Source organism: Drosophila suzukii, chromosome 2R (assembly GCF_043229965.1).
Source record: "Drosophila suzukii chromosome 2R, CBGP_Dsuzu_IsoJpt1.0, whole genome shotgun sequence".
NCBI lineage: Eukaryota > Metazoa > Arthropoda > Insecta > Diptera > Drosophilidae > Drosophila > Drosophila suzukii.
In genome coordinates, this window is record NC_092081.1 from 13,348,554 (window position 1) to 13,570,121 (window position 221,568).

The 221,568-nt window shown below is 40.8% G+C and overlaps 36 protein-coding genes, 1 long non-coding RNA gene and 5 other non-coding genes across 95 annotated transcripts; 15 read left to right on the forward strand and 27 right to left on the reverse strand.

Annotated features, from left to right (window-relative positions):
• Positions 1-18,427: 18,427 nt before the first annotated feature.
• Ir56d (Ionotropic receptor 56d) lies at positions 18,428-20,438 on the forward strand. The gene has a single exon (XM_017073000.4). It carries the CDS (start codon positions 18,515-18,517, stop codon positions 20,408-20,410), a length of 1,896 nt encoding a protein of 631 aa, XP_016928489.3. The 5' UTR covers positions 18,428-18,514; the 3' UTR covers positions 20,411-20,438.
• A 496-nt stretch (positions 20,439-20,934) lies between these two features.
• On the reverse strand, positions 20,935-22,762 carry Ir56c (Ionotropic receptor 56c). The gene has a single exon (XM_017071898.3). It carries the CDS (start codon positions 22,748-22,750, stop codon positions 20,951-20,953), a length of 1,800 nt encoding a protein of 599 aa, XP_016927387.3. The 5' UTR covers positions 22,751-22,762; the 3' UTR covers positions 20,935-20,950.
• A 772-nt stretch (positions 22,763-23,534) lies between these two features.
• On the reverse strand, positions 23,535-25,071 carry Ir56b (Ionotropic receptor 56b). The gene is given in 1 exon segment (XM_065863402.2): positions 23,535-25,071. A coding segment is annotated over 1 exon segment (1,275 nt). The 5' UTR covers positions 24,902-25,071; the 3' UTR covers positions 23,535-23,626.
• A 1,813-nt stretch (positions 25,072-26,884) lies between these two features.
• On the forward strand, positions 26,885-26,956 carry TRNAH-GUG (transfer RNA histidin (anticodon GUG)). Its single transcript has one exon. It is a non-coding gene; the product is annotated as a tRNA-His (tRNA).
• Positions 26,957-28,922: 1,966 nt separating this feature from the next.
• On the reverse strand, positions 28,923-29,626 carry LOC139352577 (uncharacterized). Its single transcript, XR_011603802.1, has 2 exons — positions 29,529-29,626; positions 28,923-29,392 (listed from the first exon to the last, which is right to left on the reverse strand). It is a non-coding gene; the product is annotated as an uncharacterized lncRNA (long non-coding RNA).
• Positions 29,627-29,716: 90 nt separating this feature from the next.
• LOC108008475 (thioredoxin-related transmembrane protein 2 homolog) lies at positions 29,717-30,961 on the reverse strand. The gene has a single exon (XM_017072330.4). The coding sequence runs from the start codon at positions 30,833-30,835 to the stop codon at positions 30,011-30,013; it is 825 nt and encodes a 274-aa protein (XP_016927819.3). The 5' UTR covers positions 30,836-30,961; the 3' UTR covers positions 29,717-30,010.
• A 1,841-nt stretch (positions 30,962-32,802) lies between these two features.
• Positions 32,803-33,894, forward strand: LOC108008462 (uncharacterized). The gene is made up of 3 exons (XM_017072316.4): positions 32,803-33,177; positions 33,244-33,387; positions 33,455-33,894. The coding sequence occupies exons 1-3, from the start codon at positions 33,054-33,056 to the stop codon at positions 33,568-33,570; spliced, it is 384 nt and encodes a 127-aa protein (XP_016927805.3). The 5' UTR covers positions 32,803-33,053; the 3' UTR covers positions 33,571-33,894.
• On the reverse strand, positions 33,806-36,748 carry LOC108008461 (parkin coregulated gene protein homolog). The gene is made up of 5 exons (XM_017072315.4): positions 36,429-36,748; positions 36,162-36,340; positions 34,372-34,543; positions 34,125-34,274; positions 33,806-34,062 (listed from the first exon to the last, which is right to left on the reverse strand). Exons 1-5 carry the CDS (start codon positions 36,709-36,711, stop codon positions 33,902-33,904), a joined length of 945 nt encoding a protein of 314 aa, XP_016927804.2. The 5' UTR covers positions 36,712-36,748; the 3' UTR covers positions 33,806-33,901.
• A 1,405-nt stretch (positions 36,749-38,153) lies between these two features.
• Positions 38,154-41,104, forward strand: hpo (serine/threonine-protein kinase hippo). Its single transcript, XM_017074547.4, has 2 exons — positions 38,154-39,565; positions 39,624-41,104. Exons 1-2 carry the CDS (start codon positions 38,305-38,307, stop codon positions 40,337-40,339), a joined length of 1,977 nt encoding a protein of 658 aa, XP_016930036.2. The 5' UTR covers positions 38,154-38,304; the 3' UTR covers positions 40,340-41,104.
• On the reverse strand, positions 40,931-42,970 carry Rep (Rab escort protein). The gene is made up of 3 exons (XM_017074548.4): positions 42,827-42,970; positions 41,672-42,757; positions 40,931-41,611 (listed from the first exon to the last, which is right to left on the reverse strand). The coding sequence occupies exons 1-3, from the start codon at positions 42,873-42,875 to the stop codon at positions 41,211-41,213; spliced, it is 1,536 nt and encodes a 511-aa protein (XP_016930037.3). The 5' UTR covers positions 42,876-42,970; the 3' UTR covers positions 40,931-41,210.
• Positions 42,971-43,235: 265 nt separating this feature from the next.
• Positions 43,236-48,036, forward strand: Oseg6 (intraflagellar transport protein Oseg6). Of its 2 annotated transcripts, none has more exons than XM_017075210.4 (9): positions 43,236-43,503; positions 43,560-44,285; positions 44,355-44,970; positions 45,030-45,606; positions 45,669-45,951; positions 46,006-46,186; positions 46,244-47,327; positions 47,386-47,755; positions 47,818-48,036. In XM_017075210.4, the coding sequence occupies exons 1-9, from the start codon at positions 43,343-43,345 to the stop codon at positions 47,921-47,923; spliced, it is 4,104 nt and encodes a 1,367-aa protein (XP_016930699.3). In that variant the 5' UTR covers positions 43,236-43,342; the 3' UTR covers positions 47,924-48,036. The 2 variants fall into 2 exon arrangements, with proteins under 2 accessions (XP_016930699.3, XP_016930700.3); XM_017075211.4 differs by having other exon boundaries at positions 43,237-43,503; positions 44,358-44,970.
• Positions 48,037-48,511: 475 nt separating this feature from the next.
• On the forward strand, positions 48,512-49,893 carry Tbcb (tubulin-binding cofactor B). The gene is made up of 4 exons (XM_017072902.4): positions 48,512-48,742; positions 48,805-49,176; positions 49,240-49,361; positions 49,463-49,893. Exons 1-4 carry the CDS (start codon positions 48,620-48,622, stop codon positions 49,578-49,580), a joined length of 735 nt encoding a protein of 244 aa, XP_016928391.3. The 5' UTR covers positions 48,512-48,619; the 3' UTR covers positions 49,581-49,893.
• LOC136116558 (uncharacterized) lies at positions 49,683-51,829 on the reverse strand. The gene has a single exon (XM_065863265.2). It carries the CDS (start codon positions 51,827-51,829, stop codon positions 51,374-51,376), a length of 456 nt encoding a protein of 151 aa, XP_065719337.2. The 3' UTR covers positions 49,683-51,373.
• A 43-nt stretch (positions 51,830-51,872) lies between these two features.
• LOC108008963 (MAP/microtubule affinity-regulating kinase 3) lies at positions 51,873-82,295 on the reverse strand. Of its 38 annotated transcripts, none has more exons than XM_036812983.3 (17): positions 82,280-82,295; positions 66,043-67,622; positions 65,510-65,725; positions 65,230-65,450; positions 64,816-65,097; positions 64,555-64,748; positions 63,303-63,415; positions 63,046-63,229; positions 62,336-62,450; positions 62,150-62,277; positions 61,919-62,081; positions 61,285-61,398; positions 58,207-58,295; positions 56,782-56,905; positions 52,392-52,541; positions 52,208-52,326; positions 51,873-52,140 (listed from the first exon to the last, which is right to left on the reverse strand). In XM_036812983.3, exons 2-17 carry the CDS (start codon positions 67,435-67,437, stop codon positions 52,082-52,084), a joined length of 3,666 nt encoding a protein of 1,221 aa, XP_036668878.3. In that variant the 5' UTR covers positions 67,438-67,622; positions 82,280-82,295; the 3' UTR covers positions 51,873-52,081. The 38 variants fall into 38 exon arrangements, with proteins under 38 accessions (XP_036668878.3, XP_016928382.2, XP_016928379.2 ...); XM_017072893.4 differs by lacking the exons at positions 66,043-67,622; positions 82,280-82,295 and adding exons at positions 71,202-72,453; positions 74,315-74,441; XM_017072890.4 differs by lacking the exons at positions 66,043-67,622; positions 82,280-82,295 and adding exons at positions 71,202-72,581; positions 74,022-74,382.
• On the reverse strand, positions 78,567-81,684 carry mei-W68 (meiotic W68). The gene is made up of 3 exons (XM_070995200.1): positions 81,544-81,684; positions 79,525-79,973; positions 78,567-79,462 (listed from the first exon to the last, which is right to left on the reverse strand). The coding sequence occupies exons 2-3, from the start codon at positions 79,889-79,891 to the stop codon at positions 78,834-78,836; spliced, it is 996 nt and encodes a 331-aa protein (XP_070851301.1). The 5' UTR covers positions 79,892-79,973; positions 81,544-81,684; the 3' UTR covers positions 78,567-78,833.
• A 718-nt stretch (positions 82,296-83,013) lies between the features above and the next one.
• LOC108008965 (uncharacterized) lies at positions 83,014-86,265 on the reverse strand. The gene is made up of 4 exons (XM_017072900.4): positions 85,985-86,265; positions 85,558-85,926; positions 84,465-85,119; positions 83,014-84,405 (listed from the first exon to the last, which is right to left on the reverse strand). Exons 1-4 carry the CDS (start codon positions 86,083-86,085, stop codon positions 83,494-83,496), a joined length of 2,037 nt encoding a protein of 678 aa, XP_016928389.3. The 5' UTR covers positions 86,086-86,265; the 3' UTR covers positions 83,014-83,493.
• Positions 86,266-87,140: 875 nt separating this feature from the next.
• Positions 87,141-91,409, forward strand: betaTub56D (beta-Tubulin at 56D). The gene is made up of 2 exons (XM_017074345.4): positions 87,141-87,325; positions 89,979-91,409. Exons 1-2 carry the CDS (start codon positions 87,269-87,271, stop codon positions 91,263-91,265), a joined length of 1,344 nt encoding a protein of 447 aa, XP_016929834.1. The 5' UTR covers positions 87,141-87,268; the 3' UTR covers positions 91,266-91,409.
• Positions 91,410-92,366: 957 nt separating this feature from the next.
• On the forward strand, positions 92,367-94,608 carry EloC (elongin C). The gene is made up of 3 exons (XM_017072371.4): positions 92,367-92,487; positions 92,562-92,773; positions 94,314-94,608. Exons 2-3 carry the CDS (start codon positions 92,562-92,564, stop codon positions 94,453-94,455), a joined length of 354 nt encoding a protein of 117 aa, XP_016927860.1. The 5' UTR covers positions 92,367-92,487; the 3' UTR covers positions 94,456-94,608.
• Positions 94,609-94,615: 7 nt separating this feature from the next.
• On the reverse strand, positions 94,616-95,671 carry Arl6 (ADP ribosylation factor-like 6). The gene is made up of 4 exons (XM_017072370.4): positions 95,305-95,671; positions 95,109-95,240; positions 94,928-95,056; positions 94,616-94,847 (listed from the first exon to the last, which is right to left on the reverse strand). Exons 1-4 carry the CDS (start codon positions 95,480-95,482, stop codon positions 94,681-94,683), a joined length of 606 nt encoding a protein of 201 aa, XP_016927859.1. The 5' UTR covers positions 95,483-95,671; the 3' UTR covers positions 94,616-94,680.
• An 841-nt stretch (positions 95,672-96,512) lies between these two features.
• RpL11 (ribosomal protein L11) lies at positions 96,513-97,729 on the reverse strand. The gene is made up of 4 exons (XM_017075113.4): positions 97,581-97,729; positions 97,302-97,424; positions 96,935-97,232; positions 96,513-96,714 (listed from the first exon to the last, which is right to left on the reverse strand). Exons 1-4 carry the CDS (start codon positions 97,584-97,586, stop codon positions 96,587-96,589), a joined length of 555 nt encoding a protein of 184 aa, XP_016930602.1. The 5' UTR covers positions 97,587-97,729; the 3' UTR covers positions 96,513-96,586.
• A 2,535-nt stretch (positions 97,730-100,264) lies between these two features.
• LOC108010255 (solute carrier family 2, facilitated glucose transporter member 1) lies at positions 100,265-102,266 on the forward strand. Its single transcript, XM_017075112.4, has 6 exons — positions 100,265-100,425; positions 100,482-100,592; positions 100,659-101,417; positions 101,475-101,687; positions 101,744-101,846; positions 101,908-102,266. The coding sequence occupies exons 1-6, from the start codon at positions 100,336-100,338 to the stop codon at positions 102,186-102,188; spliced, it is 1,557 nt and encodes a 518-aa protein (XP_016930601.3). The 5' UTR covers positions 100,265-100,335; the 3' UTR covers positions 102,189-102,266.
• Positions 102,267-103,521: 1,255 nt separating this feature from the next.
• On the reverse strand, positions 103,522-107,974 carry Spt5 (Transcription elongation factor subunit Spt5). Its single transcript, XM_017074971.4, has 12 exons — positions 107,842-107,974; positions 107,072-107,459; positions 106,881-107,005; positions 106,684-106,821; positions 106,176-106,626; positions 106,051-106,121; positions 105,828-105,994; positions 105,603-105,775; positions 105,294-105,547; positions 105,038-105,233; positions 104,258-104,981; positions 103,522-104,196 (listed from the first exon to the last, which is right to left on the reverse strand). The coding sequence occupies exons 2-12, from the start codon at positions 107,441-107,443 to the stop codon at positions 103,628-103,630; spliced, it is 3,240 nt and encodes a 1,079-aa protein (XP_016930460.1). The 5' UTR covers positions 107,444-107,459; positions 107,842-107,974; the 3' UTR covers positions 103,522-103,627.
• Positions 107,975-108,137: 163 nt separating this feature from the next.
• Fak (protein tyrosine kinase 2 Fak) lies at positions 108,138-114,728 on the forward strand. 2 transcript variants are annotated; one of them, XM_017073765.4, is made up of 18 exons: positions 108,138-108,222; positions 108,789-108,884; positions 108,949-109,376; positions 109,658-109,932; positions 109,992-110,101; positions 110,162-110,397; positions 110,458-110,953; positions 111,010-111,142; positions 111,205-111,337; positions 111,399-111,462; positions 111,519-111,599; positions 111,655-111,859; positions 111,916-112,055; positions 112,117-113,153; positions 113,344-113,433; positions 113,493-113,947; positions 114,008-114,118; positions 114,181-114,728. In XM_017073765.4, the coding sequence occupies exons 2-18, from the start codon at positions 108,836-108,838 to the stop codon at positions 114,635-114,637; spliced, it is 4,500 nt and encodes a 1,499-aa protein (XP_016929254.3). In that variant the 5' UTR covers positions 108,138-108,222; positions 108,789-108,835; the 3' UTR covers positions 114,638-114,728. The 2 variants fall into 2 exon arrangements, with proteins under 2 accessions (XP_016929254.3, XP_016929255.2); XM_017073766.4 differs by having other exon boundaries at positions 108,145-108,222; positions 112,117-112,253.
• A 464-nt stretch (positions 114,729-115,192) lies between these two features.
• CalpA (calpain A) lies at positions 115,193-120,737 on the reverse strand. Of its 2 annotated transcripts, XM_070995201.1 has the most exons (16): positions 120,612-120,737; positions 119,547-119,731; positions 119,386-119,430; positions 118,963-119,139; positions 118,828-118,904; positions 118,649-118,773; positions 118,466-118,586; positions 118,169-118,409; positions 117,880-118,110; positions 117,428-117,820; positions 117,248-117,366; positions 116,505-116,547; positions 116,311-116,452; positions 116,026-116,253; positions 115,642-115,971; positions 115,193-115,583 (listed from the first exon to the last, which is right to left on the reverse strand). In XM_070995201.1, exons 2-16 carry the CDS (start codon positions 119,718-119,720, stop codon positions 115,498-115,500), a joined length of 2,532 nt encoding a protein of 843 aa, XP_070851302.1. In that variant the 5' UTR covers positions 119,721-119,731; positions 120,612-120,737; the 3' UTR covers positions 115,193-115,497. The 2 variants fall into 2 exon arrangements, with proteins under 2 accessions (XP_070851302.1, XP_016929256.3); XM_017073767.4 differs by lacking the exon at positions 119,386-119,430.
• A 649-nt stretch (positions 120,738-121,386) lies between these two features.
• hts (adducin 1-like protein hts) lies at positions 121,387-151,884 on the forward strand. Of its 6 annotated transcripts, none has more exons than XR_010653546.2 (14): positions 121,387-121,536; positions 122,576-122,767; positions 128,356-128,404; positions 137,387-137,513; positions 137,601-138,084; positions 138,149-138,863; positions 138,926-139,049; positions 140,105-140,215; positions 140,280-140,574; positions 140,645-140,725; positions 140,790-140,861; positions 141,400-142,128; positions 149,986-150,053; positions 150,260-150,462. XR_010653546.2 is itself a non-coding variant. In XM_017073543.4 (14 exons), the coding sequence occupies exons 4-14, from the start codon at positions 137,418-137,420 to the stop codon at positions 150,365-150,367; spliced, it is 2,223 nt and encodes a 740-aa protein (XP_016929032.3). In that variant the 5' UTR covers positions 121,387-121,536; positions 122,576-122,767; positions 128,356-128,404; positions 137,387-137,417; the 3' UTR covers positions 150,368-151,884. The 6 variants fall into 6 exon arrangements, 5 of the variants coding, with proteins under 5 accessions (XP_016929032.3, XP_065719462.2, XP_016929035.3 ...); XM_017073543.4 differs by lacking the exon at positions 141,400-142,128 and adding an exon at positions 142,643-142,711 and having other exon boundaries at positions 150,260-151,884; XM_065863390.2 differs by lacking the exon at positions 141,400-142,128 and adding an exon at positions 142,643-142,711 and having other exon boundaries at positions 149,986-150,052; positions 150,253-151,884.
• Positions 132,185-132,257, reverse strand: TRNAV-AAC (transfer RNA valine (anticodon AAC)). Its single transcript has one exon. It is a non-coding gene; the product is annotated as a tRNA-Val (tRNA).
• On the reverse strand, positions 132,672-132,744 carry TRNAV-AAC (transfer RNA valine (anticodon AAC)). Its single transcript has one exon. It is a non-coding gene; the product is annotated as a tRNA-Val (tRNA).
• Positions 133,395-133,467, reverse strand: TRNAV-AAC (transfer RNA valine (anticodon AAC)). Its single transcript has one exon. It is a non-coding gene; the product is annotated as a tRNA-Val (tRNA).
• Positions 133,894-133,975, reverse strand: TRNAS-CGA (transfer RNA serine (anticodon CGA)). Its single transcript has one exon. It is a non-coding gene; the product is annotated as a tRNA-Ser (tRNA).
• On the forward strand, positions 143,296-147,135 carry LOC136116469 (uncharacterized). The gene has a single exon (XM_065863038.2). The coding sequence runs from the start codon at positions 143,296-143,298 to the stop codon at positions 147,133-147,135; it is 3,840 nt and encodes a 1,279-aa protein (XP_065719110.2).
• Positions 151,885-152,396: 512 nt separating the features above from the next.
• cer (crammer) lies at positions 152,397-152,972 on the forward strand. Its single transcript, XM_017072688.4, has 2 exons — positions 152,397-152,563; positions 152,621-152,972. The coding sequence occupies exons 1-2, from the start codon at positions 152,525-152,527 to the stop codon at positions 152,816-152,818; spliced, it is 237 nt and encodes a 78-aa protein (XP_016928177.3). The 5' UTR covers positions 152,397-152,524; the 3' UTR covers positions 152,819-152,972.
• Positions 152,973-153,226: 254 nt separating this feature from the next.
• On the forward strand, positions 153,227-157,576 carry SdhA (succinate dehydrogenase, subunit A (flavoprotein)). 3 transcript variants are annotated; one of them, XM_017074388.4, is made up of 5 exons: positions 153,227-153,289; positions 153,417-153,506; positions 154,979-156,576; positions 156,635-156,785; positions 156,846-157,576. In XM_017074388.4, exons 2-5 carry the CDS (start codon positions 153,450-153,452, stop codon positions 157,023-157,025), a joined length of 1,986 nt encoding a protein of 661 aa, XP_016929877.2. In that variant the 5' UTR covers positions 153,227-153,289; positions 153,417-153,449; the 3' UTR covers positions 157,026-157,576. The 3 variants fall into 3 exon arrangements, with proteins under 3 accessions (XP_016929877.2, XP_016929875.2, XP_016929876.2); XM_017074386.4 differs by having other exon boundaries at positions 153,278-153,333; XM_017074387.4 differs by having other exon boundaries at positions 153,287-153,506.
• Positions 157,227-159,319, reverse strand: LOC108009764 (cytochrome b5 reductase 4). Its single transcript, XM_017074391.4, has 2 exons — positions 157,945-159,319; positions 157,227-157,886 (listed from the first exon to the last, which is right to left on the reverse strand). Exons 1-2 carry the CDS (start codon positions 159,267-159,269, stop codon positions 157,589-157,591), a joined length of 1,623 nt encoding a protein of 540 aa, XP_016929880.3. The 5' UTR covers positions 159,270-159,319; the 3' UTR covers positions 157,227-157,588.
• Positions 159,320-159,676: 357 nt separating this feature from the next.
• On the reverse strand, positions 159,677-162,947 carry LOC108008111 (endoplasmic reticulum metallopeptidase 1-like). Its single transcript, XM_070994698.1, has 11 exons — positions 162,923-162,947; positions 162,185-162,746; positions 162,037-162,121; positions 161,853-161,973; positions 161,631-161,785; positions 161,197-161,574; positions 160,838-161,133; positions 160,712-160,781; positions 160,506-160,652; positions 159,951-160,439; positions 159,677-159,893 (listed from the first exon to the last, which is right to left on the reverse strand). Exons 1-11 carry the CDS (start codon positions 162,945-162,947, stop codon positions 159,732-159,734), a joined length of 2,490 nt encoding a protein of 829 aa, XP_070850799.1. The 3' UTR covers positions 159,677-159,731.
• Positions 162,948-163,424: 477 nt separating this feature from the next.
• LOC108008915 (endoplasmic reticulum metallopeptidase 1-like) lies at positions 163,425-166,758 on the reverse strand. Its single transcript, XM_017072820.3, has 11 exons — positions 166,706-166,758; positions 165,957-166,648; positions 165,808-165,892; positions 165,625-165,745; positions 165,401-165,555; positions 164,961-165,338; positions 164,607-164,902; positions 164,480-164,549; positions 164,270-164,416; positions 163,720-164,208; positions 163,425-163,654 (listed from the first exon to the last, which is right to left on the reverse strand). Exons 1-11 carry the CDS (start codon positions 166,724-166,726, stop codon positions 163,493-163,495), a joined length of 2,616 nt encoding a protein of 871 aa, XP_016928309.3. The 5' UTR covers positions 166,727-166,758; the 3' UTR covers positions 163,425-163,492.
• A 1,490-nt stretch (positions 166,759-168,248) lies between these two features.
• LOC108008112 (endoplasmic reticulum metallopeptidase 1) lies at positions 168,249-171,577 on the reverse strand. Its single transcript, XM_017071902.3, has 11 exons — positions 171,479-171,577; positions 170,727-171,421; positions 170,581-170,665; positions 170,392-170,512; positions 170,181-170,335; positions 169,730-170,113; positions 169,378-169,673; positions 169,247-169,316; positions 169,039-169,185; positions 168,488-168,979; positions 168,249-168,429 (listed from the first exon to the last, which is right to left on the reverse strand). Exons 1-11 carry the CDS (start codon positions 171,497-171,499, stop codon positions 168,268-168,270), a joined length of 2,628 nt encoding a protein of 875 aa, XP_016927391.3. The 5' UTR covers positions 171,500-171,577; the 3' UTR covers positions 168,249-168,267.
• A 1,204-nt stretch (positions 171,578-172,781) lies between these two features.
• On the reverse strand, positions 172,782-176,850 carry LOC108008405 (endoplasmic reticulum metallopeptidase 1-like). Of its 2 annotated transcripts, none has more exons than XM_070995203.1 (11): positions 176,476-176,850; positions 175,342-176,009; positions 175,202-175,286; positions 175,027-175,147; positions 174,812-174,966; positions 174,374-174,757; positions 174,022-174,317; positions 173,890-173,959; positions 173,684-173,830; positions 173,132-173,620; positions 172,782-173,070 (listed from the first exon to the last, which is right to left on the reverse strand). In XM_070995203.1, exons 1-11 carry the CDS (start codon positions 176,491-176,493, stop codon positions 172,909-172,911), a joined length of 2,595 nt encoding a protein of 864 aa, XP_070851304.1. In that variant the 5' UTR covers positions 176,494-176,850; the 3' UTR covers positions 172,782-172,908. The 2 variants fall into 2 exon arrangements, with proteins under 2 accessions (XP_070851304.1, XP_070851303.1); XM_070995202.1 differs by lacking the exon at positions 176,476-176,850 and adding an exon at positions 176,064-176,127.
• Positions 176,851-177,545: 695 nt separating this feature from the next.
• On the reverse strand, positions 177,546-180,993 carry LOC108008893 (endoplasmic reticulum metallopeptidase 1-like). The gene is made up of 11 exons (XM_065863375.2): positions 180,844-180,993; positions 180,006-180,700; positions 179,863-179,947; positions 179,682-179,802; positions 179,471-179,625; positions 179,035-179,418; positions 178,682-178,977; positions 178,553-178,622; positions 178,349-178,495; positions 177,808-178,293; positions 177,546-177,745 (listed from the first exon to the last, which is right to left on the reverse strand). The coding sequence occupies exons 1-11, from the start codon at positions 180,862-180,864 to the stop codon at positions 177,584-177,586; spliced, it is 2,622 nt and encodes an 873-aa protein (XP_065719447.2). The 5' UTR covers positions 180,865-180,993; the 3' UTR covers positions 177,546-177,583.
• A 1,699-nt stretch (positions 180,994-182,692) lies between these two features.
• LOC108010305 (endoplasmic reticulum metallopeptidase 1) lies at positions 182,693-188,447 on the reverse strand. Its single transcript, XM_070995204.1, has 9 exons — positions 187,819-188,447; positions 185,451-186,118; positions 184,942-185,299; positions 184,324-184,888; positions 184,071-184,255; positions 183,689-183,832; positions 183,521-183,620; positions 183,063-183,457; positions 182,693-182,996 (listed from the first exon to the last, which is right to left on the reverse strand). The coding sequence occupies exons 1-9, from the start codon at positions 187,822-187,824 to the stop codon at positions 182,829-182,831; spliced, it is 2,589 nt and encodes an 862-aa protein (XP_070851305.1). The 5' UTR covers positions 187,825-188,447; the 3' UTR covers positions 182,693-182,828.
• Positions 188,448-190,233: 1,786 nt separating this feature from the next.
• Positions 190,234-196,768, forward strand: LOC108010292 (endoplasmic reticulum metallopeptidase 1). Of its 2 annotated transcripts, none has more exons than XM_017075164.4 (11): positions 190,234-190,456; positions 193,388-194,064; positions 194,143-194,227; positions 194,284-194,404; positions 194,462-194,616; positions 194,679-195,062; positions 195,125-195,305; positions 195,370-195,695; positions 195,755-195,966; positions 196,023-196,305; positions 196,368-196,768. In XM_017075164.4, exons 2-11 carry the CDS (start codon positions 193,394-193,396, stop codon positions 196,533-196,535), a joined length of 2,586 nt encoding a protein of 861 aa, XP_016930653.3. In that variant the 5' UTR covers positions 190,234-190,456; positions 193,388-193,393; the 3' UTR covers positions 196,536-196,768. The 2 variants fall into 2 exon arrangements, with proteins under 2 accessions (XP_016930653.3, XP_016930652.3); XM_017075163.4 differs by lacking the exon at positions 190,234-190,456 and adding an exon at positions 190,639-190,877.
• Positions 196,721-201,116, reverse strand: LOC108009919 (endoplasmic reticulum metallopeptidase 1). The gene is made up of 7 exons (XM_036813090.3): positions 201,007-201,116; positions 199,150-199,835; positions 198,024-198,955; positions 197,777-197,961; positions 197,576-197,719; positions 197,310-197,512; positions 196,721-197,251 (listed from the first exon to the last, which is right to left on the reverse strand). The coding sequence occupies exons 2-7, from the start codon at positions 199,833-199,835 to the stop codon at positions 196,801-196,803; spliced, it is 2,601 nt and encodes an 866-aa protein (XP_036668985.3). The 5' UTR covers positions 201,007-201,116; the 3' UTR covers positions 196,721-196,800.
• A 1,150-nt stretch (positions 201,117-202,266) lies between these two features.
• Positions 202,267-212,553, reverse strand: LOC108009918 (endoplasmic reticulum metallopeptidase 1). 5 transcript variants are annotated; one of them, XM_017074645.4, is made up of 11 exons: positions 205,985-206,130; positions 204,776-205,434; positions 204,351-204,711; positions 203,908-204,291; positions 203,671-203,851; positions 203,285-203,613; positions 203,125-203,224; positions 202,959-203,052; positions 202,710-202,893; positions 202,559-202,651; positions 202,267-202,499 (listed from the first exon to the last, which is right to left on the reverse strand). In XM_017074645.4, the coding sequence occupies exons 1-11, from the start codon at positions 206,078-206,080 to the stop codon at positions 202,332-202,334; spliced, it is 2,649 nt and encodes an 882-aa protein (XP_016930134.3). In that variant the 5' UTR covers positions 206,081-206,130; the 3' UTR covers positions 202,267-202,331. The 5 variants fall into 5 exon arrangements, with proteins under 5 accessions (XP_016930134.3, XP_070851309.1, XP_016930136.3 ...); XM_070995208.1 differs by lacking the exon at positions 205,985-206,130 and adding an exon at positions 211,137-211,317 and having other exon boundaries at positions 202,268-202,499; XM_017074646.4 differs by lacking the exons at positions 202,267-202,499; positions 202,559-202,651; positions 202,710-202,893; ... (6 more) ...; positions 204,776-205,434; positions 205,985-206,130 and adding exons at positions 206,944-207,176; positions 207,236-207,328; positions 207,387-207,579; ... (6 more) ...; positions 209,452-210,110; positions 212,278-212,553.
• Positions 212,554-221,568: the final 9,015 nt, after the last annotated feature.

The following is a 221,568-nucleotide window of genomic DNA, read 5'->3' on the forward strand; positions in this document are numbered from 1 at the left end:
CAAGCTCTGCGAACTGCTGCACCGACCACCGCAGCATTTGTATGGCAGTTGATTTTAAATTTCTTACTTTATCGAATATTAAGCATGAAGAGGAAGGAAAAACTTGCACAAGCCAATGTTTTTACTATTAACAAAACAAGAAAAAGACAAGAAGGTAAACATAACTTTTGTGCTTAATTTACAAAGTTGAAAAAGGCATAAATTTATATGTATGAGATGTATTTGTATTTACATTAAATTTAATTTTAATTTACACTAAATGTAAAAAGCAAAATAACTAAAACAAAACAAAAGAATACAAAAAAAAAACACAAGCTAAGAAAAAAAAAAAAGATTAAACCTACAAGAAAATTTAGTTAAGTGCAAATCGAAAAGAGCATCTAGCATAGTTAAGAAGCAGCATCGTTCAGACATGCAGACAGCAGACATACAACAAAACAACATATTTTTGAGGCGTTTTAAAATTAGAAGACAGAGCCAAACATTTCAGAACTCCAAGTGAAGTTAGCAAAGCAAAGCTACTACTAAAGATGGGTGAGGGCGTATTGCAAATGCGAATAAAAGTAGACGAAAACAAAAGAATTAACGATATCAGCAATAAAGCAACAGCAACAACACCATATCAAAGGCGTATGTTAGATTACCTATAATATAAACAAAATTACACATAAAAGATGCAACATAATAATGTAATGTAACGATAATCTATGAGTTCACTTGAGTTGTTTAGTTTTATTTTTAAGCTCTTCCGGTCGGCAGTTTGAGACCCAAAGAGATCCGAACTCATAACTGCCCACCCACAGGGCGTTGTTCTACACTACATTTGTTTTTAATGCAAATCAACGAATACACAAATACATAATGCTAACGAATTTTCTTCATACTTTTCGTAGTTCACCGCCTGACATGTTTGTTGGGCCTTCATGTAGATCATTTCATTCATATAACTATCAATAATACTATGTGCAATTTGGGCTTTAAACGAGACTTCGTTTGTTCTATTTTATTTATTGCAATTTTCTCATTTCGATAACTAGTTCGTGTAATTATTTCAAGTGTCTTTACAGTCTTAGTTATTATGTAAATTGTTTTTTAATCCTTAATTGTAAAATATTTTTCTAAAAGTTAAGTATTATTGTACTTAATTTATATAATTAACATGATTTAATGACAAACGGGAATTAATTATAAAAAAAGCAAACAATCTCGTTAAAAATTAATTGATAAATATTAATTTTTAAGAACATAAAGCAACAACGATCTTGAAGCTCCTAATTAGATCGTAATCGGATCAATAAACAAACTACTATAATACAATAATATATAATATAAAATAATAAACAAACTTGGTAGCTATTTAATTTACGAATATACAAATTGTAATCTGGAATTTTTATTGTTAATAGTTCTATTTGACATTTAACACAATTTTATTTGTGTTTATTTTCTTATCTTTAATTTTATATGAGTAAAACTAGAGACAAATAAATATACCTATATTTGTATATTTAGCTGGTGGAATCGTTTGGAACTTTACCTCAAAGGAAGCACGACAATGCCAGTTAAATGTATAAAATCATAAATATGTTTATGCGTGTATTTATATGATTTGTTTTATTTAATATTTAAATTTTGTTGTTATTTTTTAAAGCGTATTTTTTAAGCCCAGAGTTTGTAACATGCGCGCTCATATTTTGATATAAATATATATGTAAAAGTATCTGGCAATTGCATTTTTATTTTGACCACCACCCCATTATCAATGTCAGGTTTTTGTATATTCTAATAGGAATTGAAACATGACAAATAATTTGCTTTTAAACTATAGAAAACTCGCAAAGCATTTAAAGCATAGTTAAAAAGCATCCTATAACGCACATCCCTTTATTTTCATTTACGGGCATTGAGAACAGCGACTAATGAAAAGTGAACCTAACTAAATTATATGCCAAATAATATCTAGTGTTATCCTGAATTTTGAACATATCAAAATTTTGAAGCATTCAAATTTAAGGGCCTATGTTTTGAAATTATACAAGTTAGGCATTATTAATGTAAAAACAAATATATAGACCTGGAGCACTTTTCAATAAGCAGCAAGACTGCGAACAGACATAATCCTTACAATCTTCTACGAAAACGCCAATAAGAATTGTATGTAAGCAAATAGAGCAAACAAAAATTAAAAACCCAAGAAATAGATTTAAGGCATAATTTGTAATAAGTAATTACTTTAAAGTATTATTTAAAACACAATTTTTAAAAATTTGAAAACTAGGAAAATTGTTTATGTTTATTTGCGCTTATGTTCCCAAAACGAAATTTAGCAAGAGAATAATCTTCTAGTAGCAATTATTTAAATATACTTTAAACGCATTCGAAATTAAATAAAATAAAAATTAGTCAAATTTCGTTAAAGAATTTTGTTGAATTGAAACAAGATCATTTAAAGGTTGTCAACGACAAGAACTTGTTATGAAGGCCTTCCCAAACCGCTGGCTTTTGCATGTAATTTTATGTAGCGATTTCTTTATTATGAGTTCATTTAAATTACGTTTGCAATTGCCTCGTAGTTTTCAACTCCCGAAAATGCTCATGGGGTACAAGGTAGGTGCTGTTTATAAGTAACAACTCACAATTTTCTTGAACTTGTCCACCCAATCGAAAATTGGTCAGTTTGGAGTGCCATTTTTGTGATGGCAGGTCCACATTTCTTCAGTGTATTTTCAATAAATTCGTCTTAGTTTGTTAGACAATTCGCCTAATGACACCAAACTACACAAATGGACCAGTTTATTCAATACATGAATTGACAACCACCAAGAATAAAAACAAAATGAAATTATTAAAAATTTGTGAAACCGTCCAATTATGAAACAGCAACAACAGCAACACTGACACCACACACGAGTTGAAAACTGGGTACATTACTACTTTAAAGAGGGAGAAACAGTGGAGCAATGCTCTCGAGTTTCTGAAGTGTCTTTCACTGAGCTTTATATTGCAAACATTTTGGAGCAAGGGTTTTTAGCGACACCAGCACGTTTCCGTCTTCGGTTTGCGCTTTTCGACCTATTTTACTTCTGTGCCGCTTCAACATGCTGCATTCAATTTGCTAAACATCTATGATCCTGTGAGAGCTTTTGTTTGCTACTATCGTTTTCTGTTCCTTAGTTCATACGATACGATACCCCGAGAGGCAAATGAGAAACACTAAACAAAACAAGAACTTTGTACACCGAAACGAATTCATAATAATCTAGAATGCATGTGCATAATGAGAACAAAGAATAAAAACTAAAGGATAAAGAAACCTATGAAAAACGAATAAATAAAAGATGAACAACTACAACTATATTCTTATAGGCTTATAGTTTATACTTACATACACACATACAAATACTTATATACATAAATATTTATATATAAATATATATATATATATATATATCAGAGGTCATAACATACATAGTAATACGACACCACATCCACATATATACATTCGAATATAGTTTTTAATAAGAAGAGGAGGTAGCGCGAGTCAATTTTAAAAGCAAGAAAATCTTAAACCAAGCAAATCTTAAACGAAGAAGCGAAAAATCAAGCGCAAATATTAACAAAGAAGTTACTTTGGCGTTATTAGTAATGCAATTACATGTATGAGAAGCGAATACTTACATAATTACACCACAAATTACACCACCCACTACACAAAAGACACACAGATACAGATACAGACACAGACACAGACAGACAACCAGGAGACACAGATACAGACACAGACAGACAAAGGACGAAGGCAAGTTTTAAAGGGCAAACGGACAACTGCATAGTGTAGTCGTACGCGTAATTACTGGTGATAATTTTGAAAAAAAAATCTAATACAAATCAAATAATATGAGTAATTTTAACTTAAGCAAATGCTAGCACGTTTGAATTTCCAATAGATGTCTATTATGTATTAGAAACGTATATAAATATATATTGACGATTCCTTATTAAACACACACACACACACACTCACACATACCTTAATGTCTTAGTGTGCAAGTATGTAAAAAACAAACAAAAAAAAACAAAGAAGTAAGCCACAACGCAAAGTAAACGAATCTGCAAGAAACGAAATTCGATTCGAAATCATTTCTCCCCACGAACGACGAGTATTAGTGAATTAGGCCTGGTATTTAGCAGACATTATTTAGTTCCCGTGACAAGCAGCATGAGTGAACCCATACATACAGACATACCCACCCGGAGGTCCTCTCAAGAACCCTAGACCCATGGGAGCTCTACCGCCCGGCTGGGACCCGAATAATTTATTAGCAATTTAAAGCTCCCATCTGCGAGCGGGCTGGCCTGCCCGGAACAATTGCATACTTTCGGGCTGCAATTAGTCGGTGTATGTGTGCTGGTGCTCAGTTCGAATGCAGCAGGCCTGCCGGAGGATATGCATCCCTATGTGTACTCCGCGCAGGACCTGCAGTGTATCAGCACTCCAATGAGGCGACCATGACGATTCCCTATACTAACTATATAACAATAACCGACCGGTTGTAAGCCATCACACACAAACACAAAGACAGTAGAGACACTACCGGAAACGCACACACACACACACTCACTTAGAGCCAAACCGCAGGGCAGTTGTGCAATATAATTTGACTTGTGTTCGGTTAACACACACTCACACACACCCTCATCTCTCTACCCACACCCTCATCTTATAATAATAGCTATGTTAATATGCAATTTAGTTGAATTTTCGTTGATCGGTTTAGTTTAGTTTAGTTTAGTTAGTTCATACTTTAATTTAGGGTTTGCTGTGTGGCGGAAATGGGTACTGAATTTGACACCACACACATACACTTGTTAAACTAATCCACCGAATAAATACAATCTCATTAACTAAATTTAATAATTAACGCATGGACAAGCCAATTTCGCCGTTTCCGCCTCGAGCTTCGGGTTTCGAGTTTCGAGTTACGAGTTTCATTGCGTTCGTGCAGCGGGTCTTATATTTATTTTAACTGGGACGCGACTGTAGAGCAAGGTGCGCTGCGGAATGTAGCATACTTTTGTGGGGTTGCCAGATGGCAGGAAAGTGAGGAGATCAAATACCGAATAGAGACAAATTTAAATCGAACTTTCTGAGTGTTTAGTTGAAGAGTCGTTAATAGTCGTTCGTAATATGCTAATGAGTGTAGTAAGCTAGTAATGTGGCAACCGAGACACACTACTCTTGCATACACCGACAAAAGTAAACAACCAAAAAAAACACACACACATTACATAATTATATACTAAGTACACTTATAACATACATTAACACTCGTACATAAACGCATACATAATACCTACATATGTATTAGCCTATGGAATGCAACATAATCACAGCAAAGTCCTTTTGATAACCGATTTTTGACTATGTACGAACTAATTTTTGAAACAATTCTGCGTCGCATTTACACACAGGCACACAGACATAATCAGCCATAACCAGTCATACATACATATATATACATATATACGTTTATATCTATATATATATATACATACACACATCAATCTTATCAGGCGAGGCAAACGCATTAACAAACCGCAAACAACAAAAGTAAAAATATCATGTACTGCACAGCAAATTTGCGATAACAGGAAATACAAAAAAAAAACCAAAAAAAAAAAAACAGTCGAAACCACTCACACACACACACAAGTAATGGACACACACGAAACAAATTATTAGAAACTATTCAAAACTACTATTTATTAAATGTTGTTAGCATCAGAAAACCGAGAATAAGCAAATTATGAAATCGCTGTAGTGCAAATGCAAAGAAAACCAATGAACAAACAAAAATTGTAAACCATCATTGAAACTTATTTATTTTTAAGCCAAGCGTTGCGGCAAGCAAACACAGCGGAAAATAACAAAAAACCCAAAAAAAAAAATTCTAACATTACAAGCCACTTCAACAAATCCACGACAAAAACAAACAGTACATAAATACAATTCTTTGATCTTAAACCAGAAACCCAAAAAACGAAAACGAAAAACAAATAAATGAAAAACTTAAACTTATACACAAAAGAAACTCGAATGAAAACTTTGTTTTATTTAAGAACAATTAGTCCCGCAGTAGTACAACTTCTACACAGAGAGAAAAAAGAGATATTTGGAAAAGATCAATAGTTGTCTTTTAAGACATTCAATCATTAAAATAAATGGTTTTTGCATACTAAAATAATTCTTTTCCATTAAAAATTGATCTTAAGAATCACTTTTTTCTTTCTGTGTATCCAATTTCAACTCACCTTACTCACCTATACCTTTGTCATATTTGCAGTTAGCAACAACAACATTACAACAAGTACAGCTAGTACAGTTAGTGGAAACTACAACAACAACAAGCACCTCAGTCACCAAGCCCAATAAAAAACCAACAAACCAAATAAAACCACCAAAAAAAACCAATCCAATCAACAAGAACAAACAACAACAACTACAAAAATAACAACCACCTCCATTACAAGTACAACAACAAGAACAAGAACAACAACAACAGCCTACAACAATAACAATAAGAATCGACATTTGAATCGCGAAGCATTTTGAAAGTCTTCCATTTAAAATTAGTTTCGTTGCATAAAAATAGTTTTGCTAATTTGTTGACATTGGAAACACACTTAGTTAGCCACTTTTCAGTTGCTTTCTGCATGTGGTAAGTAATCTTAGTGCCTAACTAAGTAGTTGAAAACACCAAGTAATGATCACACACGGAAAGGTCAAGGTTTATTGAGGAACACATTTCTTATAAGTATATTTCAAGAGTTTTTTAGATGAAAGATGATGTAATATTTTAAATTCAGATAAAATTGTTTAGTTATTTTAAATTCCGTTCTGATAATTCCTATTTTTCCTAACCCTTATTTGCTTTAAAACTAAATTTTTATTCTTAAACCCACACATTAACTGACATATCTGAGCTTATCTTTTTGCGGGCAGTTCAGATTTAAAATGCCACAAAAATCACAGAAAAACAATTATCACCCACTGAACTGTAAAATAGAATAATCCTTGAAATAACCTAATTAACTTCAGCCCACAAGCGAAATTAAAACGGATGGTAAATTAATTGGATATATAAACAAAATAACACTGATGGCTGACAATGTGTAAACAGTATCATCGAAATATTTAATTTGCAGAATGTTTGTTTAAAATGGTTTTATCTTTGAATGGAACTTATCAGGCATAAAACGTTTTAGAGTATTTACTTTTAACAATTTTCCTTTTGGGGGATTTTTAAAAACTTAGCTGGTCTTTACTTTGAAAACTGGTTAACTTGATGCCAGAGGGCCGCTTTTCCCAACGTTTTCCGCTTGACTGGCCTGGTGAAATTGCATTTAACAATGTTTAATTAAAAGGACTGACCGCCGGATGGCCTGTCTTCCGACCTGCCTAATCTAGGGGCAAACTTTTAAAGGCCGCCCCCCTGCCAATAGAACAGTATTGTTGGCCCAAAGGCAGCTGGACAGGCTGGACAGGGTCAATCAGGGGCAGGAGAATCATTTATCAAACGACTAGGGCCCACACATACGTGTGGCATTCCATGGCATTACCGAAAGACTGGACCGATTCGACCCCTTCAATCTGCTTGCTAAATGCCTAAGCCTTGTCTTTGGCCAAGACTCCCTGTTTGTGTTTGTGGCCCAATAAATTATTTACTTAAGCCGAACTTTATGTAAAGCAGCGGATTCTCCATTGGTCCTCTCTCTAATCCTTTGTCTATTATTTCATTTCCCAGCCGGGGTAAGAAAGTCGGTCCAACCGAACGACTTACACAAATATTCCATTTAAAATGCATTGCCTTTTTCCCTGGCCAATGCCTTTAGCTGGGCTTTAGCTTTGGCCAACGATGTGGGCCTGGAAAAGGACTGTGTCCTTCCTTTCGGCCTGTTTTTTCAGACCCCTTAATAGCAGAAGCGTGTATTTATCTATGCTCTATTTATTCCCTTTCAGTCGAGACCACAACACAATGGACCAAGTACAAATGCAGCTGTTTCTCTATTTATCTGCCGGGATTAATATTATTTCAGTCATTTTTTATACCTTTTTGTTGCCCTGCAGTTGGCGTTAAATTGCATGTCGCATGTCCGCTTTTCTGTGGCCATTGATTGATGGCAGTTGCTGGAACTCGGCAGCCATGACAAACGCCAAATTGTTTGTCTAGCAAGCCAAATAAAATAGTTTAACTAAATAAATTGCTCTAGGAAATGCGTTAAAAGTTGGAATGCTGAGTTAAATCAATTTGTTTGTGGCCTACAGTTTGTATAGGAGTTTTCGTTGTGTTGCAAATGGCATTTGCAGTAAGCCAATCTCTTTTCATTTAGAGACACATTTTTCTAAACTAAAATCCAATGAGCTTACTTACCACTGAAACCACTTCAGGCATTCAAATTTGGAAGGAAAGTAAACAATAATTTTTGAAAGAAAAAGTAAAGGGACCAAACTTATGTTGCTATATTATAGTTTCCTTATGGTTTGGCTATTAATTACCTTTTGTTATATATTTAGTTTTTAACCACATGACACAAATCCAGATTTAACATACAGCCTTGATATAAGTTCTTGCAAAGTTGAGAAAGGTATAAATATAAACAAACGATCGCTTGAAACTATGCTGGCCAATTTGTAAATAACTAAGCACTAAAATTGTAAATGAAAACTGTTAAACTTCGTTTGTAAAATTAAATAATTAAAGTTAAAGCGCATGCATTTACCACATAGAATGTGTACATATGCACAAGATTTGCTCGCTTTGTATAGTTTGTTTTGTATTTTTATAAATACGTTGCAGTAAGAGAATAGCGGCCAATGCACACGAATTGTAAAGAAAATGTAACACACAAAACTCACGTATTTATAGGAATAATACTCGTATAAAATGAAAAACAAATGGGTCCATAAGTCAAATGGAAATGGAATATCATTCTCAATAAGTTGCTCAACTCGCTTCGCAAAGTGATTAATCAATCTTTCATTCTCTATTTTCATATGTGTACAACTAGGTAAAAGTATCTTAGTCATAAGTCATAATTACACCAAAGCAACTAACAAAATTTAAAGTAAAACATAAACGTTAACGATAACAATAAATAACACCAATTCAGTGATTGGGAACACAAAGTTTGGAAGCTGGAAACAATTAAGCTTAGTGTCAATTGTCTCTCAATTATTTTAGAAATGTGCACAATAACTACTGCAGAACTATAGCTGCTTATAACTAAATATAGATAGAATTACAGGTAGACGTAACTGCACCACAGAAACTTTTATTTAAAATTCCAGTTTAGTGGGAGTACTTTAATTTAATTACTTAAGCGAGTCGAAGTCGAAGGCCAAAAGCATCTTGCAGTGCGAGCCAAGAAGAATGATCCTAATGTCAATTTCAAAGTAAAACTTAACTGTAGTTGTGTATTATACATGGCAATTAGGCATAGTTAATCCATATTTAATGTATTACTAACGACTAAGCTAGGATAAGGCATAATTCATGTGCAATTCAAGTTACTTTAGCCCGCCAAAAGCCAATTATTTGCATCAATTTGGGTCGTTTGTTGGGAAATTCCACAAAATTATGCGGGGCATACAGACATACATAATACATACACATATGTAATAAATGCACTTTAAAGTATCCACCAGATACAAAAGAACACCCCGGCATACGAACATATCTGAACTTGATTGCGCAAACAGAGCGAAGCATTGTATAAAAGTTGAACGAAGCAATTTGAAAAGCGTGATTTAGATTTTTTCTCACAAAACAAAAAGAGATTCAAATGTGATTTTGCTATACTACCAGAGTAAACAGGAAAACAAAAGAAAACGAATTAAATTAAATGAAATGTACATGTACTGCGTTAAATTCCATGGCTTCTGTTGATGTTTTTTTGGTTTTTAGCGTTCGCAAACGTTCGAAATGTGTAGAGAACTAGTACTTTTAGGTAATTTAGTGTTCTAGCGTAGCATACTTATAAGGGCTGCCGCTGTCAAACATTTTGACTCGACTCATGCCGCCAGAGCCTTACTCTATCTTGCTGTTTCTGCATTTTAATTGAGATGTTTATTTACGATTCGTTTCACTGACTAAATGTATAAATGGAGTCCAAGTAAAAGCCACCGCCTCTATTTCTAAATAAACTTAGAGAGAATTGTGAACAAATTGTGTCTATACATAGTACATATACATATATACCTAGCGACAACTATAATTATGACAACTAAAAACCGAACTATGTGTATGTAATTGTAATTTTAATTGTAACTTATTACGAATCGAATCTACGATAGGGTATATACAATACATATATGAATGTATTATTCAAGATAGTTATATACGGCATATACACAGATATTATACATACTTATATACCAGTACCAGTGCATGAATAACTATTGAACTATATACATATACATACGTGTAGATATATACAACATAATACCGATACGCTAATCCTTTTGGACAACTTTTTCGATGTTGCTACTACGTAAGTTACGTAAACCAAAGAACAATGCATAGCTAACGATGACAAAGTGCAACAATTAATAAATAGTAGGCGAATTGTAAATTGTGGTGCAACCTGGTCGAGTATAAAGCCAAAAAATTAAGAGAAATTAATAGCAGCCGTTGCAGATCCACCTCCTCGGGGATCCTAGCACAATCGTTTTTTCCGGTCTTGATTCTCCCCAGCAAGCTTTTTGGACTCACTCCTGCCGGCACCACTGATTTCATTTGATTTACCAAAACTACCCACCAGCTGCTCTTCCAAAAGGCGCGCCTACCAAACTATACAAATCCCTTTCCATGCGGACGCATATCGTATTCCATGTGTCTCACCAACGATGCCATCACTATAAGAGAAGCTCTTCTAAACGCTGACTGCAGAATACCACCATGTTAAAAACAACTAAAAACTAAACCAGAAACCAGAACGAAAGGCAAATCCTAACTAACACGAGAGTATTTTAAACCAAAATCTATCTCTGTGGCTAACTTTCGGCAGAGTGGGATACGCTCATCAGAATCGTACTTACAATTAGAGTGTATACAAGCATAAATCGAGTAAATTGAATAGCGTATAAAGTATATTTTATTAGTAGCAAAATTTAAATGGTAACAGTAACAGTAATGTAAACGTAACAGTAACAGTAACAGTAAACGTAACAGGCTAACAGAAACAGTAAGAATGGAGTAAATGTTAAAAATTAAAAAAAAATTTATAATAATAAATATTATGCCTAGCGGTAAGTGTCTATTGAAGATCATTGCAACCTAACACAAGAAATGGCAATTCAACCAACAAAATGTTGTTAAGTTTTCCGCTTTATGTGTCAAATTAGCTAAAGATTGTAATTAACATAAAATGCTTAACGAATAATACAAGAAAGTTATGGTAACCAAATACTCAAAAGGCTAACTCATTTTTGAACTGTTGGCGCATGATTTTAATTGTAAAGAAATTATTTAGTTATACAACATTCGCTTAAAAGAGAGACTTTATTTATCTTTTAATAAACTAAGCATCATAATAAAGACCCCATCCGTAAACCAAAGAGAGAACTTTAAAAAAGAGAAGCGCAAGTAAGGCGAAACCATGCCCCCAAAGGGCGTTTAAATACATTTCTAAATGTAATTCCAAATGCATATATGCCAATTTGGGGATTTACAGAATATGAACAAGGTACTGCCGGTACCCCAAACAACAATAACTAACAGAGAAACGAAATATTATGAAAATCTATGCAGACAAATATTGTAACAGCAACCGAAAAACCAAATTCAAACGCGACAAAGATAAATAAAAATAAAATATTAAATTAAAAAGAAAGCGTTGTATTTTTATTACGGATTTCCTAATTCATATTCCAATTCGTGAAAATTTCCTGCTGAGTGCTGCCCCAGCAGGAAGCTCCCTATCGGATTATCTGGAGTTCAAAATCCGCTTGATGGCATCTGCAGCCAGTGCGGTAAAAACTTCTTCTCGCATCCGAAATGGTTATGGGAATCCGCTGAGTTGGGATTTAGCTGGTGCCGGTGACATCCTCGGTTTGCGAGAGGTCGCTTCGGTTTCAATTTCCATTTAAAACTGCACAGTTATGGCAGCGGTTTTCAAATGCACAGATACGCGTTCTCACGAAGGGAGCACACAGAAATCAGCTACAGATATTATTTTCCCCCAACTCAACAATGGGAGAACGCAATTGAAATTTCATAGAGCATTTAAGCATTAATTACAGGTAAGGTAAGTTCATCTGCCGACAAACCTTTTGAAGATATCTAGGGAACAAAAGAGATGGCAACTTAACAAGTGCTTGAACCGGAAAAAAAAATTTTATAAGATTTCAAAATCAAATTTAACATTACTATGAAATACCCAAAAGAAAATAAAATTGTTTATATTGTAAGATAAATAAAAATGTTTTAATTTTTAAACAGATAAATAATTTATAAGGAAAAGTACTAGGAGAATCCAATGACACACACAAATTAGACATTGTACTGTCCGAAGCAGCAATAATTTATATGTGTTTCAGCAGCTTGGATTACTTTGTGAATAATTATCATTCCTAAGGATTTTTAATATTTCAGAGATTTATATTTAAAAAAAAATTATTTTATATTAGTCTTTATAAGCCTAGAATTTTGTATTCCAGTTTTAGAAACTTTTAAAATTGTTTTGGGTCTTGTATACTTAAAATCGAGAAACCAAAAAAAAACAATTTTTTTAAGATTTAACGTTAATAAATAAAACCGTTTTTTTATACAGATAAATCATTTATAAGGAAAAGTACACATTGTACTGTCCATAGGAGCAATCATTTATAATTATTTCATATTACTCTCGATAAACCTAAATTACTTATTCCAGTTTAAGAAACTTTGAAAATCACTTTTTATACTTAAGATCGATGAGTTAATTAATTTTTTTAAAGATAGAATATAAAGCAGATTAATTCACTTAATTTAAATAACCCATATTGTATATATAAAACCCAGTAATAAATATTAACAATGTATTTTTAAAATAAAACGTATAGCATATGAACCATAGCCCTTAGCCTTTAAAACTTTGTGTGTGAAAAGATATGCATGCTCATAAAAACCATAGCCCCGTGCAATTCATATTTTGTCAGATGGTGTCGTGTTACCTTTGTTTTCAGTTGTTTTGTCACCTGAACTGTCATGTGGGGGGACAGAAGCCAACCGAAGCATAATAAAAAGCAGACAATTAATATTGTTCACTGTCAAACGCCGGCACTTAACATGGCACAGATTGCAGCGCGGTGGCTCGTTGCGTGGTCAATATAAAACTGATTGCATTCCGACTGCAGAGCAACTTCTAATTGACCTGGCTGGGATGTTGTTGGTGGGGGGCTGCGGAGGCAAATGTCTTCATTAGTTTAATTACAAACATTATTATTGCACACCGAAAGTTGCACTTGAATGCGCCGAGCAGCCAGGAAGTTCACTCAGCTCACACAGACTCATTTGGCAAGCGATTCGCGGCCAACAGCGAGATAATGAGGCAAAAGGCCAACGTGAAGGAAAAAGGCATGAAAACAAAGTGAATTTTTCCTTGTTTTTCGCGATCCCGTTTATTTTTTCCGACTTCCCGCACTCCGCATAAAATGGCTAAATTATACAGATAGGAGGAAATCTCTGGCAGCTGCCAAAATGCCAAGCAGTTGGCTAAGTGGGTAAACTTCGTCGGAGTGTTGCAATTCTTTAATCGTTTCAGCTTTCAGTTTTGTTAATAGACCTGTTCCATCTTAATTAAAACACAAAAGGAAGTGGAAAACAAGGCACAGTTAAAATGGTATAAGAAATAGGAAATAAGTAGTTAAAATTATGATAAACTTAAGACTTCCTGAAGAAATTTCAGATTTAAAAGATTTATCAAAATGGGTTTCAAAATTAAATAAAAAGCTACTACACACAAAAAATTGATAGGTAAAATAATAAAACGTTCCCCAACCATACATTTGTCATTTTTACCCATCAAATAGTTACTCTTACGTAAGACGTAAAAGTAAGTGTTACTATAAGAAATAGTAATGTAACTATGAAAAAGGGTGTCATAGACCCAACCCATGGATTGTAGTTAAGTAACTATTTTTATAGTTATCCAACCCATAAAATATACACCTATAAAATTTTAAAAATATTTTTTAAATTCATAAATACGTCACTGTAGCATGGTAATTTATAAGCAAAATTAATAAAACTACATTTTAAATTGCCTTTTTTATAAAAGACTTTCAGCTATGGTGGAAATATGTTGACGACTTTAGAGTATATAGGTATGTAAAAAAAGTCTTAACTTTTCAGAGTTTGACTTGGGACTTTAGGTGCTCGAGAAAAAAAATTTGTAAAGTTAAAGTTGCGTATTTTTGTGTGAAAGATTTTAGGTTATGATAACAATTTTTAGTAGTTAATTAACTATTTACTATTTCAATAACAAAACACACACATCTCGTGAACGTAACTATGTTAGTATTGGCTTAACTATTAAATATTAAACAAAGTAAAACAAGTACACATACAAACATTTTAAATAGTAAAGTAAAATTGGTTATAGTTACTAAACTATCTGCATTGGTCAGTTTTACCCACCAAATTTGTTTGTGTGAATACAGTTAGTGAACAGAGATAGAAATATTTTCCCATGATAAACATAAACCTCTATTGAATTTTGACTTGTTAAATTCAACCATCGTATAATGAAGTGGGTTATAAAGTACGTGCCAATATTTTTTAAGGACAAACACTTTCTTGGCTCACAAATTTAAACAATGTCAGCAAATCATCTTTTCCCTTTCCACCCCAAAAGATTGCGTAAACTGGAAGCCTTTAGCTTACCGTCAACTTGCGCAAGTACTCGTATTATTAAAATTTCGCCAAGGATCCAATTTTAGGGCGCCAACGACTCTTGCCACCGAAAATAGCCAACAATGTCGGCTCCTCTCGAGGAAACTGCTTAAAGTTTTGGCACAAAAATAATTACTTTTCATTAACATTGGTCGGCCAGTTTCAGTTTCGAGGCTCATTCGTGGCACCTGCTCCTTGGCCTTCCCCTTTGCCCGGAAAACTGACAAAGCCAAATAAACTTGACCAGAGGAAAAACACGGCCAACATGGCAGGAAGAGAGAGAGAAAATTAGAAAATACATTTTTCAGCATTAAAAAGTGTTCGACGTGCGGAGATTGCGGTAATTTCGCTTAACAGTTGGTTGCTGGCGCCAGCACTGGGTACACATGCTGCGGTGCCAGTCAGATGCACCTGCTTTCAGGGGGGTTTTCAGGGGGTTTCCAGGGGGGTTTTCAGGTGGGTTCCGGGCGGGAATGGACTCTCGGGAGGTAACCAACCATGTGGGCGGCGCTAAATGTCGAAAGTGCAGCCCAGCTGTCGGTGGGGGGCGTGGTCCGCTGCCAGGGGCTGAAGGTTGAAGGCGGTGGATGGGAGGTTATAGGTCGAGTTTATGGGAGCTGGGAGTTTGGGGGCATGGCAGCAGCTGGCACTTGACATGAGCAACGGCAACGAAACAACTCGAGGGCTTTCAACTACTCTCGCACATTTCGCTTCCGCTTAGAAATGGCAAAAACACGTCCCCGTACCCACTTTTAAACACAAACCCCACCCACTACCGCATACCCAACCCACTGGAAACCCAACCACACAGCATACAACACTTGTACCCACTGTTTGAAAAATAAAGTGTAACTGGAAAAGCTGAAATGAGATATACGGGCAAACAAAAAATGAGACAGAGGCCACGGGGCACCGCAGGATGGCAAATTTATAACTTAATATCAGATTGTGTCGAGTGGTTGGGCCACTTCGTAAATGCCATTGCCAAAGTGTATTTAATTATGACCATTTTGCTAACTCAATTGTTTACCATTTTAGGTTTATTCATTTAAAAACTAATTGTCGCAAATGGGATATATGGAGTTATTAAATCGATTCGTTTGAACTAAATGTATATAGCAATTCTTGTTTGGCACTATCAAACAAATTATATAAAGCAACAATTTACATTTTAATATTTTATTACTTTAGGCCTTAGGCTAAATGGCTCTTGCTTGATTTTAATCTAAATGACTGCATTTATTTTAAAAGGTCTTGGTAATATGATTCTTATATGTATATACATAAATTGTAGATAAGCTGTAGGGCATTTTTTCTCTCTGATTCCATAAATTTTTAAAACGTATCCAGTCACTTTGTCAAAATAAAGCAAGTGTCATAAAGCCTTTAACTTTAAAAGAGGAATTAAATCAGCCAAAATCTATTATCATTTATCATATAAAAATCCAAGGTGATACAGAAAAATGTATGGCCCATTGTACAGGCCGCACAATGTGGCTTAATGTATTTTAACGCTTTCGGCAGGAAACATAAACTTGGGGAATAAAAATAAAATAGCAAAAATGAGCGGGCACAAAGCTTGGTTTTGTCCAGGACTCCAGGACTCCACGGAGCACTTACGAGGGAAGTATAGCTCCAGGTATCAGACAACTGGTGGTTTTCCCACGCCCCCCCCAGTATCTATGAATCCTCCAGAGACGACACAAGACTTAAACACAAGTTACAAGAGCGTTAAATTACAATGCTTTTGACAAATCATCGGGCAAACAAGGCAACACAAGCCGCGCTGTCAATAGGACATTAGAGGCGGCTAAGAGGAAAAACCATCGGCTGCATCAATCATAAATATTTTAAGCCGCAAACACTGGCGATGGCTTTGTGCCTTTGTGCTTTTGTGCTGCGGAGCGAGTGTGTGTGGGAATGCGTGGCTAATTGCATTACCGGGCAGCAATGTGGCTCAAATGCCAGAATGCCAAAGCATCAGAATGCCAGAATGCCAAGACACGGCCTGATAAGCCTTCGTGGCTGCCACCGGGCTCCTGGCATTTGCGTCAATTATGGAGTTTTGCAGCCATTAAATTTTAATGAGAACTGCTTGGTTCGCCCCATGTCGCTCAACAGCTAGTCAAGCGAAAACGGCCTTTGGCTAAAATGCATTACCGACTTATCATTCAGCAGCTTACATTTTTACACGTCATTGGATTTAGTCAAATCCTATTGTGGAGGCGCCACAATTAATGTGTGTGTGTATTTTCAACTTTCAATTTTGCCCTTCTGTAAGTGCATTTAACGTAGCATAAAATTGTTGACGGCCTGCAAAAGGTATTTAAAATTCATAGATCCAATTAGGGCTTAAACTGACCCATTTGCCGCCCTGTCGAACTTAATTTGGCTCGAGAGTGCATGCATTTGGCTAAAACAAAGCGATGGGCCATCGCATGACCAGAAACTATTTGTCCAATTATATGGCCCTTGTCGCATAAACCGCGAAATGTTAAATATGGCAGATTTGCACTCAAGATAAAATTGCAATAGGGCCTTATGAGCTAATAAACGTGTCCTGAGCTGATTTAGTACAGGACCGCTAAGGGTTATTAAAGTGAAAACAAGGAAGAACGCTATAGTCGAGTGCCTCGACTATCAGATACCCGTTACTCAGCTATATGGAGATATGCAAGCAGCAAAGAGAGATTAAAATGCGCCACCTACCGGCGGTATACAGATTTAAGCGTTATGGGCGTTAGAGTGGACGTGGCAAATTTTTTTTTGGATCAATCGATAGGTATCGACGAGACCAATACATTTCAGTTAAAATTTTTTATCTACCATGAAAATTGTGGGCGTCACAGGTTTTCGCGGTTTGTGGGCGTTAAAGTGGGCGTGGCAAACTTTTTTTTGGGTCAATCGATAGGTATTGATGAGAACAATACATTTCAGTTAAAATTTTTATTCTAGCATCAAAACTGTAGGAGCCACAGTTTTGGGCGGTTTGTGGGCGTTAGAGTGGGCGTGGCACTGTGCTGAAACAAACTTGCGCTGCGTAAGAAGCTCAGGAATCTGCACGCCAAATCTCAATAGCCTAGCTCCCATAGTTTCCGAGATCTCAGCGTTCATCCGGACAGACGGACAGACGGACAGACGGACATGGCTAGATCGACTCGGCTAGTGATCCTGATCAAGAATATATATACTTTGTGGGGTCGGAAACGCTTCCTTCTGCCTGTTACATACTTTCCGACGAATCTAGTATACCCTTTTACTCTACGAGTAACGGGTATAACAAAGTACCTAAAATATAACTATATCCGAAAAAGATTCATGCACATATCATTTAAGTTCTAAAGCCCCCGATAAAGTAATTCAAAATAGTTTTGAAAAAAGATAAGATCCTTTAAGATTATAGAACCGCTCCTGGTCCGTCAGATTGTCATTACTGCCATTGACTTTGGCCAACAGCAGAATATGGTAACAGTAACAATGGTGATAAATGCTAGGCATGTCCCACAGCTTACTGGGTCCACATGCAAAGGGCGCAGCGTCCTTCAACTTGACAGTAACCCACTGGCATTCGCCGAACAAATATGGATAGTCGTGCTGCGGAACTTATTCTCCGCGAACGGGACATATTCCTATCTGGTTCCGAAAACATCCTCTTGCTCAACAACTCCTTCGTTCTGGAAATGTTCTTTAGGATAACGCAGCTGTATCACTTTAAGAACTTTATCTTCTACATATCCGAGAGACTGGACCTTAAGAACAAGGACTCTCAGGACTTCTTTCACGACTTTTGGACCTACTTTCCCATGGCTCCCAACTTGATAATCACTCGGGAACACCAGGTGGCTACACCGATGATGCAGTTCATCAGCACTCCATCGATGGTGATGATCTTCACAACGGGCAAAGAGGATCCCATTATGGAGGTGGCTGCTCAGAGTCTGCGAGGGATTCGCTGGCTAAAGACTATATTCATTCTCTTTCCCAGCATCGAAAGTAGGGAGTTCGACTCGAGTCGGGAGTCATTGGTCCACTTTACGGCTGGCATCAAGAACATCTACGATTGGGTGTGGAGCAAGCAGTTCATCAACACCTTGTTGGTCACCATCAAGGATAGTGTCTTCGTGCTGGATCCCTATCCCACGCCATCGGTGGTTAACAAGACGGGTGCCTGGAGGGCTGAGGACTTCTTTCAGAAACATTCTAAGAACATGAAGGGCTATGTGGTGAGAACACCTATCTTATACGATATGCCGCGTGTCTTCAAATCGGATAGGCCCACCAACAGATATGAAAAGAACTTTGTCCACGGCACCAGTGGGAATTTATTCCTGGGATTTCTTGAGTTCGTCAATGCCACCCTCTTGGACACCAGTGTAAATATGACAGTTGGCTATTTGAATATGACGGACTTGCTGGACTTGGTCGCCCAAGGAGTGTACGAGACTCTGATACACTCCTTCACCGAAATTACGACCAAGTATGTGGTCAGCTATAGCTATCCCATTGGCATTAACGACTGCTGCATAATGGTACCCTTTCGGAACCAATCCCCCGCGGATCAGTATATGCAGGAGGCTCTCCAAAATAACGTTTGGATACTAATCATCCTATTTACTCTATATATAGCTTTGGCTATTTGGCTGTGTTCGCCCCTGAGACCTCGTGACCTCAGCGCCGCCTTCCTGCAGTCCATCTGCACTCTGACCTACAGTGCGCCCACCTTCATCATTCGAACGCCAACGCTGCGTATGCGCTATCTTTACATAGTGCTGGCCATCTGGGGCATAGTCACCTCGAACCTGTACATTTCCCGAATGACCAGCTACTTCACCACTGCCCCACCGCCGCGACAGGTGAACACGGTGCAGGATGTGGTCGAGGCCAACTTGCGGATCAAAATGCTGGCCGTCGAGCATGAAAGGATGGCCAAATCACCGCTTCAATATCCGGAAAGCTATATGCGCCAGGTGGATTTGGTGGACAAGCACATGTTGGACCACCATCGCGACCCATTCAATACCTCCTTTGGCTACACAGTGAGCAGCGACCGCTGGCGATTTCTGAACATGCAGCAACTGCATCTGTGGAAACCGATCTTCCGGTTGACCGACATCTGCGAGGGTCCCTTCTACCACGTTTTTCCCATGCACCGGGACTCCCACCTGCGCTCCCCCATGACCGAGTACATAATGATCGCCCAGCAGGCGGGCCTCATGAATCACTGGAAGCGCGAGGCCTTCTGGGAGGCAGTGCACCTCCATCGCATCCAGGTGCACCTCTTCGACGAGGAGCCCATTGCCCTGAGCCTCGACTTCTTCGTCAGCGTTCTACGCACCTGGACCTTGGGTCTGATCTTGGCCGGACTGGCTTTTGCGGCCGAGATGAAGTGGCACGAGCACGTGACCCTCAAGCGGCGACCTGTCATTGGACTGACCCGCAAGCCGAGGTCGTTTCTCCGGCGATTCATGAAGTTGTGAGGCGGAGATAGCATACGAGTTTAAAACAAATTCGTTAGCTGATTAGACATCTTTAGGGAGTATTCTAAAATCGTTTCTCACATTTTTAAAACATCACCAATAATTTTTGTGTACAAATACTCTGTTTTTCTCAATAAACCATTTATAAGCAATTTTTAGAGAGTAGAGTAGTTAAGATTCGCTAACTTATATCTAATAATACTTAGGTTAGACTGTGCAACACTTTTAGATTTTTAAAGAAAAGCCGCAGTTTATGTTTTAAAGTCTGAGAGTACTGAACGAAACTGCATCTTTATAAAGATGGCGAGTTAAATATTGCTTACATATTGTATTGTATATATGCTATATATTTCAGATTTTTCATATTCACAGCTTAAAGAAATGTTGTTAAAGTTTTACATTTTTCTTTGGGTTTACCTAATGTTGAGGACGTGTACTTTAAATATGAAATGTAAATGTAAGTCTTACGGGGTATAAAATCCAAGCGCTACCTAAGCCCTAAGCGTTTTGATAAGTACTTTTTGTGTTGCACCTTGTTACTTACTGATAATAAAAAAGCAAGATGGCACTGCCCCTGGAAACCATTTCCAGGACAAACACAATACCGGCCAAGAAGCTCATGACCAGCAGTAGAATAAAGGCAATGGCCAGATGTTGCAGTCCAGCGGAGGTGTACTCCCGATTCTCCGGCAGCCGCTCGACCAAACCGGCATGGAGGGCAGACCCAAAGCTGCTGCGGGCATAGAAGTTGAGCAGTCCCATGGAGTGGATGCGGAACGTAAAGTACTCAATGTCGCGCCACAGGGATGAATCCATCTGGAGGGGAAAGGCCAGGTGGTAGGAGCCAAAACAAATACCACTCAATTTGAAGAGGCGCTGCTTTAGATGTTTCTGCTGCTCGTCGAGAAACTCCCAGTGATCCTCGGTGACGAAGTAGGCAAAGGAGCTATTGAATCTCGTCTGGTGCTCTGAGAAAATAGCTGAGTCCACGGGACGTAGCAGTTTGACGAACTCTTCGGACAGCTCCTTATTCAGATTTAGCAGGAATTCCATCTCGTAGTCAATTATCATCACAGGCAACTGGGCACTCACTATGTCATCCATAGTGTTGATCTGTGCGTGGAATAGATTCACGGTCAGAATGCTGCCCAAATTGGAGGTGTAGTAGGCGGAAAGGAAGAATCCATGGAAAAATACAGTGACCAGGAGAAGAAAGCGAAGCAGACAGGGCTGTTGTAACTGCCCCTCGGTGGGTACATTGATGATATAGCAAAAAGAGTCCAATAGAGCGCCCTGGTAGCCTGACCAACCTCCAAACATCCTGAGCCACATCAGCTCCAGAAAAGTCAGTCCCACAAGAGCTCCCAGTGCGAAGAACCACACGTTCCAAGCGAAGGGCTGCAGGGGATAATAGTAGGTGGATACACTGTTGTAGAGGGGAACCATCAAACACCACTGCACCACCAGCAGGGGGTACGTCTTCTCCAGTTCCTCATCCGGCATAAACAGGGCGTAGGCATGGGCACAGAACTCCATCTTGCGATCACGGACTAACTGCAAAGCCTCCTTCATATTGATCACCTGTCCACCAAGAGCATCCCTTGGCATTATAAGCTCCGCAAATGTACCGTTGATGAATTTCACAAAGGTATCAATGATCCTATAGGTACTACCTTCGTAGTGTCCCTGCGATTTGAAGAGATGTGGAAGATCCTGACGTAAGGGCGTGGTGAATCCAAAGCCACCCACATCAGAGCGGGCATTAAAAACCTTCTTCCAAACCTTTGCCATGTACGTCAAAAAGTCCGTTCGGTTCTCGAAAGTCATGGTGGGGAACTTGGTAACCCCGAAGAGCTGGTTTACTCCCTCCTCCGACTCAAAGTAAACCATGGAGTTTAAGAACTGCTCATTGTAGGCAAAGATCAGCAGTTCGTTAATCGGTTGCATTTCACCCACCTTGTCCACGTACATTATCATCGAGAAGTAGAAGTGGCGCCCAAGCAAGACTTTACTAAACACCTTCATAATCGGATCCTCTGCTCCGGTGGTGAACACAAAGCTCAAGTGGTTCCTTCGGGCCGAGGAGTGAAGCATTCGCATATCCGTATTATTGTTCACCACCGTCTGAGTGGCCGTCTCGCCAAAGGCCTCGTCTATGCGCATTATGAACTCATCCACTTGTTCCAAGCGCTGATGAGGACTTACGAACCATACGATCTCCTGGAACGCTTTAAACCGAGCAAATGGACCCAGCAGATTGAGCACGTATTGCATGTTCCATCCATAGTTCGGATGACATGAAAACAATAGTAGACCACAAACCAAAATCGTTGCCTGCATGTCTTTCCTCAAGAAGCTCCACGAATTAATTGAACAGGTTAAATCGTTTGCCTCGATTGCACACTGTTCTTTTAGTTCGATTTAATTGTTCCCAGAGGAAGACTTAAACATTGCCTCCCACAGCACCAATTTAAATATTATATATTAAATGGAAGTTGTATTGTCTTTCTGATGTTTCCGAAACCTGAAACCGCTGACATTTTCAAGGGTATTAATATCATAATTCAGCTTTATCCTAATTAATCCCTTGACAATTTTTTGTATGAATATGATAATTACACCAGCTTACAAAATGAAATCGTCAATGTGCTTCACAAAGCATAGTTCAGTTATCCGGAAAGGTTGGGCTCCCCTATTAAGAATATGAACATTATTTCTTATGATACCATTATTTTTTAAAGACTTCTTTAGATGCCAAAAAACCCCAACATTCAAATTTGATGTGCCCTTTTCTTTGTCGCAGAGCTCAACTTTACCGGAAAACTAAAGTGTCCGAATTTTTCAATTTAATGTTATAATGTTATGATGTTATGTGTTATTAATACTAAACAAAGCAAAATTATAGTGTCAAATGGATTCTGGGACCTTCTGTATGTATGTATATAAGAATGTCAGCAGAAATGGAACGCACTCGAAACAAAAAATAGTTTAGTCTATATTAAACATTCTAGTTATAGACATGATTATATAAACTCTTAGGACGGTCGAAAGTCTTAGCAACTATGGCCGATTCCTTCCTGTACCTTAAGTTTTAAACTTTTGACAACAGTGTACAATAAATAAATAAACTCTTAAGAATCTTCATTTATTCTATCAAGTGTGGATTGTCTTAGTGCTAAAACAATTCCTTGAATTGAGTAATTGACCAGCCACAAACTACCCGTAGCATTCAAATCGGTCGTACTGTGGGCGTCTCGCCCGCCGACGATGAATATAAAGCTCCAAGCAATAGACCAGTGAGCTAATTGGTATCCCCAGGACCAGGACAACCCAGGCCGTGTTGAAGAACTCCAGGTTCAGAGGCTCCACGGGGTAAGTGTCCAGGAATACCTTCGCATAGCCAGCCTGCTTGGCGTACCGGAAGGCGAGCTCCTCCCAGTAGTTCCACAGTCCCGCCTGCCAGACGTTCAGGATGAAGCGGTCCAGACTATCCGCAAAGCTGGCATTGGAGCCCATGGGCAGGGCGTTGAATAGGCCACCAAAACACACCTTGGACAGGTGGAAGTACGGCTGGATAAGCACCCGCTGCTGCCGGTTGAAGAAGAGCCAGGCATCCTGGGTTACCACATAGGCGTAGGCCCGCGAGGGACTGGCCAACAGGGCCTGGTAGTCCTGTCAACTGCGCGCGTCGAACTGGGGATCCAGCGAGGTGGTGTTCACCACCGGCAGCCAGCGCAGCTCCTCCAGCAGCGAGTCGTGGATGACAATCCGCAGTTTTGAGTGGATCAGATCCGACCAGGTGTCGATGGGCCGCAAGAACACCGGCTTCATGTCGAAGGCCGTCATGTGGCTGAGATGGTAGTTGGTCAGAATGAATCCAAGGACAAAGAGGAGCGTATAGAAGATGATTACGCGCAGCGAGGCATGCTTCAGCTTCACGGTCATGTTCATGTTGGGGCTGAACATCAGTAAGGCCATGGCATGGAGCACGTTCCGGGTGAAGGAGCGGGTGGCATTCCCGGGCTCCCGCCAGTGCACAAACCTGAGCAGCAGGGCCACGTAGAAAGTGCCGAGGAAGAGGCACGTCCAGATGTATCTGCCCAGTGGCCACACCATGTACATCCATTTGGGCAGCTCGGGAGCAAGGGGCACCATCACGCAATTGGTCATCATCTCCAGCGGATAGCTGTGCCGCGTCTCCTCGGAGAAGTCACCGATCTTGTCAGGTCGCATCGTAACCCCGTGCAGCGATATGTTGTACACCCCGGTCACAATGTCCTCCTCCACCACTGACTTTTTGGGCAGACTCTCGACGGGATCGAGGAGCAGCCGGTAGTGATACGTCTCGGCGAAGTGCTTCACTATCTCCATGTAAGGACCACAATAGATGGGCTCCAAAAACTCGGATTCGTTGAAAATGAAGGCGTGTGGAATGTCAAAACTATATGGCGAGCGGATCACACCACTCGCCAAGTCCGTGTCGAGCAGCATTTTGGGGCCGACTATTCAGATTGGCGTGCTCCTGGCCACGTTTATATAGCGGACACCTTTATCGATGGCACACGCAAAAAAGAACCGACCCTGGCAGACTGGCTGGCACCCATGTGTATATGGTATAGTATAGAAAATCCGGTTTGTTTCACTGCAAAGTTCAGAGATCCGCTGTTTAATGACACGTTTTTGTGTCCTGCCGATTATGGTCTAGATTGCAAAGTCATATGACCAACACATCGATGGGAAGGACTCTGTTATATGCCACTTATCAAAAATATTTTTGCGAATACGGCCTGGACTTTGTTACGAAGTCCAGCCAACCCACGCACACATTCAGCCCAACCTTTGTGTAGTTATTGGAGCGCAAGTACTTTCACAGTTCACAAAAAGAGTCCAGTTTTTACCATATTCAAAAAAGCAGGCCACAATTCACAAAAAATTCGTATGAGGACTTCACGGGTGTGGGATGGGAATGTGTATTTGAATTGGCAGCTTTCATGTAAATACTTTTCAATTTTTTAGGGTTTCGTCTGTGGAAAACTACGACGATTTCCACATACACATCCAAAGCCCACGGGCACGTGTGTTTGCAAGTGGGCCAGAATAAAAACAAAACTGCCATTGAAATAATATTGCACTTAAGGGTAATTACAAAATCGTTAAATGCTGAATTAAATGAAACTGGATTGTACAAGTTCGGATTGGAGAGTTTTGGTTGCTAGCAAGCGAAACCTGTTCATGGGGTCGTGAATGCAAAAGTTCAGCGAGTGTCGAGGATATATGTTTACATATATCTTGATGGCCAAAAGGCTGCCTATTATATTTATTAATTGAAGCGCAGAGCCAATAAAGTATCAATCCTTCTAAAGGTAAAGTGATAAAAAAGTGTAAAAATTTTTATGAACAGCTCACATAATGAGTATGAATAATGAATGCTATTTGAAAAGTACCTTTTATAAACTATTTGAACATAAAAGAGTGTCAACGCAAACACCATTGAACAAGGTTTTTTTTTTCATTGAGCTACACTTAAGTTACATGCAATCTGTTTGACCTTCCAATAAACCTGACATATGTATAATGTAAGATGATAATAATAGTTTAGAGTTGAAAATTTAATTTGTCAAGAATTGTATTATTATTATTAGCAATGGAATTTCATGATATAAATTTATTTTACTTTATAGTTAGTATGCATAGTTTAAAAACTATATCTTTTTGACTAGAAGAAAAGTATAAAATCTTACCCCTTATCAAAATCATTATTTGTTAAATTTTAGAACTTGGGTAGTTAAATATTATTATCATTTGTTTGTATTGGAAAATAAAGATTTGCTTAAATTTCATTTAATTTTTTTTTTAGATTAACAACTGATGTCTGGGAGAATACATTCATACCACCTATTTATTAACACTGCTTACATAAATCAATGAATAAATATATATTTATGAAATCTTTTCACTCTCCCATAAAATATGTAGTAAATTCAAATAAATCTATTCCTTCAGGGTCGCAGCCGTCTAAATTTATTCATATGTGGTTTATTTTTGGAACTTTTTACTTTGGCAACCACAGGCCACCCATATTTCGACCCTGAGAACGACCAACCGATACTGATAGCAAAACCGAACCGAATCGAATCGCTAAGCCCAGTGCCACGCCCACTTCCCGGCCCCCAAAAACCCCACTTCTGCTGGCTTGGCAAATTCAAATTAATTTATGAGCCAAAATCTTGTTTATCGGCTGATGGTTTGTCGGTTTTGTGGGTTTGCCCGCCTCGCCCGAGTGCTTTGGACTTTCACTGGTTGTTGCTGTTGCTGTTGTTGTTGGTACTGCTGCGATTAGAGACGGTAGTTGCTCCATTGCTCCACAAACGAGTTGTTTTAGAGCAAAGAAATGCAGTCAAATTGCCTTGGATAGATACACACTCACGCTGCTTATGAGCGCGATTTTCGGTCGGTGATTCAAGTGCCTTCGTAGCCGTGATCGTCTAGTGGTTAGGACCCCACGTTGTGGCCGTGGTAACCCAGGTTCGAATCCTGGTCACGGCAATGCTGCAATACGCATTGTCACGGGAAGGATCTTTTTTTTATACAGATTCCGGCAAAATACCGCATAAGAAATATCTTACCTGTCCTTAAGCATAGGCAGATACAATACTTAAAACATTGCTGATCAGACGATCCCGATTTCATATGTTTTATGTTTTTTTAAGATTCATGCATATGATTCTCTGTATGTTGTCTTATATTTTTAAAGCTTTACTCTATTAAATTGTAATATGATATGATTTATCAGCAAGGTATAATATTTTTAAACTTGCTGGGGACTTGCTAGTAAGTTGATGGGTTAATTACCTAAAGTAAAATAACTTATCTTTATGCTGTCTATATGGTCTTTACAGAAAAATATACTTCTTTTAATTATACATTTTTGCATTAACTTATTACCAAGAAAGATATAAAAAACTGAGATTTTTGAGATTCTTACTTTAAAAGGCCTACTAGAAATTTCTTATTTTAAAAGTCCTACTGGAAGTTTTGATTTTTACGTCACATATAACGTTTTTTTTTATCTTGTCCTTAAAGTATACAACCATCAGCAAGTTTAAAAATATGCGTATACTACCCTTTAAAATAAAAATCAGATATAACTCTTATTTATTTATTTATAATCACTTAAAAACTACCAATACGCACCGGGGAAATAAAATGCTGAGCACTGTTCTTTAAAAGAACAACATTAATTTAATCTTTTAAATTTCCCTTTTTATTTATTGAAAAACATTAGGGTAAAGTTTTCTTTAATTTATGATTTTGAATATCAAATATCTGCCATTTTGAAAAGACCCAAAGCTATAAATATAACAAATATGCATATCCCTCGATTAAGAAAAACAGCTTTGCTGTTGCTGTTGGGCAATATATCCTTCAAGGATACCTCAAACGAAATTGATTTATTTAATCTCTTTGTAGGAAACCAAGCGTTTTATAGTAAAGGCAGCACCTGAGCTGGAATTCAATTGTCCTGCCTTGCGGCTGTGGTTGCGACTTCAACAGCGGCTGGCTTTGACTTGAATTTTAATTTAATTGTGAGCAATTGACAGAAATATACAAAAACCCAATCCAGCACTTCGACCGAACGATATTAAGACGCTGGCAGCTGGTGTTGACATAAAAATGCAATAAAAAGTAAGAAACGAAGCAGACGTTACGATACACATCTCTATATATATATAATAGGACTCTGAATACCCTTTTGACAGTAGTGTTTCTGATATGTGCAAAGTTTTGTATACATCATCATTTGAAACGTAAACGTTAAAACTTTAAATTTAAAACCAATTACTTACCTAGTAATTACATACTTCTAAGAAATCTCTAACAAAAAAATACAATTTATGATTAAATAATAAATGAGTGACTCTGTATGGGATCTACATAGTTTTAAAGATGCAATTCAGTAATCATGTTTATTATGACAGGCACTACCCATCCACATGATTGATACTTTTTAGTAGCTTTAGCTTAGCGTTTTAAAACATTTCGGTTAAGGGTAGTTTTTAATATTTTTCACTTATTTTCTGGGTAAGTACCACCCTTGTATATCTATATCTATAGGGTATCGGCCAAAAAATCACTCAAAATCAATTGAATGTGGCCAGCACTGGTTTGGCAATAGCAATGAGGGAAATCAACGTGAAAATAGCGACAACAATGAGTTTCGTTGTCGGTGCGAAGCAAGTGCTTATTGGATTTTGCCCGTGAGAAGCGCGGGTGACAGCGCTTGGAAGTCATTACTGGTGAGGGTGTGAGTGCTGGGATCCACGGGAGCACCGACAGCTGAAACGGTGGAGCCTTGATCAAAGGCCGGAACAGACATACCCATAATTGGTTCGGCACGGTGAGAATCTTGTCCCACATCCCAATGGGAATTTAAATTTTCCGCAAATAAAACGGCCATGTGAGACAATCGTATTATTTACCATACCCAATACAATACACGTACTATGCAATGGCCATTTCCATGCCGTTTCATTGAAAATAAAGTAAAAATACAAATATTAACCACAAAAGCCTTGCTCCCATCTGTGGGTTGGTTGTGGGTGGATGGATGGGTGGTTGGGCGGTGTGCACTCGCCTGTATTTATGCATTTATATTCGACCGTTTCGCTCTGAGTATGTATGCATATTGAATGGATAAAAGGGATTTGCGTTTATTTCGCTGTGCGTCTGGCCTGGTGAGTTCCCCATGCGAACGTGTATATACGTTTATATGGCCTGTCTATATGGCCGATGTCTGCCGCCCATTTCCAAACGCAACACGCCGGAAACATTTTTGTTGTGCCGTTTCCATTGTTATACAATTTTGCTTAACACATTCGCAATAACAACGGGCACAGGCCCATTCCGTTTTATATTTTATAAACCAGGGAGGATGGGTTTTCACGTCGTGTTGTCCCAAACAATTGCCGCTCACAAGGGTTCCTGTTTTAAAAGGCAAGTACAATAAATATGTCATAAAATATTTGGATATTGTTGAACTGGGAATTTCTTAAAACTATTTAAATCGATAAACCTGAATTTCTTTATGAAAAGACAATGTTTTACTTATGAAGCTTACATTTTTGCTTCGGTTGATATAATCAGAACATCTTGAGATTACGCAGTTCTCTGGACCCTTCCAACTTACTCCCCTTCAATCCATCTTAAAATCTACTCGTTCTTAAACAAGCACCGGAAACTATCGTTTGAGCGCTGTTAATTGAATAAAATAGCAACCGCAGCAGGGGAATAACAACAAGCTGTAACTTCGTTGACTCATTTCACTCTTCTAAATATATTTGGTATTTGATGATTAGCTACAAATTAGATAAGCAAATGCAAGACCACACAAATAATTTATACAATAGCAACGCGACAAGGGCACGTTTGAGTTTAGAATTGAATGCAATTATTGGTGCAATTGTACGTGTCTCCGGCGGTGGCAGTTGAGGTCACAGCCTCGCCTCAATAAGTTAAAATAAACTAAGAACTAAACGAATAACAGATATTAGCACGTGCGCGCAGAAATGAGATGGCGTGGGTGGGCAGGGCAGCCGGAGCCTACTGGACCTTCTTGATCTCTTTGGTCTCCTTGGGCGCAACGGGCAGTCGCTCCACAGCCTCCTTGTAGAGCTGGTTGAGGCCGAAGGTGGCTCGCACATTGTCGCTAGAGAAGAAGAACTTCTGCAGCTTGCCTTTGGAATCGAAGCAGGGTCTGCGCTCCGTCTCCTTACCCTGCTGGAACAGGATCACAGTGGGCAATTGCCGGGAGAAGGAGCTGTCCAAGATGCGGTACTTCTGGGCCACTTCCGGAAAGCGTCCAATGTCGATCTTGCCGAACTTCAGGTGGTCCGTGTTGTACTCCGCAGAGAGCTCGGCAAACACGGGAGCAAAGTTCACGCAGCTGGGAATCCACACCGTGTAGAAACAGATCAGCCAGGTGGTTCGCTTGTCGCGGGCCAACTCCTCCTCAAAGACCTGTGCGTTCCGGAAGTAGGTGATGTGCTCGGGTCCGCGGTACGAGGGCTCGGGCAGCACCATGCCCACTAGGACGCAGAGCAGCAGAAAGCCCAGGCCGTAGCGGAAATCCGCATAGGCCCACAAAATAGCATTAGCTACTTTCGTGTATAGAAAGGACGAGGCCAAGTAGTTGATCATGGTGATGCTGCCCGTTTTGCGCGACCGTATCATCACCACGATGAGCAGAAAGAACAGGATCTCCACTTCGCGACTGTCCAAATCGCACGCCTCGTCCTCTCCGGCGAGATTGAAGAGCCGAATGCAGATGAACTGCGTCTTCTTGGCCAGCAGGTACGAGATGGCCAGCAGGATGTTCACCCAGTAGTAGGGCTTGGCCAGCAGCGCCAGCTGCTTCTTCCACGTCATCGTTGAGTCTGGGGGCTGAGTGGGCTGATGTGGGTCACGATTTTAATTAACAATTTCCCGAGTTTTTCTTTTCTTGCTTTTGACAGCCAATTGTTAATTTTAGCCTCGCCGTTGACTAGAAAAGCGCAGCTCCGGTGTCTGGCAGTGGCGTTGCCACCTGATGCGGGGAAAAGTGCTGCCATTACCAGTGTAGCAAAATGCGCTAGGTCATTTGGCGCCATTCAAAATTCAAAATGTATCTTTAACAAATCTATGTTAAAGCAGTTTTTAATTTACTAAACATAAAAATTATATGCGTTAACTTAGCACCTGGGAGCATAGAAAATTTATTATACCTTCTACAGGGATATTTGTTAAAATTTAAGGTTAGTTCTAAATGTTTAGATCTAAAAATGTGCTAAAATACTTGCGTTTACTTACAGGAATTATTAACCCAATTTGACCAAATTTATTTGGAGTAAATAATTATAATTAATTAAATTAATTCAAAAACAAAACCTGGAACAGGCCTCATTGTTTGCCAAAAAAGATAAGGGGATCGATCGACTCATTAACTGATACTGTTACATCAGCCTTTTTCCAATGACATTGACGAAAAAAAGGTAAAAAGTCAACGAGGACCTTTGCTATCGCCACACAAGCCAAATTATAATCTTCGAAAAAACCTGGCTCTACGTGCTCTCAGACACTCGTGGCTGTGATTATTAGCCTTATCATCCAAATTTTTTCGGGTTTATTTGTTGGTCATTTTTTGTATTTCCGAAATTAAGTGTGTTTGAAACCGTGTGTATACTGTGAGAATTTTGTACCTACTTCATAGAGCACTGACAGCATTATCGCCACCGTGACTGGATCTCGGCATTATGAGAAGATTAATTTTTTTGTAGTAAACACTTTGCGCGTCACTGGAATAAACGATTTATTTTTAATCATTTTATTGAGACCGTTTTACGAGGGTCATCCCCATGATCCCCATCGGATCGATCCCCCACCTATTTACTGGTTTCAGTAGTGGGTCTTTCTTTGTTTTATAGCGATTATTTATTAGTGCATACATATACTGTAATCAATACACTGGCAAAAGCTATGACTTGTGAATAGATTTTAAATAAAGTAATATTGTCTAGAAAATTTGTTCATTATGGGATATAATTAAAATATTAATACCATCTTATCCAAACGATTTCAATTTACATATAAGACATACACAAATTCCAAATTTTTTGTTTCTTTTAACACATATTTCTAATAATAGAATGTATTTAAAAATTAAGTTGGACAACAAATCATAATATAAAGCAGGTATAAATACAAATTATATTTGTTTTTACGTTAATCGTAAACATAGAAATTCGAAAATCATGACTAATCACTTTAATCTAAGGTGCAAAACCACTAACAGTGTCTACATAAAATCATTATAAACAAAAATGAATTGAAAATTTAAATAAACAACATGCACTTAGGTCAGTTTTTAATAATACTATAATCAGAAATGCCTCTGACTGTATGCTGAAGTGTGTTGAGAGCCGGATTGATCTGGTTCGGAACACAGCCTCGAAAGATTACTGGCTATTTAAGTACAGGGCAACCGAGATGGGAGGGAGAACCTTTAGTCTTGCTAGGCCCAGTTAAAATGTCTAGAGATCCAGGGCTCTGATTGTTAGAGTTGTTGTTAAACAGCTGCCCCAATATCAAGTATACAGATCTGCTTCCCAGCCTATCGAAATTTCCCGTAGAGCCTGGAATCAAATAGGCCTCTGTATATTGTATAGAACCAAAACCAAAACAACGACAATTGCAGCTGATAAGTAGAACAAAATGGCGATCCATTGCCGGCTCCATAATCGCGCTATCAAGGCAGCCTGATCTCCTGTCCCCCGCTTATCACCCCAAAGCCCCCATCTGAACACGAGGTCTATAAATTGCAATCGCTCCTAGGCGGGAGCTTCAGTTCAGTTTCGAACCCTTGTGCTAAGTGTTCCATTTCCGAGTACCAGAGAAATCTTTCGCAGATTATCGAGCAAATCCGAGCAAAAAACGACTGGCAATAAATGCCTCCCGATCTATAGTGAAAAAAAACATAACAAACAACCCTTTTTAATTGGCTTAACCTTGCTGAAATTAATAAAACAAAAACATTCTGGGGACATATTTCGATATTTGCGAAATATTCCCAATACAGCCATTTGTCGCGGACTTTGAGTTTGGCCTTTGAATGCTTTTGCAGCAGAGCAAATCGAAAATAATCAATCTCGATCAGCATTTCTCAGAGTGCTGGAACCGAAGCTCTCTTAAGAACTTCGACTTTTTCACCTTTCTAAGCGTTATTTCCTTCAGTGGTAAGTGGTGATCCCAATAGATTGGGCTTTTGATGACTAACTCTTGAAAATGTTGAACTCCTGCAGTAGCTAAGATGGCCGCCATTCCCCAAGGTGCATTCGCCGCCTGCAAGATCCGAGAGCAATTCAACGAACGGGAGCTGATTGTTGCCCGTCTGAGGTCCGCTGCTTTTGATAAGGGTTCCGTTGACAACGGCAACGCTTCAACCCGTAAGTGCTTGATCTCCCCTCACTGGGTCAATGGATCGTTTACTCATCGTTTTTTTTTATTTCCAAGAGCGCGAATACTCCCCAAACAAGTACAACGACAAGCTGATGAACTCCATCTGGGGATTGTACAATCGCTATTCCCCCCATAATGTGAAGAAGAATGAGTATGCCCCCACCAAGTGAAGACCTAAAGGAGGGCGCGATGGCTTCCTCAAGGTCCAGCTGTCGTGCTCTCACTCTGCCAGCATCCCCACAAGGATGTTGGCCCAACTTATATATATACTCCCAAAACTATAATCTCATACAATATATATAATCTCATGTAATCAATTATTTCTGTAATACCTATGATATTATATTTAAAAGGATACTTAAATCGTATACCACTTCAAGTAACCAATTAAAACACTTAAAAAACTTCAGTAACAAATATCTATTTAATGCTGTAATGTTTGTAAATTTCAATAAATACTTATGATATTGTATGTAAAGGGACAAAACCATAAAGCGTTGTTTAATTTAAATAGCAGGATTCGTAGGTCGGGACCATGTACTTGATGTTGATGAAAGCATCCTCTCCGCCGTGCAATTCCAGCACTTGCAACGTCTCATCGATGAGATCCCCCAGATTAAGATTGTTTTTCTGGGCATAGTCAATCTCATCGCCGCAGTTTACTTTGATATGGGAAAGGATACCCTTTAAGAACTGGTAAACCTTAGTTCGATGAAATACCTACAGTTTTTCACCTTAAAGGCATTAAACATGGGCAGCAACTGTCTGTAGAAGGGCACCAGAGCGGGTCCCACCAAATCCGAGGACATGACCAGCTGTTGGATTATCTTCAATGTCGTGCACATTACCTCCAGGTTTCGTGTGCTCAATGCGTCTGAAATGGGGGCGGATTCGGATTCAAATTCGCAAGGTGCAAATTAGACCGAAAAAGTTCGAGGCATTTGCGTGCCAGCCGAATCCCTGGTACTCACTCTTCAGCGGCAATATTAATTGCGGTATCACCGGGTGTATCTTCTCGCCCCCGGCCAGCAGTAAATCCGTGACCCCCTGGCGGGCATACGTCTTATATGGGTGTTTGGTCTCCGCCAGTCCATCGAAAAAGAGCGGCAAATAGAGGCTGTAGTCCAGCTTTTCAATGTCCACCTGTTCAAAGGATAAGAGGGTGTGGGGGTCAAAGGTGAATAGAGCGCTCCGAGTTGCAATTGGGTTCGTGTACTGGCGGTGGCGCAAGTTTTGCAAGTGTACATTTGCACGCCATGCCGGTTAGGCCCTAGCTGATTTCCATTAAGATGCTCTTTGTTTGTTTACGTTGTCAATGGAAAATTTTTAGAACAAAGCGAACAATTCGAATATGTACCTGTACCTGCCTACAGACTTTATAATATAGGGCTAGACTAATCATTTTTGTGAAATCGAATGTCGCCGTTTTAAAGTCCAGTAACCGCAAATTTACACCTCAGGTGATTTGAGCTACCCACGTGACCTATTATTAGAAATACTCATCCTGAAAGCTGTCGGTAGTACGAAAATGCGGGTCAGTAGGAACAATACTCTTTATCAAAAAGGGATAAGAAGCCATGTAGTCTTCTTTGCTTTTCTACTATGCAAATTCATTTAAAATATAATTTATAATTAAGTCAACGGCGACGTCGCTGGCATCGCAGCTGCGTGAAACTCACATATGGGGTTCCCCGACTTCGACCTTCGACCCAGTGACGCAAATGAAGTAGTGTCACTCACATATCACTCGAATGCACACGAGCTGTCACGACGGCATTCCGACCTAGATAAACAAACGCACCGCTTAAAAGACATTCGCCGCATATGTGGGCTCCGTAAAAAGAAAAAACTCCCCAAGGTCTGTGACATTGAACTAGCTAGAAGGGTCACACATATAAGGTGGGTGGATCCTATTGTTTTCCGATTGCAATGGGGTTTCGAAAAACTGACTGACAGTTGGACGGTGCGACGTTTTGAATGTCAGCAGTCGCATTCCGCCCAAAATCGCTTGCCCGTCACCGGTGCTCTACTAACTCCGGAAATAGAAAATGGCATATTATTTACTCGTTTTTGCTTTTAGCTGCAACACTTGAAATAATTGGACACGCAGGTGTACGAAATTCGAGCGAAACTCAAATATGGGCCCTGCCTTTGGGTCACTGAGCAGTAAGGTTACCCCTTTTAGTGACAGTCCTGCAATTTGTTTTGATTTACATTGACTCACATTAGCATAGATGGAGTTTGAGTTCGCTAAGTGGAAATAGCAACTGACGTATGGAAAATTCTAGTTCAAAAATAATTTTGTTATTGAAAGGAAAACGTAAAAAGCTGACTTTAAAAATTTTAATTTGAAGTCACAATAACATGTCTTAGAATTCTGTCTGAAATAACTCCCTTTAAGTAGATTTTCATATAACAAAGGATCTATGATCTTTCGCAGGTTTAAACTATATTGATATAAGTCTACTGTAAATAAATAATTACTAGTAATCTCATTTTTAAGACTGTCCCTTACCTACCGAACATTTTGTTTATATTGAAAGATGTAAAGCTGCTCTTACTTCAGTCTATTAAAAAATGATTGGAGGTTTTTGGCCTAAGTGTTAAGAGTTATGAACAAGTAAGAGGTGTTATTATTATCGTTAATACACTAAAGTATGACAAAATAATGCCTGGCAATATCGTGCCTTACGTTATAAATATCAAATTAGCTGTACCCTAATGGAATATTATATGTGCACCAGACCTTTCCCCTACTCACCGTCCATCCAATTTTATCGCCCCCGCAGAGGTACTCCATCTTAATGGGCAGGTCGCCGCGGTCGAAGTACATTCGAAACAGGGTTCCTCGCCCCGGATCATTAGCCCCTCCCGCTGCAGAACCATTCAGTCCCATACCCAAGTTAAAGGTGGACATGGACTTCTGCTGCCGCCTCAGAACTACAAATCAGTACATGCAAATGGGGATAGGAAATCATTAGGAAAACAAATAGCAAACGGAGACCCAAAAACAAACAAACAAACGCACTTTTCGGGTTGGGGACCCGCGCCCTGGCACTGGCTGTCTTGGGGGCGGACTCAAGGATGGGTCCGTCGATGACAACGGTGTTCTTCTGCTGCGACTGGATGGAGAAGGGCGGCACGTAGCGTGGGCGGGAGGAGACGGCCGCTCCGTGGATGCCACTAAGCGGACGCAGTTGCCCCGGATTGGCGGACTTGGAGCGGGACTGTCTCAGCGAGATGGCCGGAGTGTGATAGTCGTGCGTCGGACGCCTTCCCGTGGCGGTGCGTGCCGTTTGGGCCATGGCCATTTTGGGAGTACGACGATGTGCAGCCACGTAGTGTAAACAGCGAACTGCCGAGCGAAGGAATTTTCTAGCCTGGCACTCCGCTGGTGTTGGCGTTGCTGTTGGTGGGTGTCGTGTCGTGGCGTTTCTATGGAGCACGTTGCTAGGGCGGCTTAGTGACCGATAAGCCAACCAAAACAGCTAATGCCGCTTACTCGGTTTCGGTCTCGGTTTGGGTGCTCTCTTCCAGTCGCATTTATTATAATGCCAAGCCGGTTAGCCTTTAAGGCGCCAGTTATGTTGCTCTCATTGTTTGTATTATCATTGGTTTGTGTACAAATTCATAATCTGCGAGCCTCGTTGATTTCCAAAGAATTTTTATGAAGCGTTTTAGGTCAGCGAACCCCTCAGGGTTTACTAAAGTCCGCAGGTTAATAAAGACAAATTGATGGGGCAGCTCTCTATCACTCTGCCGGTCGTATCACTGATCTTAAAATGATTTTTATTTAATGTTCTTAGTATACTTATGTTTACTACACATACCAGAAGAATAACATATATGTAAATTTAAAATAATCTATACCCTGGCCGCCATAACAAAATTTCATAAGTCATTAAATATTTTTTTTTTAATGCAAAAATAATCAATATGCTTGTGAAACCTAAATTTATACTTTATAGTATATTAAAGTAACGAATCTACAAAACATTTTGCTCATTAACCAGAATAATATTAAATTGAAATCTAATTAAATTTGACTTGAGGCAGTAAGCTTTATAATGGAAAATTTTACCGAAGCTTTAGTCGGCACGCCTAATTGCAAAACGTGGTTTCAAGAAAATCGTTGTTTTGGGGAGTGTAGCACAAATCACTGGCTTTTAAACTTAGTGTTAGAAGTCTACTGCTCTACCCTTACTTCTGAAGAGCTTACGCATTTAAAAAAAAATAAATTTGTTTATTCCGCTCAAAAACCATATTTTTCGACCTATTTCACTTTAACATTTAAGGGGAAACATTTCAAAATATCGTATCATTTTGTTGTATTTGCTCCCAAATGCCTACTATCAGAATAAATGGAGATATTTGAGGCATTACCTAATCAGCCCAAGCTACGTTTAGGTTCTACGCAATAAACAAAAGCTCATATCTTATCAGTTGCCTTGTGGCTAATTTACATAGGACCTTGAATTTTAAATTTTAAATCAACTTCAGGTTTCTTACTTCCAATCAAATTAAGCTAGAAAAAGATAAATTGAAGATGCGTCAGATCGAGACTTTGCAATGCTGGCCCAAGTAAGTTCTTCCTCCAATTACTTTAATTTAAAATGCGCGCTATTTGACTTATCGATAAATAGCTGACCCTGCTTTCCAGCACTGGTGCTTTGTTTACATTCCGCAGTGCTCTACACTCGTCTGGCAACTCCGCACCTGTCTGTGCGGGTGGCGTGTTGTAAAGTGATTGACCAGAACTAGCAGTGTTGGCTAGCGACCGGGAGCGAATAAAGAACAAAAGTGTGATATGTCGCTGTGAATAGACAATTATCTGTGTGTTTTCGTGCTAAATCTAAAAATTTCGCTCAACATCAAGGCCAGCGGGAACCGGGGGAAACAGATCGATGGCGGGCAACATGTCCTCCAGCTCGAACGGCGAGCTGAAGAAGCTGTCGGAGGAGTCGCTGGCGCAACCGCCGGAGAAGGTCTTTGACATCATGTACAAGCTGGGCGAGGGCAGCTACGGATCGGTGTACAAGGCGCTGCACAAGGAGAGCAGCTCCATCGTGGCCATCAAACTGGTGCCCGTGGAGTCCGATCTGCACGAGATCATCAAGGAGATATCCATTATGCAACAGTGCGACTCACCGTATGTGGTGCGCTACTACGGCTCCTACTTCAAGCAGTACGACCTGTGGATCTGCATGGAGTATTGCGGCGCTGGCAGTGTCTCGGACATCATGCGGCTGCGCAAGAAGACGCTCACAGAGGACGAGATCGCCACCGTTCTGTCGGACACGCTGAAGGGACTGGTCTATCTGCATCTGCGGCGCAAGATCCACCGCGACATCAAGGCGGCCAACATCCTGCTCAACACCGAAGGCTATGCCAAGTTGGCCGACTTCGGAGTCGCCGGCCAGCTTACGGACACAATGGCCAAGAGAAACACAGTCATAGGTACTCCCTTCTGGATGGCACCCGAGGTGATCGAGGAGATTGGCTACGATTGTGTGGCCGACATATGGTCACTGGGCATCACCGCTTTGGAAATGGCCGAAGGAAAGCCGCCGTATGGCGACATTCATCCCATGCGAGCCATCTTCATGATTCCCCAGAAGCCCCCACCCTCGTTCCGCGAACCGGACCGCTGGAGCACTGAGTTCATCGACTTTGTGAGCAAGTGCCTGGTGAAGGAGCCGGACGACCGGGCCACGGCCACCGAGCTGCTGGAGCATGAGTTCATACGCAACGCCAAGCACCGATCCATCTTGAAGATGATGCTGGAGGAGACCTGTGCCATTCGCGAGCAGCAACGATCCAACCGAAGCGCTGGCGGACTGTTTGCGAGCAGCCAGGCCAAGAGTTTGGCCACCCAGGAGAACGGAATGCTTCAGAACATGATGGACAACGCGTTCATGGAGGATCCGGGTACGCTGGTGCCGGAGAAGTTCGGTGAATACCAACAGAGCTCGGCTTCAGATGCCACCATGATAGCGCATGCAGAGCAGGGAGTGGATGACGGCACTTTGGGACCGGGGGGCCTGAGGAACCTGGCCAAGACAGCGGGTCCAACGGCGACAGGCGCTGCGGCCTCGTCGGCAGCATCTCCTCTGGATGTGCCGGCAGTGGACAGCGGCACAATGGTGGAACTGGAGTCAAATTTGGGTAAGAAAATTATATTGAATGGTTTAGAGGCATAGTTTTAAAATTGGCTTTTATACAGGCACAATGGTAATCAACTCGGACTCGGATGACTCCACAACAGCCAAGCAAAATGACGATCAAAAGCCGCGAAATCGCTACCGGCCCCAGTTCCTGGAGCACTTCGACCGGAAAAACACGGGAGATGCTCGTGGCGATGAGAAGTCCATGGCCACCGAGTATTTCACTCCGGCAGCCGAGCAACAGCAACAACAGCAGCAGCAGCATCAGGAAGAACAGCACCTGGCTAGCGGTGCCAACGACTTGAACAACTGGGAGCACAACATGGAAATGCAGTTCCAGCAGATCTCCGCCATTAATCAGTATGGGCTGCAGCAGCATCAGCAGCAGCAGCAAGTTCTCATGGCCTATCCCCTGATGAACGAACAGCTCATTGCGCTCAACAATCAGCAGAATCTGCTGCTCAGCAATGCTGCGCCAATGGGCCAGCAGGGTATACCGGCAGCGGCTGCGGCTCCAGCTCAACCGCCGCCCGCATATCAGAACCAGCATATGCATACCCAATCGCATGCATACGTGGAGGGTGAGTTTGAGTTCCTCAAGTTCCTCACCTTTGACGATCTAAACCAGCGGCTGTGCAACATCGATCATGAGATGGAGCTGGAGATCGAACAACTGAACAAGAAATACAATGCCAAACGGCAGCCAATTGTTGACGCCATGAATGCGAAGCGCAAACGCCAGCAGAATATCAATAATAATCTGATTAAGATATAGGTATAGCAACTCACAATTTCGCATGACAACTGAAAATTGAATTTCAAATCACTCAAGGGCTTCTGCACTGGGTTGAATTCGCAGATAAATGCTGAAAATTACAGACGCACCATCTGTATCCTCAAGAAATGGTTAATATATTGAGCAAATTCAATCCTGTGGAAAGGTCTACAACCAATCACAAGAAATGAAAACACAAAAGCTTTATTGTAAAATGCAGTGAAAACAGGAAAGAAATGTGGTCAGAGGAGTCGTTGGCAGAATCTTCCAGCACGAATACATGTGTTCTGTTTGTTCCAGTTATGTTTTCATCACATTTTAGTTTGGTTTCTTATATTTTAGCTTCCTTTGATCTGTCTTCTAATATTGATATGTTCGAATAAAATTTCTATTGCGTTTATTGTAGCTGCCCGCATTATCAACTGCCTAAGCCTTATCCTAATTTATAAGATTACAATTATTCGTTCTTCCCTGTTAACTATTAACCTTAATCTCGATGTAAACCCTTATTTTTGTCTTCGTGCGAAAAAAACAGCAACCCGTCAAGCAATAATTATAAAGAAGAAACATTTTTATACGCATTGGAATGCATATTTTTCGAAAGTATATTTCTCAAAGCAAAATGCACAGAAGCACTCACATATAAACATTTATATATACCTAGTACTTTTAGCAATTATAAATAATTTACATAATAATAAATATATAGGAATATATGAAGCAAAATTTGTATACAATCGATTAAAATTTTCTTTGATCAATTAAGTTTAGCAATTTGACATAATTATTTATAGAAATAGGTCTGCTGCTCCCATCATAAGATATTTGGATACTAAGAAAGTCCCTTATTTGATTTACTTCTCCAATACATCTAGTCTTGTATATCCATTTCCTGAGTGGCCTGCTGCATGTCTTGCAGTTGTGCCCGCAAATCCTCGGGCAAACTGTGTTCGTTCAAGGCACTGGGGTCTTCACCATCCACGACAATCTCCTCTGGATCTGGGGCTCGTGGCAAAAAGTCAGCATCTGCGAAAAGTTGGCCAAATATGTGCCGAGCATTGGCAATGGCCGCGTCGTAATCCAACTCGTAGGTTGGTGGATCAGTGTAGTAAATGTGCTCCGCAGCGGCACTTTTATTAGACTGGGCAGCAATTGTGAAGTATGAGCTAAATATGATTTGTGCGTTTGAGTGATCGAATAGTTGGCTAGTAAATAAAGCAAGATCGGCCGCTGGATCCTCGCTCAAGGCCGGCGTTGTCAGGTGAAAGATATCTGTAAAGAAGTAATTTATAAAATATATGTTTAAAGGTGTTTAAAGAAAATAATCCTTACATAAACCCTCGGGGCAGGCTCCAGTGTAATGGGACAGTTGAATTAAAAAGGCTTCCCGTGCCGCATCGGCATCGAGCAGTCGGAGAAGATTCACGCCTCCGCCTCCCTTGTTCAATTCCTCGTTGCCCAAGGGACTGGACGATATGAACAAGCCACGAGAGATATGGGGCTTCAATTCAATGCCCTTTGATACTGGTGGATAGCCAGGGGCAGAGACCACATGCTTCGCCCGCAAAGTTTTTCCTGCGCTGCTCAGCAGGAAATCATTCGTAGTGGAGTCCAAGGCAATGTCATCAACGGCTCGCTTAAGGCAATAAATACCTCCATATACAGCGCACAAGCGGCAAAAGCACTGCGGCAATTCCCCGCAGCCGTACATGGGAAACAGGAAGGGTGTGTTGCCATAGCGGCCCAGACTGCCCAGAAATCGCTGCGTGCGCTGCATACCCTCCTCAAAGCTGGTGGTGGGGCCACACATGGCAATGGCTTGCATCACGCACGACGCTATCTTTTCGGTCACCCGCTGCGCTTGTAGATACTCTTGGAAGGTTCGCCCCCGAAACTCAAGGGAATCTTCATTGGACTTGTCCTCGCCATAATCGTTGCAGGCTGTGAGGAACTTCATCAGCAGCCGCTTTTCCACGATGGTCAGTGTTTTTGTGTTGAAGACGTCACTGCGGGAGCAAGGCACGGAGACAATCTCACCGTTGTGGCGCATGCAGACATGGTCTACGGCCCGGAATTCAGCATAGCGGCAGATGTTCGACTTGATGAGCAGCTGCACCAGCTCCCCGGCGGCATAGAGGATGCGTGGGCAGAGATCCAGGCTAAAGCGACGCGACTTGGCAAGCACCGAGTCTTTGGTCCAAGTGGGTTCGCCTGTTTCTGGCTCTTGTTCCGTGGTGTGCCAGGTGTAACTGGCATTTCGCAATGTGGAATGGGCTTCGGGCTGCTGGTCCAAACGGGCACACAGAGCGTCCATGCTGAAGGAGCTCCACACATCCCCATAGTATTCATTGCTGTCTAGGTGGAGAACCGTTTTGCCTACTCTGCTGGCCGCAGCTGCGATGCAGGATTCGGTGAAACCTGAAAAGGGCGTCCCACTATGAGTCATACGTTGTTCGAAATTGTATGTAGGTAGCGCTTGTTTGTTACCTGTGCCTATGACCACCAGGTCAAACTGCTCTGGCAGGTCATCCGACATAATTTTAGTCTTACTAATACAACTAGTTTAACAATTTGTAGGGATAAATAAAGTATATTGTGAATTTACTGCGAATTTTTAGCAAACAGCTGATTAGAGATGAGAAACTAGCGATGACGTCACCAATAAACAGCTGCGAACAGTGTTGACCAGCGCCAAAAGTCGTTCCTAAATGTATTTGAAATTTAAAATATAATTTGAGCATTAAACAAAATAATTATACATTAAGCTTAAACGTTTTATACACTAAACGTTATTTATAATTAAAGTAATGCAACCAACTGCTTTGGCAACTACTCAAAAGCCAGTGCAAAAATCAACAGGTGCAATAGAATACAGCTACACAGGTGAAATTGCACTAGTAGTTGTAGTCACCGCTGCCATGGAAACGGAAAAGTCGTAAACAAAAGCCGGAAAATTGTAGATTGCAGAATGTTCGCTCCCGCAAAATAGAAACAGAGCCAATAATGTCCTTTGAGAAAATACTCTACAAATATGAGGAACCGCACGGGATCGGAGATGTGTACTTCATTTGGCAGAAGGCTCTGCTGGCCACAACTGGAACCGATGGATCCGTGGCTCTGTACAATCGCCAGGGACAGCTGGTGCAGCGCATCATTCTCTCAGGGTGAGCTATTGTAGTTCCCCTAGTAATGTCCACTAATGGATCTTCTCCTCCTCCAGACTCTGTTCGGGATTCGCCTGGGACCAGGAGGGCGACTTGCTGGGCATCATCACCAGTGGTTCCCCAAACATCACGCTGTGGGACTACAACAGCCAGGAGAAGATCTGCGTGGAGACGGGCCTGCGGGATCCGTTGACCTGCATCCTCTGGTCCAAGCAGCAGCAACTACTGGCCGTGGGCACCGGACGCGGAAACCTGGCCATCTACAACCACCGCAGTGGAAAGCGACCTACTCCGGTGCTGGGCAAGCATAGCAAGCGAATCACCTGCGGCGCCTGGTCCGCCCAGAATCTGCTAGCCCTCGGTTCGGAGGACAAGAGCTTCTCGCTGAGCAACGAGGATGGGGACACGGTGCGCGTCGTCCAGCTGCGGGACGCTCCCACCGACATGTACTTCGCCGAGATGGCCAACGACGAACGCATTGCCGGCGACAATGCCATCAGCATGATCATCGGCAAGCGCACCCTGTTCCTCTACTATCTGCCCGAGCCGGAGAATCCCACGGAGTTGGGCTTTCAGAGTCGCTACGGTTCGCTGATGCAGCACAAGTGGTTCGGCGATGGCTACATTCTGCTGGGCTTCTCCAACGGGCATGTGGTGGCCATCTCCACGCATCCCAAGGACGTGGGTCAGGAACTGTGGCAGGTGAAGAACCACAAGGATACGTTGACCGGATTGGCCTATTGCCCCACACTGGACATAGTGGCTTCCTGCGGGGATGACAGGTGACTATTTAGATAGATTTATATATTTGAGACTAAGGATAAACGGATGATTTTCTTGTATTCTTTAAGTAGCATCAAGATTCACTCAATTACGAATCTTCAGGAGACGGAGCGCATCATTACCGTGCCCGACCATGCTGGCGTTCAGATGATCGACTGGTCGCCCGATGGCCAACTACTGGCGGTGACCACGAACAATGGCACTGTCTACATCTATGTGACCAAGCTGCCCAACTTGTTTGCCGTGTCTGCGCCCCGTATTGTGCTGCTGAGCAGTCTGGCCGAGGTGTCCATCTATGTCTATGCACCGGACAAGACCAAGATGCTGCCTTTCCGTCTGCCCCTGGAGGGAGAGCCCACTTTCATGGCCGTGGGTCCGTATAATTTTGCTGCAGGAATTGATAAGCACGTATGGTTCTATGATCTCGGGAAGAGTCTGGGCGAAGAGCCGCGTCCTTTGAGCGAACGTGACCTCCCGCGAAGCGTGGAGAGCATGAAGCTTAATGCGGACTACTGTGCGGCCCTCTGTCCACCCCAGTTGATCCTCCAGGCCATCGCCACCGACAATCCTAACTGCAAGGATAAGTTGCAGACGGTTTTCCCCACCGCATTGCCCAACATGCCCAGTGATGCAGTGATCACATGCTTTGCCCTTAGCCAGGAACTGCTGATTTTCGCTACGGATGTGAGTATTTGACACTTTATCTTCTTAGTAGAATATTCACGTTTCCCTTGGTTTTCCAGATAGGCCACCTGGTGTTCTACTCGTTGGAAAAGTGGGACAGTTGCACCATCTACAGACATAGTATGGGCATCCGGCAACTCTTCATGGACATCGAAGGCACCAAGGTTATATTCATAGACGATCATTCCCAGGGTTATCTGTTTCTGCCCGTGGTGGAGGAGGCTTTGCTTATCCCGGACATGCCCAAGCAGTGCCTGGGCTGTCTCTGGGATCTCACGCAACCGAACATCTTCATTAGCTACGATGCGAGGATCGTGAATACCCACGCCTTTGTGCGACACTCTGTGCAGGGGACACACACCTTGAAAGTGGGCGAGTCCAAGCTAAATCCAGGTCAATTTCCTTTGCTGCTCTGTGGCGGGGAAATGGCACTGCACGTAGATGGTGGTCAGTATGCCACCCAGACCCTCAGTACCCATGTCGTGAATCCCAGCAACAGTCAGACAGCGAATCTTCAGGTGCTTCTGCGGCTGAGGAACTACGACGAGGCCTTCAAGGTGTGCAAGCAGATGAACCAGAGCAGCGCTTGGCGGGAGTTTGGGGAGCAGGCTATTGCTGATCTGGAACCGGATATAGGTAAGATAAATGATTTCCTTTAGCTTAGTTATAATTTAAACTAATTCTGTATCAACCAACAGCCATTCGAGCCTATCGTCAGCTTGGTGATGCTGCTCTGGTTAATGCTTTGGAGGAACTGCGCTATGTCGAGGATTTGGATATGCTTGTCGGTTGCTGTTGTATGCTTTTGGCCCAGTACGATCAGGCCAAGGAGCACATGTTAAAGGGAGTTTACACCAGGGCTGCTCTGGAACTCTGTCGAGATCTCCTGCAATGGGATCAGGCGCTGCTTCTGGCCCACAAAAACGATCCCCAAGAGGTGCCCTACATAGCTAGGGAGTACGCCCAGCAGTTGGAGTTCACGTAAGGCAATCAGTATCCTGACCTCAGATTTAAATGCCGTTTGTACCTTTGCAGTGGAAACTATGCAGATGCTCTTTATCACTACGAGAAGGGCTACAAGGAGGATTTGATCAACAGTAAGGATGCTGATACTGCTGCTTTAATGGAGAGTTCTCCCGAATTCGAGGAGCATGTGCGTCTTTGCAAAATGGGCATTGCAAGAACGTCTATCCGAGCAGGAGACTTCCGACGTGGGGTAAACCTTTTCTTATTTAAGTAATTTAAAACAAAATTTAATTTTGATATTCATAAGATTCAATATGCCGTGGAGCTGGAGGACCAGCAGCTTCTGTTTGACTGCGCGGAGCTGTTGGCCACCGTGGGACATCTTACCGAGGCAGCAGGGTTGTACGAACGCGGTGGTTTCTATGATGAGGCATGTGGTCACTACATTGCTTTGAAGATGTGGAACAAGGCCAATAATGTCCTGCCCAAGGTGAAAAGCACCAAACTGCATGCAGCTTATGCAAAGGCCAAGGAGAACGATGGCCACTTTGAGGAGGCAATAAGGAGCTACCGTGTTGCCGGTGACTTGGATGCCTGTGTTAGGATCTATCTGGACCATCTGTGCGATCCCCATTCAGCCTCTGAAATCGTTTTGGAGTCACGTTCAATGGACTCGGCCAAGTTGCTGGCCAAGTTTTACCAGAAGATTGGTGATGTGGAGCAGGCACTCCAGTTTCTTGTCATCTGCGGCTGCGTGGAGGAGGCCTTCGCCCTCGCCCAACGACACAACAAGTTGAGGCGTCATGGGGAGCTCCTGGAGCGTTATGAGAATGCCAAATCCTCCGATTATCTGGCCCTGGCACACTACTTTGAGGGTGAAAAGTACACCCTACTGGCGGGCAAGTATTACTTCCTGGCCAGAGAGTTTACCAAGGCCTTGAGGTTTCTGCTCAAAGCCTCGGCTTTTAACAACGAGGAGCAAGTGTCTCTATCGCTTGCCATTGACTGTGTGGCCACCTCGAACAACGAGCAGCTTGCCTCCCAACTCATTGAGTTTCTGTTGGGCGAAGTGGATGGAGTACCGAAGGATCCGCGGTATCTATTCCGTTTGTATATGGCAAGGAAGCACTATAAGGATGCGGCCAAGACGGCGGTGATTATTGCCAACCAGGAACAGCTTGCTGGAAACTACAAGTCGGCAAGGGATCTGCTCTACTCCATGTACCAGGAACTGCGCAGGAATAATCTTTCAGTTACGGCTGAGATGAGGCACCAGTTTATCTTACTACATCGCTACACCCTGGTCCGAATTCACGTAAAACTGGGCAATCATTTGCTGGCCGCCAAACTTCTGGTCCAAGTGGCCGCCTGTATATCCCAGTTTCCAGAGCGTAAGAATCGTATCATATGGATTTATATGTGCTTATTGATAAATTGTTTTTTTTGCAGATATCATTCCTATTCTGACCTCCACGGTCATTGAGTGTCATCGAGCTGGTCTCAAGAAGTCGGCGTTTACCTATGCCTCCACCCTTATGCGACCAGATTATCGGAATCAACTGGACTCCAGATATGCAAAGAAGATTGAGTCAATTGTGCGCAAGGCTCCCAAGGGAATCAAGCAGTTGCGGGATGAAATCGACGACGAGACCATGGAGTGTCCCATCTGCGACTCGAACCTGGCCAACATGGAGGTGACCTGCTACAGCTGCAAGACCACACTGCCCATTTGCATCGCCACTGGTCAGCACATCATCAAGCAGCTCATGACCTCGTGTCCACAATGCGATTTTCTTTGTTTCCGCGGCGAAATGGAGAAGTGAGTTCTAGATTATCTTTGTTTTTCCTAAAAACTAAATACTTTTCTTTTAATACTTGCAGTATTCTGTCGGAGAATGGAGAGTGTCCCATGTGTGGCGAAAACGTGGCTCCGGAACAGCTTCTAGATGTTGAGGACATTCGTCCTTACATACTGGCAGCTTCTTAAGATGAAAACATTAAAGGACTGAAGAAAACCAATAGACTGCACATCATATCACAACACCAAAAATATATTAATATAAGTTGCAAAGCACAAAATACACTTGATAAAACACCGAAGATTATGCAGCTGTTATATTTCTCTCAATGGGTTTTGGGAATGAGAACTATGTACATATATCAAAGTTTTTAATGCATTGAACTTGAATTACTTTTATTGATTCAACTTTGCATAGTTTGTTTAAGAAAAGTTGAAAAAAAATGTTGGTAGTAAAAACAGTAACTGCTTATATCCCGAATTAGTTTTGAAAATATATGAAAGTCTGTGCAAGTTTTTGTGAAGTACCTGTCATCAAAATAAATTAAGAAGGGAGGGAAATTAAGAAGTCTGTGCAAGTTTTTGTGAAGTACCTGTCATCAAAATAAATTAAGAAGGGATCAGAACAATAGCACTTATTTCTTTTGAATTAACATTTCCCCATTTTGAATATTTTAAAAATAGTCGAACCGTAACGGCATTTCGTGGTATTTTGTTTAGTATTTTCATCTAAGCTCCATAAAACGCCTTAGTGCTTTTTTTGATTACTGCCTACACGGTATTTGTTAGTCACCTTTTCAATCAATATAGCCGCATAACATACGGTTTTTCTAGTTAATTCTACAAGTCAGTTTCTTCAAAGCAATATTTTTCAAGGATTGCAAGATGTCGCACATAATTGAATCGGGCAAGTCTGATTTCGTCAAGGTAAATGTGTCGAATTCGCACAATGATGCAGTGGCCTTTGAGGTCAAGTTCGCGAAGGATCTAACAGTGGCTCAGCTCAAGGTGGGTCTTTTAATGGATCAATATACACATGTGAATAATTACATTAATATTTCCTTTTATAGAGCAAGCTGGAGATATTGACGGGCGGAAGTGCGGGCACCATGAAGGTGCAGGTCTTCAAGGGGGAAAACTGCTTAGCCACGATGGACAACAACGACGCCCAGCTGGGTTACTATGTCAACTGTGATGGCCTTCGTCTGCATGTCATCGATAGCTTCGCTACCTTCTCATTCGACAGTGCTCCCGTCGAGAAATTTGAACTGTCCATGGATCAGTACGACCAGAGAACCGATTCCGTACGCAGTTACCTGAAGCAGAATCGCATGGGAAAGTACAACGAGGAGGAGAGGCAGCAGGCGGAGGAGAAGAAGCGCCAACAGGCGGAGGAGATTCTAAAAAGGGCGGAGCTCTGTGTTCTGGGTGGCAGATGCGAGGTGAAGTAGTCAACCATTGAATATATCCGGAATCATTTACTTAACTAGTTAGTTCTCCTTCAGGTAGCCGTGCCTGGTAATCCAACCAGACGTGGAACGATTAGGTATAATGGTCAGTTAGAAGGAAAAACTGGTCATTTCATTGGCATTGAATACGACGAACCACTGGGCAAAAACAATGGAAGGTAACTTACAGTTCGTTGCTCGAAATTCCATAAACTATTACTTCGTTTTTATCAAAAATCCACCTCTTTCTCAACTGAACCCCTCTACTTTCTCATTACAGTTTCGGTGGCAAGGCCTATTTTAGCTGTGCTCCAAATTACGGCGGCTTTGTATCGCCATTATCCGTCACGGTTGGCGACTTTCCGCCAGAAGAATTCAACATTGATGACGAAATCTGAAAATTGTGGCGGTGGGCCCGTCCAAAGTTCGCTACATCTCCGCATCGCACATGCCACTTTAACCAGAAGACTTACAAACCGCTTAAATTATTTGTACACTAATTATAGTTATGCCATTTTGTATTTATTAATTAAAACATCTATGTATGTATGTATATCAGATATTCTTACAACATGATTATTCGTAAATTCTATAATCGGCTTTATCATAATTCTGATTTACTGGTGTTCTCAATCATTTCGCTTTGTTTTACATTAACTCAACCGTTTGTAAACCAAAATAAATACCAGAAATAAGTATACAACTAGCAAATTGTGCATTGTGAATCTGGGAGCGTGAATTTATATTACTGACCGCAGATTGCTGACAACAAAAAACATAGAAGAGGTGTAGTTATAGCAATGCTTACGAAGATATATGTCTCTTTTCGGGAAGGGAGTCCGGCTTTCTACTGGGTATATCTTTCGGCGTATATGTAATAAGCTGCTTGCTTTATATATTTATGCATGTATTATATACTTATGTGTGTTTATGCGCGTTCTTGCCTAGTCCTAGTAATTATTAATAAGTTTCAATTAGCTGTCATTTAACAACAATTATATAAAACGATGCATGCTTCTCTCGAAAGTTAAGAATTACAGAAATGCGTTACAATCATGATGAAGACAACTTGATGTGCAACTATGTATATGTTTTGGTATATATAGACTGTTTTTTTTGAGCCTCCACAACTTAGATAAATGGTCGTCTTTTTTCTACATCTCACTTGAGATCGCTCCTCCTTCAAACCCCATTTACTTTTTTTTTCGTAACACACTACGGTCTGCTTCAGAAACATTCAACAATAGCGTGTAGACTGGCGTTAAAAAGCCACTGGCTCGTCTTTTCCTCGGGGGTAAGTGAACTTAGTGGAAACTAGGTAACAATTGGCCATTATTGCATCTAAGTGTTGCATGTTCCAGAATGGTGGTGTTAGTAAATTTGTAGCCTTAACAGTATTATACATACATTTGTTATCTGTCTGTTCTATGAACTGTTTAAATTGAAGGAAATAAACAAAAATGTCAGGTATAAGTACCAACTACATATTCGAGCACGGGTCTAGTAATTACAATAGATGGTATTGGGGTCGGTGTTGGGCACATTTTTAAATATAAATAGTAGAATTAGAACTTCGGCTATCGGACTTGCGATACGATCATTGATATATTATGAACAAAAATCACACCTCGACGCTAGCGTTATATGCTGCCACATCCGATATTCTTGAAAACTTGCTTTAAAAAAGAAACAACCCGAGTCGGATATCTATCTGTATTAATTTCTGTTCTTTGATCGTTTGTTTGCCAAGCAAAAATTGTTCACTGGATATCGACACATAAATGCAGTTTATAGAGCGTTGATTGGTTTCTTGTTAATATTTATTGTTATTATTTTATTGAGTGGTGTTTCTGGTACCCTTGTATTCACGTGTGTTTCATCTTGCGTGTGGCTCGATGACCAATATTGCTGGCCCATTAACTATGTTCCTATTAATTAACGTATGTAAATATGTGCGTATTTATGCGGGTGCTAATGCATGTCAGTGTGGATAGATGAGGAGTTTGTCTGCTTGATTGTAATGTGTAGTTTATATATTCAATACGTTCGATCTACGGAGAGATGCTAACATTAATATTTTCTTGAGATTCCAGCAGGGATTCGCCGCATTGCCTTCATAATCGTTCATTCAATAGATACAAACTGCCCCACAATTAATCGTATACCCATGCTACGTCCATGTTCCATTGCATTAGAGGGTTGTGGTGCGTAGCATGGCTACTTTGCCCTCCGGCTTGCTGCTTGGTTTCTCCTTATCCGTGGCCCCCGCCTCCTGCTGCTCCTTCTCCTTCTTTCCAGTCGCACCCTTTTTGTCCGCATCACTGTGCCTGCCGGCAGTCAATTTGCGCACAATCAGGCTCCCGGTGTGCTTGATGTTTCTCTTCAATCGATTGCCCCCACCGCCGCTGCCGCTGCCGCCGCCGCCATCGCCTTTGCCCTTTTGTCCACTGCCATCGCCAAGGCCCTTGGCCTCACTGGTTTTGCCCTCAACGCCTTCAGCATCCTCCTCCATAATCGGATTTATTGGACTGAAGTCGGCGAAGAGAGGCACATCAACAGAATGTCCTGGTTGTGTGTCGATCACCTGCAGATCTTGCACCTCCTCGCCGGACTGCAAGTTCTCCTTGGAACTGAAGGGCGAGTACATTTGGAACGCCGATAGCAACGAGTTGGATTTCTTCTGATCCTCGCTGCCGCCAGTGGACAGCCGGCTCTTCTTGCGTCGCTGGGAGCCCTGCTGGCTGGTTAGTGAGCGGCATAGCAGCGATAGCTCCGACAGCCGGGAGGTGCTGTCGTTGCTGGCCCTCCGACAGTTGGCGGTGGATATGTTGTCGGTTGGATCAGTGGGCCGCAAGGCGGCGGCGGCGGCCGCATATCCCTCGTTGTTCGTTTGGTTAAGTCACAGCCGGAGGTCAAAAGCAATGCGAGACGCAATGTTCTTGAAGCCAATGCTGGTGCCTGCAAGAGCAATAAATATATTATAAATATTACTAAAGCTTTACGTTATAAATCATCGAAAGCCTACCCGAAATTCGCTTGAAGCGCACTCCATTAAGGGACAGGCGTGGCAGCTTGCACACCTCAATTTCCCACTGCACCAGAGAGTCGGTATTTGGATCTCCATGCACGCACCAAAGAACGAATCTAATGTCGGTAAAAGATAAATCTATGAGTAACCATACATTACATAACTTTTATTTACTACTCACCGCTCGCGCTGCTCGTAGTCGCAGTTGTTCTGGTCAAGCACTTCCCTGATCTTTTGCATTATCTGATCGGGCATAAGTGGCGATGTGGTCTTCATGGACCATGTGAATCGTAAGACCCTTGGTTTCGCCGCCTCATCTGTGGCCGTTGGACTGAAAAATACATAACCAATTTATAATATCGACAGTTTCACGGCCCACAGCCGTAACATTTATACGTTATTCACTCTTTCACTTGGAATTGTAGAGTTGTGTTCTGATCTTTCATTTTACGAGTCTTGAAATTAGTTTTTTTAATAACTACACAAGCTGCAAGCTTTTTAAAATAAATGGTAAAAGGTAAAAGGTAAATGATATATTTGTTTTTACTTTTCAAAGATTAAGGCAAGGATTTATCCTTATTCTGTCAGTTAAATAGTTATCTTTTAAATTCAAATTTTACTCCCAAAAGTAGCAATCTATTTATTAAAATTAACATAACTGAACTCCCAGCAGTTTTAACCACTCCTAATGTTTCGTGGCCAGCAAATGCAAGTGTTAATGGATAATGAAATAAAATAGAAATGCATGTGGGGATATTCTTTTGCTCACAAATGTTTCACATCATTTATTATGGATTTATTAAATTATCAATTGTTTTAATTATGCGTTATTTCTTTGAAACTTAATATGTATAGATAACTACTGATCGAGCCACTGAAGGCGCCCGATGATAACACGATCTATAGATAATCATCTGTACAAATAAAATGGTCACATGCACTAGTGGTAATACATTGTTATTCCTTGAATTTAAGTATAATTTTTTATGTATCGCTTTGTTTTTGTTTTTAGTGACTACGTGGTATGCTTAAATACTAGATACGCTGCACATCTGGCTTCTGGGTGATTATGAATTGCAAGATCGTTAGTTGGCTGGCTGGCTGTTTGGTTGGTTGGTTGGTTGATATATCTGATTGTATGATCCACGGATACAATTTAATTCAAGCTCATTTCGAAATACAAATACAGATCCATACATACATACACATACATATAAATACAAAGATCGCTAAATAAAATTCAAGATCATCGTTACAAAATTAGCAACTTCTTGGTGTTTTGGTGTTTTATTGTGGTCATTATAAGATAATGATGTAGGCGAAAACACCACACTAGTTCGGTTCAGATCGGTTTAGTTGAGTTAGGCTTAAGTTAATTTACTTTTTGCAGTTTTATCTCACGTTCACCTCCTCAGTGATATTTCATATTTTATTAACTATAATTGCGATACGCATTTAACATAAATATATATGTAGTTTAGGTAGTACTCGTAGGTGTAGTATTTAGCAGTTAATATAATCCATAATCGTGACAGTGACAGCAATTGTAGTCAGGATTCTCTCTGATTATTGCATTAATCATAACTTGCGTTTCTTATTTGATTTTTGTTTGTTTCGGTTTCGTTTCGTTTTGTATAATTTTTTTTATATATCTTTTATTGCCTTTTGCTGGTCGCTCCTCGCATCGTTTTACAAACAATGAAAACAAAGGGTTTCGTTATTTTTGTTTGTGGTTGCTTTACTTTTAAATATATATGTATATGTATCTTTAATTTATATAAATTTATATGTATAATTAGTTAATAATTGTAATAAAACATAGGCGTATTTGTGAAATTTCAATTAACGCAACGGAACTCAACGTTGTCGGTGTTCATTTGAAGGGGTTCGAATCGAAACCGGAATCGGAATTGAAATCGAAAGCGATATCGATATCGATATCGGATCGGCAACGGCAACGGGAACAGTATCGTATCCCGATCTGATCCGATCCGAGCGATCCGATTGGATTCGACCATATCTGTGTCTGTCTGTTCATATCTGAACCTCTCCGTCACGCGCGTTTACTCTAGGGGAATCGTTTGTTTCAGTTTCAGTTTTAGAACTATTAACAAGAAGTAGTTAATGCTTGTTTTGTTAATTACTGGTTTGGCCTAAAATTAAAGAAAAAATTTTAAACAAATTATTCACGGCTGGAAAAAATATTAATAATGGGTAAAACAAATACCAGAAATGAAACCAAAGAAGACAGATAGGAATAAAACGGAATAATGGTAAGTTGTTTCATTTTTCATGTTTCTTCATAGAAAAAGAAAAGTAAACGCAATTGTTCTTCAACTGATATAGGTACATTGTACATGGTACACATTTCACATATTTCTTCTTTTTTTTTCTTTTTTGTCAAAGAGCAATATAGTAATTAATTGAATCATGTATTTAATAAATGAAAGAAATAGACAATAACAAAAGAGCCTTCCTAGCGTGAGGTGATATAATGGAAGTACATAGTTGTACAAAGCAAACGTGGATATACAGGATTAGAAAGACTACGTAATATTTATATAGATGCTTTTTGTAAGAAATCAATCGGGAATAAAACAAACTAAAGGTGTGACGGAGATTTTGAGAGCGTAGAGAGGAAGCGACAGACGTTGGCCCTTGGTTGCCGGCCAATCAGATAATCAGATTATGGATTCAGTTCCGTATATAACATGTATTTTGCACGTTGTCACATATGCTTGTATGTATAGGTTTTGTATTTGTTTTGCACCTGAATCATAGGCGGATTTTTGGATTCGAATATTGCGATCGATGTGATAGTTAGAGTTCCGTATTATTTCGTTTATTGTAATTGATCGATCGACAGTCAGGCATGATAACTCGAGACATTGATGACACTGACACTTAAATATAGTATATGGTATATCCCGACCGAATAGGCAGTCAATTCACAGTCACTAAGGCTGAGCCACATTCAGAATATATTATGTACATATGTAAGTAGTATGGTACGTATGTATGCTAACTAAATATGGATAGTAATACAAATGTTTTAGCAATGCATTGCGAGCGTCTAGACTAATGGACCGAACCGGCATATGCACCCGAATGACACGCATCCTCACCGATCCACCGACCCACCGAACCCAACAGAACGACCAAAACTTAGGGGTACAGTGAGTGCTTCGGACCGATGGGGGGTGCATATGCCAGTTCGAGTTCGTTCTTAGGCAAAAGTCCTGGGTGTTCGTTATGTGTGTGTGTGTGTTAGGTGTTCGTGGTATATACATGGAGTGTACATACTTTCCTTCTGAAAGTCTTTCGGTTCAATAAATGGATAAAAGAAACAAAAACAGAAAAACAGAAAAGAAATTCCATATACAAAACATGTGCATATCATTAGTGGAAGATATTCAACCATTTCAGAGTTATGAACTAGCTGGTTTGCATTAAAAGAAAATTTAACCAATAATAAAATTGCGCCCATTACACTTATTATCCATCATGCAAACGAATGCAAGTGCTGGTTGTCTTTTTTTTTATTATTATCTGCGTTGTCTAAATTGGGTTAATTGTAAGATTATCCTGAACGGTCGAAAAACTTGCGCAGTTGCATAGCAGTTATGTCGGTTAATATGGGAGCTTTTGGGGGTGGCTGTCTTTATATATCTAGAAAATTATATCACCTTCCTCTCTCTCTTTGTCTCTCGTTTAAGATATAGTTAGTTTTTAACAGAGTGCAGTTTAGTTATTTAATTAAACGTGATACTAGTAAGAGGGTGATGGGCCAAAGAATAGTATTTGCATGAATATCAAGACATTGACAGTTTTAAGCAACACAAAAATCGCACACAACACTTTGCTTGAACATGAAAATAAAACCTATAAGTGCATGGTTTGTAATTTTGTAATTACGAAAAAATTTTGACTGTAAAAATGCCCAGTCTACTGGATGTAATCTGTACTTTGGCCGATTTTATATCATGTTTCCCAACTAAAACCGCTACCTTTTCTTCAGTTCGGGTGTCTGTATCATGATTTCCGAATGCTCTACGCCTGTACTTCCTCGAAACTAAGCTCAAAAAAACAGTTTCTATACTCTTTTTAAAGATTTTGAATTTAAAAAATTCTGCATATCCAACGGGTATTTTAAACGAGATTTAGTTTTAGTTATGTGCATTGATGGGCATGGCATTGCAATGCGTTTTGTAGCGATAACTTTGGGCTGGTTTCAGTGACTTTCAACGGAGTCTCCGCAGACAACTGTTTGCAGAATGGACTCGGTACAAAACATAAACATGAGCATACACATGGATGTGCATATGTGCGGCAGATATGCAATTAAATGAAACAAAAAATATATGAAACATAAAATGATAAACGAGAAAAATCAAACAAACGATAAATAAGTTTAAAAAAAAGAAAACAAGTATTACCAAATGATGAAAGAAAAAGTATAACAAACGAAAGATTAATGTATCGAATTGCAGTTTGCATTTGCTTTTCTTGTAATATTCCATTAACTGAAGAAATGAATTTGGCACTTTGTGATATTATCAAGTGGTACTTACCGTTTGCTAAAACGTGAGGAGAGTTTGGAGAAGAAGCTCATGCGACCCGGATGGGAGGAGTCGCCGGAGGCACCGCTGGTGCCCGAGTATTCCAGCGCCGTGTTGTTCCGTGCTCTGGTTTGACCTAGGGATTGCAATCGTTATAAAGTTAGAATCGAGCTGTCCACATCCGCGGTGGTGTATACACAAAAACAATCTAAAAACTAACTGATTCCTGTTTCTTGTAAAACTAAGGTACACACAGTCTAAAATACTTCAGAGTACGTACATACGGCTCCAATGTTAGGCTCAAAGTGCAACGTGAAATATACTATCTAATATACTATAGCCGCTACTTGCTAGGTTTAACATTTGAGAACTATTTGACTCAATGGGGAAAATGTACAGAAAAGGATTTGAATATATTACACACATCTTGAATAAAGTTAACTTAACTGAATAGGGTATATTTATTACTGCTAGGACTTGACTTCTTTTATTCTTAATACCCAATCTTTCAGGATTATATACTGATTCTAGGAAAACATATTTAATAAGGCTTTATTTTCAATTTAATACCTTCTTTGGTATACTATGTAGTTTACTTTTAAGATTACCTGTTACTTATGAATTTCATATTTTAGTCTAAAACAGAACGACTTTTCAAATACTTCAAAACAACAAGGCAAAATATTTGCAAAAATACAGAGATTCAGTAAAATTATACATGTTCCCCGTATAATATACATATAATAAATATGATAACGCCTACAATAATCACATTGCACTTTGTCCAATGGACACAAATTCCGCAGTTAACTTTATTTTTAGTATAATCGCGTTAGCTGAATGCAGACAGACAAATGTCAATTTACTCCCGTTGAGTAATTTAGGTCGCTATGAATAGTTTTCCATCCGTATTTCCAAACACACACAGATATTTACAGGTGGGTAGGTTGGGGGTGGTTGGCACGGGATTGGCAACTGGGATTGATTCGATGTATAAAAGGCAAAGATACTAGTAATACGAATCCACTTAGACAAACGTGCAGAGGGGTGCAGTATTAGATCGCGGAAATCATAAGCGATGCGATGTATAAAAACATAAAACAACATTCAGTTAAATGGATCGGTCGAGTTGATTATATAGTAACTAATCGCTTGAGAAGTTAAAATAATAAGAGAGGCGCGTTTGGTATGCAAAATGTATGGCAAAGAGGTGCAGTGCGGGAGACAATCGGATTGTTCTATCGGATGCAGCATGAAAAAACAGTTTCAGTTTCGAAAATAATATAAATAAACACAACTCTCTCGATTACGCGTTAACATCTATGAATGAGTTTAGCCTAGTTTTGGCTTATTTTTTTGGTTTTAGTAGAAGGAGGTGTGGATAAAATTAAATTATTATTATTAAAACTAATAAAAATAAGTGAACAGAAAACTCACCAGAGTGAAAGGTTGAACGTGATGGAACATTCCTTGGAAAGTGTCTGCTTGATTTAACAGCCGATGCCATTCTAAGTCGATCGAACAGACTATATATGTACAAGTACGATACATATACACACATAGGTATGAATGGAAATCAAATCAGTATCGAATCAGTTCGTCGGAGAGTACATTCAAATCCAATGAATCGCATTTCGGGAAACGAATATGATTTTATCAGTATAAGATTGTTGTTTTTTGGTTTTTTGTTTGTTTTTCCATTAAATATTTGTTGATTGTTTTTGTTTGGCAATGTGTTATCGTTTGTACAGAACCGTTCGAGCGTTCGTCACATGTTATGATCGTTTTGTGTGTGAGTGATAATGTTTTGGTGAATGGAATGAGTAATGGGCGTTGGCGTTGGGTCATCATCATTAAATCGGAACAAATCGAACAGGATCGATTGGTTTTTTTGGGGTGGTTTAAAGCGTTACCCATGTTGCGTCATTGGCCAATTGGAAATTCAAGATTTCAAGATCGGTCGGGATTGGTTTCGGTTTTGGGTTTTATGTAGGATGGCGGCAGGCAGGTGGTGTAGATGGTCAGAGCAGCGCGAATCAAGCAGTTCGTTTGATTGATGTGACAAATTGATGACGTTAACCAAGGGTTTATGGTTTTGTATATTGTTTTTATCGATCACGTCGCAGACATAAACAAAATGAAAAGAAAAAAATAAAAATAGATCATGTAAATTTTCTTAAGAAGACAAGCACTTAAAAATACGTTTCTTATAAATAATATCGGATACGACAAACTTGAACTGTTTCGTTGGTTTTATGGACATGGACATATGCAAGAATGTGGAGAATATTTTGGAAAGCTCGGCAAACAAGAAGGTTGGATCCGCCAAACTACATGTAAGCGTTATTTGATGGGACATGCGTTTCGACCGGCTATCGAAAATCCGATTTTCAACAGTTCATGTACTTCGGATGGAGCTATTTTTCAAATGGATCGTTATTTTATAAGTCTATGGCATTACGTCCTAGTACGATAAGCGATAATCGTTGAGAAGAATAGGAGTTATTGTTGGAAGAAATACGCATGTAGTAATTAAACGGTTAGAGACATGGATGTCGTACATTGGAGAGCATATAGTAATTATGTTCAGGTACAAAAGTTACAACAGCAGCACAATAACAAACTATATCAAACTGACTTTTAAGATATTGGTAGGCAGTAACATTAACATTAAACAAAAACACACAATAATGGAAAAAATTCAATTATACTGGCGATGGTAGTAGAGTCAATAGAGATTTACTGACAGAGACAGACATGCATGAGGAAACAAACAAAATAATGAGTTCTTATTTTAGAATATTGCGTATCGATCGCTAAAATTCGCGCGACTGTTTGGACTTTTCCAAAGCGAATACGAAATAAAAAACTATTCACTTGATTAGGGTGTAAGCCCAATACTTGATTTCAATTTACTGGAACACCAAGCGGTCATTACTCGAGCAATAATAAGTATTGGCATCGCCGCCAGTTGAATTTCGTTTAAATGAATCACAAAATAGTAGACCAACAAAATCAGAAAAATAAAACCAAACCGCACGCTAGTTGTACATACTTAAGCAATATATATCTGTATATGGAAAGGGTCGTGTTCGTTTACGTTACTTATTACCCAAAAAAATACGTGAACAATACAAATGAGCAGTACATCAAGTTGATGAAACTAATTTAAAAATCTTTCATTTAAGCTAACAATAATTGCAAGTAATGGCAATTATTGCCCATTTGACACGCCCACGACCCTTGTTTGAATGAGGCAAAGTATATATCTCTTAACGTAAGATTGCATTTTCACTCACCAAATTTGTTCGATTGGTTCGGTTCGAATCCAAATTGAATTCATTTCAAACCACATTCATAGCAATATTTGCATTTGCATTTTCAAATCGGTTTGGTTTGGTTGTCGATTCGGTTAGCAATAATTGTTGAATTGTTGCATTATTGTTGGTTTTATCGGGTTTTCAATTTGCATTACGAGCACGATCGAAAAGGTAGTAATAGTAGAGTAGTACATTAATTGAGCGATCGTCGATAGGAGGACGAAGGAGGTTGTTGCAGTTTCAGATTCAGATTCAGATTCGTAGGTGGTGGTGGTGTTATTTGTTGTTGCGGATTTAAAACGCCACAGGGAATGGATGTACATATGTGGTAGTGTAGTAGTTATCAAAATTAGACATTTGGTTTGTAAACAGACAATGTTCAAGATTGTAAAAAACATGAAAAGATAAGAAATTTACATTATTCAATTGATCAAATTGGTTAGCTCGTTAAAATTACATTGGATAAATAGATAAATACAAAACGAATAGAACAAAACTAGGAAAGGCCAACACTATTAACTAATAGAAGAGTGAACAGTAAACAAATTAAATTCTTATAAATACAGAGATTATAATAGATGTTACATCTCTAGCCTAATGACCAAATTTTGGCTCCATCCAGTGTCCAGCTTAGGATTAACTAAATGACTATAATCCTATCTTCCCAGGAATATCTAAAGCTGCGATAAAACCATTAAAATATAAAGATATCTCATAGTCATGACTTAAAGTATCACGCACAGCACGAATACCTTTAGAGATGATCCTTAAAAACTAAATATTTTTTTAATGGGGCTATAATTGAGGGATCATCTATAACATCTAGTCTCTAATTCTTTAAACGGCTACCTACAAAAATTATTTAAATACAATGTCAATTTAGATTTTCTTTAAATCCAATTTATGTTCTCTAAAACACCAAAAGGCAAAAAAAACAATTGTCATTTGCATGTTTTCAGTGGCGGATCCACAGAGTTCATTGTGACTGATATTGAGTTGATGATTCATGGAGATGATTCGGTGAAATGATTGTCAAAATGCACAATAATTCTCCCAAACAAATAAAATGCCAGCCAATTTCGAAATAATAAAGAAGAAACCGAAAGCAGTTGAATTTAAAATAATCCGTTAATCAAACTAACAGAATTTGGTTTGTTTGGTTGTTGCGTTTTTGGTAAATTACTCAAGTGTATACCTCGTTCCGAGCGGGTCATTCGAGACCGAGACGCATCCGTCTGCAGAGGGGCGAGGGCTCGAGACAGACGCGCTTTTGGTATGACCTTTTCCAGCGGGAGCTCCCGATCCGCTGCTGGTAATGTGCATGTTTTAGGTTTAGGCCGAAAAGTGGTAGAATCGTAAATATGACTTTGTTTTGTTTGTTAGGGTATTTTCGTTTTTCCTTTTTTTTAAAGGTAAAATAAAAAATAAGTAATTTTTCGAATGTGCCAACGGCACGGCAACTAAAGACAACTGAACTGTGCGTGACTATATACAATTGAATGTCGTTCGTATTCACATGGAATCTTTAAACGATCTCCTCTACATTTCAGTATGGATGGGAGTGTAAGCTGCTGCATAGACTAAATGCTTTCTAACCGCCGTATCCGATCCAATTCGATCAGATCGTTTTGCGTGCGAACCAAAGGCAAATAATACATAATTGTGGCAGACTTTCATATCTACCGACTGACTGAACATTAACTAAATAAGCCTGCCAAACGGGGATTGTGATGCAAACAATAACCGGGGGTATTTCGAACATTAGTTTAAGATCCAAACTAGAACTATCGTGATACGCCGCTAAGAGAACTAGCTCAACTCTCACGTACTTTGTCTCTGCGGGAATAACATTGGTTTTCTCCGTCGACGAAGTCTTCTCGTACAGCGTGGTGGAGCGGCGTGGAATGATGCCACTGGTGCCGCTGACCGTGCGATTGCCGTTCGTCGGGTCGTACTTCGTTACCGTTCGCGGCTTGGCGGGACTGTTCAGTGCTGTAAATTCCATAATGATATTAGGTTTAAATCATCTGGTTCCATTAGATCATCTGTTTAGCCCTTACTGGTGTCTGCCGTGGTGAGCATCTTTTGGGTGGCCGAAGCGGGTCTCTGACTTTGAGCGGCCAGTCGCGCTGTGTTCTCCTTAATTGTAGCAGAGTCGATCGTGTTCTGACGTTTGAAGTTGCTGCCACTATTGAGGACAATTATTAGTTTCAAATGTTTATCAAAATAATTGATAAGCTACTTACACTGAAGCTCGATCCGCCGCTGATCCTGCAGCATTGTAATTATTGCTTGGATTTACCGCACCAACGGCTCCCGTGGCCGCCGCAACAGTTGCTGCCGCATTTGTCGGTCCAACACCTGTAATTAATTGTAATTGAAAAGTTATAAAAGGTACACCTTGATATTGGCATAAAATTTGGCATCAGTAAACACTATCTTGAGCGGAAAACATTTCGGTTTGCCCTAAAACTACTTTTTGACTTACAATTTTACGTTAATGATGATGTTTGATTGGTCACATATAATACAATACAGACAAAATGCATTTTAAGTTACTTTCATTGATTGTTAATATTGAAAATATTTCATATTTGTCATCTTATTTCTATCATCTAGCAAAGAATATACTTATTATGGTTAATGATAATGATAAACTGGCATACAAGTCGTATTAGTAATTTTCAAGAAAAGTTAGTTCTCTAAATCATGAATACAGACAAAATACAATTGAAGTAAATTTAAATGATTGTTTGCACTCGAAATAATGTATTTACTCGACATCATCTTGTCTCCATTGTCTGGCAATCAATAGTTTTATACTGATAAACTGGCATACATGTTGTATTAGTAATTTTCAAGAAGAGTTAGTTCTCAATATCAAGAATGTCCGACCAAGAAAGCTTTCACTGCCATTAAATCATAGGTAAACCGTTAGCCCCAAAGCGGGACTTACGCAAAGTTTCCGCACCAGACGAGGCTCGGCGACTCGGCTTCGTGCTGGACGCCGATATGCTCCTGTGGACACCTCTGTGCGTGGGACTCTGCACACCCGCACTGCCAGCATTGGCGCCCGCATCGTTGCCCGAGATGTTGCGCAGTGACAGCGAGGAGCCCGATCGCGATCCATCACTTTCCGGCTGCGTGTGGGTAGGTAAAAAGACTCAATTTAGTACTTGCCCCGGGTCCATCCAATCCGTTGAATCAACTTACGTCCGTGCTCTTGCGTCCCAGCAGCAAATACGTGGCGAAAACATCATCGTAGCGCACCTGGGAGAGAGAAGCCTCGATCTCCGACCGATTGTAGCCCATCGCGACTAGAGCTTCTGAGCATCGCGATGCGGAAATGACAAACAGTTTGGTTGTAAGTGGGTGATGTGTTTATGGACATTCAATGGACATTTTTTAACACGTTTAGATAGCGCATGCAAATTCATTACAATTACATTATATATTTGGCTAAAAGGTCGCCAATACTCGAACGGATATATATGTATGGTTCAATTTGGAGTAGCCGGAATTGTGTGTTCTCATCGCCTTGAACTGAACAGTTGGCCGTAGGAACATTGGGTACAAAACTAGGTATATATGTATATGTATTTAGACCATGCAGCTAGCAAAATGAAATTAATACAAATATCATCGCCGTCACAGGACCCAAACCGGATGCAATCTTAGCTATGTATTTAATGGAAAACGTCGACTTGAATTGAATTCTCAGAGAACCCCATTTATTTGTGTGCACATACCAACAGCTATTTACACTGGCAACAAGTAATTCAGAAACCAACAAAAGATAACAAGAATATAAAATCAAAATTCGATTTTCCCTTGGCTGGCTGTTCAAGACTTTAAAAGTTTTGGGGTTATCCGTTCTCTTGAGCCGGTTTGATATCTGAAGTCTCTTCCTTGACGGTCTGTTTGATTGTGGGATTTTTGAGGACAGAAAGTGAGAAAGTGAGAAGAAAACAGAGAATTTGGGGGTTAATGCGGATCTCTGGGCGTCGAACGTTAACGTTTCCACTACACAGATTGCATACATTTTTGGGTGGAACCCTCCGCTCGTCGATCAGAAAGTTCACCATCAACATCAAGTTGTACGCACTACGCCGAATCGAGAGCGAATTCTTGACACCGGTTTGTGACCCCGCAGCTATGTGAGAATTTACAAACGAAACACCATGAAGGCATATGAATTTAAAAGATACAATCAAAAAGAATAACACAACACTGGGAGATCCTGAGAAAAAGGAAGTCCTTGGAAGCAACATTTAACTACAAAATCAAAAGAACAATTTGATAAACAAAGAGTTGACAACAAGTTATTAGTAATATTAAGTTGCAAATACATAAAGATAGTTTCGGTAACAGAGCAATATAACAAAGTAAGCGATTGGCAGGCAAAAACTCCAGTCCACACACACAATTCGTTAATAATATTAGTAATGAATTTTGTATACAGTACCCGTCTTACCTATCCGCTTGGGATCGGCTAAATCGGCCTTGGGCTCAATATAGGGCTTGAGTTCGTCCTCCTCAAACCCCATGTTCATCCACTTGTCGCCCATGATTGTTTCAAGACTAGCACGCTTTGCGGGATTCAGTACTAAGAATTTGCGGAGCAAGTTTTCGCAGTCAGTCGACATATAGAAGGGAATTCTGTGGCGATAAGAAGGGGTAGTTTAGTACTTGTTTTATTACAGAAGGTATATCTTATAAAGCTCACCTATATTTGCCTCTGAGCACGCGTTCGCGCAACTCTCTCAAGGTGGAGCCGTCGAAGGGCAGGGAACCGCTCACTAACGTATACAGGATGACGCCCAGCGACCACACATCGACCTCGGGTCCATCGTACTTCTTGCCCTGAAACAGTTCGGGGGCCGCATACGGTGGACTGCCGCAGAACGTGTCCAGCTTTGAGCCGGGCGTGAACTCGTTCGAAAAGCCAAAGTCAGCGATCTTGATGTTCAGTTCGCTGTCTAGCAAAAGGTTTTCAGCTTTTAAGTCCCTGTTAATAGAAAAATATACATTATTCAGTGTGAAATAAATCAATAGACATTTAGTTGGCTGGCAAATACGGGCTTTTCACATTTTATGGTTTGTTTAAACAACTCAACAGAATTCAATTAGCACGCCTTACCTGTGTATTATTCTCTTTTGATGACAGTATTGCACGGCTGAGACGATCTGTCGGAACTTGACACGCGCCTCCTTCTCCTTCATGCGTCCGTGTAGAACGAGATAGTCGAATACCTCGCCACCGGACGCGTACTCCATGATCAAATAGAGCGTCTTCTCCGTTTCGATAACTTGGAACAATTTAACTATGTTTGGGTGATCCAGCATCTTCATTATTCTAACCTGTGAATCGAATAGGGATTAGTCCTATATCAAGGTATTATTATATGGCGAAGACAAACCTCTCTGAAGAGTTTCTGCAGTGACCCAGGATTGAGTTGGGTCTTGTCAATTATCTTGATGGCCACCTCCTTGCCAGTGGGCAGGTGTTTCGCCAGTTTCACCTTGGCGAAATTGCCCTTGCCGATCGTCTTTATGAGTTTGTATTTGCCAATGTGCTCCTCCGTGGCGCGCCATCGCATGGGAGCACTACTCCGCATCTGCATGTTAGGCGAACCCTGTAAAAGTAAGGTGGGAAAGGATGAGTAAAGTTCTTTTATTGGTAGTGTATATCAGGGGTGGGATTATGTGGTCAAAGATCTGAATTTCCCCAAAAGGTATCCTAACCAAAAAACTAGTAACCTGGTTTTTATATTGATTAGAAGTTAAGAATGATGTGATATTGAACCACATTTATAAGGTTTATAATGTTTTCAGAAAGTGCGTGTTATGTTTTTAGATATGATACTAATCTGAACCGGATGATGATAGTGATATTATAAACTGAGAATATAAAATGGATAATGTTTTATATCCCTGCTTAGTTAGGGTTTACCTGTGCAGCATTGTTGCTGTAAACATTGCTGCGGTTTGCCACCACGCTGGGAACGTGGCTAGTGCGATGATGACCCACAGGCGGGAGAACTGACCCTGCTCCGGAGGCAGTTCCCGATGAATGAGTCGAAGAGGACCTTGGATCAATGCTGGCTCTGGTTGAACTGGTCACCGGCTCCGTTCGACTGGAATTGAACGGCGGAATGGGCGCCACAATTGGTCGTTCCGAACGTCTCTTCGAACTGGCCGCATGGCTTCCAGCTCCCGAGGCTCCAGATGCTCCCGAAGAGTTACCATGACGATGCGACGACTTCTGGGCCAATAGAGCCTCAAATTGTCGCAAATTCTCCTCCCTTCGCTTGGAAGCCGAAATGGTGGTGGCTGTGAGCTTAGATGGAGCCACTCCATCCACCACACTGCTGCTGCTACCGCCACGACTAGCCGAAGCGGAGTTCGAAGAGGTGGAGGGGGTGGAGCTCCTGACCGCCGGAGTGGGTGCTGTGCCGGCTGGTCGCCAAACCGCCGGCTGCTTCTCGTCCTGCAAATGCTGTTTCTGCTTCAAAGTGGCCCGCATGGCCATCAGCGTATCATTATTCTTCGTATCCGAGGCAGTACGTGCCAATTTAGCTTTGACAGCATTGGATCCGTTTGAGGCTGCGGCCGAGTTCTTGGAATAGGCTCCGATCGAGTTACGACCATCGCTGCCTCGCTGGAATTCCGATAGCATCAGCTCATTGCTGGCATCCAGTTCGCCGGCCCGCCTGCCGCCCAAGTACTGAAAGTCGTTCTCCGAGGACATGTCACTTATGCCCGGCCGCAGTAGGTTTTCCGTTTCACCGTAACGCTTGCTCTGCTTGCGCTTGATCTCCAGTTTCATGACGTCCATCGAGGATTGGGATTGCTGTTGTTGCTGTTGCTGCTGGTTCTTGAAGCTCTCCTCCACGTTGTGGATGTGCTTCTCGATGGAGCCGAGGGCAAAGGACACGCCGGCATCGTCTTCAGTGGACAAGAGATTGCGTGGCAGGGGCTTCTGGCGTTCCTTGGGCTTTGGATGTGGCTGTAGGGTGGGCAGGGCGGATACTGCTATCCTGGGCAATGGAGTGGCCTGAGCATCACGTCGTCGCAGCTCCACAATGCTGTCGTCTTCGGTGGCTCCTTCGAGATCCTTGCTGGCAAGATGTGGTTGTGTGGGCTGCACTTCCGTTTCCGGTGAGTTGTCACTGCTCTGGTTGTTGTTGTTGTTGCTGCTGCTGCTGCTCTGATTCTGGCCAGAGGGCGCCACACTGAGCTTGGGCGGTGCAGGTGCCGCCCCCTTGCGGGCGGCGTACAACCGCACACTCTTCCTGGTGGCATCGCCGCGATTTAAGTCAGGTGTCGTGGTAGTGGTGGCCTCCATTGCTCCTCCGTTTTGCTTTTGGTTGCGGTTTCTCTGTGTTTTTCCTCTTTTTTTCTTTTTGTCGTGGCACAACCTTTAAGTGTATTGGTGCACTAGTACTTGTTGCTCGGAGAGATCGCAACTTTTCTTTTTTTTTTTCTTTCTTTTTTCAAAAACTGTCGCTTGGCGTGTTTATTGTTCTTACACTGTGGGTTTTTTTTTTTTGGGGAAAATTATTAAGATTGAGCTTGAGATTTCGCTTTGGCACACAAAATCGGAAGTACAATGCAGCTCACACATACAGAGGTAACTGATTTGTGAGAGTGTGCGTGTTTACATTGGGCTTTCTAAATTCTCAACATAGCTTTTGTTTGTTTTTGTGTGATTTTTTTTTGTCGCCTAACCAACACACAACAAGTCGCAGTTGTTGCGCATTAAAACCTCGAAAATGAATTAAACACACAGCCAGCAGCAGGCAGCAACTTCCATTTATATACATGTGTATGGGCTTATGTACATATGGGCGGACTGGGAGAGTGTGTTCGTGATATTTACGACAACAGGCGGACAAGAGCTAATCTGTCTCCCCGGTGACACTGAAATAAACACACGGCAAAGCGCGGGGGCGAGCGGGAGGGCAGTATACCTAAACACACACACACCTAAGCCAGCAAAAGAGAGTGCGCGCGTGAGAGAGAGCTAACTGGCACCTACACACCTGTGGTGGAGGTGAGCTCCTATGCGTGTGTGTTTGTTTTCTCTCTCTCCCTCTGACTCTCTTCAACTTCTACTGCTGTTGCACAAGCTCAGCTGAGATGCTCTCCCTCTCCCGTGTGTGTGTCACGCTTTTCCTGCCCTCAACCTCCCCCTCCCACGCTCTCATTTCTGTTTTTTTTTTTTATGATTCATTTGCCTTTTCGCTATTTTCCTTTGTTGCTTTTAATTACTGTCTAAATAGTTACGATGTGGAGATCTACAAGTATCTGAACAATTCCTCGTACGAGTCGTTAGTTGGCCGTTGCTGGTTTTATTTCATTTTTTTCCTCGCTGGTTCACTGAGCAAAGCGAAAAGCTCCAATGCACACACACACACACTCGCACACACACAGCTAAACGCGCGCGCACCAATACACCGAGGCAAATGAACTACTTTTAGACAATTGAGCCGACTTTTTCACTGGTGAAAAAACACAGTTAGGCTATATACATCGGAGGTTTGAGAGTGTATGGGTATTTTCTAATTTTTTATTTTTTGTTCACTTGGGCTGTAAAAAAAAATCACATTTCTCGCAAATCCCGATTATTAAAGGTTCGTTTCGTCAGCCAGAGGAGTTCTTTAGCCGCGAACGCTTATCTTATCAAAGGGGCACGCGGCTTTCGCAATTTTTTGCACTCGTTTTTATACGTGGGGGTATGGGGTATATCAGTAAGTATTAAATTATAGCTTTTGTTGCTTTGTAACTCTGACGTAAACGCCGCCGATTGACTACTACAACTACAAATACAACTACCGAAAACGCAGAAGACACCGAAAACACAGCCAAAGCAACAGTAACCGAAACAGAAACAGAAACAGCAACAGAGCTCAGCAGCCAAAGAGCCACTTGGCCACTCAGCAACTGGAACTGGAGTGCCGGAGAGCGAGAGCGCGGAGTATTCCAAAGCACGGAATCGGCCTGGGCAGCGACGTCGACTGCGGCAGCGACATCGGCCTTAATACACCAACACAAACAGCACAAACACTCGCACGATCAGTGGGCAGCTCCCTCTCCACTGGTGGAGCACCAACACCAACACCACTATAACAGAGAGTATCTGTGTACTTGTTCTCCCACCCAGAGAAGCCCCGTTTGGAGCTCGAAAGGTGTGCAAGTGTGTGTTTCTACGGGTTCCACTGATATCACCTGAGCGTAACGCTGGGAAAGAAACTGTTAGCCGTGTTTGCAGTCGGAGATTACTGTTTTGCGCATGTGCGCAATATACAATATACAAGTTCCCCCGAGTTACGCAAAGCGCTTCTTCCCTGATTCACACCCTATATAGTATATCGATCAGACACCTTCACTTATCTATCCATAATCAAGTTTCCGGTTATAAACCTCACACAGATGTCACTAATGAAGTTCTTCAAGTTCACTGCTTTGTTCCTATCTGTTGGATATAGAAGCCAGAGAATGCATCATACAAGGTGCTTGGTATTTAAAGCCTTATCACCAAGAAATTGATAAGGAACATGATCCCAGACACTCACATATCAGTAAGACATTGCACTTTTCTATCAGAGTCAAGGATATCCTGTTTTCCAAAAAGCATCTCCTATAAGTTATGCAACAAAGATGAGCGACGAGCTTTAATTATAGTTAAGCAAAGCGCTTCTATCCGTCTTTGTGCTATAACAATAAGAAATTTGAGTTATAATCTGTTTAGCTAATGATCTAAGCACGGCTTGCCATTAAAGTTGTTAGGCAAAGCGGATCTTCCCTGATCGATCATCACATAACTTAACTGCCAAGTCAAAATAGATTTCCGGTTTCAATAATGAGTTCCCCATTCAAGCAAACCGTTTGGTCCCTAGTCTGTGATACAACGATCATTTGGATATCAGTCTGATAAGTTGTTGCTTATCGTCTTTATTTACAATCAGTTGTAAACACACGAGTGCAAATAGATTTAAATATGATCCATTTTTTATACGATATAATGGAATTCGCACATACATCACTGCTGTGATGCAACAGGACCCAACGGCATTAGCTAATAATAATAAACGAGTATATAAATAATTTAGCAAACAAAGGAACTACTGCGCCGCTGTTAGATAACAGAAAACTGTCTCATCTGGAATATTGGATCATTCTGTTAATTCTCAGCAAGTCAAGGTTCTCAAGGTTCAATTAACTACTACAAGGTATCCACAAGCCGAGCAAGATGAAAAGTGTCCGTATTAATCAAGCTAATTGAATAACTTGCAGCTTAATCAACATTAAAACAAGACAACCAGATTTCAGTCAAGCCTTTGAAGTCCAAGCTAAAACATTTGCGTTAGAATTTCCAGTTTCGCATGTTCGCTGACAGCAGGGAAGTGTAATAAGGTCAACTATTATGAACTTGTCCCCCCTACAATGCAATCGCTTTTATAACCATGAATCCGGGAATCAGTAATCTTGAACCTAATCCCTTAATCTATTAACGTGCATGCAAATAGACTGAAAATATATTAGTTCCACATGGACTAGAGCAAATCAATGTGTGGGGTAACAAAAATCTGAAAGAAAAACAAAAACCTTAATCAAAATAATAGAAATCGTAAAACATTGGACTGTGGTATACAAAACCAAAACCGTGACAGATATAGACAACAACGAAACAGCGATTACGGATAAGATTGAATGAAAAAAAAATGGTAGGAACGAGCGATGGCAACACGACAACATCGAAAAATGTGCAATGTTCATAGATGATGGACTGGGTGAGTGGATGAGAGACTGACGAAAAGCTTTATGGCTCTTAAGAGGGACTAAATCAGTACCAATATAACAAGAATTCTAGACGAACAACAGCCAGCAAGGTCAAGTGGTTCTCAAGTTCCTGTAGATCTCTCAAAATCAATTAAACACTTCCTATGTCTTAAGATAATACACTTTTCTTTTCAATACTTCAATCGGTTTTTAAGAACGAACGTTCTCAATTCAAGAACAATGTACTTAAATAGTCCTCTCTGTGTACTATAATAATTGTATAGTTACTATACCCCAATATTACCCTTTTGAACCCTAGTTACATACCCTCGAGGTGCGAGCCTTGTCACTGGATGATGCCGACTCCTTGGCCTTGGGTCTTTCCGCCTTGCTGGTGGCCACAATGGGCAGACCGCCGTTCTCGATCATCGTCACCACGATCTTGTTGTTCCGGCTACCGATGGTGCCACCACCTCCTCCACCAGCGGCATAGGCTGCTGCGGCTGCATTCGTGGCAGCCAGATTCTTCTGCCGCAGGGCATTCGAGAGCCGCTGCTTCCGTTCCGCCCGGGCCTCCTCCTTCTCCCGCTGCAACTTGGCTATTGTGGCGGGCGTGTGACTCTTCGAGCGCTTGAGAAACTTCATCAGCTGGCTCTTCACATTGGTGGCGGAACTGCCATTTCCCATGCCACTAGAGGCATCGCCTATTTCCTCTGCCTTGCTGGATCTTCGTGAGATTTGCGCCTTGGTGGGCACCTCCAGGCGACGAAATACCCCATCAGCCATCCGCACAAAACAGCCCTCGGACATCTTGTGAAAGGAGTCGGAGGGCAGCTTGTGGAAATCACCGTTGGGACTGCGGTAGTAGCAGTGATCCGTGCGATGATAGCCATCGCCCACGATATAGAACTCATTCCTTGCCTCCTTGGCCGTGGCCACAACAGCAGTGGATGCCGAAGATACGGCAGCCAGGTCATCGGTCTTGGCACTGCGATCCACGGGGAGTTGAAAGGCCATCAGTTGGGTGGTGCTGCTACTGCTGCCACCCGCTGCATCCTCCAGTGTGATGGGCAGGGCACTGCCAGAGGTACCCTGGCCGGGATTAGCCGGCTTTAGCTCACTGATCGTCACCGGACGGCGTTCCGGATTCTTGCGCATAATGCTACCATTGCGCAGCAGGGAATCTCGCAACAGGGAGAGCTCATCCTTACGCAATGGCTGCACCAATGTGGGGTAATGCTTCGAAGAAGACGTTGTCGATTTGCGGGTAGAGGTTCGACGATTACCAAATTGTGGTTCCTCCTTGTTGTTGTTGTTGCTGCTGCTGCTGTGGTGCATTTGCCGGTGACTGGAGGTCTGCCCCATGGTGGTTACTTTGGTGGTTTTTGTGGGCGGTGGGCTGTGTGTTGGTTTGGTTGGATTTTGGTGGTTTCTTCTCTTCTCCCCTCGTTCTCAACGTGGCTCCGTGTTCACGGTATACGGATTATTGGCCCAGTTGCAACGAAACAGTGACACATATTCCCTCGTTCTTCGCGTTGGCAATTATCACAGCGATTTTTGTGTGTAAACATTGAGAGCCCTAAATGCACACGTATTGGTTTGCATAAAAGTATAAATAAATGTGGTTCGCTTTTTGTGTGCGGCACAATCACAATTCAGGCTCAGCTTTGTCGCTTTTATTTCGAAAAAAGTCCATCTTGTTTAATTCTATTAGAGCACAATGAGGGAACATTGGAGAAGCAGTCGCAGTAAAAGTCACTGGCAAAGTCACTGAATAGCAATCACAGTCACAGGGGCAATCATACAGGGCACAATTATTTTGGTTTCTGATGCACAGAGGTAAACATTAAAAGATCATAAGAACTGATAATACCATTTCCTTAGTTCAACTATAACCCGAGATTTATAAAATCTATTTTTACCTCAACATTGCCAATAAAATTTTACTTCTGGGGAAGTTTTTTTGATAATTTCCGCTATACATTTTTCACTTTTCTAATAATTTTATACATTTTCCAACAATATATTTACTGTCTTTAAGCGAAATTGAAATTTGTGAATTATTTTTTTAATTACAAACCAAAGCAAACTTGTTATCACTAGCTAGTTTTTATGATGGAGCCTATCTTTTGTCTAATTTTGGTTCCTAAAGTGGTGCTAAATTTATCTTTGTGCATTAATAATAGGTTATCTCTGCTTTCTTTTCAGTGCTTGTAGATCTGGGATATTTGTAAACTTGTTGCTTGACAAGCATGAGTGGGGGAGAGGGTTTGGGAGGTAAAATAGAGGGTGGTTGGGTGGTTTTAGATAAAAACACTTGTCTCTTATCAGTTATCGCACTTTACACATCTCTCCACTGTGTGTGTGTGTTTGTCTGTTTGTCTGTTTTTGTGGGCACAAGACACTCGCGATAAGTTCCACAATCGTTCCAGCTGGGTTTGCGGTTGTATCTTTGTGTGGGTGTGTGCCAGTGTGCGGATTGTGGATCGTAAGCCTTGGCACGCCCGATACAGATACGCAGAAACACAGATACTAGATGACCAGCAACAACAACAACACCAACCGCGTTAAAGAGACAACGATGAAGCCCCACGAATTGTTATTGCTATTTCTGTGATTCCCTCTCTATCCCTCTCTCTCTCTCTCTCTCTCTGTTGTTGTTGCTGTTCTTCTGCTAGTTACCTCGTTTAAGCGTTACTTACACGCACACCATTAAAGAAGTCTGTTGCTTTTGCGCATGTGTTTGAGTAGGAATTTGTTCATTTTTTTCCTTTTCATTCCGCTTTCGTTCTTTTCGCCTGCACTACTACTGTTTTTTCGTTTCTTTTCTTCTCCTTTCTTTTTTTTTGATTTCTTGTCATACTCGTACTTTATAATTAAATTAACTTATCACCCGCAATTGGCTCATTTCTCAATGTATCTGCGAGATGAAGTGGTTTGGTGGGCTTAAAAAAAGCTGGATACATTTCACTGGAACTGCAAAACACACACACAATCACACTGGCTGGAAGTTTATAAATTAAACACTATTTAACCGAATTTATTTATAAACACACGTGCGTGTGTACTTAGTTATTTATGCGATTGTAACTGTGACTGTGACTGTGACTTTTCCTGCGTCAATTTGGCTTATTTTAAGCTGCGTACTCATGCCCTTGATTTCATTCTAAGCTCTCGCTGCTGATCAGATTAGCCAGAGTGACGTTCTTTATCGCGGATGTTGTAACGCCCGAGATTTGGATTTGGATTAGGCTTGCAATTATAAACTGCGCTCTAGCTTATTATTATTATTTTTTTCGCAATCTCTTCGCGATTTTTTCGCTTCTTTCTTTTTTGTATTGTTTTGACGTAACGCCCTTGTGCTTGGTGCGATAATAACTGGTGGTCACAATGGGCAAAAGGCGAATTTAAAAAATTGAAGGAAGCAGAAAAAACAATACCCGTGGAGTCAACTCATCGCGGGGCGATAACGATACAGCTATATAGCTATATAGCTGGGGCTACGATGAACGATGATATCGGCGGAGAGCGACGGATAATGACAACAGAAAACAGCGCGACGACGGTGACCACACGAATGAAGTGGAACTTAATACTAAAACAAGCTTTCGACCATCGCTATATGCTGGCTGCCATTGTGGCTGTGGAATGTAATTCTGGTTGTGGATGTGGCTGTGGCTGTGGCGAGCGAGCTTGGCATTTTCGCCAAAGTTCTGCGTCTGGGAAGGTCGATGTTGTTGTTTTTGCTAGTGTAGCTACTCCAAGACAACAACGACACACCCTATAAATATCGTATGCAATCTCTGCAGTTAACTGCAGGTGATTCATAGCCACACGAACCAACACTCACTCAACTCACAAGCACACTTGCTCGAAAAAAACTGGAACTGGTAGAAACAACACAAATTTCTCGCCAAACATTGAGAAACTTCAAAGAGCAGAAGAGAGAACTCGGAAGAGCTTTGGCCAAAGGGATCTCCATATAAGTTTTGGGAACCTGTCTGCGAGCCGAGCTTAAGGTCCACAAAACAATAATACGAAACTCAGCATAATTTGAAATACTGGAAATGGATAATCCAGAAAAAAAGAGAGAGCTTCAAAGAGTTTCTCAAAATATAGCACAAAGCATTTCGAGAATCTTAAAATATTTAGAAAGCTGCTCTTTAAAATAAGACTTCGAGGAAAGACATAAACGGGAAATATTTGTTTTTGACTTCAAAGCTCGTTAAATATATCTTAAAGTAGGCCCAAACAGAGAAAAATGTTGGAGGAAGAAATAGCATGGAAAATGATACTGCTCCTAAAAAATAAAACAGGGTAATACTTCTAAAAAAAATAACTATTTGTAAATCATTTTTAACTGCTTCTGCCGCAGCTGCAAAGAGATAGACGAAGAGGAGAGCATCGAACACCTCCTATGCTTCTGCCCAGCGCATAACCTAAAGCGCTTTCAAACCCTAGGTAGCTACACACTTCCGAACCTTGCGGCCATTCAGGACGTAAGCATTCAAAAACTACTATGTTTCTTAAGAAGAACAGAATACTTCGCGAAGGCAGAAAACCCATGAGCTAGGGAAAAGGATCTTTCAGAGATCATGTGGTATCACAAGGGGCCCATTGTGGCCTAAGTGAGGGGACTAATATTTAGTCTCCAACCACTCCTACCTAACCTACCTAACCTAAGGAAAAAATACCATAGAAAAATCATTTTCTATTTCTACTACTCCTCAAAAATATAACAGGGTAATACTTCTAAAAAACAATTTGAAAATCATTAAGAAAAACACAAGCACTTATAAATCTTCAAATAATTTTCTAAGAATTCCCTTCTCAGTTACGAAATATACCCCCCAGGTGCCATCAAAATAATATACCAGTGCTTATAGTTAAGATCGTTATAAGTTAGTCGCTCACGATTCCACACCTAACGTCCACAAAGACAACTAGTTAAGCTCATTTACCTACACCATGCTAACTATTCAAGTGTATGTCGGATAAAAGCACACAAACTCTGACAGAAAAACATTTCAAATCAAAACAGTTATATGATTGTGCGCAGAGAACTACGTATCCCACGGATTTGGCTTAGACAACAAATACAAAGACTGAGAATTAGAGGGAGAAAGAGCTAGACTGACGTGATGTGATTATCGAGAATGGTTTAAAATACTATAATTGCACTTCTGAATGGACGTAGTCAGCTCTGTTGACTCAGCCTTTGCGTCTTTCGAACATAGCAAAGTCCACTAAATTTGTAGATAATTCGAGCTGTTGTTACTACCAATTAGCAAGTACTCAAGCCTTTTTTTTGCTGTCCATTAGCATAGGGGAAGATATCATAAATCAGTGCTATACCACGCACACTTACTACCATAACAGTAAAAAAGGCAGCAGGTAAGAATTTTAAAATCCCAACGATGTCCCAGCGACCTAATTCCTCTTTTAGATATTTTTACTGACCACTCGATGTGTATTTAAGGCTTAAACATAACAAAAGCGATGGAACATTAATAGAAACAGAGTTTACAATGACGTTGATATATACTTTTCACAAGATTGTAATAATTCGTTGACTTTTTTAAGAGACACGATTAATATTATAAATACACTAATATTTTGGGTGAATTGAATTTACATAAATGTATATTTATTTAAGCTGTGTCTAAGTATGTTTTTTTTTAATAATTCTTCCCCCACCTTATAATACACAGAAATGTTTTTGATACGGCACATTAGACACAAAGGGAGGACCCTATAAGCTCAGCTTTTACGTTTAAGAATAATGAATCATTATTAATAAATAATTAATAATAAAATATTTGTATTTACCATGAAAAAATTATAAAGATGTAAGAAACAGATCTTCGAAGGCAACACTGCGTATGTGCGATAAACTTTTGCATATCAACATTTAAATTTGTACTTTTATATTGGTAAATTTTATAAATATTAAAATTATGTTATTTATTATAATTTAACGCAAACCTAAAAAAATGATCTTTTTAATTTTGAAATTGTTTGAAAATTTATATATTAAACTAAGAGTGTCTTGTAAATTAACAAGTTGTATGGTAATTTTCAGTTTGGAAGTGCTCTAAGCTTAACATACAGTCTTGATCTTTAACAGGGCTCCACCCTTCGAAGCCCTTTCAATGGACAATACGAAAATAATGACCCAAGCCACAGAACGATAGTAAGAGCAAATAGATGGGCAACCGAACATCATGACTGGTGATAAGGGCTCCCAAAAGAGACGGACTTGGGGACGGTGGGACGGATGACAGGTACAGAGAGTTGAGAAACCCAAGTAAGGACTCACCTTGGCGGACGAGGTTCGTTGCTTGATCGCGGAGGGATGAGCCGAGTGGGTGCTGAGCACGTTCTTGTTGACGGTGGGCGCAACACCGCTGCCGGGGGCGTGGTGATGGTGGTGGTTAATTGCCGAGCTGGCCACCGCCGCCGAATTATTGCTGGTCAAGCGGGCACCACCGTCTGTGGCCATGTTGTTGGCCACATGATGGTGGTGCTGGTGGCTGTGCTGGTGCGCGTGATTGGTGTTGGCCGATGACGCCGACACGGGAGCTGGGGTCACCGAGCCCCCTCCAACTCCCACTCCCACTCCACCCGTTGCTGCCGCCCCCGAGGTGGCCGTGGGCGTGGCCGTGGTGCTATTGCTGGTGGCCGAATTCGAGGACGTTACAATGGGCATCATTGTGGTGTTGGCGACTGGCGTTGTCGTTGGTGGCAGTGACACAATGTTGGCATTGGCTGAATCATGCTGCTGCTGCTGCTGTTGCTGCTGCTGTTGCTGCTGCTGATCCTTTACCGAATGCGAGGATGTGCTGATCGAGTTGGTGGCGTAGGTGGCGGTTGTGCTGGAGACGGCGGCCAGTGGAGGCGCCGCACTTGTGGCGCTCGACACTGGCGCCGCCGGCGCTGCAACATTGGATGCGGTGCCATTGGACACGCTATCCGCTGGCAGGGCTTCAGGAACTGGCTGCAGTGTGGTTCGCATTGCTGTCGACATATTTTCAAACAGTCCAATGGGGTTTCTAAGAGATTCTGCACGTGAGATTCGAGTATTATCCGGCGAGTCTTTCGGGTTCCGGTGCTTAAAAGTAGTCAAATGCCCAGTGGGTTTCTATCATCCGTGGTACTCTGTCACATCTGCAAAGAAATACAAGCGCAATTAGTATGGAGTTGAACAAGGCGGTCTGTACTTGCATCTTTTGGCACTCATTAAATGGCTGGTCATTCCCTTGGCATTATCAAAATCGTAGTCAATTACCCACTCCGATTGCCGACCTCAAGCCATAATACTTTTAAATGCACAATAAATAATCTCCTTTGTCTGCTCGATTCAACTAGCTTTGTCCGCACAAAGTAATGCACAAAATCAAGTTGTCCACTCAAAACGAACCACTAGAAGCTGATTACTCAGAATTTACCAGTATAAAACTGCCATTATCCGCCAATTATCCAGATATTCCATTATTTTTAAATAACTGCGATTTGGAAATTACTTGATCAGCTTAACACAGAAAGATAAAATAACATTAATTTAACAAATATTCTTGAAATACGGTACTCAGAGCAGATTTGGCACTTTCAAAATATATAACATAAACATTACTCAACCTGCTCGTTTTAAACTAAGGTTATCTCACTTATTTTAATTCTATTCTTTTTTGTAAAAATAACAACAATTTTTTAGCATGAATACATAATAACATTGGCTGCACACCAACAATGGAAAAATGAAATAGCCTTGACAAATTATTTAATTATTTTGCGTAATCAATGGATTATTTTAATCAGCTTAATGAAAAAAACGATAGTTCAGACTAAATCAGTTATTTGGCGAATCATTAACATATTCAAAACTTGTATCATAGTTCTATACAAATAGTATATTTTAAACTTAACACCGAACGTATTCATGTGATTTACCACCGAGCTCTACAAAAACAAATTCCGATTGATTTTGTTCGGTATATAGTCGTCGGTCAGGAAGTCGATGACACTCTCGATTTCGGCCTTTAGCTGAATGTCCTGCAGCATGCGCAGTTCCTGTCGCACTCCCGGCTCCAAGTCGCCGCGGGCGAGGAGGTCATTGATTTTCTTGTTGTCGCCGGCAACCAGGGCAACCGCTCCAGTGCCGAGGGCGGGAATCTCCGAGGGGTGTAGCCCAATCCAACGCAGCGAAGGTGTGGTGAGTCCTTGCCTGGAGAAACTCATTGCCTGCGAGCCATGGCGATAGACGAGCATTATCTCGATGCCAAAGGGATCGGCGTCCACGAGAATGTAGGCAGGCAGTTGGTTCTCCTCGCTGAGTCGATGTACCACCCGCCGGGTGCAACAATCCGGGTATCCTTTGCCAGTTATGAGGATGAAGGGTTGTCCCATGGTGTAAAATACGTTTCTGGACAGAAGACTCTGGAACACCGATTCCTTTTCAACGATCAGTACGAAATCCGCCTCCGTTTCAATACGATCTATCTTCTCGGGATCCGTGGGCAATGTCATGGCTCCACCATATGAGCTGCCATCCAGAATATCACCATTGGTCATCAGCAGCCGTATATCGCCTGCAAGAGTGTATCAGTGTATCAGCAGACAGCCTTTGGCCAGGGATTCCAGTGAGACTCACCTGCCATCAGGCCCTTGGAGGCAGCCAGTATGCCCAAGGACAAGGGTGATGTGTTCAGCATACGACAGACATCCAGCCTGGCTTCGGCAATCCTGGACTGCGAGCGGATCAGCTGCGGATCACTGTAGTAAAGTCCACGGACAGTGAAGCTTCCGCCGCGCACTTGCAATCGGTGGACCCGGGAAAGCATGTAGGTCAGCAGGCAGAAACTATGACGACTTCCTCGGTTATTATAGCTGACCCGTCGATAACCCGTGGTCATGATCGAGGATGAGTTCCTTGGTACCATCAAGGTGGCATTGCCTTGGACTAAGTTTGCCGCAAGCTCAAGGGTAATCTTTTCTAAATGCTCCACAATTTCACCCATCGTACAAGCCAATTACTTATATTAAGTTCTATTTGTTATCAATAAGTCAATACAGCTTCGTAAGTTCTTTACAATCTATAAACTAAAAATGAAAACTAAATTAAGTAGGTTAATAGTTATGAGTTAATAAAATAATGATTATAAAGTTATTAATACAAATTTATAAGTATAAGCTTACATTTTTTGGTTAGGCTACGTTACCATTTTAATTATTAATTCATCATTTTACATCCTGTTAAATAAAATATAAATTAGTAATAAGAGTCGATTTGTTTTGATCCCTTTGTTTTTTTTTTTTGGCTTCCGGTTTTTTAACACTATTGTACTTCACAGTAAAACTAAATAATTTTAAAATGACAAATATAAGTTTAGCATTAATTTTAAAGTATCTTAACAAGAGATTATTGAGTCTGCATTTAATTTTTAAATGGTAATATAATTTTTATCAGTTTGTTAATTACACAGTTCCTCATAATAATTAATTATTTAGTTTTAATGGGTTATCGAGTGTAATGTGTGAAAATGTAAACTATAACATTTTTTTTTAATATACCAATATACCTATTTAATAATTTGTATTTCTACATATTATCAGTAACAAACTGATTTCTTTTACTTGTTGGAATATGGCTTATGATTTTCAATGTTTCTGGCGGAAATTAAACCAGTTTTCTGGTATTAACACTTAAAAGTTAAACAGTTAAAGCTTTGCTATCTTATGGATAACAGTGCACTTCTTGGATTTTCCCCAACTTCATGTACCCCAATTCCAACATATTTTGGCACTAGACATTTTTTTCAGACTTCTGTGAAATATTAATATCACTTGAACGCTAATGGGAATTCCAATGAGTTCGATGGTTTTTAACACTCCAAAGGACATTTGAATCCAAAGCGCTTTATTGATCTAAATTAGTTGCAGAGAGTGCCACGCCCCCTTCTGCTTTTTTTGTATTCCTTTGTCACTGGCGGAAAGCCCCAGGAAAATGAGTGAAAACTGTGGGCCGAACACACACGCCCACCGACAAAACGCACAGTAATATTTCATAAATACGTAAGCAATTCGTGGACTTACATACAAAATCAAGTGGGCTTCCACATACCTATATTCACTTTTTGTAAAAGTTTATCGCGTAAAACGTTGCGTGGAAACATTTCGAGGGGGGTTATAAATAATTTCCGAAAGGAGCTTGCTGGCTAAAAATATACCACAAAAAAGAAAATTCCCTTTCGGTGAAAACAACTGTTTTTTAAAAACTAAAACGCACACACTAGTGTTATAATAAAAAAAAAGAGAGCGCGAGGGAGATGGAGAGTGCCATAAATTTATGTGAATTTCTTTATTCGGTCTTTCTTTTTTTTCTGTTTTTTTCTTCTTTCTTTCTTTCTTTTCCTTTTTTTTTTTGTATGTGCAGAAAAGTGTACTCGTTGTTACAAAGCACGCACACACACCGTTTATTTGGTGTGTGGGGGCGGGCGGCAGGCGGGGGGCGGCTCTCTTTCGGGACAGGGAGAGAGAAAGAGAGAGAGGCAGGCAGGAAAGGAGAGCGCCAGCGAATGGGCTAGGAAAACTAACGAACGGAACGAAACGGAATGGCAGCCCCTTAAAGTATTGATTTGCTGGTTATGGTGCTGCCACTTCTTGTACTTACCAATCCAATCCAATCAAATACAATTTCCGATCGGCCCAAAGAGGCGTGTGAAGAAAAGCTATGGCCGAAAAGCGCTATTCGCTCTCTCGTTTCAGAGAGCAATCGCTAGCTGCTGCTGGTCACTGCTGTTGCCATCGATGTAACGCATATTATTATTTAATTCGACTTCGACTTTTTCCCAGTTTCCAGTTCCTTTGCCGATGCCGATTTCCCGAAAGTGGTTTAGTTGGAAAGGCTTTGCTTTTTACCGACTTTTACCGAACGACGACGAAAACGACGACACACACAACGAAATGCAAATGCAATACATAGCTCTCTCACTCGCTCACTCGCTTCTCGCTCGCTCGCACACAGCAGCTCTTTGGTTTTCAATCAGATTTTTCTTTCTTATATTTCTTATCGCGATGCTTTTTTTTTTTCTTGTAGAAGAACGGTCACCGATTTTTCACCAAGATTACGAACGCAATTGGTCACCCCCTCTTTTTCCGCTTCCCCTCTCACTGAAAAACCACAATAACAACAACAACAACGACAGTCTTGTTGGCAACAAATGGAAATATTCGCTATAGCTCTGCGCTGCTCTGCCCTTCGCCAACTAATGTGTATCCGCGATGGGTTATGGGTAACTTGATATTGATACGATGATTTTAATTATTATCAGCCGATTGAGCCGCTGGCGGTGGCCGCAATTGGGACACGACGATTGTCCCGCTCACGCAACGCAGTTAAATATTACTATTTTCCTCCGTCAACATCCACTTTGGCAGCAACAAAAGTATGTACGTCTCGGTCTCTCAAAAAAATTCACATTACGATACGGCAGCCATATTGTAGCAGCGTTGCCAGCTAGCGGAAGTCATAAAGTACTAAAAATGTCAGCACGTAGAGGGAAAATACTAAAACTACCGCTTTTCTAGTAGTCTCAACAAAAAAGTAGGTTAAAGTATGATATGATCTGGAAAATACATAAAGATGTTTCCCAATATATACAAACTCCAAGACCAAATTATACATATTTTTAGAAGTCGTCAATCCTGGATTGCAATTATACTGGGTATAAAATAAATACTTAAAAAATTCTTACTAAAAATACTAATTAACCGCTTCAACAGCCTGGCAACATTGTTTCGAGAGAGTGAAAAATATATATTTTTAAACATCTTCATTTTACACAACCTTCAAATTAATATTGAAAATAAAGTATAAAAGAAACAGATAAAAAGTCAATTATATTTGTATTTGTCAAAAATACTTAAATAACCACATAAAACCATTTCTAAGAAGTTGCTGTTTATTTAATATCGGTTTGAATTTATATTTTTAGAAAATTTATAAAAATTCAGCTCTGTTTAATTATGTAATATTAATAAACGCACCTATACAAAAAAAACTGTGTTTTAATGTCGTTTTTGGCAAGATGTCTATTAAAAGAGTTTGTAATTAACTATGTTAATAAAATAATGCATAGGCTTTAATGTTTTGTTCCACTTTTATTTCAAAAAATATCCATTTGTATAATAAACAATTTCTCTAAATTATGTTAGTCACAAAGTTTTAGGAGAAGCTCCTGCTGAGTTCAGTTAACGATAAAAACAGGATGTTATGATAGTTCTCAATTAAATACATAACTAAGGTTTTTACTGAAGTCTAACCCCCTTTTACCTTCTATTATCATGGGTCTGTAGATTGGTACCATGAAACTCAGGGAACGTCTAGCTAAACACTACAGACACTGATTTGTATCATGTACAGGTAAAGAATGGATAAACCCTCCGTAAAATAGAAAACTTAAAAACTGATAGTCAAAAGTAATAAGTTATATGATAATTAAGTTAAGTCAAATTTGTAATAATTCCTAACTGGCTGTGATTTGTTTTGCTATCTTAAGAATCCCTATGATCTTATAATTCCTCTCTGATTTCCTAGACATTTATGACTTTGTATCACATTTCAGTGTATTGGTTGTGTGGCTTTGGAGCTGCCCTCGATCCATTTTCTTAGTAAGTCCCCAGGCTGAATAGTTGGCTGTTGCTGCGGCACATTTGTCCTCGAGTACTGAAATTCACTGTGCGCCACTGTGGGCGTGGGCGATGCTAGGGGCGGGGCAGCCAGGTTGCGAAGACTTCCCCGGTTATCGGACCAGCCGTAGTCCCTTATGGTCGGCGCAGCTGTTCCCCATTGTGTCTCTGGTCGGGGCTGCGACTCGAATCCGGAAGATTGGGACGAGGTGCGTGAGAGTTGCTGCTGTTTCTCCGCATAGTGTCTCATAAGACTGGCAGTGCTTAGGTCCTGGTTGATACTTTGATTGGCCGCCACCCAGGCGCTTACATCAGCGCCGCCGACATTCCTGCTTATGACCGGCAAACGCGATGGCATCAACAAATTGTGTGTGGATCTGGTAAAAGCCTGGTTTTGGGCCATGTTACCATATCCGGGACGATACCATTGGGACTCCATTGGCCTCATCGGTTTCTGCTGGAACATCAACGGATGTTGGACTTGCGGCGTAACCACTGTAGACGCTCCTCCATAGTTCGAGGACCAGGCCTGCTGTTCCATCCGTTGCTTCGACAGGTGCAACGAATCCAGGGACAACAGAGAAGCGGGCGGCTGAATTGATCGCGGCGAGATTGTAGGAGCGGGTGAGTGGCAAACGGAGGCGGAGGCGAGCGACATATTGCCAGTGCTGGTATTGCTGCACCCGCTTAACTGCTGACTGAGCATGCTCAGCGTTTCCTCGTCACATTCGTCCGCACAGAGGCGATGGAAACTCTCGCAGGCGGACTCGTTGTGACTCGTTTGACTAAGCAGATTGGACTGGTTGGTGATCAACAAAACCAGGGTGAAAACACTGCCCAGTAGCTGTAAAAGTTGAGAAGGCTTTGTAATAGTTATCATTATGTATATGTTTGTAAACTTACTATAAAAGAGATTCCATCAATATGAGGAGCCAGCAGTTCGATTCCCGTTGCGTACGCACTCCACAGCAGGAGAGCGATGGTAAATCGCGTAAACTTCAAGCCGTCGTTGATCTTGTGAAGGAAACTCAGGGCCAACATGGCATATGGGTAGACCCCAATAAAACAAGATGCAAAGGTGGCCTGCTGCACCTGCTGATGGCTTAAGCCTACCGAATACAGCAATAGCTTGCCAAAAGTACGGCAGTATAGTAATAGTTTGGCTGTCGTTTCCTGTTGTTCCAGGAAAATGCCCACGGCGGAGGTCAAAACTCGAATAAAGGCCAGCACATGGGAGTAGGCATAGAACAGGCCTAATCCAACGAATTTTCCCAGGAAAGTCGTAAACTGATTGGCTGTACCATTCGGTAGACGGCATAGCAGGCAAATAATGTTGACCACGGTCAGGATAGTCATTAGAGCGCGGTATCGCTGGAGTTTGTTCTGCTTTTGGGCAGTGGCCAAGCGATTGAAATGCGGCTGCTTGAGCAGCGATGCCCCCTTGATGATGTAGTTTAGGAACTTGGAGCTCAACACCATCTTCTTCTTCTCGTGCAGGACTTTGTTCACGTGCCGTTCGCAGCTGCTGCACAGGCGGAACTGCTTCTCCAGTCGTTCTCTAATGGAAAAATATAACAAAACCATTAGTTTGATGAATATCTTGTTGCTCATTAATTGTTATTTGTTATATAAGGTAAGAAAGAGGGAATCGAATGTTTATCAGATATAATTATACGCAATTTGGCACACTTTCTTTGATTTTGAAGATATTGACATGCTTACGAACATAGATAATTAAATCAAAATTACTTCACTTTAACCCGAAAAACCAGTTTAATGTATACAATCCAAACAAATAAGCTCAGCTTCCTTATTTTTTTTAACATTCATAATGGAGTCAATGGATGTTCATCAAAATTAGGCGACAAGCATACACATGACAAATCTTCAGCTGTTATAGGGTAGAAAGAATGATATAATACAGTATTGTGTACTATGTATATTATCATTTTGATGGTTTACCAAAGCTATATATGTGATAATTTAATTTCCTCACCTGTAAACCTTCAGTTCCTGGTCGAATCGCGACTCATTCTTGGGCTCGAACTGCGACAGCTTCTCGACCTTCAGACGCTGCGCCTCGTTGCACTGGTCGCACAGTCCATTTTTTGGTTCTGGAGGATTCGAGGCCAGGACGTCCTGGTAATAGGAGTTAGCACAGATGCTCGAGCTGCCGTGGGAGCTGTTCTTCTGGGAGCCAAGGCTGCAGTCCCGCTGCGAGGTCATGTCCCGGTTGTAGTCCCCGTCCTTGGTGAATCCATTATACTGCTCGCACTTGGGGCAGGTCCAACTATTGCGATCCGCGTAGGGCACCCGTGCGTTGCCATTGCAGAACCAACAGTTCACGCGGGCATCGTATCGGGAACTGTAGATCAGATCAGAGCTGGTTATATGCGATTACCAGATGGTGCTATACCACTTACCGTATATTGAGGAATCCCTTGAACAGAAACGTGCCGGTTACAAAAAGAATGGCACTAATGGGTATGGCCGTCGCCGCCAGTGGCATTATTAGGCCTATCATATTCGTTTCTTTATTTGCCGCACTTATCTATGAAATCGGAATGGTTCCTTTGTCGGTCATCGAGTCACATTCACTTAGTTATCCAGATTTCAGCTGTCTTTAAACTTTTACACCCAACGCCGGCATGCATTAAAAAGGGAGATGGAAGATGTGCGAACGCGCGCATAAAATAACCACAAATAATATCGCCCAAACTAGAGATGGCAATAGTGATGCGATGGTTCTTAAAATGGGCGTCCTATGTCATTTTGTGCCAGAATGTGCAGAAAACTTAAGGTGGTCTTTCTGTTAAAATTATACATTTGAATAAATTTATTTATTTTATTAACTTAAATATAAAAGTGCAAATGAAAGTACCTCTACTTCTTCTTAAATGGATAATCTACTTTCTTTCTCGAAAAAAATTGCCTAATATCTGTAAGGAAAATTACCAAAGTTTATAAAATACGATTATTTTTATTATAGAACGCACAAAAATAAAATAGAACATTTTATAATAACAATAGAGTTATCATTGTTTTGAATTCTGTAACTATAACAATATATACACAGAAATCTCTTTCAACCAAATTTCCCCGAAGAGCAAATCTCGGTGTCACGGACACCAGATCAAAAACAAGAAGACGAATTAAAACCAACCAAATAGTAGGCGTTCCTAAAATCAGATAAAATGTACTCTATAGATTCTGTGACACCCACGGTTTTGGTTGGTTGGTTTCCCCAAAACCGTCGACGGCTGTGACACCCCTGTATATGACTAATTCAGTAATGTATAAGGCTTGCATTGTAATAATAATAATGCTTTCATACATCACAGTCAATTACAACAGAATTCCCAATATTTGCCCACTATTTGGTCTTTACCATTTCATTAAGGTCTTCGGTGGGCGTTTTCAGTGGCGTTAACAGCTCTGTTAAGTCCTAACAGTGCTAGCTAGCGGAGACATCCTCCCTGCATCCGAGCCACCCCTCAGGCATTTCAGCGTGACCGTTTGACACATTTGTGGTCACACTGGTGTTCTCCCACCTCTACCGCGAACTTCCGCTATATAAGCCCGCGCACTCCACAGCAGCCGCACTAATTTTTCCAAGTGTGTGAAGCGGACAGTTTGTGTTGTGTTCGACTGCTATAAGCGAAAGATAATTTTAAGTTAAAAGTTCAAAAACCTAAAACAAATACAAAATGAGGGAAATCGTTCACATCCAAGCTGGTCAGTGCGGCAACCAAATCGGCGCCAAGGTAAGTTTTTCCAAATCGATTTTCAATTCACATTTTCCATTTACCGAGAGTACAGTTGCCAAAATGGCGTCATTTTTGCATGACTTCTCTCTGTCCATGTGGCAAAAATTTGTATTGAGGCCGGCATTTTCACACGCACACATCTGCATTTATGTATACCAAGATGTATATATGTATGGCGATGTGTGAGTGTATGTGCGGTTGTTGAGTCCCGGCATCTGTGTTTGTATATAATGTATATTTGTCCGATTTCGAAAAGATGCTTGCCATTTGTTGTTTCACTCTGCTTTTTGGGGTCTAAAATTTAGAACGAAAGTTTGTCACGCCCAAAATTGCAATAAGAACGGTGTTTTAGGGCCATTGACACTGGCATGTGTGTAATTATAGTTGGGTGTGTCTGCACTTTTGTACACCACAATTTTTGTATCTGTGTGTGCGTGTTGCATGCATGAGTCATTTTCTCTTGGGCGAAAGCCTTTCATAGTTTTCCAACGGTTGTGAAAGCCATTTCACTGCCCAGATGGTGAAGGGTACTTTTCTTTCGTCAAAACACGAAAGGTTTTCTACACGCTCACATTCTCAAAGACTTAAGAGGTTGTGTGTGTGTGTGTGAGCGTCGGCCGGTTTTTTTTTTTGCCGCTATGCGTCTTCTAAAGAGAAAACATGACGTCATTTTAACCTAAAATGGCTGAACCGGTCGTCGTTGACCGGTTCGCAGAGTGTATAAGAGTTTTAATACATAAGCGAGAGATGTAGATATATATATATATATGTCTGTATGTATGTAGGCTGCATTAGCCGTTCTATCGATTTTCTTGCATTCCACACATACTCTCCTAAACTCAAGTTTTTTGCGACCTCTGCTATCTTATCTGGAATGAAAACATTTTCTATTTTCTATTCATGATTATGAAGTATAGTATATAGTATAGACAAATTTTGGTTGTATTCAAAAGGCATTATTGCAATTCTATTCTTAAGACCCAGAATCTGCAAATTGAGATGACCCTATATAGATGAATTTGCCATCTGTTTGTCTCTATCCCATTTTCTCCCACACACACACACACTAATTCGCACAGAGAAAGGGCGGTGCTGCACATGCGTGAGGGTAACGGGACAGGAATGGGGATGGAGAAATGGCGATGACGAATCTTTCTAGTCCTTGCCCAAAAAATCAATACCCATACCATATCCTGCGAATGGGCCCGAAAAACAACCCTCGGCAACGCCTTAAAACCCGAGCAGCTGCAACATAACAATTGTTGTGCCCAAGTATGGCTCTCTCTCTTTCAGCCGGCTTAAAAAGGGGATTTCTGTATAATAATAATCCGGTACCATTTCGCCTTAAGGAGTGTCAACCACGCACTTCCTCTGTACCTTTATAAACCATATACCATATACCAATGACAGACTTATTTCACTTAATTGTTTTTATTTGTTTACGCGACATAAACAACGACAATCGCAGAAACGTTTTTTTTTTTGGCTCGAGGTGACGTAATGCCCTGAAAAACAGACGATTTATGCGCCAGATGGTCGGTAGTTAGAGCTCTGAGCTGCAGTTTTAACCTCTCAGCAAAGGCAACGCCAACGCCTCTCTCCAAGTAGTACCTCCACCTCCGCCCCTTCCTTCTTTTAGAGAGTGGGTCGAAAGCCGAACAACCGGTGATGTAAGCCATCGGAAGCGGGGGATTTTGGGGTGGTAGAGCTAGAGACCGGCTCTGAGGTCGCCGGCATTGCGTGGGGACAGCAGACATCAGACATACATATAGACAGGCAGACAGATTATAGTAGTAGTCATACACCTCAGCTCAGCTCAGCTCGGTTCAGCCCACGCCCGAAGATTCAAGAGAGATCGGTCGGCGGAACCCAATGACAGCTGCGCCTCGAGATCCGAAACGAAAACCCACGCCAGATGACGTTATCGTTGGTGGTGGAAACGCACCAAAAATGGCAGCGTATAAGTTATGTTAATCGGAGCTCGGCCCATACACAGAGTTTATGATGGCGTACATATAGGTGGCTGAACATATAGCCGAGCCTAGACATATGTATGTACATAATTGAGGCTTGTGCCCATTCTTTCCAATCAATAAAGAGTTATATATAGACTTTTTTCCACTACCCTGCATACATTTGGCTCAAGAAGGTATCTTGTATACTCCCTGTTGTGGCAAAGATAACTTTGAAAGCATAGCTTTTAGAAGAATGAGCTTTCCCATTTGAATTTTCTCGGAAAGTGCAGCCTATTTAACTTTCTCCTAACAAAGAAGGGAATGTTAAGCTAATTACTTTCAAAATTTTAATTGAATTCATCAATTAGTAAAGGTTTATTGAAATCATTTTAACAAAAGGCCCTTCATTTTTGTTCTTTCTTTCCTCTTAACTTCCCAAAATATTCTTTCTTAGTCATAGTTTTTCCTTGTGAATAATTAAGATACTTAGATTTCTTGGTCTGGGCTTAGAGAAATTTTACGACTATTGATTTTCCGCGGTGACTCATTCGCAAGTCACTTCTTAAGATAGAGCTAGAAACCCACCCCTGTGGATCGATTTTTCTGCTGACTCATTTTCACAAGAATTTTCGTTTACAACTTCGGAAAACCCAGTCTCTAATCTCCATTTCCTAATTTCATCTTTCTATTTGCAGTTCTGGGAGATCATCTCCGATGAGCACGGCATCGATGCCACCGGCGCCTACCATGGTGACAGCGACCTGCAGCTGGAGCGCATCAATGTGTACTACAACGAGGCCTCCGGTGGCAAGTACGTGCCCCGCGCTGTCCTTGTCGATCTGGAGCCCGGCACCATGGACTCCGTGCGATCGGGACCTTTTGGCCAGATCTTCAGGCCCGACAACTTTGTGTTCGGCCAGTCGGGAGCCGGCAACAACTGGGCCAAGGGTCATTACACAGAGGGCGCTGAGCTGGTGGACTCAGTGCTCGATGTGGTCCGCAAGGAGGCCGAATCCTGCGACTGCCTGCAAGGCTTCCAACTCACACACTCCCTTGGCGGCGGCACTGGCTCCGGTATGGGAACCCTGCTGATTTCCAAGATCCGCGAGGAGTATCCCGACAGGATCATGAACACATACTCGGTGGTGCCGTCGCCCAAGGTGTCGGACACCGTTGTGGAGCCCTACAACGCTACGCTGTCGGTGCACCAGCTGGTGGAGAACACGGACGAGACCTACTGCATCGACAACGAGGCTCTCTACGACATCTGCTTCCGTACCCTCAAGCTGACGACACCCACATACGGTGACCTGAACCATCTTGTCTCCCTGACCATGTCCGGCGTGACCACCTGCCTGCGTTTCCCCGGCCAACTGAACGCTGATCTCCGCAAGCTGGCCGTCAACATGGTGCCCTTCCCACGTCTCCACTTCTTCATGCCCGGCTTCGCTCCCCTGACCTCCCGAGGCTCCCAGCAGTACCGCGCCCTCACCGTGCCCGAGCTGACCCAGCAGATGTTCGATGCCAAGAACATGATGGCCGCCTGCGACCCACGCCACGGACGCTACCTTACCGTCGCCGCCATCTTCCGTGGACGCATGTCCATGAAGGAGGTCGACGAGCAGATGCTGAACATCCAGAACAAGAACAGCTCGTACTTCGTCGAATGGATCCCCAACAACGTTAAGACCGCCGTGTGCGACATCCCACCCCGTGGCCTGAAGATGTCCGCCACCTTCATTGGCAACTCCACCGCCATCCAGGAGCTGTTCAAGCGCATCTCCGAGCAGTTCACCGCTATGTTCAGGCGCAAGGCTTTCTTGCATTGGTACACCGGCGAGGGCATGGACGAGATGGAGTTCACCGAGGCCGAGAGCAACATGAACGATCTGGTGTCCGAGTACCAGCAGTACCAGGAGGCCACCGCCGACGAGGACGCCGAGTTCGAGGAGGAGCAGGAGGCTGAGGTCGACGAGAACTAAATTCGAATCGAGACCTAATCGAATTCTCGATCAATGTTTTGCGAAAAAAAATGAAACGAGAACAAATTAATTCATTTGTAATAGATTTGTTCTCCTAACAACGTAATCAATAAAGTCGGATCCCATTTTGTTCACAAGTCTAAACACTGTTGGTTTTTAATTGGTTATTGGGGGAAAATAGAAGAGAAATCATATCTTTTGTAAAATATCTTTTGTGGGTTCTTTGGGACGAATAGAAAGGAAATCATGCTTCTTGGTTTATATAATTTATGAGTTTTCTTATGCATATTTATTTCAGTGCTTAATTCTTGTTTGTTTAAAAATATTTGGATAGTTTTGAGAAATTTGAAAAATCGTGGGAACAGCTGAAAACAATGGGTCTCTTTCCACCTGCTGTGTTAGTTTTGGCCAAGTGCGTATGTTTTGTGATTGATAGTTTCATTCACAACATTGGTTTATTTATAGATTTTTTATTTATTAGCAGGTTTTTCCTTGCCTACCTCAACATTCGCTCAATTAGAGCAATAACAAAAATGATTTGCCCTTGAAGAGGACATGATATGATCATTTAAACGTAGGAAGTGGCCCCACGTATTGTACAATGATATTGTTTCGGCCTCCGGTTTTGTTGGCCTTGTAAGCAATATAAGTAATTAATATAATTTTTGTATCGTAGACATCAGACTGCAAGTTCCCACTCATAATTTTCATGTAGGTGGTATATAAGTCTGTTGTTTTACTGAAAACTCCCATTCCAATTTATGGTGAGTCATAATTCATAACCTTAATTCACAGTGTAAAAAATTTGAATTAATTGGTTGGCCAAATTAAGTCATAAATCAGTTACTGTAGAATTGCTTTGTTATGGAACTGAGTAGACAAGTTGATAAATCAATAGATTTAGTTTAAATATGTGGAATATAGTGTCGCATGAATAATAAAATTTACATTTTTGAATTCATTAGATTATATATATTTCATTCAAAAGGGTATGATTTATTTTCATAGGACTTCTTGCTAGCATTACTTTATACCAATCGCCATAAAACAAAATTTAATTTAAAAAATAAAATAATTATTAAATATTTAAAAATCGATAACTTATCGATTAGCAACAGTGCGTGGCCAGGGCTACCAAAAACAGTGTGCAAAGTGTGTATTGATTGCGTGTGTGTGTGATTCGTGTGGCCGTGTGTGAGTGTCACTGACTGATATTTGACAAGTAAGAATAAAATATAAATAATAGAGCGTTTTTCGCGATCTAAACCAATCCTTTAACCCATTTGCCAACCCAAGATGATAGCAATGGACGAGCAGCGCGGCGACAAGATCTACGGCGGATGCGAGGGTCCGGACGCCATGTACGTGAAGCTGATTTCCTCGGACGGCCACGAATTTGTCGTAAAGCGCGAGCACGCTCTCACCTCCGGCACAATCCGGGCCATGTTGTCCGGACCGGGTCAATTCGCCGAGAACGAGGCTAACGAGGTGCATTTCCGGGAGATTCCGTAAGTAGGAGGAGGTCGAGAGTCCGGCCCACAGCCCCGGCCGGCTGTAATTCTCACCTGGCAGCGCCAAGTCATCGCAACTGTGACCTATTGACCGGCGACAATTTGCACAGCTACTTACATATGTACAATGTACATACATACGTGCATGCATCCCTATTTATGTACACACGTATGTGTACCATGCACACCCAACCAAAATGCACGGATTACAGATAGTTCAGTACGACTCAAATCTTTTGAGTATTATACGTAATCTTGGGTACAAACAACTACGGTCAAGAGATTAGCACAAAGTATGACAGCAATTTCATCACAATCAATGACACACGAGTGGATCACAGTTTCTAAAACAAAGTGGCTAAACAACATTTTGGTTAGATCCAACTAAAACTAATCAACAACTTACTTTTGAAGAAATAAATTTCAACTCTAGTACAACTACGGTCAAGAAATTAGCACAAAGTATGACAGCAATTTCATCACATTCAATAACACACGAGTGGATCAAAGTTTACTAAACCGAAATTGATAAACAAAATGTTGGTTAGATCTAATTAAAACTAATTCAAAACTTTTGAAAAACTTAATTTTAGCTAAGCAAAGCAACAGTTACAAATCTTAGGTACAACTACGGTCAAGAGATTAGCACAAAGTGTGACAGCAATTTCATCACAATCAATAACACATGAGTGGTTCACAGTTTCTAAAACGAAGTGGCTAGACAACATTTTGGTTAGATTCAACTAAACTAATCCAAAACTTACTTTTGAAGAACTAAATTTCAACTCTGGTACAACTACGGTCAAGAGATTAGAACAAAGTATTACAGCAATTTCATCAAATTCAATAACACACGAGTGGATCAAAGTTTCTAAAACGATATTGATAAACAACATTTTGGTTAGATCTAACTAAAACTTATTGAGAACTTTTGAAAATCTAAATTTGAACTAAGCAAAACAAAAGTTTGAAATCTTAGGTACAACTACGGTCAAGAGATTAGCACAAAGTATGACAGCAATTTCATAAGAATCATTTCTAAATCGAAATTCAAAAAAAAATTGTGTTCAAAGTATTTTGCACACTGAAGAGTTTTTCGTTTGAAAAACAAAATTCATATTAACAAAACATCAGTTACAAATTTCAATCTACTCATTTTTGAATTGGTTGTAAAAATTGGAACATAACACTGCAAGAATTAATTATAATGCAACATATTCTTATATGAAACGTACGAAATAGAGTTTCAAATGTATAAGATCTTTGTTTGTTATTATAAGGAGATTTTTTTGGTTTTATATTTTTAGAAATTGTAAACATTAGTTTCATTTTTGTTCTATTGATAAGTATGTTGCAACTAGCAGAAATTCCACACAGATTCGTTGTCATATTTGTCCCATAATATACATTTCAAAGCTATTATTCGTAACTTCCTTAATTCAGAGCGTAGGACCAGAACATTGTTAACACAAAAGGCGTGGCATTTTTAGAGTTATCCCCTAACTAAGCAACTAATTATGGTTTTTCTATTTTTCAGATCCCACGTCCTACAAAAGGTCTGCATGTACTTCACCTATAAAGTGCGTTACACCAACAGTTCTACCGAAATACCCGAATTCCCGATCGCTCCTGAGATCGCATTAGAACTTTTGATGGCGGCTAATTTCCTAGACTGCTAAATTATATTGTTTAATTTGAATTTACATTATTTACAAGTAAACGGAGGAAGGCTAAAACGCGTAAAGCTTAATTCGCCCATGTTAATTTGTAATGAAACGAGAAGATTGTCCCTGCGAAGAAATAAATTTCTGTTGATTTCCTAAAAGATCAAATTTGTAATACTCTTTTTCAAAAAAATCAATGCTTTTTATTAAACATCAAGAAAACTGGGTGTCAATTTAAAACTACTTGGAGTGCTTGGACCTGGATTTGGCGGCATTTTTGTTGTTTAACATGGCGAAACGCATTTGCTGGATAAGCCATTGGACGCCCTCGCCAAGACCTTCGCCGGATACGGCACTGCTGGAGCAGATGTGCCAGGGTTTCTCCTTGATGTTTTCCAACCTAAGAGCTGGACAAAGTATGCGTTTCCATATAAAAAGTTAGAAATTATGTGTAAATAATATATCTTTTGAAACTTTAACTATGTACCTGCTGCAATTTTTACACTGGACAGAGAATCCTCCATGTCCATTTTGTTTCCATAGAACAGAATTGGCACAATACGGTTGCACAAGTCGGGATGCTGCAGCACGAGATCCAACTCATCTTTGACCACCACTGAAATGGAAACATTTAGCAATGAGAGTTTATAATGTACTCCATATCATACCGAATCTCATGCGGTCGCTGGAATCAATCACATATATAATTCCATGACAGTTCTTAAACTGGTGCTCCCAGAGGTTCCTGTATCGTGTGGCTCCGGACATATCAATTGCCTTTATGGAAACGCCAGACATGCCTGTTCCGAAGGAATACATGTATATAATCACACTGGGTGCTTCGAATGTTCCACAACCACTTACTATAAAATTGCTCCACCATAAAGCCAACTGTGGGCACCACGATGGAAGTCTGTTCGCTGGATTTCTTAAAATGATTGATTATCGAGGATTTTCCGCTGTTGTTTAGTCCCAGCACCAGAATCGTCATTTTATCCTTTTTAATCTTTATCAAGTCGGCCAAATTGTGCAACATTCCCATTTTACTATGCGAGTGGCATCAGCTTTATTTTGTTTACGGCGATACTTTTGACATGTTTGGCCCTGCAAAGGACTTTTAATTGCCATGGCAACGTCTTTATGCTGGCATCGATTTATTGAAACTTTTGGCCACCTTCAACTTTGCCTGCCGCTTCCGAATCGCTCGCCCACACACATTTTCAAGTTCACCTGGGGCGTGACATTGAATATTGGCTCAATAAGAAACGGTAGTCCGGTTAAAACAAAAAAGAATTTCTAATGTATATTTTCCTGTTTTTAGTTTCTTTGGATTGTATCTAACTCGGTTGTGATGTACTCAATTAAAAACAGTTTTACCCATAATATTAAAATTATATTTTATAGACTAATATTCTGTAGGAACTGGAGGTCCTCTTTTGCATGGAACACAACTTTGTAGCCTTGGTTTTTATCAGAAGTTCTAAATGTCTATCCAATATATTTAAAATTTGGTATGACGGCACAATGGCGTTGCTACTGATTTTTGAAGTTCCTTAGGTTGCAAAGACGAGATCGAAAACGCACATTTACTATTTTCCTTTAAAAGAGCATATCTATAATTTATTAAAAAGGGTTTTTACTTTGGGTTGTGGTAGCTCCCAGAATTTCGTTAGTATGCAAAAATTATTTTATTAAAAACCAGTTTCTGGTGAAAAGTCTCATTGACTTTAATTTGTACTAGGATGTTTCACTTAAATGAGTGCCTTTTAGTTAAGTTTATAATATAACGTTATCAGTCTTACTTTAAGAGGCATTTTAGTTAGGCGATAATTCCGGATACTCGTACGCAGTCGAAAGTTTTTTATATATATCTCTTTGGTTATGCACAGAAACTCAACGCTATTTACAAAAATTAAATGGGGCATTAAGCGACTGTTATCCGAATTAGAGTCGATTCAATGCTTAAACACGAAATGAATCTTACAGATACGTTGAACGTGCTTTAGATAGTTTAACCAAGTGTATCATTCCAGTCTGTTGTAACTATTTGCGATAAATAATGTTGATCAGAATTACGAGTTTTACGTGTTGACACAAGCCAAGGTTTATTTTAGAATTCTTCTTAAAAAACATGGTTAGAGCTCCTCTACTTCTTGGTGTTCAAGATGATACCATCGTACTTCTGCTGGAACCACTTCATGGCATCCTCCTTGGTGAGGCGGTGCTGGAAGCCAACAGTGCCGGACTTGCGCTTCCTGTGGTTCACATTGTATCCTGCAAAATGCCAAAGAAACGGGAGAATAAGTAATGTGCCAATGGGTAATTTCGGGGAGAAACTGTAGAAATTGTACCGTGTGGACCTGCATGGAGCAAAGCAAGTCCAACTAAGCACATCTTCTTTGCTATGCGCACATTCACTGAGCATCAGAGCCTTGATTGGCTGAGATACCTAATTAAGTGCACGACTATGGGGGCAAAGGAGGAGGATGCTTACCAGGGCGGCCCAGGACGACGTAGAAGTCCAGACCATAGATACCGATGGAGGGATCGTACTTGATGCCCAGATCGATGTGTTCCTGGATGCCGAAGCCAAAGTTGCCGGTGGAGGAGAAGTTCTCGCGACGCAGCTCGTACTCGCGCACCTTCAGGCCACGCTCCAGGATTTCCTCGGCCTTGGCGCCGCGAACCGTGCAGTGGACAGCGATCTTCTCGTTACGACGGATACCGAACGAACGCACCGTGTAGCGGGCCTTGGAGAACACTGGCTGCTGGCCAGTCAGTTGCTCCAGCACCTGTTTACATAGATATAGAGTATTCCAGTTAGCCATTAACCATGGTGACGGTTTAGACCACTATCTCACCTTGGCGGCACGGGTCAGCCTGTCACCAGACTCGCCCACGCAAATGTTCAGGCAGAGCTTGCGGATGTGCAGGTTGCGCATCGGGTTCTTCGCGGGATCGCGCTTAATCTTCTTCGTAACAGCCTAGAAACAATCAAGGGATTTCGTCAGTTTTTGTGGTTCCACTGTAAACACACCGTACAAATTTCCAAGCATCACATCATCGCACGTCGCACTTTTGCATCCCAAAAATACGGTCGAAAATATGTCGATGCGGTCACAATTTGTTCGTAAACCTACCGCCATTATGGTATGTAGGGAAGAAAGCTGCTCACAGGAATTCCTCGCTGCAAGAAAACGATTTAAAAGCTGTTTAATAAAAATATCACCAAAAAAAACGCGGAGCACTCACCGGAAACTTGTAAGAAAAGAAGGAAAGGTTAGTGTGGCCGCGGTGAGGCGCTCAGAAGGGCCTAAAAAACACCCGACACGTGCTGTTGTCGTGCTGTTATCGAGCTATCGTTCTGTTAAGCGCACTATGTTCCGTCACTAACTGTTAACATGGAAAACAATAAACAAATGGGGTATTCCGTATATTGTTTAGTGCTAAATTGTTGCATTCGAACAGCTGGTACCAGATGTTTCATGTAAATGCAACCGCAGTTCGGTCAACAAGACACAATTCGCTCAGAAAAAATAATTAAATTGCTATGCGCGATGTTAATACACAGATGAAAATATATACATATTTTAACAGACTGTCTTTTATCCCAGTTTACATGTATCTACAACATGGTAATGTTTTTTCTTTATTTATGTTTTTTTAAGAGGACCGAACTTGAATTTGTTTTACTTTTCTTTTATTTTTACTAACTAACGTGTTTTCACTTTTAAACTTGTACATACGCTGTTAAGATTACAATGTGTGCTGTTACGCGTAAAAACGGTAATGTTATACGAAATAGAGAGATTATTTAATACTTTCATAAATGTTATTTAGAAATGTCCATTTATAAACCATTTATTACCCATACCAACTGTTGTCTTTAATAAAAAAATTATTTTAATTTGAAAAGGCAAAGTTCAAAATTTCTTCAATTATTTTATTAAGTTAAAAAGGAAAATTCAACTTAATTAAATAATTTAAGAAATTTTTATAAAAGACCGAAAAAATAATATTTTTTGAAATCTACGCCACCTAGGTTAATATAAATTTGTTATTATTTTTATTTTAAATGGAAGACAAATTTTACGGATTACATTTTAACTGGCATCGAATGATGCTAAAATCGACAAAGAAAATTATAATACACCATCCTAATCAATGATTGTATAATGTACTAATTAAGAATACGATTTTTTAATATATGATACAGGCTTGCAGACGCACGACACTTGAAAACTTCCAATGCGCCTATCTCGAAATGCTATTTCTGGAGATGTGCGTAGTAAGTGTGCGACATTTTATTGTATTTATTTATTTATTTAATGCTTACTTCTAGTCTGAAACCATAAGCTAACTAAAGGCAATAGGCGCCAGCAGCTAGGGCTTACCTCTCGTCTAGTGTAAAAAGACGATACACATATCTACACACAACAAAATTTTCTTGGTCAAATTGACCAATGCAGTTAGTATTGTTACTTTAAGGATAGTACTTTACTAGTTTTAATTTAAGGTTTTTAATGCTTTGTATACTATTTAATGGGTAAGCATAGTTGTGTTCGTGTAATGTTTGTAAATCATGCGCGAAAACGGGGTGATAGATCCCTCCACTCGGTTTAGGAAATAAAAACAAAAAAAATGTTAATAGTGTATTACAATTAGAATATGTATTCAATTCCAAATTTGGGATTTCTACACAACTATATCTTGAATCCGCCACTGGTGCAAATAGCTAATACACTTATAACAAGAAAGGAAGTTAACTTCGGCAAGCCGAAGTTTGTATACCCTTGCAGTTATAATTATTAAATTTAATTCAAAATTCTTAAAAATACAAAAAATGATATTCCCAATAGTATAAAATAATATGTCAAAAAACACCGAAGCAATAATTTGTTCTATATTATTTTTACACCAATTTTCCGATCGTTCCCATGGCAACTATATGATATAGTCGTCCGATTTTGATAAAATTAAATTCGAAACTCAGAACTAATTAAAATGTGTTATTTCCAATCGTAAAAGGTTATATGTTAAAAAACACCAAAGATATAATTTTTTTACATTTTTTTTCCGATCCGGCTGGTTCCGACTTATATACTACCTGCAAAAGAAAGAAGACTTTTAGGAAAGCTTTAAAACTGAGAGACTAGTTTGCGTGGAAACGGACGGACAGACGGACATGGCTGGATCGACACGTCTAGTGATGCTGATCAAGAATATATATACTTTATGGGGTCGGAAACGTCTCCTTCACTGCGTTGCAAACTTCTGAATGAAATCATAATACCCTCTGCAAGGGTATACAAATAGTTACCCTATCGTAAAATCTGGAATCCACGAGTACGGGGTATATTAAAATGCCAACCCTAATTTCCTGCCTTTTTTTCTTGGTGAAACCATAAAAAAAGGTTTAAGTTTATCTATCTCTATGGTGGCGTGGAAATAAATGATTTAAGTTTTTTTTATGTAAGTAGCATGTCCTGATTTTCGCAGGCGAAGCTAAGGGCGACCTTGCTAGTCTTTGGTATAATAGAACATATATGTATCTGTATGGTGTGTATTGCACGTGAACCGTGCCTTCCACTTATCTAGCTTGCGGAAATGAAAAGTAAATAGATGTATTACGGCTTCTGTGATACACAGAGAAAATTCGCTTTGGACTTGTGTGAAGCGTTTTACCTAGCAAAATATTTCGACCCTTTTGGACAGCAGCACATCTAATTATCTGTGAGGATTACAATGCTATCTCTTACTTTGCGTTTGATAAAAGCGATGGAGAAAATGCTGTCGTTCACGTGAATGATATACAATCCGCCATAACCTACTGTGTAAGCACCATTCCACCCAGAACAGCAGCCACATAAGAACGTATTACCCATAAGATGAGCGATGGACCATCCAAAAGTCGGAGAATTGTCGCAGGAACGTTCATTGAGTTTTTCAGAGTCACCGCTAATGGCACACAAAAACCCGAAGCAGGTAAGGTCAAGGATGTTAGATTTCCTGGGAAATGTCTTATTAGTGACTGATTCCAGAATGAGGTGCCCCAGTGGACCTGGTCCCTCAAGTGGGCGGCCATAGGATCTTCGATCGGAGCGGCGGTTCCAGTGGGATATTGCACGGGTGTCATGAACAGTCCCGCTGAGGTGATTATATTTTTAATTCCACCAGTTCCGCCTGAGTTCTAAAGGTATCCCAACTCTTCCCCCCAGGTTATGCGATCCTGGTGCAACGAGACTTTGATTGCCCGATACGATCTTGATTTGGGCGAATCAGGACTGGAACTACTGTGGTCGGCCCTTGTCTCCATATTTCTGGTGGGAGGCGCCATTGGATCAGTGGTGGGCGCTACGGTGGCCAACAAGTTCGGAAGGCGCGGTTGCTTCAACATTTGTGGTGTTCTTCTGGCCTTGGCAGCCATTTGCTTCTATGCGTGTCGACCCCTAGATTCCGTAGAGCTACTGCTTCTGGGACGACTCCTAGCTGGATTGGCTGGCGGTCTTATAACGGCCTTCATGCCCATGTGGCACAGTGAGATTTCGTCTCTCTCCCAGCGCAGCACATTGGCACCCCTCTGCCCGATGGGCTTGACCCTGGGTGTGGTGGTGGCCCAGGTTTGTAGCCTTCGCTCGGTGCTTGGAGGTCCCGAGAATTGGCACTTATGTCTGGCCTTCTATGGCCTTCTAGTGGTGGTGTGCTACGCCCCCTTTAGGTGGTATCCCGAGAGCCCAAAGTGGATGTATGTGGTCAAGGGCCACAAGGATGAGGCACGTCGCCAGCTGCAGCAGCTGAGGGGCTACTCAGATGGTAGCGCCTCTCTGCAGGCAGAGATCGATGAAATGGAGCTGGAGGCTGCCTCAAAGGTGGAAGCACTTGGCCTGGTGCAAGTGCTGCGCGATCCTCAATACCGTCTGCCACTGATCATCGTTTGTGCCTTCCTAGGTGGCCAACAGTTGTCGGGCATTAATGCAGTACGTATGGAGAGTCGGACTCCAAAACTTCCTGCTTCATCCCGCTTGTCTTTGCAGATCTTCTTCTATTCGGTCTCAATCTTCCGCAAGGCGGGTCTGTCCATTCAGGCTTCGCAGTGGGCCAACCTGGGTGCAGGTTCCCTGAATTTAGCCACCTCCATGCTGGGCCCCATTCTTCTGGAACGATTGAATCGACGACCACTGATGCTTTTCTCCACATTCTTCTGCACTGTCTTTCTTTTCTTATTTGCCATGATGCTCTATTTTATTGTAAGTAGTGTTAAAACAAAATATTTATCAAGACAGTATAACTCTTACCATTTCAGGAGAGCTTTAGCTGGTTCGCTATGGGCTGCATTGGCTGTATCTTCCTGTACATATTCTTCTTTCAGTTCGGACTGGGTCCCATGCCCTTCTTTATCGGAGCAGGTGGGTTGCAGTTTCCTAAAATTAATCCTTAATCGACGTCATTTTTTTTCCTTATCCACAGAGTTGTTTGAACTTGCTCCCCGTCCAGCCGCCATGTCACTGGGTAGCGTGGTATACTGGATCTGCAACTTTATCATTGGTATGGCCTTTCCCACGTTGCAGAACGCCTTTGGCGCTCTGGTCTTCTTACCCTTCTCAGTAGCCTGCCTCCTCCTCTTTGTCCTTACAAAACGCTACTTGCCGGAAACGCGTGGTCGTGAGCCTTCCGAGGTGGCTCCCCTTGTCGCCTCCGGTTTTAAGTCTAAAGTTCTCCTCAACCATCATGCAGTGAGCCAATCATAAACCAAAAAAAACATTCTTCCACTCTTGGCCGGAAAACTGATTAAATAAACGTAAATAATAAATAATAATAAAACAGTTCATGCTTATAATAAGTTTAACCCAGACCGCTGTGCTTTAATAATATTTATCCTTAAAATAAATGGGGTTAATAATTTTATTTTGTCATGATACTATGTGTTCTGTCATTAAAAAATATTAATTTCAAGTTCAGTCTCTTAAAAACACCAAAAACTTACCTATATATCATTAAAGGAAAAACAATTTATTCGTTATTCAATTGTCAATACTATGTATTTAAGTCACAAGGTCAGGTCACAAGGCTTCACGTAGAAGTCGAACTGGTAGGTGACATTCTCGTCCTTATCGATGGGACACAAGTTGGTTCATTGCAATCCTCAATACTCACATCAAGGGAATGACGCTTGTTTTGCCTAATAGAAAATCAACAGGTGAGCTTTTTAGTAGGCAATGGTTTTTTCAATAAGTTTAAAAACCTAAAGAGACACCTTTAGACCCAAAAATATTTTTTGAGATTTTTGTACATTCGACTACATGTAGTAAATTAAAAACCATGAATTAACTTTAATAGACAAAGCTATTTAAGGCCAAAGTGCAAAGTTAAAGACAGAAAATTACTCACAGCACTGGACATTGGTGGCATTGACTGAGGCTAGAATAAAAGCCAAAGATACAACGATCCGCCAACTATAGTGGGTGTCATAGACTTATGTGAGGGTTTTTCGTAAGCTTTAATATAAATTTCAAGCCACTTCAGCGCGATTTTTGTGGCACCTCGTATAGTTTATAGGGTCGGAGCTGTTGACAAAAATTAAACAATTAGGAAGCAGCATCTAACAATCCAATGGATGCAATTCTGAGTTATAAAGTGAAGATAAGCCACAGAACCATAATAATTCTTTGTTCTTAAAAAGGCGCTAATATTGGTCTATTTCTTTTTTGGGCCTGGAAAAAACCCAAACTATTTTCAAAACTGCAGTTTTTTCGCAATTTTGAAATCGTATTTTATTTTCAATTATCATTGATATGGCAAGCATAACGTATATATTATGTATATATACACAAAAGTTCCAAAATAAATTGTGGACACTTTATGTATTATATTTAAACTAAGCATGAAATTTGCTTCCGGAGTCAAATGAAACAAAATACTTTATTTTTCTAAATAGGATTGATCAACGATTGGTTTTTAAAGTCTTTAACTACATTTCTGTTTTTGTATTCTTCGATATTAATGGTGCCTAATTTAATGGAAATTACTTTTAATGCTCTAACTTCTATAGGCCTTCCAGTTCCAACGAACACAAACTTTGAATATACGTCCATAATAGTTTATTTGAATTAATAATTTTAGTAATAATGTAAATTTCATTGAAGCATTTCTCAATTTCGAAGTGGGTAGCTGCAGTTTCTTTCAGAGCTTAGTCGATGGACTTCATCTTGCAGAGGTGATTCACGGGTATCATCTTGACCTCGTCATTTATTTTGCAGACGAGGACGTCACCCTCTTGCTTGGACAGCACTATGCCCACGGATTCGCGCTCCTCGCCGTAGATGACCTTGAATTCATCGCCACTGTTTGGTGGCACTGGCGCCAAGTGCTCGCTGACAATGGACACACTGCGATCCTCTTGGCGCAAGAACACAGAGCACACCCCGTTGGAAACGGTACGGATGATACCCGTTTGTCCAACGAGATCGGTGTCGTCGTGCGTATGAATCCGAACCTCAATATCGGTAGTACACCAGTCGCCCATCGATGAGTCCAAACTGGCTCCAGGTGTCTGGGGATTATACGGTGACTGCGGAATGCCACCCGGAGTATTCGGCGAATAGGTGGATGGGGAAGGAGTGTTCATATAGCCAACTGGATACGGCGACGGAGCAGGGCTGGGACTCGGATTGAATGGGCTGTAGCTCCTGTCCGATCCATACAAAGTGCCAGGCGTTTGAGGGGCAAACTGGGAAGTCATCTGATAGCCAGGAGTACCTTAAAAATGGGAACATATTAATATATGTTTAAAAAAAGAATATAAAAGCACAGCACTTACTTGGATTGTAACCAGGGCTTGGACTGGGTTCCTCAAGGGAATAATCGAAATCGTTGTTCCTCGCCGGCGTTGTGTTTGCTGTAGGATCCCAAGCTCCATGGCGAGGCGTCATGCTGCCATCGTGCGATGGTGTCATTGTGCCATACGGAGTACGAGTATCCGTATCCCAGTTGGGCGTTTGGCTTCCCACCAACGGGGTCTTCGATCCGGCAGCGGTATAGCTGGGAGTCTGCGCTCCGTAGCCGGGAGTACGAGCTGGAGTGCGTCCATATGTGGAGACACTGCCCTCCTTTCCGGTAACTCCCACAATGGCAATATGATTTCGGTCCACCGAAATGGTCTGACATGAGGTATGCAACTCCACGCGAGCCGTGCTCTCAGTTGCGTCCTTGACAATACCCACAGCTCCCTTATAGGGTCCACCACTAATCTTTATGGTTTTTCCCAAAATTTCACGATCACGAGTCACACGGAAGCCCCCTCGTCCACCACGCGCTCCACCTCGAGCTCCACGACCACCGGATGGATGCATGGGCGACTGAATGCGCGGCGACATGAATCCCAAGCCACCCAAAGTGCCAGCATTATTAACATTGGTCTTGCTGCCTCCAGCCAACTGCAAGTGACGTGTTTTGCACACAAATATGCCGCCGTTCTCCGTGTACATGCGGCAATGGAGAAAAGCCAGACTGCGGTACAAGTGTTTTATCTCGCCGGAACGTCCCTGAAAGAGAGTTACTTAAAGAAACGCCTCATATCGGTGAATATACAAGAACTTACAGCATGGGGACCTTCCATCACCTTGACAATATCACGCCGACGAATCTGATTCTGATCGGCATCCAGAGCCACCGTATTGCGGTTCTCCCTTCGCTTGTGCAAAGCAGTTGGCTTGCACTCGATGCACTTGCCATTCATGCCCAAAACATGGAAGTTCTCCCGCTCCAATCTTACAATGACGCCAACATTCTGGGAACTGCAAAAGCACAAGTCTTAAGAGGGTCTGATTCTCACAAAAATAAATTAGTAAACTTACTCGAGTTGCACCAAATCTCCCCATTGGAACTGTCCGAGACAATCGACACCTGTGGCCACATCTGAGCATAGTTGCAAGTCCCTTGGCAGCACTTCCAACTCGTGATTGGTTAGATCAGAGACGAGCACTACTCTGGAAGGCTCAACGCGAATGATGAGACCAGTTTCGCCTTCATAACGACCGGCCAACACTCTGGCATGATCTCCTGTCTTGAAGTACTTGCGCAACTCACTGGCTTTGAAAATCAGTGGATCCTGCAGAAATCATTTATTAGTTTTCTTGAACGTTTTTATATTTGGGAAAACATACCTTAAGATCTTGATGTTTGGGCATGACAGTAATCATCGTGCCATCGATGGCTACAATCTTAGCTTGCAAGTTCTCCAAATCTCCCACGCAAACCTCAACATTGTCGCCCATGGAGAATGAGTGAGCCGAAGTGGGATCGTCCTTGACGGTGCCCAGAATTTCCAAGTTGACCTCTGTATAAGATAATTTTAAATTAATGCAGAGTAAATAATTTAAATGACTTACCCTCCGGAGATTCTTCAAAGCGTTCTAGCTCGGCTAGAGTGGGCTTCACTCCGTCTGAAAGTATGGCCGACATGGTAAAGTTCTTGTACAGGAATCCCTTCCGGGAGTATCGGTTTCCCTCGAACAGCAGAAAATCACCATCCGAATGGACCTCGCCTCCAATTGCCCTAAAGAAAAACTCGGTTAGCTTTGACTGACAATGTAAAGTGTAGAAAATGTTTACCTCACTGCCTCTGGATCGAAAGGCTTAGCTGCCGGACGACGTTTCTTCTTGCGCTTGCTATCGTCACTCTCCTAGAAGATTTTAGATGTTTCTATTACTTTCTTAATAATAGCTAATTGGCTTACCGTTGCTGTCGTTCTTAAAGCTCCACGCATCCGTGTATAGTCAATACGTGGGAGCAACTTCAGATGCACTTGGTTTTGAGCCAAATCCACATAGTCCACCTGGGCAATGTCGTCCTTGTAGAGACCGCGCTTTAGGCGAACCCATTGCTTGACCTTGAGGCCAACCTGCTCCTTGACCACCTTCAGAACATCCGTCATCTCCTTGATGGGGACCATTTCTTGCTTCCATTTGCCCATCCGAAGATTACCCACATTGTCAATACAAGTTTTGACATGGGTCTGCTTGTAGGCTTCGAGATAAATATATCCCTTGACGCCTTCTGGTGCAATAATCGATTTGATTTGCAGAGGATCATCTGTATTCAGGTAAGTCAAGAACTTTCTCATCAAAAGGAGAGCTGTGGCCTTCTCCTCTCCTATCCGACATTTCACCATCCACAAATTGGGGTCCCTGCGAGTATGTAATATTAGATAGTTGATCGTGGGATGGGTTATAAGAAAAACTCACTTGATGCCTGGCAACAAGGTTTGCTGGGTAATCTCGTCCGACATTTCTTCACCGCCATCTCCAAAATGACGCTTTGCTATGGACTCGTCAGCGTATTTCTTTCGGAGGTACTCTTCGATCTCGTCCTCCTTTTGAGTGCTAAATTAAAACAAATAAATTAGAGCTGGACCTGATATTTGATATTTCCATTAGCTTACTCCCAGAGGTTTGTGCCTCGTCGTCGAATTTCAATGTCCCTGGCCGTGGGTCCCAATTCATCAATCTCGTTACCCACAATGCCAATCTCATTGGCACCCTCCTCCCACTCGTCATCTTCATCGACCTAAAATGTATACGATTGTATGTAGTTATGAAAGCGAAGAAACAAATTTGCTTTACGAGAACCCACTTCATCGTCTACTTCGGCTTCGTCAATGATGAAGCCACCGAAGCGCTCCTTCTTCTTTTTCTTCCTTGGGTGATCGTCGTTCTCCTCCTCATCGTACTCCTCGGAATCAATGTCCTCGCCCGGCGGCTCCTCTTCCTCCTCGCCGGACTCATCGCTCTTGGCACGATTATCACGTCTCTGTGGAGACTCAGAGCCGGATCTTGAATGTCCCGATTGGGAGCGGGATCTGGACCTGGAAACGGACCGAGATCCCCTCGAACCAGACCTAGAACGCGACCTGGACTTGGATCTGGCACTGCGTTGCGACTTGTTGGAAATAGATCCATCTTCGGAGCCGCTATCCGACATATTACTGACTTCCGAGTCCGACATTCTGGTCTTGGTAGGTCTGTAAAAGTGCAGGATAGAGTTGGGCTATTAAAACATCTTAAAATTTTTTGCTTAGGGAAGATGCTAGGACACATATGGTACTCGGTATTATATGTAAGTAGCTGGTTGGCGTACAAACATATGTTGATATGTAATGTGAATATAAGAACATCATTGGGTTGGAAACACTACCTTTTTACTGAAGCATATAAAGAGCTTGCCATATAATACCTGGTGCTCCAAGTACTTCTATAGCACAAACTACGAAATCTGTAAACGTGTGCGAATGCAACGAAGCACAATGAAGTTGTTTATATAGCTCAGCCCTTTATATAGAAATGGAATTGGGGCGCTGCCATTTGATTCTTGAAACGAAGGTGCAATAAAAACTGAATACGTACCGTTTCCTTTTGGTTAAATTATGTATTTTTCAGGAAAATTGGAAGAAAAAATTTTACTCCTTACCACGCCAGTGGTGGTAGACCTGTAACAATGCGGTTATCGATAGCTTTTCGATAGAAAGGGGAACTAGTTCCGGCGGCTAACGGTTTTTCAAGATCACAAAGTTCAGATAAATATAAGTATTTTCTTTTAGAAATATATGTATAATGCCCATATAAATAAAACAAATATAAATATAATTTAAGAAAAATTTAAAAATATGTTTTAAATTTGTTTTTCTGATGTGCCCAGTTGCAGTAATCTCTCCAAATGCGGAACAACCCAGCTCGCATATTATCAGTTTGCAGATTCGGTCACACTGGCTACTACGGAGAAAAGAAGTAATCAAATCATATTTTTAAAAATAACCATTTCTGGCTGATTAATGCCAGTGGGCAACCACAATTCACAATCTTGAGTCGGCGATGCAAGGGTGAACTGCAAACACCGCAAGGTTTATCCAGTAATTCATTTAATAACCCTACCAACCCCTCACATCTGGCGCAGACTGTATGTATAAACAGATGCATATATGGGATGTGCATGTGTGTGCGTGCTACCACATACCGTATTTCCATAAACCGAGAGTTTGGCAATAACGAATATCTCGCTTTCCCGACCAGATTAAAGAATTCGGCTATATACATATGTAGCTTGCCGATCGACGGCCCGTAACTTTGGCGTCGAAAGAGAGTGGGAGTGAGAGTGTGTGTTTCTCAGTCTCAGGGCAGTAAGGTGTGGTTCCAAAGCACCACAAATAATATACAAAAAAAAACAACAACGGGGTGGTGGGAAAGTCTCTTTTCTCTTCCACCTGTGAAGATTGGCCGGAAGGACTTTGTTGGCCGGCCAACTAGCTATTGTGTCATGCAATCGATATCCGTAACATATGCTTCTGGTATCTCAGGTTGAAGCGTTTATCCGGAATCGCCCACTGTGCGGTAACTGTGGACCATGAACACCGCGGGAGCCAGCAGTCAACCGCCGCCCACCAAAAATGAGTGTGAGTTTCCAGTTTCCTCCTCCAATTGGTTTATCTAATTTACCTAAATCGCTTTTTTCTTTAGTATTCCCCGAGGAGTACCTCATCCACGTGCATATGCCGAACAAGAGCTTCAAGGCTGTTCGGTTCAATGTCAAGGAGACCGTTTTCCATGTAATCCGACGAACCGTCGAGGATCTGGGCACGGATGGACGGACGCCAAGCATCCAGCGATATGCCTGCCGCATGCTGAACATGATCACCAAGGAGGTGATCTGGCTGGCCAGGAGCACCTCGATGCAGAAGGTCCTCACGCACATCTTGACGCCCGGCTGCTCAAATGTGGACTGTCCCAACAACCAGACGGAGTTGAATGAGGGTCTGCTGGAGCAGGGCCGAAGGATCACCGACAACAGGGTGTGGCGAGTGGAACTGAGGGTGCGCTATGTGCCGAACAATATCCAGGACCTCTTCGACGAAGACAAGGCCACATGCTTCTACTACTTCAATCAGGTTAGTTGTTGTCCTAAAGTATGGTTACAACTTCTGTTTAGAAAATGATTAATATATGGGATAGCAACTTTTGCATTTTCTATATAACGAAAATTTAATTGGACGATTCCGATAAACTTCTAGACTTAAATCCAAAACATTACTTCCCAAATTAAACTTCTAAATGGTACCTGTTATTTAAGTTTCATTTAAAGATCTAGGGAAATCTTTAATTGCTATGTTAATGGGATATCTTTCTCTAAATCCTTTTATTACCACTTATAAATAAATTTCCTTTCCAGGTGAAGGAAGACTTTATCCAAGCCAATGTCACTTCAATCGACACTGAAGTGGCGGTACAACTGTGCTGTCTGGGCATTCGGCACTACTTCAAGAACATAACCGTGAAGGCCCCGGACAAGAAGCAGCACATTGACTACATTGAAAAGGAAATCGGATTTAAAAGTTTTCTTCCCCAATCTGTGATAGCCACATCAAAGCCAAAGAATCTTAAGAAAATGATCCAAGTCGGTTACAAAAAGGTGTACAATTACAACGACATTGAGTACTTGACGCGGTAAGCATTCTTAAAGTCCAAAGCCAGGTGTCCAGATAATGTTTCGTTTCTTGTTACAGGTTCTTCGATCTTTTGAAAAATATTTATTTAACCAACTTTGAGCAGTTCTCGGTAACCTTGAGCTCGGCATGGAATATTTCTGGAATTCTACACGTCGGTCCTCACATTGGTAAGTATTTAAGTGGAATGCAAAATAATACCATGACCTAAAACAATTATTTCTTTCCAGGAATCTCTTACCAGACTCATCCTCAAGCCAGCTTGACGAACGTAGCTCAGTTTAAAGATGTCGTTTCTATTAAAACCTGCACTTTACCAAAGGAAAAGCTGTCCAAGTCTAGCGAAAGTACCACAGAATTAGAGCTACAAAACTTTAATTGCAATTGCCAGAAGATTAAAACGCAGATCAAAATATCAGCGTCCAACAATGTGGAAGATTTGGTTATAACATGCAATGGTATTAATGTGAGTTTGCAACTTCGGATTACCACAATTACTTTTTGTAATGCTAATTTATACTTTTAGACTGCTGAGAGCATTGCCGACCTTATTGACGGTTACTGCAGGCTGTTATCCAAAGACCTAGAGTTCACGATTTGGCAGCGAGAGACGGCAGCATCGAGCGATGATAGCGCTAAAGCATTGCCCAATGATGCCACGCTTGGATCAAATAAATCGAGTTCGAGTCAGGGAAAACCCATGCTGACGGATGACTACGCCGAGATTGGCTTGTTGGAGGGCGAGGGCGATTACTCTACGCCAACCGTTCGGAATTATGAGTTGGACAGATCACATATAACCCCGAGTGCTAAGATTGGTGTGGGGCAGTTTGGGGACGTTTATGTTGGCACATATACTCTCCCGAAATTGGCCAAGGGAAAGAACTCCATGGGAAATGGCAAAGATAGCAATAGTGACCAAAGAAACGCCGATGCAAGGCCAGATGTCATTCAAGTGGCGATAAAAACATGTAAAGCGAATGATGATCCCGAAAAAACTGAAAACTTTCTTGCCGAAGCTTGTAAGTTTTACATTCTACGTTTTTATACATTCCCTACAATCTATTGGTATTTTCAGATATTATGCAGAAGTTTGATCATCCCCATATTATTCGCTTAATTGGCATTTGCAGTGTAATGCCCATTTGGATAGTTATGGAATTGGCTAAACTTGGTGAACTGCGGGCATATTTAAAGACAAACAGCGACAGGTGATACTGAAGAAAAGAAATTCATTGGTTGTTTATAACTTCAACATGGCTTTCAATCTTAGGTTAAGTCATGGTACCCTACTGAAGTATTGTTACCAGTTATCGACTGCTCTAAGCTATTTGGAATCCAAAAAATTTGTACACCGAGATATAGCTGCACGTAACGTACTTGTCAGCTCCCCAACATGTGTAAAGGTGATGCAAAAAATTATTTCTTTCAATGATTTAGTTGTATTAAGTTGTTTTTAAATTTCAGCTGGCTGACTTTGGATTATCGCGATGGGTTTCCGATCAATCCTATTATCACTCAACCCCCACTGGTAAGATATACTTTAACATTACTTTGTTGTTCTAATAAAAACTGTGACATTTTTAGTTGCCCTCCCTATTAAATGGATGTCCCCCGAGTCTATTAACTTCAGAAGATTCACAACAGCTAGTGATGTATGGATGTTTGGTAAGTTAACTTATCTAATTTCCAATTTCTGTTTCTAATCATATTACTATATTAGGTGTCTGTATTTGGGAAATACTCATGCTTGGCGTAAAGCCTTTCCAAGGCGTTAAGAACAGCGATGTAATCTTGAAGTTGGAAAACGGGGAGCGCCTGCCGTTGCCTCCTAATTGCCCGCCCAGACTTTATTCACTAATGTCTCAGTGCTGGGCCTACGAACCCTTAAAAAGACCCAACTTCAAGCGAATCAAGGAAACTCTACAGTACGTTAACACCCAAAGCCAATTAATGCCAAATTAATTGCTTTTTTATTTCACAGTGAAATTCTTATTGAAGACAGCATAAGTTCGTCGGAGACTCTACAGCGGGAGAAACGAAGAGTGGCATCCATGTCATGGGTGGGCAGTGATGACATTGACATTCCGCCATCAAAGCCTTCAAGGGCAATGCACGATCCTGGTACTTAAATGGCACCAAACTCCCCTTGTTACTATATTTCTAATGCTCTAAATTGTTTTAGATTCAGGCTTGATGCCTGAACCAACGGCGCTACCTCAGACTTATATTATTGCACAAAATCCCGCGGTGCTGGCCAAGCTAATGATGGAGAACCAAAAACGAGGCATCAATCCAGCTGCATACACCACACCAGCTTCGGTATTTAATACTCTAGCCGTAGGATTAGATGACAGCAAATCGAATGTATCACTTAAGACTACTAAGCTACCGGCAGCAGATTTGTTAAAACTTGACCCCATCGCAGAATCCGAGAGGCTAAAATCACAATATTCCGCTAACAATAGAGCTAGTCAAATGGCTAACCCCTTAAACGCTTTAGCTACCCCCCTTGAACCATCCAATCCCCACCACGCAGGAATGTTTACTGGTAGTTTACCTTCAAAGAGTAGCTTCGTCGTTTGTCCACCCCAAAATGAGGACCAAATGCAGGGCGCAAACATGTCCAACCCGTCGGTGTCAAAGGTTGCCGGCTATAGCCTGTATGGCAGCCTGGAGAGGCATCAACCGGCACCAGCAAAGGCTATGCACTCGAAAGGTGGCAGCTTGGAACGACACCAATCACTGATGTCAGCTCAAAATCTGGTTTTCTACAATACAAAGCCGCCAAACTGCACCAATACGGCGGAGCGTTCGAGGAGCATGGAGCGAAACACTTACTTCCATGCCTATCGTCAGCAAATGAAAACCTCTATTGAATGCGAAGCTCTTCCCGAGGAAATCTACGATTTCGGAGGTGCTGGACTCAGGACCTGTGTGTCCGCCAAGCAGCAGCCAAAATTTAGTCCCATGATTAATATGCGCCCAATGGAAATGGGCCAACTGCAAACCACAGATTGCATGGGTATGCAAATACAGCCAAATATACCAATTGGCCCTGGAGTTATATCTCCACACAACTTTGACGAAAGCCTTAGAAATCAGCGTGAATTAGAAAGGCAGTGGATCGTATCGGGTCCACAGAATATGGCAGTCGGACCTAATGTTTCCGAAGGAGCTGCTTGCTTGGCTACCTTACAGGCCGAAGCTATGGGAAATCAGGTTTGGCCCTAATATTGGACACGTTGGCAGCCAAGCGTTTGCATTTCGTTTTTGTTTCCCTTCGTTTATTTCCCCTTAATTTGGATTTTTATTTCATACACTGTTGCAGTTAGCTTTTGATTTATTAAGGTTTTTGTTTAATTAATTTCAGTTCGTTTTTAAGTGATAGTAATTATTTATTAATTTGCAGGCCATGCACAATGTTTTGGGCGAAAAGCTACGACAACAGCAAAAGGATAGCAACAGCGATAGCGAATGGTTAATTCAAGAAGAATTGCTGGTAAGTAACACTTAATTAATATACAAAAGAACTAGCTGACTTAGCATTCTATTTTTCAGCGGCAGAGATCCTGCTCAATACCTCAAGGATCGATAAATGATCACCAGGCACAAATGTTTAGGCTTGACTTTATGTCAGCCGGGCCTTCTAGTTTGCCAGACTGCTCGAATTCCAGCTCTCGACCCATGACACCGAATGCAAATCTCGTTTCGCTCAAGTCGAATCACTCATCCGCGGATCATTTGTCTGGGCTAACATCAGGCGAAGAGCAGATGGCTCCAAATTCACGAAACTTTGGCAGTGCAGTCACAAGTAGACCACTAAATCGAGCAGATGATGAAGTCTATTGCGCCACCACACTGGTGGTCAAGTCAATAATGGTGCTGTCACAAGGTGTGGAGAAAGCGAATACCGAAGGCTATTTGGAACTGGTTAAGAATGTGGGCGTCAAGTTGAGAAACCTGCTCACATCGGTTGACAAAATATCCGTGCTTTTTCCAGCACAGGCCCTTAAGTAAGAAAGTTTAGCTGTTAAAAATCAATATCTTTATTAATTAAGCGGTATATATTTTAGGGAAGTTCAAATGGCACATCAAGTACTTTCCAAAGACATGCATGAATTGGTATCAGCCATGAGATTGGCCCAGCAATATAGCGACACAACTCTGGACTGCGAATATCGCAGGTAAGTGCTAATAACTTTTAGTAAATCCTATACTGGAATACTAATTTTGATTCGTATCAAAGGAGTATGCTATCGGCTGCCCATGTACTGGCTATGGACGCCAAAAACCTGTTTGATGTCGTCGACTCGATTCGGCAACGCTATCACCACCTATTCCCGCCACCAGCCGCAAAAGAACCCAGCAGTTCATCAAGCATTGAGTCAACATCGGGCTCTATTGTCACAGAGCCCATTAACGAGCTCGGTGGCTATCTTAAGTCGAGTACTTCTGGAGATCTGCTGCAAAACACAGGGATATATGACAACGATTTGCATCATAACTTTAGCTCGCAGTTGCAATTGCAAAATCCAAACTCGGGCATAGAGTTAGGCGGTGGGGGCAGTCTGCAGAGAGGGATGAGCATTGGCTTGGACACCACCAGGTCGACAAATGAACCACTAAGAATTGTTGAGGAGACCCTGGGCAGCCCGGGTGAACATATGTACTGTAATACGTCCGCCCTGCACGGACATGCGTAATTCAGAAAGCGAAGATACATAGAAATTAACTTTATGACTAACTACTGTACATACTTAAAATATATATATCAAAATATGTATATCGACCGAACTATTCAGCGGAGAATTCGCTTATCTACATAGGGAATATACATAGCTTTGAACATATTTACTCACTAAAGTTTGACGAGACTCCAACTCGGCCGGCCGCATTCTCACATCGTCATTTAGTCAAAATAATTTAAGAAACAAAGACACGTTTTTGAATGAAGATGGCTAGTAATAATATTTATAGATAATCTATCCGATCTAATACAGCTAAAAATTAATTTCATAATAATTTTGGGTGTGTTTTAAGACATTTATATTGTGATTTATAGTTTACCATAATAGGCTTTACTCAAAGCAAATTATTTTGGTGCAAGGTTCAATCACAAAAAAATAAAAGGAATTACTAAACAAAAGACGTCTTTTCTTGGTTGTTGTTATTGGTTGAACCCACTTTTCCCCATAGTAGTTTTTAAAGTTATTATGTATTAGTTCTTAACCCATAATTAAAGAGTCCAAAGCAAAAGATCGGATGTGGAATTTTTTAATAAGTTAACATTGGCCCAAGTTACAACCTCATATTTCGAATGCATATGTAATAAATTGTTTTATTGTGTAACTAGATTATTAATCTGGGTAACAAGTCAATAAATTCGGTTAACATTTATCGACACACAATTACAAAACACGATTATATTGATGGATGAAAGCTATTCGGAAGTATAGTTTGTTTGTACTGCATATAAAAAGGAAAATATTGGAGATTAACATTAAGAGATTTCGTGTAAATATTTTTTCGAGGACTTTTGCTAACTTAAAAATAAAATCTTTTTTTAAGAATATATTGTTTGCTCTATCCATTCTTCCAATGTAAAAGTGGCGGTTTCGTTCTTCTCAGTGTCTCGTTCTTTGAATATTTCTGTGAAAAAGATTATAATCAAAATTTGAATAACATTTGAAATTAAACTTTGGATTACCGATATATGTCTTGATTTTAACTGCGCACATGATAAAATCATCAAAGGCTATTTTGCCATCTCGTGAGCCATATCGGTGACCCAAAACATTGAGAACGCGATTGTTTAGATGATAGCCGGCTGAGTTAAGAGCCTCCCGGAGCTGGAAACCAGATACTCTGCCCGTATTTTCAACATCGTACACTTTGAAGATAGCCTTCCACTTGGCGATTTCCGAAAGCAGGGTTTCGAACTCTTCGAATCCCAACTTGCCAGACTTATCGGCATCCAACATGGCAACCATGGAGCGACAAACATCTTTGGAAAAGCCATGAGTCTCGTCCACAATTGCTGGAAAGATAAATTTCGATCTAATTTTGTTATGATATTTTGGAAACCACTTACCATTTGCTGTTACTGGTCCACCATTGTTTGGATCATCTCCTATTAGCCTCTTATTCGACTGATCATTCATTCCCAACTGCTCCTCAAATGGCGTTCCCTTCAAAAATGGTCCGCAAATCAAGGACAAAAGACCACAGGCGCCGGCTCCATCGTCACCAGGACCTGCAGCCTGGGTCTCAAATGCCATGTTATTGGAGAAGCGGTTATAAACAACAGGTTTGGGTAAATCTAAAAATAAACAGTTTTTTGAAATGAGAATTTTAAGTTCTTCAATTTCATGCCTACCATCTCTCATCGAATGATCCAAAATGCGTTTCAACTCCATCCAATCAACCTCCATATCCTTGCCGGCAATGCTGTCGAACAAGCGTCGCAAGCTTTCCTTCTGAGGATCCATAGGCTTAGGTGTTGGAAATCCGGGTGTTATCTTAAAAGCGAAATACCTAATTAAGCGATCCTATTTAACAGAGTTTACTTACCGTATCCCCTTTGTTGGCATAACCCACATGATCATCATTCTCTCTATATGGGAGTGAAAAGCGAAATGATTGATATTGAAATGAATGAGAATCAAAAAGGTATAGAAAAAGAAATGGCTTTTTACAAAACTATGATCAAGCTCAAGGATTTATAATGGCCTAATGAGTATTTAAAGCAGACTGTGTGGGTTCATTTTAAAATAGTATAATACGTTGTTGTGGGAGTTTCCTTTATTTTTACTTTAATAAATAGATTATTACATGACAAAAATACAATTTAAGCAAGGGTTAAAAATAAACTATTAAAATTAACTGTTTTAAAAGATCTTGCTAAATTTATACCTTCCCTTTGATTCCTGGTGAGGTAAAATAAGATAAATGTAAAATCCTTTCATACTGAGCACACAAAATTGTTTTAATACTTTCCATTGCAGACAGACAGACAGATCATTAAACCGTACTTAAGATAAGTATTTCGAAAGTTTCAAGAATACTGAGCGCGTTAATCTATATTTCTATAAGAGTAGAACAAACATAAAAAACCATCATGCATTTTTTGTAATATAACTGTCGGGAATGTGTAGAGGGTAAGAGAAACAAATCTAGTTTAACATTTGCTAGCACTAAAAATATAGATATTTCGTAGTCACATACCACATATTGCACTTTAGAAGCTTTAAGTTATTGAAACCCCGCATTATTTCTAATATACAAACTCATTATCATTTTCTACATGTACGCACTCCATGTTATTTTGAGTTTCTGAGAATACTCGAATGATGAACTCTCCCTCCTCGTTCGGATCGAAAGTTGAAGGCACAATCAGGTAGTGGCCAGGAGGCAATTTGAAACGAGCGCAAACCTGAAGAAAAATCGAATTATTAAGAGAATGAAAACCTTTCTAGGAACTTCCCAATACATACTTCGCGAGTGTTGATGAAGTGAGGCGATCGGCCCACAGATGACTTGTACCTGAAGAAGTTTAGACCCTGTGGTCGGTTCTCAAGTTCGCGATCATTCAGGCTATAGATAGCGAAACCAATGGTCAGACATTCCATTCCCATATTACGTTTGGATCTGCGATTTTTCTGCATCAAGGCCACAATGACTGTGCACTGTCCCTCTTCGTCTTCCTCGTCGGGATCGACCAGCGAGATAATGTACTGGGGATTGTGCCAGAAGGTGTCCAGGAAATTGCGGCAGCCACCAGCTGTAACTCCGGGTGTCCATTCTCCCTCGTACATGGACATCTCCCACTTTCGCTTGCCACTCTGCTGTTGGTCCTCGGTCAGCGAGTCGGGGGACAAATTGCAAATCTAAAAAATCAATTCTTTTATGATCTTTTTTCTTATAAAACTAATGACCAACTTCTTACCTCCACGCGATCGAAGTGGCTGAGGAAATCTTGGAAGGACATCCAGAACTCTCCATCTCTGTCGAATGTCAGGCCAATTTCCGCCTTCTGTTCTTCGGGTATGTACCGCCACTCCGGGGAACTATCACTCCAAGGTCCATTCCATTCGGCCTCATTGCCCCAAGGATTACGCATTCTTATCATAGGAATCTTTCCCTGACGATTTGGCGTTACTATGTCAATAAGGCACACCTGTAGGAGTCACTTTGATTAATATAAGGTTCTGATCGTAAATATTATCAATACATACCTTGGTAATAGAGTAAGCATGACCACGAATCAAACCCTGAGGTGTTTCCGCCTCTGTGACATTGGGATCAGGCTCAATAGAGCAACCCATCATGGAATTGCGTTCGGCCGCCTTTTGCAGAATGGTGAAAAGATTGCCGGGAGCTTCTTTAAGATCGTACCACTCACTAACGCCACCAGTAAAGTCCTCCATGGCCTCACAAGTACTGCCTCCCTTCAAGGCCTCGTAGGATCCATGAAGTCTGGAAAATAAAGAATATTAGCAAGCTAGAAAATAAGGGGGTTGATATATTCTTACTTGGCATAAGCCTTCTCCAGCAGGGCGCTCCAGAACTCGTTCTTCTCCGTGGAGTGCATGTACATAAGCTCTCCATTATAAGTGGGCAAACGATCATCAATAATTACATCCACCCATTTACCTTTTAAAATTTAAAGAAATTTTAAACTAAAGTATGGAAAGAGAGATTTTAAATTTAATTACCATACTGCCAGAAGCGGAAATGAAAGATGCCAGCATAATTTTCCTCGAAACTCTGTTCCGGTGGTATCACGCGGAAGAAAAGATTGGATTCCTGGGTCAAATTCGCAGTGGCAGCCAAAAGCCAGCTGCAAAGGATTTCTTTTAAGTATTTGTTATATTTTAGTAAGAGATTGTCTTACCAATCACCAAGCTCTCCTTGTTGAACATCGAATCGGGAAAAGCCCTCCACAAAAAACTGGGGATTCTCGGCAATTTCCTTTTTGAAACAATATAACAATATATCATCAAAAATTAATAATATATATAAAACTCACATGAGGCCTCAGCCATTCAATGTGACGATCTGGGCGTCTAGAAAACTGAAGGGACTCGTTTGAAGCCGGGAATAATGGATCTTCGAAAAGCGATCCGCTGCCCAGGCAACTATTTAAAATAGTCTCATAGTCCTGCACCTCGGAATATGGTCCCAGGCTCGAGCTCTTCTCTCCCAGCTAAAAAACACAATACTTTAATAATATGAACCTTAAAAAATAAATGCATTTAGAGAAGAGTAGTCATTAGCTGTATGTACACAGTATATTTGTGTAATGGAGTTTTGGAAACGAGGAGGATGCTCTGTACACTTTACATGCGAAAGAAAAACAACACAAGGACAACACAGTACAACACTTTGGCATCACATTATCCTCGGGGGGAATTATGTCAATGCCATTACGATGACTGGATTTGGTACTTACGTTCCCATAGTACAACGTACTACTACTTTGAGATTGCAATGGTTGCTAATGATTGAGTGGAATGTAGTTGTTAACATGCATATGGATTTCAATGGATTGTTTTTGTTTGTATATAGTATAGACCTGTAAATAGCTGATGATAACCTCGAGGGTCAACTTACAACTCTCATGTTCTTGATGCTGGGCAAAACCCTCTTGGTGTCGGCCTCCTTCTTGATGAAGATTTCGTTGATCACCGATCCAACCACCTCCTTGGCCGCCCCCATGGCTGCATCTCCGGCTGCATTGAGGAACTCCTGTCCTGCCTGCCTCAAGAATCCCCTCAAGTCATCCATCGTTCAGATATCTGAAATTATAGTTTTTTTTTTGTCAAGGTGCCGCCAAAGATTAAAAACCCATTCGTATATATTTAGTGTTCAGATATCTGATATCTAGTTAGCTAAGTCCATATTTATATCGCTCATATTTACTTATTTGCCTCGCGCTGGAATTAAAAGCACACCCAGAGACATAAATATGGTTTAACGAGTGTTACAGAAGCGTTAATATTCCCAGCGTGACAGAGACTTGACTTAAATGAAATTACTTTAATTCACGCAACGAGCATTAGGTTTAATCAAAGAAAAATTATACTTTGGAGACAAGAATTTCTCGGTTCCCACCCAAATATAATTCACACGTTTCCACATATAAAATGCTGAATTTATACATATGTATCCGTATATATATGCTATATTGTGTGACATCATTCCGAAACATGAAATTCTCTAGTGACTCAAAGGGTGTGCGCCATTCGGTAGATTGGGCTCCATTTCTTATCCATATAAAGCGGTGAATTCGACATTGAGCCAGGAACTACTATATATGTACTGCATTGGGTATATGAAGTATACATTTCTCTGGCGCAATAGTAAATTGGCTTTTAATTGGGGCAAAATATGCTAGTTGGGCCCCCATCTATTATTGTATTTGCGGGCATTGGTAAGTCTACTGCGAAATCTAAACAGGTTTTGGTAATTAATGCATTCTTTAGGCCTGGCTCATGCTCATTCCCGTGACCAGCATATTGTGGTAAGGAGGATTCGTCGAAAGCACAAGCTAATTAAAATATATATTTCCCAATTTCTAATGGACCTTGATTGGCCGAGAGAACGATTTCCGAATCGAATCACGCACTTTCACTCCCCAAAATCACAACACAATAATATAGTAACGGATCCGCGTACCTTTCAACCAGAGAGACTCTCTACAAATATTTATATCTGTATCTAAACACCTGACTGCCGGCACTGACTATCGGAAATTTTAGTACTTTCTTATCGAACAATCGAAAAATTCTAAGGTATGTAAATTTTGTAATTTGTCACACTGTTTCACTAAGAATAAGTTATTGGTAAACCATTTTTTTTAAGATTATAAGTAGTTTTAGGGAATTTATAAAATTTTGGCAAAATGTTATTCTGGTTCGAGTTTCTGCTAATGTTTTCATCTCTAGGAGGGAGTATTCGCTATCTGATGCTGCACTGTAAAAAAAAATTCTTATTTTTTGTCAACAACTCTGCTTTCTAGAACTCAAATTTCAAAATCTCAACTTTATTATTCAGACTTAGGTGGAATTTCGAATTGTGTGCCCTTTTTAAATTAGAACTTGGCTGTAACCGCCGCTTACATCTAGCAACAGCATTACGGCTGTCATCAACAATTCAGTGATAACAGCAGCAGGCCGTCATTAAAAATTCAGTGATAGCAGCAGATACGCTGTCATGAAAAATTCATTGATGACAGGAGAAGGCTGTTATCAACAATTCATTGATGATAGCAGCAGGTTGTCATCAACATTTCATTGATTAAAGCAGTCCGGCTGTGCCTTGAATTTCACGACCCTTAGCGAGTACACTCTCCGCAATTAGCGCTTTCTGCCACCAACCAACTAAAAATCCATATCGATATTACCTAAAGTATTAAATAAATGCCCACAAAATTAATGCGCCGATGGTTTTTTTCCACCACTGCGCCACTGTCACACTCGAAGCGAACTATCGATAGCTTGGATTAATAACAGAACGCCTTCTGAAATCGAAGTCGAAGCGAATATCGAAAACGAAACACATCACGCGGGCGAGATTTCGTGAAATTCAGCATTTACAAATTGTAAGCAGTGGTTTTTCGTCGAACCCATTAACCAATTAGTGGGTGACTCAAATTAGTGATAGTTTTAAATGAAGGAAATGAGAAAATATTCCCAAAAACGAAGCCGCAGAGCGTCCATCGATTTTTTCACGGCATTGCCGGTGATGGGAGGACGCCGTTGATACACACACACACACACAGACTTGAATGTGTGTATATGGCGCGGCGCTTGTGTGTGAACGTGTATTTGTATAAATAATATGACATAATCGACGTGTGCGGCTTAATTGACATAGTTTTTGTGCGAAGAATACCTAAAAGTGCGACGATAGGGCCGAAAAAGCAGTTTTTTGTGGTCAAGGTGTCGGAAAGGACTTGCACCGCTTTTTTCTCCCCACTCTTTGCTCCAAATATTCGTTCCTCCCCACACACACTCTCTCTGTCTCTCTTTCGCACGCACACAAGCGCGTATATTTGGGCGTTGCAGGATGAAGCTCTCTCTCACTCTCTTTTTTCGTATTTTAAATATATTTGCGCAACTTCAGCGGTTTTTAAACTTCATGCTTTTGGATTGTTTACCAAATTTAGTTAACCCCGTTTTAGTAGCCAGTTTGTCCGAGAGTTAGTCGCTTTTCAGTGTTTTTCAACATCTCTAGTTGCCCGCCGCCTTCCAGTTCGATTCTCTCTTTCCCTCTCTCTCTCTCTCTGAATGTTTCTCGCTGTGTGCCGTTCTCTTTTGCGCTTCATTCATCGTCCATTTGTCAACGTGCGCTGTTCGTCGGACGTGTCCGTACGATTTTGGATTAAGTTCTCGTAGGCAATTCAACAAAAAAAAATAAAAATATTTATTTGCAGCAGTGCGCGGTGCAATTCTTCAAAGAATCAACAGTGCAAAGTGCCGTTAGCAGCGGCCATCTTTGAAAAATATTAACAGTTACTTGGTGTAGTGCAAGAAGCCCCGAAAACAAAAATTCAATTATTTTAAACAAATTTTATTCAAGGCAATAAAAAGTTAAATCTATTAAATTCTCTTCCCCTTTCCCTCCCCTTCTACCAATAGTCTCTCTCTCCCTCTGTGGCGTATGTGTGTTTGTACGATATAGCAGCCGAAAAAACGAAAACCGAGGTGCGAGAGCGAGAGTACATATAAAAAAACGCGTGCGTTCCTCCTCTAACATATAGTGAGTCGTATTTGTGACCTGTGCCTGTGTTTGTGGCCACTGGAGGATCAACGATTTTACGAAAAATACCGGTAAGTTCTTCTATACTCCACGGATTATGTGTAATTATCCCGTTAAACATTTAATATCCCCTCGTGCCCTGCATTCGTTTTAACCGTTATAACGATGAGCCGCAATCCGCCCGGTGACGCCATCTTTTGTGCTTCTCTAATAAGTGTTGTTTTTGTTTTTTGGGTTTGGTCAAGCACACGCAACACGGTGTGTGTGAATGTGTCTATTTTGTTGTTATGCTTTAAGCACAGAGGCGCAGCTAAAGTACTTTTAAAGGGGGCTTGATATCTTATTTATGCTAAAAAGAATTTGAATAATTCAAATGCATATATATATATATTATTATTTTGTTTTAATTTTGGGGTCACTATGTCTGCGTATGCCCCCTCACTCCGCCCCTGCTTATACTTTATGTTCTAGCCACTTTTCTTCTCTCTTTCTCTTTTCTTTTTTGGGTGGGTGTGCTTGTGTGTGCGTGTGCTTTTCCTTTCCTTATGATTCATGCTTCTTTCTCCCTCAGACTTTCTATGCGCCTGTCAGATTATAAAAAATAAAATACAGTTGCACGTCATACGGCTTTTCGATTTTCGCCGCAGATTTGATTAAATCTTTTTTTTATTCTCTTAGCCATTTTTGTTGCCACTTGCAAATCTTGGGAGTGTGTCTAATGCACTTGGCTGACTGGGTTGGCTTGTCGCTAACAAATCGCCTGCTGGCGCGCATCTGTTGGCAAGTTTCGTGACCCACTTTTCCTCCTTGGTCTCTCGTCTTTCAGCAAAGTAAATAGCGAAAAGCAGCAACAAGTGATAAACAGATTTGTAAATATTGGAAACTTGTTTATGCCATTTGTCGGTGCAACCCAATGCCTGCAGACGAGATTTTATAGTTGCCCAAGTGAGTTCTGGCAAGCTGGTTCGATTTGCTATTTTTATCAATGCAAATTTTGTTGTAATGTATCATAACGACGAATTTCTCATCCTAAAACATATGTTTCTTTATATAAAAATTTGTTGCAAGGTGTTCCCTAAATGTTGTAATTTGTAAACCTTTTGTAAATTAATTTATTTCTATGTCACTGAATAATATAAATATAAAAACAATATCTGTATCCCAAATCTTGTATTATGGAATGATATCCTAAAGTGACAATTATATGCATTTCAACCTTAAAGAACCTTTATCTTTTTGGGAACTCTGGTTACGCATAGAAGTTTGTCTGTATTTTTAAAGGTGCGAAGTCATAGAAGTGGGATTGTATTTGTGCTCTGTGGCAATCTTATCGGAACCTTCGCTCTGTTACGTTTTCTAGTTAGATTGCTGTTCCGATACAAGTACAATGTACTTGGTACATACATATGTACCTATATCTATATTGTAAGGATTTTTCTCATTGCCACTAGCTAACTAACCGTTCTATTTCCCTTTGAAAACTTTCTCTAATTTGTATTATTTCCTGTAGTACACACTCATCATATCGAAATTAAGCATTCCGCTACTTGAACTACCTATTGTGCGCTACATGACGTCATTTCACACACAAAAAAAAAGAAGAAAAAAATGAAAATTTGCTCTTTTTGTTTGCTGGCTTTTGTTGCTAATTCGAATTTACTCATACACACACATGCACAGGGGCTTTATAATTCATTGCTTATGCTGCCTCCCCCTTTATCACCCCTTATCATTTCCACTTGTGCCCGTGTTTTTTCATTTGTTCCTCTTGCGCTGTTGTCCGTTTTCAATTCGCAAATTAGACATGACTCGTTCGGTCGAGGGTTTCAATTGAGGTTTGTCTTTTATTTTTTTACACACCGCAAGTTGCATTGCTAGAATTTCCTAAAATCGTTGACGCATTTAAATTGCATAGAAATTTTCAATACAATTACTTAAAAGACCGAACTGCTGAGTTTTAGTGTAAAAATAACAAGAAAAAACAGGACAAAAACAGTTGTTTCCGCTATGAATTAAAAGTGACAAATAAATGTGTGAGTAGGACAGCGGATATCCGTACACAAAGAAAAATCTTAGGATCAGTAAAAATAAAAAAACCCAAAAACAAATATCTTATGCTGAGCCTAACTTGCATAGAAAAAATATGTATATAAAAATTAAATATTTTGTAACACCTATTTGAATTTGATATTGAGCTACTATTTTTTTGTGTGCCTCATTCCGATGGGAGGAAGTGCATAGTTAAAACTGTAAACAATTGTGGAGGAAACTAACCAACAAAAAATGTTTGTATGGAAATGAGACGGAAATTCGAATTTGTGAGCCCCCGAAACAATAACAAAAACAAAAAAAAAAGATAAGAAATGCACTTCAAGCAGACGAAAACCCAAACTTTCTAACCTTTATTGAGGCGTGTCCGTCAATGCAAATGCATTTTGATGGGCCAAACACTCCTAATGACTTTTGATTGGGAATTGGATATTGTTTACTCAAGCGTATGCTTATCAAAATTCCCACTGACGTCACATCACCGGTGATTAATTGATTTGAAAATGGTTAGGATTAAACTGCATTATTTTGATTAATCGAGCTGGAATATCTTCCCCTTTTCCGGCGAGTCTGGCAACTCTGGCTAAAACGAAAAACAAATTTGTCCCAGAGCGAATGCTTAAAATTTATGGCTCCCCGAAAACCAAACACAAAACAAAAAAAAAAGTGTACTCTGTGCCCCAAAGCAAACTGACGTGAAGATGCAACAGAGTGAGACGGGAGAAGAGAGAGAAACCCTCGCACATAAATAAATAAAAGAGGCGTACGTGCCAAGCTTCAAAACAGAGACACATAAGCGAGATTAAAAAAAGAGAGATGTTGCTGCTGGCTAAACAACTGCAGCTCATCAATAAAACAGCAAGAACAACAATAAACCAGGCGCTGGAACTCAGCTAAGGAGAGAGAAAGAGACGGCTGCAGGGACAGCAATAACAAATGTACAGTTGCAGAAGCGCAGCACAGCCAACAACAAACTGCCGCAACACAACATAAATCTTGGAAGAAAATAAAAAAAGAGTAGACTGCACAGCGAAGCTTTTATACTCTTTATAGGGTTTGCATGGAAGATACTCTTTTGGAACTTTATAAGAAATCTGGATTTGTGAGGTTTTTTAAAACAACTGAAACTTAATGTTTCAAAACTAAGTATCTATAGGGTTTAAAGATTGCAAATTGATTGCATTCCGAAGCTTTTATACACCTTATAGGGTTTGCATTGACGATTTTTTTTTTTGGAACCGCATAAATAAATATTAGTTGTTGTTGTTTGATAAAACTACTGAACTTAATATTAGGAAACTAAAGATCTATAGAGTTTAAAGACAATAATTTTTCTGCAGATTGATTGGATTCCGAAGCCTTGATACCCTTTATAGGGTTGGCATGGACGATTATTTTTAGAAATCCCATAAAATGTCAAGGTTTCTGTTGTTTTTTAAAATACTGAAACTAAATATTTAGTATATAAATGTTTATAGGGTTATAAACATAATACATTCTCTGTAGGCTTCGGCAAATTAAATAGATCTATCACTTGTATCTCTCCTAAGAAATGTACTTTGTAAACTTTATGTTCTTTTTATTTTACACAAAACGAATCGATGATACTAATCCAAGAGTCTTAAAGACTTAAGGTATTGTTAACTAGTCCCATTGAAAAATACAATTCTTCCAAAACAGAACAAATGTTATTAAAGTATGTTTAAGGTTGTGAGAGTATTATTTAAAGAGCAGTCACCATGTTTGTCACTGCCTTCTGTTGTTATTTCAGCTCTAAAAGCTCGGAACCCGCAGAAGGAAAACCAAACAATGTGGATAATTATATCGAAAATGTTGGAGAGCGAAGCAGAGAAAAATGTAGACAATTTCTATAAAGATGGGAAGACAGCGGCGATGATGATGATGATGGAGCTGTGTGTCTGCATTTCTTGCCTTCTTTAACATTTCTTGCTGGCATTTCTTCAGCTGCGCTTGAACTTCAATTGAATTGTATCTTCTCGCCGGGTTTCTTCCAACTCTCCTCTCTTTCTTCGTAAATGAATGTATATACAAATGTCCCCCTCCTGTTGGTCGAAAGTGATTGAAAGCCTGTTATTATGGCGGTCTGATCCGAGTGAACTAATTTTAAATTGGAATTTAGGCTAATTTCGTTGTGGGCGTGGGAAATGGGAACCCGTTCTTGTTGTATTCTTTTTTCTCGTATCTTAAAATTGCCACAATTTGTTGTAATTAATGTAAATACTATGGAATTAAATGTAATTTGGTTTTTGTGGCTTACAAACGTGACAAGTGGTTGACCATAATACAGTAAATGGCACAGCAATTGCTCTTCCTCCGACTTTTAGTTGGATATTCCTCTTCTAAATGGCTGGCTAACCCACTTTACTGGGCACAAATGTCAATAAAAAAAATCTGGTTTTCGAACAACTTCTCTGCATTGAAGCATTGCCCAAACACGAGGGCAACACAATAAAGCTCTATAAAAAGACCATCATCATTATCATCGTCATATAACAATAGAGCTGGAGCAACAATAAGCGCAAACGTGTTGCTGCATAAATGAATTCATAATGCAAAAAAAGAGATATTACAAAAAAAAGGGGGAGGTTGAAAAAGCGATTGTGTAGCACACGAAAGAGGCGGCTTACATAATCGTTTGTATCCTCCGAGTTTGTAAATCAACACCAGAAGCAGCTTAAATGCATTACCAATGCTTCGTGTCTGGGCTTTCACGCAGAAACATTTAGATCGTATTTATTGGCCAATTTCAGACTGCAATTGTGCGTGGCAGTGAAATGTGCAAAATGATCACCTGAGCGCATCGGAGAAAGGTGTAATTAAATTAAATTAAATTAAACTTATATTCGGCCAAGCTATATGATGCTTTTTTAGCTTGTAGTGAGGTAATTTGTATGCAAATTGTTTAGGCTTTTCCATCAAGTGATTTTCCGCTGCCGAAGAATTCCAGTTTGCTAGCTATGTAGCTGCCTTAGGCCCAATAATTCAATTATTTTATTTTGTTTGCTGGGAGAGTCTCGTATCGCTGTATTTACTTACTGTGGGTAGTATGTGTGTCTGGGCAAAGCGCAATATAAAATAACGAGTAGTACGAAAATATTTTAACGTGCGCAAACTAAAAATATTCCCATGACATCATCGAAAAGAGGCGCTGACCGCAGAGCGGCAGACCCAGACAGCATCTATCTCAATAAAAACTCTCTGTTTGCCTCGGAAGAGGAGAGCATCTGTTTACCAAGAAAAGGGAAAATTCCCTCTCTGAAACTTGCTAAAATATGAACTTGGTCAAAGGAAATCCACGAACTCTTTTGTAAACTAAGATACTTCAAAAGTGGTACAAACAGATCTATTATACGCAATTTTAAAATGTTAATATGTAGGGAAAAATGTGTTATATGGTTTTTAAAGCTTCTTGTTTGTTCTGAAATTTGAAATACACCGCATTAAAACTAGCATTTCAAAACTAGACTTTAAACAAAATGAATCTATTTTTTAACCCAACATAATGGTTTTAATTATATAATTGTCTATTATTAATTTAGTTAATTACCCCTTTTATTAATTCCCCAATTTTTTTCATATTTCTTTGCAGGCACATCAATACAAAAGTATTATAACCACGCAACAAATTCAATTTTAAGGTGAGTTTTGGATCTACTCGTATACTACACGCCCATGAGTCAAGTGCAAAGCAAGCAAACAATAACAACATGGAGCAAACAAACTCGAGTCCCCCGTCTTGACTTATTTTTTATTTTATCTGCCGGTATATATTTGCTTTTGGCTTTTCGCAATGATTGTGATTGAGGTCTCTCTGTCGTTTTTATTGACTCTTGTTTACCGATGAGAGGTTTGAAAAAAGTTGTAGAGCGAAGAGGAAACCACACCTCTCTCAACTTTGAACTTTTTTGCTTACGCCATATAAATACTTGAGCGATATATAATTATATTCCGGGTTTTTCTTTTAGTTCGTTTTTTTTTCGTATTGTTTGCCAAACTAATTGAGAACTAATCGAGGCCGTGACCGTCAAAGGGAAATAAATGGATTTGTATTTACGGCACTCAAGCGGAGATTTCTGTCATCTGACTCTCGTATACCCCTTATGCATAGATTTAGCATTCATAATTTTATAATCAACAACTAAGGATGATGTCATGGGGCGAGTCTGTGCGATAAGCCGAATGAGAAAGTTATCTCTGATTTTTCTGCTGATATGTATACAAATGTATGGTGTCATGTAATTGAAATGCAAGTTGATCTTCTCTTCTGTATCTCTCGGATCTCCCGTATCTCTCAGATCTCTTTACATGCCACGCATAACTTCACCTCTAATTCAATTAAGAATGACCTTTGTTTTACTGGACTTTTTGGTACATCATACATTCTTTATGCTCTCTTTCTGCTTCGCTTGAAATTGAATTAAAAGCCACTTAAGCGTTGAGTCTGCTTGGCGCTTTTATACCGACTGTTTCATTTACTACCCTATGTGTATATGCGTAATGCTATATGTGTATCCTCCATATCTATGTGCAATGTACACATATTTATATATATAAATTTTGATTTACCCTTCGGGCATGGTACACTGGCTTTCAGCAAATAAAGGGAGCAATAAACGGAGAGACAGCAGAGAAGATTGGATTGTTTTGCGTTCATCTAGCACTTCAATAAATAGGTCATTGAACCAGACCGGGAGCCGAACTTTGCTTTTCATTTTTTTTCTTATTTCTTTACTTCGGCAATCGCGTAAAAAGTTTTCTAATAGGTTCGCTTACTGCTTTTGGCAAAGCCAATAAGCAAAAAACATAGTACATGAATTGGATAACATGGTACGCTTGATTTTAATGAGCTTTTGTGAAAGAAGGCGTCAATCCATTCCGAAATAGATCTTTGTAAAGGTTATAAAATGTGTCAGTATACATTTTAATTAACCTTATTTTTTGCTAGGAAGAAAAATTACTTTCCTTACAATAGTTATAGAAAATTAAAACAGATTTTATGCAAAGGTCTTTCCTGTTTATTATAAATTCACTACAGTTTATAACTGCGTGACATTAGCAAAAGGGTTCAGCGACTCCTTAAAGCCGTCATATACTAATTGCTGCCCTGTCGACGGTCTTCAACCCTTCAATATAGCCCTTCAATAATTATTGTTTACAAGAACCGGATGCAGACTGTACCGGCAGTGCAATTAAAACCCCATTTAATGCTGCAAATAAGTGTTCGCATCAAGATTAAGTTACTGTCGCTAAGGACATGTGTGCATGTGTGTCGTTGGGCTTTCCATCGATTAGCCGGGAAACTCAAACTAACCGTAAACACGCAGCAGGCCCTGATATTTTCATCGCCACACGATGCCGGTCGCGTGTTGGGGGTCACCAGAGTTCAACCACCAATCATCCACCCACCTCCATCCATTCCCCAGGACAAGTGAAATGAGGCGCGATTCCTTATGGAAATACCTGTCCCTGTTCCGGGACACGCCCAAGTTTTTATTGGTCTTACCTTATTGTCCTTACAGTGTTGATATTCCTTGTTTTTTTAGGTTGGTTTTCCTTTTTGTGGCCGGCATTTTCATTACCGTCGTGTTGCCATGCAATTTTGATAGTCGGCGGCGCCACAAAATGACTGAATACCAGAATCGTGGCGCCACCAATTCAGTTTGCCGGCCGGAAAATGTTTCCACGCGACTCGTAAAAATATCCTTCGGCTGGGCGTTTTGGGGTGGTGGTGCTTGCTTCTGCCATCGCTGTTTATGTTTGAGTTTCGTTTTGAGTTAATGACAGGAAGTGACGTCATACTCCGAGGGATGAAGTGTTATTTGAGTTGTGTGGGGTGGGGGAGGGAAGGTTTTGGGTGCGACATTGTCCTGGATGATGTCATACTCAGCAAACAAGATTACTTCCGACCCCAGTTCAGAACTTGACTTGTGTAAAGAATAAGTTAAAGACAATAACAATAAACAGTATAACACCGATACCGGTTCTGAACCAAATCAACTATTTCGGTTAATAGTCCATTTTGGTTTTAGTACAAGTACGTACCGGTTCATCAAAAAATATTCCAACCTTTTTATATTGATTAGTCTAGTAATGCTTATCAAGAAAACGTATCCTTCATTGACTTCACTTCATACCAAATTATAGAACCCTCTCTAAGTTTATAAAAATAATATACAAATTTGTAATTATTCATCAATTAACCAAAATTGGTACCAAAATCGTACTGGTAGAAACTAATCGGTGTGAAGATTTCTGTTCTAATAACTTTTCTGGCTCCCGATATTGAATCGTTTCGGTTCCGTTTTTTTTTTAGCGCCCTATTATATTAAATAGTACTAAAAACATATCTTAGGGTTTTTCGAAATTAGATATAATTTAACATTTTGTAATTTCTGACTAAATAAAGACTTGGTTTAATCATTTAAGTTTAATGTATTTAAAAACATTTTGTATATACCATGCACCATGAGCTTTGTCATTCATATTTCACCATTCACTAAGCAATATTTAATATTTATATCAGCCGTGGACGTCACCCATCCTCAACAATTCCGCAGATTTCAAGTTTATTTTGCAATTTTACAAACTAAATTTATGTGAATCAAAAATACAACACTTGGGCAAGCTTTTTTTCTGGCCTTTGGCCAAGTGAGTCAAAGGCACCGAAACAGCAAAAGAAATACTTTTTGTGGGACTCTACAAAAAGGCTTTGGCTTACATCAAGGGCAGAAAAGACAGACAAGAAGCAGAAAGCCGAAAGCAAAGCAAATAAATCATTTTCCTTTCGTTCAACTTGACCACTTGTTGTTGTCACTTAACTTTTGTTTTCCCTCCACAAGAAGCAGCAATTGTTGTATTTATGCACTTTTCTCAAGTCTTTTGCCTCATACACAATGGGCGTTGGCGCCAACTTTGATGAGATTTATGTGCGGAATTTGTAATTCAAGCCACGCGACTCACACGCGACTTTCGGTAGCCGGATAGTAGAGGGTCTCTGGACCCAGAAAACTCAAGTAAAATAAAATAAATTAAAGTGAGAAGGGTGAAGAGGGAGGGAAAGAAGAATGAACGGGTACGAGCCAGACAAACTGGCAGCTTGTTAGCAAAACAAACAAAATTAGCAAGAGGTAGATGAGAAGTCAGCACCAGAAAGCCACTCACAAAATACCCACGGCTAGAACTGCTACCTTATTAAGGTATTCCACACACGGACGGCCCAATGTCTGAAAGACACAAGAGATTAAGACACTTCGGTGATGACAGGTCACAGATAGGTTTATGCTCGCCAGACAGTCCGTCACTTGGCTTATCTACATGTATTTAAACGGTTATAAAGACATTTAAAAGTTGAGAAGCGTGCAAGAGCAGAAAAATAATCATTTTCTCGGTAAAAAAAAAAAAGAAAAATAAAGTCAACCTGTTTCCGCCCGGGATCGAACCGGGGGCCTTCTGCGTGTTAGGCAGATGTGATAACCGCTACACCACGGAAACAGTTGAAGCCAGGCCAGCCAAAAGCACAACAGTACATTCCAGGCCGTCAGTATCGGCACAATGTGGAACGGTTGGGAAATAAATGAAACACTATCTTAGACTTTGCTGCTTCTATCGATTGCATTTGCATATGGTTACTTATTAACTTTAATTAAACATTTTGTATAGTAAATGTTGTTTGTGAGTGTAGAAATAGTCCAAAGTATAATGAATAAAACTTTAAGGCCTTTTTATTTGTACAATTGAAACAACCAAAGGTTAAGCTACCTTAATTTCAGTTTCTTTATGAATCAAATGTTTGTTTATTGCTATGAGGATAAATTTCTTAGAAATAATTGAGCATACAAAGTTAGTTGTTCTTCTTACTATGTGAATGCAAAAATTGTCATCCTGAAAAAATAAAAAAGTACGACATGTTTCCGCCCGGGATCGAACCGGGGGCCTTCTGCGTGTTAGGCAGATGTGATAACCGCTACACCACGGAAACAGCTGAAAGGCGGGCCGCCAAACACCAAACAGTTTAGGTTTGAACAAACAAGAGGGGAAGAAAAATTAAAATAATCATTTCACACACTTTAGTTTGTACAACGACCATATATTATCTTGGGGTTTCTTTAATTTGAATTCATTTTAGCTTTATTTATAAAACTACCTTAATTTTTTCTTTCCTTCTATGTGTTTCAAAGTAATTTACAGTTCCATAAATCTAACTGCAGAAAATTTATGTAGCTTTAGGCTTACAATTTAGGTCAAAACTAAACTTTAAAGTTATATGTTTTAATGCAGATAACAACATTATCATTTCACAGGCCCATAAAGGTATGCCATATCGAAATACGAGTCCTTTTGGCCAAGTTATGGGCTGTTAAAGATTAAAAGAAGGCACATTTCTGTAAACCTTCGCAAAATTAAAATCAATGACATAAAAACTGTCAAAATGTTGACTACCTTTAAGGTTAAATGTTTAACTCCGGCTTGTACTTCTTTCTAACAGTCTCATTTTCTTGAAAATAATTCGTGTATGCATTAAGTAAATTAAATTTTATTTGTATTTTTTCTTGGCGAAATAATAGAACAAAATATGTGAATAGAAAAGGATTATAAGATCAGTAATTAAAAAAGAAAAAAAGTATCGCATGTTTCCGCCCGGGATCGAACCGGGGGCCTTCTGCGTGTTAGGCAGATGTGATAACCGCTACACCACGGAAACAGCTGAATGCCGGCCAGCCAAATACCAAACAGTATGACAAACAAATAGGGGAGGAAAAATAGCTAGCTATCATTGAAAAAGCAAAGGGCAACAAACTAGGTGACTGGAATGGAAAATTACTTCACATTTTATTTTAGTTAATATTCCTTTGAGTAATTTCATTCTAGTAAAAGTTCCTTGGAGTAATTTCGTTCTAGTAAATGTCCCTTTCAGTAATTTCATTCTAGTAAATGTCTCTTTCAGTAATTTTATTCTAGTAAATGTTCATTTGAATAATTTCATTTCAATAGAATAAATATTTACTCATTAAATTTATAGTTAAGTATTGTTTTTATTTTTCTTTCTTGATTTGAAAGTGTTAAAATGATAAAAAGAGAATACAAATTTAAAATATATGTTTCTACAAAGAAAAAAAAAGAACTGTATCGCAGCCGGTAGGATTCGAACCTACGCTCCCAGAGGGAATCTGATTTCGAGTCAGACGCCTTAACCACTCGGCCACGACTGCTTGTGGAGCGAGCGCGTCCAAAGTGAAATATACCAGCTGGGCTCGGCACAGCGCTGCTCTCTTACTCATTCTGGGTGCGTCGATTGGGAAACATAAGGGTGGTCTGGTGCGAAACTTTCTACTGCGGAACTTGCAAACATTGCTAGTTTTCATTGACCACGTTTCGCAGATTAAAAAGTATATATTTTCACGGTGTGCGCGTCGTCCCAGTGATCCACAACGTCAATTTTATACAACAATACTAAAGGTATTCCATTAAGAGATTCGAATTTGTTTAAAACAATTTACCCCATTCAGGAATCTTTAAAACGTTAGGTATATGATTATCAAAAAAAGATTTTTCTGTGGCGTATTTTCATATATTTTTTTTTGTAGACAAGCAGAGCGAAATGTCGAGATAAATCTCAAGTGCTTTAGAACTTAAGCAATCTTTTAACCAATTTTCGTCGAATGAATGAATGCACAGATTTCCATTTGTCATTTGCATAGGGGAGTAAGTGACAGGCTGCAAATAATGATTATTTACAGTTGACGCTGGTTTATTGCACTCGTTTTTTGTAACTATTCTCACTTTTATTATTGTCGCCGCCATATGGGCTGGATCTTTTTGCTTTGTGGCTTTAAAAAAATCTTTCCACATGATCATCATCATTGGATCTCGCCATATAGCCCACTGACTGACTGAGTGACTTGTTGCATTATTAAAACCGAATGAAATCATTTGCGAACGACCTTATTGCCTGCCGCTCTTCCATCTCGCACTTGAGGCGATGGGACAGCTGTCTGGGCTGCGCTCGATGGAGTGGAAGATTACGTAAGATCTCTTCCGTTGCGCGATAATTGAATACTTGGGAAATTTAATTAACGCCAGCAGCATATGTGTGAAAACCATATATAGGGGGTGTTTGGTTCTCTGGGTCAATTGGCCTGAGCTGCTAATTGGAGTACAAAATATGTATTTTGAATAAAAACTAAAAAAAAAATGGTAGTCAACAAAAACAGTTCAAAGTTATTAATTGATTTTAATTTTGAACTTTAATATAGCCACTAAAACTAATAATTTTTTTTGAGGAGCGTATAGATTTAGTTCATATAGAATTTATTGGGTAGATTTGCTTAATATTTGCTTAATATTATTAGTTAGGAATCTATTGCCATTATTTAATGGTATTTTATAAATGTAATTTGTTTACTTTTCCAAACCTTGGCTAATTATCATGCTTTTAGGCTTGGGTATCTTTGCGAGTGAGGTCTCTGTTATCGGCCTTACCTTCATAACATTCTCAACATTCTATAAAAAAAGAGAACATATACATGCATAAGTTCTCAGTTTGCCGGTTTTGGAGCCGGCACACTTTACCCATTGAAAGACATGGGTGTGTCCCGCGCCAAACAAGTGTGATGTAATTGCATAATGTCAACAACAATTGTCGAGACGGTGACGACGTCGATGGCGTCGCTGTGGCGTTGGCTGCTCCTAAATTTAATTATTGTCTTCCGTACAAAAAGGTCAGAGCGAAAAATCCAAGAGATAGAGTGATATGGAGGTATTGTTTGGCATTGCCAAAGTTCAATAAACCAAATGGAATTCATGCTTTTAGATAGAACTTAAAATTGGCTTTAGTCTTTTGACACTTTTGACTAAATTTGGTAAAGAGTGCGATTTTAGTTTGGGTATTTTCAGCATTCTATTTGTAACATTTGGTATAGTAACTGGAAAAAATGTTTTACATAAGATATATAGCACTTTGTTTATTCAATTGTGGTTCATTAAATGTATTTTAAACTGCTTAAAGATCTTTTATATGACTTCGATGCGTGAGAAATCTCCCTTTTCTTGACTTTAATCAACCTTTTGCCACCAACGCATCTTCCAACTCCATTTGGAGGAGTCTGAATCAACCCACGCTGGAAAACTCTTTGGCTCGTTAAGTTTACGACGCCCACGTATACACAACTCCCTAGCTCGTCTGCATTTTTTTTTTGTAGTCACTTGAAAAGCATTTATTCAGCATTATTCTGTTTTATTTCAACCAAAACTGAAAACTTCTATAGCTGCCCACGCATGTTGCGATGTGGAGCTGTTAGCAGCAAAGTTCAATTACCTCCGCATCACGATATTGTTGTTAAGATCAAACTAAAATATGCAGCACGCGTTGCCAATACGTCATAATTAGCAAATGGCAAAAGTGAGAAGCAAATAAAGCCTTTGGCAATGCACTTTTGCAATGCAATCGCCTTGTGCTTACCCCTATTTGTTAGCATTGTTTTTCCTGAGCTTATAAGCCGACTACAAAAGGCACCGCCTACGAATGGGGTTATACTTTACATGGAAAAAAAATTATAAATTTGTTATAACTAAATCATTATGATTAAAAATTAAACGAATATATTAAGGATATAATATAGTTACTTATAATAAAGATATATTTTTCTCTCTGTAAACTTTCTCCTGCCATTTTATTTCCTCTTTCCATTGTTTATTGCAATTTCCTGTCTAAATTGGCACATTTTGTGCTTTTCTTTTAATTGGCGGAAGACCTAAAGAAATGCTGGTGGGTGTAGTTGTTAAAAATCGGGTCAGCAGAATGCACATTAATTATGGTTTATGGTTGCTCCAAGTGTGTCATGTAGGAATCGAATAAAGTCGGTTCGTTTTTAGCTGTTTCGGGTTGCAATTTTGGCTGAGCCAAGAAATTGTTGTTCGATTTGTTATCTCAGCCCCACAATTCGTTGATGACATTATTTTTTTTTGGTGTTTATTCGCATGCTGATTGTTTACCAGAATTTGAAGGTTAATTTTCGTGGTATTAGAACGCACCACGCCTAAAAAATTAAAGAGCAAGCTACATTTTTTTGTTTATTTATTTTGGTTTCTCGCTCTTTCATTTTGGGATCGAGATAGTCAGTTCCTTCTATTCGTTTTGATTTTCGAGGCATCAATTTTTGGTTTCCCAAATGGATCTTAAAATAGCTTTCACCGATTCCGTTTATGCTGTCGCTTCAGCACGTGGCTATGGGGAAAAATACGGATGTACATATGCATTTTCCCCAGAGTTTTCCCCCAAAAACTAAGAATTTATTTTGGCCAAAATTAGATATTAACTAAAGTGGAAATATGCGGCAGTCTATTTGGACACCCCTCCACTTTCTCTGCTTTCCCCCCAAAAACAGTTTTTGACATTCACAGGGAAATCTGTCAGTTTTCCACTCTCTGAGAGACTCTCTTACTTGGGTGGTTGCACTACACTCTCTTTTCACCATCTCTCTCTCCCTTGTTTGCCACCCCCTTTTTGGTGCTAGTGGCCTGCAGTTTTTAAGGTCAGTCGAAAATTTTCCAGCTGAGCGTTAGGTTGAAAAAGCACTTTGCCTAAATAAAGATATAAAACGTATCCATCCATTTAATTGCAGCATTTTAACTGAAATACAAAGGAAATAAATCATGACTGAAGTTGAGCAACCGCCACAGAATGGCATAGATCCCACTGCCGGCGAGGATGATGACAACAACAAAGCACGTCCTGCGGATATTGAACAGGTAAGTGCAGCTATCGAAGCCTTAAGTGGATAACCACCCCTTACTCGCTTTCTTTTTTTTTACTTCTCCTACTTTCCCCTTCCCCAGGATATGCGTGAAATGGAGCGTCGCAAGCGGGTCGAGGCCATTATGGGCTCAAAGTTGTTCCGCGAGGAGTTGGAGCGTATCGTGGATTCGGCCCGAGATGGAGGAGCTGGCGCCAGTGGGATCCTGCAGCAGCTGTCGGACATTGTGGGCGTACCGGTGTCTCGGGTGGGCAGCGTCTTTAAGAGCAGCAACTGCATGGTGCCCATCAATGACATACGCGGCGTCGAGTCCATGGGCTATGCCAAGGGCGAGAAGATACTCCGGTGCAAGCTGGCCGCCACATTCCGTCTGCTCGATCTGTACGGCTGGACCCAGGGTCTGGGGGCACAGATCACCGCCCGACTCAAGGTCGACCAGGAGTACTTCCTGGTTAATCCGTATGGCCTGCTCTACCACGAGATCACCGCCTCGGCGCTGAACAAGGTGGACATGCAGGGTCAGATTGTGGAGCAGGGCACCACCAACTTTGGCGGCAACAGGAGTCGTAAGTTAAATGATCGATTTAATTGTTTAAAATCATTGAATCTTATTATTTTAATTTCCTGCAGACTTCATCCTCCACTCTGTGGTACACGCTGCCCGTCCAGACATTCGATGCGCCATCTACATCGGCTGCAGTCCGGTTGTGGCCATTTCTTCGCTGAAAACCGGTCTGCTGCCGCTGACCAAGGATGCCTGTGTGCTGGGCGAGATCACCACTCACGCTTACACCGGCCTATTCGACGAGGAGGAGCGCAATCGTTTGGTGCGTAGCCTCGGCCCCAACTCCAAGGTGATTCTGCTGGCCAACCACGGTGCTTTGTGCTGCGGCGAAACGATCGAGGAAGCCTTCTTTGCAGCCTGTCACATTGTGCAGGCGTGCGAGACCCAACTCAAGCTGTTGCCTGTCGGTTTGGATAACTTGGTGCTGATTCCGGAGGAGTCGCGCAAGGCTATCTACGAGCAGTCGCGCCGGCCACCCGAGGATCTGGAGAAGAAGTTTGCCGCCGTCGCGGCAGGCGAAGATGGTGCTGCCGCTGCTGAAAAGGAAGCGGCTGAAGCTGCCGTGCCCAAGGTGGGCAGTCCGCCCAAGTGGCGTGTTGGCGGTGCCGAGTTTGAGGCCTTGATGCGCATGCTAGACAATGCTGGATACCGTACTGGCTATATCTACCGCCATCCGCTGATCAAATCGGATCCCCCCAAGCCTAAGAACGATGTGGAATTACCGCCAGCTGTGTCATCTCTGGGCTATCTTCTCGAGGAGGAGGAGCTTTTCCGTCAGGGGTAGGAGAAATAACTGGCATTTTTTATTAAACTTTTTGCTAATAAAATCTATCCCATATTAGGATCTGGAAGAAGGGAGATATCCGCAAGGGAGGCGACCGCAGCCGGTGGCTTAACTCGCCCAACGTTTACCAGAAGGTCGAGGTCTTGGAGACCGGCACTCCGGATCCCAAGAAGATTACAAAGGTAGAAATCATTACTTTCGAAGATATGAAGCAAACCAAAACCACCAGCCTTAAGGAGATTGAGGGGAAATAGTTGAAATAGTTGGATACCGCATCCCTCAACTCTTTCCAGACATTCCACTTGCTACCCCATATATGATTTCCATTTCGTTAGCACTCAGTTTTAGTTCCAACTTTGCTAATAAGCTGCAACTATATTCACGCATAAAATTTCTTAGAGTTTAAGAAAATCTAGTAATCAATATACAGAACCTATATATTTATATACTTTGGAAATAGAATTTGAACACGTGCTAAACCAAAATTATTTTACATGCTTTGCTAGCAAGCAAACAAATACTGTGTAATGTGCATTAATCAAATAAATAAAATAAACAAAAAATACAAATTTGCATAGATGATTTTGTGCCTTATTTAAGGATTTTGCTGCCTCAAAAACAATATAAAAACGCTAAAACAATGCAAAGAAAGAGAAAGAAATTTGCTATTAATACTAATAACTACGTAACAATTAAAACAGCATTTTATATTTCACTCAATATCATTGATTTCATTTTTAACCATATTATTTTTCATTCATCGAATTTTTCTTTGCATGTTTAATGGCATTTTTATTTAATTCTTCTTGTGATTGTTTTCATTGTTTTTCAAGGCACAAAATCATTTATGCTTGTTATTTCAGTTATTTTATGTTTATTTGATCATTGCAAATACGAATACTATCTATACTATCTTAGAGTATTAAGTGATACTATAATTTACATGTGTGTGTGAGAAAATTCAAACAAATAATTAAATAGAAGAAACAGCTTGCAATGGAATGCTTTAATCTAACATTAATTTTAAGATTGGAGTATATGTAACCAATTTGAATGACTAAACCTGGGTCAACGTATTGAATGGGAATGTTTATTGTTAAGATCTTCCCATTTTAATAAGAATCTTGAGTATTCAACCCATATTAAACACAAATTTCTTTCTCTTTCTTTTCTATTTGCATTGCCCCCACCCAAACTCTACACAAAACATAATTAACGATTTAAAAAAATATAATAGTGGGTGGCTGAGGGTTCCCCCACCCACTCAACGCCAGTGAGGATAGAAGATCCACTCCAGTTTGTGCCTGCAGGAACAAATCCAAGAGAGTTCAAGCGAGTCCAGCAACTAGTTAGTATTTCATACGCTTAATCCTAAATCGATCGCTTTATAAACTGAGAGCTTATTAAAATAGATTAAGGACAACCGCCGGGCCGATAAGATTTCCGCCGGACCTCAGTCGCATATTCTGGAGGGCGTCACATGGGACGAGGCTAGCCGACTCAAGGATGCAACGGTCTCGCAGGCCGGCGACCATGTTGTCATGATGGGTGCCGCTTCCAAGGGAATCATCCAGCGTGGATTCCAACACAATGCCACGGTGTACAAGGCTCCGTATGCCAAAAATCCATTCGACAATGTCACGGATGATGAACTCAATGAATACAAGCGCACGGTGGAGCGCAAAAAGAAATCGGTGCATGGCGAATGTAAGTTGGCAAAAAATAATGATATATGGTCTCCCACTATTATAATATTTTTGAATATATCTCTTTACAGATACCGACACAGACTTTTCGGAATCAGAAGCTGTCCTGCAGGCGGGGACAAAGAAATACCCTCAAAGTGAACCAGAGACCGGTATGTCCACTATTTCAAACTATTCCTAAATCCTAAAATCTTAAATATGTAACTCATATTTTAGAGCACCAGGTCATTGAGATCCAGACACAACAGGCGCCAGTGCCAAGGCAGGCGGAAGTCGTTTTGAGCGATGGTAAGTCCATTTGTGCACTGCAATTGTACTTTCCACATTATTATACTCTACGATTTAAATTTAATCGCGCACAATCCAAAACATTTCAAGTACACATGTCCAAGCGTTGTGTCTTTTCCCAGCCATCATGTGAACGAATTTATTAAGTTATATTTCTGTTTTTGTCAAGTTATTTCGTTATCCCTCATCGTTATCCCTTTTGATGCATTTTTATTTTGGTTTTTATTTCGTTTTTGTTTATTATTTTACTTTTAACCTTAATAATAACTTTAAACTTAAAGATGCTGCTATATTTATTACGTATTTTGAGTAGTTTTATTTTTAGTGTAACTCCCTTATAGTTTTATATCCTTAGATGATTATTTGGTATAATTATTTGATTGGATTCCTAACATTTAATAACATTCTTTTATGCCATTTCCCTTCTTTTCGTTTATATTATTTGCTGTACTTTCGCATACTAAATTTACCCAAACACAAACGTCGAAAACTACACACATTTTAATGGATACCAAACCTTTTTAAATAATTTAACTAGTCAACAAAAAACTACTTGTAGCAATTGATACCGTCACGACCTCTTTTCTGTAAAAACTACAAAATTGCAACAATTTCATTCCAAAAATTTAAGTTTCCCTTTTGTTAAACACACCACAGTTTTATTTAGAATTTCGGTTTTATTAGTTTATTACTATTGTGCAATACTATTCACCCTTATCCAATACTTACAAGGAACCAACTGTTGTACGGCGTGCATAAAATGATTTTTAATTTCAACAACTAACTATACGACAGCACAACAACCAAAACTGATACAACAAAAAACCATTTATTATAGTAGAAAAGCTGCAGTTGTAGTTATTCCTTGGTTCTACAAAATTCTTGCTTAATTTTCAAAATTCGGCCCATTGTAAATCAAAATTTTACCTTTCTATTGTCTCACATAGGAAGAAAGCCCAAAACCAAATAAATTGGCAGCTAAAAGAGCAAAAATTCCTAAATAAAATTAGTTAGCATTGATTTAAAGCGAAGTGTGTGTAGGCTCACAATAAAATAAACAAAAAATGTATAATAAAACAAAAGACCAGCAACCAACAACAAGAAGCAACCGAAGCTATCAACAGAACACAAAATTCTACTACTACTACCACTACTACTACATACTACCTTTTCTACTACTACTTCTGCGGCTGCTGCGCTCTATAACAAAAACAATAAATAAATCAATAATAAGCAGTTTAAAAAACCAAACCCTTTTGAGTTGGAGGTGAGTGCAGCCCCAAAGGTTTAGTGTGTAGTAAAAAAAAACAAAATACTTCAAAAGAAAAATCAAGAAAATAGTTTATAGAAAAATGTTCAGCATAACATAAACATAAAACACCTGCACACTAAACCCCATTAAACATGCCATGTTAACTTTTGCAGAATGCTCCTAGCTGAATCACATTTTTTGCTGTTAGCCAAGAATTTCAATTGCAGCTTGCTGTTCATTTTCGTTGGGATTACGCCGTGCTAACTACATTTTCCGTTTTTAATTTAAACTGCAGCTGTTTTCTGTTGATTGCTTCTTTAGTTGCCTAGCCAGCCACGTTAGCCAAAAACTAATACCTTTCTGTACCTTCTAAGCATGCTTAATCGATACTAAACTGTAATAAAATCACATGCAACACTACGTATTCCTAGTTTAAGTCACCTAATTACGTCTGTTTGTTTAGCGTTTTACTTGCTGACATCTGTCGCTGAATATGATTTTATAATTTCATTTCTCAATACTATTTTAGCCACTCTTAGTTTTATAAACGGCGAACGCTCTCACACAGCCACAAATCGCAAGCCGCCAACTGGCCGAGGTAACGAACAAGACCCGATCGAAAGATACCCCTTAGATCTTACATACAGCCTTCAATGTACTCAGGCTAAACGCCCACTGTATATAATTCCATTATTCGGTGTATATTTATAATCTTATTCCCCATATAATCCACTGGCCCTTGGCTGATCGTTGTTAATGGTGTACATTTACATATAACCCCATATAATCCACAAGCCCATGGCAATTGCTGTTGCACCAAAACTAAACACTAGCTATACTTTTATATTGATAATCATCATAACGAAACAAAGAAATTATTCACAGGGGTTTATTAATATCATTAAAGTGGGGTAATTTTATTTTACAGCAAAACTAGATTTAGAAATGATCCCGAAAACAGTTTGAACTTTCTGTTTTTGAAATATATATACCCTTAGTATTAGTGCAAGTAACTCTGAGTCAATTCGTTTAAGGTCATTGACTTCTATTCCACTGATATTTAACCCTTTTTTTAAATATAGTTGAATTTTAGGATATATTGCGTTTCAGATTTATGGATATTGTAATCCAGTACGTATTGCCCTTATGTATGTATGTATTTCGAGTGCCGCACTGCACAAGATGCTGGCTCCGGACTTTTCTAAAGATTGTGACAAATACTTACTGACATTTTTTGGATCTTTCATCTCCTTTGCCTTGATATCTACGCATTTACTAGGAGATAATAACAATCACGATTCTCAGCTAGATGAAGAGGTGGCCAAGGAGAACCAGCCTCACGGGCGGGACAGGAACTTGTCCGGTAACAGCAAATGCCGACGCGACCTGTTTCCTTCTAAGTGCGACGATCCTGTTCCCCCGCCGGAGCAGCTATACTCGTATGTCTACGCTGCGGCAGCCTCTTTGGGTCAGTGTGTCCAGCCGCAGGTGTGCTCCGCCTTGCTTCGGGCTCTCCACTCTGAGCAATTGGGCTATCTGGCCAGTTCCTATCGTAGCGGAGCTGGACAGTCGAATGCCACCACCACCAGTACATGCACTATAGCTAGCGCCACGGGTTCTTCCATCACTTCACGTCGTCCACTGCAACCGGCGAATGCGATTTATCCGACTCCATACCGCACCGGATCCCATTTTGGATTTAACTCACCACGCCAGCAACCACGCACTGAGCACAAGCATGTGCCCAAGGAGCGGGAACAACAGGGCATGGGATACCGACCCATGCAGCGAGGCATCAGCTACGAGGAGATCTTCGCCACACCACGCTATGAGCAGTTGTGCCAGGCGTGCTTCGACAAACTACTGCGCCTCAAGCCTGAGCTGCAGAGGATCGGAAGCGGTACGGCTCCTAGTAGTTGTGCCGAGGAGCTGACAAGTGCCGGGAGCACTCCCATTCAGGGCCGACCACTGCCATCACTGCCTGAATATTACGATAACGTTGGGGAAATGGCGGTGCTGCCCGAACGTCCGAGGAGGCAACGGAATGCAGAGACACAGACTAAAGCCTGTTCCGCCTCCTCTTCAACCATAAATTTCCTCAGCCAGATCGAAAGGTTCAACTTCTCGGAGGAATCGACGAATGTTAATTATTCTCCAGGTCCCTTTAATAGCGATATTAGCCTTATCGGTTTGGTTATGGAGCAGGCAACATCAAGCGCTGGAGCGAGTGCGACGAGTGCAGCTCCCCAAAGGATTTACCATGGGGAGCAGGGAGATGTCACCGAGGTGTGGAGCTTTGGTCGCTGGTTGGAACCGCAGGACAAGATGATAGCGAGTAATGCGAATGAGTTTGCCCAACAGCCACTGACCGAGCACCGCATCACCTTGGAGATAACGGAGAATTTTCCAAGTGGTCATCCCACATCTTCTGAACATGTCGATCGCCAGTTAATGTCCCGCGAAGAGCGCCAGCGTCGAAAGTCTGAGTTCCAGGAGTTATGGCAGGATCATGTCGAATACTTTGAGGCCAGGGATCAGATCCACCATGAGCAAGAGACACTGGATGAACAAGAAGCCAGGTCGTCTTCAAGGGCTAATTATTTGTTAGGCGAGGATCAGCAGATGGAACAAAGCGAGGACCAAGGTGAGGTCGATCGTGGGCATACCCAAGATGAGACCCTGACCGAGCCGAGCGATGAACTTCCGAAAATCCTGCAAAAGTTCGAGGAAAGTCTTACGTTAGCTGGCGAAAATCTAGAAAAGCTGGTGGCCACCACCAAGCAACTAAAGGCAATGGAAACTGATACATCAATCGCAACTTCTAGTAGTCCCCCAGTTGAAAGAGAATCTGGCAATAGTAGTCCTCTGTTTCGTTCGATTAGTTTGGATAACATTCCAGAAGCCGATGACACTGTGTCTATACAGGAACCAGACTCAGTCTTGCCCACAAACCCCAACAACAGTAATTGCAGCGAAGAAGATGTTAATGGGATACCCAACAATTTGGAGCAGGAGGAAAAACGTGACGACGAAAAACCAGTGACTCCCATTGAGCCAGAGAGGCCCTCTGATAAAGAGAACGATGGTGGCAATGAGAAAGACATTGACGAAAATGATCTTGAGGTGGAGACTGTGCTTGAAGTCGTGAATGGAGAACCTACGGAAGTTCCTAACTTAGAGACCGACAATCTGTTTTTTACGCCGCTAGAGCGCGAGATCCTTCAGCGCATCGAGGATGAAAGACTTGACGAGAGTGAGCCCATATTCGGGAAGATTGACCACAGTATTCGCAACAAGATGACACCCAAGAAGCTGCGGGACCTGGTCAGCGAGGAGATTTTTCGCACGTGCACCCATGTTTACCCCAATCCAAGCACACCTCTGTCGAAAGATGCACCACCTGCTGACACCACTTTGACTCCGAGTGGCTTTTCCCTTTCAGCTCATAATATAAGTGCTCCCTGCAGTTCGATGGCGCATACTCACCTTGTCACCCGACCAACGCCTCGTATGTCGCGCTCCTGGTCGGAGGATCGAGAGAAGGGCGAGCAGGAAGAACAGGGAATGACTGACGAGGAGACGCCTCTGGAGCGAATCATCTCTTCCACAACATTTGTGTGCAGGAGCAGTCCACGCAGAAAGCGTAACTTTATTCAGGAGAACATTCGCAATGCCAGCAGACCGCGAAGTGCTGCCGGTTCGGTTAAGAAGCATAGGAGCAACAAAGTCAGCACCCCTAAAGCCATATCGAGTCCATCCTCTGTATTTGCCTTTCAGTGTGGCCAGCGGGATAGTGGAGCTCGTCTGTGGGTTTCGTTGCCAACTCCTCCACGGGGAGCATCAGGTCAAAAGCGGGACAATCCAACTAGTCCAGCTCGGGCTTTGTACACCGTTCGGGGCAGCCTCTCCTCGCCGTTTGCCAAACGTCGCAAGCCCCTTGTTGTCTTGCCACCTCTGCGTCGCCCTCACCGTGAACACAATCAAAGTCAGAATCCTGAATTAAGTGCGTCTAATTTATCCCTGCATCGAACTCTTTCCAGCAGGACGTTCTTTGTGCCCGATGAAGAGGATGGAAATTCGGATAACGTTTCAACGAGCACCTTTCAGATGGAAGGAAGTCAGGAAGAACTGCTGTTGGATAAAGTCTGGAGTCAGGAGGAGCTGCAGATGGATAATGACAGGAGTCAGCAGGAATCCCCAAAAGCGCAGGATAAAGCGAATGCCACTAACAGCTCCATGTACTACAGCGCAAACGACAAATCGCAAGAGGGAGAATCTTCACAAGAAAGTGCGGAAGCAATAGAAGAGGAACTACGTGATATGCAGTTCAGGCCCAACCACCTTCAGGACTTTTCTGAAAGGCCTTTCTTGCTGCATAGTTCATCCGATAAATCTTTAGAAATTCCAAAGAAAACTAACGATCATAAAGAGGACTCTTCCTCGCAGAATGTCGAAATCGAAGTAACAAATGGGAGTACCCATGAAATCAGCCCCTCCCAAGTTACAACCGATTCGGAATCTTTGGATTCCAAGAGGATAGAAATAAATGATAACTTGTCTCCGGCCGAAACATCTAGCCAACTCGACGAAGATTCATCTTCGATAAAACCAACCCGCCTAGCAGGTGGATTAGAAGCCTTGCAATCACCCAAAAGTTCTACAGGAAGTGACCATATCGATTGTAGAGAATCAACTCCGGATGATATAAGGAATCAAGGTAGAAACATATCCGAAAATGTTCTTTCCTCAGAAAATGAATTAAATGGAATCGAAAAACAGAACGCGGAATCTTACAGTGATGACCGCGATGAACAACTAAATATTGTGGAGAAGGCGAATGATAAGAATATGAGTGATGATGAGGTAACCCTGGACACAGTTTGCAATGTGCGTGGTCTGGAGTTGTGTGTGCAGGAGGTGGTGCCGATAAAGCAAGAAGATTTGGAAGAAATTAATGATTTTGGGGGAATGTTTGAGGATGGCTTTGTGCCGGTGGAGGAAGCTGACGAGGACCATTTTTGAGTGACAATGAAACCAGAATTTGATTAACCTGAGAAACTTTGAGGAACAGAAGATGAAGATTAGAAACCGTTGCCTTTTTATACATTTTATAATCGCCTATAATTTTAACAATGCTTGACATGAACTTTAAATTGAAATTTTCTTTTCCAACATTGTCAGTAGCACATTATTATCAATCATTTATCTGCAACTTATGTTTTATAATATTATGTGGTTGGATGAAAATAAAATATGATATATAATCTTTTACTTTAAGCTGATTAACTAGAAACATGTTGTAGTTTGTAATGTATTACTAACTTTTTACGGGAACGGATAATTATTTTAAGGGAAAAGCTGTTTTCAATCTTGCGTTTACATTATTATACTTAAGAATTGGTTTAGATATATGTTTATAATAAGAAACTCTTTTGTAATCTCTTTATAATATTACCGATTTAAATATATTAGTTTAAGTGTTAGCAGTAAATATCTCCTCCCAGTGTTATAGAATTGTAAGCCCATCTCCTCCAATGTTTTGTGTTAGTTGTGCTTTGTCAAGTGTGTACATCCCGTCGGTTGTGGGTCTCAGAATCATACTCAACACTTTTGTTTCACAACGCACAACTCCCGCACTTTTGATTTTAGCACTTATCTCTTACTTGGCCCAAAAGTATGCGTTCCTGTATTCACCTGGGCAATACATGTACGCCTGCACGAAAATGGGACCATTTGAACAACAGGTCTATGTCATACACAAGGTAGGAGCCGTCAGCAAGCACAACTATCCGCCAGTCCACGATGGCAATACGAGTATGCAACATAACGAAAGTGTAGCCGCATTTAGAGGCAATGATACAAGCATTATCAGTAGCACCCCCATTCGAAATGCCATGGGATCAGTTTCACTGCCGGATGAGAGGAATCAGTCCGTTACGGGATTTTCATCCACTCCGTATCGCACCATTTCCCACTTTGGCTTTAATTGTCCACTGATTACGTCGCCAACCATTCTGCTGCATCCGGAACACCGATCCATTTGGCAGACAGTGGCCGAGCAGCGCGAGAAGGTGGTGTCCTTCATCGATCTGACGACCTTGAGCCTGGATAACCGCAAGCTGCTGAATGTGGTGACAGCCACACAGCCCACCCAACTTCAATCCCAATCATTTGTCTCCGAGAAGCACATTCAGCTGGAGGTTTCACCTCCAAAGCGAAAGCAGAGGGTCTACAGCGCCACTACCAGCAGCGGATTAGATGACAGTCTAGATGAGCTGGACTCGCTGATGAGCGGCCTAGCTATCTGTACGCCACGCAGGCGGGATCAGGATAGCGGTCTGTACCGCAGCTACACCTTTTTGCCCAACAATCATGCTTTCCCCGAGGATACGGATGCCAATAACAGAAGCCAGGCGGATCGTGAGCGACCTGAAGCCGAGCAGGAGGAAGGGTTCCGTTGCCCGGAAGACAGTGGAATGGGCGATTCGGCGCCCGGCAGGCGTCCACGACTGACCACCACCAGCAATGATTCGTCCACCCAAGAGGCCGAGGCCTACTCCCAGGGCAAACACGTCAAGCTGACTCTGAGCAGCACGCCCACACAATCGCCAGCTACCATAGAGATCCTGATCAACGTGTCGCTGCGCAATGCCGAGTGCGTCCAAACGGTGCAGACGCATGAGCAGGAGTTCCGGACCAAGTTGGAGAGGGTGATCGACGAGGAGATCCATTACATATCGCAGCACCTTGCCTATAAGCACCGTCAAGCGGAGTTGCTCCAGCAGCAGGCGACAACCCGGGCTCCTCTGGCCACGCCTTCTGCCACAACAATGCCTCCGCCGCCACCGCCTTCTTCATCGTCTCTGGTGCAGCGCAGCAATTCGGCGCCGGAACTGTGCCACACGTATAGCTATGTGGCCGTGGGAATGGCGGATATGTCGACCAAGCAGGATCAAGGCTCGCCACAATTGCCAGCGGAGGGTGAACCTCTAAATGATTTACTCAGCAGTCTGGAGAAAGAACTGGAGCGTCTACTTAACAGCGTGGTGGCAGCGCACATGCTGCACAACAGGGCCATCATTCACGAGTGTCGGGCTCGCATCTCCCAGTTGGCCGAGGGATTGGCCGCCCCTTAGATATATTCCAATTTTGGATAACTAATTTACATCTTCACATTTGTCTAAATGTTTACAAACGACAACAGTGAAAGGATTGTATAATACTACTAAAATAAGTTTAATCATGAAATTTGTGAATCTAAAAGTAACTTTTGCATTTTTACTTGTTTAAAATGTTTAGAAAGTAACGAAAGCACTTTATGAAAATGCAAATCTACCCGTTTAAAAACTGAAACTAAACCAACCATTGTACAATTTAATCTTCTGTGAAATTGTTAAGTTTACTTTTGTCGAATCTTAATTTTTGTTTTATATTTTTATAATTTAAATATAATAAAATTTGTTTTCATTATAAAACTGCAAGCTTTAGGTTAAGAGTTCATACGCGTTCATCATTACTTTAGATAAGTTTAATCAGTGTTCAGGTAACATATTTCATTTTTTATTTATGTTTGTGATTTGTGCATGTCTGCTTGCTAATTAATATTGATTGCCTATACTGCTGCATGTCCTTGTGTTTGATTTCCCAACCCCAAACTCCATCTATGTACTAATACACCCTCAACCTACAAAGACATTTAATACATTTCATGTTTTAGTTAGATTCTGTAAAGTGCGTGTCCAAAAGGTGAAAGTACTTGCGAAATTAATATTTAATATCATGTGTGCGTCCACTGAGTTACATTTGTAGGAAACCCAAACCATTAAGGCTGCTGGCTCCGTATTAACGAATCTTTTCGCCCCTTTACAACAGGTGAAAACGTACAAAATGGCGATCATTCGGAGGCACACTTGAGCACCTTCTCCCAGAGCAGTAAAGAGGTAAGTACATCTGATCAGATCCAGGATCAGCGATCACATCTCGAACTCACAACAAGTAGAGTGATTGTAAACTGTGAAGTTACACTAAGTGGTAGCTTCATCGTTTACAAGCAGCTTTACAACATCATGCATTATGCTAACCCCATTTGAATTACTAACCGAAGCGCAACCGATATTCTCACTGCAAATTTCTATTACGGTTCCAGGATGTCTCCACGGACGGGTCACCCAAGAAAGACAAGAAGAAGAAGAAGGGCCTGCGCACACCGTCGTTTTTGAAAAAGAAGAAGGAGAAGAAGAAGGCCGAGGCCTAAGCTGAGGAGCGGGATCAGTAGGAGTAGCAATCTTGACACCCTCCCACCATCAGTGGGAACCGAGTAAACTAACGACAATGAAACCACGAAAATAAGGAAACTGTAGCCAGATCAGCAAAAGAAGCATTATATAAGAGAGAGGCCTAAATAAGCAACAAATGAGCAGCTAAAATCGATAACGATGCATCTAAGAGGATACCCCCGAAGGCATCCCCACCACCCCCAATTCGCATTCACAGCTTATATCTATTATATAATATAATTCTAATTTTTAATTTATACGATGTCCACGGCACCCAAAACAGCAACGCAATCCACACAATTTGTATGATAACGAAATGGAGATTCGCAGATTCACACGCAATATCCGACACGCCACTTTGTTCTATACAAGTAACTTGCAAAAAATCTTCTAGATGTATTAGCTTTTAAACAAGACTACGTAAACACATTACATAGTAAAACAAATGAACAGAAGAAAAGGGTCGAAATTCCCAGGCAGCTCTGGAATAAGCAAAGATTTGTTTAAAACAAAGACAACTTTTGTCTTTAGATGCATACAAGCGTGGTACATGCGTATGTACTCATAATACATAATACTTAAATGCAATATTTTTTATAAATGCAATAAAATCGATGACAACAACCACAATTTGATATTCTTTGCATGTGTGTGTGTTTTGTCAAATCGCTTTTTATGTTTTTGTGTTCTTTTGTTTTGTTTTTAAATTCCGGGCAGCCACACTTTGCACACAAACGAATGAATAAATATGTATACATGCAGCAATTGTATTAGTTTTTTATATAAATAATTATATATTTTTATGTACGTAAAACTGTTTATACATACATATACATATATATATTTATAAAAACCAATAAATTATGAAGAAAACGAAAATCCAAAAACACACACCCGCATTAAATCATGCGATTATTCTGAGGAAAGCAGAAACACAATCACATAGAAGAAAGGGGAATTTCCCGTAAAATACCTACAAGTTTCGAGTTTCAGCATTTCTTTTGTAAGTAGATGTGCTTGATTTGAAATCACTCTCCCAATTATATTCGAAAATATCGATATTGAGTACTGCAACTAACTAAATACGACTGCCATAGCATGTAAAACCTTAAGGCACAACTTAATCGCATTTAAAAATTTCAAATTAACTGCATTGAACTTTAAACACCCCGATCATTAAAGCCAGATAAATCGAATGTTTCTGCTTTTCCCACCCAAAACCCACCCATTCACACACAAAAACACACTCTATATACAACATAATACATGCATTGCTGAGCCTTAGACACAAAAAACAGCAAAATAAATACTTACGATAATTATATAAAGTATAATTAAACTGATTATTTGCGCAACGACAGAAGCTTATTTCTAGCAACTTTTTTGCGTCATCAAAGCAAAAAAGTCTGTATAATTTTGTCCCTAGATTAACCTTAGAAATTTGTCAATATTCTCACTCTGTGCAAATAAAAAAAACTTGAAGAAATCAAAACGACATGCCGGAAAATTTTTTCTTAAATTTCGTTTAGTGTATAAGAAAATGCATACAAATATATATATTTAAAATCGTATTATACAAAAAGATAAACACGACACACACGAAGGAGCAAACACATAATAAATAAAAACTTGAAAATTGTACAAAATTCAAAAGTATTTGATAAATTGTCTTATTTTAATTGGTCTTTTTAATATTATTTCCAAGGTAATTATTTTGATGGCTTGATTGAAGGAGAAAGGAAGATTTTATTTGTTTTTGAAGGAATAGAACCAATTATAAATTTAAAAAAGTTTCTAGTCAAATTTTGTTATTTTAAAAATGAACTAGATTAGATTTAATCCCTTGAAATTTTGGACAGGATTTTAGACGAGACTCGGATTTTCCCATGATACTGGGAAGCAACATGACTTGCTAAATCAAGAAAACAAAAAATGTTTCAAAATCTTTTGAAATAACTTTCAATAAAGCGGGGCCTTACTGTGATTTACCATTGTTTTTCAGCGAAGTGGCAACCCTGATCAGCTGTATTATCGTTTCTTTGTTGTGTTTATATATTGCGACTCAGGGCGAAACTGTGATAAAACCTCGAAATTGAAACGAAATTTAGTCAGTCACAAAAATTACAAGTGTCAAGATGTCTCTGGTCAGCGATGAAGAGTGGGTGGAGTACAAGGTGAGGATCCCTATATCTGTAGCCTACAACTCAATATTCATAAAATGCAATCTATAGTCCAAATTCGACAAGAGCTATGAGGCTGAGGAGGATCAGATGCGTCGTGAACTGTACGCAAAGTCCAAGGCCCGCATTGATGAACACAATCAGAAATTCGAGAAGGGGGAAGTGACCTGGAAAATGGCCATTAACCATTTGGCTGACCTCACTCCTGAAGAATTCGCCCAGCGCTGTGGCAAAAAGCCGCCAAATTAAGTACCAGAATCTCAGCCAAGGCTAATTTTAAAACAGTGATTTTTTAAAGACAGTAATCTCTCTGTATTTCTAGGAATTTGCATTTGTATTTTTAATGTTTTTCGTTCACCCACCCCCAAAATAAACAATAAATCAGCTGTTTTGTACATTTCAATGATTTCGGACTTTTTGTGCTCTGGTCACTTTATCAGGGGAACAAACAGTTCATTGAAATTTGGTTCGATGAACCGGTGTTTATTTCGTATACAAAATATGCAAATAAATAGGTGTAGCCGGTGTGGTAAAATTCCATTCCAAAAATATGTATGTACGAAGTGCATTTTACGTATATAGACGAGTAATGTTACTCTAAAATTTGTTGGATTTTCATTTTGCACTCGGTTGATCTAGTTCCGGTTCTTTTCACTTGGAGCGATTCAGTGAACCGAACTGCACTGCCGACGAGCGGCAGTTCACACACAACATTTGAAAGTTTGTAAACTTTTCCTTTCGATCACATAGACACATCGATACACGTAGTTATTTGTTTTTTTAAGAACACCATTACACCTTTTGTTATAAGCGCGTAAACCATTCTTTCCGGTCCAATCTCTTGCAGCAGCAGTAGCAGAACCTCGCAGCCCAGCCAACGATGTCCGGAATCATGCGTGTGCCATCGATTTTGGCCAAAAATGCAGTCGCCTCCATGGTACGTACATTGCCCGGTTGAAAAAATGGGATAGCACATCCTTGGCTATACCATGTAATAGTGGTTATACAACTGGGTCTATAGAGAACCCCACGGCTCGTGATGTGACAACAGAGAAAGACCAAGAAATTGGCCAAAAAATGCGCCGCCCCGTAGTTGTGTTATGTAATTTCGTCAATTTTCAGGGGCCAGGTGCTAATAATGGCCCTTCTGCTCGTTCAACTGCTGGCCATATAGCGTATATAAGTCTATAAAATTGTGTTTTGCAATTATAGTGATTTTAAACTGAAAAGTAAGGTGTGCAGCAGCGAGGTTATGTTATGCCTGCGCCCCGCCCCCTTTAACATTTCCCTTCCAAACTACTCATATCGTGCATTTCGCTATGCGTGCAACAAATCCACTTGAAAACATTTAGTTTTGGATCAGCGACACGCCTCAAAAAGCTTTATAAGTACCGCTCAATCGGGAGAATTGGCATAAAAGAGAGGCTAATTTAGTAAGACAAAAAGAGAGAGAGAGAGAGGTAGATTGGGAGGCACGTCGGTCAGCTAACAAAACTAACAGCTGATTATACAATTGAGCTGATCACGGTGCTGATCCCCCGACCCCTTCCTCAGATTATACACCCCCCGAAAAATGGGCAGTACAATTATTTAATTTGTCATTTACATAAGCTGTTATCAGTGCAAGTCTCTCTTTCTGCCTGTATTATCTCCCCACGAGTGGTATGCTACGTCATCAGAACATCTCTGTGGAGGGGGATTAGTACTCCCCTCTATCTCAATCTGTTAATCTTGTTTTTTAATATTGCTATAACTAATTGGGGAAGTACTAGCTGCAACTACTTCATGTGCTCTTTCCGGTCTTTATTTTTTGGTATCTTCTGATAAGATAACAGTCCTTAGATATTGCGGATACATAATTACTATGGGGGTCTTACTATTTCATAAACATTTTAGATCATTATAGACGACCTTCCAGGCTTATGAGGCTTTGGAAATCCTTTAGAATTTTACTTATATTATGTTCATATTTCAATAAAAATGTTTTTAAATTACAACTCATTTAGAGGAACGGCAACTAAGACAGTAATCTTTCAAGTTTACGTAATTTTTTCACAAATGATTGTGAATTATGGTTGAATGACTAACACAAACAATGGATTAATGACTTTATAGACAAGCCGAGGTTTTAAGTAAGGCATTTTTGTTCATATTGCAAACTGCATCGAAGGGTGCGAAATTAATCAACAGTTCAATATGTACATAATTGTATGATAAAATATATATTCTTTTGTATTAGTAAGGAAAAACAACTTAAAGATCAACAAGTCATGAGACCGCTCTTGACATTTATTATATAAAATAACATTTGAATAGTTTAACTTATTAGGTTTTTTATTTTATTATTTTTTAAATGAAAAACAAGATCTACTTTATGATTCGTCATTAATCCCTACTTATATTTTACAGCAACGTGCCACCGCGATCGGAGTGCAGCGCAGCTACCACATCACACACGGCCGCCAGCAGGCCTCGGCGGCGAATCCGGACAAGATTTCGAAGCAGTATCCAGTGGTGGACCATGCCTACGATGCTATCGTTGTGGGAGCAGGAGGAGCCGGCTTGCGGGCGGCCTTCGGCCTGGTGGCCGAGGGATTCCGCACGGCGGTGATCACCAAGTTGTTCCCCACCCGCTCGCACACGATCGCCGCCCAGGGCGGAATCAATGCGGCGCTGGGCAACATGGAGGAGGACGACTGGAAGTGGCACATGTACGACACGGTCAAGGGCTCCGATTGGCTGGGCGACCAGGATGCCATCCACTACATGACCCGCGAGGCCCCCAAGGCGGTTATTGAGCTGGAGAACTACGGTATGCCCTTCTCGCGTACCCAGGACGGAAAGATCTACCAGCGCGCCTTCGGTGGACAGAGTCTGAAGTTCGGCAAGGGTGGACAGGCCCATCGCTGCTGTGCTGTGGCGGATCGTACTGGACACTCCCTGCTGCACACACTCTACGGCCAATCTCTGAGCTACGACTGCAACTACTTTGTGGAGTACTTTGCCCTGGATCTGATCTTCGAGGATGGCGAGTGCCGCGGGGTGCTGGCCCTCAACTTGGAGGATGGCACACTGCACCGCTTCCGCGCTAAGAACACGGTCATTGCTACCGGCGGCTACGGACGCGCCTTCTTCTCCTGCACCTCGGCGCACACGTGTACCGGAGACGGTACCGCCATGGTTGCCCGTCAGGGTCTGCCCTCTCAGGATCTGGAGTTCGTGCAGTTCCACCCCACCGGAATCTACGGCGCTGGCTGCCTCATCACAGAGGGCTGCCGCGGAGAGGGTGGATACCTGATCAACGGCAATGGCGAGCGCTTCATGGAGCGTTATGCCCCGGTGGCCAAGGATCTGGCCTCCCGCGACGTCGTCTCGCGGTCGATGACCATCGAGATCATGGAGGGCCGTGGCGCTGGACCCGACAAGGATCACGTGTACCTGCAGCTGCACCATCTGCCGCCCAAGCAGCTGGCTGAGCGCTTGCCCGGCATCTCCGAAACCGCCATGATCTTCGCCGGCGTGGATGTGACGCGCGAGCCCATTCCCGTCTTGCCCACAGTGCACTACAACATGGGTGGTGTGCCCACCAACTACCGCGGCCAGGTGATCACCGTCGACAAGGACGGCAAGGACGTGATTGTGCCCGGACTCTATGCCGCCGGTGAGGCTGCTTCCAGCTCGGTGCACGGTGCCAACCGTCTCGGCGCCAACTCTTTGCTGGATCTGGTTGTCTTCGGACGTGCCTGCGCCAAGACCATCGCCGAGTTCAACAAGCCCGGTGCTCCAGCTCCCACCCTCAAGGATAACGCCGGCGAGGCTTCGGTCGCTAATCTGGACAAGTTGCGCCACGCCAACGGCTCGATCACCACCGCCGATCTGCGCCTGAAGATGCAGAGGACCATGCAGCACCATGCTGCTGTGTTCCGTGATGGACCCATCCTTCAGGATGGTGTGAACAAGATGAAGGAGATCTACAAGCAATTCAAGGACATCAAGGTTGTCGATAGGTGTGTTATAAATATTCTTATTTTTTTGGTTCTTGCTAACATTTTATTCTTATTAAAGGTCGCTCATCTGGAACTCCGATCTGGTAGAGACGCTGGAGCTGCAGAACCTGCTTGCCAATGCCCAGATGACCATTGTGAGTGCTGAGGCGCGCAAGGAATCGCGAGGTGCCCATGCCCGTGAAGACTTCAAGGTCCGCGAGGATGAATATGTAAGTTTCCGATACAATCAACCTGCCAAACAGCTTGTTAATGGTCTTCATTTCTTGCAGGATTTCAGCAAGCCCCTTGACGGTCAGCAGAAGAAGCCCATGGATCAGCACTGGCGCAAGCACACGCTCTCGTGGGTGTGCAATGACAACGGAGACATTACGCTGGACTACAGAAACGTGATCGATACCACGCTGGACAGCGAGGTCACCACTGTGCCGCCAGCGATCCGCTCCTATTAAGTCTTGACTTGGAGTTGCAGGACACCCGCATACATACCCCATACCATCACACAATCACATTTACGGATGTCTACTTAAACGTCTTTGTGGGCGCCAGTAAAACAATTTGTCAAGTCGCCAATGTGCTGCAAAGTGCTACCAACTGGTAACTAGGAACTGGGCAGCGGTTCCTGGCGTTTTGCGATGAAATGTAAAACCAGCTTTTCTGTACATCCTATATATTCTTTATATATCAAACTTTGCTGTTTCTATTTATTTTTGTACGCTGCCCTCCATTTGGTTACTGTTTGGTTGTCGGTTATTTACAATTCTTCATAAGCGAATAGTGTGTACGAGTAGACAACGAGTTAGGTTTGAGGCGATTTTGACGACGCAGCCTGATAACAAGCAAATGAAAAAACAAATCCAACTACAATTTTCTAGTATTTGTTAAACTTATTAAATTATTAAAACGAAAAACATGTAAAAACAATAAAAACATGTAAAAACAAAAGTCGAAACCATTTGCTATACAGTAAATAAAAGTGATGAAGATTAAGTGCGCAATGAAATACATTTTTCATTTAGCCGCGAAAGACGTGAATTTGGTTTGGCTCAACATCCAGCTGTTTTAAAATATCTACGGCAGCGGTGTTGAAACCACTTGGTCCACATATGGCCACATAAGTACATCGTTCCGGCTGCTTTTTCTGAAACATTGGGGTTAAAAGCTCCAGAGATATCCTTTGAGGACTATCTTCCGATTGGGAAAGATAGTTTGTGCAGCTGAATCTCTCGTCCTGGGAGTGCATTTCCTCCAGTTTCTCCTTTAACCAGATGTCCTCTTGGGTTTTGTTAAAGTATATTAGCTGTAAGCTTTCTCTGTGGATGTGCAAGATGTTTAAATAGTGTTTGCTTAAATAGCTTATCGTAAACTTACATTCGATTGGTATTTCTCTTCAGGATTGGTTGAATTAGACTTAAAATTGGCGTTAAACCACTTCCTGCTGCCAGCAGTAGAATGTTTCTATGTGCAGTGAGCTCAGAGAGCTGGAAAGTTCCACGTGGCGGACTCAAATGGATGCGGGAACCAGCTTGGAGCTGATGCAGGTGACTGGAGACTGGTCCATTAGCATACCTTTTGATCAGAAAACTTAAACACTCTAAACTAGAAGAGCAGATCTTATCTAAATATAAGTAGGACTGATCCACAGGTGTGTAGCTGCGCTGAATTACTCCACCTTCCAACGGCACTTCTATATCCACATGGTATCCCACTGGCAGTAGCATAAGTACCTCCCGCTGTACACTTTGCAGGCTTAAGTCAAAGGAATCGTGATTGAAATCCTTGCTGTTAGTAACTTCGTACTCGTAGGTTTCTTCTTGTGCGCTAGTGAAGTCCAATTTGCTGGTTACATGTGTGCCATATGTTGGCCAGGGTTCCGCCTCTTCCTTGGCCAAGACCAACTCAATCTTCCCCGTCTCCGCACCGATTTTCGCTGCCTTTGGAGGCCATTCCACCTTGTTGGTTAGCTGAAAGTCAAAGGCGTGCCAATTGTGCTGGACTAAAACCCGTACAGTCAGTTGCAGGGAGTCTTTTCGCCGGACTAGCAATCCCGGATTTGCCAAGCTGCGTGTGTAGAAGATTAGGGTAAGTTCGCTCCTCTGCTGGATCCAATCGAAACGAGGCACTATCTCAGGAGGCTTCAAAATCACACTGGTAATCTGAGGAGTATCTTTCGGTGGTTTCGTCTCATTCTCCTTTAGTGGTCCCACGTAGCATTTGCCCAGCAATTGCGGATAGTTCACCCAGGCGTGGACTTCGTCAAAAAGTTTGGTTGCATCGCTACCAACTCCCCGCATGAGTTCGTCCACTCCGCCCGGATGAAAGTCCATGTAGCGGGTAACATTGAACACACGACCTCGTATCGCCATCCAGGCGTCGTCGACCTTGTTGTGCCGGGCCAATTCTTGGCGCGAGACGGGCACCACACGTCCTCCGGTCCCCGGTAAATCCGCTCCAGAATTGCATAGCCGTATCCAGCTCATGAGCGAGTAGCCCGGCTTCAAAGCACACTTGTTGCGGGGATTGCCGGTGGCCGAGCCAGAAGCGGAGGATGATGAGGATCCATTGGAGTTGGGGTTCAGCTTCTGTGGCGCGGTTACGGGCAATTGGAGGCCACCGCCGGATCCACCAAGAGCCACCAACTGTGGTGGCCTCATCAGCTCGTTACTGGCGGGGGGTTTGAGGGACGGATCGGACATTATCAGTCCTAAGAAGCGTTAACCACGGGAATCAACAAGCTAACAATTGAAGAATCAAACAGCTGTTCTTGCAAATAGTTTCAGGAACCAGTGAGTTCATCGTAACGAACTAGTTTTCCGCATTTTGGCGGTTGATTTAAAATTATAAATTGGAATATAAGCTTATTATTTATTTAAACTGATACTTAAACTCAAACTGGAAGGTTTTACTTTTCTTCAAAAATACTCTGAATTTGATTAAGAGTGAAAACTAAAACTATTAAGAGGAACCCCGATTATCACTTTTAAAGTTTTAGCTTCAAACTGCCTATTTCAAACAGGATACACTCAAAACGAAGTATAATGGCGTGAATTTCAGTTACTATTTCTTGTCAAGTTTTGTTTTATCAGTATGCTGTTGTAATCCTGTTTTTGATTTTACATTTCAAATTTATTTTACTCATTTTTTAAAAAGACTTTTTATTAAAACTTATAGCGGTGGTAATCCGCAGGCCACTCAATCAGCACCGCAAAATCAGGGAATGTTTTGGCAAAATCCTGGGCTATTGAATCGCCTGTCGAATTCATAAATTGCCTGGCGACTCCAATTTGAACAACTGCCTCATTGAAATCGTTACCGGGTTTCTGAAAAACAATATATTTTAAGCAGTTCTACTTGTAATAAATAAACCAGCTGCATACCTGAACTTCAAGAGTTAGGATTACTGGTGAACTATCCACACCGGAGCTGAAGTAGATATAATATGGTGGGCTGGTTGTCAAGTAGCTCTCCTCTAACGACCACTTGGTTATGGTTACGTCCTCTTCAGGCTGGATAAACAAACTTGAGTGATCCGTGAAAAAGATCTTGACCTCGATCAGCAGGGTATTGCCATTATTTATTACTGTTCTATTTAGGAGCTCAAGGGGCTTTTCTGGAACCGTCTCTACGGGCGTATTCCGAGGCAACCACATTCCGTTCAAACGATTATTCATATAACGGCTATCGGGGATTGGCATACCGCACAGCATGTACTTCGCGCAATCAGATTCCAAGCTCACTATTCCTGTTAAATTCACATTTGCTTCCACTAAAGGAGCATAACTACGTCGGTCCTGGAAATTAAACAGATATCCGGACTCGTCCTTACTAACCGATCCGCTGAATTCGTAAAAGATCCGACGCACGTGCTTTAAAAAATAGAAAAATATGTTCAATGGAAGTCCTTACCTAGAACTCTTTAATTTTTGACTTACCAAATAGTAAACCCTTTCCACATTTGTCCTAGGGCGATATGGAAAACCAATTTGAGTTGAGCTAGCTATATAAATAGTAACGGCGCTTATGGCCATTAAGGATACAATAATAAAGCCGGATCGATGAGACTTATTAACGAGCAATATCTAAAATGGATTCATAAAGTTAGAGAACATCGAAGTTTAAAAGAAAAAATTAAACATACCACAAAGCCCAGGGACAGTATAGTACCCATGGCGACCAATGCAGAAATTATCAGGTCGGGATTTGTATTTCTTTATACGATAGTATGTGTCAAAAAGTGTTAAAATAAAAATAATTTAAAACTTACTGTCCAAAACGACCCATCATCGGAGTAAGAATGACTATAAATGTGTAGAAAAGGTAGCTGTTGTACAGGAATGGAACCACCTGAAAAATTTTCAGAACACCGATCCAAGAGAAGCCGCGGTCATGTAGGGAGGTCAATAGATTAAGAAACAAGGGAATAACGTAAAATACTAGAGTCCACGTAATAATATAGGTAGTACGCAATCCGTAGAAATTTAGAGCAACACAGAGAACTGACAGGATAATGGCATGTCCATGAAGAGCCATTTGTAGTTGCTGCGCATACGTAAGATTCTTCTGAGAAGATAGTAATTTTTAAATCTGGAAAATTAGCAGTTAAATTTTAAATAATGTACTTACATAATTCTGCATTTTCAGATACACAAAACTAGGCAGAGCCAGACCCACCAGACTGGGGCACACATAGAGGCCTAGAGAAAGTGCCGGAGTGCTGAAATAGGTCATTGTCAGACCATGCTGATCAAACATATATGCAACCAATATAGGCAGAGCTAGACCCAATACAAAGGCAACGACTTGAACTATGATAATCGGGATGAACCAAATTAGAATCTTCTTAAAGGTCACATTGGATTTTACCGCCATGCGTAACAGTGATATGTAGACTAGGATGATAACTACTCCGGCCACGGCATAGTTTAGAATTATACCATTGCTCTCTGAATATCTGACAAGGAACAATCCCAAGACATCAAAGAAAACTGTTTTTCCTTCCACCTTTGGAATATACATTTTTGTAATTAGATGAAGAGTGATAGTCTATTATAACTTACGGTGGTGTCATGCAGTTCTGGGGCATTGGCCAGTGCTTTAACTAGGCTTAAAAGGTTGTCTCCTGTGTTTTGAATGGCAGCTCGGGGAATTATATCATAGCTATCATACTTTGTGTGATACACATAACCATTAACGCACTGACCAAGATCGAGTCCTGCAGGATAGTCAAGAGTAATAATATAATTCCAGTTAAAATAGAGGTTTGTAGCTAAATAACTTACCGACGAGATTTCCATAAGCGACAAAGATACGATAATCTGTGTCCGATGGTATAATCCCAGTTTGAAAGATTTCTTCAGCCATAGTGGTGGCAAATGGATGTTTAGCATGGTTCTTGTAATACTAAAATAAGAAAGTTCTTCATTTTTAATAATGTTTTTAAAATATAAATATAAACAGCCTTACATCGAGAAGCCAGGGGTTATTAGGTCCGGTCTGGAAAAGGATTTCCCGACTTCCGCTGCCGGCTGCATCCAGATTTATTAAGACTCTTTAAAATAAAAAGTTAGTATAAGAAGTTAGCTGATAAATTAAACAATCTTGCACAACTAACTTGCAGTTTGGAGCCCATTTGTGTTGGGTAATGAAACCGTGCGATGCCTGCAGCGAATTCTCCTCGGCTCCATTGAGGAGAAAGATGATTGTGTGCTTAAACTTCTCCCTGGACGCTGTGATCACTCGCAGTACCTCCAGGACGGATACTACCATGTGACCCGCATCACCGGCAGATGGAGTAGCAGGCTTGGAATCAAAGTGGGTGTTGACCAGGAGGTAATCCTCACTTGTGCAGTTCTTGGGCGTCACTTTGATCACGATATTCTGCACTGCCTGATATTGGAAGAGGGCACCGGCCTTAACATACGAACCGGAAACTATTTGTCGGTCAATCTCCATGTCAAAATAGTCTTTAAAAACGTTTGCCTGAATCAAGGCCAGTTCGCTCAACAGGAACTGAACGGTTTTGTTCTCATTCGCATCGCTGCCGACGAGCTTTGTGCCGATTTTATCGAAGTCATAAAGATTGGACTGGGCACGTTCGGCGATGAAAACTCCCTTGGACACATCATCCAAGGTATTGGCACGAGGAAGGCGATAGAAAAGAGGTACCACAACGCCTAGAAAAAGGAAACCCCATAACAAAAAAGATCCACCTGTAAAATACCAGGAACTTTTAGGGAGGCTTGTCTTTTTTCCCAAAGATCTCTGTAATGGGGCTGTCTCAATAAAATCGTCGGATAACTAAAACAAATTAAAAAACGTTAAAAAAAATGTAATTCTATCCGAAATTTACCTACAAGTAAATCCTTGTCTACCATTTTCTTGCTTTGTATCGATCCCTCCGCCAAAACTAGACTGAAATTAAGTCACTTACTTGGGCCTTTATATCCAGAATACAGACGGCTCATAATAATAATAACCCATTGCAAATCAATTGCACGTTTGCTTATCGTAAACACTGGCAATTTAGATTATTCTTTATAACCATTTTAAAGCAATAAAAGTTGAGGTAGTCCTACTGAGATTCATCGAAAAAAAAAATATTTTTTATTACAGGTCATATTTTTATTGATTAAAAGTATTATTGATTGAAGTATTGAAGTAATAATTAGGCTCTAAGACGGAAATTTTTGTGACTTCATAAATTAAACTACCACTGATCCAGCTATTTGATTTCACTTGTGATAAGTGACTTTTATGGCTTCAGACCTTGATGCTATATAATAGTTATACAACTCATGCCCGTCAAAACTGATAAAGTAGTTGGTCAAAATAGGTTTTCAATTCAAAGAATATTTACTAATGGATTTTTTTATTATTTACGAAATTCAAATTCATACTTATTAATCAACATATATTCGAACTAAAATATGTATCGGTGGTAGTCCGCTGGCCATTCAATCAGGACAGCAGAGTCAGGGAATGTCTTCGCAAATTCCTGAGCAGTTATATCGCCTGAAGAATGCATAAACTGCCTGCCAACTCCGATTTCACAGACTGGTACGTTAAAGTCTCCGTTGGATTTCTAAAAAATCAAAGCCAATACCATTTAATGTGAATTTCTGGAAACAAGGTGCTTCAACGTCCTACCTGAATCTCAATAGTTACGGTAAGAGGAGAACCATCTACTCCGTAAGTGAAGAACATATAATAGGGTGGGGTAGTGGACAAGTAGCTTTCAAGTAACGACCACTTGGTAATGGTCGCATCCACATAAGGCTCGATGTATAGAGTCGAATGGTCTGTGAACCGTATCTCGAATTCGAACCGAACGGTCTTGCCATCTTCCAAAACAGTTTTGTTAAGAAGCACCAAGGGTTCATCGGTCGCAGGTTCAATGGGTATTTCTCGAGGCAACCAAGTTCCGTTCAGACGGTTCTTCACATATCGAGAATCGGGATATGGCACTCCGCACATCATGTACTTGGTACAGTCGGATGCCATGCTCACCATGCCAGTTAGATCCACTTTGGCTTCCAGTAGGGGAGCACTACCACGACGATCCTGGAAGTTGAACAGATATCCGGACTCATCCTTGCTAATGGTTCCATCGTATTCGTAAAAGGTTCGGCGCACATGCTACGAGGGAAAATGGAAGTCATTAAAAGGTTTTAAATAGCACTTTACTTATTTCACTTACCAAATAGTATACCCTCTCGACATTAGTCTTTGGACGATAAGGAAAACCAATATCCGTGGAGCTGGCAATGTAAATAGTGGCAGCACTTGCGGCCAACAAAGCAAACAGAATATAACCCGATCGACGTGAGACATTTATAAGCAAAATCTAAAGATATATGGGTAAGAGGTTAATAAAAATATACAGTCTAAAGCAATACAAAAAACTTACCAAAAAGCCCATTGAAAGAATAGTTCCCAAGGCGGCCAAGGCAGAAATGATCAAGTCAGGATTAGTGGTCCTAAAAAATAAAACAAATTTATATACCATTTTTTTTAAACATCCCATCCACACTTACTGTCCGAAACGACCCATCATGGGTGTGAGAATTACGATGAATGTGTAGAAAAGATAGCTATTGTAAAGGAACGGGACGACCTGGGTCAGTTTTAAGATTCCAGTCCATGAGTATCCGCGATCCTGGAGAGTGCTCAGCAAATTGAGAGCCATGGGGATGACATAGAAGACCAGGGTCCATGTAATTATATAGGTACTACGCAGGCCGTAATAATTGATAGCAATCCCAAGGATCGACAGAACAATAGCATGTCCATGGAGAGCCATTTGCAGTTGATGGGCATAGGTAATTTTCTCCTATGGATAAACATGTTCGTTAAGTTAACTAGTTGTTGGTTAAATATGTTAATCTCACATTCTTCTGCAGCCTGAGGTAAATGTAACTAGGAAGAGCCAGTCCCACAAGACTTGGGCAAACGTACAGGCCTATAGAAAGAGCCGGAGTGCTGAAGTAGGTGAGTGAAAGTCCGTACTTATCGAACACATATGCGACCACTATGGGAAGAGCTAGTCCCAGCACAAAGGCTATCACTTGAAGGACAAGTATAAGGACGAACCAACCCTGGACCTGTGCGGGGGTTACGTTGGAGACATCCGCTATGCGCAATAGAGATACATAAACCAGGATAATGGCGACTCCAGCAACGGCATAGTTGAGGGTTTTTCCATTCTCCGCCGAGTAGCTAACTAAGAACAATCCTAGGAAATCGAAGAACACGGCTTTTCCGGTCTCCTAAAATGGAGAAACACTACAAGGTGTTTTGTCATTCAATAGGATAGGTTTAATAAACGTACAGTGGTATCAGCCAATTCTGGGGCATTGGCAAGGGCTTTAGCCAGAGCCAAAAGGTTGTCTCCCGTGTTTTGAATAGAAGCCCGTGGTATGATATCATATTGATCGTACTTTGTGTGATAGACGAAACCGTTGCAAACCAGACCAATATCATAACCTGTGATATGAAATATAATATATTCATCTGAACTAATCCAAATAAGTATGTTTAGGTATTGTTTCTTACCCACGATGTCACCATAGTCGGTGAATATAGCAAAGTCAGTATCCGAGGGCACAATACCAGTTTGGAAAATTTCCTCAGCCATGGTTGTAGCAAATGGATGTTTCGCACTCTCTTTGTAGTACTGGAATACATAGATCGATAAGTGGAAATTTCCCATTATAAAATCGTTAAAGTAATCTTCACCTTGACTAGCCACGTATTGTTGGGTCCGGTCTGGAATAACAGCTCCCTACAACCACTACCAGCTGCATCCAAATTAATTACAACCCTTTAAAAACAAAAATTGAAAGTAAAACTTTTTAAGGACTGATGAAATATAAATTTTGACTCACTTGCAGTTTGGTGCCCATTTGTGTGAAGTGAGGAAACCGTCAGATGCCTGCAGGGAGTTCTCCTCGGAACCGTTGAAGAGGAAGATAATTGAGTGGGTTAGCTTCTCCGTCGAGGTAGTGATAATTCTGATCACCTCCATCATGGTCACAATCATGTGACCCGCATCGCCGACTGATGGACTTGTGGGCTTTGAGTCAAAGTGGGAATTCACCAGCAGGTAATTTTGGCTCGTACTGCCCTTGGGCGTTATTTTAACCACTATATTCTGGACAGCCTGATACTGGTATTGTGCCCCGCCCCTCACATACGATCCGTAAGCAAGTTGGTGGTCGATCTCCATTTCGAAATAGTCTTCTAGAACATTCTCCTTAATTAGAGCTAGTTCTTTTAGAATAAACTGGACGGTTTTATTCTCGTTCCCATCGCTCCCGACCACCTTGGTGCCAATCTTTGCAAAATCGTAGAGATTTTCCTGGGCGCGTTCAGCAATAAAGACTCCCTTGCCCACATCCTCGAGGGTATTGGCCTCAGGAAGGCGGTAGAAGAGGGGCACCACGACTGTTAGGAAGAGTGAAGCCCAGAAAATGACGAAGCCACCGTCCAAATACCATGGAACTTTGGGTATCTGACTCTTGATTCCAACATTCTTTTTTGTACTGGCCGATTCAATCGAATCAAGCGATTCCGACAACTAAAATAGGTAATAGTTAGTTTACCAAGCACTTGAGGTTTCACATTATTTTCTTACAAGAAGGTCCTTGTCGCCCATTCTGCTCTGGTCTTTGGCTCTTGCCCAGAACGTTGTATTTAACAGAATGAGACTGATTGGAAAGGGGAGTCTTTTATATTCAAAAATCGGTAAGAATAACCTTTGATTACTATTAGCATTTTAGTTATCGTTCACGTGTTTTGTTGTCAAGATTATGGATTATTGTAATAAATGCGAGGGTGGGTTGAGATTAATCATTACTATTACTATATATTATTACACTTATATATTACTATATATTACTATTAAAAAAAATCGGTCTATATCGGTTGTTCGCTAACATATTTAAAGTATAGCAGTACAACATGGTAAAACCTATTTTTGATCTACACATTAAGGGTTCGTTTAAATATTTGGTCCATATCAAAAATTAAATATAGTCTTGTTCTATTTAAATTTTGAAAAAAAAGAATTTCAAACTAACTGAACTACCCTCGAGGGAATCAAAAAATAATCAAACTTGCAGTAAATCAATATGTCTCAAGCATTTTCACACTCTTTTTTTTGTTGATAGCAGATCTTTATGGTTACAGACCCACCGCAACATCATGATTATTATCAACTAGTTGAACACATACAATTTGAATTGGAGCGCCAGATAGCCCAACTAAAATAAGATGAGCTCATAGATATATTAATATCGATTTTTGTCAATCAAAATGATTATTTTATGTTCCAATATTATTAGTTTAATGTGCCAAAAATATACTCCTAACACTTAAAATTGATTGGTAACTTTTTAAAACCAGTAGACACCTTAACTCGAAAAGTTATGAACAGAAATTCTTCTCGGAAGTTTACTTTAATAAATAGGTAATTTTAAAAATCAGAAATCGATAAAACTGAATGCAAAAGCTTAAACTTCGTATAAATTTATTGCTTTTCAATTTAAATTTTTTTTGTTCATTTGTCTTTATTTCTTCAATTCAAAATACAGTAGAAGAACAAATGTTTTTTTCAATTTTCGGAAAATCGGTCTGGTATTAGCAAAAAATATTAAAAAAATGTTATAAGAAAATTATAGAAAATGCTCTTGCCTACCTCACACAAAATGTTTAAATATTTATTGTACCTTCTATGTATATGTATAATTTTGTTTAATCAATTCCGAAAATTTCCAACCGACTTTTTTTACAACTTTTAAGTGGTACAATAATTTATTTTTATAGTTACCCTACAGATGGGGATGAAGATAGACTATCGGGCAATTTACGAACATTGAAAAGCTTTTTCTCATTGGAAATTCCCCGTGCTAAAGGCTTGCAGAAAATAATATATTTACGAGTGTTGTCACAAAGAAGTAAGACACTATTTAAAGGTACATATTTGTAAAAAGTAAATGGAATAAAAACACGTATCGATCTTTATTCATCCAGTATTTAGGATACACTCAAAAAGATCAAGATGTAAAATAAAAGTTAGGTTGAAATAAATTTTTTCAAAAGGTTTTTGAACTCACTACTTTTATTAATAAAAAAAATTGTTCTTAAAATTTTTACGTTTTTGTATTTATATAGGAAAATTTCTTATACAATAATAGTTTAGAATTGGTATTTCTTATAAATAGCTGGCCACTGAATGGTAACGGCGAAATCGGGGAAAGTTTTGGCGAACTGGACGGCTTCATCATCGCCATCAACGTGCATGTAATGTGCTGAAATTCCCATTTCGAAAAGTTGGACGTTGAAGTCGGCATCGGGTTTCTGAGGGAATAAACTGAAATGAAATCCTGACTTTAACTATAATGTTAGTATCTCATACCGTTATATCGATGGAGAAATCGAGTGGTGTATTGTCGATTCCGTAGGAATAGTAGATGTGATACGGAGGTGAGTTGGTGGTTAGGTATTCCTCAAGGAACGACCAGCTGCTGACGGTAACATCCTCGTTGGGGTTAATGAAAATACTGGTGTGATCCGTGCAGTTCAGATTGAACTGGAATCGAATGGTTTTGCCATCGGCCAGCACGGTCTTGTTACGCAGCTCCAGGATCGGTTCAGCTGGCGTCCAAACGGGATTCTCTCGCGGCAGCCACATGGTGTCGTCCATGGCCTCCACCCAACGATGATCGTATAGGGGCATACCACACATCATGTACTTGGCGCAGTCGGATGTCATGTTGACCAGGCCCGTAAGATCCACATTTGTGTCCTTCAACGGAGAAACTCCGCGACGATCCTGAAAACTGAACAGATATCCGGACTCATCCTTGCTGACGGTTCCATCATACTCGTAAAACACCCGGCGCACTTGCTGCAAATCGTCAGGATATTAGTGATATACCTTTTTTAATCATTAGTTCTTAAACCTACCAAGTAGGGAACACGCTGTACGTTAGTCTTGGCGCGGTAGGGGAATCCAATATCGGAGGAACTGGCAATAGTGATAGCTGCGATGGCCACGGATAACAAGGTGAGAAGAACGAATCCTGATCGGCGGGACATGTTAATTAGTAAAATCTGGGGGTTAGGAAGAATACTTTAGCTTGGGTAAAAACAAGATAGCTGAAGGGAAAATTACCAAAAAACCCATGGAAAGTACGGTTCCCAGGGCAGTCAAAGCTCCGATGATCAAGTCTGGATTGGTACCCCTTAAATTTTTCAAAATTATATAAATAGTTCTTAGAGTGTTATTCAAGTTTAAGTACTTACAGTCCAAAGCGACCCATCATTGGCGTGAGTATCACAATGAAGCAATAGAATAGATAGCTGTTGTACATGAACGGAGCGACCTGGACAATCTTTAAGATGGCCGTCCACGAAAAACCGCGATCGTGCAGGGTGGTAAGGAGATTGAAAGCCAAGGGTACGACGTAGAAAACGAGAGTCCATGTAATAACGTAGGTGGTCCGCAATCCATAATAATTGATGCCAATGCAGAGAATCGATAGGACGGCGGCGTGTCCATGGAGCGTCAGTTGAACTTGCTGGGCAACTGAAACCTTATCCTGTTCAGGTGTTAACGGTTCGGATCTAGTACTAATGGGCTATCTCATCAACTTACATAACTCTTCAGCTTCAGATAGATGAAACTGGGCAGTGCAAGTCCCAGGAGACTGGGGCACACATATAGACCGATCAAAAGCGATGGAGTTGCGAAATAGCTGAGGGAGTAGCCGTATTTGTCCAAGCCATAGGCCACCAGAAGAGGCAGGGCCAGACCCAGAACAAAGGCGATAATCTGGACCACTAGAACCAAGACGAAGGAGCTCAGGACCTGTTCGGAGCTCACATTCGAAGTATCCGCTATGCGCAGCAAGGATACATAGACCAGGATAATGGCGGCTGCAGCCACGGCATAGTTGAGCTTTACACCAGTATCGGCCGAATAGGTAATGAGATACAATCCCAGGACATCAAAGAAGGTGGTGTTTCCACTTGGATTTGCCTGATTAAGACAAGAGGAAATTCAAAGTAAAATTAAAAAGCATGATCACTTATATAGAATAACCTACGCTGGGATTACGCAACTCAGTGGCATTGGACAGGGTTCGGACCAATCCCAAAAGATTGTCTCCTGTGTTCTGAAGAGCAGCCCGCGGAATCACATCAATGCGATCGTATTTTGTGTGATACACGAATCCATTGATGCACTGCCCAATATCCAGTCCTGCCATTAGAATCAATCTTAGTTGTTGAAAACATTCAATGGTTAACTTAGCTTACCAACAAGGTTTCCGTATTCAACGAAAATATCAAAATCTGTGTAGGAAGGCACAAGTCCTGTCTGAAAGATTTCCTCAGCCATGGTGGTGGAAAAATAATGCTTGGCGCCCTGTTTGTAAATCTGGAAGATATGATATCGATATGATATATCTGATAAATAATTTTTAACGTAAATGCAAAGATTCTTACACTGGCCAGCCAGGGGGTGTTTGGTCCCGACTGGAACATGAGTTCGCGACCTCCACTTCCAGCTGCATCCAGGTTAATGACAGCCCTTGAAAGATACAGTTCTCATTAGTATTGTGAACTTAATTATCATAGCTTCTTAAACATACTTGCAGTTCTTTGCCCATTTGTGGTAGGCAATGAATCCGTGGGATGCCTGCAGCGAATTCTCCTCGGATCCGTTGATCAGGAAGACAATGGGGTGCTCGAACGATTGCGTCGATGACGAGATCACTCGCAACACCTCCAGGATGGAGACCACCATATGACCATCATCACCGGTTGAAGGACTCGTGGGCTGGGAGTCAAAGTGGCTGTTGACCAGGACATAGTTTTCACTGGTACTGCCCTTGGGAGTAAGCTTAACCACGACATTCTGGATGCCCTGGTACATGTTGACCAGATTCCACTTCACATACGCACCGTAGGCATATTGCAGGTCGATTTCCATGTCGAAGAGGTCCTCCCGAACGTTCTCCTTGATCAGATTCAATTCTTTAAGCAGAAACTGCACAGTCTTATGCTCGTTTCCATCGCTGCCGACCACCTTTGTGCCAATGGCTTCGAAATCATAAAGATTGGCCTGGGCACGTTCGGCTATGAAGACACCTTTTGAGGCATCCTCTACTGTGAGGGGTTCGGGGAGGCGGTAGAAAAGGGGCTTCACTACCGCAACGAATAGCAGTCCCCAGAACAGGACAATGCCACCGGAAAAGTACCAGGGAAGTTGAAGGTATCCTTTTGCTTTTTTACTATGCTTTCTAGAGTACGACTTGACTCCATCCTCGACAGGCTCGTCTAAAATCTGATAAAAGAACATTTTTAGTTTACTTTAGCAACTACTTTTAACAACTATACTTACAAGTTTGTCCTTGTCACCCATATTTGTTCTGCCGACACAGCCTTACTTGCCAAATGGGATGCAAAACTAGACAGACTCGATTCGTATTTCCAGCGCTTTTATATACCAGAAATAATCCGCCCATCCCTATTGGCCCTATTTAACTACTACTCAAGAACTATAAACACAGCGAGGGTTGCTTGAAAAGAACCTACACGTTGAAAGTCTTTTAAGTTTTCTTTTTAAAATATCTCTCAAATGGTTTGTAATACAAAGGAAACAAAAATTATAAAATTGAACATTTGCAAAAACCCTATTAACAGAATATTTAATTTTTGATTTCCCTTTTAATATAATACTTATTTTAAGGGGTGGTTTTTGTAAACCGACCTACCTTCATAATTACTTAAACTGCTCTTAAGAGAGCAACATATTTTATAGTATGTAATAACCATTAAGGTTGATTGCTGAAATCTGATAACTCAAACGATTTCGATTTCTTTATTTTTTGGCAGATAAGATATCTTTTTCGTCTCAGGCCCAGCAGAACCAGACTTATGTTGTTACCAAGTAAGCGGGTACCATGTGAAAACAATTAATTCCCACTTATACCCGTGGCATTGGAGTACTTAATTGTAGGCAAATTCAATCATCGCGACATAATTTATTGGTTCATAAAGTTTGTAGTTTAACTCGAAACACGCGTCTGATAATGAAATAAATAATCTTTGGTGATAGCTTGTTGCCTGATTGGAAAGTAAACATTACATTTATATGCATTTTTGACCCCATTAGTACATATATATATCTATATTTTTGATCAGGATCACTTGCCAAGTCGATCTATCCATGTCCGTCTGTCCGTATGAAAGCTGATATCTCGGAAACTATAAAATCTAGAATGTTGGAATTTGGCATGAAGATTCTTGGGCTTGGGTGCTACGCCCACTCTAAGGCCCACAATCGACCATAACACTAAAAACCGTCCAGCGACCACATTTTTAAAGTTTTTTGTTAAAACTTAAATGAGGGATTGTCTTTATGAGTAATATCTATCTACATGCTAAAAAGGTATTGAAATCGGACCATTAATTATAAAGTTATAGTCAAATAAAAGTCAATATTTTAATTGAAACTGCACTCTCGCACTTTCTTTAGCTGAATAACGGGTATCTAATAGTCGAGGCCAACGACGTTTTTTTTTTTAACATTAGGAATATTTAGAAATCAATATGCTTAGCTGATATGTGTCAGACCTAGAAATAAATAAGAGTTCGGGTATTTTCACTAATCTGCAGACATTGCCATATAATCAAGATTAAAATTTGTTTACAAAATCAAACTTGAAAAAAATAGTTTTATTAATGGCACTAATATAAACTTTGGGTATTATGAAACACACTTGTGTATTATATTGATTTACAGCATTAATAACAAGACTAGCATAATTCTTAGAAAATGAATCGTTGATATGAGGTTGGCCACTCGATCAGCACAGCATAGTCTGGAAAAGACTTCGCAAATTGTTGGCTGAGTTCATCGCCCTGGTTGCCAATAAAGTGTGCGCACACACCCAACTGGAAAAGGGGAACTTTGAAGTCCCCATTAGATTTCTATAAGGAAAAGTAATTATAGTTATTTTGCAAAGGTTACATTAATGTATGGAAAACTTACCGAGAGTTCGATAAAAAAGGATAACGGCGAGCTGTCCTTGCCATAGGAAAAGTAAACATGGTAGGTAGGTTGCTGTCCAATGTATTCGAGTGGGAAAGACCAGTTGGTAATGTTCACGTCCTCATAGGGTTGGATAAACAGGCTGGTGTGATCGGTTGTATTAATCGTGAACTTAAATCGGACAGTTGTCTTGTCTGCCAGGATAATTTTGCTTATCAGCTGCACATTGGGCACATAAGGAGGATCTATAAGTTCCTCACGAGGCAGCCACATGGCGTTTAGACGATTCTTCACCCATCGGTGATCGTAAAGTGGTTGTCCACACATCATGTGCTTCTCACACTCAGATGCGATGCCAACCAACCCAGTTAAGTTAACATTGGTTCCTTCCAAAGCAGCCGGTCCACGACGATCCTGGAAATTGAATAGGTATCCGGAGTCATCTCTGCTTACGTTTCCATTGTAACTGAAAAAGGTACGTCGCACATGCTGCAAGGAAATCGAAAAGGATATATATATTTAACGTATGTGATAGGACTTCCAAGTACTAACCAGATAGGGAACTCTTTCAACGTTGGTCCTTGGCCTATAGGGAAAACCGATGGGCGTAATTGCGGCTGTGAAACAACTAAGTCCAAATATTGTCAAAAGAGTGAGTAAGATCAGGCCAGGTCGTCGGAATATAATAACAATGGGAACCTAAATAAAATAACTTTAGATTATAGGTTAAAATCAAGCCTATGGAAAGGAATTCTTACCAAGAAGCCCATGGCAAGAATAGTTCCCAATGCGTTTATAACAGACATATATAAATCTGGGTTGGTTGACCTGAAAACCAGTGATTTCATTATATTAGTAGTAGGGATTTCATTATATTAGTAGAAACTCACCTGCCAAAGCGTCCCATCATAGCAATCATTGTCTGCACAAGGGTATACAACAGATAGCTGTTGTACAAAAATCCAAAAAGTTGAGAGATAACCACAGCTCCTGTCCAGGAAATTCCTTGATCATGCAAAAGCGTTACCAGATTTATGGCTAGCGCTACGACGTATAGTAGGAGAGTCCATGTTATCACATAGGTGCTGCGCAGACCATATATAGTCAGTCCGATTACCAGAACCGCCAATATAAAGGCGTGGGCGTGAAGAACCATATGTAGTTGTTGGCGAAAATAGGTTTTGCTCTAAATGGTTTATGGGTTATAGTTTTCTGCGAAACTCAAAAACATACTTTACTTACGGCCCGTGAGAGCCCAAGAAAAATGTAGGGCGGCAAAAGCAAACCAAACAGGCATGGGCATACATATAATCCGAACATCAATTCCTTTGAGCTAAAGTAAGTAAGACTTAAGCCCTTACTATCAAAATAATTTGCAATCCATATGGGTAGTCCCAAACCAAGCGCAACGGCGAGGATTTGTACGATTAAAATCAGAACGAACCAGAACACCATAAAATTGATAGACACGTCAGATTTGTTTGCCATGCGACCCAGGGATAGGAAGATTAGTAGTATGGCTGCTATGGCCACAGACAAGTTAAGAATTATGCCAGTTTTGTTAGTGTAGTTAATGAAAAATAGTCCCAAGACGTCAAAAAATACAGATGGTCCCTGTTCGTAATCCTATAAAGAGAGTGGATTATGTTTTAATTGAAGTACCAAGCTAGGTAAACATACCGCAGTGTTTTGTAGCTCAGTGGCGTTGGATAGGGCGCGAACCAAACTGAGAACATTTTCACCCATGCTCTGAACAGAATCAGATGGTATAATGTCATAGGTATCGTACTTCGTGTGGTAGGTATAGCCGTTGATATTCTGAGCCATGTCCAAACCTAAGTAAGATAGTTATTCGTGAAAAATATCTCATTTCATTGCATTTAACTCGGGTTTACCAATGAGGTTTCCATATTTAGTCAGAATAGTGAAGTCCGTGTCAGAAGGCATGGATCCGGTTTGATAGATTTCCTCACCCACGGTGGTGGCAAATGGATGTTTGGCGTACTTTTTGTAGTACTAAAATATATTTCATTTTAAATGTGGACAAACAAGAATCGTGAGGTGACTTACATCTACAAGCCAGGGATGGTTGGGTCCAGTTTGAAAGAGTAACTCACGACCTCCACCACCACATCCTTCCAGATTGATAAAAACTCTTCAAATAAAGAAGTTAATTTTTATAAAAGTGATACGTTTGTGCATTTACTCACTTGCAGAATGGAGCCCATTTGTGTTGGGTTATAAAGCCATGTGAGGCCTGTAAAGGATTCTCCTCAGCGCCGTTCAGCAAAAAGATTATTGGGTGCATAAATGTTTGCCTGGTGGTGGACATCACACGCAGAACCTCCAGGATTATGGACACCATTTGACCTGCGTCGCCGGCGGAAGGACTTGTTGGCTTGGAATCAAAGTGACTGTTGACCAGGAGGTAAGTTTCACTAGTGCAGTTCTTCGGACTCAGCTTTATAACTATGTTCTGCACTCCCTGGTACTTATTCACCATTGTCCAATGAATGTACGATCCCGAGACCTCCTGCAGGTCAACTTCAATGTCGAAATAGTCGCCTAAGGCGTTCTCCTCGATCAAAGCCAATTCTTTCAGAAGGTATTGGACAGTTTTAATCTCATTATTTTCGCTTCCAACTACTTTGGGTCCGATTTTGACAAGATTATACAGATTTTCCATGGCTCGTTGGGCAATAAAAACGCCTTTGGAAGCATCCTCAATGGATTTGGGACTGGGAACGCGATGGAACAGTGGCACTACGACTGCTAGAAAAAGGAGCAGCCAAAACAGGAAAAAGCCACTTGCCAAAAAACAGGGTCCTCTGGGGTTCCGTAATCGTTTACTCAGCTTTTTACCGGATGTCTTAAAAGCCTGGAAAAAAGTATTGTAAAAATAGTGTTACTAAGCTTTTAAAAAGGTCTTTACTAGGTCTTCGATATCACTCATTTTTGAGCTTAGCACGAAACTGCCTCTAAAATGCGACTAATGATTAATTAGCAATGGTAACTGCTTTTATAAGCTTCAAAACCTCGTGCATAAATTGATTTCATATCTAGTTTTGGATATCTAAACTTGGCAAAAGCAAATTGGGTTGTGTAAAAGTGAAAACCGTTCAGATTTCTGATAAATGTACATATTAAAATGTTCCTTTTAAATTGCCTAAGGAACTGCGAAAACTACCCACACTTGCGAACAACTGATTTATGAGATAATAACCATAATTCCATAAATGCTGTACTTAAGCAATAAACTTTAACCCGATGAGTTGGTGGAGCTTTATAATTTTAGACACTGTTTGGAAACTTAGCGTGCCAACTTAAAATTTATTAACACTTACTTCTGATAGAAAATCCATTTTGCTAAATGTATATCTTTATGTTCCAATGCGTCTTGAGTGCAGATTCCTGCTCGTTCATCAAATCAATAATTACTCATCAGATTCGATTTTCTAGATGCGACTCCAAATTACAGGGAAATCTCCCTTTTCTGACGTTGTTTTGGGTGTGTACGTGTTTCTAATTTTAAGTTCAACATTTTAGCACAAAGCACCGGTCACTAATTAACACAGAGACACTGTATCAATTGTGAGTGTATTTAGCACTAATCAGTTTATCTTCAGAACATTTTTTTTAAGAATGCGTCTTTACTTCATATTGTAAACAACCTTTACCCGATGAATCCTACTATGCAGCTGAATTTATTTGCTTTACGATCACATGTGGCTAGCAGAGTGCTCTGATTGCAAATATGCAAAATCAGTGTTGCCATTTCAGCTACTTTCATTTCCGACCAGATTTTAAGTCTTAAGAAATTTTCTTATTTTCTTTTTAATTTTTTGATTTTATATACTTTTTATATACTACCTATACGTTTCTTTTTTCATGGCTTGTTGGTTTCTTTTTAAAAAGTAGTTCCTCTTATTATACTATCTATTTAGATTATGTCATTTATAGTGACTTACAAGATTCATGTACTTAATTTGAACTTTCAGCTTGTTAACTAAAACTAACTGCCCATTAAACAAAAATGATAGTTAAATAAATATCGATAAAATAGTTATCGCGCTCAACAGCACAGTGTGCCGCCAACAGGGTGCCCAGTGTACTACAATTCAAATTAATTTAAATTTAAATGACAATAAGCTTTTCATCGTTTCATTCAATCGATTTGAGCTTTCTTTTTTTATTTAAATTAAGTTCATTATTATGATCAAGCATCTAAATAATCTGTTTTTCGTAATACCGTCGTGGGTCATATTTTTGGAGTTACATTTTGTTTATGCTTAATGCTTGCGCCATTGTTGTCGATATTTTTAAAAAACAGCTTGATAAATGCTTCTGTAAACCGGTTTTAAAAGATTTATGTTTGTAACTCAATTGAAGGATAGCTTATTTTTCTTATGTTTTTTGTATTATTTTTCAACATGTTTATTAGACCATGAAAACTTAGAAAATGAACCGTTGATATGAGGCTGGCCATTCCACTAAGGCAGCAAATGATGGCAGCGAACTGGCAAACTCTTGACTGATAGCATCGCCTTCGTTGCCAATAGAGTGGGCACCTACACCTAACTGGGTCACCGGTACATTAAAATCACCATCGGGTTTCTAAAGAAGAGAGGTGGATATTATTTTTGTACTCATACGCCGTTAATTCACCTGGCACTCACCCAAAAATCAATATAAAAAGTCAATGGTAAAATATGTTTGCCACTAGAGTAATAAAGATGATAGGTCGTCTGCTGTCCAATATAAGCCAAAAGTAGGGACCAGTTCACTATGGTCACATCCTCCTCTGGCTGGATGAAAACACTGGTGTGATCCGTAGTTGTTGTGTTGAATTCATAACGCATTGTATTGTTTCCCAGTTCCGTCTTAGCCACAAGCTGAAGAACCGGTACAAACGGAGGAACGATTTCTGTCTCTCGAGGCAGCCACATTATCTGCTCACGATTCTTCACCCAACGGTGGTCGTAAAGAGGATAGCCACACATCATGACTTTGTCACAGTCTGCTGCAATGCTAACTAGGCCAGTCAGATTGACCTTGGCGGTCTTCAAGGGAGCGGGTCCCCGGCGATCCTGGAAGTTGAACAGATAGCCGGACTCATCCTTGGCAACAGTGCCATCGTATTCGTAGAAGGTTCGTCGCACATGCTGGAATTCGAGTGGGATGTTATCTAAAGTCTTGAAAGAAGGTCAACACACGAACCAGGTAAGGTAATCGCTGAACGTTGGTCTTTGGTCGATAGGGGAAACCAATTTGGGTGGACGTAGCCGTGTAAATGGTCACACCACTTATGGCCAAAAGACTGAACAAGATCAGACTTGGTCTTCGGAACATATTAACTAGGGGTATCTAGAATCGAACAATTTCTTAGATAAAGTAATCCACTGGAGCTAAGTTTCTACTTACCAAAAAACCCAAAGCCAAAATGGTTCCCAAAGCATTCAAACCAGAGATATACAAATCCGGATTGGTTGACCTAAAAAAAATTAAAGGTTAAGTAATCTCTGGTATCGTAACAATGCTTTTTGATCTAACCTGCCAAAACGGCCCATCATGGGAATCAGGGTCACCACAAAGGTGTAAATCAGATAGCTATTATACAAGAACGGAACGACTTGGAAAATCTTAAGAACACCAGTCCAGGAAAAGCCGCGATCGTGCAGAGTGGTTAGCAGATTAATAGCCAAAGGAATTACATAGAAGATGAGAGTCCAGGTGACCACATAGGTGCTTCGCAGACCATATACAGTCAATCCAATGGCCAGAATGGCCAGTATTACGGCGTGACCATGAAGAACCAATTGCAGCTGCTGAGCAAATGCCACCTTAACCTAGAAGAATACGTATCTTATACTTTTTATGTAAGTTGTAACTCCTGTACTACTCACGCTTCGTTGAAACTTAAGGTAGAAGTAAGAAGGCAAGCTCAATCCCAATAGACTTGGGCATATGTACAGACCGATTAACAAGGCCGGAGTGCTGAAGTAGGTCAGGGAAAGTCCATACTTGTCAAAAACATAGGCTATTGCCACGGGCAGACCCAGGCCCAGCACAAAAGCGATGATCTGGAGTACTAGGATCAGGATGAACCTGCTAATAACATATCCAGCGGATACACAAGAAATGCTTGCAGTACGCCAAATGGATACGATTACTAGGATAAGTGTTATCGCGGCCACAGCATAATTTAGAATAACGCCATTGCTCTCCGTATAGCTGATGAAGTACAGACCCAGGACATCGAAAAATATGACATGTCCAGTGGCGTAAGCCTACGAAATATTAATGTTTATACAAGGACTTCTCGAGAATTAAGTATCTTACTGCTGGGTTGGCGAGTTCGGTGGCATTAGCTAGGGATCGCACAAGACTAAGCAAATTTTCGCCCGTGCTCTGTATGGAACCCCTGGGAATATTAGCGAATCGATCGTACTTGGTATGATAGCAGTAACCGTTGATGAACTGTGCAATATCCAGACCTATAGGATAAATGGTAACTTAATTGAAAGTTTTCAACTTAATGATTTAGACTTACCAATAAGATTTCCATATTTAACGAAGATACCATAATCAGTGTCTGAAGGCAGGATACCTGTTTGAAAGATTTCCTCAGCCATGGTGGTAGCTAATGGATGCTTGGCACTATTTTTATAGTGCTGCAAAAAAAGTTTATAGTTTTGTTTTGGGAAATAGAATATAATATAAGTGATACTTACTTCAACAAGCCAGGGGCTATTGGGTCCAGTTTGAAATACGATATCGGAACCTCCACCGCCAGCAGAGTCCAAATTGACTACAGCTCTGAAAATCAGATGTATTAGTTAATTAAGGCACATTAATGAAAGGGGTCTTGACTTACTTGCAGTTCTTTGCCCATTTGTGTTGGGTGATGAAACCATGTGAAGCCTGCAAGGGATTTTCTTCGGCTCCGTTCAGCAGAAAGATAATTGTATGCTGGATCGTTTGCGGTGTGGTGCACATAACTCGAAAAACTTCCAGGATAGAGACTATCATCTGACCTGCATCGCCGGCAGATCGACTCGTTGGCTTGGAATCGAAGTGACTGTTGACCAAGAGGTATGTTTCACTCGTGGAGTTCTTGGGACTCAGCTTTATGACGATATTCTGCACTCCCTGATACTGATTGATCATGGTCCAATGAATATAAGATCCCGAGACCTCCTGAAGATCGACTTCCACATCGAAGAACTCGTCCAGACAACTCTCTTGTATCTCAGCCACTAAGCCCAACAAATAATCAACCGTTTTGTTTTCATTGCCATCACTACCGACGACTTTGGTTCCGATTTCATCAAATTCGTAAAGATGGTTTTGGGCACGTTCGGCGATAAAGAGTCCTTTGGACGCATCCTCCATGGTCAAGCCCTTGGGAAGGTGGTAGAAGAGCGGTATCACAACCGCAAAGAACAAAAGGGCCCAGAACAGGAGAAAACCACTGGCCAAATACCAGGGTCCTCTGAGGTACAGTTCTTGCTTTCTGACATTTTTGCAGGATGCTGACTCGCGGTCGCTTTCGATGGGCTCATCGGAAATCTGTGAGCGAAAATTATTTATTTATTTAAGATGATAGTAAAGTTTTCAAAACTAACACTAACATAGAAGTTGTAGTGCTAGCTACGAGAACAATAATATTATTCAGAACTTAAGTGGAATATAGCTTAATGTTCTAAAGTTACCAGTTTGTCTTTGTCTCCCATTTTATCGATCTTCCTGAGCAGCTCAGCGTACTGCTCTTCTTAAAATCAGACTGATTTGCTCTAACGAGAGTCAAGTTCTTTTATACCCCAAAAATGTTTTGATACCAGTTAAAAGCCATAATGAATTTATTATACATATCAGCAATGTAGATGTCTAAGCTAATTATGATATATTATGAGTGGTTGAAGTCGATAAAGATTTTTACAAGCGAGGGTAGAAAGTAACGATCGATTCTGTTTGACAAAACATAAATAGAGGACATGCCGCGCTGGACGAGATTGGAGCTCAGGTACTGACAATTCCCCCGGTGATGCGGCCGAAGGACCATTGATCCTCCGTTCCGCTGCTGAGACACATAAAACACTTCCTCACCATGATTGCCTTTTAGTTTGCCTACCTTTTTTCTTTGAATTCTATTCAGAAACTGAAAACTTAATTGAAAACTGATGAAATTCCAATACTATTCGCAATGTAAGCACTGTACTATATATTTTCTTTTCGGAGCAATGCAAAATAAAATTTGTTGAATGTGAAATAAAATTCTGAAATAACCTATACTAGTCAAAAGTTTTGAAACCACCCTCGACAATAAGGAATACATTTATGTTTTAATTTGCCAATGATAACAATGAAGGTGTTACCCTTTCTTCGAAGCTAACCAGTTTTTATTTGTTTGCGCCCACATAATCTATCAGCCATTAGTTTACTTATCTTAATTGTTTATTATAGTCTGATTGACTTATTCAATTGCTATCAGCCGATTAGAGTTCCAAATTTTATTATAGGCAGAAAAGTTGTAAATTCAAAGTCTGAAAACTATTTTATTACTTTAAGACTTAACACTGATTCAACTACGTCTGTATGGTGCAGCTTGACCATAAAAGTTAAATAATGATTATGAATTATTATTCAGCTATTTTATATATTCAGTTAAATATTATTATGTTATGTAAGCATATCAAAAAGAAATGAAATGTGTACACACCCAAATTTTAATAGTTTAGTCGTTGTAAAACTTTTACGTTAATTATTTTATAACAATAGAAAAAGCTTTTAAAATGACACTTTCATAATTGGGAGCAACCCTAAATATATATACAAATTTATCTACATTGTAAACATTTATAGGCTTCATGCGCCTTGATAGACTAGACCCACCACGATCCAATAACTGTTGCTTGGAAACTTATATGTGTAGACAAACGACTGTTCCCAAGCAGAAAGTTTCTTTCTTATTATATTAATAGGTTTTTATAAGTTATCAATTTCTACATTTATTTTTAATGGTGAAAGAGCTTGTTAAGTGATGATAGAATATTTATTTTAATTCATTATCTATAAAAGCACTATAATCACCTTGTTGTGGAAATAATCGAAGCGAGAACGTAGGACTCGCCACATCTTTTCTGAAGATAAACAGTTCATCTGAGATGCTATTTCCCTTAGGCGCATCATCTTGGCCAGAATTTTTATAATGGAAATCCGTATTCTCACGCTCACGTTCTCTAGCAACAGTTTTTGTATAAGTTTTAGCGTTCTCTTATATTGGTTCCGTTTATTCATAGACCCCTCATAGTTTTGTGTTCAGCAGTTTCAAGTCTTGGAATGTTTGTGAGTTGGCTTTTTGTGGCCGGATCCAAAACACTTTATACACTTAATGGATGGTCCCCGAGGAATTCGCTTTGATAGGGAAATAAATGCTCTACACACCTGTTTTGTTAACATATTCCATGGTTTGTTTACAAAGCAAACTTATAGAACAGATATTTTTATTTTTTGCCTCATATATATCTTTGGAGGTACGTTTAAATAAAATGAAAACGAAGGTTTTAGATTGTAATTATAGTATTCGTAATGTAGTTTAATAAAATATGTAATTTTGTATCAGATTCTATACAGTTAATTGTTAACGCTTAACGACTACAATTAGTAAATCAGAAGCAATATCATTTCTGGCTTGGCCTTAGAAGTACCAGGTCTCGTAGGTGCCGACCCAGCCCTGAATATAGGCATAGGACGGAAATCGACTAATGTAACTGCTGAGCTTTTCGATAGCAGTGATGTCCTGGGTCACCCAGTGACCCCCGATACCAATCTCTAGGGTGGACGTGTCAAACGTTGAGGTCGTCTTCTGCAATTAGTAAATTGATTTGATATTAAACATACAATTGGTGGTATTTAGTATATATTTGCTTACCTCAACATCGATGGAGAACTCAAGAGGACTGTCGTCCAGTCCGTAGGAGAAGTACACCATATATGGTGGTTCCGCCTGTTCTCGTATGAGGGTGTCATTGAAGGACCAGTTCAGTATCTTTGCATCGTTTTTCACATTGATGAATATTCCCATGTGAGAAGGTCCTCCCACGGTGAAGTTAAACCTTCTTTGCGTGGGACTATCCAATTCGATGCTGTCCTGTAGCACCAAAATGGGATAGTCGGTAGGTATCTCGGGCGGTTCCGACGTTTCGATCCAAAGACTGTACTCCCGGGCTTTGTTCCAACGGTGGTTATAAAGCGGCATGCCACAAAACATTTCCTCATCGCAAAAGTCGCTTACTTTGTGTACCTCTCCAATGGCATCGATGTCATCTAAGAATTTTGTGTAATTTAATAAGTTAAATATCGAAATTCAAGCCATTTTTACATGCTTACCTCGCGCAACCTCAAATCGGCGGTCCTGTGGATAAATATACAAGCCAGACTCATCGATACGTGTACTTCCATCGGCGTTATGCAGACGACGATGAGCATGCTACAATAGTTTCATTTTAAAAATAAAATACATAACAAAATCAAAACTCCATAAAAAGATAATCTTACAATCAAAGAGTAACGCTGTGGCGAAGTCTTTTCCTTGTATGGAAATCCGGCATTTGTGACAGCAATAATAATGAACAGAATGGTGATTCCTAGGAAGCACAGGACTATCGTTCTCGTCTTGCGGAAGAACATGATAAGTGGAGCCTGCCCAAAAAAATTTAAAAAAAAATAAATAGTTAAAGCATTTCTTAGTAAGTTTAAAAATGAATTATCGTATGTAAATGTTAGAAAAGTCATTAAAGGTGTCTTAAAATATTTAGTCAATGAAAAATCGTCGTATTTCTGAATAAGTTTGTTGTAATATATATTGTTGCATACTTTTAGACACCAATAAAAAGGGCATTTCATAAGGAATTTCAAAAACCCTAAGTCTTTAACTTACAACAAAGCCGGCGAACATGAGGGAAAATAGCCAGACCAGAGCTGCTATAACCATATCCGGATTGGTCGAGGATCCTGATCGTCCCTGCATCGGCATTATGGTCACCAGAGCCACGGTGCACAGATATGTGAAGAAGACGAAGGGCAGGATCTGGCAGACGGTGACGGCGATGGCAAACAAGTAGGCTGTATGGCAAAATATTAAGTAAGTTCTTTAACCAGCTCAGAGACATTAAAAATTATAATAGTATTACCCTTTCGGTGCCACTTTGTTACCAGGTTCACAATGAGCGCTACGATGTCGAATAGCACACAGAGCATTATCAGATAGGCCGATCGTATACTCAAACCGGTCAGGGTGAGCATTATCACAATCAGGCAGATGCAGTGCGAGTGCATGAATAGCTGGATGCGGAATCCCAGGCCCAAGGGGTCCCTTTTCGTCTTCTCCAGATACAGAGCGGGCAGTATACTCAGCCCGAAGATAATGGGTGCCAAATACAGGCCAAAGATAGTCCAAGAAGAGGTGAACCAGGACATCGAACGATTCACGCCATCCATAAAAAGAGCTACCAAAAGTGCAAGACCAACGGCCAAAACCAGCGAGATAAACTGGATGGCAATGGTGATGGAAAAGCGGAGAAGGACACCCTTCCAACTGCACCCCGAGCGAACTGACATAAAGTATAGGGATATACCGATGCCCAGAAGAGCGAGCAGTGTGACCACCACGTTTACAATGATGCTCGTCGTTTCCGTGTAAAAGATCATGAACCAGCCAAGAAAGTCGTAGAAGATGTTGTGTCCCTCGGAATGGGCCTGAAATTGGAGCAAGATTAGCATGCCTCTTAATAAGGCTCTCTTGAACTTACGGCCGTATCATCTAATTCCGGAGCATTGGCCAAGGAACGGGCCAGTGATAAAACATTATCCCCTGTGTGCTGAAAAGAGGCCCGCGGGAATGCATTGATCCTGTCATACTTGGTGTGATACACGTAGCCATTGAAAATATAGGCCATATCCAGACCGGGAACTCCTCCATAATCGCGGAAGATTCTAAAATCGGTGTCGGAGGGAATATAGCCGGCCTGGAAAAGCTCTTCGGCCAGTGTATTAGCAAAGGGATGCGGCACATTCCTGTAATAGTTCATCAGCCACGGATGATTGGGTCCCGACTGGAACAGGATCTCACGTCCACCACTGCCTGCCGAATCCAAGTTGATAAGAGCTCTGTGGAGTTGACAGATAAAGTAGGTAATTACGATTTACAGTACATTAGGTATTATCTATTGAAATCCGCTTTAAGAAAAAGCTTTAAGACATTGGAAAGAAGTTAAAACTTCTTAACTTCTTCGGGTAACCCTATAAAGATAACACTCACTTGCAGTTCTTGGCCCACTTGTGTTGGGTGATGAAGGCGTGCGATGCCTGCAGGGGATTCTCCTCGGCTCCGTTGAACAGGAAGACAATGGGATGGGCCAGTGGGTCGCCGGACTTGGCCAGCACTCGCATCACCTCCAGCATGGTCACGACCATGGAACCATCGTCGCCGGCTCCTGGACTCCCGGGCACCGAATCGTAGTGACTGTTGATCAGCAGGTAGTTCTCGTTGGTGGAGTTCCTTTCCGACAGCTTCACCGCCACGTTCTGGATGCCCTGATACATGTTGACCATCTCCCAGTGCATGTATGCCCCGCTGGCCTGCTGCACATCAACCTCGATCTCGAGGCGTTCGCTCATCTCGGCCTCAACCTTGGCCACCTCGGCGCGCAGGAACTCCACGGCGGTCTCCTCGTTGGCCATGCTGCCCACAACCCGCGGTCCAATCCGGGTCAATTCGATCAGGGTGTCCTCGGCCCGCTGGGCAATGAATGAGCCCGGGTGACTGGCCTCATCGCTGCGCGTCAGTGGCTGCGGCATGTGGTTCATCTGGGTGTTTACCAGCGAGAGGTAGAGCACAAGCCAGAAGCCGAAGAAGGCGGGAGCATAGTACCATTGCAGCTTCTTAGGCACCTCGAAGTCCACATCAATGTGATACTTGGAGTTGAACTGTTTCAAGTAAAAAGAGATTTTGAGTTCCCTTTGTTTTAAAAGGTGTGTTTAAAAAATATTTGTAATGGGATAACCACACTGTAGATATTACTACTATATTTTACATAATCAGTGGTTTTGGTGCAGGGCTAAGCTCATTAAAATATGGCTCAAAACCTCTTTGTATCTATGCTTATCTGCATTTGTATTATTCATTCCTAACGCGTGATGTTTATAATATCCTTTTGAAAAATATAACGGCACTAAATATTTTGATGTAAGATTTCTTTGACCGTTACTTAAAAGGCATAGAAAACCATATTTTCGTTTCACATTTTGAGTAAAACCAATGTTATAGACGATTAAGTAGTCCTGTTCACCTATGTTATACTATATTTACTAGGCATGTGGTAAACAATCTTTTCAAAATGTAAATAACATATTTTTATTACAATATTTTACATGACTTTCTACTGTTTAAAATAGCGGAAAGAAGACACACTCGTCAAAAGGATGAAATTTATCGAACTTATTAATTAAGAACACAACAATTAAGTGTTTTAAAGTAAAAACTAAAGCTCGAATAAGACTTTACCTTTTAGGAAATCTAATTTTGATGTCCCTACATTGTAATGGCTATATTTTGGTCCTCTAAAAAATGAAATGTCCTATGAATTCAGGTTAGGCCAAGGTTTTTGGGGTTTTAAAATTTTCAAAGAAAACGCTTTGAAGAACATCCTAGATTGAATGAAAGCAATTATAGCTTGGCTTTATGGCCAAAAAATATCTAATCTTGGTCTGGCAGCTAGATGTCTAACTGAACACAAAAATTTCCGGCCAATAGCTTTTATCAAAAGTTTTCGCGGAATTAACTTCTGGTCTGAAACAATCCGTAAACGTCTATGCAAACTGAACTAAGTGTCGTTACTGACTTATGCATAGCTGCCGACATCCGGGGAGAATCCCCGAGGATATCAGCTGGAACATAAACTTTTACTGCTTGGCAATCCATCTCAATTGATAAGAGTGTTCACAGGCACGGTTCCTTAATTTTCCTTGATTTTCTGAGTAAACAATGACCGACATTGAAATCGTGTTTCGTCGCGTGTTCACTTCATGATTCACGGGCGTGTGGTCAACGGGAGATTGTCAAGGAGTATAAAGCCTCTGAAGTTGCTGTCATAAACCGATAACGCCTTAATAAAAAAGTAACAGCACCGATTATCGCTCGGACATGCTAAGAAATTGGCAATTTTTGTTATATTGCGGCTTCTTTGAAGTGTTTCTTACTTAATCGTTTTTCCCTATCTATATGGCTTTTTATTTTTAACCGTGTAATTTTTGCTGACTTTTCATGACCACACGTTGTACATTGGCCACAAATTCTACTCGTGTCCTGGCATCCTTTTTGAAATTGCACAAATATAGACTTCTACTCGAGTCCTGGCATCTAAGATGTTGTATGTAATTTATAGATATTCCATCTTGAAATTGATTCGATAAGATTGCACAAACATATACTTTACAGAGTTGCTCTTTCGCATGATTTTTTTTTTATCAACAGAAGTAAAAAGATTATTTTAATTTATATTAAATATTGAATTTTGTTTAATTCATTAATTTAAATTTTTTAATTCTTTTTCACGGTTTGTCACCGACTTTCACAATTTGTAAGAATAATAATATTTTTTTAAACTTAGAACACTTGATATACGTACACTCATAATGTGTTGTGTTTGATTTTTACACTGGTATCCGGGAATCACAAGTGGTATATCCTTTAAAGGACTTAACAACTTTAAGGACTTTACAAAACACTGCCGGACCGCTCCGGTTTTTGAATCATTAAAATCGGCCCGCAACCGGGGACCTCAACCTTCGAGTTCCAATTGAGGTACCAGTCGCTCTGGTTCCCTAAAGATATATAAGGCCCAGCGGCATTGAAGGTCTGGGGAATTTGCCGACGAGGGGAAATTATCGCTAGTATCGGCGACTCTCTGATATCGGAGCAGCTGTACGATAAACAAACACTATTATAACACTTTCGGGTTAAAATGGGTGGGGATCTTGTTAGGTTTCTTGTTTTCACGTTCAATGCGCTGGGGGCACCAGCAATCGCCAACCGAGTTTTATTTTTATGGCGTAGAGAATGTCCAGTTGTATCGTAAAGGGAACGGGAACCTCGATATGGCCTGCAATTCTTAAGATACACGGTTCGGCGGCACTTGCGAATTGGAAGTTTGGAACCATATATTCCACTGTCGTTACTTTAGATATGCCCATAAAGTTTTGCAAAATGCAATATGGTATAGTACTGCTTTTCACAATCCCGAGATGCTTCTCTGAGCTAGCGTTACCTCCGACTGACTGGCATTAGCTTCCAGAGACTGGGTGCACCCAGTTACCCAAAGACCCCATGCCAATCCGAGTTCCAGCCCCACTTGTTTCGCCTTTTTACAGAGTTTACTAATTAATTTCAGCCCGGCAGTTGTACGAATGTCGCTGATTTCATTCCATTTTCGTTTATGTGTCATTCCACCTTTGTCTGCCCTGCCATCTGTCTCGCTTCCTCTCGTAGTCACAGGTCCTCCTGGGGGTTTTGGGTTCCGCTGATTTCGCTTGATTAACAGATTGTTTACGTATTTGAATTGCTTTCGCATGTATTTCAGATTCACCTGTCTATTGAATTGTCGCTGTAGGTTGTTCCGCCCGAGTGGATTCGATAGCTGGGAAACTGGCGGGCGGCTATCAAATTATGTCAACCGTTTTCTCGACTCAACTGAACGAAACATAGAGCTACCTATCTGGCAGTTTCAGATGTATCCAAACACCTACGAATTCCTTGTAGAAACTTTGTAATTTCACTTGAACAACAATTTGAAACTTGTAGTTAACCAAATAATTGCTGTTTTCTTAAAGAGATAAATTGTCTATCAATTGTCTACCATTATCATGGTAGTGCCTGAAATTTTGGTGAAAGTATCAGCTTTATTGATTTCGTTTCCCCAAATAGTAACAGTTTGGACCAAGTACAATTGAAAAAATTTAATCTTACAGTCATCTGCAAGAACACGTGCTTATTAGTTTAATCATTATTGCTTACTAGTTTTATGATGGGGGCAATTTTTAAGTAGTAATTACCCAATCAAGCGCTGTCTTTTGAAAAAGTCATAAAAATAGTTTATAAAGCTGATACAAATTCCAGTGGTTGTCATGCCCCTTATCGAACAGAAAATACCTTTATTAGTTTGTAAGGTGTAATTCACAATTGATTGGATTACATTACAAGCAATCTTATCAATAAACAAATTTAATAAACAAAAAGTTCTTAGATTCCTACAGCTTATGCATAAACATACAAATATCTAATATTTCTAAACTGCAATATCTTGTAAATGTTTATAGTTTATATGACTTGCAAACCATTCTTATTAGTTGTTAATGAGAATCAGAGCTTATCTTTTAGATTTCAAACTGTTTAAATAGAGTGCAGCTAAAAATAGTTTGGTGAGCTTGCTATTGTTTTTAGTACAAGCTTCTAAACTGGAAGAACAGAAAAACCTAATTACCAGTATAATTCTGCAATTATAGATTATTTTGTCACCTGTTTTTTAAATTCTTGGTATTTGTCAAGTTGTTGCTTTTGTGTAGTTCCCCATTTGCTTAGATTACATCGCCGCGATTCTTATTCATGGGGAAAATATAAATAAATTTGGAAACAAACACTACCAATTTTTTGCCGACTAAGGGGGAATTCGCCTCAAGTGTCGTTTGTCTGGCAAATCCTTATCTGTCAAGCACTGTCACTTGTCGCAGCTCAAATTGAGTTCAAAGAAATACCTAAAATCACAGTAAGCTGCTAGTAATACCCACTAATCGTCTGCACTTAATCTTGATTACTGGCAATTACGGATGTAATCGCAATGCCAATAAGAAGGAAACAGGCGATGGTTCTCCTGCCCTGCCCCCAAATAGGCAGTTGTACCTGTCAAATTACGTGATTAGGTGTCCGCCATTGATAACTCGATACTTGTGATAAGCCTCCGGCTCTTGAGCTGGAGTACCGAAATCCGCAAATAAATCCCAATCGTATAAAATTGCCAGTGGCATTGTCCGGCGTTTCAGTTGGCCTACGTCCGGCAAGCGGTTACATTACGGTAGTACGGATACCAGGAGATTTCGATTTCGTTAACAAAGATTTGGATTATACTCACCAAAGAGAATCGAAGTGGGAGTTTCTCTGACGTTTGGTGACCCTAATCCGCTGCTGGAGAAAGAGACTTTACGGATAACGGAAGATTTCGATTTCGTTACCGAAGATTTGGATTATTTTGACCAGTCCATCAGGCCACACACGTGAGTGGGAGCGGGTACGACAAGTGAGCGAGGAAGGTGGGGTGGGAAGAATCGAAGAGAGAGTAGAGTGGCGAAGCCTGCGCTCTCTCTGCCGCTTGGTGACCCCAATCTCCTGCCGGGAAAAAAGAGAGGGCCAGAGAGTTCTGTCGCCAAGCGTGCAGCGCAGCGCAGCAGCCGCAGACGACCGCCGACCGTCGAAGGGGACAGTTGTTCTCCCCGCCTCCAATCAGCTGATCCTCATCGGCAGCCAACCGACCGCCTTTCCAATTGGACTCGCGATCGCCTCGCCCACCACTTAGTTTCAGTTTATTTTCGGTCATATGTGCTAATAATCCCGCGAGTGCCAACTAATTGTGCCGGTGGTTTCGTAGTGCAAGTGATCGTCTTCCCGAAGACGGAAGATTCTTTCTGCAGGCCGAAGGTAACAAAAACAGTTGCCAGGCTTCTTCTCTCTTTCTCCTTCTTTTGGGGGGCTTTCTTTCAACAAACAACCGCAAGTGCAGCCGCAACTTCCTTTCTTCAGCAGGTTATTGACTCAAGCCCTTGCAGCGTGTCGCGTTTTATGTGTGTATTTATGTTTGAATGCCGTCTGCATCTGCATTTGTATCTGTATCTTTTTCAGTGCTGCTGATTGTTTTTGTCCCAACTTCTTTTTCCCGATGCGTCTGCCTGAGTTTAGTCCAAACAAATGCGGTTCTTGTCGCGAGCTGATGTTGTTCTTATACCTTAGGATAGGAGATTCAGAAGGAGTATATAGGACGGAAAGAAAAAGTGGTCCTATGCCATAAAAAACATTGTTCTATAAAAAACTAAAGCCTATGCCTTGAGGTTTTCTTATCATTACTGTCAAAATATTGCGACTTTGATTACATTAACTTATATCTTCTTGAAAAGGACTATATAAAAGCTATGGTCAGAAAGAGTTACGTAAAGAAGATTGGCTCTAAAAACTTTTTGACTATTCGATAAGTTCAATTTAAAGTTGAATGTTGCCTCAAATACCCGTTATTTTATTCTGATAATGAAAATACGCTTATGTAAAGTTTCTCTTTTCTTTTAGCTTTGTTTTTATAAGAAATTCCAAAGGGTATCTAACAGTCCGCAGCTTTCTTCTGATTTGTTTGTCGCTTTTACCGGCTTTTCTTTCCCGCTGTTGTCACAGTTGATTGCCGACGCCTCTGCAAGCCAAAGATTTGTTTTGGATTTTCCCATTCCTCCAAACCCCCTCATTCAAATTGTCTTTAAATAGTTCTTTCTTTCATTTCTTCCCCCTATATTTTCTTTTTTTTTTGATATTAAGTAGGCGTGGTTCCCGCACAGAGCGTTCCATTTGTTTGTTTTTGTGGAAAGTGATTAGTTCGATAGGCGCTTTGGAGGAGTGAAGAACGCATGAGGAGATTACTTTTGCACATCCCATTTGTTTTTACCAGCTACACATTTAATCGCCGAGAAGTTGCCTTCAGGCTCTTCTTCTTGCCGCCGGCGCGGGTCACCTAGAAGTCAGTGGAAAATGGGTCGATGTCGCACTGTAATCCAAATGGTATTTTGCATTCAGTCGCGGAAAACAGAGAAAATAAAAACATTTCGCTTAATTGCCTCTGTAGCCAGTACTTTTCAGCCCACCCCCACCCACTGTTCCTATTCGTTTTTAGGACACACTTGCCGTCAGTTTTTATTTCAGTGGCCATTCATCTCAAAAAGTGCAATATTTGAACAGTTTAGTGGGCTACTTAAAATGAAGATCACTATTTAAAATTAGATATATTAAATTATCTGAGTCATAGAGAATTAGTCCACTTTGATGATCTAATAATGTGTCCTATTTTTTAAATAAAAGTCAATTTCATTTTAAATAAGTAAAGAACTTATTACATTAGAAAATTAAGAAAACACAATTTTTGATTAAACCGATGAAAAAATAGTGTATTATTTCCGCTGTACAAGCAAACAAACAGACTTTTGTTATTAAATATTTCCCACACACAAAACTCAGCCGCATCACATGTGTGAACATTAAACGATAATATATGTATTATAGCCCAGTTGGCTATAAATAAGAATGAAATACCGCTCAAAAAATTACAAAATGTGTCTCATTCAATGCTGATTTGTTCCGAATGCCGATGTTATATTTGCTCAATTTGTTAGATCCCCAAATGTCGAATTGTTTATTTTTTAGAGCTGCATTGGTTCAATGTCGTTGGCTAATTTTCCTCTGTCGATACTTTTCTTTTCAACGGCAAGCTATTATTTCTGTTTTTTTGTGCCGAATGGTCAACATATGTTTTCCGGTCTGCAATTTAGCTTAGATTTTATATAGCCTTAAAAAAATGCTGGACTAGAAAATGGAAAAAAGTTTTCCTAGCTAAACGAATGCCCGCACATCTATATATTTTTTTCTTCAAAATCTTGGGTACTTAAGATTTTTTGTGGCCTACTTCATTTCCTGCCCACTTGACACTTCTTAGACCTGATAAGTGTTATCTCTGGCAGATGCTTTGAATAATCACTGCTTGGGTTGATAGTGGGGATACGGGCCAGAAACTCATTCATGTTTTGGGGCTTGTGTTCATGGTTATCAGCATATTTCCCGATTGAAATCAATGGTGCTCTGAATGGGAGGAATCAGCTTGTGGTGACAGTTTTAAGTTGATCGCACTCGCTTATCACAACCAGTAATTATTTAATCGATGCTCGACGTTCAAGTGGCTACATTAACTTAACCCCTTCCAAATGAGCAGAGAAAGAGGACCGATTAGTCGCGATGACGCGATATATACATAAACATATCAAAAAAACTTTATCAGTGGAATGCGTCACAATTGGAATTCGACAATTGAACTTAATTAGTAGTGCAATGACACGGACTCTGACACTGATACCCCTATACTTTTTGGTGACCAATAAAGTGAATTCGTTAATCCCTTCCAGGCCACAATGAAATCAAAGTACGAGAACATGAAGATCATCTACAACCGTAGCAAGATCGGCTGGTATTGGGCTCCCCTGTTTGTGTCCTGCTGGTTCCTGCTTTTCTACCTGGTGGTAATACCCAGTTTCCACCGCATGCCGCAACTGAAAACCATTGAGGATGAGCGCCAGCAGCCGGGTCAATTCATCGGGGAGCGAGCGGAGAACACCCTCTTGAGGCTTTCGAAGATCGGACCCAAGGTCGTGGGCAGTGCTGCGAATGAACAGGTGGCCGTTCAATTCCTGCTTAGCGAGATTAACGACATCATTGACGGGGCGAAATTAGACCTCTACGATATCGAAAGGGACGTTCAGGTCGCCTCCGGGAACTATCTTCTCTGGTCCATGGTCAATGTCTATCAGACCATTCAGAATGTGGTGGTGAAGCTTTCACCCAAGAATGCCACCAGCGAGGCTGCTCTTTTGATCAACACCCACTTCGATTCCGTTCCGGGAAGCTCGGGAGCCGGAGATGCTGGCATGATGTGTGTCATCATGCTGGAAGTGCTGCGGGTAATCACAAAGTTTGAGACCCCACTTACCTACTCGGTGGTGTTCCTCTTCAACGGAGCCGAGGAAAACCCTCTGCAGGGCAGCCACGCCTTCATCACCCAACATCCTTGGGCCCAAAACGTTAAGTAAGTGTAGAATTCTATCAGGTCTCTTGAGAAGAATTATCAAACTTATTTAAAACTGATAACATTACTATTTTCCAGAGCGGTCATCAACTTGGACTCGGCTGGCAGCGGAGGAAGGGAAATTCTATTCCAATCCGGACCCGATCATCCTTGGCTGATGAAGGTAGATCTCTCATTATTAATTTTTTAATGTTATTCATCCCCTTTATATCTTTATAGTACTACGGCAAGAACATAGTCCATCCATTTGCCTCTACTATCGGAGAGGAATTGTTCCAGAATGGCTTTGTTCCGTCAGAGACCGATTATCGCGTGTTCCGCGACTTCGGCCATATACCCGGTAATATAAAGTTAATTACGAAATTACCTAATCTCTAATATACTTATTTTCTGTCAGGTCTCGATATGGCGCAGACTTTGAATGGCTATGTGTACCATACCAAATATGATCGCTTCAATATCATCCCGCGACGCACTTACCAACTGACTGGCGAAAATATTTTGGCTCTGGTCAAGGCTCTGGCGAATGCTGAAGAACTGGAGAACCCAACGGTAGGTTCTTCGAAAGTATTTTAAAAATGTTTATATTTTAATGAGATTTGTTCTCCTTATAGAAATACGCCGAGGGTCATATGATATTCTTTGACATGATGGGATGGTTCTTTGTCTACTACCCAGAGAGCACTGGTGTCATCATCAACATATCCGTATGTGTCCTGGTGTGCATCACCATCGTGGGCTATATTTGGATCATGTCCAGTAGTACGGGCATGTTCCGTCGACGCATCTGGGCGAAGTTCGGCATTCTGACCGCTCTCCAGGTGGCGGGTGTTGCCCTGGGCATTGCTCTGGTCATGTCGATAGCCTTGTTCCTGGACGCAGTGAATCTCCCCATGTCCTGGTTCTCGCAGAACTGGATGCTTTTTGGTCTGTACTTCTGCCCCATGATATTCGGCATGGGCATTGTGCCGGCTATTTACTTCAGTCGCACCAAAGAGGTTCGTTTAGAAAACACTTTTTACTTAATCAATATTTAAATTCATTTTGGTTTTCTTTTTAGCATGGTTTGCCTTTGGGCTATGGCATTCAGCTTTTGATGCATTCGCACTGTCTGATCTTGACCGTTGTCACCGCCATAATGGTGAGCTATAGTATCCGATCTGCCTTTATCATCATGCTCTGCATTGGCTTCTACACACTATCCGTGCTAATCAACATGGTCACTAAGGCCCATAAAACAAGTGAGTTTAAGCACAAGATTTACTTCTTTACCTCATTATAATACTATTTTATTATATTTTTTAGACTTCCTGTGGCTTATACCGCACTGCATTTGCCAGGTGCTTCCCTTCATGTTCTACACGTATTGCTGCTATGCCTTCTATGTGGTTTTTGTGCCCATGCAGGGACGCGAGTGTAATACAAATCCGGAGATTCTAATGGGTTTCTTTACGGCACTAATGGTCTTGCTATTTGCACCTTTCCTGGTGCCTTTGTTCTGCCTGTTCCGCAAGTCCAAGACAATTATCTCAATTTTTGGTATCTGCACGATAGTATTTATTATATTTGCCGCAACCCCAATTGCCTTTCCTTATGCCGAGAAGACGGCTGCCCAAAGGTTCTTCGCTGTGGTAGGTCGCTTGATTTGGCTTTTTAACTTATAAGTCTTCATTAATATTTCCCTTTACAGCACACAGCCCGAACCTTCCATAATGGCGATGCTGCAAGCTCGGTTAGCCACTCGGATTCGGGATACTTTGTCCTTCCGGTCGATCGACGTCCCCACACCGTGGATGATATTCTCTTCGAAAACACTAACTTTACAAAGGCGGAACGTATGGACTGTGATTCGGAGCTTATGTGCGGCTTTCCCATTTACAGCTCTCGCTGGCTAAATGCAGTGTAAGTTGGATAAAATATAATATACTTACCTTTACTTACATTTTATTTAATCACAGTGACAACAGCTACTTTGTACCTGGACCCGAGCCCAATATGCAATATATTCCTACTTTGACCATTTTGGATAAAACAAGTAGTTCGGATACGAATATTAAATTCGATCTTGAGATCTCTGGACCAAGTCACACAAGCATATTCATACTACCCTTAAACGATACCAAATTAGTGGATTGGTCGTTCATAAGAGAGCCGATAGATACAAATGTACCGCCGCCTTACTATGTGTACTGGTCGTATGCATTGGATTCCAAGCCTCTGCAGTTTTCACTGGAATTCGAGGTAATACCTTCACTAAGATCTAATACCCTAGAAACACTTATTAATTTGATATTTTGTTGTAGCACGATGATCCTAATTGGTCAGGGGGAACTTTTAAAATAGCCCTAATGGGTCACCGAATACACGACGACATGTATATTACGCAAGACTTCAGGGACTTCCTGGCCACGTTTCCACCTTGGGCGCATGTTAGCTCCTGGATCGGTTCCTATAACAGTTGGCAACTTTAAGCATAGACCCAAAGTTCTTCCACGAACTCAACTCAATCCCATGTTTGCCATGACACCTCAGCTACTTTTAACTTTGGTACTACTGATCAATTAACTAAAGTACCAGTAACCCTAATGCAACGAACAAAGTGTCGATACTCATGGCACACCCCATCATGTATTTACCATTAGAACACTGTAGTTACTACTTTGTAATTTTATTAAAATATACTATAAATTATTTATTAAGATAATCCAACATAGGAGTCTATATTCTCATCGCTGCCTATACGATCCAACTCTCGAGAGCCGAGAACCAGTCGGTGGTGTAGGTCCAGTCGGGGAAAGTGGCGAGGAACTGCTTAAAGTCCTCGGTGTAGTGCTCCGGGTGGTATTGGAAGTGCTCGGAAACCACCAGCTTCATGTAGGGTCCCTCTGTGTTGCTCTCCTCATGCTCGAGTTCCACCCAAAAGTTGAGCGGCTCCTCGGTCTGGGAGTATATGGCATAGATCAGATAGGGAGGTATGTGATTCTCCTCCAGCGGTGTATGATCGAAAGACCAGTCGGTGACCTTGACATTATCAAGCGGATCTATGTACATCATGACGCGATCACTGGCCCTCAGATTGTACTCATAGCGAACCTTGTTGCCCGCCAAAGATTGTTTTGATAGCTGGGTAAGATTGATGCTCAGTGGGATAACTGGTGGCGTGCTGTAGATCCAACGAGCTGAATTTCTGTGATGGAATGTAAGGTTAACTTCTATATAAATTTTGTTTAATACACCCAACTCACTTCCAATCTATCCAGCGCCCACTGTACAGAGGCAGACCGCAGAAAGGCTCGGCAGCACAGGTGGCTGCTGTCCAACTCTCTGGTTCCGCGTTCTTGAAAGTGGTGTCATCCAGTTCATGGAGACGCGTATCCACAGGCTGAATATAATAGCCAGAGTCCTGTTTGTTGGTACCATCCAAATTATGGAAGGTTCGTTGAGTGTGCTGAATAGATTTGTAAATTGAAGGATTTTGTCTCTAAATATATTGTTAAGGTGTTAAACTTACCAACACATAATAACGTTGAGGAGCCACTTCTTTCACAAATGGAAATCCAGCGGATGTACAGGCCATGATAATGAATATGATTGTAATTACACCAAACGAAGAGAATACGGTCTTAGGCTTGCGGAATTTGTGCATAATGGGAATCTACAAAGGAAACGTCTTAGATTTCATATACTTTAAGTGTTTCTTGAGTAAACTTACCACAAAACCAACATAGTTTATCGATGTTGCAATGATAAAGACGGAGACCATTATATCAGGACTGCTCTCTGGTCCATCGCGACCCTCCATGGGTATGAAGGTCAGGAGAGTTGCATAGCAGATATAGTTGTAGAAGAAGAAAGGTAGGACCTGGCACAATAGGTGAACCGTAACAAAGTAGCTCTCTGTTGAAAAAGTACATTTTTATAGAACCAAAAACCCAGTAAAGTTGTAATAAAAAACCTACTCTTTATCGTGAGCTTTAGGATGATTTGCAGCAGGACGGATATGGCGTAGAAGAATACACCGACCATGGGAAAGTAGCTGGAGCGTATACCCATGCCAGTCATGATGATGCAGAGCAAAGCGAGCAGGATGCACTGGGCGTGCATGAAGCAGGCGATGCTCTGATCCAATTTCATGTTGGTCTTTCTCTTCGTTAATCCTATAAAAATCGCAGGGAGTATGCCAAACACGAAGAACAAGGTGCAGAAGTACAGGCCAAAGGCCATCCATTTTCCATAGTACCAGGATTCGGCTAATCCTACGCCTTGCATAAAAACCGCCACCAGGAGGGTTAAGCCACAGGCAACGAATAGAGTTCCCGCTTGGACGAGGAAGATGATGCCGAATCGCATTAGAACCGCCTTGGGAGCATCAGAACCATTGTCCAATGTCATGATGTAGACCGAAGTGCCAATGCAAACAAAGGCCGCCACAGAGACCGTAATATTAATGGCCATACTAGTGGTTTCAGTGTAGGTCATCATGAACCAGCCCATGAAGTCATAGTACACAGTGTGCCCCTTCTCATGGGCAGCGGTGTCATCCAACTCGGGGGCATTGGCCAGGGCCCAAATCAGGGGCAGTACGTTCTCACCGGTCGACTGGTATGTGCCACGTTCCACATTTCGGAAGTTATCGAACTCGGTGTGGTAGACATATCCATTCATCACACTGGCCATATCCAGACCGGGAACTCCTCCGTAATCACGGAAAACGCGAAAGTCGGTATCAGAGGGTATAAAGTTATGCTGAAACAGCTCCTCGGCCAGGGTCTGGGCATATGGGTGTGGCACACTAGCCTGATAGTATTTGGCCAGCCATGGATGATTCGGACCCGTCTGAAAGAGCACCTCACGTCCACCGGCGCCAGTGGAGTCCAGGTTCACCAAAGCTCTGGATTTAATAAACAGAAAATGGGTAAGTTATTGGGTTTTTTGGGGGTTTTTACTTCCTTTATAAAACTATTCTCCTTAATTGTATTTCCATATAATCAGAACTAATTGGTAATTGATTGAAGGAATGTAGTTTAAATCAATAAGTCCTAGTGAATGGGTTTTATAAGTTCTGACTAATTATACTCCACTTACTTGCAGTTCTTGGCCCATTTGTGCTGTGTAATAAATCCATGTGAACCAAGCATGCAGGCCTCTTCGGCTCCGTTGAACAGGAAGACTACAGGATGTACGAGTGGTTTCTCGGAAAGCGAGATAACGCGCAGGGTTTCCAGCATAACCACCACCATAACGCCATCATCTCCGGCGGCTGGGGTTTGGATCTCCGAATCGTAGTGGGAGTTCACCAGCAAATAGTTCTCATTGCTCGAACTCTTCTGTGATATCTTGACCACCACATTCGAGAGATTGGTGTAGGTAATGGTCATGCCCCACAGGTGGAAGCCGCCAGAAGAGTACTGCGTGTCCACCTCAATGTCGTACAGATCCGTGCGCGCCTCGTTCTTGATCTTCTGGATCTCTCGCAGCAGGAAATTGACCGTGTGCACCTCGTTGTTAATGGAGCCACTCATTTTGTTGCCAATCGCCGAGTACTCGGCCAACTGGTGCATCGCCCGCTCGCCTATGAACTCGTCCGGATGCAGTGCCTCCTCGCTCTGGTACAGCATCGTTGGATAGCTGTGAAAACTGGGCAGCACGGCGGCGTAAAAGAGGGCGAAGGCGGCAGCCGCGTAAATGGGAGCTCCAAACCAAGGCCACTTCTTGTCCCTGGACTTGCCGCCATCCTTTTCGGCTGTAATGTCGAGGATTGAGAAGGACATCTGGAAAAAATGTGTTTTAGGTATAAGGCGTAGGATAACATAAGTCCTATCTTAAAGTAAATGGTGTATCTGATTGAATCGCTTCAAAGCAAATTTAAGAATCATTAAGCTTTTCAACGACCAAGAAACACGTTGCATGCTTTTAGGCATCTTATAAGAATAAATATATTTTACGACAAACAAAAACACCTCTTGACGAGGTAAAAACTAGTGACGATCGCACCTTTAACATACAAAAGTTCTGATGCTAACTTTTGAGACGAAAATGTATAGTACTATCTACTATATAAATACACTTTCTAAATTTGTCTCATTTGGCACGCAGCAATACAATATGTATGTGTAGGCCATTTGCTGTACGATTTTCAAAAGCGTGCCGAATAAGAAACATAAGAATAACACGGCTGATAAACTGGGGCATTTATTTTTACCGACCCCAACAGCTCCAACTTTTTATAATGTCACTTTTACACTTTCTCCCAAAACCAATTGATTTTCTTAAAGTCCTGGTATGCTATCTTTTTGGTTTTTCGTTTTGTAATTAGGTAATCAGGTAATTACTGCAGATTTTCAATTCGAATTTAAGTCAAACAATTTCCGAAATATTTATAAAATTAAAAAGTAAATAACTTTTTATTTCTTGTACAAAACTATTATTTGAACGACTATAAAATTAATTAGGAGTGTATGAAAAAAATGTGTTAGAATTTAGGTATTGAATGTTAAGTAAGCACTTCACATTTAAGCGGAAGTCTAGTTAAAAGAACAAAGATAGCAAGCTTCGTTGGAGAGTGTAGAAAGGTCATAAAGCAATTAGCACCCTAAAGAGCAATTAGCTTTATGGTCTTAGAAGTTTCAAAGGCAACATGAACTTGGTCTAAAAACAGCAATCGATAACATAGCTGGGTCTCATTTTATGGCCGATATAAAGTTTCTTATCGCCTATGGATACTCGATGAGAGCTAAGGAAACAATTTTTTTATTTTTTTTAAACTATATCACTTTGCAACTATCACTTGATTTGAATTCCTTCATTGAGACGCAAGCTTATCGTCAGACGTGCCTTTCACTTTTTCGACAGATGAACGGACAACAATCGCGTCACTACCACTCTGAGGACACTCTGAAATCTTTATCAACCGAATATGGTAAATTATGGTCCGTCACTAACCTTCAGATCGCATTCGACTCGGACCTGAATCAAAAACGAAAAAATACAACCGCACCGAAGCCCTGCCGTTGGGCAACTAACACGCTTCGAGCCAGTTCCCAAGAATTAAGTAGGGCCAGGCTCGGCCCCATGGATCGCTTATCGCCCCCATGGCAGCGATAATAATTAAATATTATGATTATAATCGTCGAATCTGGCGCATAAAACGATTACATCCTGCGATAGGCGATACCAGAAGCTGTTTCTCCTTATAACTTTTTATAGGCCAGTTGTTAATGCGATTAGGACGCATGTTCGGCAGAGATCTTTCGGTGGGGTCCAAATTCTACAAAAATCTACATAAAGTATAATTAAGATAACTTTACGGCAGTAATTTGGGAAATTTTACCATCTAATCGGTGCGCATAAATCCTAAGCGTGTAAGTCAGATAAGGGCTTATAAACCCCACAAATGATATAGACTCTTTTAATCGTAAGGGTAGATCCAAATAAACATTTAACAAATAGTCGGTAAATCTAATATATTAGCACAACAAGCGTGATGATCTAAAAATTCATGAATTAAAAGCTATCCGGTAAACTCCGAAAACCCACAATTAATTTATAGCCGCTTTCATTTGCGCTGTATTTACGATTTTCTATTGAGATAATAATAATAATACCTACAAATATGTAACTCAAGCCATGTCTATTTCTCCGTTCAATTTTTATTTTTTTTTTTTGCTGCCCACTTATAAATAAGTCTCAACCGGAAAGGTATAAAATTTACTACTATGATGATCACTCGACAAAAAAAATTTCGCTCCCACGTTTATTAAAGTTTAATCCATATCAGAGATTGTCATCGACATTGGTTAACTGTTCACGGTGATAAGCATTCGGTCATATTTAATTAAGCTAATCTAACAATCTTCCGTCGAATCAGTCTGCATCACACTTTTGGTGAATGGACACTGTGAAATTTCTCTCTTTTGGGGACTTCGGTGGTATGCGCATATTTTTGGGATTCACAATAAATTATAAATCTACAGCAGATTATAACGCGACGAAGTCGTAAATTTCCAGCTAAAACGAATTTGGTTAATCTAGTTTACGGACACCGAATGAATAAACACTCTTTTTAGTAAAAGATTGACATTCCTAAGTCAAATGCTATATTTTACATTTTAATTAATAAATACATTCTACGTTATTAATTATAAAGAGTTATTAATAAAGATAAGCAAAATGAAGGTGACACTTATAAATTATGGTAATTAATCACTATTTCTCAAAAAGTAATCGCTTATTTTACAAGGGTATAATAAATCTGTATTTTTCTTTCACTAGTAAGTGCGACTCTCAAAGGAAGCTGGCCAGGGGGTAGCATCCACATAATTGGGGAAACTGTCAAGGAACTTTTTGAAGTCCGGCGTTATTAAGTCCTTGTGATGGGTCCAATGGCCTCCGAGACCCAGTTCAAGAGTGGTTGAATTCCAATTTCCAGTGGGTTTCTGGCAGAGATATAAAACACCCTTTAGTGTTTAATATTTTAAAGTTTACTATAACTTACCTCCAGCTCTAGCCAGAATTTAAGGGGTTCCCTATTGACGCCCCAGGATAAGTTGATTAAGTATGGTGGCTTAAAGTTGAGACGTAAGGGAGCCTGTAATTACAGAGGTATTAACATTGAGGTCTGTACGAAAAGTAGGTAAACTATTTACTTTCTGGAAGGTCCAGTTCTTCATCTTTGCGCCATTCAAAGGCTGAATGAATAGCACCATGTGACTGGGTCCACTAAGCTGCATTTCATAACGAATTTTAATGGATGAGAGCTGTTTTTTGGATAGTACTATAACATTGGGCAGATCTTCACCAAGGAGTGGTTCAGGAGCGGGTATCCACAAGCTGTTATTTTTGTAAGAATTTTAATTTCTGAGCTTATCAAGAAGAGATTTTTATAGGAATCTGACCTTGTTTTGTGCCAACGCAGGGGCAATCCGCAATTAATTTCCTTTTCGCAATCAGCACCGATCTGTTGGGCGATCGTCATGTTGATAACCGCATCTGTAAAATCCGCCATTTTTGTAGCATACTTTTTGAATACCACACTCCAAATTAGATTCCTTTAAAACTTACCTTTGACTGTATAGATGCGCCTATCCTGAGGAATAATAAAATAACCAGATTCCTCACGGCGCACATCATTTTGGGCATCATGGAAGGTACGTTTGGTGTGCTTTAAGAAAAGAAAACCGATTTACACAAACTGCTTTTTCAAAACTGTGGTAATTCTCACCAACACATCGAAGCGTTGGACATTGGTATCTGGGCGATAGGGAAATCCAACTGGTGTCATTGCAATAACGAGACACAATAAAGTGATGCCCATCAAACCACAAATAATTGATTTTGACTTGCTAAAGAGGTGCAGCACCGGAATAATAAAACCGCAGCACAAGAAGCCCACAGCAATACTTAAAACAGCCACCGCCAGATCCGGGTTAAGGTTCTCACCAAACCGACCGAACATGGGAATAAAGGTGGTGAAGAATCCGTGCGAGAAATATGCGAAGAATACAAACGGCGGAACAGTGCAGACAATGTGCGGAATGACCCAGGCCACATCTGTTTAAAATTAAGAAGTCAGTTACAAAAATTAAAAGAAAGTTTGTGACAACTTACCCTTGCTGTGCAGTTTGGTGGCAATGTTGATGATTAGACCCATTGTATAGAACAAACAGCTGAGCATCAGGACAAACGCAGAGCGAATTCCACAGATGGTAAAGATCAGGGTAAGGACGGCCAAGAGCACACAGTGGCAGTGCAGCAAAAGCTGAATCCGCTGTCCAATGGGTAGTTTATCCTGCAAAGAACCGTGATTTAGTACAGCACTCAGACTTACTAAACTGAAATACATACATGCTTGGTATAGTGGAAGTACAAAGCAGGCACTATAGCCAAACCAAAGAAGAAAGTGGTGAAGTACAGGCCCAGGATGAGCCAGGAGTTCGTGAACCAGGAGAGAGGCAAATGCACCGCGTCCATAAAAAGTCCCAGGAGAACTGGCAGCACTGCTCCCACGATTACAGATACAATCTGAACAAGGAGCGTGTGCAAGACTCGCTTGAGGATCTTCTCCAGCTTTATGCCAGAGCCAACCGACATCAACTTGAAGGCGAAGCCACAAATACCGATGGCTGCCAACGACACAATAACGTTCAAGATAACGCCTTCGGCTTCGGTGTAGAAGACCAGGAACCAGCCCATAACATCAAAATAGATGGTGTGTCCTTCGGCGTATTTCTAAAGAAGGAAGAAGAAGATTACTTACTGAGTCCTATAAAGACTAGCGGCAAGCTTACCGAGGAATCCTCTATCTCCGGACAGTTGGCAATCTGTCGAACCAAGGCCAACAGATTGTCTCCAGTGTGCTGGAAACTGCCCCTAGGAAAGATCTCTGCCCTGTCGTGTCGTGTGTGGTAGACGTACCCGTTGTAGGTGTACGCCATATCCAAGCCGGGAACCGATCCGTGGTCACGGAAGATGCGGAAATCAGTGTCAGAGGGAATGAAATTATGCTGGAACAGCTCCTCGCCCATGGTAGAAGAATACGGATGCTTGATGGCACGTCTGTAGTTCTTCATTAACCAGGGATGATTGGGACCCGATTGGAAAAGAATCTCTCGACCGCCGTTTCCACAAGAATCTAGGTTTATAAAAGCTCTTTAGATAATGGCAGAAATAATAATTAGAATTTTACCAAACATGTAGGCTTCCAATAACTTACTTGCAGTATTTGGCCCACTTGTGTTGGGTGATAAAGGCATGTGAACCCAGTAGGCCATCTTCCTCGGCTCCGTTGAACAGGAATACCACAGGGTTCTTCAGGGGCTGGTCGGATTTGGCCAGCACTCGCAGTACCTCCATCATGGTGGCCACCATGGAAGCATCATCGCCAGCACCAGGTCCTGCCGGCACCGAGTCGTAGTGACTGTTTACCAGAAGGTAGGTTGTGCTGTTGGTTCCCTTGGGACTAATCTTAACCACAATGTTCTGAATGCTCTGGTACATGTTGACCATCGACCAATGCACGTAGCTCCCGGAAGCCACCTGGACATCCACTTCGATTTCGTTGGCAGAGCCTGAGCGTATTTTTTGCATCTTCTGGGACAGCAACTTCAGAGCGGCCATCTCGTTCTGCCGGCTGCCCACCACTCGGGGGCCCAGACTCACCAGCTCCCGCAGATTGTTCTCCGCCCGCTCGGCGATGAACTGGTCGGGGTGCTTGGCCTCATCCTCAATGGTAAGTGGGCGGGGCAGGCGATCGCTGGCGGGGATTGAGATGGCCACGTAGAGCAGTAGCCAGAATCCAAAAAAAGCTGGTGCCCAGGACCACTTAATCTTGTTCCCCTGGATAAAGGCTCGCTCACAGCCATGGGGCTGGGGCTGAATAAGGATGGTACCGATTAGAAAATTAACATAAAACTTTATTTATACTATAAGTATAATATGCAACACAATTTTAAAGATGTGTCTAATAACTAAAATATCTAATTAAAATTTGTATAAATCAAATGCAGCTTTCTAAAGCATTATTTTTGAAAAAAAATGTCCTCCTAAGCGAAAATGAACAGTCTGCTGTCCATACCAAAAACACGAATTCTTTGAAAAACTGAGTAAAACAAGATAAACATAAATGAATACAAAGTAAGGGAAAATTCTAAAACTCAATGTTTTCTAATCTGTACTGACGCCGAAGCTTGTCGGACTCATGGCCTGAGTGCATTGAGTTCATCAACTCTTTGTTGGGTGTTTGGTAGTACTCATCGGGTTTTCGGAATTCCGCAAACTAAGCTAAAAAAAACCAAATGATAGGGCCAATTTATGTACGATTTCCTTTACATAAAATGTAAACCCATACCTTTAGTCTGGCACATGAAGTGGGTTTTGAAATTGGAATCGACTATAGCGAGATGGACCCAAAGCGGGGTCTTACCTTATACTGGTGCAAATGTAGTAATGGATCCGTATTCAGAGGATCTCTGGTAGGCGTCAAAACGCGTCGCCGCACACTCTTTTCGATTTCATTCATTTCTCCGGATTTCGCTGCCCGATTTTTGAACAAAATTTATCAAAGAACCGATCCCGACGGCATCTTGCCCTCAACTAAATGCCCCACTGCATTGTATATAGTACATAACATATTGTACCGGTCTCATATTCCCTCTCTATAGAGAGGTTACAGTTCTTTTCAGTCTCTCGGCTGCGCGAAAACGTACAGCTGTGAAAGTAAAAATAGTACCACTAACATGAAAAATGTTTTCATGGTCATCGTACTCACATTGCTAAGTTGTTTTAACTTTTAACTTTATTTGGATGGCAAGACAAAACTTAAATAAAAAATGTTGACCATGAACTTCGAGCCATGACTTATATAGGACCAGATTCAACACCGTGGATCGTTCATGGCAGCGATAATATTTAAATATTATACTTATAATCTTTGATTCTAGAGCATGAAACGATTACATCCTGTAATATGCCATAGCAGAGCATGTTTTCTTTTGTAACTTGATAAAGATTTTTGGCAAAATACATTACAACGTTTAACTAAGCCATTTTTAAAACACTTTTATTTATAAATCTGCAGCAACAAATATCCCGACGAAGTTGTACAGTTTCAGTTTATGCGAGTTTAGCAAAGTATTTAATCTCTTTTTGTTAAAAAATTCGATATTATTAGGTAAAATGCTATATTTTACATTCAAATACAATGTATAAATACATTCCACGTGTAAGATTTACGTAACTTGTCCTCTACAATCGAAACACTTTGAAATCGGCCGACACACCTTGTGGGATTAACAATGAAGAGGTGTTGATAAATTTATAGACCTATAAAGCTTAATGGGTATAATTGAAGCCAATCGATCATATATCAAAGTTCGCACGGAATTTCTCAAAGTGCTAGCGTTTATTTTACTTAGGTACAAAAAAATCTTTATGTTTTGATAGCTTCTCTAGTAGATGCGACTCTCAAACGAAGCTGGCCAGGGGGTGGCATCCACATAACTGGGGAAACTGTCGAGGAACTTTTTGAAGTCCGGCGTTATTAACTCCTTGTGATGGGTCCAATGGCCTCCGAGACCCAGTTCAAGAGTGGTTGAATTCCAATTTCCATTGGGTTTCTGGGAGAGATATAAAATATCCTTTAGTCAATAATCTATCGGAATTTGCTATGACTTACCTCCAGCTCTAGCCAGAACTTAAGGGGATCTCCATTGACGCCCCAGGAGAAGTAGATGAAGTATGGAGGCTCAAAGTTGAGACGTAAAGGTGCCTATAATTAGTAAGATATTAACATTGGAGTCTGTACGTAAAATGGGTTAGTTACTTACTTTATGGAAGCTCCAGTCCGTCACCTTTCCTCCATTCAAGGGCTGAATAAAGAGCGCCATGTGATTGGGTCCACTAAGCTGCATTTCATAACGAATTTTGGTGGATGATAGCAGCTTCTTGGATAGTACAATTACAGTGGGGAGATCTTCGCCGAGGACTGGCTCAGAAGCAGGTATCCACAAGCTGTTCTTTCTGTAAGAATTAAAGTCTTCAAGTTTACCAAGAAAATATGTCGATTTTTTATAGGTATCTACCTGGTTTTGTGCCAACGCTGATTGTACAGGGGTAAACCGCAATTAATTTCCTTCTCGCAATCAGAACCGACCCGTTGGGCAAGAGTCATGTTGATAACCGCATCTGAAAGGCCGCAAATTCATAAATAGACCTCTAAGTTATATTCCCGATAACTTACTTTTCACTGTGTAGGTTCGTCTGTCCTGAGGCATAATAAAGTAACCCGATTCCTGACGGCGCACATGGTTTTCGGCGTCGTGGAAGGTACGTTTGGTGTGCTAATAAGAGAAAATACTCGTTTACATCAACTCCTAATAAAATAAGATGCTTGTATCCTTACCAGCACTGCGAATCGCTGAACATTGGTGTCTGGACGGTAGGGGAATCCCACTGGTGTCATTGCAATAATGAAGCACAACAAAGTAATGCCCATCAGGCCACAAATAATCGTCTTTGACTTGTTAAAGAGCTGCAGAACAGGAATAATAAAACCGCAGCACAGGAAACCCACAGCAACGCTGAAAACAGCCACCGCCAGATCCGGGTTAAGGTTCTCACCAAACCGACCGAACATGGGAATAAAGGTGGTGAAGAATCCGTGCGAGAAATATGCGAAGAATACAAACGGCGGAACAGTGCAGATAATGTGCGGAATGACCCAGGCCACATCTGTTTAAAATTAAGAAGTCAGTTACAAAAATTAAAAGAAAGTTAGTGACAACTTACCCTTGCTGTGCAGTTTGGTGGCAATGTTGATGATTAGACCCATTGTATAGAACAAACAGCTGAGCATCAGGACAAACGCAGAGCGAATTCCACAGATGGTAAAGATCAGGGTAAGGACGGCCAAGAGCACACAGTGGCAGTGCAGCAACAGCTGAATCCGCTGTCCAATGGGCAGTTTATCCTGCATAGAACCGTGATTTAGTACAGCACCCAGACTTATTAAACTGAAATACATACATGCTTGGTATAGTGGAAGTACAAAGCAGGCACTATAGCCAAACCAAAGAAGAAAGTGGTGAAGTACAGGCCCAAGATGAGCCAGGAGTTCGTAAACCATGAGAGAGGCAAGTGCACCGCGTCCATGAAAAGTCCCAGAAGAACTGGCAGCACTGCTCCCACGATTACAGATACAATCTGGACAAGGAGGGTGTGCAAGACCCGCTTGAGGATCTTCTCCAGCTTAATGCCAGAGCCAACCGACATCAACTTGAAGGCGAAGCCACAAATACCGATGGCTGCCAACGACACAATAACGTTCAAGATAACGCCTTCGGTTTCGGTGTAGAAGACCAGGAACCAGCCCATAACATCAAAATAGATGGTGTGTCCTTCAGCGTATTTCTAAAGTAGGGAAAGTAAAATAAGTTATTGAGTCCTGTAGAGCTTCGCGACAATCTTACCGAGGAATCCTCTATCTCCGGACAGTTGGCAATCTGTCGAACCAAGGCCAACAGATTGTCTCCAGTGTGCTGGAAACTTCCCCTAGGAAAGATCTCTGCCCTGTCGTGTCGTGTGTGGTAGACGTACCCGTTGTAGGTGTAGGCCATATCCAAGCCGGGAACCGATCCGTGGTCCCGGAAGATGCGGAAATCCGTGTCAGAGGGAATGAAATTATGCTGGAACAGCTCTTCGCCCATGGTTGAAGCATACGGGTGCTTGATGGCACGTCTGTAGTTCTTCATCAGCCAGGGATGATTGGGACCCGATTGGAAGAGGATCTCTCGACCGCCGTTTCCACAGGAATCCAGGTTAATAAGAGCTCTTTAAATGAATGTACACAGAATAATTCGAACTCGGCAGATAAAATGGATTGCAATGACCCACTTGCAGAATCTGGCCCATTTGTGCTGGGTGATGAAAGCATGTGAAGCTTGCAGAGGATTTTCCTCGGCTCCGTTGAACAGGAATACCACAGGGTTCTTCAGGGGCTTGTCGGATTTGGCCAGCACACGCAGTACCTCCATCATGGTGGCCACCATGGAAGCATCATCGCCAGCACCAGGTCCTGCCGGCACCGAGTCATAGTGACTGTTTACCAGAAGGTAGGTGGTGCTGTTGGTTCCCTTGGGACTAATCTTAACCACAATATTCTGAATGCTCTGGTACATGTTGACCATCGACCAGTGCACATAGCTCCCGGAGGCCACCTGTACGTCAACTTCGATTTCGTTGGCAGAGCCTGAGCGTATTTTCTGCATCTTCTGGGACAGCAACTTCAGAGCGGCCATCTCGTTCTGCCGGCTGCCCACCACTCGGGGTCCCAGACTCACCAGCTCCCGCAGATTGTTCTCCGCCCGCTCGGCGATGAACTGGTCGGGGTGCTTGGCCTCATCCTCAATGGTAAGTGGGCGGGGTAGGCGATGGCTGGCGGGGATTGAGATGGCCACGTAGAGCAGCAGCCAGAATCCAAAGAAGGCTGGTGCCCAGAACCACTTGATCTTGTTCCCCCGGACAAAGGCTCGTTCACAGCCATTGGGCTGGGCCTGAAATAAGAACGATACGAATATAAGTTAAATGCAAATATCATAACAAAATAATTAAGTTAATCCAATATCCGATGTAGAAAAGATCGGACTTTTATATGTATTTGATCATAAATTGAAAACTATTATCGAAATGGGTCAAGTGATCGATTTTTCCGAATAACTAAACTGACAAAATAATTACTTTATAACTGGGGGGCTTTATAAACAGATATAAACTAATTATTATTTCTTACTCTAATCAGTTCTGACGCCAAAGCTTCATAGACTCATACATAAATCGATTAGATCAGGTCTGTACTGGTGGTTTTTAACACTCATCGTGTTTTCGGAAACTTTGCACCAAACTAAGTGATAAGTCCTTTTCGATACGATTTCATTCACAAACAATGGGTTTTACCCAAAAATGGATACCAAAGCTTCTTAGACTTAATCATAAAGCGATTAGATTAAGTCTGTATTGGGGGTTTTTAATACTCATCGCCTTTTCGGAAATTTTGCACCAAACTAAGTGATAAGCCATTTTCGATACAATTTCATTCACATACAATGGAATCTACCCACAACTAGATACAATTAGAAGTGAGTCAGTTTCGAAATTGGAATCGAGTATAGCTATCAAGTCGAATGTTAGATTTAATCCATCAACAATTATCTTATCGCTGGTCAACCCGGCAGTCGGTAAAGTCGCAGAACCTGTTGCCACCGAAAATCGAATTGGTTTTACTTGGATAGTATGGCTCCGTGTGCTGGGGGCTGCTCCACTAAACTAAGCCCAGACAGACAGATAAACGGAGGGTGCAACTAGGGCAGAATGGGCGTTGCTATCTCAAGCGTATCCACTGTTCGTTAATTAACGATTGGTTTCCAGATAGGTATTGTACTCACGCCGCCGAAAATATTCGATTCTTTCGGAAGTTAGCCATGGGTAATGCTCATGTTGCGACTGCTTCGATCGAGGGAGATTAGCCAATGCCACACCCAAGTAAAGAGCAATCTAATCAAGGACCCAAAGTGGGTGCTTACCTCATACTGCTGCGAGCCACGAGGTCGGAGCAATGGATAGGTATTCGGAGGATCGCTGGTCGGCGTTATTACGCGTCGCCGAACGCTCTTGTCGGTGCCACTCATTTCTCCAGGTTTTAGGTCAAGATCTATCGAAGAACCGATCCCGACGCCGTCTAACGCTCAACTGAACGCCCCATTGCTCTGGTTATCCTAAAGTAGCTATACGTTCTGCCGGTCTCGTATTCCCTCTCTTTGGAGAGGCTACAGCTTTTTCAGTCTCTCGCCTACGCTATAACGTATCTTATCTTTTGGATCGTAAAATACGGCTAACTACTGGGTCAGAAGGGAAAATGTGGGGGACGACCCTTTCATTAACAGTGAACTGTGAGAACTGCCCATATAACTTCCGCTTGGACCCAAAATATTTCTGAACTTGACCAACTCGATATATCAATTAATTAGAGTATCAGAATTTTAAGTGCAAACACTTTTCCCATGGTTTTATCTTTTTTCTTTGCACTTAATTTATTTTCTTTTTAAGACTTCTGATCTTGGAAATACAGGGTTTAAGTTACAAAAGTTTTGATTTTTGGAATTATTGAAATGCATCTAAAAACCCCTATTTAACAAACACCAAGACATTGTCTAAAGTGCTTAAAATAGGTTTGTTAAAACAAAGTGTTTTTGGTTAAAATTTAATGTACTGTACTTAGAATTACACCACAGGTCTAAAGTATCCCTCAAGCAAAACCATTTGTGACTTCTTTACCATAATATCTTCATATTTCCTATCTTAACGTTTGTCGACCAGTAATAGGGGCTGTTTTGGGCTCCCCTTTCCCCAGTAATCAATTTGTACAACAATAAAATTAATTTGTTCTACATGAGATATCATTCAATACGATTACCTAATATCCAATTTATTATACATACATCTATTTTTACTTTCTGTGGTCTGTATGAGTAGTTTGACCTTTATAATCTTGGGGTTAGGGAACTTCGGAAATCGCATTCAAAGAAACAGTTTTTGCGAGGAAGACGTACTCACTTAAGGTACGATTTTATAATTTTGCTGAAAGTGTCACCCCATTTTTCTAAGTGCACTTTGCATCTGAGAGGAACTTGCCCCCTATTTTCGCACTGCAATCTGCATCCGTACCTTGGCTCTTTTCTCCTCCGTTTCGCTGCTCATTCCAAGGCGCTCTTCTTCTTCTCGTATCGATGTAGTTGCGAAAACGTCCGTGTTTTTGTTGTTGTTACCGGTGGGAATTCCAGTCGCTGAATGTGGAAGCGTTGCTCGCTAAGCCGCGCTTTAATACCGCCTTTCCAGAGAACAAAGCGTTGCGGCGCACCGAATGAATTATTTAGAATGGTCACCGTTTTGTTGACAATTGTCAGTTGCGTTTATTTACACTTTTTACCGGCCCATGTTTACCTAGGCAAATGTGTGTGTGCGTGTAAACAACAGAAATTGGTGTGCGGCGTTCGATTGAAATAATAATCGTTCCGATCGACTATCGCACGAAAGCAGGTTTTATCTCTGCTGTAATTGCATACTTTCGGGCGGTAATGGGAAAATGACGTTACACTGGCCAGCAAAATAAGCGGAAAGCTGAACAAAAGAAACGGGACATGTTAGAAACGTTAATTTTGCTCATTTACAGTTATGAGCCCAGCGGGGGCTCGGCATCTGTCTCTTTCTGCCCTGCATGTGCATTACAAAACGATGACGTGATGAGCGCACACACACACATACAGAGTTAGCATCCCGTTTGGAATCGGGGGACATAGCGAAATGCAATAATGGGTCGTGGGAAGTGGGAATGCGGGAGGGAGGTGGAGGCGGGGTGGTAGGCGCAGTGTCATTCAACTTAAATGGAAGAGTGGGTGTATGTAGCTTGGGTGTGTGTGTGTGTGTGCCATTTACTCTCGTGGATTCATTCACTCACCAATACCAACACGCACTCACTTCTCCATTGATGCCTTGTGGCACTGAAATTCGTAAACAAAACGTTCACCGGAACACGGGGCCAAAGGATAATCAATAAAATGAACGCCCAAGAGTATGCAATGGAAAATCGCAAGAGAGAGAGAGGCTGAGGCTCCACAATCAGAGCCACGGAAACACTGACCAGCTACGGGTTTAAGCCATGAGTTCTGGCCTCCATTTATGCCTAGTTTGACACTAATTGGGTGAGGGAGAGAGAGGTTATGGGCCTGCGCAAAGGCGAGAGAGCAATTGCCGGTTGGGGCCACAACCAAAACAAAGCGAAATATGTGTCAGCTGCTGCTGCTTCTTCTGCCCGCCTTTTCGACACAAATTCGCGCGTCCTCGTGTTGTGTGCACCTCCCACCACCCAACACCCACCACCCACCCACCGCCTCTCTTTTTTGCGCGTTCATTTTTGGGTCGCCGCTCTCTCTCTCTCTCTATCTCTCTTTCACCACTTTCTCCGCCTTTGAGCCGCTTTGCCTACTACCAAAGTCTCAGTCGCGTTTCAACGCTCGAAGCTTTTGGTCGTGCTCGCTGCCCAGGAGAAAGTGGTAAAAGAAAGTAGGACTCAAAGGATCCCTAACGCTACTGAAATGTGCTAGGAGTAAAAAAAAAAAAGAAAGGGGCCGCGTGTCTATGTGTGCGCGTGTGTGTGCGTCTATCTCTCGGCCGTTTCCGTTTGCCTAGCTAAAAATAAAATTATATAATTTTTAATAAAAACCCCCCAGCGAATGCAAATTGCAAATCGTATTAGAAAATAAAAACATAAAGGAATCGGAGCCAGCTGAAGAACATACGGAATTTGTGAGTAACAGCCGCGTGATTGTTGGCCAGGCCAAAAAGCGGGGCCAAAAACACGTGAAATGTTTGCATACTTAATGGAGGCGTGTCGTTTGTGTTCAAATACTTAACTTGGGTCCTGTCTAGAGAAACATTGGATTAAGAAAACGCGGCGCATGCAAATCAATGTGATTTAAAGAAAACACTCAGACATGTCTATATAATCAAATAGGGCAAATAAATTGGAGGGGTGGGGGTTACTGGGCTTCCAATGTTTCGTTTAAAACTTCCACTGGCTGACCATATTTATAGCAAATCAATTAAAAGTTTAGGAAACCCAACTTTGCCGAAACCAAATTGTCAGTTTGGAACTTTTAAATTGCTTTCCACATGATAGTTTTGGTTTATTGATACCCATTTAGGTTGCAAAATCGGATTGGGCTATTAAAACTGGGACCAACCTTAATTTGCGGGGATTACAGGTCGTTGACCAAGCCGATTATCATTAGCCTGCCGTTAAAATTCCCAACCGCTGTGCAAAATTGTTCCTTCTTTTAGGCGACAGTAGCCCCCATACCACTAACCAAGTTTTTCCTTATTTCTTTCCGCTTACTTTTGTGGGTCATAATAAAATTTTGGACAATGACACAATAGCCGCAAATCAGTGGCAGGATGTGGAGAGAACAAAGCACACGCAAGGAAGTGGAACATGAGAGGAATAATAAAAGAAAACAAAGAAGGAAAAACAAAACAAAAACTGGTAAAAACCAGAAAACTTTTCCAGTTAAAGTTCTAAGTAGTTGGCTCAAGGAGAGTTTTTTCAAAAAAAAAATAGGAAAAAATTGAAAAAGTATTTTAACAATTGCCAGATTCGTGTCGGCTTTAATGTTTCTTAGTTGCGATTGCCCTGGGTTTCAATTTAGCCATCCCTATCGATTTTTACTCAAACATTTTGGCTTCAATTAGTATCTGCTTAGCTAAAATTTGAATAGCTTCCACGAAAGTTTCTATTGCTCTGAAAAATGAAATGCCGTCAATTGTTTACAATGCTGGAAAATGTCACGGGAAAAGTTCAAGACCTTGGGGGAGGTACTTTGAGATCTCGGGGAAGTTTCCCAGCTGCTGCTGTTTTTAGGAGACAAAGGACCGGATTTCATCGAATTTGAGCCCTTGCTAATAGCGAATCGAAGCGGAGGCTCAGGGGATGAGCCCGCAGTGCGGCTGTGGGTAATGGATAATGGGGAAGTGGGTCTATTTTACCCCTACTCAGCTGGTTTTTGTCTCCCTTTTTATCCCCATATACACTTGACTGAGCCTGCTGACGAGGCTTCTATTCCTTTACACAGAAAAAAGGCACCATATGAGTTATATTTCACTTCGTTTCCGCCATCTAATTAGTTTGAAACAGGGACTGTAACAGTTGTAACTTTACCACATTAGGAAACACTAAGAAAAGTTGTCGGACTATCAAATTTTGATTACGACCTATATGGAAATTTTTTTATTTTTAAGTTTGTTGGTACGCCTTTTACTAAAGCTAGAATGTATGGCTTTGTATATTGCATTGAAAATATAAACTGTTTTATATTTTAAAAGTTTTTCGAAAATATCAGCCAGGTCTTTTATAATTAAAGTCTTTCGATAACTCTTATTCTCTGACAAGTAATATTAAAGTCTCAAAATAACTCGCATTCTATGTGAGATATATAAAAGTCTTTGAACCTGTCTGTTATATGTTTTAAGATATACAAAAGTTTTTTGCATAAATCGATGCATTTTTAAAAAATGTATCTATTTTTTTCATATTTTATTTTAAGGGACTTTTAAAAAATTTTTGTGAGTTTCAGTGCCGGTTTTGAAATGTTTCTGTTTGAGAAGCATATAGTTCATATGGATATTATCATACGTTCTACTCTGCTGTGAAGAAAGGAAGCTCTTTCGATCCCATGAAAGCATGAAAGTATGTTTAAAAATTGCACGCCCACAATTATTGCTATGTTTTGTTACCCATAAGATATTTTCTTATGTTTCAAAGTGACTACTTTAAATTCCAAGAATATCAAGATGTTTCATACTAGTTTTGATGTTAAATTTACCTAGAATTTTTCCTGCGTGCACCACCCCTATCACCTAATTTTCCCCGTTTCCCTGGGTGCGTGTGTTACGCTTTTTAATGAAGTCATTTGAAGCATTCGCTGATTCGTTTGTGATTTATGAGCAGCACCACAGACACGGCATGGGCCTCCCCTTTTGGTCCACCTCCCCTCCCAGGTGACGGGCATCAATCAGTTTTTCTTGTTGTTTTCGTTGCCGAGCCATGGATGTCGTTTTTTGTGTCTGGTTATGCATGTGTGTAGCTTCAGTTCACTTGTCACGGTAATTGCTTCAAAACTTCTGGCCCAGAAGCTAACTGGATTAGGCTAATTGGATGCCAGATGTTTTGGATTTGAAATTTTACCTGGTAAATACAGGATCCAGTTTGAATAACGTTAATTAGGGCGAAAGACTCCTGATTGCAATCTTAGCAGATAAACAGTCTTTAAAAGGTACAAAGCCTTTTTCAAAGCCAATTTTTTTTCTTTTCTTACATTTTTGGGAGATGATTTCACTGCATTTTCAGCTGGGCGTTCAGAAATTCGTCTGTATGTATGCCTGCAGCTTTCAAGGGTTTAATTAATTACGTTGATATAATTACTTAAAAGCCGCTTAATCCTAAATGAAAGCTTGCGACCCGCTCCCTTTTCTGCTGTTGACAGGTTTTAAATCCCAACTTAAGTGCTTTTTAGAGCAGTGCCCTTGTACATATTTCAACTTGGCGAGTCAATAACCTAATCATACTTCCCACGAATATATATCCCACAGGGATTGGACTATTTCATGCTTGATTAAGCCAACGACCAAGAAAAAATACTTATAACTCAATGTCGAAAGTAGTTCTCTACACGAGCACAATGCCAGCGGCACTGCCAAATGGAAATGGCTGCGATACGGGGGTAGATTCCACCCCATCTTGGCGAAATGGCACAGCAGACATTGACTTATTCATACTGCTGCTGTTGCAGTGCAGTTTTAGACCCGGCCAATGACTTCTGTGCTTGGCCAGGGAATGAGCAGTGCAACCGAGTAGACACTCCCCAAAGAAGCAGTTGGATTTCTTTGGAAATGCAGCAAAAGAATACCACCTCCTCTATACCATTTGCAAAAATCGGGAGAGATAAGAAAGGAAATCAACAGAGTATATTACTATTTCTTTGAAAATAGCTATATAGGTGTCCAAAAGTATGCAACAATATATTTTGTAATCAGAAGTAGATGGATTTATTCTGTAAAAGTGCTTTATTTTTTCGTTGCATACTTTTAAAAACACTTTTAGATTTTTTTTGCTTTTTATTATTTTTTACTTATATAGGTGTCTGAAAGTATGCAACAATATATTTTGGGCTTAGAAGCACGATGCATTCGTTCTGTAAAAATACTTTATTTTTTCGGTGCATACTTTTAGACGCTCTTTTACATTTTAAAACCTATTGCTTTCTTAGTAATTCCAATTTAATTTGTAGAAAGTTTATTTATTTATGCCATAGCTCTAAAGATTCATCAATATTTACATTAATAGTTAACATTGACAAACAACATAAAACGAAGACAACATCGTGCCATTTTTAAAAAAAGTAAATTAAAACATTCCCGTAGATACCTACACATACCAACAATCTGTGCTATAGTATAGTTTAAAGCGGTATCTTTCATCTGGAACTCAGCTTCAGCATTCATTCTCGTTAAAATGTATTCTTTGTGAGTGGTAGTGGTCAAGCCATGAAGGGGATTCTCATTAAGTGCCACTGAAAGCATCCACAAAGAGACACTGTTTGGATGGATTGCTGAGGTCGAGCACCAGCCCCTTGGACAGGATAATCGAATCTGTTGTCCAGGTAACCTTTTCGGAGATTGAGTGGAGAGCCTTCCCAATATCAAAAAGGTTAAGTCAATGGGGTCTGCGAATGTGAAGACTCATTGCGCGGGTAATGATGTTTGCCAACCACTTTGATGGACAGCTTCATTCGAACGGATACGATTATTCTTCCGGCTTAGGCAGCGAATATTGTTTTCCTCAGATAAACGGTGTAATATCGCAGTTTATGAGAAAATTCCAGATCGATTCAGTCCAGAATTTATTCACAAACATTGAGCCGCTTTAATGAAGAGCCTCGAGTGGGAAATCGTATTCTTTTCGACTTTTATTCCTGTATCGATTGTCTGTTTGAGTGTGTGGGCATTGGCGATGAGCTGGCCGTATCTGCTGCTGATATGTTGGCCTAATCATTCGACTGGAAATCGCACAAACAAAGGCACGCCTTCACGAATGTTTTTGATGTTGAATGAGTGGGACTTTGACTTGTCGACGGATCGGTGGGGTGGGCATACACAGACAGAGGACTCGTCAATGGTGTCCTGGTCGTTATCCCTTGAGCTTTGCGACCCTCTTGTCGAGCAAATAAAGTTACTTCACCATCGGGCCAGACAAAAGTTGGCCCACATCTAGTTAATTAAGTAGCTATTACAAGCCACAAGCCACATGAAAGCTGCATTTCGAACTAAATAAAAAGCCGCAACACACTCACTATTTTTGCGTAAATTCATTAAAATCATTTTAGCACCCCAACTACAGTTTATAAACTGTTGGAATTAATGTTTTTTGTGGAATTCTTTGAATGGTAGGCTTAACAGGAAACGGTAATAAAAAACAAGGGCCATCGACCGTCATATACCCATTACTTGGCCAAAAGAAGTGCGAGAGAGATGGAGATATGCATGCATACCACTTCAACACGCCACCTAGCGTCTATACTTTATTTGCTTATACAGTTTTAGTGAATGGTCCGATTTGAATAATTTTTGACATGTAGATAGATAATGATTATAAGAACAAAATCATATTTACGCTTTTAGAAAGTCCTAAAGGCTAAAGTCGGTAGACAGGTTTTAGGGTTATGGGCGTTTGTGGGCGTTAGAGTGTAGTATAGTATAGTTAGTATAGTTCTTATAGTGATCCTGATGAAGAATATATACATATATACTTTATGGGGTCGAAACATCCTGTTACATCCTTTCCCACGAATCTAATATACCCTTTTACTCTACAAGTAACGACTTTAAGTATTTACGGATTTTCCAGCTCGTGGAGCAATTAAAGTGTTTCCATACGTAATACATTTGTGATTAATCCCTCTTTTCATTTATGCAATCATTATTTCCCTCTGAGCTCTTCAATTTATATCGAGTAAGTGAAGCAATTTGATATTTTATTGTATCGCTGCATTGTAAATTAGTTATATCACCGCGGGCATAATTTTTATCAGCGCACGGAAGCACACATCAATCAAATACAAAAGGAAATAATCAATTCTCTTGAACGGGAAAAATCTGTGAATATGTGAAGTATTATTACTGGTATGCTGATGATGATTATAATTATTGTTATGGTGATTTACCTATACATTTTGCCCGCGGCCACACTGCCTATGAGTGATGATGTGTGAACGATGGAAATCAATTATGGGGATGTATTTACACATGAATAATTTCACTGGGTGGCAGGTGGTATTCATATAACACTTGGACATCCCCTTACATTCTGGGACTCCATAAGAATGCAAATTTGTTCTATATTTATATAAACCCATTCCCTAGAAAATTTATTCGTTGACCACTTGGAAGTCCAATCGCCTGTAGCGGGTGCAAAGTTAATTTGCCTTGGCGTTTAATGAGAATTCTGTTGTCAATTCATGCCACCATTATATTTTCTATGCTTTTGATAAAAATTATGTAAATACTGTTGGGGAACAATTTGTGTCAGCTTTGGCTTCTGCGTCTTTTGCGTTGCCCGTCCCGTTCTTTGACTTTTAATACGAAAAGTCAGCAGCGTAATAGAAAATTGTTTGCCTTATAATGAAAGAATAAATCTGCTAACAGAGCATTGGGCACGCGTTGCGTATACGTAATATGAGAAAATAATTGCTGCCGCCACTGGCGACTAAATTGCTTTTGAAGCGAGCCCAAAGGCACACACTCCCTAACATACCCATACAATCGAAAATGATGAGATTGCGAAAAAGTTCGTTCTTTTTTAAAGAGAAGAAAGCCCAGAAAATTATTTCGTTTACAAAGGTTTCCCTTGTTCATCACCCACACCCAAAACCGAAAAAACTCTGCCTTCATGGTCATGTTTATTGGCCTCCTGTTGACCAAAACATTTCCCTACACATCCTGGAGTCTCCAGTCACAAGCCCCGAATCTCGAGTCTGTCATTGCCATTCCGTTGCTGATGTTTCTCCTTTCGCACTCGCCATAAATCATTATTATCAGGAGCAACATTTTAATGACTTTGGACATTTGCATACCCATACACCTGTTTACAAAAAGGGGGCTGGCAAGGGGCGTGGCTGGGCTGGGTCAGCTCAGCGGGCGAAATTGTAGTTCAAGGACTTAGGAGTAAGCCCATGGCTTAGAGGCTTCAATGATGTCTTCCGAGGAACCACAAATCCCCCGGTGCGCAATTTTCTTTTATTATTTCGGTAAATTTACATTTGTTCCAAATGACTAACGACATACTTTGGGGTTTAATTTGCTTTTTTAAATGCCAGTCTCTTGTTTCTTGATTTCCACTGTTAAAGTTACCGAAACTGTTATATATTTATGTTTATAACTTTGCAAATTAAAATTTAACTACTGAGTATTTGCCATAATAATTTAAAACTGGCAGATTTAAACCAAGCATATATTTACAAAGCTGATGAAAGGATTTGAGAATGTATTTTTGCAATTTTGAGAATCGACAATTTTCATGTGTGCCCGTGCGAATGGAAATTCATTTACCATTCAGGGATTTTCGTCTTCCAACTAAAATCCATCAGTTGTATGAAAACCACAGGGTAAGTGAGTTGTAAACCCAGAAATACATTTGCCATAATTCGGCTTGTGATGTTGGGTTGCATTTTCCAAAATGCAAAGAAAACTAAAATTCTAAGTCAGTGATTGTTTGTCTGAATTCAATGGAAATGGATTTTTTATCAAACTTAAGTATTTTTTGCTATGCTTTTCATCCACTGTGTTTATTATTAACTATAAATATGAAAATATTTAATTTAACAATTATAGTTATTTTAAGGACTTCCAAATTTGAATTTAATGTGAATTTATTTATCTTAAAGACGTAAAATATTTAAAGTCAATATGACTAACATCAAAACTAATAGTCTCTACCTTAATTTAAAATTTTTAAATTAAGTCACACCATTTATTATGTCTTGTATTGAACCATATGTTTTTGTACTTAGTTCAAATATTTAATACATTCTGAATTTAATAGCAGCTATTTGTTTATAATATCCCATTTCTTTATCAGTGTACAGAGGACTCTGAGTTTAAGCCAAAAATCGTTTAAGTCATATGGTTTGTGGCGATGGCTAATCCAAGGGCATTCAAACTTCGCTTTGGCTGTTGCTCAACTCTTGCTGTTGACCCGCTAAAGCTGTTTTTCATTCTTCTTGGTGACACATGACCCCCCCCCCCCCCCCCAACCCCACACTCGCAGCCTTGGTTTCTCGTATGCATAACAAAAATGGCAGCGCCAGCAACAGGGCCAAAACTCAAGCGGCGCTGCCTGTGGGCGGAATA

What these genes read in the sequence shown, in the direction of transcription:
- Ir56d (XM_017073000.4), top strand. Translation starts at nt 18,515, where the DNA reads ATGGATAGTCGTGCTGCGGAACTTATTCTCCGCGAACGGGACATATTC.
- Ir56c (XM_017071898.3), bottom strand. Translation starts at nt 22,750, where the DNA reads ATGCAGGCAACGATTTTGGTTTGTGGTCTACTATTGTTTTCATGTCAT.
- LOC108008475 (XM_017072330.4), bottom strand. Translation starts at nt 30,835, where the DNA reads ATGACGTGGAAGAAGCAGCTGGCGCTGCTGGCCAAGCCCTACTACTGG.
- LOC108008462 (XM_017072316.4), top strand. Translation starts at nt 33,054, where the DNA reads ATGCTTTTGCAGCAGAGCAAATCGAAAATAATCAATCTCGATCAGCAT. An exon ending in AAGCGTTATTTCCTTCAGTG is followed by an intron (nt 33,178 to 33,243) that starts GTAAGTGGTGAT and finishes GAACTCCTGCAG; the next exon opens with TAGCTAAGATGGCCGCCATT. An exon ending in CAACGGCAACGCTTCAACCC is followed by an intron (nt 33,388 to 33,454) that starts GTAAGTGCTTGA and finishes TTTATTTCCAAG; the next exon opens with AGCGCGAATACTCCCCAAAC.
- LOC108008461 (XM_017072315.4), bottom strand. Translation starts at nt 36,711, where the DNA reads ATGGCCATGGCCCAAACGGCACGCACCGCCACGGGAAGGCGTCCGACG. An exon ending in GCGGGTCCCCAACCCGAAAA is followed by an intron (nt 36,341 to 36,428) that starts GTGCGTTTGTTT and finishes ACTGATTTGTAG; the next exon opens with TTCTGAGGCGGCAGCAGAAG. An exon ending in GCGATAAAATTGGATGGACG is followed by an intron (nt 34,544 to 36,161) that starts GTGAGTAGGGGA and finishes TCCTTTGAACAG; the next exon opens with GTGGACATTGAAAAGCTGGA.
- hpo (XM_017074547.4), top strand. Translation starts at nt 38,305, where the DNA reads ATGGCGGGCAACATGTCCTCCAGCTCGAACGGCGAGCTGAAGAAGCTG. An exon ending in GGAACTGGAGTCAAATTTGG is followed by an intron (nt 39,566 to 39,623) that starts GTAAGAAAATTA and finishes GCTTTTATACAG; the next exon opens with GCACAATGGTAATCAACTCG.
- Rep (XM_017074548.4), bottom strand. Translation starts at nt 42,875, where the DNA reads ATGTCGGATGACCTGCCAGAGCAGTTTGACCTGGTGGTCATAGGCACA. An exon ending in CCTGGTGGTCATAGGCACAG is followed by an intron (nt 42,758 to 42,826) that starts GTAACAAACAAG and finishes CGCCCTTTTCAG; the next exon opens with GTTTCACCGAATCCTGCATC. An exon ending in AGCCTGCCCCGAGGGTTTAT is followed by an intron (nt 41,612 to 41,671) that starts GTAAGGATTATT and finishes ACTTCTTTACAG; the next exon opens with ATATCTTTCACCTGACAACG.
- Oseg6 (XM_017075210.4), top strand. Translation starts at nt 43,343, where the DNA reads ATGTCCTTTGAGAAAATACTCTACAAATATGAGGAACCGCACGGGATC. An exon ending in CAGCGCATCATTCTCTCAGG is followed by an intron (nt 43,504 to 43,559) that starts GTGAGCTATTGT and finishes CTCCTCCTCCAG; the next exon opens with ACTCTGTTCGGGATTCGCCT. An exon ending in CAGGAGACTTCCGACGTGGG is followed by an intron (nt 46,187 to 46,243) that starts GTAAACCTTTTC and finishes GATATTCATAAG; the next exon opens with ATTCAATATGCCGTGGAGCT.
- Tbcb (XM_017072902.4), top strand. Translation starts at nt 48,620, where the DNA reads ATGTCGCACATAATTGAATCGGGCAAGTCTGATTTCGTCAAGGTAAAT. An exon ending in TAACAGTGGCTCAGCTCAAG is followed by an intron (nt 48,743 to 48,804) that starts GTGGGTCTTTTA and finishes TTCCTTTTATAG; the next exon opens with AGCAAGCTGGAGATATTGAC. An exon ending in TTCTGGGTGGCAGATGCGAG is followed by an intron (nt 49,177 to 49,239) that starts GTGAAGTAGTCA and finishes GTTCTCCTTCAG; the next exon opens with GTAGCCGTGCCTGGTAATCC.
- LOC136116558 (XM_065863265.2), bottom strand. Translation starts at nt 51,829, where the DNA reads ATGTACTCGCCCTTCAGTTCCAAGGAGAACTTGCAGTCCGGCGAGGAG.
- LOC108008963 (XM_036812983.3), bottom strand. Translation starts at nt 67,437, where the DNA reads ATGGAGGCCACCACTACCACGACACCTGACTTAAATCGCGGCGATGCC. An exon ending in TGCAGAAACTCTTCAGAGAG is followed by an intron (nt 65,451 to 65,509) that starts GTTTGTCTTCGC and finishes TTCGATTCACAG; the next exon opens with GTTAGAATAATGAAGATGCT. An exon ending in GTTATTCCCGCAGAGACAAA is followed by an intron (nt 61,399 to 61,918) that starts GTACGTGAGAGT and finishes GCACATTACCAG; the next exon opens with CAGCGGATCGGGAGCTCCCG.
- mei-W68 (XM_070995200.1), bottom strand. Translation starts at nt 79,891, where the DNA reads ATGGGTGAAATTGTGGAGCATTTAGAAAAGATTACCCTTGAGCTTGCG. An exon ending in CTCCAAGGGCCTGATGGCAG is followed by an intron (nt 79,463 to 79,524) that starts GTGAGTCTCACT and finishes ACACTCTTGCAG; the next exon opens with GCGATATACGGCTGCTGATG.
- LOC108008965 (XM_017072900.4), bottom strand. Translation starts at nt 86,085, where the DNA reads ATGATAGGCCTAATAATGCCACTGGCGGCGACGGCCATACCCATTAGT. An exon ending in AAGGGATTCCTCAATATACG is followed by an intron (nt 85,927 to 85,984) that starts GTAAGTGGTATA and finishes TCTGATCTACAG; the next exon opens with TTCCCGATACGATGCCCGCG. An exon ending in TTGATGGAATCTCTTTTATA is followed by an intron (nt 84,406 to 84,464) that starts GTAAGTTTACAA and finishes CAACTTTTACAG; the next exon opens with CTACTGGGCAGTGTTTTCAC.
- betaTub56D (XM_017074345.4), top strand. Translation starts at nt 87,269, where the DNA reads ATGAGGGAAATCGTTCACATCCAAGCTGGTCAGTGCGGCAACCAAATC. An exon ending in GCAACCAAATCGGCGCCAAG is followed by an intron (nt 87,326 to 89,978) that starts GTAAGTTTTTCC and finishes TTCTATTTGCAG; the next exon opens with TTCTGGGAGATCATCTCCGA.
- EloC (XM_017072371.4), top strand. Translation starts at nt 92,562, where the DNA reads ATGATAGCAATGGACGAGCAGCGCGGCGACAAGATCTACGGCGGATGC. An exon ending in GTGCATTTCCGGGAGATTCC is followed by an intron (nt 92,774 to 94,313) that starts GTAAGTAGGAGG and finishes TCTATTTTTCAG; the next exon opens with ATCCCACGTCCTACAAAAGG.
- Arl6 (XM_017072370.4), bottom strand. Translation starts at nt 95,482, where the DNA reads ATGGGAATGTTGCACAATTTGGCCGACTTGATAAAGATTAAAAAGGAT. An exon ending in TATGGTGGAGCAATTTTATA is followed by an intron (nt 95,241 to 95,304) that starts GTAAGTGGTTGT and finishes CCTTCGGAACAG; the next exon opens with GCATGTCTGGCGTTTCCATA. An exon ending in CAGCGACCGCATGAGATTCG is followed by an intron (nt 95,057 to 95,108) that starts GTATGATATGGA and finishes TTTCCATTTCAG; the next exon opens with TGGTGGTCAAAGATGAGTTG.
- RpL11 (XM_017075113.4), bottom strand. An exon ending in GGCTGACCCGTGCCGCCAAG is followed by an intron (nt 97,233 to 97,301) that starts GTGAGATAGTGG and finishes CTATGTAAACAG; the next exon opens with GTGCTGGAGCAACTGACTGG. An exon ending in CGTCGTCCTGGGCCGCCCTG is followed by an intron (nt 96,715 to 96,934) that starts GTAAGCATCCTC and finishes GGCATTTTGCAG; the next exon opens with GATACAATGTGAACCACAGG.
- LOC108010255 (XM_017075112.4), top strand. Translation starts at nt 100,336, where the DNA reads ATGGACCATCCAAAAGTCGGAGAATTGTCGCAGGAACGTTCATTGAGT. An exon ending in CCATGATGCTCTATTTTATT is followed by an intron (nt 101,688 to 101,743) that starts GTAAGTAGTGTT and finishes TTACCATTTCAG; the next exon opens with GAGAGCTTTAGCTGGTTCGC. An exon ending in GCCCTTCTTTATCGGAGCAG is followed by an intron (nt 101,847 to 101,907) that starts GTGGGTTGCAGT and finishes CCTTATCCACAG; the next exon opens with AGTTGTTTGAACTTGCTCCC.
- Spt5 (XM_017074971.4), bottom strand. Translation starts at nt 107,443, where the DNA reads ATGTCGGACTCGGAAGTCAGTAATATGTCGGATAGCGGCTCCGAAGAT. An exon ending in CGAGGCACAAACCTCTGGGA is followed by an intron (nt 106,822 to 106,880) that starts GTAAGCTAATGG and finishes GTTTTAATTTAG; the next exon opens with CACTCAAAAGGAGGACGAGA. An exon ending in GGAGATTTGGTGCAACTCGA is followed by an intron (nt 105,234 to 105,293) that starts GTAAGTTTACTA and finishes GTGCTTTTGCAG; the next exon opens with TTCCCAGAATGTTGGCGTCA.
- Fak (XM_017073765.4), top strand. Translation starts at nt 108,836, where the DNA reads ATGAACACCGCGGGAGCCAGCAGTCAACCGCCGCCCACCAAAAATGAG. An exon ending in TAATTCAAGAAGAATTGCTG is followed by an intron (nt 113,434 to 113,492) that starts GTAAGTAACACT and finishes TCTATTTTTCAG; the next exon opens with CGGCAGAGATCCTGCTCAAT. An exon ending in CTGGACTGCGAATATCGCAG is followed by an intron (nt 114,119 to 114,180) that starts GTAAGTGCTAAT and finishes TTCGTATCAAAG; the next exon opens with GAGTATGCTATCGGCTGCCC.
- CalpA (XM_070995201.1), bottom strand. Translation starts at nt 119,720, where the DNA reads ATGGATGACTTGAGGGGATTCTTGAGGCAGGCAGGACAGGAGTTCCTC. An exon ending in CAAGGAGAGCTTGGTGATTG is followed by an intron (nt 118,774 to 118,827) that starts GTAAGACAATCT and finishes AATCCTTTGCAG; the next exon opens with CTGGCTTTTGGCTGCCACTG. An exon ending in ATGCCAACAAAGGGGATACG is followed by an intron (nt 116,453 to 116,504) that starts GTAAGTAAACTC and finishes TTCGCTTTTAAG; the next exon opens with ATAACACCCGGATTTCCAAC.
- hts (XM_065863390.2), top strand. Translation starts at nt 137,418, where the DNA reads ATGACTGAAGTTGAGCAACCGCCACAGAATGGCATAGATCCCACTGCC. An exon ending in GTCCTGCGGATATTGAACAG is followed by an intron (nt 137,514 to 137,600) that starts GTAAGTGCAGCT and finishes CCCCTTCCCCAG; the next exon opens with GATATGCGTGAAATGGAGCG. An exon ending in CAAGCCGCCAACTGGCCGAG is followed by an intron (nt 142,712 to 149,985) that starts GTAACGAACAAG and finishes CCTTTACAACAG; the next exon opens with GTGAAAACGTACAAAATGGC.
- LOC136116469 (XM_065863038.2), top strand. Translation starts at nt 143,296, where the DNA reads ATGCTGGCTCCGGACTTTTCTAAAGATTGTGACAAATACTTACTGACA.
- cer (XM_017072688.4), top strand. Translation starts at nt 152,525, where the DNA reads ATGTCTCTGGTCAGCGATGAAGAGTGGGTGGAGTACAAG. An exon ending in AAGAGTGGGTGGAGTACAAG is followed by an intron (nt 152,564 to 152,620) that starts GTGAGGATCCCT and finishes TGCAATCTATAG; the next exon opens with TCCAAATTCGACAAGAGCTA.
- SdhA (XM_017074388.4), top strand. Translation starts at nt 153,450, where the DNA reads ATGTCCGGAATCATGCGTGTGCCATCGATTTTGGCCAAAAATGCAGTC. An exon ending in AAAATGCAGTCGCCTCCATG is followed by an intron (nt 153,507 to 154,978) that starts GTACGTACATTG and finishes TATATTTTACAG; the next exon opens with CAACGTGCCACCGCGATCGG. An exon ending in AGGTCCGCGAGGATGAATAT is followed by an intron (nt 156,786 to 156,845) that starts GTAAGTTTCCGA and finishes CATTTCTTGCAG; the next exon opens with GATTTCAGCAAGCCCCTTGA.
- LOC108009764 (XM_017074391.4), bottom strand. Translation starts at nt 159,269, where the DNA reads ATGTCCGATCCGTCCCTCAAACCCCCCGCCAGTAACGAGCTGATGAGG. An exon ending in AAGAGAAATACCAATCGAAT is followed by an intron (nt 157,887 to 157,944) that starts GTAAGTTTACGA and finishes GCACATCCACAG; the next exon opens with AGAAAGCTTACAGCTAATAT.
- LOC108008111 (XM_070994698.1), bottom strand. Translation starts at nt 162,947, where the DNA reads ATGGTAGACAAGGATTTACTTGTAG. An exon ending in CAGAACTGCATGACACCACC is followed by an intron (nt 161,575 to 161,630) that starts GTAAGTTATAAT and finishes TATATTCCAAAG; the next exon opens with GTGGAAGGAAAAACAGTTTT. An exon ending in TCCTAACTCTTGAAGTTCAG is followed by an intron (nt 159,894 to 159,950) that starts GTATGCAGCTGG and finishes ATTGTTTTTCAG; the next exon opens with AAACCCGGTAACGATTTCAA.
- LOC108008915 (XM_017072820.3), bottom strand. Translation starts at nt 166,726, where the DNA reads ATGGGCGACAAGGACCTTCTT. An exon ending in ACCTCAGGCTGCAGAAGAAT is followed by an intron (nt 164,903 to 164,960) that starts GTGAGATTAACA and finishes GTTTATCCATAG; the next exon opens with GAGAAAATTACCTATGCCCA. An exon ending in ATGATGGGTCGTTTCGGACA is followed by an intron (nt 164,550 to 164,606) that starts GTAAGTGTGGAT and finishes TTTATTTTTTAG; the next exon opens with GACCACTAATCCTGACTTGA.
- LOC108008112 (XM_017071902.3), bottom strand. Translation starts at nt 171,499, where the DNA reads ATGGGTGACAAGGACAAACTT. An exon ending in TGGGTGACAAGGACAAACTT is followed by an intron (nt 171,422 to 171,478) that starts GTAAGTATAGTT and finishes TTCTTTTATCAG; the next exon opens with ATTTTAGACGAGCCTGTCGA. An exon ending in CTGAGTTGCGTAATCCCAGC is followed by an intron (nt 170,114 to 170,180) that starts GTAGGTTATTCT and finishes TGTCTTAATCAG; the next exon opens with GCAAATCCAAGTGGAAACAC.
- LOC108008405 (XM_070995202.1), bottom strand. Translation starts at nt 176,084, where the DNA reads ATGAGTGATATCGAAGACCTA. An exon ending in AAATGGGCTCCATTCTGCAA is followed by an intron (nt 175,287 to 175,341) that starts GTGAGTAAATGC and finishes CTTTATTTGAAG; the next exon opens with AGTTTTTATCAATCTGGAAG. An exon ending in ACCATCCCTGGCTTGTAGAT is followed by an intron (nt 175,148 to 175,201) that starts GTAAGTCACCTC and finishes AATATATTTTAG; the next exon opens with TACTACAAAAAGTACGCCAA.
- LOC108008893 (XM_065863375.2), bottom strand. Translation starts at nt 180,864, where the DNA reads ATGGGAGACAAAGACAAACTG. An exon ending in ACCTTAAGTTTCAACGAAGC is followed by an intron (nt 178,978 to 179,034) that starts GTGAGTAGTACA and finishes GTATTCTTCTAG; the next exon opens with GTTAAGGTGGCATTTGCTCA. An exon ending in CTTTTTATATTGATTTTTGG is followed by an intron (nt 177,746 to 177,807) that starts GTGAGTGCCAGG and finishes TCTCTTCTTTAG; the next exon opens with AAACCCGATGGTGATTTTAA.
- LOC108010305 (XM_070995204.1), bottom strand. An exon ending in CGGAATTAGATGATACGGCC is followed by an intron (nt 184,889 to 184,941) that starts GTAAGTTCAAGA and finishes CTCCAATTTCAG; the next exon opens with GCCCATTCCGAGGGACACAA. An exon ending in TCATGTTCGCCGGCTTTGTT is followed by an intron (nt 183,833 to 184,070) that starts GTAAGTTAAAGA and finishes TTTTTTGGGCAG; the next exon opens with GCTCCACTTATCATGTTCTT.
- LOC108010292 (XM_017075164.4), top strand. Translation starts at nt 193,394, where the DNA reads ATGAAATCAAAGTACGAGAACATGAAGATCATCTACAACCGTAGCAAG. An exon ending in CACTAAGGCCCATAAAACAA is followed by an intron (nt 195,306 to 195,369) that starts GTGAGTTTAAGC and finishes TATATTTTTTAG; the next exon opens with ACTTCCTGTGGCTTATACCG. An exon ending in TCTCGCTGGCTAAATGCAGT is followed by an intron (nt 195,967 to 196,022) that starts GTAAGTTGGATA and finishes ATTTAATCACAG; the next exon opens with TGACAACAGCTACTTTGTAC.
- LOC108009919 (XM_036813090.3), bottom strand. Translation starts at nt 199,835, where the DNA reads ATGTCCTTCTCAATCCTCGACATTACAGCCGAAAAGGATGGCGGCAAG. An exon ending in AAATGGGCCAAGAACTGCAA is followed by an intron (nt 198,956 to 199,149) that starts GTAAGTGGAGTA and finishes TATTAAATCCAG; the next exon opens with AGCTTTGGTGAACCTGGACT. An exon ending in CCTAAAGCTCACGATAAAGA is followed by an intron (nt 197,962 to 198,023) that starts GTAGGTTTTTTA and finishes CTTTTTCAACAG; the next exon opens with AGAGCTACTTTGTTACGGTT.
- LOC108009918 (XM_017074644.4), bottom strand. Translation starts at nt 211,241, where the DNA reads ATGAGTGGCACCGACAAGAGCGTTCGGCGACGCGTAATAACGCCGACC. An exon ending in AAATGGGCCAGATTCTGCAA is followed by an intron (nt 209,389 to 209,451) that starts GTGGGTCATTGC and finishes ATTCATTTAAAG; the next exon opens with AGCTCTTATTAACCTGGATT. An exon ending in TTCAGCGATTCGCAGTGCTG is followed by an intron (nt 207,900 to 207,961) that starts GTAAGGATACAA and finishes TTCTCTTATTAG; the next exon opens with CACACCAAACGTACCTTCCA.